Source organism: Neoarius graeffei, chromosome 9, assembly GCF_027579695.1.
Source record: "Neoarius graeffei isolate fNeoGra1 chromosome 9, fNeoGra1.pri, whole genome shotgun sequence".
Taxonomy (NCBI): Eukaryota; Metazoa; Chordata; class Actinopteri; order Siluriformes; family Ariidae; genus Neoarius; species Neoarius graeffei.
The window spans coordinates 71,866,593-72,107,758 of NC_083577.1; the positions used below are offsets into that span (position 1 = coordinate 71,866,593).

Below are 241,166 nucleotides of genomic sequence, written 5' to 3' on the forward strand. Positions count from 1 at the left end.
TGTAGAGATAGGAAATGAGCAGGAGAAAAACAGGGAGGGCTTGGAAAATAACTGCAGGTTGGAATCGAATCCGGGTCCCTGGATTTATGGTACGGCGCCTTATCCACCTGAGCCACAAAATCCCACTAACACTGCTTTTAAATTTTACATTTTAACTCATGTCTTGTGTGATCTGATCTCCAATGGTGAAATAAACCGGTTGTGATATGAGTACAGTCTGTTATTTTAGAAGATAAATTTAATATATAATTTAATATATAGCCTAATAAAAAATAATATTTTATAACATAATATCACGACATATTACTGTCTGTAACTGTTCGTCACTAAAGCGTTTTCTAAGATCATAATGTCTGATATTATTATTATTATTATTATTATTATTATTTTTTTTTTTTTTTACACACACAATAGGCGAGTGTGTGCGTAAAGTTATAGTAAACCACCCCCCGCCTTTTTTTTTTTTTTTGAGTCGCCGGACCCACCCACCTCCTGCGTTCCGGGACCTCCCACTTCACAAATTAAGTGGTTGCACTGTTTGCCTTTGCAGTCTTTCACAGAGCACTGAACTCCTCCCCATGTTTACTTCTGAGAGACTCCGCCTCTCTGGGATGCTCTTTTTATACGCAATCATGTTACTGACCTGCTGCCAATTAACCAAATGAGGGTGGGGTTTTTTTTAGCATGACAACTTTTTCAGTCTTTTGTTACCTCTGTCCCAACTTTTTTGAAACCTGTTGCTGAGATCAAATTCAAAATTATCATATATTTTTCAAAAATCAATGAAATTTGTCAGTTTCAACATTTGCTCTGTTGTCGTTATACTATTTTCAATGAAATGTAGGGTTTCCATGATTTGCAAAGCTTCACATTCTGTTTTTATTTATGTTTTACACAGTGTCCCAACTTTTTTGGAATTGGGGTTGTAGAATACTCTCAAATTATGGTAAGTGATAATGAACAAAATGAATGGTAAAATTTTAAAACATTGTTCAATATCTCAGAAGTAACTATGCAGGGACTAAGCAGGAAAGAATGAGTAGCACGATATTAATACCCAAGTGAGTACCAATAACTGCTAATGAATATTGGATCATTTCTCAGTACGTAATAATAAAGGAATGGTTTGGTTCTTCATTGTGAACTAAGCAAACTATATATATATATATATATAATTTATTTTTTTTAACCAAGCATTGTGTTTCTCCTAAAGAATGTAGTCGAAACATGCGTGACAAACTTGATATCTAAATGGAACCCAAGTGAGAATGACTATTAAATATCCTGTGATTTCAAAGAGAAACATTTAAGCAAAGAAAGCTTCCTCTGGGCACACTCTGACAAAGCGCTACGTCCTGTAGAAAGTGGCAAACTCTAAGATAAGACGCGAACAAGGAAGCTGGTGAATATCAAAGGCCATCTGCACCCAGTTTGTTTACTTCCTGACAGAATGCCTGACAGGGGCTACCATCAGCAACAGCGTCAAAACAACAGCATACGCCTCACTCGCACATCCCGTAAATGAGCAACAACACCCATATCACTGAGAATTCCTCTGCTCCCCAACCCCTCATTTCCTCTGGGAACTGACGACCTGTAATCACACTTGGAGAAACCACCATACTTCATTACTGCAGTGATTACACCAATTAGCAGCATGTAGGGAGTGGCCCACAATACCCTACACCACCACCAGACTGCCGATGCTCTCCACTGTGGTCAAATTTGATAGATTCAAAACAGAAAACTCTACCTGGAGATGGTGTAGTTTGGTAGTCCAACCGTAACATGTTCCATCCGTAGAAATAACACCATACCGCATTTATAGCATGGAGATTATTAGACAAAAATACTCAGTAATATCGATAAAATGGTTTGTCATGCTCATTGACGCACAAACAACACCTGTTACATATTACTCCAAATAGATGACAAGCTGTTTAAGAAGTAATTAAATGCTCAATCGAGGAGCGGATGTGGAGTAACCACTCTGTATTTCACATATATATACAGTATACATGGAGCCATAAAGGAGCCTCAAAGATCTAAAGAGCAACTCATCGTTCCACAGACATCTTGAGGATACTGTTTGTGTGCTCCAGTGCAACACATGACACAAATTTGCAAAATCTGAGCATAAGATTAGCAGCTTTTTTTTCATGCTATAACCCTACCCCTTTTAACATCTTCCTCCCAACAGATGTTAAGTTCAGGAGTGGCATTCCAGCTGGCCACAAGTGAGCGTATTTTCCTACCACAGGCTTCAGAGAGAAGCCACAAAACAGCCTGCTGAAGCACAACATAAAACAAAACTCAGAAGAGAAGGGCAAAAAAATGAAGAAATGTTTTTTAAAAAATAAGGGGAGTAAAAAACTAAAGATTTTGTAATTTAGCCTTTATTGAGGTTCCTGGTTTGAGCACTGCAACCGTTTTATGTGTGAGAAGAGCTCCCTGTAATTTCCTCACCACCACCACCACCACTGGACCGGCTTGTAATAAAAAGATGTCTATTCTGGGTTTCTCTGTAATAATGGATTCTTCTTGTCTTCATGCACTTCTGTCTGTTTCTCCCGTTTGATGAAACAGGCAGCAGGTGGGGATCAATTGATGGATTGGTGGACTGGCAGATGGACAGTTGGATGGATGGATGGATGGATGGATGGAAATGAGAAACTCAAATAATTTACTTTCATGGACACCAGCAGCTAGATGGAGAAAATTCACTCTAAAGGGTCATTGGAATCATGAATCTGTAAGCAAAATGGTGATACGACAAGATAAACCTCAGCATAAGAATGAACTGTACTGTAATGATTGGTCATTCTACAGAACAGGATTCCCTTTTGATTCTGTTTTTTCTCGAGGTTTCTGTATCTAAAGCCGCTTTGTGACATCTATTGTTAAAAGCACTTTACAAATAGCATCATGGATATGAGGCGTTTCCTAAATTGGCATGATGTCCTGGCGTTCAGATAATTAGTCACATGGGAACAAAGTCATAAGGGTCTGAGCTACGAGGAAGATTGTGAGTTCAAATCCCAGAACTGTCCTAGAACTACTGTTGTGCTTTGAAACAAAAACCCTGAACTATATTTCATAGAAATGGACCCCACATTTATCATCTTACTTCTTTTGATTCTCTTGATATACCGAGACCTCTTTAAGCTTTCATCTATGAGTGAAATGTCCACAACGTTAATGTGTCATGATTAGTTTCCCATCAGTATATAAAACAGCTGTTGGATTAAAAGAAAAAAAAAGTTGATGAGATATACCCAATTACCCATTAATGAAAAACACTGGCCACTACAAACCCAGTGGTGAAGGAGAAAAGTGTGGTTTCACTGACTAATGCAGCAGTGGCTGAATTTCTCCAAAAAGTCGAGAAAAAAGTAAAAAACACAGTCTTGTTGCATGACAAAATCCCTCCCAACCAAGACTTGTCCTTTAATACCGAGAGCTTTTCATGTGGCTTCTCTACGATTGCACATGGGGAAACGCAAACCACATAGTCGGGACAGTGCTTATTATGCGCTGAGGCTGTGTGTATATGTGTTGCTGTGTGCTCAAGGAATGCTTGCTGTAATCCATGCAGGGCACTTTAAACTGAAATGACACGTCTTAATTTGTCAACAAGCTTCCCCATTGGAAAGAGAACGGAGAAAAGGGAGAATGAGTTCCAGGACAGTGTGTAGCTCACTGTAAAATAAAAACTGTGGATGTCTCTCACTAACACCATGAGACAATATGCTTTCTGTTCACCTCAACTCATACTCTTAGTTTGATTCATACATTCATCTCCAGTAACCGCTTTATCCTGCTCAGAGTTGCAGTGGATCTGGAGTCCATCAGGGGAACACTGGACAAGACAGGAATACATCCTGGATGGGATGCCAGTCCATCACAGAGCATGACACATACACACCAATTTGCACATTCACTCACACCTAGGGGCAATTTAGTGTCACCCATCCACATACTGGCATGTTCAAGACGTAGGAGAACCCAGAGGAAACCGACATGGATGCAGGCAGAAAGAGTGAAAGTCTGCACCAACAGTAACCAGAGTTCAGGATCAAACCAGGAACCCTGGGGCTGTGAGGTGGCAATGCTATCAGCTGTGCCACCCTACTATTTTATATACCCTGAAATAGAATTGAACTGGATTCAATACATTCTTAATCCTAGGCAGGGTCACAGTGGATCTGAAAAATGGGAATACATCCTGGATAGAATACCCGAATAATAAAAGGATTTTTGGCTATTTCAGATGCTCACTGTTTAACATGCAACATACAGACTGGTGGGGAAAAAAAAATTAGAGACCATGTAGATGCTTCCACACAGGCGTACTGAATGATACAGTGAAGCAATCATGGCTCACTGAATGACTTGATGATTATGAAGGTGTACAATCAGATGTTATGGCTGTTACAATCACCAGAGCTTGACCCAATTGAACACCTATGGGAGATTTTGGAGTAACATCCCAGATAGCACACCCACGTCGGCCCAACGTTGGCCCACCATCAGCTACGCTGATGATCCATCAGAGGTATGACCAGCTGGCCTTTGTCGGGCTGACGTCGGCAAGCCGATAAAGGGAAAAAAAAAGAGATCTTGTTACTCTCGCATGTCCTGCCACCCGTGAGCTGCTGGTGGTCCAATAACGGACCACCAGATGTGTTTGCTGCTCACTGTCGCTCGCGGGCCACCTGATTCTGAAAATATTCTGCAGATTCTGAAAATAAAAAGTTACAATACTACCCTGCTGTTGTTATAATTGAATAATCTTTAGGATAAAAAATATAAGAACAGTTAAAATTAATATCTGCATTCTTTTTTTCCCCCTTTATCGGCTTGCCGACATCAGCCCAATAAAGGCCCGCTGGTCATACCTCTGATGGACCGTCAGTGCAGCCGACGGTGGACCAACGTAGGTGTGCTACTGTATCTGGGATGGAAAGACATCACTTTCCACCACCATCAAACAATTAACTGAGAGAATATCTTTTGGAAGAAAATATATCCCTCTGGTATACAGTGGGGCAAAAAAGTATTTAGTCAGCCACCAATTGTGCAAGTTCTCCCACTTAAAAAGATGAGAGAGGCCTGTAATTTTCATCATAGGTACACTTCAACTATGAGAGACAGAATGGGGGGAAAGAATCCAGGAAATCACATTGTAGGATTTTTAATGAATTAATTGGTAAATTCCTCGGTAAAATAAGTATTTGGTCACCTACAAACAAGCAAGATTTCTGGCTCTCACAGACCTGTAACTTCTTCTTTAAGAGGCTCCTCTGTCCTCCACTCGTTACCTGTATTAATGGCACCTGTTTGAACTCGTTATCAGTATAAAAAATACCTGTCCACAACCTCAAACAGTCACACTCCAAACTCCACTATGGCCAAGACCAAAGAGCTGTCAAAGGACACCAGAAACAAAATTGTAGACCTGCACCAGGCTGGGAAGACTGAATCTGCAATAGGTAAGCAGCTTGGTGTGAAGAAATCAACTGTGGGAGCAATTATTAGAAAATGGAAGACATACAAGACCACTGATAATCTCCCTCGATCTGGGGCTCCACGCAAGATCTCACCCCGTGGGGTCAAAATGATCACAAGAACGGTGAGCAAAAATCCCAGAACCACACGGGGGGACCTAGTGAATGACCTGCAGAGAGCTGGGACCAAAGTAACAAAGGCTACCATCAGTAACACACTACGCCGCCAGGGACTCAAATCCTGCAGTGCCAGACGTGTCCCCCTGCTTAAGCCAGTACATGTCCACAAGGCCGTTGACAGCTTTGGCTGGGCCCGGGACAAAATAATCTGAGTGGGCCCCCCCCAATAATCTGAGTGCCCCCACACACACACGCGCGCGCACGCACATCGCCACACAGCAACCACCCACACCCAACCCCTCTTTTCACAGTCTCCATTCACTCCAACCCTTAAATAACAGGTATTCCAAGCCCATTATAACAGTCAACCATTTTATTTCAACATTTCAACATATTTACAGTTTGAACATTTCCTTAGTCTGCAACTATTCAGGTGCGAAATGCAATGCGCCGGACTTTTGCTGTGGCAAAGTCATCAATAAGGTCATTGAAGTCCAGCTTCTTTGCAAGTTCGCGCTCTATAGAAAGCATAGCCAGCCCATTGAGCCTCTCCTGTGACATGTTTGAGCGCAGGTAGTTGATAAACCAAAATGATTGTTTACGGGATGGAACTGGGCCTCAATGAGAACGGAGTTATGGCTTTCCCAAAATCTGAACATAGAAGCATCACCACTAGTGATGTGTACAGTGAGTTTTTCAGTGTATTTTTTTGTCTTGTTTTTCATAAACGTCCTTTCCGTACTCGATTTAGAATGTTACAAAAAAAATTGACACCCTCCCAACCACATAACATTAGCCTATCTGACCTGGGGGCTGACACGTTTATTACGGATAAACCAAAAGGATTACAACGTTCCCTGGATATAGAACTGGACCGAGAAGATTTCAAAATCTTAACGTGTAAGCAACAACAATAAAACAGAGGTTGTTTTATTCATTTAGGGCTTATTAGGCTACTTTCATTAATTGCGCTTTTCATACAGGCCTATCATTTTTCACTTGAGCAAGGGAATTGTTTGAAGAGTATCCAGTCTAAGCGAAAGTTTAATGATTTGCAACAGACTAACCTCAAAACACCCCATTTATAGCCCATTCGTTACATTAAACTCTATCTAGCTGGCAATTTCACATGCCGTCGTATCTACACGGGATGATTTCCAACAAAATAAGGTTTAATTAACAAGAGACAGCGTTCCACGGGCTTTCAGCTAACCAGAGTCCAGCTCAGTGCAGCTCAGCAAGCGTGCCTAAAACATTTGGATATGATTGCGGGCCAATGTGCTATTCTTTGCTTCATTGAGATATATGCAACACAGTGTTATTAAACTGATATGTTTATGAAATAATTCAATGCCCTGTGCATTTCAGTGTTCACTCAGTGTACCCTGCTATCCCCTACTTTATAATTATGAATGGCGCGTCGCGCGTGCTGGGGTTACATTATGGGGCTGGAAAAAAGTTATCTGTGTCTTACCTGGCTCAGCTGCCCCACTGCATCATCTGAATCTTTTCTAAAATATCTATTCAGTGAGCCCCTGAGGCTCTTGGCTTCTTCATCTCTTTTTCTCTTTTCTTTGCTCCTGACTTGTGCATGTTGGCAAACGGGCTCGCACGCTTATTGTCGAAGCGTTATGATGGAATAGTGCCGTGTTATTTGGCGCCTTAATCAAAGACCAAACCATTTCTGCATTAGGGGTGGTAGGTGGGTTCTTGAATCTATTTTCGAAGACAATAAAGGCAAAAGAACCAGAAATCATTCATTGAATGCAAATATAGCACATTTTTCTCCCCCAAATCAACACATTTTGAAATGAAACAGAATGATTAATGGCATCTTCATGAGGGACCAGTTCTGGGCCCCCCCTCATGCCTGGGCCCAGGACAAAATACCCGGTTGTCCCCCCCTGTCGATGGCCCTGCATGTCCAGGCCCGTCTGAAGTTTGCTAGAGAGCATTTGGATGATCCAAAGAGGATTGGGAGAATGTCATATGGTCAGATGAAACCAAAATAGAACTTTTTGGTATAAACTCAACTTGTCGTGTTTGGAGGAGAAAGAATGCTGAGTTGTATCCAAAGAACACCATACCTACTGTGAAGCATGGGGGTGGAAACATCATGCTTTGGGGCTGTTTTTCTGCAAAGGGACCAGGACGACTGATCCGTGTAAAGGAAAGAATGAATGGGGCCATGTATCGTGAGATTTTGAGTGAAAACCTCCTTCCATCAGCAATGGCATTGAAGATGAAACGTGGCTGGGTCTTTCAGCATGACAATGATCCCAAACACACCACCCGGGCAATGAAGGAGTAGCTTCGGAAGAAGCATTTCAAGGTCCTGGAGTGGCCTAGCCAGTCTCCAGATCTCAACCCCATAGAAAATCTTTGGAGGGAGTTGAAAGTCCGTGTTGCCCAGCGACAGCCCCAAAACATCACTGCTCTAGAGGAGATCTGCATGGAGGAATGGGCCAAAATACCAGCAACAGTGTGTGAAAACCTTGTGAAGACTTACAGAAAATGTTTGACCTCTGTCATTGCCAACAAAGGGTATATAACAAAGTATTGAGATGAACTTTTGTTATTGACCAAATACTTATTTTCCACCATAATTTGCAAATAAATTCTTTAAAAATCAGACAATGTGATTTTCTGGATTTTTTTTTTCTCATTTTGTCTCTCATAGTTGAAGTGTACCTATGATGAAAATTACAGGCTTCTCTCATCTTTTTAAGTGGGAGAACTTGCACAATTGGTGACTGACTAAATACTTTTTTGCCCCACTGTAGTTCCAGAGACTTGTAGCCTCAATTCTAAGGCATATTAAAGTTGTTGTGTTTTCTACTAAAACATATTATGTCGGTTTTCCTTGAACTGGAAACCTGTTTATATGTAAATAGTGTAAACACAAATGGATCAGAAAAGTATTATTAAGTAGGAACAGGACAAGAAACTATAGCAATAACAACACATATAGTACACAGGTTGAAAAGGGTATAAAGTGACAGTCCAATGGAAAAGCATTTCCTAGTATCCTGCTGCTGGTTTTGAAATGACTGAATACTCATACAGTGTCTTGCAAAAGTATTCATCCCCCTTGGTGTTTGTCCTGTTTTGTCACATTACAAGCTGGAATTAAAATGGATTTTTGAAGGGTTAGCACCATTTGATTTACACAACAAGCCTACCACTTTTAAGGTGCAAATTGTTGTTGTTGTTGTTGTTGTTGTTGTTGTTGTTTAATTGTGACACAAACAATAATTAAGATAAAAAAAACAGAAATCTGGAGTGTGCATAAGTATTCACCCCCTTTCATATGGAAACCCCTAAATAAGAGCTGGTCCAACCAATTTACTTCATAAGTCACATAATTAGTTGATTAAGATTCAACTGTGTGCAATCAAAGTGTCACATGATCTGTCACATGATGTCTGTATAAATCAACCTGTTCTGGAAGGACCCTGACTCTGCAACACTACTAAGCAAGCAACATAAAAAACAAGAAGCCTCCAAACAGGTCAGAGACAAAGTTGTGGAGAAGTATAGATCAGGGTTGGGTCATAAAAAAATCCCAAACTTTGAATATCCCACAGAGCTCCATTAAATCCATTATAGCAAAATGGAAAAAAAATCTGTCACCACTACAAACCTGACAAGAGAAGGCCGCCCACCAAAACTCATAGACCAGGCAAGGAGGGCATTAATCAGAGATGCAACAAAGACACCAAAGATAACAGTGAAGGTGCTGCAAAGATCCACAGTGGAGATGGGAGTATCTGTCAATAGGACCACTTTAAGCTGTACACCCCACAGAGTGGGACTTTATGGAAGATTGGCCAGAAAAAAGTCAGTGCTTAAGAAAACATGTTTGGAGTTTGCCCAACAGCATGTGGCAGACTCCCCAAACACATGGAAGAAGATTCTCTGGTCAAATGAGACTAAATTTTTTTTTTTTTGGCCATCATGGGAAATGCCATGTGTGGCGCAAACCCTGAGAACACCATTCCTACAGTTAAGCATGGTGGTGGCAGCGTCATGCTGTGGGGATACTTTTCATCTGCAAGGACAGGAAAGCTGGTCAGGACTGAAGGAAAGATGGATGGCACTAAATACAGGGCAATTCTGGAGGAAAACCTGTTTGAGTCAGCCAGAGGTTTGAGACTGGGATGAAGGTTCATGTTCCAGCAGGACAATAACCTTAAACATACTGCTAAAACTACACTGGAGTGGTTTAAAGGGAAACATTTAAATGTCTTGGAATGGCCTAGTCAAAGCCCAGACCTCAATCCAATTGAGAATCTGTGGCATAACTTGAAGATTGCTGTACACCAACACAACCCATCTAACTTGAAGGAGTTGGAGCAGTTTTGCCTTGAGGAATGGGCAAGAATCCCAGTGGCTAGATGTGCTAAGCTAATAGAGACATATCCCAAGAGACTTGCAGCTGTAATTGCAGCAAAAGGTGGCTCTACAAAGTATTGACTTGGGGGGGTTAATACTTATGCATACTCCAGATTTCTGTTTTTCATCTTAATTATTGTTTGTGTCACAATAAAACAACAATTTTCAAATTTAAAGTTGTAGGCATGTTGTGCAAATCAGATGGTGCTAACCCCTCAAAAATCCATTTTAATTCCAGTTTGTAATCTGACAAAACACAAAGGGGGATGAATACTTTTGCAAGACACTGTATAGTATGTACATTCGGTTCTTTATATGTACAGAACAAATAAAAAAAGACTCACTTTCTGCAGCACAATGGAACAGTTTTGTTTTTTTTAGAAACTCATCATCTTCGATTATAGAGATATTAAATATTAAATAAATATTAAATTCCAGTTGACAAGACTAAGACAAGCTTTTAAGTTTTTTTTATTTGTCACATAGATCACATAGTGATGGGGAAGAATACAGAGCATAGCCCCAATTGATTTTCAACCCCCTTTGGCATAAATTTTTACACCGGATGCCCTTCCTGACACAATCTTCTCCAATCTTGGAAACCAGCACTAAGTATGTACTGGCTTGTGCAAACCTAGTGGCTGGGTATTTTTATCTAATCTACATGTCTTTGAACCGTGGGGGAAACCAGAGCACCTAGAGGAAACCCACACAGACAGAATGTGCAAACTCCACACAGAAAGGTCCCCATCAGCCATGGGGTTTGAACCCAGAACCTTCTTGGTGTGAGGCAACAGTGCTAACCACTACCCCACCCTCAATTTCAGCAAAACCTACCGTACCTCTCTTAACAACTTGGTCTTGTGAGCTAGATTACATTACAGGTATTTAGCAGATGCTCTTATCCAGAGCGACATACGACATTAGATTAGATTCGATTAGATAGAACTTTATTGATCCCTTTGGGAGGGTTCCCTCAGGGAAATTAAAATTCCAGCAGCATCATTACAGGATAAACAGAGAATAGAAAATAGAGAAAACTTCTAGATAAAAAAAATACCTACCGTATGGGATGTACCCAGAGCAGCAATTGGGGATTGCTCAAGAGCACTTCAGTCATCCCTGCCGGTCCAGGGAATCAAACCAATGACTTTTTGGTCCCAAAGCTGCTTCTCTAACCATTAGGCCATGGCATCCCCTAGATGTAAACATGAATATCTGTCAATTAATTCACTCACTGGAACCAGACCCACATCTGTTTCATGGACTTTGTGACTCCAGCCTTGTTTGAAGATCACAGCTGAGAGTAATATTATATGTAGTTGCTGTTTTCCAAGAAGACCAAAGTTCATGCCAATCTTCCTAGAACATTAACTGATAACATCACACTGTCATAATCTCTGCATTCTGTCCCACTATTCACTTGATTTAACAGCTTTCATTCTGTTGACTGTTTGCAATACAAATGCAGCCTGAAAGTAGATGAATTTTGATTGAACCTTATAAAACCCTTTGCAACCATCCAGCCATTATCTGTAACCACTTATCCTGTGCAGGGTCACGGGCAAGCTGGAGCCTATCCCAGCTGACTATGGGCGAGAGGCAGGGTACACCCTGGACAAGTCACTAGATCATCACAGGGCTGACGCATAGAGACAAACAACCATTCACACTCACAGTCAATTTAAAGCCACCAATTAACCTAACCTGCATGTCTTTGGGGGAAACCGGAGCACCCGGAAGAAACCCACACGGGGAGAACATGCAAACTCCACACAGAAAGGCCCCCGTCAGCCACTGGGCTTGAACCCAGAACCTTCTTGTTGTCAGGCAACAGTGCTAATCACTGCACCACCGTGCCGCCCCTTTGCAACCATCTTAAGGCTAAAAAAAAGTAGAGCTACTGGAGGCAAATCACCCTGTAAAATGACTTAATCAAAGTCCCTCTCACGCCAGGATCTGGTCTTCCCAGGCAGTCTCCTGTCCCAGTACTAACCAAGTCTTTAAGCTGTATGGATGCAGCATCAATCTCCGTTTCGATAGCCTTCGGCCTCTCACCTATACAGCTAGGGTTACAGTGGGGGCCTAGTTCTCCAGTAAGCCTGAGAGTTTGATTTCCCCACTTGCATCTGTATTGCAGCGTGCTTTGCCAGATGGTAGTAGGTACCATTTTTATGATGGTCTTTGGTATGACCCGAACACGAGTAGAACTTGCAATCTCCCAGTCAAGAGGTGGACACACTAACCACTAGGCCAACATGACTTAATAGGAATAATATAAGGCATAATAATAATAATAATAATAATGCACAAACATCTGTAACTGCTATATGAGGCTAGTGTTTAAAAAATGTCCCTTATGATGCAACATTATGCAGAAGTGACTATAGACAGGTGTTATATTAAAGGAAAAACTTACAGCAGCCTAACAGCTTACTGATACACTTTATATTGTTTTTTCTTTTCATTTTGTCTTCAGCCGATTGTATAGTAGTGTGCTCTTTTGAGTGAGCACAGTTTGCAAAAAGACATTGTATTGTTAATGCTTTTAATGATGTCTTTTCTTTAAAAATTGTGTTGAAATATGAAGCATTAGCAAGGGACGTGCACTGAAATCATATTATAATTACACCAGGGTGAATGGAGACATTCCTAGAGGAACTTGAGAATAATGTCTTGTTCAAGGTCACAAAAGTTGAAAATAGTATATTAGCCAAAAATACTGGAAAGGAGAGGAGCAGAGAGGAGAGTGAGAAGTCCTACATTTTTATGTCCTTCATTTTCCTTTTTATCTCATCTGTACTCTCTTATCTCCTCTCCTCCGTGGTGCCACTTGATTAAGGACGGCAGTTTGGTGGCTACACTAATGGGCTCCAGAGTTGGGTGCTAGGCCTCCTGGTCAAAGGTTCTCAATGCTTTCTCTCCCAAAAATCCGGTCTGCTTGCTGCTATGCATGAATTACCAGCCACAGGAAAGTTAAAAAAGAGGAGGCTAAATTAAGTGCCCTCTCATTCCAGCATTTTCATGGTTTGTCTAAAAACAGGGTGCAAGATGATTCACATTTTATAAGCCCTCTCTTGCGGCCGCCTGCGTCACCCTGGCTCTCGGACTCCACCGCTCATTCACACATCTCACTCTCCATCTACGTCTCTTTTTTTTCTAATTCAGAAACAGACCTTCTCATGGACAATGAATAATATAACAAAGTGGCCAGAAATTCCAAGTGAATGTCAGATAAACTGGGGTGATGTCATAAAAATGGAAATGTCTCAAGAGGTCTTTTGTAAATGTACCAAAATCGCATTCGACCTTGGAAACACAATGAAGGATTTCAAGTTCGTGTTGTTACTTTGTCTGTGCTTGGTCTACATTGTGACTGATCTGAGCATTAACCTCAGCAAAGGGCACAGAAACAGGAGCACACCAAAACAAGCAAGGCAGAAGACAAGCACAGCGTTTCATGTTTTCAGCAGAGATGGTAAAAGCCAGTAGCTGCCAGCCAGAGAGGAGAAAAAGAAAGGCAATGACATTTCTCTAAGCGAGTTTGACAGTTAGTGCTGCTCTGAGCACTGTCCATTATCATTTCCTCATCATGGCTGCCACTGCGTTGGCACTGTGCTCTAGGGAAAACATCAGGCCGCTTAGGGTTGAGGATTCTCTCTGAAAAGAGTATACAGTCCAGAGAGTGGACAAAAAGGCCACTACTCCAGTAGCTGGAAGTTGGCTTATACTGCCCCCTATTAAGCATTACTGATATTACAATGGACAGCACTCTGGGATAGTCATTCAGAAATTCTTTAAATAGGCGCACATTTCTATTCATCCATCATCCATCCCACCATTCATGTTGTCTTACTTCATGAGAAGTATTTTGTGCATGTGTAGGTGTGTCAGGATGCTAAATCTGACAAACACATACCATATGTCCAGCTCTTAGCCGTTCATGTAAACACGGGGGGGGGGGACAGGCAAAAATAAACTTGCAACTTCACCACAAAAAAGCCAAAAACCATTACAATGAATTACATTCCACAGTTACGACTGTTCACACACAGTAACCGTATACGCTCCTCAAGCCTCCATTCATCCCAAAGTGGGAGGAGGGGAGCCTTTGAGCTCTCAGTGAGAAGAATTGGCATGGCTGGTCTGAGGTTTGGAGGAAGAATGGGAAGTATGCTGTTACTGTGGTGCTGGTCAGACGGCAGGCTTTGGGTTTCCTCACCGCAGCAGCCGTGACCACAACTCCCCATCACTTGCACTCAATCTCCTTAACCATTTTAAGCTATAAAACGCTTCCTTACTAAATACTGCTCCACCCAACACTTAAATTCCATACATTAAAAGAACACCCCATTCTACACCCACATAATAGAAAACAAAATGGGCTCGTTGGCCTGTTAAGCTGAGGGAGCGGACTGGCCGGCTTTTCATTCACATGTTCTGATGTTGTTTGTGGTCTCTGCTGCCCCTCTCATAAGCAGATGCACACACAAAAGCAAGAGAAGTGATGAGTGAGACAAAGAAAGAAAAGAAGACAGCAGTCACAAGGAGTCATTGAGAATTATACAGACACAAAATGCAATTACGTAATGGTTCTTGTCTTGGGAAAGATATAATGTACAAAAAGTGAGTAAATGACTTTATATACTTCAGATCTTTTGTTATCTCCTGTTTAGTTCAATAATTAGCGATAACTGTCTGAGTCATAGATTTTATTTTGATATTTGATATTTTATTTGACAGTACTGCTGGCTGTAATTCAAATCACAGCTCTATATTAATATGCTCATTCTAATACATTATGGTTTCTCTAATAGCAGCTAATTCATGGTAAGTTGTGAATCTAATGCTAATAATAAACAAATAAACATACGGTCATTTAAAGCTAGACGGCCTTTCGATTTCATAAAATTGGTGAAATTTTGTTCCCTCTGAAATTTGGTCATTGTGATATATTTTTATTTCTGTAATATCTCACAAGGGTGGCACGGTGGTGTAGTGGTTAGCGTTGTCGCCTCACAGCAAGAAGATCCGGGTTTGAGCCCCGTGGCCGGCGAGGGCCTTTCTGTGTGGAGTTTGCATGTTGTCCGCGTGGGTTTCCTCCGGGTGCTCCGGTTTCCCTCACAGTCCAAAGACATGCAGGTTAGGTTAACTGGTGACTCTAAATTGACCGTAGGTGTGAATGCGAGTGTGAATGGTTGTCTGTGTCTATGTGTCAGCCCTGTGATGACCTGGCGACTTGTCCAGGGTGTACCCTGCCTTTCGCCCATAGTCAGCTGGGATAGGCTCCAGCTTGCCTGCGACCCTAGAACAGGATAAAGCGGCTAGAGATAATGAGATGAGATATCTCACAAAAAACAGGCCATTCTATGGCTGGGAAGTTATTTAACTTGAGGGGATTCCCGAGCAAATAATGTGCATGAAATTGCTCGCGTCGTACAGTCGAGCAGACAGAGGAAGTGAAGTCCGTGTGCGCATGCGCAAGTTTACCTTCTTCTTCTTTTGGGTTTTACGGCAGCTGGCATCCAGTGTTGCATTACTGCCATCTACAGGTTTACCTTGACCGTGCACTGACAGTTACATCATTCTATCGCTAAACGAACAGCTGATCACACCGAGGTGCTCACTGACCGCCGATATTTATTAGTTTGGACCTGCGTTTCCTTTCCTTCGCCTATAACATAACGTCTTTTCTTCTCACTTTCCATTGCTGTAGTCCGTCTTTCACGTTTCATTCACGTCTTCCATTTTTCTCTCCTGTTTCAAATTTGTATCCCACAATGCCTTGCGTGAATTGGGAAAGCCCACCACGTTATGCATGACATCGTATCTTGCATTGGGTCATGGTGAAGCAGGAAAAAATAGCGGAGAATTTAGGGCCACGTGGCCTTAAATTCATTAATTGTTCTATTTAAAAAACTAATAAAATTGGAAGTCTGTGATTCTAATTCAGGAGCTTTCGGTTCACTAAACAGAAATAATTGGGTGTCAGGGAAAATTCTTTTTATGACCTAAACTTGAAAAATCTGAAAGGCGGTCTAGCTTTAACAAAGAAAAACTTTTAATGAACACGATTCCATGGTTTCTTGGTAAGAAGTTGTATTTTTGTTTGTTTTTTGTCTCATTAACTTCAAAAGAAAGTGAGAGAATGATTGTGTCTGGTTGTTATAATGTAAGTGACAGCATGAATGAACTTGGTTAACGGATGTTCCACAACATTAAACATAACTGTAAATGGATCACATGCATCATGTATTGTTCTTTAATGAATGAATGAATGAATGAATGAATGATACAATTAATTAATGAAATCACTGGCGAATTGCTGTAGTATAATAGGAAGACAACACTTTGGGTTACACATGCTGTGATAAGAACAAACCTTTTGGCGTTGTAAAAGCATCACACCTCCCTGTAACAGTACATCCTAATGCGTTTTATTCTTTACTTCATACATGTTATTTAGCTGTGAAACACAACAAACACCCATAAACATACCATTCAATTTTAGAGTTAATTCTAAATAACCCTTTGGTAGTAATTACTTTTATTGCTTTGACTTCAAATCTGATATTGATTTTAACTCTTTATTATGTTTCATTTAAATACACTATATGACCAAACATATGCTGACACCTGACTACATTTGTGGTTCTTCCCCAAACTGTTGCCACAAAGTTGGAAGCACACAATTGCCGGGTTTTGGTCACGTGATTTTTCTTAGCGGTTTTACAGGAAATGAAATAGCTGGTGGGCTAAATGGCTGCCGTAGTGTAAACAACTAGCGATAACTTATCAGAGTTCACTCGTAATCTAGAAGCCACTGCTGGCTTTAGATATATTCAGAAAATCGCTATGTGCAATGGAATCGACCCCTACAGTCTGGGAAAGAAGGATTTGTCATACGATCTCGAAAACTACCCTTCAGTCGAGTTCCCCGACATCTCGAACTATCTGGTGTTGCAGACGTCCTTCTACACCGCAAAACAGATGAAAGCGTGGAAGAGTATGGAGGCTTACAACTTTTTCGTATGTGACTGGGTAAAGGACCTCGGTATCAAGTCGCTGCTGAATGAATCCTGTATTGTTTTTGCCTGTGTAAGTGTGTGGGGTTTTTTTTTTAAAGCTTTTCGTTCGTGTCTTTACAACGAAGCGCTGCAAGTTGAAGTTTAAACAAACAACAGTTCGTTTGATTCTCACTTGTGTTGGCTCTTATCTCTCAGGTAAATCATTCACAAAGATCATCAGAAACCCCTTTAAAGACCTGGATCTTAGTTCAACAAGACGGCGAAGTGATCACGGCGCATTGTAACTGTACGGCTGGGGAAGAATTTTATCGTGACCTTCATGCATATGGACATCGTGAGGAGTAAACAAAGAAACAGCTGGGGACTTTAGTGCTTTGTGACTAAAAAAGTACCGTAAAATAATGACACATAGCAAGAAAAGTACTTAGAAAACACTAAGAACATAGCTGAGAGGGATATACAAACCTTTCATGAAGTGATCACTGCAAACTCGAGCATGCTTCGACTCAGCTCCCTTCAATTTCAGTGAGAGCTTCAAAAGCCACCTTTCTCGACATCTTTTTGTGAAATTCTGTGTTCATTCAACCTTTTTTATTAGTTCACGGGGAACCCTGAAGAAACTTTTATCAGTTTCATGATTTGATCGATTTGAACAACCTAAAAGAACGCAAGCATAAGGCATTTTTCATGTTTCTCCGTACAAACGCTTTGTCAACTGAGCTTTGGTAGACCACCAGGTAAAGTTTTGAATAACTAATGAGGTGGAAGTGATGCCACGTGAAACCCAGCAATTGTCTAGATTGTCTTTGTATGCTGTAGCTTTAAAGATTTCCTTTCACTAGAACTAAGAGGCCCAAACGTGTTCCAGCGTGACAATGCCCCCGTGCACAAAGTGCTCCATGAAGACATGTTGTGCCAAGGCTGGAGTAGAAGAACTCGAGTTATCTACACAAAAGTCTGACTTCAACCCTACTGAACACCGTTGGCATGAACTGGAATGCTGACTGTGTGCCAGGCGTTTTCACCCAACATCACTGCCTGACCTCACTAATGCTCTTATGACTGAATGATCACAAAACCCCACAGCCAAGCTCCAAAATCTAAAGGAAGCCTTCTCAGAAAAATGGAGAGAACTTTGTAATGGGATGTTCAATAAGCACAAATGGGTGTGATGGTTAGATGTCTACATAGTATATACTCCATACAGTGGCATGCAAAAGTTTGGGCACCCTTGGGCACCCTTGCTGAAAATGTCTGTTACTGTGAATAGTTACAGTAAGTGAGCAGAAGATGAACTGATCACCAAAAGGCATAAAGGTAAAGATGACACATTTCTTTTCAGCGTTTTCTGCAAGATTTGTGTATTATTTTTGTTTTGTACAATTGGAGAGTGAAAAAAGAAAAGGAACACCATGTGAAAGTTTGGGCACCCCAATACATTTGAGTTCTCAGGTAACTTTTACCAAGGTTCCAGACCTTAATTAGCTTATTGAGCTGTGGCTTGTTCAAATTCTTTGTTAGCAAAGGTCAGATGATGCAGATTTCAAAGCTGTATAAATTCTCTGACTCCTCAAACTTGTCCCTAAAATCAACAGCTGCGGGCTCCTCTAAGCAACTCCCTCACATTCTGAATAATAAAATAATTGATGCTCACAAAGCAGGAGAAGGCTACAAGAATGTAGCAAAGTGTTTTCAGGTAGCTGTTTCCTCAGATTGTAATGTTATCAAGAAATGGCAGTTCACAGAAACAGTGGAGATCAAGGTGAGGTCTGGAAGATGAAGAAAACTTTCTGAAAGAACTGCTCGTTGGATTGCTAGAAAGGCAAATAAAAACCCCTGTTTGACTGCAAAAGACCTTCAGAAAGATTTAGCAGACCCTGGAGTGGTGGTGCACTATTCTACTATGCAGAAACACCTGAACAAATATGACCTTCATGGGACAGTCATCAAAAGAAAACCGTGGGGGCGTCGTGGCTCAGGTGGTTAAGGCGCCATACCATGAATGCGGGCGACCCGGGTTCGATTCCGGCCCGAGGTCATTTCCCGATCCCTTCCCTTCCCGTCTCTCTCTCTCCCGCTCATTTCCTGTCTCTACACTGTCCTATCCAATAAAGGTGTAAAAAGCCCAAAAAAATATCTTTAAAAAAAAAAAAAAAAAGAAAACCGTTCCTGCATCCTAGCCACAAAATTCAGCATCTGAAGTTTGCAAATGAACATCTAAATAAGCCTGATGCATTTTGGAAACAAGTCCTGTGGACTGATGAAATCAAAATAGAACTTTTTGGCCACAGTGTGTAAAGGTATGTTTGGAGAAAAAAGGGTGCCAAATTCCAGGAAAAGAACACCTCTCCAACTCTGAAGCATGGGTGTGGATCGATCATGCTTTGGGGTTGTGTTGCAGCCAGTGGCACAGGGCACATTTCACTGGTCGAGGGAAGCATGGATTCAAATAAATACCAGCAAATTCTGGAAGCAAACATCACACCATCTATAAAAAAGTTGAAGTTAAAAAGAGGACGGGTCCTACAATAAGACGATGAACACACCTCAAAATCTACAATGGAATACCTCAAGAGGCACAAGCTGAAGGTTTTGCCCTGGCCCTCACAGTCCCCTGACCTAAACATCACTGAAAATCTGTGGATAGATCTCAAAAGAGCAGTGCATGCAAGACAGCCCAAGAAACTTGTAGAACTGGAAGCCTTTTGCAAGGATGAATGTGTGAAAATCCCCCAGGTAAGAACTGAAAGATTATTAGCTGGCTACAAAAAGTGTTTACAAGCTGTTATACTTGCCAAAGGGGGTGTTACTAGGTACCAACCATGCAGGGTGCCCAAACTTTTGCTTCGGGCCTTTTTCCTTTTTTGTCATTTTGAAAATGTAAAAGATGAAAATAAAAAATTGTTTTTGCTTAAAATATAAAGGGAATGAGTCATCTTTAACTTTATGCCTTTTGGAGATCATTTCATCTTCAACTTGCTTAACTGTTCACAGTAACAGCAATTTTGACCAGGGGTGCCCAAACTTTTGCATACCACTGTATGTCAGTGGGCAATGAAATTAATACATTACATTCAAGCTATCCAGTAAATGTATATTTTTAAAAGGTATTTCAGGAACTCCCAACAGAAAAGTGCTCACCCTATCACCTGGAGAGCGTGATTTTGAATCCTGATGATGCCGTGGTTGGGAGCCTTGTGGTATGTTCACGCCAAAAGCAATGAGAGCATTAAAATTTGCTCTGGCTGTCTAGTCAGTGACGGCGTGGAAGTTCATGGGCGCTCTGTGATGTAGACAAAATAGACAGCTAGGAGTTCATTTAAAATGCTTTGCCTTGCAACCTTTATTTAAAGGAACCTCAAAGCAACATGTCAACTGGTATCTTTGTGCCAACTGACAAGTAGGGTTTAAGTTAACCTCATGAAATCTTTTAGGCGTGAAGGTAAGAAATCAATCATTGAGGGAAAATAATGAACAATTTTGATACATGTTTGGTAAGAAAATAAAGTAATAAACTAATTCAAAGCCATTTTTGTGGTGTGACTTTTGTGTTGATACTAAGTGCTAAATCAAATTTCAACATGCAGTTTATTCTGGTGTGTGTGTGTGTGTGTGTGTGTGTGTGTGTGTGTGTGTGTGTGTGTGTGTGTGTGTCCCCTCCTGTACATAAACAGGGACACATCATAAATAATCATAAATCATAAATTCACCACCACAATTATGAATTTCTCCTCCATTGTACTGGAACCAAAATTTACAGTACCTTGCAATAGTATTCATACCCCTTGAACTTTTTCACATTTTTCCACCTTACAACCATGAACTTAAAAGTTTTTTATTGAGATTTTATGTGATAGACCAACACAGAGTAGCACAATTGTGAAGTGAAATGAAAATGATAAATGGTCTTCAAAATTTTAAACAAATAAAAATCTGAAAAATGTGGTGTGCATTAGTATTCAGCCCCCTGTACTTTGATACCTCTAAATACAATCCAGTGCAATCAATTGCCTTCAGAAGTCATCTAATTAGTTAATAGAGTCCTACTGTGTGTAATTTACTCTCAGCATAAATACATTTGTTCTGTGAAGGCCTCAGTGGTTTGTTAGAGAACACTGAAGAATAAACAGCATCATGAAGACCAAAGAACTCACCAGACAGGTCAGGGATAAAGTTCTGGAGAAGTTTAAAGCAGGGTTAGGTTATAAAAAAATATCCCAAGCTCTGAACATCTCAAGAAGCACTGTTCAATCCATCATTCAAAAATGGAAAAAGTATGGCACAACTGCAAACCTACCAAGACATGGCCGTCCACCTAAACTGACAGAGCGAGCAAGGAGAGCACTGGTCAGAGAAGCAGCCAAGAGGCCCATGATCACTCTGGAGGAGTTGCAGAAATCCACAGCTCAGGTGGGAGAATCTGTGCACAGGACAACTATAAGTCGTACACTCCACAAATCTGGCCTTTTTGGAAGAGTGGCAAGAAGAAAGCCATTGTTGAAAGACAGGCATAAGAAGCCATGTAGGGGACACAGCAAACATGTGGAAGAAGGTGCTTTGGTCAGATGAGACCAAAGTTGAACATTTTGGCCTAAATGCAAAGCGCTATGTGTGGCGGAAAACTAACACTGCTCATCACCCTGCACACACCATCCTCACTGTGAAACATGGTGGTGGCAGCATCATGCTATGGGGATGCTTTTCTTCAGCAGGGACAGGGAAGCTGGTCAGAGTTGATGGGAAGATGGATGGAGCTAAATACAGGGCAATCCTGGAAGAAAACCTGTTGGAGGCTGCAAAAGACTTGAGACTGGGAAGGAGATTCACCTTCCAGCAAGACAATGACCCTAAACATACAGCCAGAGCTACAATGGAATGGTTTAGATCAAAGAATATTCTTGTGTTCGAATGGCCCAGTCAAAGTCCAGACCTAAATCCCATTGAGCATCTGTGGCAAGACTTGAAAATTGCTGTTCACAGACGCTCTCCATCCAATCTGGCTGAGCTTGAGCTATTTTGCAAAGAAGAATGGGCAAAAATTTCAGTGTCTAGACGTGCAAAGCTGGTAGAGACATACCACAAAAGACTTGCAGCTGTAATTTCAGCAAAAGGTGGCTCTACAAAGTATTGACGCAGGGGGGCTGAATACTAATGCACATCACATTTTTCAGATTTTTATTTGTTTAAAATTTTGAAGACCATTTATCATTTTCATTTCACTTCACAATTATGTGCTACTCTGCATTGGTCTATCACATAAAATCTCAATAAAAAACTTTTAAGTTCGTGGTTGTAAGGTGGAAAAATGTGAAAAAGTTCAAGGGGTATGAATACTTTTGCAAGGCACTGTACATGACTGTGTTTCTTGGTATTCTTTAGAGCAGAGAACTTCTCAATTCCAATTGGTTGCCGCTGAACTGTGTTATATCATAAACTTGCCCAGATTTCAACTTTATTCTGATGCCCACACCACCAACGGTCATGCCACTGTTCGCCACAGAGAGACACTGGCTCACGTAGAAAGTGAACGACTTCCAGTTGTTTTGATGGTCTGATTGTGTTTGGTGTGAATGGAGAACAAAATTCCCCTCAGAAAGGCATGGTGGCATACTCTCTCTCCGCTGTCAATTACTGCAACACTAGCCAATCATGTGAGCTCATGCATACATAAGTGGGCGGATAGAACTTTCCTCTGAGTGTGTTACTCTACCCTCTAATGTTGCATAAGCAGCAGTTCAAAAAGATGGAGAATCATCCCAGCTGCAGCCCAGAGAATGAGGCGGGGCACATGCAGCCCTGCCCCTAACCTTAACCATAACCATAATCCTTGGCAGGGCTACATGTGCCCCACCTCGTTCTCCAGGCTGCAGCTGGGTGTACTTGAAAAGACATATCCGGCTGGCACCACATGCCTCAGAGGAAGCACATGATGACCTACACCCTACCTGGTTGGTAGCTGTTATGTGGGTGTGAATTGACCATATCCGAAAAGTGGGGCATGGTAGGTGGAAGAGACATTTTCTCAAAGATTGTACAGTTTGGAAAAAGGGGAATGTTTTGCTCACAAATGAACAAATATCTCCATCATATATCTCAATCAGCCATAACATTCTGACCACTGACAGGTGAAAAAGTGAATAACATTGATTATCTCATTACAGTGTCACCTGTCAAGGGGTGGAATATATTAGACAGCAAGAGAACAGTCAGTTCTTGATGTTGATGTGTTGGAAGCAGGAAAAATAGGCAAGCATAAGGATCTGAGTGAGTTTGACAAGGGCCAAATTGTGATGGCTAGATTTCTGTTTTAGCCAACATTAACTTTTTCAGCAGTTTGTGCTACAGTAGCTCTTCTGTGGGATTGGACCATATGGGCTAGCTTTTGTGCTCCATGCGAATCAATGAGCCTTCAACACCCATGACCCTGCCACCGGTTCACCAGTTGTCCTTCCTTGGACCACTTTTGGTAGGTACTAACCACTGCATACTGGGAACACCCCACAAGATGTGCCATTTTGTTGATTCTCAGACCCAGTCATCTAGCCATCACAATTTGACCCTTGTCAAAGTCGCTCAGGTCCTTACACTTGCTCTCTTGCTGCCAAATATATCCCACCCCTTGACAGGTGCTGTTGTAATGAGATAATCAATGTTATACATAACAGCAGGATGTAAGATGCTAGCAGGAAGAGCATACATGTAACGCCATAACCAAGTGGCTGGCATAGTGTACAGAAACATCTGTTCTGAGTATGGACTGGAAGTCCCAAGGTCAAAGTGGGACACACCTCCGAAGGTGGCTGAGAATGACCAAGCTAAGATCCTGTGGGACTTCCAGATACAGATGGAGAAACTGGTAATGCTAGCCAACCGGACATGGTAGTGGTGGACGAATGGGTGAACAAGGCTGTGGTGATAGATGTGGCAATACCAAGTGGCAATAACATCAGGAAAAAGAAACTTGAGAAGCTCAAGAAGTATCAAGGGCTGAAAGAAGAGCTAGAAAAGATGTGGAAGATGATGTGAAGACAACAGTGGTCCCCTTGGTGATAGGAGCCCTCTTTTCAGTGACCCCCAAACTGGGAGAGTGGCTCCAACAGATCCCAGGAACAACATCTGAGATCTCTGTCCAGCAAAGCACAGTCCTAGGAACAGCTAAGATACTGCACAGGACCCTCAAACTCCCAGGCCTCTGCCAGAGGACCCAAGCTTGAGGGAAAATATACCGCCTGAAGGAGGGGCGAGTGGGGAATTATTTTTAACAGTTATTCCACAACATTGAGTTGTACATGAGCCGATAGCCGACGAGGCATGTAGCGCTGAGTTGGCTATAAGCCATGTACAATGAGATTGAGTGGAATAATTGTTTTATTATATACACATTCTCTGGATTTTGAGAAACAGAGCATTTTTATTTTTATGTTTTGCAAATTCTATAAATAAAATCTTTAAACAAAACATCAGACAAAATCATTTCCACTTTGAATGTAAACAAACTGGTGAAATGACAGTAGCAATTTGTGAAAATGCCATCATAATAATTCTTGCAAAATAAAAAAAAGATATGTGCTTACCATCAAATACTCTCATTCCATATTTTGTTGCGCTTTTTTTGTAGTTTTGGGGTTTTGTTTTTGAGTAGAGTTTTTATTTTGTCTGTGGGTGGTTCAGCAACACGCACCACCATTTTGTTTTTCTCTACTGACGGTATATGACCTGATATCTTAGCAGTAGAGTAGCCAATCAAAGTGCACAATTGCTCATATCCAGTGAATGTGGATGGAATATACAGGGTGTTTCAAAAAATGTGATATTATTTGAGATGTAAATATCCCAGAAACTATATAGTCTAGGCAAATGAAACTGAACAGGCTTAATGTTGAGCAATATAAGATTTATCCCTCAAAATTTGAATAAGAAATTCAAAGGTATGTGGATTCCATGAACGATTTCACAAATTTTCAATATTCGCGAACCCGCTCAACCGTCTCTTCTGATGCTGGTGGTCGTCCAGATCCTTTTGCCCTGCACACACAGCCTTCCTCTTTGAACTTTTTGTGCCGTGTCCAAATCTGCATTGCAGCTTGATGCATTTTTAGAGAATTCTCTCATAAATGCACGTTGCACAGTCTTGTTCAATTGTGTTCGAGTGTACTCTAACACACAAAACGCCTTTTCTTTTACAGTGAATGGCATTTCTATACCAAAAAAAGATAAAAACAAAAAAACATTAAACATAAAATTTTGACCTGTTTCCACACATGCTGTTAAAATTTGAGGTCAATTGAACGAGAATTGGCAAAGTTATTAGATTGTGAAATTATATCAATTTTTTTGAAACACACTGTATTGTGTGAATGTTGAAATACACTTTTCATTGAGCAGGAGTACAGTGGTGCTTGAAAGTTTGTGAACCCTTTAGAATTTTCTATATTTCTGCATAAATATGACCTAAAACATCATCAGGTTTTCACAAGTCCTAAAAGTAGATCAAGAGAACCCAGTTAAACAAATGAGACAAAAATATTATAATTGGTCATTTATTTATTGAGGAAAATGATCCAATATTACATATCTGTGAGTGTCAAAAGTATGTGAACCTCTAGGATGAGCAGTTAATTTGAAGGTGAAATTAGAGTCAGGTGTTTTCAATCAATGGGATGACAATCAGGTGTGAGTGGGCACCCTGTTTTATTTAAAGAACAGGGATCTATCAAAGTCTGATCTTCACAACACATGTTTGTGGAAGTGTATCATGGCACGAACAAAGGAGATTTCTGAAGACCTCAGAAAAAGCGTTGTTGATGCTCATCAGGCTGGAAAAGTTTACAAAACCATCTCAAAAGAGTTTGGACTCCACCAATCCACAGTCAGACAGACTGTGTACAAATGGAGGAAATTCAAGACCATCGTTACCCTCCCCAGGAATGGTCGACCAACAAAGATCACTCCAAGAGCAAGGCGTGTAATAGTCAGCGAGGTCACAAAGGACCCCAGGGTAACTTCTAAGCAACTGAAGGCCTCTCTCACATTGGCTAATGTTAATGTTCATGAGTCCACCATCAGGAGAATGCTGAACAACAATGGTGTGCATGGTAGGGTTGCAAGGAGAAAGCCACAGCTCTCCAAAAAGAACATTGCTGCTTGTCTGCAGTTTGCTAAAGAGCACATGGGCAAGCCAGAAGGCTATTGGAAAAATGTTTTGTGGACGGATGAGACCAAAATAGAACTTTCTGGTTTAAATGAGAAGCGTTATGTTTGGAGAAAGGAAAATACTGCATTCCAGCATAAGAACCTTATCCCATCTGTGAAACATGGTGGTGGTAGTATCATGGTTTGGGCCTGTTTTGCTGCATCTGGGCCAGGACGGCTTGCTATCATTGATGGAACAATGAATTCTGAATTATACCAGTGAATTCTAAAGGAAAATGTCAGGACATCTGTCCATGAACTGAATCTCAAGAGAAGGTGGGTCATGCAGCAAGACAACGACCCTAAGCACACAAGTCGTTCTACCAAAGAATGGTTAAAGAAGAATAAAGTTAATGTTTTGGAATGGCCAAGTCAAAGTCCTGACCTTAATCCAATCGAAATGTTGTGGAAGGACCTGAAGCGAGCAGTTCATGTGAGGAAACCCACCAACATCCCAGAGTTGAAGCTGTTCTGTACGGAGGAATGGGCTAAAATTCCTCCAAGCCGGTGTGCAGGACTGATCAACAGTTACCGCAAACGTTTAGTTGCAGTTATTGCTGCACAAGGGGGTCAGTCAGGACTCTTATGCTATTGAATAACTGAGGGCTTTTGTTTTGACATCTCTCACGGCACCTCTAAGCCGGAAGTGAACTGTAGCTACAAGAACCCTTTCATTCTAGCGCACTATGTAGTATGTCAGACTGAAACACTCCTGATGATATATGGCGCTTTTGATTGGATTTAGTACGCACTATTTAGGACGGTAGTGTGATGGGTCTTCTGCAGCTCTGATGGTCCCTGCTCGTCCACCTGAGCACTTCAGTGTCTTAATGTAAGTGTTTTATCATGATTTACTTCTGTTTTGCTGTCAACAACAACAAACTAATTACAACTTTCTTGCTAACGCGTAAAGATTATTAATTGTTATTGTAGTTTTGATGGAGAAATTTAAAGAGCTTTTTGCTAATCGAATTTGCTTCAGAGCCCTTTTAATATAATCTTTATTAAATACACAAAGGAAGCGGTTTGTTTAAGGTGAGACTAGAAGTGTGTGTGTAGTTTTTTTTATTAATGTAGCTGTGTTTATTTAATATGCATCAGTCATTCTCTCTTAGTGTTAAGTGTTAAGGCACTGTTTTATATGTACTGTAAGTGCACCATGGTTTGTTCTACAGTGGTGCTTGAAAGTTTGTGAACCCTTTAGAATTTTCTATATTTCTGCATGAATATGACCTAAAACATCATCAGATTTTCACACAAGTCCTAAAAGTAGATAAAGAGAACCAAGTTAAACAAATGAGACAAAAATATTATACTTGGTCATTTATTTATTGAGGAAAATGATCCAATATTACATATCTGTGAGTGGCAAAAGTATGTGAATCTTTGCTTTCAGTATCTGGTGTGACCCCCTTATGCAGCAATAACTGCAACTAAACGTTTGCGGTAACTGTTGATCAGTCCTGCACACCGGCTTGGAGGAATTTTAGCCCATTCCTCCGTACAGGGTCAGGGTTGCAAGGAGAAAGCCACTGCTGTCCAAAAAGAACATTGCTGCTCACCTGCAGTTTGCTAAAGATCACGTGGACAAGCCAGAAGGCTATTGGAGAACAAAATAGAACTTTTTGGTTTAAATGTTTGGAGAAAGGAAAACACTGCATTCCAGCATAAGAACCTTATCCCATCTGTGAAACATGGTGGTGGTAGTATCATGGTTTGGGCCTGTTTTGCTGCATCTGAGCCAGGACGGCTTGCCGTCATTGATGGAACAATGAATTCTGAATTATACCAGCGAATTCTAAAGGAAAATGTCAGGACATCTGTCCATGAACTGAATCTCAAGAGAAGGTGGGTCATGCAGCAAGACAACGACCCTAAGCACACAAGTCGTTCTACCAAAGAATGGTTAAAGAAGAATAAAGTTAATGTTTTGGAATGGCCAAGTCAAAGTCCTGACCTTAATCCAATGGAAATGTTGTGGAAGGACCTGAAGCGAGCAGTTCATGTGAGGAAACCCACCAACATCCCAGAGTTGAAGCTGTTCTGTACGGAGGAATGGGCTAAAATTCCTCCAAGCCGGTGTGCAGGACTGATCAACAGTTACCGCAAACGTTTAGTTGCAGTTATTGCTGCACAAGGGGGTCACACCAGATACTGAAAGCAAAGGTTCACATACTTTTGCCACTCACAGATATGTAATATTGGATGCTTTTCCAAAATAAATAAATGACCAAGTATAATATTTTTGTCTCCATTTGTTTAACTGGGTTCTCTTTATCTACTTTTAGGACTTGTGTGAAAATCTGATGATGTTTTAGGTCATATTTATGCAGAAATATAGAAAATTCTAAAGGGTTCACAAACTTTCAAGCACCACTGTAGGTCTTAAAATACATCCACAGGTACACCAACAATTGATGACAAATAGTCTATTAGAAGCTAATGTCCTAAAAGCCTGATAACATTTTCTGGAATTTTCCAAGCTGCTTAAAGGCGCAGTTACCTTAGTGTATGGAAACTTCCGAGTCACTGGAATTGTCAATAAAATTGAAATAATCTGTCTGTAAACAATTGTAAAAAAAATTACTCAAAGTTGATATGCTGAACAACTCGCCATATTTATTGTTTGCTGATATTAAATGTTTTTTTTTTTTTTTAAATGAGTTTTAATGACTTCAGCCCAAGTGTATGGAAACCAATCACTTCAACTGTATAACCATGGGTGTGGTGTTTGATAGGTGACACTCGTCTCTTCAGACTAGCACTCGTAACTTGCTTTAATACTTGAACCGAACTTCCAGTTTTAACAGCTGATGACGATCCAGTAAACGTCGAGTCAAGACTCTGATGCTGATGATCAATCTCCCATGTCCTCCTCTGTGGCTCATCGTGCAGGCTGAAGGAGTTCTCAACACAGCTTTACTTTAACCATGAAACTGAAGGAACTGGAGAGTTGCCTTCAACAAGTGGATGGGTTTGAGGAACCAAAGATTCTTCTTGAACAGTATCCCACCAGTCCACATATAGCAGGTAACAGGACTTGTAGAGTTCTTGTGGTGATTAGTCATTCATTCAAGGAACCACCTGCAGAACCTGAAGATCACATTTTTCAAAATCTGTCTAATTTATCGACCGTTTTAAAAAGATGAATACATGTGTATGATGGACTGGGAAAACCCACTGAACGGTGAAATGCTGACATTCTTTGTATATAGTTCTGAAAACTACAAGATGAACTGAAATGTTTCTTTTGCATCAATTAATCCCCATAAATATAACAAGGATTTCATTCAGGAGAATTAGACATTTTAACAACTGGTATTATTACAAACAAAATTGATCAATTTTGCATATGCATGCAGTGAGCCAATAACCTGATCAAAGAGTGGTGTAGTGGTTAGCACTGTTGCTTCACAGTGAGAAGGTTCTGGGTTCAAACCTCATGGCTGACGGGGGCCTTTCTGTGTGGAGTTTGCATGTTCTCCCCGTGTCTGCGTCGGTTTCCTCCGGGTGCTCCGGCTTCCCCCGCAGTCCAAAGACATGCAGGTTAGATTAACTGCCGACTGTAATATGCCCATAGACTGTGTGTGAACGGTTAGGTGGGAACTGCTCTACATCCTTGACGTCCACCCTGGGTAGCTCTCCTGATCTAGTGAACAAATCTGCAATAAACGGTCAACTATGGGAAGAAGACCTGATCAAACCCTGACATTTAATCTCATTTCATCTTATTATCTCTAGCCGCTTTATCCTGTTCTACAGGGTTGCAGGCAAGCTGGAGCCTATCCCAGCTGACTACGGGCGAAAGGCGGGGTACACCCTGGACAAGTCACCAGGTCATCACAGGGCTGACACATAGACACAGACAACCATTCACATTCACACCTACGGTCAATTTAGAGTCACCAGTTAACCTAACCTGCATGTCTTTGGACTGTGGGGGAAACCGGAGCACCCGGAGGAAACCCACACAGACACGGGGAGAACATGCAAACTCCGCACAGAAATGCCCTCGCCGGCCACGGAGCTCGAACCCAGAACCTTCTTGCTGTGAGGCGACAGCGCTAACCACTACACCACCGTGCCGCCTGCCTGACATTTTAATGTTTCAGAAAATCACACTTGGCTCGGAAGACGTCTAACATCTCATCTCATTATCTCTAGCCGCTTTATCCTTCTACAGGGTCGCAGGCAAGCTGGAGCCTATCCCAGCTGACTACGGGCGAAAGGCGGGGTACACCCTGGACAAGTCGCCAGGTCATCACAGGGCTGACACATAGACACAGACAACCATTCACACTCACATTCACACCTACGGTCAATTTAGAGTCACCAGTTAGTCTAACATTTTAACCATAAAGGGTTTTGTTTGTTTGTTTTTTAAACTGGCTTCTTATCCGATTTCTGCAGGAAGCTGTAAAAGAACATTTCCACTTCGTTTTGGTGAATTTTATTTATGGTTTTAAAGGTGAGGCATCCAGTTGTGTGGTGTTTTTAATCCCCCACTGGCCGAAAGGCCCGAAAGGGGATTATGTTGTGGTGATTTCGGTCCGTCTGCCCATCCCAGGAAGGGTGCTTACCTTCTGAAATCAACTGCTCTCACAATTTTTGGATGAATTTCACCAAACTTGGCAGGATTCTTTGTTATATGTCGGTAATACGCATATTGTAATCTCGTTAAATTGGGTCACATTTTAGCAGAGTTACAGCCCTTGATTAACAAAATTATAATTTGACAATTTCATGAGTTTTTTTTTTTTTTTTTTTTTTTTTTTCCCTTCTGAAATCAACTCCTCTCACCGTTTTTGGAGGAATTTCACCAAACTTGGCAAAAGGCCTTGTTATATGTTGCTAGTACGCATATTGTAATTTCATTAAATTCAGTTGCATTTTAAGAGTTACAGCGCTTGATTAACAATCTTTTACTTTGACGATTTCATGAAGGTGTGCTTGCCTTCTGACATCAACTCCTCTCTCAATTTTTGGACAAATTTTTCGAAGCTTGGCAAAAAGCCTTGTTATATGACGGTAATACGCATATTGCGATTTAATTTTGTTTGTCAAAGTTTTACCAGAGTTTTGACCCTTGATTAAGTAATTTGTACTTTGACAATTTCATGAGGGTGTACGTTCTTCTGAAATCACCTCCTCTCACAATTTGTGGAGGAATTTCACCAAACTTGCCAAAAGGCTTTGTTATATGACCGTGTAGCGCAAATAATGTGTGGGTGGAGCACAGAGGACGGCAGGACAGCGTTTGGAGGTAGAGAAGGCTTATTTATTTTCCCCAACTTTTCAGTCTAGGCAACGTAAGCACACGCACTCTCAGACACACACACTCTTCCTCCAGTCCCGGGTCGTGCTCCCTCTGCTCTCTCTCCGCCTCCTTAAATAGGGAGCGGTTTACTGGGGAAAACACACACAAAACACAGGTTAATTACCGTCGGGTGTAGCGATTCTGCCACTCACCTTCCCTGGCTCCACCTTCCTGTCACAGACCGCCGCTTGACCACGCCCCCGCTGCCACATACCCCCACCGCCCGACTCAAGCCGGGCGCCCGTCCGGCCCGCAGCCGACTTCCCCCCCCCCCCCCCCCCCCCCCTTGACGGGAGAGGAAGTCCGCCACGACCATCTGCGCCCCCGGCCTGTGGACCACCTTGAAGTTGAAGGGTTGGAGTGCCAGATACCTACGGGTGATCCGCGCGTTGGCATCCTTCATGTGGTGGAGCCACTGGAGGGGTGCGTGGTCCGAACAGAGGGTGAAAGAGCGCCCCAGCAGGTAGTAACGGAGGGTGAGGACCGCCCACTTGATCGCCAGGCACTCTTTCTCAATTGTGCTGTAGCGCCCCTCACGCACTGACAGCTTCCGGCTGATGTATAGGACTGGGCAATCCTCCCCCTCCAGCTGCTGGGACAAAACGGCCCCCAGCCCTCTGTCCGACACATCCGTCTGCAACAAAAAAGGGAGAGAGAAGTCAGGGGAGTGTAAAAGTGGCCCCCCACACAGTGCAGCCTTTACCTCAGAGAAAGCCCGCTGGCACTGCTCCGTCCACTGGACCGGATCTGGCGCCCCCTTTTTAGTGAGGTCAGTCAGTGGGCTGGTGACGTCCGAATAATTAGGTATAAACCTACGATAGTAGCCAGCCAGCCCCAGGAACTGTCTCACCCCCTTTTTGGTCTTGGGCCTCGGGCAGGCTGCTGTCTTATTAATTTGGGGACGCACCTGCCCGTTACCCAAGTGGAAGCCCAGATACCATACTTCCACCCGCCCAATCGCACACTTCTTCGGGTTGGCAGTGAGCCCCGCCCGCCTCAGCGACCTAAGGACGGCCCTCAGGTGTTGCAGGTGCCGCTGCCAGTCATTACTATAAATGATGTCGTCTTGGTAAGCGGCCACATAGGTGGCGTGGGGCCGGAGGACCCGGTCCATCAGCCGTTGAAACATAGCGGGCGCCCCAAACAGCCCAAATGGAAGTGTGACGAACTGGTGTAAGCCGAATGGTGTGGAAAAGGCCGTTTTTTCCCGGGATAATGGAGTCAAGGGGATCTGCCAATATCCCTTCGTCAAATCCAGTGTTGAGTAAAAGCGAGCCGTGCCTAGTCGATCGAGCAGGTCATCAATACGAGGCATTGGGTACGCGTCGAATTTAGACACCGCGTTGACTTTTCTATAGTCCAGACAGAACCGGACCGAGCCGTCGGCCTTGGGAACCAAGACCACCGGGCTGCTCCAGTCACTGTGGGACTCCTCGACGATGCCCATTTCAAGCATGGCCTGAAGTTCTTCCCGAACCACCTTTTTTTTTTTTTTTTTTTTTTTTTTTTTTTTTTTTGTGTTCGGGTAATCTATAAGGACAGCTACGCACTACCACCCCCGGGGGCGTCTCTATGTGGTGTTGTATGAGGTTAGTGCGACCGGGCAGGGGCGAGGACACATCCGAAAACTCGGCCTGCAACGGGGCGACCTCCGTGAGTTGGGTCGGGGAGAGGTGGTCTCCACAGGGGACCGGAGAGGTACGTGATGCCAATGTCCCTTTTTGGACCTCCGGCCCCAGCTCCGCCTTCTCCGGAACTACTGACACCAACGCCACGGGGACCTCCTCATTCCAGAGTTTCAGCAGATTGAGGTGGTAGATCTGTAGTGCCCCCTCCCTGTCTGTTCGCCTAACCTCATAGTCGACGTCCCCGACTCGCCATGTGACCTCAAAGGGTCCTTGCCACTTGGCGATTAATTTGGAGCTCGACGTGGGCAACAGGACGAGTACCTTATCTCCCGGAGTGAACTCTCTAAGGCGCGTGCCCTTGTTGTACAGGCGGGTTTGCCGTTCCTGGGCCTGCCGCAAATTCTCCTGAGTTAGGTGGGTGAGCATGTGGAGTTTTGCGCGCAGATCCATAACGTACTGAATTTCGTTTTTGCTCTGTGAAGGTCCCTCCTCCCAATTTTCCCGCAGTACATCTAAGATGCTGTGCGGCTTACGCCCATATAATAATTCAAACGGGGAGAACCCCGTGGAGGCTTGGGGGACCTCTCGCACTGCAAACAGCAAGGGTTCGAGCCACTTATCCCGGTTACGTGCGTCCTCACTTACGAATTTTTTGATAATATTCTTGAGGGTGCGATTGAACCGTTCAACTAAACCGTCCGTCTGTGGGTGATAAACGCTGGTGCGGATCGGCTTAATACCCAGTAGCCCATACAGTTCACTCAGTGTTCGTGACATAAATGAGGTGCCTTGGTCAGTCAGAATCTCTTTCGGGATTCCAACCCGGGAGATGACGTGGAAGAGGGCCTCTGCAATACTGCGTGCTGAGATATTGCGAAGAGGCACCGCTTCCGGGTATCGCGTTGCATAGTCCACCAGAACTAATATAAAGCGGTACCCTCGTATTGACCGATCTAATGGCCCGACGAGATCCATCCCAATTCTTTCGAACGGGGTCTCGATTAATGGTAGGGGGCGCAAGGGCGCTTTTGGAATGGCCGCTGGATTTACTAACTGGCATTCGCGGCACGCCGTACACCACTTCCGGACGTCGCCGCGAATCCCCGGCCAATAGAATCGGGCCATTATCCGGGCGAGTGTCTTATCCTGCCCGAGGTGTCCAACCATGGGATTAAAGTGAGCCGCCTGGAATACCAATTCCCGGCGGCTCTTTGGAATTAACAACTGGGTGACTCGCTCTTTCGTTTGAGTGTCCTGCGTCACTCTGTATAACCTATCCTTCAAAATGGAAAAATAGGGGAAGGACGGGGTGGCGTTCGGCTGGAGCGTTTGACCATTGATTACTCTCACTTGGTCAAACGCGTGTCGCAGAGTCTCGTCTCGCGATTGTTCCAGTGGGAAATCCGCGAGAGATTCCCCAATAGAAAGAGGAGGGGCCGGCGGCCCCTCGCTCTGTCGCGGAGATGACGTAGACGGCTCTGCGACCGCAGCTCCAGTCAAAGTGACACCGGGACCTTCCCCTGTCAACCGGCAGGACCCACTCTTTACTAGGCGTGCCATTAAGCCCCGAAATCCCGGCCAATCAGTCCCCAAGATCAAAGAGTGGGTAAGGTGAGGATTAACCGCCGCCTTCACTATCGTTTTTTTTTTTTTTCCTCTCTGAAATGTATGTGGACCGACACCAACGGGTAGCTGTGAATATCCCCATGCACACACAACACCTTCACCCCTTGTGCTACCCCCAATGCCTCGTCTTGCACCAGGCTTTGGCGGATCGAGGTCTGATTGCAACCTGAATCCACCAACGCCTGATATGTAGCCCCTTGTACACTTACCGGTATGCGATACGCTCCAGCCCGATCGAGGGCAGCTTCTGGCGCGTCGGGGATCCGCACCACCGCCCCCACCTCCATCGCTGCACACTGTTGCTGCAATTGGCCCGGTTCCCCGCAGCACCAGCAAACCGGCCCGGGCCTTCCCTCTGCAGCTGTGTTCGGGGGCTCACTCACCTGGGGGGGGAGAGACAGACACAGAAGGGAGAAACGGCAGGGCACCACGGGTGCGGCGGGCCGGCTGGGGTGGAGCCGGCCCCCGCCTCCGTGGTGGGGGAATGGGGCGAGGACAGGACATGGGAGGGGGGAGAAAGAGAGAAGAGGAGAGAGAAGACGATGTCGTCCGTTGTCCTGCCACCGGAACAGCCACCAGATGATCCTCCGCCAGTCCTACGGCCTGATCCAGCGACGCCGGGCAGTGGCACTGGACCCACTCCGCGGTTCCGGCTGGTAAGCGGGCGATGAACTGTTCCAGTGCCACCTGGTCGATGATTTGATTGATTGATTGATTGATTGATTCCCTCGGTGTCGCAATCTTCGGCCCTCAGCCACCGCCAGCAGGCGTCCCGGAGCTGCTGGCCAAACGCGAACGGGCTGCCGACTTCCTCCATCCGCAGCGCGCGGAAGCGCTGACGCTGCTGCTCTGGCGTGCGCCCCACGCGCTGGAGGACGGCCCGGTGAAGGTCGGCGTAGGCCAGCCGGCGGTCGGCAGGGAGCTGTAGTGCGGCCAGCTGCGCCTCTCCCTGCTCCATCGGCCACCCCGAGGCTTCGGCGACCTGCTCGAACAAGGTGATGAAAGCCTCGGGGTCGTCCTGCGGGCCCATCTTGGTCAAGGTGAGGGGAGACGGGCCCGCGGCCGGGGCGCTGGTGGACCCCGCCGACGCGAGGAGACGCCGGAACGCCTCTCGATCTTCCTGCTGGGCCAGCACCAGGGCTTCGAAGCGGCGCTCCTGCTCCTTTTGGAGCGTGACGAGTGCCTGGTGCTGGCTCTGCTGAGCCGTGGCGAGGGCGTGGACCAAGTCCGCGAACGGGGAGGATTCCATGGAGCTGCAGGACTGGTGCTCCACCTTTCCCGGGTTTCGGCACCACTGTAGCGTGAATAATGTGTGGGTGGAGCACAGAGGACGGCAGGACAACGTTTGGAGGTAGAGAAGGCTTATTTATTTTCCCCAACTTTTCAGTCTAGGCAACGTAAGCACACGCACTCTCAGACACACACACACACACACACACACACTTCCTCCAATCCCGGGTCGCGCTCCCTCTGCTCTCTCTCAGCCTCCTTAAATAGGGAGCGGTTTACTGGGGAAAACACACACAAAACACAGGTTAATTACCGTCAGGTGTAGCGATTCTGCCACTCACCTTCCCTGGCTCCACCCTCCTGTCACAGACCGGCGCTTGACCATGCCCCCGCTGCCACAGACCGTTATACGCATATTGAAATTTTGTTTATTGTGGGCAGATTTTACCAGAGTTATGCCCTTGATTATTAACAAACTTGTACTTTGGCAATTTCATCAAGGTGTGCGTGCTTTCTGAAATCAACTTCCCTCACAATTTTTATCCCCCGCTGGCCGAAAGGCCCGAAGGGGGATTATGTCCTGACGATGTCTGTCCCGGGAAGGGTACTCACCTTCTGAAATCAACTCCTCTCACAATTTTTGAAGGAATTTCACAAAACTTGACTGGATTATTTGTTATATGTCGGTAATACACATTTCGTTCAATTCAGTCGCATTTTACCAGAGTTGTGGCATAGTTGCCTCTTTTTTTTTTTTTTTTTTTTCTGCCAGTTTGCCACAATTCAACCACAGTAACGTCTAACAGGTTTTCCCAGACCACCACCACACATTAAAAAAAAAAAGTACATTATTGTGTAAAAAGTCTTAAGCACCCTCATTTTTTTAAAATACAAAATTTGTCTTCAATGTTTATTTTATGACTTCTGAATTATTGAGTCAGTTTTAAATATTAGATATAGACATATGACTTTTCAAACAAAAAAAATAAATGTTACAAAAAAATGGTTGTCATTGAAGAAAATAACATATTAGACCACATTTCGGACAAAAAAAAAATCGTAATGAAAGCTGTCAGGTTTTACCTGCAAAAATAGAAACCAGTGTGAAAATCTTGTTGTGTCTCCAGAAGAGTTTTGGCAGATTCTCCAACACACCCAGTACCATCTTCCCAGCCAATCAATCTCCTTATAAACCTGCACAAAGTGTCCCGGAGACTCCTGATGCATTTTTAAAAAAGCAAAGGGACATCATACCAAATGTGCACTTTGTGTAATTTATTAGTATACTGCATTTAAATGATGCATATATTTAGGTACTGCTGTAAAGTGGAGCTCCTGATGAGTGTAAAACGTGTTAGTAAATAATCCCACGTTATTTTTTTTTTTAAAAAAAGCAAATTTAAAAATAAGTACTGGATTAAAAACTCCTATCTTATACAAATTTCGTTGTTTGGTGTTCAAGTGTTTGGAGATGTGTCGCCTTGCACTTATGCAGAGATGCCTACTGGTACGGATTGGCTGTATTTTGTACGGAAAAGTTACGTAAATACGATGTTACGGCAAACAGTGTTATTCTGTACGGAATTATTATAAAGTCTTAAAAAATTCCAGTGAGTTGTTTTTAAATGTCCAAGCGACTTTTTCAATCCATGCGCGATTCACAGCTATTTATTTTTACGACAACCACACATGCTGTGTGTGACGTTCGCAGATACCGCACATTTGTTTGCGCTATTTTCGCTCGACATCACATACGCATGGTGCTGCTTCTCAATAGTGGAAATGAAATGCTCAGTATCGGGACAAGTGAAACACAGGTCTCAGGTGTTCCTCCCACGATATACAGTAGAATGGCCGTGCATTACAACCAGTCAAAAGGGCAATGGATACACGCACTGCAAACTGTGTAGAACTGACATTAACATCACTCATGGTGGTCGCGATGACCGCAGGCGGCATGTCAACTCCAAAACACATATGGAGTATGCTGAAATGGCGAGTCAGGCGGAAAGTAAATCTGGGGGTATCCAGCAGTTTTTTACGAAATCTGTGGATGAAAAGACACGGAACGTGACACATGCTGAAGCGGTGATGGTTGACCTGTGCTTGGAGTTGAACTTGCCGATTAGTGCCATGGACAGTATAACGTCTGCAGTGAAAACCGCTTTCAAGGACTCTGACACAGCGAAAGCATTTCGGTGCTCGCGTTCAAAGGCGACAGCCATGATCGTGGAGATGGCGGCAGACATGAGGGGTGGATTGATCAAGTTAATGAAAAGTTCACCATTTAGTATATCCACTGATGGCAGCAATGATGCAGAAAAGCTGTTTCCCCTTGTTGTGCGGACTGTGGATCCTGTAACACATACTGTTCGATCAGATCCAGTAGCGGTGCCCATATGTGAAGGTTCAGCAACAGGTATTTTAAATTGGTACTTTAGATCTAGTTAATGGTTTTTGTTAAGACTTCTGTGTTAACTTTTACGTTATTAACAACTGATACAGGGTGCCACGGTGGTGTAGTGGTTAGCGCTGTCGCCTCACAGCAAGAAGGTCCAGGTTCGAGCCCCGTGGCCGGCGAGGGCCTTTCTGTGTGGAGTTTGCATGTTCTCCCCGTGTCCGCGTGGGTTTCCTCCGGGTGCTCCGGTTTCCCCCACAGTCCAAAGACATGCAGGTTAGGTTAACTGGTGACTCTAAATTGACCGTAGGTGTGAATGTGAGTGTGAATGGTTGTCTGTGTCTATGTGTCAGCCCTGTGATGACCTGGCGACTTGTCCAGGGTGTACCCTGCCTTTCGCCCGTAGTCAGCTGGGATAGGCTCCAGCTTGCCTGCGACCCTGTAGAACAGGATAAAGCGGCTAGAGATAATGGGATGAGATGAACAACTAATACAGTTGTGTTTTTTGATTTTCTTTATAAAGTTAACTTTGCATGATTTTGTTTTGTTTCTTTTCTAGCTATTATTTAACTTCAAAGATCGATTAGAAGCTGTTTTCAAATGGCTCTGTTTCTGCATGGCATGCCGCATGTTGATTTCGAATGGTACTATGTGTTATATTAAATTATATGTTAGAGCTGTGCCAGCAATAACCATAGAGAGGAGTGGGAGGCACTGAACCATTTACAAGTGCATGGTAGGGTTTTGTTTATTCAATTCACACAAAACAGTACTTTTTAATAATTTAAATGTTAAACATATTGGTATATACACCTTTATAATGGAATGCGCATAAATTAATGTTACTGAAAGTCATTCCAAAATACTGAAAAATGTTTTCAAGAATACTGAAATTCAAAATTTGGGGTAGGCATCTCTGCTTATGATGGGGGTACATGGACATCGTACGGTCACAGTAGCCATCAAAAATCAGGTCCATGCATTACCATATTCTCTGGAGCTTCGCTCCGCACGCTTTGTACACAAGGAGCACCAGTATCATTTTTATGCAGAAAGCATTTCATTTTATTATTTCTGAAGGCGTCTTTGCTTTACAGCATTTCTTTACACATGCTCAGACTCTTGCACAGCACCGTATATTTTCTGTTCCAGGTTGCATGCTGTTCACCATCCACAACACATTTGATGACCTTGAGAATAAACTGGTTGCTGATCTGGGTTGTGGATGTGGAGTGCTCAGTATAGGAGCTGCTGTGTTGGATGCAGGGTGAGAACTTGACTTGAATCTTATTTAATCATTTAAAGGGGAACTGAAGTCATTTTTAAACTTGCTTTATTTCTTAATTAACGTGTTTATTCAATTACGTTTTCGGTTTTAGTAACCTTATATCGAGACTCGTATTGGCAACTGATTGCAATTAAATATTATACGTATCGGCCTATTCGGGTTTTAGCCGTGTTGAATTTAGTTCGTTTGGTCCACGGCAGGCGTCGCTTATCCGCGTGATCTTCACAAAACTTGTGCGAGACTTCGAACCGTGAAGTGTCAGCCAGGTGTCAGTGCCGCCATTTTGAAAACTGTTTTCCAAACGAGGTATTGCACAAAAACAAGTTTAAATGACGATTACTGCCTACTTTTTTCAAACTTTCCTGATTGCTATCAAAACAACCAAAACTTCCAGCTTGATGACGTCAGCATTCGAAAGAGGGCGCGCGCGTCTTTTGACAACGTTGGCAGATTTTGGTCACTTTGATTTCCGCTGTACGTTTTACTTCCGTCGTACGATGTCTCGTACAGGTCTCAACGAATCTCGTTTACGGCCGTCGCTTTGACATATGGACTGATATATTACATAGCATATTTCAAACACTCATAACTTGCTATAGCAGCGACAAAATAGCTATCAGAAATGCATTCCTACTGTATATTTAATAAAGTGAGAGAGAGAGAATTTTGATGATGATAAATTTGCCTTCAGTTCTCCTTTAAAGTCTATCTCATATATAATATAAAAAAATGTTTTCTGTCACACCAGACTCTGTGTCGGATTTGACATCGACAGCGATGCGCTAGACATCTTCAAAGGAAATGTCGAGGAATTTGAGCTGCCAAACATCGACATGGTCCAGTGTGACGTCTGCTCTATTGGAACGTTATACACAAAGAAATTTGACACGGTGATCATGAACCCTCCATTTGGCACAAAACACAATCAGGGTAAGGCTACATCCACACGACAACGGCAACGAGATGTTGTTATTTAAAAAAAATATCGCGTCCACATGGGCAACAATCAGTAAAATATCAGGTTCATATGGCAACGCAACGCTTGCTGAAAACAATGCAATACACATGCCACACCTCTAGGGGCGCTGTAAGACGGTCCCTTCGGAGACATCAGAACAATAGAAGAAGTAAGGACGCATGCGCATAAACTATTATGCGCGAGACTTCATATTAGCCACAAAGTCAGAAAAATCTGTTCGTAAAATTACGTTATAATGACCAAATACAATGAAAAGTATTTTTCCAGTCTCACCTGCGAAAGGTAATCCCAGGTGATCTCGTTTGGACGGTAAACCTGTTGGTACAGTTAAACGCAGCACATGAATGAGGCATCTTTATTCTCCGCTTTGACCCATCCAATATGGCAGCGAGGATGACGTATGATTCTACGCAGAAGGCGGCGTCTTTAATGGTCCGGAAGAAATTGAATGCTACACGTTGATGGATTAATTTGTTCTTCTACGCCCTTTTTGAGGAATGTATTGTAGGACTTAAACCAACATCTGAAGAGGTGAGATCGCTCCTTTTTTTTTTTTTTTTTCCCTATTTTTGCTGGTGGGATTGACTCTCACTTTGCACCATTACACAATAAATATTCACAGTGAAAATATTTTGTAAGCGCGTTTCATGAACCAAGTTATAGGATTTGTTGACAACTCGCATCGAGTTCGTTACACTTCTACCCGGCGTGAAGCACTCACAGTCATGTGGTTGTGACGTCATCGTAAACAAATCCGTTCTACTCATCCAGACGACTTCGCAACGGCAATGTTGCCAGATCTTTCCACTCTGGAACCCGTTCTCAAAAGATTGCGTTTTGGGGCACCCAAAACGCCAGTGCCGTGTGGACGCCAGGCCGAAACGATAAACAATTGTATCGGATTCACCTGAATCTGTTGCCGTGTGGACAGGGCCTAAGACAATACTGGATGATGATGTCTCATTAGCATCATAATCTGTTTCAGTCAGGACCACTTTTGTCAAAGAATTTTAATTTGCATTGCAATAATTTAATCTGGCGGTGTGGCTCTGTTCTGGGACCTCCCTGCCCTTCCATGTACCTAAATGGAAAGGCTTAAAGGAGAACTTAAGGCAAATATTTATTATCAAAATTCTATTTTTAAATATAGGAATGCATTTCTGATCGATATTTTGTCACTGCTATAGCAAGTTATGAGTGTTTGAAACATGCTACACTACCGTTCAAAAGTTTGGGGTCACCCAGACAATTTTGTGTTTTCCATGAAAAGTCACACTTTTATTTACCACCATAAGTTGTAAAATGAATAGAAAATATAGTCAAGACATTTTTCTGGCCATTTTGAGCATTTAATCGACCCCACAAATGTGATGCTCCAGAAACTCAATCTGCTCAAAGGAAGGTCAGTTTTATAGCTTCTCTAAAGAGCTCAACTGTTTTCAGCTGTGCTAACATGATTGTACAAGGGTTTTCTAATCATCCATTAGCCTTCTGAGGCAATGAGCAAACACATTGTACCATTAGAACACTGGAGTGAGAGTTGCTGGAAATGGGCCTCTATACACCTATGGAGATATTGCACCAAAAACCAGACATTTGCAGCTAGAATAGTCATTTACCACATTAGCAATGTATAGAGTGGATTTCTGATTAGTTTAAAGTGATCTTCATTGAAAAGAACAGTGCTTTTCTTTCAAAAATAAGGACATTTCAAAGTGACCCCAAACTTTTGAACGGTAGTGTGTGTAATATATCAGTCCATATGTCAAAGCGACGGCCGTAAATGAGATTCGCTGAGACCTGTGTGAGACATCGTAGGACGGAAGTAAAACATACAGTGGAAATCAAAGTGACCAACATCTGCCGATGTTGTCAAAAGACGCGCGCGCCCTCTTTTGAATGCTTTGTTTGTTTTGATAGCAATCAGGGAAGTTTGAAAAAAGTAGGCAGTAATCGTCATTTAAACTCGTTTTTGTGCAATATTTCATTTGGAAAACAGTTTTCAAAATGGCGGTGCTGACATCTGGCTGACACTTCACGTTTCGAAGTCTCACGAAGATCACGCGGATAAGCGACGCCTGCCGTGGACCAACTGAACTAAATCCAACATGGCTAAAACCCGAATAGGCTGATAAGTATAATATTTAATTGCAGTTAGTTGCCAATACAAGTCACGATATAAGGTTACTAAAACCGAAAACGTAATTGAATAACATGTTAATTAAGAAGTAAAGCAAGTTTAGAAATGACTTCAGTTCCCATTTAAGACAGGGAGAGCAGCAGCAAAGGCCCCCGCCATGGGGCACAGAACAAAGCAGGCACCGATGCCAGAAACGACGTTGATTAAAGTCAGAACATGGAACCTTCCTGCCCTTCCATGCGCATATGTGGAAAGCCTTGAGACCAGGAGAGCATCAGCAAATGCGGTACAGAATGAGCGGACATCAATGACAACAGAGTTGACCTTAAAGTGCATATTCTGGACTGATTTTTTTTTTTTTTAATATGAAAGTATGTCCCTTTACACACTCATCCAGAAGGGTAATTTTGCACAAGGCCATCTGTCTACAGCAGAAAAAAATAAAATAACAAAACGCGTCTGGAAAAATCCCAAGGGAGTCTGGAGCCAGATTTGTGACGTTACCTGCGGAAGCGCCAGCAGGCTGCGCGAGCTTTGCACGGTTTCAGTGCACAGCCTGTGTAGACCAAGCGCTCCCATTTCTCTCTCATTGTCCGGTCTTTTGGAAAACAATGAGCACTAATCCCATCAAGATTGGTGTTGCTACACCCTCCTACGATACGTCTGTTAACCATTTTAATAATTACTCAATAACGTTGAAGAGATTTGCAGAAAACCACCAGGTCGTTTTCTCATAAACAAACCAGCGCTGACGTAGGATTCAGAGGGAGGTAAAAAAAAAAATTGCACAAAATACAGAATGTGACCGATATTTGACCAAAGTTTAATATAAAATAGAATTACATTGATCTTGCTCCTGAATTTACCCGTAATATGCACTTTAAGGTCAGGACAGCAAAAGGAGGAGCTGAGGTGGAGGTGGGTTGTAAAAATGGCTTGCAGAGGAAGCAGACCGGTTAAAGCAGCTTAAATAAGGTGCTCTGAGAGGTTTGCCAAAAGAACGCTTAGAAGGGAATTGGCTGAGCTGTGAGCTGATGTGGGCTGGCTTGAGATCAGCTGCAGTCAGCCGATGTAGCTGCGACTGAGGGCTGAGCTGGACTTCGTGACCTGCCTGAACTATGCTCCGCTCGATTTTTGGTCAGGAATGACGACAGCATAATCAGGGTGTGTGTTTTTTTTTTTTTTTTTTTTTTTTAATAACCACTGCATTTTTATTTAGGTATAGATATGCAGTTTCTGAAGACGGCCCTTTCTATGTCGAGAGGAGCAGTTTATTCTCTTCATAAAACTTCAACACGAGATGTAAGTGGTTTTGTTTCTTCTTGTTGGAAGATATCGCATCCTGAAATGGACAGATTTATGACGGAGCTTTGACTTTATCTACAGCACATACAGAAGAAGGCGAGTGACTGGAAAGTTAAAATGGAAGTAATCGCAGGTGAGGTTTCATATAATTACTCTTTCAACAGAAACGGTGTCGCAGGAACAGTTTGAGTGTAATATTTAAGCTGTGCATTTGAATTTGGGAGAACTGTGTATTCTCTTTCACAGAACTTCGGTATGACCTACCAGCATCGTACAAGTTTCATAAAAAGAAATCGGTAAGAATGATGTTAGAATATTAGCTGAGTAGTTTCAAATAACTGCAGTGAATAACTTGTGCATTTTCAGATTTAACAAAAACGCATTTCGTTTTGAATTGTTTAGGTTGATATCCAGGTGGACTTCATTCGATTCACCCCAACGTGAAACTTGACCTGAAATAAGGTTTTTTTTTGTTTTTTTTTTCCTCCCTCTCTCTAATAGATAGATTTTAAAGTGTTTGTCTTCTTGTGTCTGGATTCTGTTTGTTTGTTTTCATGTTTTAAGTTATTCCAAGAAATCGAGTTATACATGAGCTGGTAGACATGTACAATAAGATTGAGTGGAATAACTTTTATTCTATCCACATTTACTGGATTTTGAGAAACGGAACATTTTTATTTTTTGCAAATTCGATAAATAACTTTTTTTTTTTTAAATGCAAAATGTCCGGGCGGCACGGTGGTGTAGTGGTTAGCGCTGTCGCCTCACAGCAAGAAGGTCCGGGTTCGAGCCCCGTGGCCGGCGAGGGCCTTTCTGTGTGGAGTTTGCATGTTCTCCCCGTGTCCGCGTGGGTTTCCTCCGGGTGCTCCGGTTTCCCCCACAGTCCAAAGACATGCAGGTTAGGTTAACTGGTGACTCTAAATTGACCGTAGGTGTGAATGTGAGTGTGAATGGTTGTCTGTGTCTATGTGTCAGCCCTGCGATGACCTGGCGACTTGTCCAGGGTGTACCCCGCCTTTCGCCTGTAGTCAGCTGGGATAGGCTCCAGCTTGCCTGCAACCCTGTAGAACAGGATAAAGTGGCTACAGATAATGAGATGAGACGCAAAATGTCCGACAAAATCATTTCCGCTTAGAATGTAAACAAACCGTTGAAATGACAGTAGCATTTTGTGAAAAATGCTATAATAATTCTTGAAAAATAAAAAATACGTTCTTATCAAATACTTTAATTCCATATTTTGTTGCTTTTTTGGGGGGTGGTTGTTTTTGAGTAGAGGATTTTTTGTTTGTTTGTTTTTGGTCCTCGGCTGGCTCAGTAACACGCTCCGCCATTTTCTTCTTCTTTTGGGTTTTTTGGCGGTTGGCAAACCAACATTACTTTCACCGACTCGGCTGGAGTGTGGAAAAGGAGATATTGGGTGGGGGGAACTATATTCTTTTAGCTACTCTCTCTCTCTTCCCCCCCCCCCCCCCCCCCCCTTCAAGGGCGGCACAGTGGTGTAGTGGTTAGCACTATCGCCTCACAGCAAAAAGGTTCTGGGTTCGAGCCCAGTGGCCAATGGGGGCCTTTTTGTGTGGAGTTTGCATGTTCTCCCTGTGTCTCCATGGGTTTCACCCATAGTCCAAAGACATGCAGGTTAGAGTAATTGGTGGCTCTAAATTGACTGTAGATGTGAGTGTGAATGGTTGTGTGTCAGCCCTGTGATGACCTGGTGACTTGTCCAGGTTGTACCCTGCTTCTCACCCATAGTCAGCCGAGAGGCTCCAGCTTGCCCACAGCCCTGAACAGGATAAGCGGCTACAGATAACGAATGGATGTTTCTTTTAAATACTTGATAAACGTGATCTCTGACTTGATGCACTCCATTTTGTTTTTCTCTACTCATAGTATATGAGCTGATACCCTAGTAGTAGAGTAGCCAATCAGAGCGCACGATTGCTTATGTCCAGTGAATGTGGATAGAATAGTTATAGATATTCAGGAAGTAATACAGTATAAGAACCATTCTTTGTAGTTCCTGTGATCTTCCTGTAGATGGCAGTAATGGGACTTGGAGCTTTTTTAAATGTACAGTAATGGTGGATAACAATGGCAATTTTATATAAAATTACATACTTGCACAGAAAAATACATTTGGGATGAATTTGATAACATTTTTTATTGGGAATAACGGTTTATAAATGTGTGAAATGAGCAGTAAAGAATAAGAAATCCACAGTACATGAAGGGGAAGTCGTTTAGTGAATCAGTCTCAGTTAATATATTTATAGGCACTTAATCTCAAGTTTCACAGGAAATGTACCAGGTATATGGATTCCAAAGGATAAATCAAAACCCTTGTTTAAAAAAAAAAAATTCAGATCTTGGCTTTCACAGTACAGGTTACAGTATCGAGTTGGTGAATACCAAATTACTTTTTCAATCCAGTGTCAAAGACGTATATTAAGCACACGTAAGTTAAACATTCTTTTTGTATTTTCACTTTGGATTTATTGTGAACATACTGTATAAGTAAGCGAGGAATTATAAGTTCATTTAAGTTTGATTTCTAAAGCAGCTTTTCAGGCCACTCTCTTAGCCCATTTCTCCCCCCTTCATTCGTTGTCATTCTTTTTAAACAATTCTATAAAAATATGAGAAGTTTCTGAGGCTGTGCTTATTTATTTTGTCCTGGTAAGCAGGTCAGTGGGTGTAGGAATGTGTATATGTAACAACTCTCACAAAAAAAAAAAAAGTTAATTTCTTTAAAAAAATTGCATATAAATCTTGTGCGTTGTCTGTCTCCTTCAATTTTGGATACTAGATCCAATATACAAAACACTATCAGTACAAACTCTACCAACACATGACTCCCAATCACATATTATATAAATACAATATAACACACGAACAATAAATCTACAGACAGAACACACCAACACAGCCGTGTGAGCGAGTCGCACTAGGTAGGTTCCCTACTATCTCCCAGCAGTCCAGTTCAGGGTCATATCGCTCTATACTCTCCAAATATGTGCCCTTGGAGTAAGAATAGCCACCAGTCACATAGATGCACCCATTTATTACTGCAGCTCCACACTCCATCCTTCTCTCCTTCATCATGGCTATCTGTGTCCATTCATCTCTCTCTGGGTCATAGCAGTCCGTGATGGTGCTCTGACCACCCACCAGGTAGAGCTTGTGGTTCAGTGACACTGAGCAAAGTCCATATTCTGAAATAGAAATACAATGCAAGTTGAAAATATGATTATAATATGAAACTTATAGAAGTAATGTTTTTCTGTGACTGAAATTGTTCTCTCTGGTATATGGAGCAGTACATTTTGTGCTGTGTGTTGGAGAGAGAGCTTAAAGAAATGTTTTCGTAAATAAAATGAAGCATTTCTAGTTTGTGCAACAGGAATAGAGTGTAGAACAAAAAAATTATACAATAAAATGTTTTAATATACACATGCATTCAAATGTCTCAACCTTTTAAGTAATTCAAAATGAAAAGCAATTTGGCTCTAATATAATACAACCCCAAATCAGGGAAAAAAAAAAAGTTAGGACAATATGTTGAAATTGAAAACAATCTGTAATTAACTTTTACCTGTATTGCACTCAAAACAATACAATGCCACATTATTTGCTGTTTTAGCTCAGGAATGTCAATTCTGATTCTTGTAACACCCATCTCTAAAAAAAAAAAAAAAGTGGAACAGTAAAGCATTTACCACTTTATAAAATTACCATTCCTTCTCACAGCACTTAAAAGATGTTTAGGGACTGAAGCCACCAAGTCATGAAGCGTTTCCAGTGTTCTTTTGTCCCATTCTTCCTGCAAACAGGTTTAAAGGTGTGCAAGAGAACTGGGTCTCATCTCATTATCTCTAGCCGCTTTATCCTGTTCTACAGGGTCGCAGGCAAGCTGGAGCCTATCCCAGCTGACTACGGGCGAAAGACGGGGTACACCCTGGACAAGCCGCCAGGTCATCACAGGGCTGACACAGACACAGACAACCATTCACACTCACATTCACACCTACGGTCAATTTAGAGTCACCAGTTAACCTAACCTGCATGTCTTTGGACTGTGGGGGAAACCGGAGCACCCGGAGGAAACCCACGCGGACACGGGGAGAACATGCAAACTCCACACAGAAAGGCCCTCGCCGGCCACGGGGCTTGAACCCGGACCTTCTTGCTGTGAGGCGATAGTGCTAACCACTACACCACCGTGCCGCCCGAGAACAGGGTCGTCGTCATGGCGCCCTCTTCTTCCGCACCCATGCCTTTGGAATGTGTGCAGAACATGGATTTGCATTGTCTTGTTAATCTCCCTGGAAAAGATGTCGTCTTGAAGGCAGAATATGTTACTCCAAAATCTCAATGTACTTTTCTGCATTAATGCTGCCATCACAGAAGTGTAAGTTACTTTTACCAAGGGCACTGACACAACACCATACCATGACAGACCCTGGCTTTTAGACCTTTTAGACTTGTTACTGGTAACGGTCTGGATAGTCATTTTTGTCTTTGGACCAGAGCACATGGTGTCTATCTTCCAAAAAAAGACCTGGAATACTGATTCATCGGACCACAATCCACATTTCCACTGCGTGATGGTCCACTCCAGATGCTTCCAAGCCCAGAGAAGTCAATGGCATGCTTCTGGACACCATTAACATAAGGCTTCCTTTTGCACAGTAAAGTTTTAACTGGCATTTGTGGATATAACTCCATACTGGCGTGCTTGGCAAAGGTTTGCCAAAGTCATCCTAAGCTCATGTGGTTATATCAGCTATAGATGAATGCCGGTTCTTGATGTAGTGCTGTCTGAGGCATCTGAGATCATGGGTGTTCAGATTAGGCTTGTGCCCTTTATACACCAAAATTCCTTCAGATTCCTTGAATCATTTAAGCAGTGTTCCAGCTAGCTTTCCAAGAAGGCAGGATGCCAATGGTTACTGCGGGCAACTTTTCATGCACATCACTGTAAATAAAGAATCTATCATGCAAAATTAGCGATGCTGGAAGCCATACAGAAGGTTCTGATCAAGTTTGTGCTGTGCATTCTGATGGTTCTTTTGCAGCCGACGTTTGAGCTGTCGACTCTAAAGAATCTCTGCATTCAGCTGCAGACCTACTGAGGAGAAATTTAATAACCCAAGTTTTTTTTTTTTTTTCTAAAACAGGCTGACCTATTTATAACATTTTACAAAACAGTGTAGGCCATTTAAAAAAAAAAAAAAAATCCCGAATCCTGAATGTAGACTTTGCTGCTAATTAACATTTCTGTTTGTAGCAGGCCAAAAAAACTAACTACCAAAAAACTACGGTACATTTAACACTACTATCCTGGTTTCTACAATATTATTAAAGACGACTGCACCATGCTGACGTTACATCAGACGGACAGCTTTGATAAGTCCACCAACAGATTTCCACATTCAAGTAATCAGTCGATTTGTGCAAAATTTTTAAAATACGTTAAATTAAAGGGAAAGTTTGAAAGATGAGAAAGGATTCATTAGTGCTGACTTATCAGCATTGATCTAATACATGTAGTTTCGATCATTTGTCTGCATTTTGCACAAATCACTGATAAGGTCGTGCATTGGAAGTGTTAGTTTTCATTAATTGTAGCGCAAAAATATTAGAGAATATAGATCTGTAAATCATCACCACCTAAAATGAGATCGTGGCCCAAATATAGACCAATAATGTTAGGCCTATTGACGTACAGCAACTTAACATTTAGATTTATTGCTGGATTATAATGAGTCCTAACAGTTAGGCCTATTAAAAATGAAGTATTTCCAATCTAATTGCAGTTAGCCTCGACTAGGTCTACTGTTAGTTGTTAATAATAATAATAATAATAATACAACCCCGATTCCAAAAAAGTTGGGACAAAATGCAAATTGTAAATAAAAACAGAATGCAATAATTTACAAGTCTCAAAAACTGATATTGTATTCACAATAGAACATAGACAACATATCAAATGTCGAAAGTGAGACATTTTGAAATTTCATGCCAAATATTGGCTCATTTGAAATTTCATGACAGCAACACACCTCAAAAAAGTTGGGACGGGGCAATAAGAGGCTGGAAAAGTTAAAGGTACAAAAAAGGAACAGCTGGAGGACCAAATTGCAACTCATTAGGTCAAATTGCAATAAGTCATTAACATGACTGGGTATAAAAAGAGCATCTTGGAGTGGCAGTGGCTCTCAGAAGTAAAGATGGGAAGAGGATCACCAGTCCCCCTAATTCTGCGCCGACAAATAGTGGAGCAATATCAGAAAGGAGTTTGACAGTGTAAAATTGCAAAGAGTTTGAACATATCATCATCTACAGTGCATAATATCAAAAGATTCAGAGAATCTGGAAGAATCTCTGTGCATAAGGGTCAAGGCCGGAAAACCATACTGGGTGCCCGTGATCTTCGGGCCCTTAGACGGCACTGCATCACATACAGGCATGCTTCTGTATTGGAAATCACAAAATGGGCTCAGGAATATTTCCAGAGAACATTATCTGTGAACACAATTCACCGTGCCATCCGCCATTGCCAGCTAAAACTCTATAGTTCAAAGAAGAAGCCATATCTACACATGATCCAGAAGCGCAGACGTCTTCTCTGGGCCAAGGATAATTTAAAATGGACTGTGGCAAAGTGGAAAACTGTTCTGTGGTCAGACGAATCAAAATTTGAAGTTCTTTATGGAAATCAGGGACGCCATGTCATTCGGATTAAAGAGGAGAAGGACGACCCAAGTTGTTATCAGCGCTCAGTTCAGAAGCCTGCATCTCTGATGGTATGGGGTTGCATTAGTGCGTGTGGCATGGGCAGCTTACACATCTGGAAAGACACCATCAATGCTGAAAGGTATATCCAGGTTCTAGAGCAACATATGCTCCCATCCAGACGACGTCTCTTTCAGGGAAGACCTTGCATTTTCCAACACGACAATGCCAAACCACATAATGCATCAATTACAGCATCATGGCCGCGTAGAAGAAGGGTCCGGGTACTGAACTGGCCAGCCTGCAGTCCAGATCTTTCACCCATAGAAAACATTTGGCGCATCATAAAACGGAAGATACGACAAAAAAGACCTAAGACAGTTGAGCAACTAGAATCCTACATTAGACAAGAATGGGTTAACATTCCTATCTCTAAACTTGAGCAACTTGTCTCCTCAGTCCCCAGACGTTTACAGACTGTTGTAAAGAGAAAAGGGGATGTCTCACAGTGGTAAACATGGCCTTGTCCCAACTTTTTTGAGATGTGTTGTTGTCATGAAATTTAAAGTCACCTAATTTTTCTCTTTAAATGATACATTTTCTCAGTTTAAACATTTGATATGTCATCTATGTTCTATTCTGAATAAAATATGGAATTTTGAAATTTCCACATCATTGCATTCCATTTTTATTTATAATTTGTACTTTGTCCCAACTTTTTTTGGAATCGGGGTTGTAATAATAATAGCATTAATCAATAATATCAGTCTAGGATATTAGATTAGATCTAGTCTAATACATTAATGTTAGGGACTAGATATTCTATAAATCTATATCTAGAGTCTAGATCTATCGGTCCTAAGGGCCCGGTCCCACAACACCAATAACTATAACCAACTCCAACTATGACTACACCTCTGCCTAAATGTAGTTCCAGTCTGGAGCAGTCACACCACAACTATAGTCTTGACTGTAATATCGCTTGGTCCTGCCACTCAGGTAAATAAATACATGCAACTTAGGAATAGTCATGGAAGTTTTTTCCAAGTATAGCACATTATTCCAGGTCATACTGTACAGCTTGGACTTCAAAACAACCCATGCACAGACTCCAGTGGTTGATCTAATACAGACAGGTCACGGATTATGGAAATCTAATAAAAAAAAAAAAATACAGAGGTTACGGATTTTAATATGGATGCTAATAATTTATGGATTGGTCACGGACGTTTCAGTATATTACAGATTGGTTACCGATTTCATCCGGATGATGCATCATGGATAAAAAAAATTAAGAAGTCAAACAGTTAAATGTTTGGACTGCTGAAGTTCATAATTAAAATATCTTGCCTGTATTTGTTTATTAATTTACTATTGATATTTCACAGAAAATATCACATGCTTGAATAAAAGATCAGTGCTTTGTATTATACGTTTTTTTATTTTCCGTGAATCTGTATTCCGTGACTTCATGATGCAACAAGGATGTACAAAGATACCCAGGGAAAATAGCACGTGCTCAGACAACGTCACATGTAAACAATTATGATTGGTCAGATGTTTTATCATTGGATCAGGTCCAGGCCTGGAAAAATCGCTCCAGAAGCAATCTCACTGATACAGATAAACCCAGGCCTGGGCTATAGGTATCGTTATCGGTCTGGTGTGACTATCAACCACATACACTGCAGGGGACCGATTTTTTTATAGTTATCGTTATAGTTGTTATACTTATCGGTATTGAGGGACCGGGCCTTAACTTTTGATTGAATTTTTTAGTCCTACAACTTCCACTTACATTCTGGCAAACAGAGATACTAAGTTCTGTGAACCCCTTGCAGCTTGAACCAATTCTTTTTTTCTTTTGTACGTTTGTAGACATCACTGCTTTTTACCTCACACTGGACTGAGTCCACCAGGGGGGTGAGGTATTGTTTTCGGTGGGGTTTCTTTGTTAGCAGCATGACAAGAAAACAGCTGGACCAATTTTCATGAAACTTTGAGGATAGATGGGCATTGGTCTCAAATAGAACCTTCAACATTTTGAGGGTTATCCAGTCAAGGCCAAGGTCACCAAAAAGGTCAAAATCATTTTTTTCGCGATATCTTCCTTCATATTCATCATGTTCACTTCAAACCAAATCCAAAATGTTCATCTTTCAATTCTGCTTCCATTGATATGCTACATGATGGGTATCTCTCATAGTTTTCTTAGCAGTTTGGGGTCAAAGTCACGGGTTTTCAGAGGCTCATAACAACTGGGAAATGGTTCAAGATGGAGAGATGCTTAATATTATCAACATATAGGAAGTCATATGGGCTTTCATTTGGCACCATGACCTTTGACCTTGAAAGGTCATATGCAGAGTCACAGATTTTCAGAGGCTCGTAACTGAAACAGTTCTAGATAGATAGATAGATAGATATTAAATATTACTGACATACAGAAAGTCATATATGGGCTCTCATTTGGCACCATGACCTTTGACCATGAGTGACCTTGAAAGGTCAAACTCAAGGTCACAGGTTTTCAGAGGCTCATAACTTTAAAACGGTTAATGATGGCCAGATGTTTACCATTATCAACATATAAGTCGTCCCATATGGGCTTTCAGTTGCCACCATGACCTTTGACCTTGAATGACTTTGAAATGTCAAACTCAAGGTCATGGATTTTCATAGGACTATAACCTGACAGCTGATGATTGAGAAATATTACCATTATCAACATATAGGTAGTCCCATATGGGCTTTCATTTAGCACCATGAATGGTGACCTTGAAATGTCAAACTGAAGGTCACTGATTAAGACCAGACTACCAGGCGAGGTTTGTTTTTGCCTGGCAACACTTGTTAGACTTTCGTTTGCCTTGCTTCACTTACTCATTCTTGTAATAATTCAAAATGGTTGCCAGAGCATGACTATGATCCCTGCGCTAATAGTGCGTTGTGATTGGTCAACATGTTTTACTTTCACTGAAAGTCAGCAACGTTTGTTAGTACTCCTTTGGGCACACTTTCTTTCTGTGGTGGAATGAATGTGCTAGGCCCTTGGACAGTTCTAGAAAATTAAGAGCAGGGTGCATATAAATTTGGGCATAGTGTTGATATTTGAGGGCAGGGTGTGGCACCCTGGTAAAATAAACTGGCTGGAACACTTAAGGATATTATACACCACAGAAAGTGAAATATCCAAATCCCTTTGTATGTTTCTCTGAGGAACATTTGCTTTTAAACATTTCAATAATTTTCTCGCAACGTTTGTGGACAAACTGGAGATCCTCAACCGATCTTTGCTTCTCAAACACTAGCCCGAAATCGCTCACTCGTTCACTACTCCCTACACAGGGAATTACTATATAGAGGACTATACAGTGAGCTCATTGGTAAAACGAAAAAACACTTTCGGACACTAGTCCGTCGTGCTGGTATTTACGTCATTACTGTCGCACAATTAAAACGTGCCAGATCAGCCGGCTGGTGGGTTTTCAAAATAATAAATACATGCATGTATTTTTGTGATAAATCCATATTATACTGAGCGTATTTCCCACGTTAATCAATACAAAGTACCTGCATCTTTCAGTTCTTTTTAAATCAAGGCTGAATACTTTCTTCTTTGCCGCTGCCTTTTATTAAATCAAATGAGACTTTTAATTTGATTTCTTTCAGCACGACCACAATGCATGATGGGACATATTGCTTTGGTTAGTGACCATCGGTTGTACACTACTTTTCATGATGCATTGTGGGATACTTTGAGTGTACTATAGGGTGTAAATAATTCTCACTAAGGTTTCAGACAGCACTACAAAATGGCGTCCCCACTATGTAGTGCCCTATATAGGGAGCAATTTCGGACACAGGGTAGGTCTTTCCTGGATACTGATTTTGTACTAAATCATGATTATAATGACCTATTTCAAATCACACTTTTATTTAATTGTTTACCTCGTTACTAGCCCTAACTTGTCCCGTCCCAACTTTTTTTTTTTTTAAATGTGATGCAGGCCTGAAACACAGGAATGGATGTATATTAACAAAGGAGATGAAACTGACCAGACAAAACATGAAATATCTTGACTCCTACAGTTTTGCAGTGAAATACAAGTCAAACTAAATTTAGAAAAATCACTGATTTCTTTTTTATTTTCCATACTGTCCCTACTTTCTGATTTGGGGTTGTGTATGTATATACAACCCTGATTCGAAAAAAGTTGGGACAAAGTACAAATTGTAAATAAAAATGGAATGCAATAATTTACAAATCTCAAACTGATATTATATTCACAATAGAACATAGACAACATATCAAATGTTGAAAGTGAGACATTTTGAAATTTCATGCCAAATATTGGCTCATTTGAAATTTCATGACAGCAACACATCTCAAAAAAGTTGGGACAGGGGCAATAAGAGGCTGGAAAAGTTAAAGGTACAAAAAAGGAACAGCTGGAGGACCAAATTGCAACTCATTAGGTCAATTTGCAATAAGTCATTAACATGACTGGGTATAAAAAGAGCATCTTGGAGTGGCAGCAGCTCTCAGAAGTAAAGATGGGAAGAGGATCACCAATCCCCCTAATTCTGCACCGACAAATAGTGGAGCAATATCAGAAAGGAGTTCGACAGTGTAAAATTGCAAAGAGTTTGAACATATCATCATCTACAGTGCATAATATCATCAAAAGATTCAGAGAATCTGGAAGAATCTCTGTGCGTAAGGGTCAAGGCCGGAAAACCATACTGGGTGCCCGTGATCTTCGGGCCCTTAGACGGCACCGCATCACATACAGGCATGCTTCTGTATTGGAAATCGCAAAATGGGCTCAGGAATAGTTCCAGAGAACATTATCTGTGAACACAATTCACCGTGCCATCTGCCATTGCCAGCTAAAACTCCATAGTTCAAAGAAGAAGCCGTATCTAAACGTGATCCAGAAGCGCAGACGTCTTCTCTGGGCCACGGCTCATTTAAAATGGACTGTGGCAAAGTGGAAAACTGTTCTGTGGTCAGACGAATCAAAATTTCAAGTTCTTTATGGAAATCAGGGACGCCGTGTCATTCGGACTAAAGAGGAGAAGGACGACCCAAGTTGTTATCAGCGCTCAGTTCAGAAGCCTGCATCTCTGATGGTATGGGGTTGCATTAGTGTGTGTGGCATGGGCAGCTTACACATCTGGAAAGACACCATCAATGCTGAAAGGTATATCCAGGTTCTAGAGCAACATATGCTCCCATCCAGACGACATCTCTTTCAGGGAAGACCTTGCATTTTCCAACATGACAATGCCAAACCACATACTGCATCAATTACAGCATCATGGCTGCGTAGAAGAAGGGTCTGGGTACTGAACTGGCCAGCCTGCAGTCCAGATCTTTCACCCATAGAAAACATTTGGCGCATCATAAAACGGAAGATACGACAAAAAAGACCCAAGACAGTTGAGCAACTAGAATCCTACATTAGACAAGAATGGGTTAACATTCCTATCCCTAAACTTGAGCAACTTGTCTCCTCAGTCCCCAGACGTTTACAGACTGTTGTAAAGAGAAAAGGGGACGTCTCACAGTGGTAAACATGGCCTTGTCCCAACTTTTTTGAGATGTGTTGTCATGAAATTTAAAAATCACCTAATTTTTCTCTTTAAATGATACATTTTCTCAGTTTAAACATTTGATATATCATCTATGTTCTATTCTGAATAAAATATGGAATTTTGAAACTTCCACATCATTGTATTCTGTTTTTATTTACAATTTGTACTTTGTCCCAACTTTTTTGGAATCGGGGTTGTATAGTATAAACGTAAAAGAGGAGTTTCGCCCTACCTGGATGGGGACTTATTGTCGTAATGCTCCACTCATTGATGTCGGCTCTGTAAGTTTGTATTTTCTCATAGGTGCAGCTCCCTCTGTATCCATAATGACCTCCGGTCACATAGATTCTGTCTCGCACCACACACGCAGTAGCATTTCCAACCCCTTCATATGGTAAACAAAAAAAGCTGATCCATAAATCTTTTAAATGCTGGCACAAGTGATTATTTATTACAGACGAGTTTGCAGTCGAAGTGCACAACAGTCTGCACGTCTGTACTTTTCACAAGTCTGAATCATTTTATTGCCACTTCTAATTATAGGCTGCCTTTATGAGTATTTGAGGGAGAGGCATGTGCAAAGAGCTTGTCAAATGATAAGTACTGACTTGCTTGAGGATTCCTACCACTAAAATGTTCAGGAATTATAATCCTATAAGTGAACTTTATGTACATTGTCTTGCAAAAGTATTCATCCTCCTTGGTGTTTGTCCTGTTTTGTCACATTACGAGCTGGAATTAAAATGGATTTTTGGGGGGTTAGCACCATTTGATTTACACAACATGTTCTTATTGTGACACAAACAATAAGATGAAAAAAAAATCTGGAGTATGCATAGGTATTCACCCCCCCCCCAAAAAAAAAAAAAAACACAATACTTTGTAGAGCCACCTTTTGCTGCAATTACAGCTGCAAGTCTCTTAGGGGATGTGTCTATTAGCTTAGCACATCTAGCCACTGGGATTCTTGCCCATTCCTCAAGGCAAAACTGCTCCAACTCCTTCAAGTTAGATGGGTTGCGTTTGTGTACAGCAATCTTCAAGTTATGCCACAGATTCTCAACTGGATTGAGGTCTGGGCCATTCCAAGACATTTAAATGTTTCCCTTTAAACCACTCCAGTGTAGCTTTAGCAGTATGTTTAGGGTCATTGTCCTGCTGGAATGTGAACCTTCATCCCAGTCTCAAACCTTTGGCAGACTCAAACAGGTTTTCCTCCAGAATTGCCCTGTATTTATTGCCATCCGTCTTTCCTTCAGTCCTGACCAGCTTTCCTGTCCCTGTAGATGAAAAATATCCACGCAGCATGATGCTGCCACCACCATGTTCCACTGTAGGAATGGTGTTCTCAGGGTGCTGGGTTTGTGCCACACACGGCATTTCCCATGATGGCCAAAAAGCTCAATTTTAGTCTCATTTGACCAGAGAATCTTCTTCCATGTGTTTTGGGAGTCTGCCACATGCTGTTGGGCAAATCCAAACGTGTTTTCTTTAAGCACTGACTTTTTTTTTCCTGACCATTCTTCCATAAAGCCCCACTCTATGGAGTGTATGGCTTAAAGTGGTCCTATGGACAGATACTCCCATCTCCAGTATGGATCTTTGCAGCTGCTTCAGTGTTATCTTTGGTGTCTTTTTTGCATCTCTGATTAATTCCCTCCTTGCCCGGTCTGTGAGTTTTGGTGGGCGGCCTTCTCTTGTCAGGTTTGTAGTGGTGCCATATTCTTTCCATTTTGCTATAATGGATTTAATGGTGCTTTGTGGGATATTCAAAGTTTGGGATATTTTTTATGACCCAACCCTGATCTATACTTCTCCACAACTTTGTCTCTGACCTGTTTGGAGGCTCCTCGGTTTTCATGTTCCTTGCTTAGTAGTGTTGCAGAGTCAGGGTCCTTCCAGAACAGGTTGATTTATACAGACATCATGTGACAGATCATGTGACACTTTGCATACAGGTGGATCTTAATCAACTAATTACAGTGGTGCTTGAAAGTTTGTGAACTCTGTAGAATTTTCTATATTTCTGCATAAATGTGACCTAAAACATCATCAGATTTTCACACAAGTCCTAAAAGTAGATGAAGAGAACCCAGTTAAACAAATGAGACAAAAATATTATACTTGGTCATTTATTTATTGAGGAAAATGATCCAATATTTCATATCTGTGAGTGACAAAAGTATGTGAACCTCTAGGATTAGCAGTTAATTTGAAGATGAAATTAGAGTCGGGCGGCACGGTGGTGTAGTGGTTAGCGCTGTCGCCTCACAGCAAGAAGGTCCGGGTTTGATCCCCGTGGCCAGCGAGGGCCTTTCTGTGCGGAGTTTGCATGTTCTCCCCGTGTCCACGTGGGTTTCCTCCGGGTGCTCCGGTTTCCTCCACAGTCCAAAGACATGCAGGTTAGGTTAACTGGTGACTCTAAATTGACCGTAGGTGTGAATGTGAGTGTGAATGGTTGTCTGTGTCTATGCGTCAGCCCTGTGATGACCTGGCGACTTGTGCAAAGGGGTACCCAGCCTTTCGCCCGTAGTTAGCTGGGATAGGCTCCAGCTTGCCTGCGACCCTGTAGAAGGATAAAGTGGCTACAGATAATGAGATGAGATGAGAAATTAGAGTCAGGTGTTTTCAATCAATGGGGTGACAATCAGGTGTGAATGGGCACCCTGTTTTATTTAAAGAACAGGGATCTATCAAAGTCTGATCTTCACAACACGTTTGTGGAAGTGTATCATGGCACGAACAAAGGAGATTTCTGAGGACCTCAGAAAAAGCGTTGTTGATGCTCATCAGGCTGGAAAAGGTTACAAAACCATCTCTAAAGAGTTTGGACTCCACCAATCCACAGTCAGACATTGTATACAAATGGAGGAAATTCAAGACCATTGTTACCCTCCCCAGGAGTGGTCGACCAACAAAGATCACTCCAAGAGCAAGGCGTGTAATAGTCGGCGAGGTCACAAAGGACCCCAGGGTAAGTTCTGGGCAACTGAAGACCTCTCTCACATTGGCTAATGTTAATGTTCATGAGTCCACCATCAGGAGAACACTGAACAACAATGGTGTGCATGGCAGGGTTGCAAGGAGAAAGCCATTGCTCTCCAAAAAGAACATTGCTGCTTGTCTGCAGTTTGCTAAAGATCACGTGGACAAGCCAGAAGGCTATTGGAAAAATGTTTATGGATGGATGTGACCAAAATAGAACTTTTTGGTTTAAATGAGAAGCGTTATGTTTGGAGAAAGGAAAACACTGCATTCCAGCATAAGAACCTTATCCCATCTGTGAAATATGGTGGTGGTAGTATCATGGTTTGGGCCTGTTTTGCTGCATCTGGGCCAGGACAGCTTGCCATCATTGATGGAACAATGAATTCAGGATTATATCAGCAAATTCTACAGGAAAATGTCAGGACATCTGTCCATGAACTGAATCTCAAGAGAAGGTGGGTCATGCAGCAAGACAACAACCCTAAGCACACAAGTCGTTCTATCAAAGAATGGTTAAAGAAGAATAAAGTTAATGTTTTGGAATGGTCAAGTCAAAGTCCTGACCTTAATTCAATTGAAATGTTGTGGAAGGACCTGAAGCGAGCAGTTCATGTGAGGAAACCCACCAACATCCCAGAGTTGAAGCTGTTCTGCACGGAGGAACGGGCTAAAATTCCTCCAAGCCGGTGTGCAGGACTGATCAACAGTTACCGCAAACGTTTAGTTGCAGTTATTGCCGCACAAGGGGGTCACACCAGATACTGAAAGCAAAGGTTCATATACTTTTGCCACTCACAGATATGTAATATTGGATCATTTTCCTCAATAAATAAATGACCAAGTATAATATTTTTGTCTCATTTGTTTAACTGGGTTCTCTTTATCTACTTTTAGGACTTGTGTGAACATCTGATGATATTTTAGGTCACATTTCTGCAGAAATATGGAAAATTCTACAGGGTTCACAAACTTTCAAGCACCACTGTATGTGGCTTATGAAGTGAATTGGTTGGACCAGCTCTTATTTAGGGGTTTCATATGAAATGGGGTGAATACCTATGCACACTTCAGATTTCTGTTTTTTTATCTTAATTGTTTGGGTCACAATTAAAAAACAATTTTCACCTTTTAAAGTTGTCGGCATGTTGTGTAAATCAAATGGTGCTAACCCCCCCCCCCCAAAAAAAAAAAATCCATTTTAATTTCAGCTTGTAACATGACAAAACAGGACAAACACCAAGGGGGATGAATACTTTTGCAAGACACTGTTTATTATAAGGTCATGGTTGATGACTTACACTGGACATAAGGTAGGAATACACCCTGAATGGAACATACATATTGAATAAACCCATTGACACCTTGATCTACTGGTTATGTTTTTGGGAGATGGAAGGAAATCAAAAACTCAGAAGAATCCTTGTTTTATTGTTTTTCTTACCTTGGATCATATCTGCTACAGGAAACCATTCCTTTTTTAATGGATCATAGACTTCGGTCTCCTGAGTTGGGGCACCCCCTGTGTACCCACCTATGACATATATACATCCATGTAAGGGTACGGAACAGTGGTAGTATCTAGCAGTGATCATAGAGCATCCCTCTGTCCACTCATCTGAGACAATGTTGTAAATCCAAACTGTATCCAGTGCGTCCACTGTGTGTGTCCTGTATCCTCCTGTCACGTAGATGTTAGAACCCAGAAGCGAAACACTATAACTCTCTCTTGTGTAGTCAGGCATGTCCTTCCCTTGGACCCACGTGTTGCAAATGGGGTCCCATATGTGAATTTCTGACAGTGGGTGCCAATAATATCCACCTATGATATACATTCTTGATGCAAGATTCTTATTAGTTGCATAAACACCACTAGATTTCACAGACTGGCCGATGATCGATCGTATCTTGTGCTCAGTACATTGTTTGTGCACGTCTAAAGCGGTTGTGAGATACACATCATCCACCTCGAGCTGAACGCACTGCAGTAGATCCTGAATGTTTTCTTTGCGAGAATCCATGTCAAAGGTCACCCACTTCACAACCGCGTCTAAAAGCGTCTCCTCCTTCCACACATTAACGTTCTCAGCAGACAGAATTGTGACGAGCTTTTTGACGTCAATTCCCCAAAACTCCTCTTGACATATCAGCTCCTCAAATCTGCCAAGTATAATCCTCAGTGCCTCGCGCTCCAAGACAGGACAGACATGAAGCTCGGCAAAAGCATGCATCCCAAGACAGTTATCAACATCCAAAAAACGCATCAGGAACTCCTCACAGGCCGTCTTTACCGTGCCAAACTGAAGGAGGTCAGCTGCTTCCAGGAGGCTTTGCACATTAGCTTGGGTGATGCTCACTTTGGACGTATAAACATAGTTGACCAGAGCACTCAGAATCTCTCCATCTATGCCAGGCAGGTTGATAATGACGTTTGAACGTTCTTTCATGTCTGAGGTGAACATGACTTTAAAGTAGGCGCTGCGAGCTGACAGCAAGGCCTTGTGACAGTGAAACATCTGTCCTGTACAACACTGGAGCGTGATGTCAGCAAACAGACCACAAGCATAAAACTCCCGAAGAGCTCCCAGGGTTTTGGATGGATGATCTTCATCGCAAAATTCATACGTGTAACTTTCTTCATCCTTGGATGACATGATTTAGAAGCAGTAACTGGGAAAATACAGTGTTTTTGTTACATTACAGATTATCAGAATGCTTGTTCATAGTGACATTTTACAGAGTACAGCAACCAGTGTACGACAAAACAGGGCAAGAAGAACCACTGGGTAAAATCAGTCATATGACTATTTAGGCCTCTATAAACAATAAAAAGCAAGTCATGTCACGGTACATTAAAGAAGAGGCCACCATTTTATTTAGTCTGTGGCGGAAGAGTCGAAGATTTTAAGATCCAATAACAAGTACTCTAGATACTTTTGTGTTCTCAATCTACACCGATCAGCCGTAACATGAAAAACATGGACAGTTAAAATGAATTACATTGATTATGTTGTTACAATGGCATTTGTCAAGGGGTAGGATATATTAGACAGCAAGAGAACAGTCAGTTCTTGAAGTTGAAGGAAAAATGGGCAAACGTATAGTAAGTACCTGAGTGACTTTCACAAGGGCCAAATGGCTAGATGATTGGGTCTGAGCATCAACAAAATGGCAAATCTCGTGGGGTGTTCCCAGTATGCAGTGGTTGGTACCTACCAAAAGTGGTCCAAGGAAGGACAACCGGTGAACCAGCGACAGGGTCATACAGTGGTGCTTGAAAGTTTGTGAACCCTTTAGAATTTTCTATATTTCTGCATAATTATGACCTAAAACATCATCAGATTTTCATACAAGTCTTAAAAGTAGACAAAGAGGACCCAGTTAAACAAATGAGACAAAAATATTATACTTGGTCATTTATTTATTGAGGAAAATGATCCAACATTACATATCTGTGAGTGGCAAAAGTATGTGAACCTTGGCTTTCAGTATCTGGTGTGACCCCCTTGTGCAGCAATAACTGCAACTAAACATTTCTGGTAACTGTTGATCAGTCCTGCACACCGGCTTGGAGGAATTTTAGCCCATTCCTCCGTACAGAACACCTCACATGGGTTTCCTCACATGAACTGCTCACTTCAGGTCCTTCCACAACATTTTGATTGAATTAAGGTCAGGACTTTGACTTGACCATTTCAAAACATTAACTTTATTCTTCTTTAACCATTCTTTGATAGAACGACTTGTGTGCTTAGGGTCGTTGTCTTGCTGCATGACCCACCTTCTCTTGAGATTCGGTTCATGGACAGATGTCCTGACATTTTCTTTTAGAATTCGCTGGTATAATTCAGAATTCATTGTTCCATCAATGATGGCAAGCCATGCTGGCCCAGATGAAGCAAAACAGGCCCAAACCATGATACTACCACCACCATGTTTCACAGATGGGATAAGGTTCTTATGCTGGAATGCAGTGTTTTCCTTTCTCCAAACATAACGCTTCCCATTTGAAACAAAAAAATTCTATTTTGGTCTCATCCGTCCACAAAACATTTTTCCAATAGCCTTCTGGATTGTCCACGTGATGTTTAGCAAACTGCAGACGAGCAGCAATGTTCTTTTTGGAGAGCAGTGACTTTCTCCTTGCAACCCTGCCATGCACACCATTATTGTTCAGTGTTCTCCTGATGGTGGACTCAAACATTAACATTAGCCAATTTGAGCAAGGCCTTCAATTGCTTAGAAGTTACCCTGGGGTCCTTTGTGGCCTTTCTGGCTATTATATGCCTTGCTCTTGGAGTGATCTTTGTTGGTCAACCACTCCTGGGGAAGGTAACAGTGGTATTGAATTTCCTCCATTTGTACACAATCTGTCTGACTGTGGATTGGTGGAGTCCAAACTCTTTAGAGATGGTTTTGTAACCTTTTCCAGCCTGATGAGCATCAACAATGCTTTTTCTGAGGTCTTCAGAAATCTCCTTTGTTCGTGCCATGATACACTTCCACAAACATGTGTTGTGAAGATCAGACTTTGATAGATCCCTGTTCTTTAAATAAAACAGGGTGCCCACTCACACCTGATTGTCATCCCATAGATTGAAAACACCTGACTCTAATTTCACCTTCAAATTAACTGTTAATCCTAGAGGTTCACATACTTTTGCCATTCACAGATATGTAATATTGGATCATTTTCCTCAATAAATAAATAACCAAGTATAATATTTTTGTCTCATTTGTTTAACTGGGTTCTCTTTATCTACTTTTAGGACTTGTGTGAAAATCTGATGATGTTTTAGGTCATATTTATGCAGAAATATAGAAAATTCTAAAGGGTTCACAAACTTTCAAGCACCACTGTACGTGTCGAAGGCTAGCCCATATGGTCCAATCTCTCAGAAGAGATACAGTAGCACAAACTGCTGAAAAGGTCAATTCTGTCTAAAACAGAAAGGTGTCAGCATTAACATTTTCAGCAGTTTGTGCTACAGTAGCTCTTATGTGGGATTGGACCACACAGGCTAGACTTCATGCTCTATGTGAATCATTGACCCTTCAACACCCATGACCCTGTCACCGGTTGTCCTTCCTTGGACCACTTTTGGTAGGTACTAATCACTGCATACCAGGAACACCTCACAAGACTTGCCATTTTGGAGATGCTCAGACCCAGTCACCTCTCCATCATCTAGCAATTTGGCCCTTATCAAAATTGCTCAGATCCTTACACTTGCCCATTTTTCCTGCTTCCAACACAACTTCAAGAACAGACCGTTCTCCTGCTGCCTAATATATCCCACCCTTTGACAGGTTCCAGTGTAATGAGATAATTAAATAATATTGGCTGGCACTGAGTGGTATATCAGATATATTTCATTTGGCTAGCATGATATTGAACAAGTCAAAGGCGAGTTCAGTATCATGCTGGCTGAATGGAATATACACTATATTGCCAAAAGTATTCGCTCACCTGCCTTGACTCACATATGAGCTTAAGTGACATCCCATTCCTAATCCATAGGGTTCAATTGAGGTTTTTCACCTGACGTCACAGGGTCACGTGACGCCCCGGTGTCCGCCATTTTGAAGGTCAAGCTACATACTAACGCTGCAGACAGAGAGGGAGAACCAGCTTGAAAAAAAAACGTGTTACAGACACCGGATCCAGTGTAAATAGCTGCCGGAGCGCGCTCCGGCTTGCTCCCCCTCAAATTAAGCAGCGCGCTCCGGCTTGCTCCCGGAGTGTTCCGGCCGAGGTTCCGGAGCGCGCTCCGGCTTGCTCCCCCTCAAATTAAGCAGCGTGCTCCGGCTTGCTCCCCCTCAAATTAAGCAGCATGCTCCGGCTTGCTCCCGGAGTGCTCCGGCCTGCTCCCGGAGTGCTCCGGCCAAGGTTCCGGAGCGCGCTCCGGCAGCTATTTACACTGGATCCGGTGTAAATAGCTGCCGGATCATAATTACAGTAAACTAGTAAATACAGTAAAGGAAAAACTTGAGACTGAAAGGTTTTAACAGTCATCCAAATGACTGAACGTAAACATTGCTACAGTAACATACTAGCTATGTTGTTGACATTAGCTAGTGCTAACAGCTAGCTGCTAGTACACTGCTACAACACAGACACCGACCCTAATAATACAGTTCTTGGTCATTGCCTGGTAACAGCAAATTTATAACGGGCCATGTCTCAACAGACTAAGAAGTTATTTCAATGACATTTAATAACATTTTGTTTATCCTGAGGACCGAAAGTAAATGAAAATGTGAACAAACCTTAGCTGTAATAAGACGGCGACCACCGGCTCCAGGGACGACCCGCTGATGTAGGCATGTTACCCAGCCTGACACAAAATATTTGTAGGCATCCAAACTCTTATACGCTTTCAGATCAATACCTGTGTATGGCGATGGGTTTTTAACGACATAGGTATACAGATCATGTGGGCCGAAGTCAGGTAAAGACGAGGGCTTCGTGTACTTCCGTACGTCAGTGAACAATCCTGGTGGAAGCAGGTAAACGTCGTTCTCCAAGCCTGCTAACCTCAATTTTTGCAAATACCTCTCCCTCTGCTCGCCCTGTAAATGCCCTACGTCGCTGGATAGTGAAGGTGTTTTCTGCATCTCGCTCCTTTTTCTTTTATGTTTTTCGTTTGTCGCCTTCCTCGCATTCAAACTGATTCGAGCCGTGACGTCCAAAATGGCAGCCTAACGATGCATCACATGACTTGGTCACGTGGGTGAAAAACCTCAATATGATGTCGGTCCACCCTTTGCAGCTAGAACAGCTTCAACTCTTCTGGGAAGGCTGTCCACAAGGTTTAGGAGTGTGTTTATGGGAATTTTTGACCATTCTTCCAGAAGCGCATTTGTGAGGTCACAAACACCGATGTTGGACGAGAAGGCCTGGCTCACAGTCTCCGCTCCAGTTCATCCCAAAGGTGTTCTGTTGGGTTGAGGTCACGACTCTGTGCATCTGTGCAGGCCAGTCAAGTTCATCCACACCAGACTCGGTCATCCATGTCTTTATGGACCTTGCTTTGTGCACTGGTGCACAGTCATGTTGGAAGAGGAAGGGGCCAGCTCCAAACTGTAAAAACAGTCTGCATGCCTAGGTGCTTGATTTTATACACCGATTCCGATAATTTGGATGGGTGAGCAAATAATTTTGGCAATATAGTGTATCTGATATACCATGGGGGGGGGAAAGCCATTATTATTATACATACACATTTGATGGAGCAGGAAACTCTCATATTGGATATTCGCATCAGCTCCGACATCATGTTGTCTTGACAACCATGCAAGATCGTAAACCATATTAACGCCCATTCTCCATTGTGTAGAGTGACCCAATATACGTAGGATAAGCGATATCCGAACAATATTGCATGCTATCAAACCAAATGAACGAAACCCGCTAGAAGGGAATAGAACACCTTTTTATTCCATCGAAAAAGTGTCCTGGACGTATAATCATCAATGCTTCACCTGTCAGTGGTTTTAATGTTATGGCTGATCGCCACCATTTAATTTTCTCTAAATGGTGTTAACAGGGTAATGATTCATGAGGCTCCATTTTGTAATTGCCAAATGGGCATGAGATCCCTTACATAAAAATTTATGAATAATGACGATTGTTATTTGATGTCACACATGCGCATGTTTTTATTTTCATGTGAATTTTTTTACATTGTTTTTACATATTAGTGAATTTCATGAATATATTTACATTAATAAATAATTTTACACAATGAATCTTATGGGAACTTTTCATTTTGGTTTTTACATGTAGGGCACCTGGTTTTAATTTAATTTTTCACCCATGAATCATTTATTCAATAATGTTTCACATGGAGGGCTTCCCCCCCCAAATACATGATTTTTCCTAAGTAGGCCATGTGGTTTCAGTTTTCAAGTGTGATTTTCTCACACGAATACTTCTTTTTCCACAAATCATCACACTGTTCACATGGTGTTTCAGTCTTACTGCAATTTTAGGGCATAACATGGTGAAACACCTTCACATGTAAAGAGTTAGCCTTCACTGTTGTTGAAAAACTGGTCCAAGTCATGAACAAAATAAAAAATGGCTTATTTCTCCTGCTCTTCCCCAAAACACCATCAGTTTAGATTACATTAGTGTTTTTTTGCAATGCTCAGCTGCCACAACACAGAAAACGATACCTTGACCTACCTTTTTTAATAAATAAAAAACACCTGCACAGACTAAATCCTTATAGGTGCACAAATTCTAACTTACCTGAAGTGGAGTAATGGATTGACACGGATCGTCCTGTGAGATTAAAAGAGACTTAAAGAGCATGATGTGATGCATGGACTGAGCTCCTCAGGCATCCATATCTCTCTCTCTCTCCCCCACTCACAAAGATGACAGATGGCCCCTCCATTTAGTCTCCTATTTTGGTATCTGTGTATAGTTGGAGAGGCCAGGCGGCCGTCACATGGCTCTACACAATCTCAGATAAATGTCAGCTCCTAAATTAAACACCATCCAACACCACTAAAAAGAAACCTATAGCCTACACCATTCCTCCGCTTCCATAAATAACAGGATCAGATCTAATCTCAATGCATAAACGTAGAGTTTAACCGCAGAGAGACTCAAAAGCAACGCGTTATTTTGCATACGAGGTTGCCGTGACTAATCCCTGTGCACTAGCATTAGGAATTATGATGGGATTATCCCATCATGTGTCCCTCATGCATAGTGCTGTAAAGGACAAAAATAACCCAGCAGTTTCCATGGAAACAGAGCACATGCTGCAAAAATAACTACCATGAACACAATTGTGCGTCACCATTTTTATTCATTCATAATCCACATTTCTTGAGGACAAATGAGCTTGTTAAGTTATATTAGTGTTAACCTTTTTGCATTTGAGTTAAACCTATTACCAAAAAAAAAAAAGGAAAATAGAGTCAAGCAATGTAGTGATTTCTACTCCAACGCATCAAGTCGATTAACTGTTGAAGGTGGCACAGTGGTGTAGTGGTTCGCACTGTCGCTTCACAGCAAGAAGGTTCTAGGTTCAAGCCCAGTGGCCAACAGGGACCTTTTTGTGTGGACTTTGCATGTTCTCTCTGTTGGTTTCCTCCACAGTCCAAAGACATGCAGGTTAGGTTAATTGGTGGCTCTAAATTGACCGTAGGTGTGAATGTGAATGGTTGTCTCCATGTGTCATGATCTGGCGACTTGTCCAGGGTGTACCCCGCTGGGATAGGCTCTAGCTCAGGATTCAAATCTGCAACACTACCTGATAGTGCACCACAAGGAAGAACAGCTTTATTAAAAATCACATGTACACTTGTGAAATTCCCCTCTGCATTGAACCCATCTGAAGCAGTGAATACACACACATACCCAGAGCAGTGGGCAGCCATGCAAACAGCACCCAGGGAGCAAATGGGGGTTAGGTGCCTTACTCAAGGGCACCTCAGCCTAAGGCCATGTTAACCTAACCTGCATGTCTTTGGACTGTGGGGGAAACCGGAGCACCTGGAGGAAACCCACGCAGACACGGGGAGAACATACAAACTCCACACACAAAGGCCCCCAAGAAGGCTCGAACCCAGAACCTTCTTGCTGCGAGGCAACAGTACTAACCATTACACCACCGTGCCACCACCAGGCCTTTACACAACTTGCTTGATATCAGGTGAAAATGTAGCATAGGCTTCCCCAAATCAGGTTCTACAGAAACTAGTCAAGCAGGATGGTGATTTTTCTACTCCAAGTCTGATTAACTGAATAACTCATCTTTAAATCCAGGAAATCAAGTTATGTATGACTCCAATCCTCCAGGACCAAACCTGAGGAATCACTTATCCATCTATCCATCCATCATTACTAGAAAAATACTACTACTTGGTCTTGTTAGTAACAGTTCTATTTAATGTGGTTCAGAAAATTCAAATGTAGCTTATAAAAAACACTACACTGACAAACACACTAGCTGGTCCATAAACCAAGTAGTAAACTCATCACAGTAAACGTATATTGAACCAACATGGGTTTCAAAAACTTTGGTCCTGGAGTCCACCTGGTCCTGCACATTTTAGTGTTTTGCCCTGCTCCCAACACAACCAATTCAACTACCCTTCTGGAGCTGAAGTGGGTGTTCGAGCCAGGAATATGTGCAGGACAGGGGGTACTCCAAGACCAGGGCTGGGAACCTGTGCACTAGGCGTTAGCTAGGTTTGTGTTAGATCAAGTTCTCTCACCTCCAGTCCTAGGGATTCTTGAAGATGTCAAAAGATGACTCTCGAAACACCCACCCCAATTTGTGAAAGGGTTTAAATGGATAACTCCAACAAACTTTCAACATATTATCCTTCTACTCCATCAACAGGATGTTACACAACTAACAATTTCAATATATTTCACTTATCACTTAGTGGAAGCCTAAATTCAGCTTTGGAATGTCAGGAAACTTTCAAGAACTGTTCACAACCATAGTAATTACAAAAAATGTTACAGGTGCAAAGGATTGAGATTTAAAAAAAAAAAAAAAAACCACACACCCAGCGAATTTCTTCAGTAATGCACAGGATCAATTATTTTGGAAATCCCCAGGACTGGAGAAACTCTTCAAATACTTAGAAATGCAAGACACTGGAATGCTACGGACAATTCCCACCAACGTCCAGCTAGCAGGAGTTTATACAACAAATTGTGCTGCCTCCTTCACCAGGGGCATGAGTGCGCCGAGGTCTTTCAGCAGGGAAGGAACCCCGACGCAGTACCACTGATCACCACCAGAGGCACTGGAGGCACTGAAGTGATTGATCTCAACACCCGCCTCTGCCAGCACACCTGAACGGGTCGAACAAGATTCGTATTGCCATTTTGATATCAGATAATTCTGCTAAAAGTCAATATCACTTCATTCAATCATTAACTTACCAGAAACGGACGGCAGGAGCTGAGGTGACGCTGCAGCCCTGAAAAACAACAGGTTTCCCAAGAGAGGCACTGGCTGCCTGAACACACTGCCGTTCAGCTCCAGAAGGACTGGCACTGCGGTCTGTACAGTGCCTGAGGCTTTATAAACACTGCCATTCACAGAGGCCTCTGCCACGCAGCTGGCTTTAGCTTCATTCCCATCATGGTGACCTTTTTTAATCTGTTGAAAGATTTCAGAAGAATGGAGTTGGTTGTGGAGGTACTGCTGTAGGATGGTGCATGTTAACATCTTCAATGGATTCAATATATTGTTTGCTAATCGGTACCAGAATAAACATACATGTTTGGAGTATTGATTTTGCTTGGGGGTGGGGTGGTTTGTTGAGGAGATAAGGGTCGTAAGCTTCCAAATCATCATCAAACCGCATGGCTGAAAATCACACTTGCCTCAAACTAGCTCAAATTGTAAAAATCATCTCAAAGGCTATGTATATTCAAGACGTTAAATCTAGTTTATTTCTGAAACACTTTTTTTTTGGGGGGGGGGGGGGGGCAAGTGTCTGCATTGCAGGTCATCAAAAGAGTCAATCGCATTACTGTTGATTAAACTTCCATAAAATGGAAAATTGTCTTTGGCACTGGAATGGAAGACAAAAAGACAAATACATCATATAAAACAATAGACATTAAGAACATTACAATAAAATAAGTGACAGTTTTACATAGTAGCTGCACGTATTCATATCGGTTGTCAGAGAAACAGGACAGGCATGGATCCGAGTAGTGCATGCAAGGCAGATCAAGGTTTGAAATTCGGGTGATTAAAAGTAGAACATGGGCTCTTAAAGGAGATGTGAAGTCATTTTTAAACTTGCTTTATTTCTTAATTAACGTGCTATTCATTTACGTTTTCGGTTTTAGTAACCTTATATCGTGACTTGTATTGGCAACTAATTGCAATTAAATATTATACTTATTGGCCTATTCGGTTTTTAGCCATGTTGAATTTAGTTCGTTTGGTCCACGGCAGGGCGGCACGGTGGTGTAGTGGTTAGCGCTGTCACCTCACAGCAAGAAGGTCCGGGTTCGAGCCCCGCGGCCGGTGAGGGCCTTTCTGTGCGGAGTTTGCATGTTCTCCCCGTGTCCGCGTGGGTTTCCTCCAGGTGCTCCGGTTTCCCCCACAGTCCAAAGACATGCAGGTTAGGTTAACTGGTGACTAAATTGACCGTAGGTGTGAATGGTTGTGTCTATGTGTCAGCCCTGTGATGACCTGGCGACTTGTCCAGGGTGTACCCCGCCTTTCGCCCGTAGTCAGCTGGGATAGGCTCCAGCTTGCCTGCGACCCTGTAGAACAGGATAAAGCGGCTACAGATAATGAGATGAGATGGTCCACGGCAGGCATCGTTTATGCATGCGATCTTCACGAGACTTGTGCAAGACTTCGACTTGTCAGTGCCGCCATTTTGAAAAGTGTTTTCCAAACAAAGTATTGCACAAAAATGAGTTTAAATGACAATTATGACCTACTTTTTTTCCCCCCAACTTTCCTGATTGCTATCAAAACAAACAAAACTTCCGGCTTGATTACATCAGCATTCGAAAGAGGGCGCGCGCGTCTTTTGATAACGTTGGCAGATGTTGATCACTTTGATTTCTGCTGTACGTTTTACTTCCGTCCTACAATGTCTCGCACAGGTCTCAATGCATCTCATTTACGGCCATCGCTTTGACATACGGACTGATATTATAGAGCATATTTCAAACACTCAACTTGCTATAGCAATGACAAAATGGTGATCAAAAATGCATTCCTATATTTAGTAAAATGAAAAATAGAATTTTGATTTAAAAAAAAAAAAGTAATAATTGCCTTCAGTTCTCCTTTAAACATTTAGAAATTATACTGAAATTCATTCCGGATGGCATGGTGCAGTGGGTCGTATTGCCACTTCACAGCTCCGGAGTCTCTGGTTAGAGCAGGAGTTCAGGTTTCCTGAGTTTGGTGTGTTCTCCCTACACGAGTTTAATCCAGGTTCTCCATGTTCCTTTTTCCGCTCACCTACCAAAATCATTCCAGTGTGTGAACTGGTAAACTGAAGTGAAATCAAGTTTATTTGTATAGCGCTTTTAACAATAAACATTGTCGCAAAACAGCATTACAGAATAAAAAAAGTAAATTGTATATAATTTATGACATTTACGTCACTTGTGTTGTACCCCGATGTGACCAGTCACATGCATATCTCAAAATCTGAATGTAACTGGATTTTGTCCATGTACAAGTGTCCACTGAAAAATTTTTTTTTTTTAAATTCCATGTTTTCTGTTCAGACTGCAAAAATTAATCTTTCCAGATTAAATCTAGACAGCCTTTCAGTTTCATAAATCCTTGAAATTCATGTAGTTCCCTCTGAAATTTGATTATTGTGATGTGTTTATTTCTGAAATATAAAAAAAAAACCCACACAGGCCATTCTGTGGCTGGGAAGTTTTTTTTAATTCGAGGGATTCCCGAGCAAATAATGTGCATGAAATCGCTCACTTTGCGCAGTCAAGCAGAGAGAGGAAGTCTGCGTGCACATGCGCAGGTTTACCTTTTTCTTCTTCTTTTGGGTTTTACGGCAACTGGAATCCAGTGTTGCATTACTGCCATCTACAGGTTTACATTTGACGGTACACTGACCGTTACATCATTCTGTCGCTAAACGAACAGCTGATATTTATTAGTTTGGTCCTGCATTTCATTTCCTTCGCAACATAAAATTTTTTTCTTCTCGCTTTCTGGTACTGTCGTCCATCTTTCACACACTCACGTCCTCCATTTTCTTCTCCTGTTTCAAATTTGTATCCCACAATGCCTTGCGTGAACGGGGAAAGCCCACCACGTGATGCATGACGTAGTATCTTGAATTGGGTCATGGTGAAGCAGGAAAAAATAGCAGAGAATTTAGGGCCACGTGGCCCTAAATTCATTAATTGTTCTGTTTAAAAAAAAAAAAAAAAAAAACTAATAAAATTGGAAGTCTGTGATTCGAATTCAGTAGCTTTCGGTCCACTAAACAAAAATAACTGGGTGTCAGGAAAAAAATTTAATGACCTAAACTTGAAAAATCTGAAAGGTAGTCTAGCTTTAAATCATGTGGCAGAAGTTACAGTTAACATGGCCAAATAGACTGCACTTTTTTTTTTTGGCTACATGCACTATCAAGATGGAACACTTCATTAACTAAGAACTGTAAATACAAATCTATCCTGCACCTTAATGAAGCAGGGTATATTGGCTGAATGAATGAAGCCAAGTATATTGGTTTTCTTAAGAAAGGTTGAAAGCAGATTTGGATTTCATGAAGCAGCTTTGGGACCAAAAGGTCACTGGTTTGATTCCCTGGACCAGCAGGAATGGCTGACGTGCCCTTGAGTGAGACACCAAACCCCAACTGCTCCCCAGGCTGGATATGTTGTACGTCACTCTGAATAAGAGCATCTGCTAAATGCTTGTAATGTAATGAGCTAATCAGTGGTTAGTCCTAATCAACCCCTACATTTCAGCATAATGTACTGCACTTTATTCACCAATGTAGAACAATTTAAAATCTGAGCCACAGATTATGGACTTGATTCCCAATAAACAGCTGTGAAGACAAAAGACAGTACAGAGGAACACGTTAGGAACAAGTCCTTACTGTAATTCCCGTCTCTTCTGCTAGCGTAAGAGCATTCACCAGGTTAAGGCCATTCCCAGAGCTTTCAGCCATCAGTCCAACAACAGCTGCTGAGCTCAGGAACTCGGTCGATTTCTTCAAACACTCTCCTGAAAGGTAACAAAAGAAAACACTGATCAAAACTTTTCCACCCTGCTATTCAAGACGATATACTATACCAGGCATCATCAAATGGCGGACCTCGGTCCGGATCCGGACCCAGTGATGGTTCTGTCCGGACCCGTGACCAATGGTAAATTCATGAGATTAAGTAATTTTCATGGCGCATTATTTTGGACGGTCGTGGCTATTGACAGCGGGCGCTGCTACTCCAGTTAATACGACAACAGCTTCACTCAGTTGAGCCAATAAAATCGTTAGTTTACCCAGCACGCCACAGCAGAGCAACAAGCAGAGAGGAAAAGAGTTAAGTTCAGAGACAACCGACCGAGACAACATGGCTTGCTCCAAAAGGCGGCGGAAAGTAGACAAGAAAAATCGTTGTTTTAAAGATGAATGGACGGAGAAATATGTTCATTCTTCCGGCGAGCAGTTCAAAACCAGTGTGCCTCATATGCTCCGAAAACGTGCCATTAATTAAAAGCGGCAACGTGAAGTGCCACTACGAAACGAAGCACAGCTCTTTTGAGCAAAGTTATCCCCTGAAGTCCGAGCTGAGGGCACGCAAAATAACCCAACTGCAAGCACAGTATGACAGGTCTACCCGACTCATCACACATACATTTACAGCCCAGCAACGTGCAAACGAATGTTCCTTAAAAGTAGCGTGGATTTTGGGGGCAACATAAAAAAACATTTAGTGATGGGACAGTTGTGAAGGAGTGCTTAAACGCCGTTGCTGAAACATTGATCTGCTCATTGATCTGCAAGGAAATGCTGCATTAATAGAGCATTTTGAGACAACTGACCCTGCTACTTTCTGGTTACAGACTGTTTCTGAGGCCAAGTTTACATTAGACCGTATCTGTCTCGTTTTCTTCGCGGATGCACTGTCCGTTTACATTAAAACGCCTGGAAACGGGAATCCGCCAGGGTCCACGTATTCAATCTAGATCGTGTCAGCTCCGGTGCTGTGTAAACATTGAGAATACACGGATACGCTGTGCTGAGCTCTAGCTGGCGTCGCCATTGGACAACGTCGCTGTGACATCCACAGGGGTGATAGCGTTCCGGCGCCGCGCCAGATTTCTGGCGTACCGCGGCGCCAGAAAAAAAAAAAATCTAGTTCGCCCATTATCCTGTGTCATTCTGAGATGCGCAGATAGACAGTAAAGGGAATTCGTTCCCTTTACTGTCTATCTGCGCATCTCAGAATGACACAGGATAATGGGCGAACTAGATTTTTTTTTTTTCCAGCGCAGCAGTACGCTGGAAATCCGGCGCGGCGCCGGAACGCTATCACCCCTGCATCCACCTTCCTGATTCGCTGGCGTTGGTCATGTGACACGACTGCTGAAAAACGGCGCGGACTTCCGCCTTGTATCACCTTTCATTAAAGAGTATAAAAGTATGAAAATACTGCAAATACTCATGCAAATACTGCCCATTGTGTAGTTATGATTGTCTTTAGGCTTGCCATCCTTCCACTTGCAAGTGGTAAGTGATATGCGCTGGGATCACACACACAGCGGCTCAGTCCCGAATCACAGCTTGTGCACTTCACTCGCGCGCTGTGTGAGCTGCGCAGGGCCGGAGTGCGCACCCTCCAGAGGGCACTCGCTGTTCAGGGCGGAGTGATTTGGAGCGCAGGATGCCTGCGGAGCCGAGCGTATCCGTGTATTGGTGTTGCTGTGTGCACGCGAATCGTGTATTGGTGTTGCTGTGTGCACACGAATCGTGTACTGGTGTTGCTGTGTGCACGCAAATCGTGTATTGGTGTTGCTGTGTGCACGCGAATCATGTATTGGTGTTGCTGTGTGCACACTAATCGTTTTAAAAACGTTAATCTGATGATCCGCTGATACGGTCTAATGTAAACCCCACCTGAGTGTGTTTTCCCTGGTCTAATCAAAGGAGCACTGCACACCTTGACTATGTTTGGATCGACTTACAGCTGTGAGTCAGCTTTTTCCACTATGAACATTGTCAAAACCAAGTACCGTTCTAGGCTCAACAATGAACACCTATCTGCATGAGAATGGCACTAACTCCATTCCAACCAAGATTTAAATTACTGGCAGGTCAGCCACATGCCCATTTTTCTCATTAAGAAGAGTAAAAAAAGATTTAAAAGAGAAAAGTTCAAAGAAAAATGTTCTGTTTGCATTCCCCCCCCCAAATAGCCACTTGTTTTCTGAAAATGTGGACTTCTTTTTCTTGAAAAGTAGGCCCTCATTTTTTTTTTAAGACACAAGCTGGACTTCGGGTCGGACCTTCTACTTGGACAAAATTTAATAACTGGACCTCAGTGACTTTTAATCGAATACCCCTGTACTATACTGAAGCAAGAGGCTCGATTTCTTTGAATTTAAAAATAGTACATATTTATAACACTAGAGGGCAATAACGAGCTGCTGAAAGAACAACTCCATTACATCACACAGCGGTGATCTGTATGTATCCTCATGTTTCGGTGGACTTTGGTACACTCGGCCCACCTTGAGTGGTGATGTGGACTTGGTCGTAGGGCTGTTTAGTGGAATTGCAGGCCTTCAGCAATTTGCCCAAGGCCTCACCGAGCCTGATCCATTGCTGCGACTCCGGGGTAAAGGTGCTAACCAGAACCTGTGCATTCACCTGTACAAGCAACAAGAATATGCAAGGAGTTAAACTTCTTAGCACTGATGTTCCAGACATGTTAAATTTAGTGCTGTACGAAACAGGATTTTTAACTAATTCTTATTCAGAGCGCGACCCAGTTCACCGGCAATATACATCAATTGATAATTCCATCATTGGAAACATGAAAAATTGATAATCCATTTACACTGACTGTTATCATGCAGATAAAAAGCATGTTAGATTTTTTTTTTGGGGGGGGGGGGGAATGACACCATTATGATGCTATTTAAAGGAGAACTGAAGGCAAATTTATCATCAAAATTCTCTTATTAAATATAGGAATTAGAGATGAAAGTGGAGCAAAAGGAAAAAACCCTGGGGGGGGGGCGCAAGCGGGGCAATGTCCCCTGAAAATATTTTAATAACACGCAAAACCCTGCATTCTAGTGCATTTTAGTACTTATTTTCACTAAAACAAGTTATAACTTTTAAGCCTTTTTCTTTCATGTACATTAATGATTAACGTCAAAAATATCAAATTTAATCCCCCTAGTTAATGAGTAATTTTCAGGAGTGCATTTAGAAAACGCGGTGATTTTCCTGCCTACACAGTTCAATACTTTGGGGGGGGAAAAAAAAAAAAAAAAAAAAAAAAAAAAAAACAGTTGAAGGTCTCATTCTAATCTCATTATCTCTAGCCGCTTTATCCTGTTCTACAGGGTTGCAGGCAAGCTGGAGCCTATCCCAGCTGACTACGGGCGAAAGGCGGGGTACACCCTGGACAAGTCGCCAGGTCATCACAGGGCTGACACATAGACACAGACAACCATTCACACTCACATTCACACCTACGCTCAATTTAGAGTCACCAGTTAACCTAACCTGCATGTCTTTGGACTGTGGGGGAAACCGGAGCACCCGGAGGAAACCCACGCGGACACGGGGAGAACATGCAAACTCCACACAGAAAGGCCCTCGCCGGCCACGGGGCTCAAACCCGGACCTTCTTGCTGTGAGGCGACAGTGCTAACCACTACACCACCGCGCCGCCACAGTTGAAGGTAAACTCAGCAAAATCCCAAAACAGTACTGTTAAAAAGTAAAAGGTCTGTTAGAGTTTCTAAAGCTTTCAGGTTTCAATGTTGGGGACACTGAGCCTCGTTTATCAATCTTTTAGTAGAGTTGTGCGTTTGCAGAAGCTAAAGTGAACTAAACATTTCCAATTCAGATTTATGCGAGTTAAAGCCAATTGTTTACATTAGCTCGTATTGTCTGTAAATTTAAACACACCAATGAATACCAAATTTCTCATATAAATCAGGGGCGTAGCTAGGATTTTTCAGGGTGCGTGTCTGTGTGTGTGTGTGTGTCAGTCACACACTGACTGGCAGCCTGAGTGCATTATGTAACAAAAAATAATTACCATTGCTAGTTTTAGGTAGCTTAGAAACCGGCTCTTCCATTATTGCTGTTTCTTCCACGTTTTCTTGATGTTGTGTTCTAGAAACGGCACTAAAACTTAGCTTCGAAACCACAATATATGCTTGTTTTGACATGGCGAATTATTAACACAAGAGAAAATACTCGTAATTCATAACTAAAACACTGCAGCTACACTGGCAGCTTGAACATGCTTTCTAGTGCAACTGTGTTGTGCTTGCACAGAACGGTGTCAGTCCTGCGCGCCTTAGCATGTGCACCTGAAGGCGCGCCTTGGCACGCACGCGCCTAACAAGCTCTGGCACGCGTGCCGTTAACAAAGAAAACCCGTCTTTAATCAACGAACTGTGTTTGGGCTATTTAAGGACTGCGCCCATGCAAGGACGATGTGAAGTAGAGGTCTGCGCGAGTCGGATTTTTCAGTCCCGCTCCCGCCTGCAAAGAATTATGATTTTCAGTCCCGCTCCCACCCACAAAGAATTATGATTTTCAGTCCCGCTCCCGCCCGCAAATCCCGCATGATGCAGACGTTCGCGTTATTTCTCAGGAAAGTTCGTCTTGACACAGCGTGATGGTGCCCCGCCCCCTACTTTGAGTGGATTTGAGCATAAATATCTACAGCTCACGTTCACATTTGTTATTATTTACCTTGTTTCTGAATTCAGCATGTAGTGTCTCTAATAATAATGTGCTGTCAAGCGATTAAAATATTTAATAGCAAATCCAAATTTGTCACATGAGAAACCATTGTAATTCTCTGATCAGCATAAAAAAGTGAATGGGCTTGCTTTGTACCAATGTTTTTTTTTTTTAATTGCAAAGCAGAGCTAGCAAGAGAATCATGAGTGAACAACTCTAATCAGAGAGACAGGTTACACAGTGACGGTAGGCTTGACTCAATGCTATCCCAGAAATCCTTCCTGTAATATGCAAATTTGGCCGCCAGCCAAATTTGCATATTACAGGAAGGATTTCTGGGATAGCATTGAGTCAAGCCTACCATCACTGTGTAACCTGTCTCTCTGATTAGAGTTGTAGACTAACTCAAGCAGTAAATCACTTCACTCATGGTTTTACTGCTAGCTGGGTGTGAACGGCGAGTCATTAGAGTGATCAAAAGATTTCCTGTTAGGGTGATCAATGGCAAATTTAAGATGCCATTCCTCACTCAATCTGGCAATCTGACTCTCTCTGCAAATTTAGGCATCTTAAAATGTTTTTATTAATGCCAAATAAAATATCCGGCACAAATTATACATGATAGACATAAATTAATAATTTATGAATTTTATTTCAAACGTTTTTAGTTAGCAGGACTGCAGCTTATCACCGCTCCCGCCCGCATATGTGCACTTCCGGTCCCGCCCACGCCTGCAATGAGCTTTCAAAATTTGTCCCGTGCCGCACTGCTTTGCGGCGGGTCCTGCGGGAGTACAGGGCTCTAATGTGAAGTATTACACCACGTCTAGGAACATGAAAAATAAGTTTCACCATTCAGAAAACCGGAGATTTTCAAGAGTTGTCAAATATCCGGATTTCCGGAACACTTTCATGACTAAGGAATGCATTTTTGATAGCCATTTTGTCATTGCTATAGCAAGTTATGAGTGTTTGAAATATGCTCTGTAACATACATCAGTCCATATGTCAAAGCAATGGCCGTAAACGAGATTTGCTGAGACCTGCGCGACACATCGTAGGACGGAAGTAAAACGTACAGCGGAAATCAAAATGACCAACATCTGCCGATCTTGTCAAAAGACGCGCGCGCCCCCTTTCGAATGCTGATGTAATCAAGCTGGAAGTTTAGTTTGTTTTGATAGCAATCAAGGAAGTTTGTAAAAAGTAGGCAGTAATCGTCATTTAAACTCGTTTTTGTGCAATATTTCATTTGGAAAACAGTTTTCAAAATGGCGGCACTGACACCTGGCTGACACTTCACGTTTCGAAGTCTCGTTAAGATCGCGCGGATAAGCGACGCCTGCCGTGGACCAAACAAACTAAATTCAACATGGCTAAAAACCGCATAGGCCGGCAAGTATAATATTTAATTGCAATTAATTGCCAATACGAGTCACGATATAAGGTTACTAAAACCGAAACCGTAATTGAATAACACATTAATTAAGGAATAAAGCAAGTTTAAAAATGACTTCAGTTCTCCTTTAACATTTTTTCATTAACAAATAAAATAAGAGGTCATAGAAACAAATGCGTGAGACAAGACATAAATTTGCACATTCCAAATTTAACAGTGTTACCGTTTTGGGAAAAAAACCTCACCGCTCCCACTAATGCTTTGCCTTTGACCATATCAACAATCTGTAGTGCTATGTCTTGGCCACAGCGAGCCTGGGCCTCCTTTGTGCTGGCTCCCAGATGTGGGCAGCTGATCACCTTCGGGTGGTTCACCAGGGTCCAATCTTTGGGAGGCTCCTAAACCAACATCACACAACCACCACGGTTACTTATACACACACAATTAACACACATTAACACATTTTTCCACATCATTTTGGCTTTAATATCCATATAATCTGCAATTCATAGGAGAGATTATAAAACAGTATAGCATTATAAAATGATGGCATTAGAAGGACAGTACAAAAGGTCAGAAAATAGTCAAATGAAGATTTTTGACTGCAAATGTTTACTAAAAGCAATTTCTCATTCTTAGGCTGTGTCCGAAATCACTCACTACATAGTGGACTATATAGCGAGTTCGCCATTTTGTAGTGCTATCCGAATGTATAGTGAGAATTATTACACCATATATAGCGCACTCATAGTATCCCACAATGTATTATGAAAAGTAGTGTACAACCGATGGTCACTAACTAAGCAACATATACCATGATGCATTGCAGTCATGCTGAAAGGGGAAAGAGGGGAGGGGGGGGAAAAAAGGGGGGGGGGGGGTTGGGGTGAACGGATGGAGGAGGAAACGCTTTATAAACGGACATTCAAGTACAATTAAAAGTGCCATTCCACCATTGGATGTATTCTTTGGCATAAAATACAATATATTTTATGACAACATGACTAGACAGAGAAATCTTTTAGCTTCAAAATGATATATCAAACAATTTGACAACAAGTATATTAATTTTGCGACCAAAGTCACCTACCCTTTTAATTTCCGCGCGGTAGTGAAACGTGACGTCATCGGCAGGTTCCCCTTCTTGTGTTCCACGTGTCGGTCTATTTTTAGACCAGGAAACCCCCAAAGTGAGAGAGTCATTTCTCCTCGTATATGGGGGCCAAAAAAATTGCGAAAAATTTTGAGTTAATCTTTCAGTTAGCTAGATTTATTGGTATTATTTTTATCGCGTTCTATCCGCCATTGCTGATATGTGCCACGTCACACGGTACACAAGAAGGGGAACCTGCCGATGACATCACGCGCGGAAATTAAAAGGGTAGGTGACTTTGGTCGCAAAATTAATATACTTGTCGTTGTCAAAAAATTATGTTTGATATATCATTTTGAAGCTAAAAGATTTCTCTGTCTAGTGATACCATTTATATATGTTGTTCAAAATATATTGTATTTTATGCCAAAGAATACATCCAATGGTGGAATGGCACTTTAAGAATGGTAAGAGTAGAAAATAAGTTAAAATAGAATAAGAGATAAAATACAAGTTACAGTGCGGGGCGAGGAATTAATCAAAAGCCTCAAATTTGATTTAATAAAAGGCAGAGGTGAAGAAAGCATTCAGCCTTGATTTAAAAGAACTGAAAGATGCAGCAGATACAAAGTACTCTGTATTTATTAATGTGGGAAATACGCTCAGTATATTATTTATGATTTTGAAAACCCACCAGCCAACTGATCGGACACATTTTAAATTGTGCAACAGTAATGACGCGTGTTATTTATATCTCATCTCCTACAGTGAAAAAGTGATTTTGGACACAGGGTTAATCCTATTAGTAGCATTTTATTTAGGGGACATGAAGTTTTTTTTTTTTTTTACTTCAAATAGGTTTGAAAAAATTGCAAAATTCCATACTCAATAATGGAAGACGAGGCTCGAGTTACATTATTCATTCCTATAGCGGGTATTGATTTCAGAGCTTTCATTTAAAATCATTAGATAAATAAATAGCACAAATCTCACCTCTACAAACACATCCAGCCCTGCTCCTCCACACTGGCCCGACTCCAGAGCTCTTAGTAGAGCAGCTTCATCAATGATGCCTCCGCGAGCACAGTTCACCACCTTCACGCCTCTCTTACATTTAGCAAATGAGGCATCGTTCAATAATCCTACAATCAGTCAAGGTCAAGAGACACATGGATTAAGCATGCACCGATACCAATACTGGCATCGGCATCGATACTCCACTAATATACTCATACTTGTCAAACAGTTGCCGATACCATGAACCGATACCAGTGCTGATCCCATGCGCCGATACCAATGTTCCCCGCAGCGCTTTTTGTTCCATTCAAGAGAGAAAAAAAAAAAAAAAACTGAAGCATTGTTGAGCTCAGGCTTGAGCATAATATGATAGGCTATACCATGCGCCGATAGTGTTCCGCGAAGCGCCTTTTGCCACCGTCCGTTCGAGGAAAAAAAGCCTCTCCCAGGAAAAAAATTGTAAATCTCAAGCATTGAGCGTAGGCTAATTTCGTCAGAAGACAAAAAAAAAAAATTGTTCGACAACAACCCATTTTTCCATGACGAAGATGTGTTTGCGTAGTCATGAAACAGTGCCGTCACAACATCTTTCCCCAACACTGTCATTTTAAACATCTCTCCACACTCCACTCCCTTTCGCTGCCATACGCAGATAGGCCTACGCTAAGATCCCCAACGTTGTCCTTTTTTAATGTTGGCTATTCGCCTAGGTAAGGGTTTTGTAGGACAGGCTACTCACTAACAAACAAATGAAAATCGGATTTTTGTATAGGTGAATCCAACCGGCAGAGTTTTTAAGTACGAGTCCAACCGGGAGAGTTTAAGAGTGAAGAGTGAGAGAGAGAGCTTTAAGAAATGGCTGATTGAGTTTTCCAACTTGTTTCAGTTGAGGGCAACGCTAAGACCAAGGAAATTGACGTCCCATCTACAGGTATGGAGCTCCACGAGCACGGGACGCGATGTTGCGTTTGGTTGTAACGGCTGAGTCTTCTTCTCTATACACTCGTTCATGACTAGTTGTCTCCCTCTGCTGGGTACTGAATGTCAGTGTGCAGAGTTGTAGTGGGTGGTTGCGAGCATTGCGGCGGCCCGCGGGTGTTAGATTATAGATATGTAGGTAGCCTATATTTTAATAACATCAACAGTATCGGTAGTACTCGGTATCGGCAAGTACTGAAATGATAGTACTCATACTCGTATCGGTTTTCACAAATGTGGTATCGGTGCATCTCTAACATGGATAGATAGAGTGAGTGAGTGAGCACCTTTGCACTGCGCATCGTGAGAGCAGCTGAGAGGATCATTGGTGTCTCTCTCCCTTCTCTAATGGATATCGATAACTCCCGCCTCACCCGCAAAGCCATCAGGATTGCAGGTGACCCCACCCACCCATCTCACAACCTCTTCAGTCTGCTGCCGTCGGGGAGGAGACTGCGGAGTCTCCAGGCCAAAACCAGCAGGCTCAAGAACAGTTTCTTTCACCAGGCGGTCAGGAGGCTCAACTCCCTCCCTGTTCTGCCCCTTCTCCCGCCTCTGCCCCCTGCCACAGATTCTGCCCGTACACCCCCCTGCCCCCCCTTCAGCATCTGACATGTCATCCTCACAGTCCCCCCCCCAACACACACCTCATCGTTCATTAACACATGCCCCTTTTTCACCAAAGCAGTTCCAGGGCTGGTTCGGGGCCAGTGCTTAGTTTGGAACCGGGTTTTCTGTTTCCACTGACAAAGAACTGGCTCTGGGGCCAGAAAAACCGGTTCCAGGCTAGCACCAACTCTCTGCTGGGCCAGAGGAAAGAACCGCTTACGTCGGGGGGTGGGGGGGTGGAGTTGTTAAGACCAATAACAAGACCGCGAAAGATCGACATTAAGTGACGAGAAGCCGCAGCTGTACAAACGCGAAGTCATCCATTATTATTATTGTTGTTGCTGCTGCTTCCGTGTTGTTTTTGCTTCGATATTCGCGCCAAGGTTTATGCAAACGTAGCGACGTAATGACGTATACAGCGACGTAATGATGTATACAGCGACGTAATGACGTAGCTCCGCGAGCTATGGAAAAGCAAACTGGTTCTCAGCTGGCTCGCAAGTTGAACGAGTTGTGAACCAGCACCGGCCCCGAACCAGCCCTGGAACTGATTTGGTGGAAAAGGGGTAACACTGAACTCAGGGACCGCACATCTCAATTTACCTCGCTCATTTGCACTATTCCGCACTACCTCACCTTGACAGCTGCTAGTTTGTTTATTCTGCTTATTTCATGTTTACTTGCTATACCTCAAGTGCCCTTGACTGTTTATTTGCACCAATTTTTATATATATGAATGTTTAGTCTACGTCTAGTTCTTATCTAGAGTGTTTATACTGTTTATATTGTTTGTTTTTTCAATTATTCTATTTTTATTTATTGCATTGCCTGTTTGCACCGTGGGTCAGAGAGGACTGAAATTTCATCTGTGCTGTATGTCGAGCATGTATAGCATATTTGACAATAAAGTTGACTTGACTTGCTTGTATCTAAAGACTTTAAGCTTATTTAAAAATTGACTATAAGCCACTACTTGAAAAAAAGATAAACTGTGAGCTACTGCTGACTTGCGTATCCCACCGCTCTCGCTTAAATCAGAATGCAAGCAATCGAAGGAATAGGACACTAATTATGAATGCTGACTTCAATAAATAATTAACCCTGAAAACAAGGAAAGAGCAGTGTTCTCCCCAGGGATTTTGAATAGCATCCTGATAAACTGTCATTTTGCTTCTTGAAACAGCGTCAAAATCCACCCTATGTTTCGTAAAGACATTCAGTTGGTAAACAGGAAGTCGATGTGCGACAGACCTGAAAACAGTATACACGGTACAGAACCCCAAGCTGAACTTTGATACCAAGTGGCTATGATTTGTGGTTGCTGAGAAAAAGGGTGTTATGGACGGACAGAGATACGGATGGATGGACAGAGGTAAACCAGTATAAACCCTCCACTTTGGAGCAGGAGTATAAATAATAAATATTTAACCCAGAACATGTCCAGGAAGTTCAACAGGGCTGAAGAGTCTAAATCCACTATTAATAAACAATCAGTTGTGAAAATCTAAGTCTTTCATCAATACAAGTCAAAAATCATCAAATCTACAAGGTACAGTATATATCCACCTGTACTGAGTAAATATCAGGTGCTGATTATAATTAATACTAAATCATTAGGTGTATCTGTGGTCATTTGCATAATGCCAAATGTCAATTTTCCAAAAAGAAACAAATTTCATGTTTTTTGTAATAAGCCATAGTTGAATATGACTGAATAAGATTTTTTTTCTGTAACAGTGGAAGCAAAGACACTTATCTGGGTACTCCGGTCTACAATAATAATGCCAAATGGCAACAATATCAATGTCCAGTGGTGCTTGAAAGTTTGTGAACCCTTTAGAATTTTCTATATTTCTGCATAAATATGAGCTAAAACATCAGATTTTCACACAAGTCCTGAAAGTAGATAAAGAGAACCCAGTTAAACAAATGAGACAAAAATATTATACTTGGTCATTTATTTATTGAGGAAAACGATCCAATATTACATATCTGTGAGTGGCAAAACTATGTGAACCTTTGCTTTCAGTATCTGGTGTGACCCCCTTGTGCAGCAATAACTGCAACTAAACGTTTGCGGTAACTGTTGATCAGTCCTGCACACCGGCTTGGAGGAATTTTAGCCCATTCCTCCATACAGAACAGCTTCAACTCTGGGATGTTGGTGGGTTTCCTCACATGAACTGCTCACTTCAGGTCTTTCCACAACATTTCGATTGGATTAAGGTCAGGACTTTGACTTGGCCATTCCAAAACATTAGCTTTATTCTTCTTTAACCATTCTTTGGTAGAACGACTTGTGCTTAGGGTTGTTGTCTTGCTGCATGACCCACCTTCTCTTGAGATTCAGTTCATGGACAGATGTCCTGACATTTTCCTTTAGAATTCGCTGGTATAATTCAGAACTCATTGTTCCATCAATGACGGCAAGCCGTCCTGGCCCAGATGCAGCAAAACAGGCCCAAACCATGATACTACCACCACCATGTTTCACAGATGGGATAAGGTTCTTATGCTGGAATGCAGTGTTTTCCTTTCTCCAAACATAACGCTTCTCATTTAAACCAAAAAGTTCTATTTTGCTCTCATCCGTCCACAAAACATTTTTCCAATAGCCTTCTGGCTTGTCCATGTGATCATTAACAAACTGCAGACGAGCAGCAATGTTCTTTTTGGAGAGCAGTGGCTTTCTCCTTGCAATCCTGCCATGCACACCATTGTTGTTCAGTGTTCTCCTGATGGTGGACTCATGAACATTGGTTAATGTGAGAGAGGCCTCCAGTTACTTAGAAGTTACCCTGGCGTCCTTTGTGGCCTCGCCAACTATTCCATGCCTTGCTCTTGGAGTGATCTTTGCTGGTCGACCACTCCTGGGGAGGGGAACAATGGTCTTGAATTGTATACAATCTGACTGTGAATTGGTGGAGTCCAAACTCTTTAGAGATGGTTTTGTAACCTTTTCCAGCCTGATGAGCATCAACAACGCTTTTTCTGAGGTCCTCAGAAATCTCCTTTGTTTGTGCCATGATACACTTCCACAAACATGTGTTGTGAAGATCAGACTTTGATAGATCCCTGTTCTTTAAATAAAACAGGGTGCCCACTCACACCTGATTGTCATCCCATTGATTGAAAACACCTGACTCTAATTTCACCTTCAAATTAACTGCTCATCCTAGAGGTTCACATACTTTTGCCACTCACATATGTAATATTGGATCATTTTCCTCAATAAATAAATGACCAAGTATAATATTTTGTCTCATTTGTTTAACTGGGTTCTCTTTATCTACTTTTAGGACTTGTGTGAAAATCTGATGTTGTTTTAGGTCATATTTATGCAGAAATATAGAAAATTCTAAAGGGTTCACAAACTTTCAAGCACCACAGTAGCCTTAACAAAAAGTTTAGTATTTAGTTGTTATAATGGATTGTGTGTGTGTGTTTTTTATAATAACAGGGCACCTCACCCACCACCTTAATGCCCCACCCCCTTTCTGAGACACACACCTGTAGTGGATGGCATGAGGGGCGTATGCACGGTGATGTAATCACACTGGGGCCAGAGCTCCTCCAGAGACATCTGCTCCACCCCCCAGCTCTTAGACACCTCTGGAGGAGTAATGGGGTCATAACCAATGGTCTGAGAGGAAAAAAAAAAAAGTGATGCATCAGTACACGGACCTTGGACAAGAGATAGCGACATCTCCAACAGGAACAGGACATGGATGAGCTCATCATACCCTCATCCCAAAAGACTGCATTCTTGTGGCCACCTCTTTCCCGATTCTCCCAAGACCAATTATTCCAAGGGTTTTGCCGTACAACTCTTCACCCATGAACTGCAAAAAATCAACAAGACGTTCAATAAAAAGTCCTCTGAGAGACCGAGGCAGAATGTACCCAGTGGTCAGATCTAATTAGTGATGGCTGAATGAACAGAGGACACAAAAGTGTCTGCAATTACACCACATGCCAAATTGTTCAAACAGTTTACACAATTCATGGTAGATTACTCGAGCCAGCACCTTTTTACGATCCCAGTTTTCTGCCTTCATTGACATAGCAGCTTGTGGAACATTTCTACCAAAGGAAAGGGGGAGAAAAAAAAAAAAAGGGATGATTAACAGGCTTATATACTAAACCAAAATGCTTAAACCAAAACGTATGAATTTTATGGTCTTTGTTAATATGCTGTTAAAATTAGTCCTGTTTATTTAGTGCATGGTGCAAAATGTTTCTCTTACCTTGATAAACTCATTATGAGGGCACAGGTGAGTTCAGCAGCGCTGATAGTGTTCCCACTTGGAGTGCTGTAAAATTAATAACACCAAACCATCATCTAGATGCAGGGACGACAACTTATTATTATTATTATTCTCTACTGGTTTATAACCAAAATTATAGAAATATATACTAGCAGACAGACTGGGATCTACAATATTGTACAAAAGTCTGTAATAAAAACTTTGTTCTAGATTTGTACATTAGGACTTCTACATCACCCTTGACTTGCAAGTGACGTCAAAGCAAAACAGAAACCCGGATGTCGGCCATGTTGGTGGATATACAAATGCGGGGTCAAGCGACATTCCATACAACACAGTCACACGTGTGCAACTGTTTTTTTTTTCCCCTCTGCTTTAAGCTCTGCTATATCTTTGCGCTGTATATGGTTGTGGTCACAACAGTACTCGTGACCATGGCACGTTCCGATATATTAGAATTCCGACCACTCCTGGGGAGGGTAACAATGGTCTTGAATTTCCTCCATTTGTACACAATCTGTCTGACTGTGGATTGGTGGAGTCCAAACTCTTTAGAGATGGTTTTGTAACCTTTTCCAGCCTGATGAGCATCAACAACGCTTTTTCTGAGGTCCTCAGAAATCTCCTTTGTTCGTGCCATGATACACTTCCACAAACATGTGTTGTGAAGATCAGACTTTGATAGATCCCTGTTCTTTAAAGTACATATCATGGGTAAATTCAGGAGTAAGATCAATGCAATTCTCCTATTTTATATTAAACTTTGGTCAAATATCTGTAACATTCTGCATTCTCTGCAATTTTTTTTTACCTTGCGCAATACCAGAAAAATTCAGTTGAAATCAAGCCATTTGAGGCGAATTCGTCCGTCTCTTTTTTTTTTTAAAAAAACCTTTGCATTTGAATTCCCCGGGAAACGCTGATTTTCATGATGTCATCTATGGGACACCTCCTTCTGAATCCTACGTCAGCGCTGGTTTGTTTATGAGAAAACGACCTGGTGGTTTTCTGCAAATTTCTTCAATGTTATCGTGTAATTATTAAAATGGTTAACAGATGTATCGTAGGAGGGTGTAGCAACACCAATCCTGATGGGATTAGTACTCATCGTTTCCCAAAAGACCGGACAATGAGAGAGAAATGGGAGCGCTTGGTCTACACAGACTGTGCACTGAAACCGTGCAAAGCTCTCGCAGCCTGCTGGCGCTTCCGCAGGTGACGTCACGAATCTGGCTCCAGACTCCCTTGGGATTTTTCCAGATGTGTTTTATTTTATTTTTTTCTGCTGTAGACAGATGGCCTTGTGCAAAATTACCCTTCTGGATGAGTGTGTAAAGGGACATACTTTCATATTAAAAAAAAAAAAAAAGAAATTGGTCCAGAATATGCCCTTTAAGTAAAACAGGGTGCCCACTCACACCTGATTATCATTCCATTGATTGAAAACACCTGACTCTAATTTCATCTTCAAATTAACTGCTAATCCTAGAGGTTCACATACTTTTGCCATTCACAGATATGTAATATTCGATCATTTTCCTCAATAAATAAATGACCAAGTATAATTTTTTTTGTCTCATTTGTTTAACTGGTTTCTCTTTATCTACTTTTAGGACTTGTGTGACAATCTGATCATGTTTTACATTACATTTATGCAGAAATATATAGAAAATTCTAAAAAAGGGTTCACAAACTTTCAAGCACCAGTGTACTGTAGAAATCTCATCTCATTATCTCTAGCCGCTTTATCCTTCTACAGGGTCACAGGCAAGCTGGAGCCTATCCCAGCTGACTACAGGCGAATCACAGGGCTGACACAGACAACCATTCACACTCACATTCACACCTACGGTCAATTTAGAGTCACCAGTTAACCTAACCTGCATGTCTTTGGACTGTGGGGGAAACCAGAGCACCCGGAGAAAACCCACACGGACACGGGAAGAACATGCAAACTCCGCACAGAAAGGCCCTCATCAGCCACGGGGCTCGAACCCGGACCTTCTTGCTGTGAGGCGACAGCGCTAACCGCTATATCACCGTGCCGCCCCTAGTGTAGAAATCATAAAATAGAAATCTATAACAAAGTTTGTATGAAAAAAAAAAAAAAAAAAGTGTGACTAAAACCTTTGCCCAGTAATGTACATTTCACTCAATTTTCAGCTAATAATGCTTTCATTACTTCATGACAATTATGCCTTTCTTGGTGGCCGCCTCCACATCTACATTGTCCACGCCTGTTCCAGCTCGTCCAATCAGCTTCAGGCTCTTGGCAGATTCAATGACGTCAGCATTTACTTTGGTAGCCGACCGGACAACCAGACCATCAAAATCCTAATAAGAGGAATAACAAAAGGGTAAAAGTTTATCATGACACATGAAGCACAGCCAAGACAGACTGATGTGGATGATGCAATTGTCTACTCTCTGACCCCATGCTTTCATCCACACACAGCAAATTCCTCAGTGTTGAATTAACACTTTCAGAGTTAATCTGTGTCCAATTGGACCTATATAAAACACAGTAGGGTGTTAAATCAACACTCTGGGTGTTAATTCAACACTGGGGATTTTGCTGTGGCAGTGAGATTTTGTCTGGAAGTTTATTATTATTATAAAAAAAAAAACATGGATCCATCCCAAACAAGAAGTTTGGGATGGAACCTAAAGCTGCATTCAGGTCTAATCTGCATGCAAGTGGCTCTGTACATGTTGCTGAGGTTGCATCAGACTGGGAGGAGGAGGAGGAGGAGGAGGCAAAGTGTGACGGATAAACAAGTTTAGGGAATATAAAAAACAGAACATCCAAAGAAGTCTAACCCAGAACATAGGCTTTAATGTGAAAATAAAAATACAGCATAAAACAAGAAATCATTTAAAAACAAAAGAAAGAAAAAAAGAAAGGGAGGGATGGGGGGGGAACGATGATCCTGGTTACCTTAATCTGCGTTTTCAGCTCATCATTGTTCATATTTGGCTTTTCAGTGACTTCAATCCCATTTTCTTGCAAAATCTTCTTGCAACATGGATCCACATGTTCGCTTATTAGCACGCGCTTGATTGCAACCGGAGCCATTTTCCCAACCGGCAGGATGCAACTTGCTGGAGCTGCTACTGGGCACGTGCGCCTGTGTGTGTGTGAGCTGATTTGACGTCATGATCATTGGGATCCGTGGGGAGGAGCTTATTTGAAAACGTAGCCCCGCCCCCGAACTAAAACACCCAAACCTAAATTATACAAAAGTTCATGGCTGGCAAAGTTGGGTCACGTGCTCTTTGATCACGTGGATGTGTCTTACTCCTTTAGTATCAAAGATATTTTTTTTTCTATTATGAAAATCCTGAAAAATGTTGTGAATGTTTTTAATTTTGCAAGCGAAATTTTTTGTTCATAAACAAAAATGGCAAAAATTACAACCCTTTTTCTCTCAGTTCTCTTTAGAGATGGAAACACCCGAAGTCTTTAAATATAGTTAAGAAAAACTCAAAAAACGACAGACTGTTGTGTCTTATTAGCACAGGTGATCTAACTCTTTACATAATTGATTACATTGCATTCATGATATGTTAGAAGGTTTGTTTTTGTTGTTTTACTTCTTTCTGTTAATATCTGATGTCTATGTATTTCCTTTAAATGATTGGCTTTGTTGTATTGTTCTAATAAAGCATTCAAAAAAAAAATGTTGGGACACGTGACAGGCACTGTGAGATCTAATAAGAGGCACATGGACTAATTTAGATTAGATTAGATTAGATTAGATTCACTTTATTCATCCCACATTGGGGAAATTCACGTGTTACAGTAGCAAGAAAATGTCAAACAGATAGCAAATAAAAATTAGACAAACAAAGGATTAGATACAGAGGGCTATTTGCATTATCTACCGTGAAAAAGTATAGAAAAATTGCCTTATTGAGAGGCTCGGAAAAATTGCACATTACAGGTAGACTCTGTATATATACACACATATATGCATAAATTTTCTATAAGTATGCAGGGTGGCATGGTGGTGTAGTGGTTAGCGCTGTTGCCTCACGGCAAGAAGGTCCGGGTTCGAGCCCTGTGGCTGGCGAGGGCCTTTCTGTGTGGAGTTTGCATGTTCTCCCCGTGTCCGCGTGGGTTTCCTCCGGGTGCTCCGGTTTCCCCCACAGTCCAAAAACATGCAGGTTAGGTTAACTGGTGACTCTAAATTGACCGTAGGTGTGAATGTGAGTGTGAATGGTTGTCTGTGTCTATGTGTCAGCCCTGTGATAACCTGGCGACTTGTCCAGGGTGTACCCCGCCTCTCACCCGTAGTCAGCTGGGATAGGGTCCAGCTTGCCTGCGACCCTGTAGAACAGGATAAAGCGGCTAGAAATAATGAGATGAGATAATGAGATGAAATGAGACAAAAGTTCATGGCTGGCAATGTTGGGACACGTGCTCTTTGATCACGTGGATGTGGCTTACTCCTTTAATATCAAAGATTTTTTTTCTATTATGAAAATCCTGAAAAGAAATCGCTGGAATATGTTGTGAATTTTTTTATTTTGCAAGCGAAATTTTTTGTTCATAAACAAAAATGGCAAAAATTACAACCCTCTTTCTCTCAGTTCTCTTTAGAAATGGAAACACTCTAAGTCTTTAAATATAGTTAAGAAAAACTCAAAAAATGACAGACTGTTGTGTCTTATTAGTACAGTACTGAATAGGTGATCTAACTCTTTACATAATTACTTGCATTCATGATATGTTAGAGGTTTTTTTTGCTTCTTGTTTGTTTTTGTTGTTTTACTTCTTTCTGTTAATATCTGATGTCTATGTATTTCCTTTAAATGATTGGCTTTGTTGTATTGTTCTAATAAAGCATTCAAAAAAAATGTTGGGACACGTGATAGTGAGACAGGCACTGTGAGATCTAATAAGAGGCATGTGGACTCATTTAGATTAGATTAGATTAGATTAGATTAGATTAGATTAGATTAGATTAGATTAGGGGCGGCACGGTGGTGTAGTGGTTAGCACTGTCGCCTCACAGCAAGAAGGTCCTGGGTTCGAGCCCCGGGGCCGGCGAGGGCCTTTCTGTGCGGAGTTTGCATGTTCTCCCCGTGTCCGCGTGGGTTTCCTCCGGGTGCTCCAGTTTCCCCCACAGTCCAAAGACATGCAGGTTAGGTTAACTGGTGACTCTAAATTGACCGTAGGTGTGAATGTGAGTGTGAATGGTTGTCTGTGTCTTTGTGTCAGCCCTGTGATGACCTGGCGACTTGTCCAGGGTGTACCCCGCCTTTCGCCTGTAGTCAGCTGGGATAGGCTCCAGCTTGCCTGCAACCCTGTAGAAGGATAAAGCGGCTAGAGATAATGAGATGAGATTAGATTAGATTAGATTAGATTCACTTTATTCATCCCACATCGGGGAAATTCATGTGTTACAGTAGCAAGAAAATGTCAAACAGATAACAAATAAAACTGAAATAAAAATTAGACAAACGAAGGATTAAATACAGAGGGCTATTTGCATTATCTACCGTGAAAAAATATAGAAAAATTGCTTATTGAGAGGCTCGGAAAAATTGCACATTACAGGTAGACTCTGTATATACACACATACATAAATAATATAAAGTATGCATAAAAATAGTTTAGGGCCTATATTATTGCACATAATAATTTGTGTCATTCAGTTTCAAGCTTATTAGTGGTAGTTAGGTTAGCGCTGTCGCCTCACGGCAAGAAGGTCCGGGTTCGAGCCCCGTGGCCGGCGAGGGCCTTTCTGTGTGGAGTTTGCATGTTCTCCCCGTGTCCGCATGGGTTTCCTCCGGGTGCTCCGGTTTCCTCCACAGTCCAAAGACATGCAGGTTAGGTTAACTGGTGACTCTAAATTGACCGTAGGTGTGAATGTGAGTGTGAATGGTTGTCTGTGTCTATGTGTCAGCCCTGCGATGACCTGGTGACTTGTCCAGGGTGCACCCCGCCTTTCGCCCGTAGTCAGCTGGGATAGGCTCCAGCTTGCCTACGACCTTGTAGAACAGGATAAAGCGGCTAGAGATAATGAGATGAGATGAGATATCCATCCATCCATTATCTGTAGCCACTTATCCTGTTCTCCAGGGTCACAGGGAAGCTTGAGCCTATCCCCGCTGACTATGGGCAAGAGGCGGGGTACACCCTGGACAAGTCACAAGATTATCACAGGGCGGACACAAACAACCATTCACACTCACACTCACATTCACACCTACGGTCAATTTAGAGCCACCAATTAGCCTAACCTAGGGCGGCACGGTGGTGTAGTGGTTAGCACGGTCGCCTCACAGCAAGAAGGTTCCGGGTTTGAACCCAGGGCCTTTCTGTGTGGAATTTGCATGTTCTCCCCATGTCTGTGTGGGTTTCCTCCAGGTGCTCCGGTTTCCCCCACAGTCCAAAGACATGCAGTTATGTCGACGTGGGGCGGCCTTGGGCTGAGGTGCCCTTGACTCCTCCCCGGGCGCTCTGGTCTGGGTGCCCACTGCTCTGAGTGTGTGCGCGCATGTGTTCACTGCTTCAGATGGGTTAAATGCAGAGGATGAATTTCACTGTACTTGAAGTGTGCATGTGACAAATAAAGGTTTCTTCTTCTAACCTGCATGTCTTTGGACTGTGGAGGAAACTGGAGCACCCGGAAGAAACCCACACAGATACAGGGAGAACATGCAAACTCCACACAGAAAGGCCCTCGCCGGCCGCTGGGCTCGAACCTTCTTGCTGTGAGGCGACAGTGCTAACCACTACACCACCGTGCCGCCCCCTAATGGACATATGTATGCATATCATAATGTGTGCAGTTCAGTGCAACAGGTTTTCATTCCATTACCACAATGAAAAAGACAAAGGAATTCATTCTATGCAACATTTAGCACACTAGGCTTTTTTGTTTTGTTTTATGGGGGATGGTGTAGTGGTTAGCATTGTCACCTCACAGCAAGAAGGTTCTGGGTTTGAGCCCAGTAGCCGACAGGGGCCTTTCTATGTGGAGTTTGTATGTTCTCTCTGTGTCTGTGTGTTTCCTCCAGGTGCTCCGATTTCCCCAACATTTCCAAAGACATGCAGGTTAGGTTAACTGGTGACTCTAAATTGACCGCAGGTGTGAATGTGAGTGTGAATGGTTGTGTGTCTCTATGTGTCAGCCCTGTGATAATCTGGTGACTTGTCCAGGGTGTACCTCACCTCTTGCCCATAGTCAGCTGGGATAGGCTCCAGCTTGCTTGCGATCCTGCACAGGATAAGCGGTTACAGACAATGGATGGATGTTTTTTTTTTTTGTCAGGGCAGCACGGAGGTCGGTCGGATCCCGAAAAATGGGAGGGGGGCATCAAACAAGTAAAGCAGGGGTCCGGGGGCCTCTGGTGGTGATGGGAGGTGTTGGGTTTGCGCCACACATGGCGTTTCCCATGATGGCCAAAAAGTTCAATTTTTTCTGGCCACTCTTCCATAAAGCCCCGCTCTGTGAAGTGTATGGCTTAAAGTGGCCCTATGGACAGATGCTCCCATCTCCACTGTGGATCTCTGCGTCTCCTTCCGTGTTATTTTTGGTGTCTTTGTTGCATCTCTGATTAATGCCCTCCTTGCCTGGTCTGTGAGTTTTGGTGGGTGGCCTTCTCTTGTCAGGTTTGTAGTGGTGCCATATTCTTTCCAGTTTGCTGTAATGGATTTAAAGGAACAGTCCACCGTACTTCCATAATGAAATATGCTCTTATCTGAATTGAGACGAGATGCTCCGTACCTGTCCGAGCTTTGCGTGACCTCCCAGTCAGTCAGACGCAGTCAGACGCGCTGTCACTCCTGTTAGCAATGTAGCTAGGCTCAGCATGGCCAATGGTATTTTTTGGGGCTGTAGTTAGATGCGACCAAACTCTTCCGCGTTTTTCCTGTTTACATAGGTTTATATGACCAGTGATATGAAACAAGTTCAGTTACACAAATTGAAACGTGGCGATTTTCTATGCTATGGAAAGTCCGCACTATAATGACAGGCGTACTAACACCTTCTGCGCGCTTCGGCAGCACATTGATATCTGAGCTCCGTATCAATGCGCTGCCGAAGCGCGCAGAAGGTGTTAGTACGCCTGTCATTATAGTGCGGACTTTCCATAGCATAGAAAATCCCCACGTTTCAATTTGTGTAACTGAACTTGTTTCATATCACTGGTCATATAAACCTATGTAAACAGGAAAAACGTGGAAGAGTTTGGTCGCATCTAACTACAGCCCCAAAAAATACCATTGGCCATACTGAGCCTAGCTACATTGCTAACAGGAGTGACAGCGCGTCTGACTGACTGGGAGGTCGCGCAAAGCTCGGACAGGTACGGAGCATCTCGTCTCAATTCAGATAAGAGCATATTTCATTATGGAAGTATGGTGGACTGTTCCTTTAATGGTGCTCCGTGGGACATTCAAAGTTTGGGATATTTTTTATGACCCAACCCTGATCTATACTTCTCCACAACTTTGTCTCTGACCTGTTTGGAGGCTCCTTGGTCTCATGTTGCTTGCTTAGTAGTGTTGCAGAGTCAGGGTCCTTCCAGAACAGGTTGATTTATACAGACATCATGTGACAGATCATGTGACACTTTGATTGCACACAGATGGATCTTAATCAACTAATTATATGAAGTGAATTGGTTGGATCAGCTCTTATTTAGGAGTTTCAGATGAAAGGGGGTGAATACCTATGCACACTCCAGATTTCTGTTTTTTCATCTTAATTATTGTTTGTGTCACAATAAAAAACAATTTGCACCTTTAAAGTTGTAGGCGTGTTGTGTAAATGAAATGGTGATAATCCTCCAAAAATCCATTTTAATTCCAGCTTGTAATGTGACAAAACAGGACAAACACCAAAGGGGATGCACACTTTTGCAAGACACGGTACAATTTCCTAATGAACTCATCAATATGAAATTACTTAAAATAAGATAAGACTTCCTTGTCATTGTAGTTATACAACGAAACTTTGATTGGTAGCACTCAGAGAAAACAGAAGCAATAAAAATAATATAAATAAAATACAAGATAACGTAAGTGGGGGAAGAAAAAAAGTGCAGTGTAGGCAGATATAAATATGTCCACTTTTCAAATTTGTGTATTTTAGATTCTTGGGGTTTTTTTTAATTCTTTTTATAACTACTTTTGTCTTTTTTTAATTATTCTGTCTTAACTGTTCAAGCACCAATCACCAAAGCAAATTCCTTGTATCTGAGAACGTCTCATCTCTCATCTCATTATCTCTAGCCGCTTTATCCTGTTCTACAGGGTCGCAGGCAAGCTGGAGCCTATCCCAGCTGACTACGGGCGAAAGGCGGGGTACACCCTGGACAAGTCGCCAGGTCATCACAGGGCTGACACATAGACACAGACAACCATTCACACTCACATTCACACCTACGGTCAATTTAGAGTCACCAGTTAACCTAACCTGCATGTTTTTGGACTGTGGGGGAAACCGGAGCACCCGGAGGAAACCCACGCGGACACGGGGAGAACATGCAAACTCCACACAGAAAGGCCCTCGCCGGCCACGGGGCTCGAACCCGGACCTTCTTGCTGTGAGGCGACAACGCTAACCACTACACCACCGTGCCGCCCATCTGAGAACGTACTTTGAAATAAACTTGATTCTCATCTCATCTCATTATCTGTAGCCGCTTTATCCTTCTACAGGGTCGCAGGCAAGCTGGAGCCTATCCCAGCTGACTACGGGCGAAAGGCGGGGTACACCTTGGACAAGTCGCCAGGTCATCACAGGGCCGACACATAGACACAGACAACCATTCACACTCACATTCATACCTACGGTCAATTTAGAGTCACCAGTTAACCTAACCTGCATGTCTTTGGACTGTGGGGGAAACCGGAGCACCCGGAGGAAACCCACACGGACACGGGGAGAAGATGCAAACTCCACACAGAAAGGCCATCACCGGCCACGGGGCTCGAACCCGGACCTTCTTGCTGTGAGGCGACAGCGCTAACCACTACACCACCGTGCCGCCCATCTGAGAACGTACTTTGAAATAAACTTGATTCTGATTTTGATATTGCACGATTGTAACAGGTGTATTTATATTCCTGTGTGTAAAGTGATCAAGTCAGTAAAATAAAGTGCAGTGTCAGCAGATACTGTACAGGTTGTCATAATTGCATTTACAGTCATGAATGTAAAGTGATCAGTATGATCGCAGCAACTTTGTGTGTGTGTGTGTGTGTGTGTGTGTGTGTGTGTGTGTGTGTGTGTGTGTGTGAGAGAGAGAGGGAGAGAGAGAGAGAGAGAGAGGGGGGTGTAATGGAGGCTAGAGCTCTCGAGAAGAAGCTGTTCTTCAATCTATTTGTGTGTGTTCTGATGGTCCCGTATCTTTTGCCTGATGGGAGGGGGGCAAACAGTTTATGACCTGGATGTGTTGAGTCCTAGATAATGTTGTTAGCCCTCTTACATAAACAGCGAGCATAAACTTTGTCCAGATTTGGTAGTTTAGTTCCCACAATCCTCTGTGCAGTCTTAACTATCCGGTCCAGATCTCTCCGGTTCTCTGCAGTACAGCTGGTGTCCCAAACTGTGACACAGTAGCAGAGAAAGCTCTCTATTGTGCTCCTGTAGAAGTTCACTCAGAGCTGAGAGGGGAGTTTTTAAAGGGGAACTGAAGGCAAATTTTTTTATCATCAAAATTCTATTTATCTAATTTTATAAAATGTAGGCATGCATTTCTGATATCTCTTTTGTCACTGCTATAGCAAGTTATGAGTGTTTGAAATATGCTCTGTAATATATCAGTCCATATGTCAAAGCGATGGCCCTAAACGAGATTCGCTGAGACCTGTGCGAGACATCGTAGCACGGAAGTAAAACATACAGCGGAAATCAAAGTGACCAACATCTGCTAACGCTGTCAAAAGACGCACGCGCCCTCCTTCGAATGCTGATGTAATCAAGCTGGAAGGTTTCCCTGTGTCCGAAATCGCTCCCTACTCACTATATAGTGTGGACGCCATTTTGTAGTGCTGTCTGAAACCTTAGTGAGGATTATGTGGGAAATGCGCTCAGTATAATATGTATTTATCACAAAAATACATGCATGTATTTTGAAAACCCACCAGCTGCCTGATCTGGCACCTTTTAATTGTGCGACAGTAATGACGTAAATACCAGTGCGATGGATTAGTCCTTATCCTGTCGTCTTTCCAACTCTTCTCAGTTGGTTCGAAGTCGTATGGAATAATCTCCATGTCACCTATGCGAGGGAGGCGGATGTATGTGCAGAAGTATACAGTTTAATAAAGTGCAGAATATATATACAGTGAGACAATATATAGACCCCTTTGCATGTTTGTAAACAAACCGACCGTTGCCAGGATGCGCGCGCAGCCTGGACTCAGAAACAATGGCGCTGCCCATAGACCGGCATTATGAGCTGTCAGATTATGCAAAAGAATTGTCGTTACAAGATCGAGAATGCTACATAAATAAGTTAACTCTAACAAGTGGACATCGCCTACCGGATCCGCATTTAATTAAAGAGTGGACGGACGATGTTAGTAAGCTCCCTCCTCATTTTCCTCTGATACCTGAAGGCAGTCATACTATTTACAAAAAATGTCAAACTCAAAAAAAAAAAAAAAACTATTTACAAAAGTAGCCTGCCATCAACATTGTGGTTACAGCGAGACTACAACTTGATTAACAATGGGACATTCATATTCATTTTGTTTTAATCAAATTATGCCAGTGATGTGATGGCAATGTGGCTTTAGCTACAACAGCAAATACCAACACTAAACAGCAATTTGCAGGAGGTAATGGCATGAAAGGAATGATAGTGTAAAGAGTGCAGCTAAGAGAAATCAGAGCTGCATAAAAAGCGAGAGGCAGAGAGCAGAAATGAAACTGAACGGGGCGGGAGCTAGGTTAGAGCAGTCAACGTAAGTTGGCATTTAGAGCGAGGGCACACAATTTTACCTTTCCATCCTTGCTTTAAAATTGTGATTTTCGGCACACACAAATAATGATGGCACAAAATCTGGACTGCTCGAGTCAAGCGAGACCTCTCCTACAAACAAAATTGCATGCAAAGCTAAGTTAACATGCTAACAATATTCATTACATTGTGTAACTATGACCCAGCTAATCAGACAAACGTTACCAAAGTATTTTGCTACATCAATAAACGAAGACTAGAAAGAATAAAAAAGAAAGATTTAATAAATAGCCTGATCTTACCTGTGATGAAGTGGGCGCTGCATTTTTTGATGGTGCTTTCATCCCAGTCTACACGTTTGATGGCTTGTAGCCATAGACGTCGGCGATTTTTTTGGAATGGGTGAGATCCTGCTGGAATTCTGTACATTTTAACCCCATCACTGCTACGATTCTGACACCCGACAACACAACAACTAGGCATTTCTTCCAAATATTTCTTCTCGTCTCTACCGTCGCTGAGTCTTTTTTGGGTCCAGGCTGCGCGCGCAATTTCCTCTTACGTATGAATGACGTTTACTGCAAAGGGGTCTATGCACAGGCAAACAATCCAAAACAGCAAGCTAGATCAAAAATGAGAATACAGGCAAAAGGGTCGGTCGAAGCGCAAACAGTACATCAAAGGCTAAGCGAGGACAAGAACGAGAAACAGCAAATCAAGACAATGGGTAGAAAGGCTCAGTAATGCGTACATGTGTATCGTAATACTTCACAATGCAAATGCATCAGCACAGTCTTTAAATAGGCAAACACACAGTTCCTTAATTGAGCTCAGGTGCACCTTGTTCACGGCACGCATGCTGGAGTACACTCGGTGTGCGTGCTGGAGTCCACTCGGCGCGCACGCAGCCCAAGGCACACCTTCAGGTGCATGCGCCACAGCGTACAGGACTGACACTCCATCACTGATGAAGCTGGCAAATCTCGAAATTAATCTAAATTGGAATGATATGGCGATCCGGCCGCTGTGTAAACAGTTTTCAAAATGGTGGCGCTGACACTTCACGTTTGAAGTCTCGCACAAGTCTCATGAAGATCGTGCAGATAAGCGACACCTGCCATGGACCATACGAACCACATTCAACATGGCTAAAAACCGAAAAGGCTGATAAGTGTAATATAATATGCCAATACGAGTCACGATATAAGGTTACTAAAACCAAAAACATAATCGAATAACACGTTAATTAAGAATTAAAGCAAGTTTAAAAATGACTTCAGTTCCCCTTTCAGCTTTCTCAAGAAGAAAATCTTCTGCTGAGCTTTCTTCACCAGATGTGAGGTGTTAAAGGTTCACATCAGATCCTTCGTCATGTGGAGTCCCAGAAATTTGATGTCATTGACCCTCTCCACCTCTTCACCATTTATTTGGGGGGTGGTCGTTTACCTGGTTCTCCTGAAGTCCACAACAATCTCCTTTGTTTTAGCTGTGTTCAGGACCAGGTATTGAACCTCCTCTCTGTAGGGCTTCTCGTCATTTCCTGATATCAGTCCCACTATCCTTGACTTGCAAGTGATGTCAAAGCAAAATAGAAACCCGGAATGTCGGCCATGTTGGTGGATCTACAAATGCGGGGTCAAGCGACATTCCATACAAAGCATAGCCATGCATGTGCAACTCTCTTTGTTTTTCCACTGCCAAAACCAAAACAGCTCGTGTTTGTAGTCATCATTTTATCTCAGGCGAGATTTAAAAGCTTTCTCGATAATATCATGGAAGAATTTTATTTCGTGTTGCTAGAGTTTTGCTATAAAATGAGCGTTCTCTTGTCATGGTTCACCCAGTCGTTGTTATAATTTTAACACGTGTATTACCATTTCGCGTCTAGGAGCGCCAGCAAAATTATACGATAGAAACAATCCAGACTGGGCACCCACTCAGAAAATGGGCTGTTTTGTTCAAGGTCGGACTTCATTCTTCAGCAGCCAAACCAGATAGAATGCGATATCTGGGTACTCGATGGTTGGTAGAAGCGTCTTATCTTCAGTAAAGTCTGACTTTTAAAATAATATGGGTCAAAACCACACATACCTATCTTCTCTTTGTATCGAATCTTTGCTCGATCGTTCAAATCGTGGTAATACTGAGAAAATTCAGCATTGTTTACAGACACGCTTTCAGCGGCTGCGATCCTAGTTGCTTTGTATATCCACCATCATGGCGGACGCTCATGACATAGCACATTTTGATCACATGGTTGCAAGTCATCTATTGTGGTGTCATCAGCAAACTTCACAATACTGTTAGAGGAGTGGCTGGTTGTGCAGTCATATGTGAATAGAGTGAAAAGGGCTGGGTTAAGGACACAGCCCTGTGGTACTCCTGTTCAGGGTGAGAGTGGATGACGTGCGGTTGTTCACCCTGACGTCTTGCGATCTGTTAGTGAGGAAGTCCAAAATCCATGAACAGAGTGTGGGGGTTAAGCCCAGGTAGCTGAGCTTGTTTACCACTTCATGGGGGACTATTGTATTGAAAGCAGAGCTAAAATCGATAAATAGCATCCTGACATGTGTGTTGGGATGCTCCAGATGAGATAGGGTTGTACGAAGTGCAACTGAGATTGCATCCTCCATTGATCTGTTTCCACAGTAGGCAAACTGGTGGCTGTCCAGATCAATGGGGACATTGGCCTTGATGTAAAATAGTACAAGCCTCTCAAAGCACTTCATAATAATTGGTGTCAGAGCAATTGGGCGATCGTCATTGAGACACCTGACTGCTTGCTTTTTGGGCACAGGGACAATCGTGATGGATTTAAGGCATGTGGGGAACAACAGCCTGCTGCAGGGACAAGTTAAAGATGTTAGTGAACACCCCTGCTAGTTGGTCAGCATATGACTTCAGTGTCTGGCCTGGCATCCTGTTGTTCCAAGGATCTTGCTGCTTTGGTGATATCAATCTTCCTTAGAGTGGATCTCACCTGATGGTGCTGCAAAACAAGTACAGGCTTATCCCTGGATGGCATTGCTATTTCAGCTCTCGCTCTGTTGGTGTGGTTGCCAAAGTGTGCAAAGAAATGGTTCAGGGTGTCAGAAAGTATAGCGTCATGGCTGGTCAGTGAGGTGCTACTCTTGTAGACTGTTATGGCTTTAATCCCTCTCCACATGCTGCAGGGGTTGTTTTCAAAGTGGCCCTCAATGGGCTTCTTTAATGCCCTTCTTCAGTTCTCTCTGGGGATTACTGTAAGCCAGCTTGTCCCCTGACTTGTAGGCAGCATCCCATGCCCTGAGCAGAGAACGTACATTCCTGTCAAACCAGGGCTTTTGGTTTGGGAACACCTTGATGGTCTTGGTGGTTAACACAATCAGTCAGTGCAGAAGGCTATGTAAGCTAAAACGGATAAGCTGCATTCCTTCAAGTCAGTACTCTGTGCAAACAACTCCCAGTCTGTATTTTCAAAACAGTCCTGCAGCAGTGAAGTGGATTCTTCACTCCAGACTTGGACAGTTTTAACAGCAAGGTTTGCAGTTTCCTTTCTGAATGTGATATTAATTTTCTCTAATAATTCATATGCTTTGCCTTTAAAAACATCTCCAACCTCTTGCATATCAACAGCTTTTGGATTTTCAGTTGTAATATTTTGGCCTCCTTAGAATCCGATATGGAGACAGGAATGATCATAACAAAACTCTGACTTCTTTCTTTCAGCTCTTCCTTTTGAAACTGTTTTCCTGTTTCTACAGCTGTGCTACATTTTGACATGTGATCACTGCATGAATAAAACTAGTTCTGCAAGATTTTCCCGAGTGTGGATTTTTTTTTATAAAGCCTTCAATCTAATGCATAAAAAAACCTACAACAAAGAAGAATATTAATAGTTGAATGAAGAAGCAGAAGACCACCAGGATACATTTAATTATGGGTTCATATAGTGGTGCTCGAAAGTTTGTGAACTCTTTCGAATTTTCTATATTTCTGCATAAATATGACCTAAAACATCATCAGATTTTCACACAAGTCCTAAAAGTAGATAAAGAGAACCCAGTTAAACAAACGAGACAAAAATATTATACTTGGTCATTTATTTATTGAGGAGAATGATCCAATATTACACATCTGTGAGTGGCAAAAGTATGTGAACCTCTAGGATGAGCAGTTAATTTGAAGGTGAAATTAGAGTCAGGTGTTTTCAGTCAATGGGATGACAATCAGGTGTGAGTGGGCACCCTGTTTTATTTAAAGAACAGGGATCTTTCAAAGTCTGATCTTCACAACACATGTTTATGGAAGTGTATCATGGCACGAACAAAGGAGATTTCTGAGGACCTCAGAAAAAGCATTGTTGATGCTCATCAGGCTGGAAAAGGTTACAAAACCATCTCTAAAGAGTTTGGACTCCACCAATCCACAGTCAGACAGATTGTGTACAAATGGAGGAAATTCAAGACCATTGTTACCCTCCCCAGGAGTGGTCGACCAACAAAGATCACTCCAAGAGCAAGGCGTGTAATAGTCGACGAGGTCACAAAGGACCCCAGGATAACTTCTAAGCAACTGAAGGCCTCTCTCACATTGGCTAAGGTTAATGTTCATGAGTCCACCATCAGGAGAACACTGAACAACAATGGTGTGCATGGCAGGGTTGAAAGGAGAAAGCCACTGCTCTCCAAAAAGAACATTGCTGCTCATCTGCAGTTTGCTAAAGATCACGTGGACAAGCCAGAAGGCTATTGGAAAAATGTTTTGTGGACGGATGAGACCAAAATAGAACTTTTTGGCTTAAATGAGAAGCATTATGTTTGGAGAAAGGAAAACACTGCATTCCAGCATAAGAACTTTTACCCATCTGTGAAACATGGTGGTGGTAGCATCATGTTTTGGGCCTGTTTTGGTGCATCTGGGCCAGGACGGCTTGCCATCATTGATGGAACAATGAATTCTGAATTATACCAGTAAATTCTAAAGGAAAATGTCAGGACATCTGTCCATGAACTGAATCTCAAGAGAAGGTGGGTCATGCAGCAAGACAGCGACCCTAAGTACACAAGTCGTTCTACCAAAGAATGGTTAAAGAAGAATAAAATTAATGTTTTAGAATGGCCAAGTCAAAGTCCTGACCTTAATCCAATCGAAATGTTGTGGAAGGACCTGAAGTGAGCAGTTCATGTGAGGAAACCCACCAACATCCCAGAGTTGAAGCTGTTCTGTATGGAGGAATGGGCTAAAATTCCTCCAAGCCGCTGTGCAGGACTGATCAACAGTCACTGGAAACGTTTAGTTGCAGTTATTGCTGCACAAGGGGGTCACACCAGATACTGAAAGCAAAGGTTCACATATTTTGCCACTCACAGATATGTAATATTGGATGCTTTTCCTTAATAAATAAATGACCAAGTATAATATTTTGTCTCATTTGTTTAATTGGTTCTCTTTATCTACTTTCAGGACTTGTGTGAAAATCTGATGTTTTAGGTCATATTTATGCAGAAATATAGAAAATTTGAAAGGGTTCACAAACTTTCAAGCACCACCGTAGAGGCTATAAATCTCAAGTTGGTCTAGACCTAAATCTTATTGCAGTGATACATGGTATATGATGTGAAATGAACAGCAGATACTAATCTGCACAGGAACATTTTTTAAAATCTAAATTCTGAAATAATATTACAAAGATGATTAGGTATTCAAGCTTTGTGTTTTATTTTATTTTATTTGATTGCAAAATAAAATACTCATGACCTTTCTACTGTATAGTCCTGTTGACGACCCTGGTCCTCCTGTAACTTTTGCACCATCAGAGCTTACAGTATTTGTTTAGTGCAATTAGTCACTTGGCACCTTTAGAGCCTCTATCCGTTCTCCGTAACTGCTTATCCTGTGCAGGGTCGCAGAAGCCTATCCCAGCTGACTATGGGAGAGAGGTGGGGTACACCCTGGACAAGTCACCAGGTTATCGCAGAGTTGACACATAGAGACACACAACAATTCACACTCACTTTCACACCTACGGTCAACTTAGAGCCACCAATTAACCTGCATGTCTTTGGACTGTGAGGGAAACCGGAGCACCCGGAGGAAACCCACGCGGACAACATGCAAACTCTACACAGAAAGGCCACCATCGGCCACTGGGCTCGAACCCAGAACCTTCTTGCTGTGAGGCGACAGTGCTAACCACTACACCACCATGCCACCTTGTTCTTGGGATCTTATTTTAATTCTATTTTATGTTGTAGAATGTGTCTTTTTCTTTTCGCATGTCTGAACTTGCTGCTGATACAAAACAATTTCCCAGCTTGGGATCAATCAATCAATCAATCAATCAGTGGTTTTTAGTCATATTAGATTTGGGTTACCCTTATCAAAAAGAAGTATACTTCAAGTTCATTTTATTAAGTATACTTAAGTAAAGTTAAAGTATATTTCCTTAATTATACTTTTATGTACCAAGTATACTGATATCAATGTACTTACAGTATACTTGTAAGTAAACTAATCTCATACTTCTTGGGACTAAATTGGCCCACTTTTAGTTGATAAAGTATACTTTAAGTCTAAGAGAAGTAAACTTTGAGTATACAACTAGTATTTTTTTATTTTGTACTGCAAGTATACCACACGTAAACTTATATACTAATAGTTTACTAGTTCTGTACTTGTAGTCCACTCTTTAGTTTACAAAAGCATACTTCATAGTATACTGGAAATATACTCTGAGTTTACTTGTTTTATACTTCTAGTCCACTTTTTAGTTTCCTAAAGTATACTTTGTAGTATACTGGAAATATACTATTGGTTTACTCATTACACACTTCTAGTCCACTTTTTAGTTTATAAAAGTATACTTTATAGCATATTGGAAATATACTATTAGTTACTGGTTATATACATCTAGTCCACTTTTTAGTTTTGAAGTATACTGCAATTCTAGGTACAATATTAGTTTTCTATCCCTAACCCTTACCTCATGCACACTACCAGTAGACAACTTAAGTGTTTTGTACCTTAAGATTCTACCCCAGAGCTGACCACAAACTTATGGCACATGTAAGTTTAAAAGATGGGATTTAAAACATGGCGGCACGGTGGTGTAGTGGTTAGCGCTGTCGCCTCACAGCAAGAAGGTCCTGGGTTCGAGCCCCGTGGCCGGCGAGGGCCTTTCTGTGCGGAGTTTGCATGTTCTCCCCGTGTCCGCGTGGGTTTCCTCCGGGTGCTCCGGTTTCCGCCACAGTCCAAAGACATGCAGGTTAGGCTAACTGGTGACTCTAAATTGACCGTAGGTGTGAATGGTTGTCTGTGTCTATGTGTCAGCCCTGTGATGACCTGGCGACTTGTCCAGGGTGTACCCCGCCTTTCGCCCGTAGTCAGCTGGGATAGGCTCCAGCTTGCCTGCGACCCTGTAGAAGGATAAAGCGGCTAGAGATAATGAGATGAGATGAGATTTAAAACATGTTGCTGTATATCATGTGGGGAAAAAGAAGTATTTTACAGGCAAAAGGATACGCACAACTACAGGGCAAGTACACTTAAACATAAGGCACAGATATTTTAATACTTTACACTTTTGTTAAGTATATCTTAATCAAAAGTTTAAGTATAAGCTTAATATACTTACTTTTCTACATACTTGAGAGTATAAGCCAAGTATACTTATGTATAACTTTATTAAGTATATCTCTGATAAGTAAATAAAAAGTAAACTGAAAGCATACTTGAATAAACTTTTTTTGTAAGGGTACAACGTGCTTTAGGTCTTTACTGAAAGGACTCATTGCACTTGATTTGTTTTGCACGAGCTCGACACGCCTTCCGGTGACGTGTTTGTTCCTGGTCTTGTGAGGTTGCCAGGGGATACAGAGTGGTAACCTTGTTACTAAGCAACACCAGAAGTTGAGTAGAAAATGCAAAGCAGTATTTAGACTCCTGACAAGTTTTGCGGGCGCGATATTTCTATGTAGTACATATCAAATGAAAATAAAAATAAACAACTAAAAAAACATGTCAGTGGCTTCTGCGTCTGTTGTTCAGTATGGCAGGAGAAAAGGGTCAAGCAGGAAAGGTGAGTGAACTCACTTCTTCAATGAGTTAGTTGTCTTGTTGAATATAACTCTAATCTGTAAAAAAAAAAAAATTATTTATATATATATATATATATATGAGTGATTCCACGCTTATGGGTACTGAAATGGGGACATGAACTTATTCACCTAAAACCATTTCTTTTTTTACCATCAGGTCACAAAACATGTAATCTTTAATGAATGATATGTTAAAAGATAACTTTAATTTTCTGAGATGTAATAAAAACATATTTATATGCCAAAGTCAAGCCTATGAGTTCCAAAATGATGTCTGTTCCATTACTTCTGTTACGATTGTCCATCTCGCGTCTGTTACAAATTAATTACAATCTAGCTCTATACCATGTTAATCTTATTGAAAGAATGTGTATGTTTATTCTACTACACATGTTTATTAATTATATTTGCTAAAACATCACCTTCCTATGTTTCAAAAAGTAATTCTGCATTGTTAAAATTGAGAATATATATGTCCACAACACTTCTGTTACGTTCTGAGTTTGGCATATAAATATGTTTTTATTACATCTCAGAAAATTAAAGTTATCTTTTAACATATCATTCATTAAAGATTACATGTTTTGTGACCTGATGGCAAAAAAAAGAAATGGTTTTAGGTGAATTTTTAAAAATAAGTTCATGTCCCCATTTCAGTACCCATAAGCGTGGAATCACTCATATATATATATATATATATATATATATATATATATATATATATATATATATAGTGGCATGCAAAAGTTTGGGCACCCTTGGTGAAAATGTCTGTTACTGTGAACAGTTAAGTGAGCAGAAGATGAACTGATCACCAAAAGGCATAAAGGTAAAGATGACACATTTCTTTTCAGCGTTTTCTGCAAGATTTGTGTATTATTTTTGTTTTGTACAATTGGAGAGTGAAAAAAGAAAAGGAACATCATGCGGGCACCCCAATACATTTGAGTTCTCAGGTAACTTTTACCAAGGTTCCAGACCTTAATTAGCTTATTGAGCTGTGGCTTGTTCAAATTCTTCGTTAGGAAAGGTCAGATGATGCAGATTTCATCTCATTCTCATCTCATTATCTCTAGCCACTTTATCCTGTTCTACAGGGTCGCAGGCAAGCTGGAGCCTATCCCAGCTGACTACGGGCGAAAGGCGGGGTACACTCTGGACAAGTCGCCAGGTCATCACAGGGCTGACACATAGACACAGACAACCATTCACACCTACGGTCAATTTAGAGTCACCAGTTAGCCTAACCTGCATGTCTTTGGACTGTGGCGGAAACCGGAGCACCCGGAGGAAACCCACGCGGACACGGGGAGAACATGCAAACTCCGCACAGAAAGGCCCTCGCCGGCCACGGGGCTCGAACCCGGACCTTCTTGCTGTGAGGCGACAGTGCTAACCACTACACCACCATGACGCCCATGCAGATTTCAAAGCTGTATAAATTCTCTGACTCCTCAAACTTGTCCCTAAAATCAACAGCCATGGGCTCCTCTAAGCAACTCCCTCGCATTCTGAATAATAAAATAATTGATGCTCACAAAGCAGGAGAAGGCTACAAGAACGTAGCAAAGTGTTTTCAGGTAGCTGTTTCCTCAGATCGTAATGTTATTAAGAAATGGCAGTTAACAGAAATAGTGGAGATCAAGGTGAGGTCTGGAAGATGAAGAAAACTTTCTGAAAGAACTGCTCGTTGGATTGCTAGAAAGGCAAATAAAACCCCCTGTTTGACTGCAAAAGACCTTCAGAAAGATTTAGCAGACCCTGGAGTGGTGGTGCACTGTTCTACTATGCAGCGACACCTGAACAAATATGACCTTCATGGGAGAGTCATCAGAAGAAAACCGTTCCTGCATCCTAGCCACAAAATTCAGCGTCTGAAGTTTGCAAATGAGCATCTAAGCAAGCCTGATGCATTTTGGAAACAAGTCCTGTGGAGTGATGAAATCAAAATAGAACTTTATGGCCACAATGTGCAAAGGTATGTTTGGAGAAAAAAGGGTGCCAAATTCCAGGAAAAGAACACCTCTCCAACTCTGAAGCATGGGTGTGGATCGATCATGCTTTGGGGTTGTGTTGCAGCCAGTGGCACAGGGCACATTTCACTGGTCGAGGGAAGCATGGATTCAAATAAATACCAGCAAACTCTGGAAGCAAACATCACACCATCTGTAAAAAAGTTGAAGTTAAAAAGAGGATGGGTCCTACAATAAGACGATGATCCAAAACACACCTCAAACCCTACAATGGAATACCTCAAGAGGCACAAGCTGAAGGTTTTGCCCTGGCCCTCACAGTCCCCTGACCTAAACATCATTGAAAATCTGTGGATAGATCTCAAAAGAGCAGTGCATGCAAGACAGCCCAAGAAACTTGTAGAACTGGAAGCCTTTTGCAAGGACGAATGCGTGAAATCCCCCAGGTAAGAACTGAAAGATTATTAGCTGGCTACAAAAAATGTTTAAAAGCTGTGATACTTGCCAAAGGGGGTGTTACTAGGTACTGACCATGTCAGGTGCCCAAACTTTTGCTTCAGGTCCTTTTCATTTTTTGGTATTTTACACCTGTAAATGATGGAAATAAAAATGTAATCTTGCGGAAAATATTAAAGAAATGTGTCATCTTTACTGTTATGCCTTTTGGTGATTAGTTCATCTTCTGCTCACTTAACTATTCACAGTAACAGACATTTTCAGCAAGGGTGCCCAAACTTTTGCATGCCACTGTGTGTATACAGTATATACTTCTCCACAGTGATTGTTATAGTTACTAGTTGCATTATATAGCACTAAATTTTCTTAATTAATGCAATGTTTACAGTCCAGTGACCTGCTAGTTAGCAAGATGATATTAAATTAACTTACACATCACCTGTTCAATCAATAATAAGCAACTATTGGACGAGGTTGAAGAAACTATCGTGATTTTTTTTTCAGAAGGCGGAGGCAAATAATTGCTTGTGAGACACTAACAAGTCACAATATTTTGTGAAAACCGAATTGTTTTATCATTCATATTGTATAATTTTTTTTGAAATACTTATTATAAAGTCTGTGCAATGAGTAAAACGATAACTATCATTATTATACATTATACAGGACATTTTTTTCAATGGAATTAAAACGTGTTCTATTCCCTTCTAGCCGGTTTCATCCATTTGGTTTGATAGCATGCAATATTGTTAGCCTATCGCTTATCCTACGTGTATTACATCACGCTACCCAATGGAGAATGAGCGTTGAATATGGTTTACGACATTGCATGGTTGGATGGCACGTTGGTGTAGTGGTTAGCACTGTCGCCTCACAGCAAGAAGGTACTGGGTTTGAGCCCAGTGGCTGACGAGGGCCTTTCTGTGTGGAGTTTGCATGTTCTCCCTGTGTGCTTCAAGTGTGGGTTTCCTCCGGGTGCTCCGGTTTCCTATACAGTCCAAAGACATGTAGGTGTGAATGTGAGTGTGAATGGTTTGTCTCTATGTGTCAGCCCTGTGATAACCTGGTGACTTGTCCAGGGTGTACCCTGCCTCTCGACCATAGTCATGCCTGCAACCTTGTAGAACAGGATAAGTGGCTACAGTTAATGGTTGGATATTGCATGGTTGTGAAGACAACATGACATCACAGGTCACACAGTGGAGATGTAAAACTTCCGTGCTAGTGAGTGACATGTTTGTAAAAAAACATGGCCACCAGGTTTGCTTTGTTAAATACGGAAGATGTTGAGAGAATTTTGAAAGAGACAGACGTGTTGAACACCCGAAAGCAATGTGTATGTATAATAATAATAATAATAATAATAATATTGGCTGGCTTTTTTTGAGGAATATCAGATATATTCCATTCAGCTAGCATGATACTGAATTCATCTTCGACTCGTTCAGCATCATGCTAGCTGAATGGAATATATTTGATATACCACTCAATGCCAGCCAATATTATTTAAATGTTGTACATACATAACTTTTCACCCCACACGACCATTCTCTGGAATAATAAGTATATATTGTAAAGGGATAAATCTTTATTTTATGAAGATTAGCTTGAGAGGAATATATGATCTATAGCTCACTTAATGGATGCAAATGGTAATTTATGAACAATTCTGTGCTAAACACAGTTCCAACCCTTCAAAATCAGACTTTGTTATATTACATAAAGCGATACCCCAAGAATTTGTGTTTCTAATAAAAAATATAATTGGTACATCAATCTACACAGTCACAACTGGTCCCACTATCATCAATTCAGGGGATTTTAATCCTGGACAAGAAACGTAATAATTATTTTATTAGAAACTGTCTAACTGAGAAATTATTCATTAGAAGACAGAACATAAATGATATTCTACATAAGTTTGATGAAAATTCGATCGATAGACTAAAAACAATGTATCTAACATTCCTGATACCCCCCACAATGAAGGAAACACTTTAAAATGATGAATGACATTTATCCTTCTGAAGGATTAATTAGACTATGGTTTAACGCTGACGATAATTTATGCTCATTTTATGAAAATTATATTGAAACTATAGACCATGTATTTTTCTCATGTGGTGTAATACATACATTTTGGCTTGACATTCACAAATGGATAAAACAAAATGTCTCATCATTTCCAGATTTTATTTCGAGAGACAGTATGACATTTGGGCCGAATCCCATTTCACCCCTTGGACCAACCCCTTAGCCCTTCCCCTCCATTTTGCGCGTTCACGTGAAGGGGTAGGGGCATCCCAATCCCAGTTAACGCGGAGGGGTAGGGGAAGGCGTAGGGCTTCTGTACCCCTCCAAACGGAGATTTTCCTGGAGCAGACTCCGAACGAAGGGGTTTGAGTGACTTCCCACAATGCCATGCGGATTTCAGCGAGATTTCATGCGTATTTCAGAAAGATGGCGGTTCCCGCGGCGAAAGATTGTCATAAATGTATTTTCTCCATTATTTACGTGTTTTAAGTTGTTATCCAGAGGAAACACGCCGCTTGATTCGCTTTCGAGCTGAGAATGAGCAGCGATTTCTGAAATCCAAGCTGCTGCTAAAAAGCTTTGGGAGTGAGTATTGTTTTCGGTTGCTTTACTGCGTACGTTTTGTTCTGTTATTCTCGCTTTTATTGTTTACATGAGTGTTCTGACACCTCATTCTGTCGGATGTGGTGCACGAAGCGCCAAAGATATCCCATTCAGTGGTGTTAGTTAACAAATCACACCCTGCCAGCAGAGATTTCTGCCTCTGGCTCTGACTGTAGCGGCTGGTCGCAGCCAATGACGCGTCGCGTTTTGCTAACGTAAACGCTGACGGAGGTATGCGATGACGTATGCGATCGTTGAAGGGCTATCCCAATACGTAAGGGTTGAATTTCAAGCCCTATCCCTTGTAGCTCAGTTTCAAGGGGAAGGGCCAAGGGGAAGGCGGAGGGGAAGGCGGAGGGGTAGGGGTAGAAATTAGAATTGGGATTGGGCCTTGGTATGATCTTGCAGAACAAAAATGATGAACTCTCTAGTAATAGAATTCTATGTCTGACTAAGTTTTTTATACACGAGAACAGAATCCTAAAATCATCCCCCAAATTTTTTTCTTTCTTGAACGAATTTAAATTATACTTGATATCCTTAAATTTTGTAAATGGAGCAAAAGTGGAAAGACATATATATTATTTACCAGCTGGGAGGTCTGTATTATGAAATACTGTGACCGCGGTCTTGAAAGTACTGAGTGAGGCACTCTGGGCCGAGGTCAGTATTCAAGGCCGAGGTCACGGTATTTCACCATACGGACCGACTTTAAGCTGGTAAATAATATATTTATTTATTTATTTTCCAAATTCTAACAGAAAACGAGAGCGCCCGAAAGGGAAAACTGAGCCAAGCCTCCATTTTGAATCCTCATTCACGGCTATAATGCAAATGGCTTCCTCCTCGGTATACAAGTGCACTTCCATGGCAGGAAAAAAACTACATTTTGCCGCCTATGTAGTCCCCTATTTATACAAAATTGAGTCATTCAGGATTCAGCCATGTTTTTGCTTGGCGTTAGCAACAGTTAGAGGTTTTTAGCTTTCTCCTGAAATGTTTTCTTTTATTTCTTCTTCCTCAGGGTAGTAAAACTCACTTTCGATGTGAAGACTGTCGTTATCGCTATCCATGATGTAAAATTAATGCTATTCTCCTGAGAAATGCTGGCAAAAATTTATAAGATTTTTGATAATCTTATCTTTTTTTATATAAAATTTATTTATAAACGTTGACAAAAAAATGCTACGTTTGTTGTTGTGAACAAGCGAGTCACCAGAGGTCACCATAACCGGGGTCCATAACCAGGGTCTGTATTGTAGGATACGGACCCGCTCGCCAGCCAATCAGAGCACAGGATTTGATGGAAACCGGACCGCGAAAAAAATAATATATAATACTTTAAAACATTTTCCCACTGAATTAGATAACCGAGATAAAACTGTTTCCCCTTGTATGTTTTTTTATTTGTTTTTATTATTGTTATTTTTCTTGCCTGTTCACTTTTGTATTACAAGTTGTTTATACTAGATTTTTATCAGATTGTTCCCTTTGATAATTTCTTTGTTTTTCCTGATATTTAATAGGATGATAACATGTTGATGTTGCCATATTGGTTATATACATTTGAACCTTTTCAATAAAGTGTTATTAAAAAAAGTAAAATAAATGGCGTGAAATAATTTGAATGATGATATAAACTATTTAAGTCTGGTGTAGCAAATAAATTAATAGTGGCGTTAACCCAGTTCCATTTGAATTACCATATTAAACTAGACAGCTAAAAAGATTGCCTAGGTACTTAAAGTTTTCTGTTCACAATCTACCATACAATCTACCTGACACCGTATACTATAGGGCAAGGAATGGTATATCTTGCTGTAGGGGTTTTAAAAGTATCATTTATGTCTGTTCTAATCACTAATGCGAAGGTCACAGAGCCGGTTGATCTGTAGGAACCATGGCTGGGGCCTACAGTGGCCGTTCCAACAGACTTTGGAGGTGATCCGTCGCATAAATTTGGGTGGAGTAAATATGCAAATGAAGTCACGGTAGCCGCAATGGTAGTGACGGAAGACGCCGGTAAAACCAATGGCAGCAGTGATGTATGGCCTTACGGCAACGACGGCAGTGTGTACAGTTTTCACGACTGCAGTACGGCTTAGCCACAGCAAGACAAAATAAGCCATGCCCCCTAGGCAAACTTTTCACTTTCTGAAGAATGTTGTTGCATGAACATTTTGAGCTTGACGGTTGTGACGGAATACTACGGCAACCCCTGGTAGCCCACGTAAGCCTCACGGATGCCTTCACAGTTGCAACTTGACCCATCGCCATTTTTGACACAACGAAACTTTCCGGGGATGGAAGTCACACCCTCCCGGTTGTCAAGGTACAGTGGGGCAAAAAAGTATTTAGTCAGCCACCAATTGTGCAAGTTCTCCCACTTAAAAAGATGAGAGAGGCCTGTAATTTTCATCATAGGTACACTTCAACTATGAGAGACAGAATGGGGGGACAGAATCCAGGAAATCACATTGTAGGATTTTTAATGAATTAATTGGTAAATTTCTCGGTAAAATAAGTATTTGGTCACCTACAAACAAGCAAGATTTCTGGATCTCACAGACCTGTAACTTCTTCTTTAAGAGGCTCCTCTGTCGTCCACTCGTTACCTGTATTAATGGCACCTGTTTGAACTCGTTATCAGTATAAAAGACACCTGTCCACAACCTCAAACAATCACACTCCAAACTCCACTATGGCCAAGACCAAAGAGCTGTCAAAGGACACCAGAAACAAAATTGTAGACCTGCACCAGGCTGGGAAGACTGAATCTGCAATAGGTAAGCAGCTTGGTGTGAAGAAATCAACTGTGGGAGCAATTATTAGAAAATGGAAGACATACAAGACCACTGATAATCTCCCTCGATCTGGGGTTCCACGCAAGATCTCACCCCGTGGGGTCAAAATGATCACAAGAATGGTGAGCAAAAATCCCAGAACCACACGGGGGGACCTAGTGAATGACCTGCAGAGAGCTGGGACCAAAGTAACAAAGGCTACCATCAGTAACACACTACGCCGCCAGGGACTCAAATCCTGCAGTGCCAGACGTGTCCCCCTGCTTAAGCCAGTACATGTCCAGGCCTGTCTGAAGTTTGCTAGAGAGTATTTGGATGATCCAGAAGAGGATTGGGAGAATGTCATATGGTCAGATGAAACCAAAATAGAACTTTTTGGTAAAAACTCAACTTGTCGTGTTTGGAGGAAAAAGAATGCTGAGTTGCATCCAAAGAACACCATACCTACTGTGAAGCATGGGGGTGGAAACATCATGCTTTGGGGCTGTTTTTCTGCAAAGGGACCAGGACGACTGATCCGTGTAAAGGAAAGAATGAATGGGGCCATGTATCGTGAGATTTTGAGCGAAAACCTCCTTCCATCAGCAAGGGCATTGAAGATGAAACGTGGCTGGGTCTTTCAGCATGACGATGATCCCAAACACACAACCTGGGCAATGAAGGAGTGGCTTCGTAAGAAGCATTTCAAGGTCCTGGAGTGGCCTAGCCAGTCTCCAGATCTCAACCCCATAGAAAATCTTTGGAGGGAGTTGAAAGTCCGTGTTGCCCAGCGACAGCCCCAAAACATCACTGCTCTAGAGGAGATCTGCATGGAGGAATGGGCCAAAATACCAGCAACAATGTGTGAAAACCTTGTGAAGACTGACAGAAAATGTTTGACCTCTGTCATTGCCAACAAAGGGTATATAACAAAGTATTGAGATGAACTTTTGTTATTGACCAAATACTTATTTTCCACCATAATTTGCAAATAAATTCTTTAAAAATCAGACAATGTGATTTTCTGGATTTTTTTCCCTCATTTTATCTCTCATAGTTGAGGTATACCTCTGATGAAAATTACAGGCCTCTCTCATCTTTTTAAGTGGGAGAACTTGCACAATTGGTGACTGACTAAATACTTTTTTGCCCCACTGTAGCTCCCTGGCTCTCACGTATTCTGATAGAAGGGCCCGGAATGTGTGCTGGTTGACCCCGGAAGGCTCAAAATCGTCTACCATGAAGTGATTCCGTCTATGTGAGACCTTAACATAACACAACTGGGAAAAAAAATTGAATCTCCTTCAAAGGTGTTTCCATTTTTAAGACCCCCTGCCTTGACCTTTGGTCTTTACTGTCTTTCAATGTGCAAAAGTCTTTCCAATTAGTGGGGTCAGGCCCCAACTAACCCTTCTGTAATGTACACCATGACCTACATCATCTTCTCCAACAGTTAACTCAGCAAAGGTGAACGATAAACCGAATCCTCCTGTAGACCTACGCGATATGATTGTGCTGCCCACATCAGAATGGAGGCGAATCCAGGATAGTGTGAATCGTGTGAACAAACAACACGAGGATCTCATTGCAGCTGCGAGACAGCGTGAGGCCATGCACCTGCGCTCCAAAGAAGTTGTCAAGAATTGGTCTAACACCATTGCTGTAAGTCGAAATTGTTAGCTTCACTATGGCATTGACACTGTAGTGTGTGTGGAGCAGGTATGAGTGTATCAGACACAGCAGTGTTCCCGGGGTTCGTATACAAAGTCTACTTGCGTATTAGCCACACTGATTGTTGTCGGTTCATCTTGTTTGTATATATTAACATTACAGCTTATTTTTTTGTACCATTTCATCAGTTTCAGTTTCTGACCACAGGGCTAACAAATTTTATTCTATCCACATTCACTGGATATGAGCAATCGCGCACTCTGATTGGCTACTCTACCACCAGGATATCAGCTCATATACCGTGAGTAGAGAAAAACAAAATGGTGGAGCGTGTTGCTGAACCAACCGAGGATAAAATAAACAGTCTGCTCAGAAACAAAACCCCAAAAAATACAAAAAAGCAACAAAATATGGAATGAAAGTATTCGATGGTAAGAACGTATTTTTTTTTCAAGAATTATTATTATTATTATTATTATTATTATTATTATTATTATTATAGCATTTTTTTTTACAAATTGCTCCTGTCATTTCGCCGGTTTGTTTACATTTAAATTTGTTGGAATTTTTTTCTTTTAGACTGGTTCAAAAGCTCAAAGAAGTTTGAAAATGACATCACTGAAATGTTTTTATTTATGGAATTTGCAAAAAAATAACACGAATGCTCGGTTTCTCGAAATCCAGTGAATGTGGATAGAATAAGAGTTATTGTGTGTATCCATGTATCTCGAGTGCTACACAGTGAATAAATCTTCGCTATGAAAATATCCATACATTGTTCATGCATTTACAGGGACAACGGCAAAAGAAGTTGGAGGCGAAGAAAATTAGAGAGGAAATCGAAGAGGAGGAGAGGAAACAGATCGACAGAGAGGAAGCAAAGTTTCAAGAGCAGAAAAGAAAGGAAGCGATCGAGAGGGCAAAAACCCTGCAATACTACCAGATCGACAGAGTGAAAGGATTTCATGTTAGTATATATATGTTATTTACCAGCTGGGAGGTCCGTATCGTGAAATACCGTGACCGAGGTCTTGAAAGTACTGAGCGAGGCCCTCTGGGCCGAGATCACAATATTTCACCATACGGACCGACCTTAAGCTGGTAAATAATATATTTATTTTTTTCTTTCCCAAATTCTAACAGAAAACGAGAGCGCCCGAAAGGGAAAACCAAGCCGAGCCGCCATTTTGAATCCTCATTCACAGCTGTAATGCAAATTGCTTCCTCCTCGGTATACAAGTGCACTTCCATGGCAGGAAAAAAAACTACATTTTGCTACCTATGTAGTTCCCTATTTATACAAATAGCAGTCATTCAGGATTCAGCCATGTTTTTGCTCGGTGTTAGCAAGTTACAGGTTTTAGCTTAATCCTGAAATGTTTTATTTTATTTCTTCTTCCTCAGGGGAGTAAAACTCGCTTTCGCTGTGAACACTGTCGTTATCGCTATCCATGCTGTAAAATTAATGCTATTTTCCTGAGAAATGCGAAAATAAATGTTGACAAAAAATGCTACTATGTTTGTTATTGTGAACGAGCGAGTCGCCAGAGGTCTGTAACTGGGGTCCGTACCGTAGGATATGGACCTGCTCGCCAGCCAATCAGAGCGCAGGATTTGATGGAAACCAGACCGCGAAAAAAATAAATTAATATATTTTTCAGTTACATTTCTTGTTAGTTCATCCAGCCGACAGGCGATGAGTTTATGCCATCATGTGTCCTCCACATTTCACAAAAAATCGCTTCTTCTGTCTCAATTCTTCACCGATTTTTATTTGCTTTGGCTGGAAGGTAGGTCTGACTGGGGTGCATATACATAGCTTCTACCCAAATTTGCATAATTGCAATTAATAATGATGATATGGAGTAATTAAGCCCTAATGAGCAGTTTCCATACAAATCGCTTCTTCTCCCTCAGTTCTTCACCGATTTTGATTCTTTCTGGTGTGAAGGTAGGGGTACCTATAGTGCATATAAGTTCTACCCAGATTTGCTTAATTACAATTATTAATGAAGTTATGGACTAATTAAGCCTTAATGAGCAGTTCAACAAAAAAATCGCTTCTTCTCGGTCGCCATTTTGGATTCTTTCTGGCTAATAGGTAGATATTCCTAGGATGGATGTAGGTGTTCCAGGCATGTCCCCCCGGGAGGAGGCCCCGGGGAAGACCCAGGACACGCTGGAGGGACTATGTCTCTCGGCTGGCCTGGGAACGCCTCGGTGTTCTTCCCGAGGAGCTGGCCGAGGTGTCTGGGGAAAGGGAAGTTTGGGCTTCCATGCTTAGACTGCTGCCTCCGCGACCCGGTCCCGGATAAGCGGAAGAAGACGAGACGAGACGAGACGAGACGGGATGTAGCTTCTATAGTGTATATAGCTTGTATATAGTGGATATAACTTGCCACATTTATTGCACAAGGTTTAGGTTTAGACTTTAGATCGTTCCTTCTGGACTAGACGGGGCCGGAGTGAGCTACGCCCTCAGTGACGGTCTCGTCATGCTTATTGTCAGGTATACTGTATGCAAAATCATGTTCTTTGTTATTTTCTTCACATAAATATACATTTGTTTTGATGTTAATGATGGTGTCTGGATTGTGGGATCTGGTTCTAGTTTACTGAAATTAATTTCTCCGTCAGAGTGCCCTGCTGATGACCGAGGTCCTGAAGGAGCGGGAGGCCCAGATTGCGCTGAAGAAAAGAAAAGAGAATGCCTCGAAAGACGTAGATAAAGAGATCCTGGCCATGATTACACAAAAAGAAGCGCTGGCTTTACAGCAGGAGTGGCAGAAAGCCTTGGACAGGAAGCAAAAGTGTCTGGCAGTTGCTGAGAGTTTGAAACAACAGTAAAGTACAGGATAAACTAACATATGCCTAGTTTTATAGCCTTAGATACTGATGTAATGAAGTGGTTGACAGACTACAACACTTTGCTACACAGAATGAGTGCAGATTTTGCAATAAACAATCAAAAGTAGAAATCTATTACCTCTGTCAGCCCAGTCAGGAGCACCTGTGGGTTATAACAGTACCTCTCTTTATTAGGATTAAGGAGCATGAGCAGGCAAGAGAGGAAGAGATAATGGAAAAGAAGAAAGAGGCAGAGGAACTCGAGCGATTCAAAGAGCTCTATATTAAGGAACAAACCGAACGCGAGCAGAAGAAGCAAGAGGAGAAGAGAAACATCATGGAGGCTTATCGAGTAAGTAGTTCTCAAACAGCAAGCAGAAAAAAGCTCAGAGGCTGTATCTCTACTTAGTCATTTTTAGTTTTGTCAGTTTGTGAAATTTGCTTTGGCCAAATCTAAAACAAATTAATCATTATTAAAAATCTTTAAAATGAAATATGTGCCAACCACATATCACAATCATGACCATCCTGCCCTGCCCGAACATCCTTGTTAGATGTTCTTCATCACTTGCACATGCTGGATAGCGAAAGCTTCATTTTAACAGCCCTAAATAATAATAATAATAATAATAATAATAATAATAATGTGTTAATCATTGCAATTAATTAAAAATATTTAATGTGTTACATTAACACAATTTATACATTATTACATTAACACAATTAATTATATACATTAACACAATTAATACAATACATTAACACAATTAACGCAGCTCCATTTTGTTTACTTCCTGTGTGGAGGCTGACCTGTGTTTAAAGATGCTATTAAACAATGGTGTCTGAAATATACATCTTTTGTGATTGTCCTACATTAATTTGGTGATTTTTACATTTAAATATGCATTATAACAAGCTTTAGGATGAAGAAGAAAAACAAGTTTTTAATTGCGATTTATCACAATTAATTCATTGCAAAATGTGCAATTAATTAGTTTTTTAAATTGATTGACATCCCTATTATTATTATTATTATCTCATCTCATATCATCTCTAGCCACTTTATCCTGTTCTACAGGGTCGCAGGCAAGCTGGAGCCTATCCCAGCTGACTACGGGCGAAAGGCGGGGTACACCCTGGACAAGTCGCCAGGTCATCACAGGGCTGACACATAGACACAGACAACCATTCACACTCACATTCACACCTACGGTCAATTTAGAGTCACCAGTTAACCTAACCTGCATGTCTTTGGACTGTGGGGGAAACCGGAGCACCCGGAGGAAACCCACGCGGACACGGGGAGAACATGCAAACTCCACACAGAAAGGCCCTCGCCGGCCACGGGGCTCGAACCCGGACCTTCTTGCTGTGAGGCGACAGCGCTAACCACTACACCACCATGCCGCCTATTATTATTATTATAGACTGCATGGTGGTGTAGTGGTTAGCACTGTTGCCTCACAGCAAGAAGCTTCTGGGTTTGAGCCCAGTAGCTGACGGGGGCCTTTCTGTGCGGAGTTTGCATGTTCTCCCCGTGTCTGCATGGGGTTCCTCCGGGTGCTCCGGTTTCCCCCACAGTCCAAAGACATGCAGGTTAGGTTAACTGGTGACTCTAAATTGACTGTAGGTGTGAGTGTGAATGGTTGTTTGTCTCTGTCAGTGCTGTGATGATCTGGTGACTTGTCCAGGGTGTACCCCGCCTCTCGCTGGGATAGGCTCCAGCTTGCCCGCGACCCTAAGCAGGATAAGAGGCTACGGATAATGGATAGATTATTATTTAGTAGTAGTTGTAGTAGTAGTATTTTTTTAAATAATTAATTCATTAATCATGTGGTGTACTTGCTTGATGATCAGATTGTTCAGTATTACTGTAATGTTTATACAACATCAATATTGTGATTACGTAATTATGCCACTTTTCTGAGATATGGCAGTCTTTAAGCATAGTGGTATACGGTATTTTTGTCATTTTAACCACCTCTAGATTGTACTGAAATATGACAAATCTACTGTTTGTTTATTTGATTTAATCTTCACCAGGAACACCTTGCCAATAAGAAAATCATCCAATCGGCCGAGGCTGAGGAACAGGAGTTGGAAGAAGACAGACGAAATCTTTTTGTGAAGGCGAAAGGCAAAATGATGAAACTCAGAAAAGAAAAAGAAGCAGAGATGTTCAGGTACTCAAAATCTGTAGGTTTTTGAAAAATTATATTTCACACTGGAAGTTAAAACTCTGTGGAGTTTGCATGTTCTCCCCGTGTCCGTGTGGGTTTCCTCCGGGTGCTCCGGCTTCCCCCACAGTCCAAAGACATGCAGGTTAGGTTAACTGGTGACTCTAAATTGACCGTAGGTGTGAATGTGAGTGTGAATGGTTGTCTGTGTCTATGTGTCAGCCCTGTGATGACCTGGCGACTTGTCCAGGGTGTACCCCGCCTTTCACCCGTAGTCAGCTGGGATAGGCTCCAGCTTGCCTGCGACCCTGTAGAACAGGATAAAGCGGCTACAGATAATGAGATGAGATGAATTTAGGGCCACATGGCCCTAAATTCTCCGCTATTTTTTCCTACTTCACCATGACCCAATTCAAAATACTACATCATGCTTGACGTGGTGGGCTTTCCCCGTTTGCGCAAGGCATTGTGGAATACAAATTTGAAACAGGAGAGAAAAACGGAGGACGTGAGTGTGCGAATGAAACATGAAAGACTGACTACAGTAACAGAAAGCGAGAAGAAAAGACATTTTGTTGGGAAGGAAAGGAAACGCAGGACCAAGCTAATACATATCGGTGGTCAGCGAGCATCTCAGTGTGATCAGCTGTTTATTTAGTGACAGAATGATGTAACCGTCAGTGCACGGTCAAGGTAAACCTGTAGATGGCAGTAATGCAGCAGTGGATGCCAGCTGCCGTAAAACCCAAAAGAAGGAGGTAAACCTGCGCATGCGCACACGGACTTCCTCTGTCTGCTTGATTGCGTGAAGCGAGCGATTTCATGCACATTATTTGCTCGGGAATCCCCTCAAATTAAATAACTTCCCAGCCACAGAATGGCCTAGGGTTTTTTTGTGAGAGATTACAGAAATAAACATCTATCACAATGACCAAATTTCAAAGGGAACTAAATTTCACTGATTTTATGAAACCGAAAGGCCGTCTAGCTTTAACAAGACAAGACAAGAAGCCTTTGTCACGTGTACACTCAAGCACAGTGAAATTCCTCCTCTGCATTGAACCCATCTGAAGCAGTGATCTGAACAGTGAAGCAGAATACGGAGCTCAGATATCAATGTGCTGCCGAAGCGCGCAGAAGGTGTTAGTACGCCTGTCATTATAGTGCGGACTTTCCATAGCATACAAAATCGCTACGTTTCAATTTGTGTAACTGAACTTGTTTCATGTCACTGGTCATATAAACCTATGTAAACAGGAAAAACGTGGAAGAGTTTGGTCGCATCTAACTACAGCCCCAAAAAATACCATTGGCCATACTGAGCCTAGCTACATTGCTAACAGGAGTGACAGCGCGTCTGACTGCATCTGACTGACTGGGAGGTCGCGCAAAGCTCGGAGAGGTACGGAGCAGCTCGTCTCAATTCAGATAAGAGCATATTTCATTATGGAAGTACGGTGGACTGTTCCTTTAAAAAGCCCTGGCTGATAGGAGAGGAGTGGTAGCAGGTGTGGGAGTGCCACTTCAGGAACTGAATTCCTGTCCTGGAGCCGGCATGGAAGTCCCACAATCTAGGGCATGGATGGACTGGACCGGACTGTGACACGTTCATTCACTCAACTCCCCTCACATTTTTCCTGCCGGTCCAGTTCTCTAACCTTCAGGCCATGGCTGCCCCCATGGACGTTCATATGGAGCATAAATATAGTTTATCATATGACCTGTACGGACCCACGCGCGTGCTCTTAATAAAACCATTGGGAAAAGTCACATGACTGGGCAGATACAGATTTTTGAATCCAGTCCGAAAAAAGCCATATGCGGCCCCAGCCCTGTTTCCCTTTTCATTTTGCTCTGAATTGTTACTTTGAAAATTGAGCGACACACCCTGAGCACAGTGAAAATGAATTTTATTATCCAGATGATTTATCAGACACAGACCTACTGTAATTGAACAAGCTGAAATTGTCGAAGAAAATGAAAAAAAGGTACTTTCGAGCGAAGAAATTCACTTGTAAGTTCTTTTGTGTCGACTTAACAGGCTTGTATTGATGATGTCTCCATTAGCTGACCCGAGTTTGAACTGACTTTTACTAACGATGTTGTCTTAAAATCATTTTCATTTTGAGAGAACGATGAAGTCAGTTGTATTTTACAGAATTCAAACTGTTATTTCAAACTTGGGGCGGCATGGTGGTGTAGTGATTAGCACTGTTGCCTCATAGCAAGAAGGTTCTGGGTTCAAACCCAGTGGCCAACAGGGGCCTTTCTGTGTAGAGTTTGCATGGTGTCTGCATGGGTTTCCTCCGGGTGCTCCGGTTTCCCCCACAGTCCAAAGACATGCAGGTTAGGTTAATTGGTGGCTCTAAATTGACCGTAGGTGTGAATGTGAGTGTGAATGGTTGTTTGTCTCTGTGTCAGCCCTGCGATGACCTGGTGATTTGTCCAGGGTGTACCCCGCCTCTCGCCCATAGTCAGCTGGGATAGGCTCCAGCTTGCCCGCAGCCCTGCACAGGATAAGCGGTTACAGATAATGGATGGATTTCAAACTTGTGCAAAGGTGATTCAGCGCATAAATGGTTTGCTGTCAATCAAATAAAAATGGATTGTTTTGTTTTTCACACTGTGTATGTTAGTTAAAAAAGTCATAATCATAAAATGCTTATTGACTGATTTAGATTGGACCGGATGGGAAAATTACTTAGCTCTTGATCATTTGTACGGACCTCAAGCCAAATATTTTCCCATCTGGCCCTCCTACTCAGTCAGTAAGCACATAGTATGTTTAAAGAACATACACTGTATTGAGGCGGCACGGTGGTGTAGTGGTTAGCGCTGTCGCCTCACAGCAAGAAGGTCCGGGTTCGAGCCCCATGGCCGGTGAGGGCCTTTCTGTGTGGCGTTTGCATGTTCTCCCCGTGTCCGCGTGGGTTTCCTCCGGGTGCTCCGGTTTCCCCCACAGTCCAAAGACATGCAGGTTAGGTTAACTGGTAACTCTAAATTGACCGTAGGTGTGAATGTGAGTGTGAATGGTTGTCTGTGTCTATGTGTCAGCCCTGTGATGACCTGGCGACTTGTCCAGGGTGTACCCCGCCTTTCGCCCGTAGTCAGCTGGGATAGGCTCCAGCTTGCCTGCGACCCTGTAGAACAGGATAAAGCGGCTAGAGATAATGAGATGAGATGAGATCTTTATGTACATAAGATAGATGCATTTTTATCCAGCGCTTATTAATTTGCGTTTTAAAAAATAACGTGGGATTATTTACTAACACATTTTATGGAAAGTATTCACGACAGTTTCGGTTTTTCTTCACAAATTTCCAAGAAATGCTGGCGGAAAGAATAAAACTCGAGACCCTGGGGTTTTGGTGGGATTCCCTGATGCACGTGTGCATCCAGGTCACTAACAAAATTAGTTTCAAGCATTTTTGTACTTATAAGCTTGGTACTAAAATACTTCTACTATCTTGCTTTCTTACAATCACAACGATACAACAGAATAAAAGTCCATAGCCGTTTTGGAATTGCTTGAGAAAAGGTCACAACGAAATAGTGAGTTATCACTATTTATCCTTTGAAATTGCAATGCGAGAATTCTCGATGCCTGCGAATGAATTACGCGTACTCAAATCTTGTGGAGAAACTGGATTATTTATGAATATTATTATTTTTATTATTCCGTTCAGGTTGATTTTGTGCCTTTGCAAATATTTTGCTCATACACTCAACAGGATGGGTAGTGGTTAGTACTGTCGCCCCACAGCAAGAAGGTTCTGGGTTCGAGCCCAGCAGCCAATTGAGGCCTTTCTGTGTGGAGTTTGCACGTTCTCCTTGTGCCTGCATGGGTTTCGTCCGGGTTTTCCGGTTTCCTCCCACAGTCCAAAGATCTGCGGATTAGGCCATGTGGTGACTCTAAATTGCCCATAGGTGTGTATGTGTACCCATCACCAGATGAGGGTTTAGGTCCCTCTGGTGTGCTATAATCACCCAAGAGAATTCATGGAAGCTAGTTTATGGCTTCCTGGATCGCTGACCCTCGGCTATGAAGATGGTGACAGACACTCACTCACTCACTATATTAAAACTACAGTATATAAAGACATCCTGGACAATTGCATGCTCCCAGATTCAGGGAAAGCCCACATATGGGTGTGATGGTCAGGTGTCCACATCATTTAGACCATGTAGTGTACACTACATATTTGTGTGATGATAATTTATTGTGGCAGAGAGTTTCAGAGACACAGGGAAGCCCTTGTTGAGAAACTGGCAGCATATCACCAAGAAAAAACCATCAATGAAGAAGAGCTGATCTCTCAGGCAGCTGCAGAAGCAGAGGCCAAGCAGGATAAACAACATCATGAGAAGGAGGAAAAGAAAGCTGCCATGTTGAAGAGTATTGCTGAACACAGAGATGCGGTGGTAAACTCCATTTTCGGAATATATTTAAATAATATTGGCTGGCTTTTTTTCATGGTATATCAGATATATTCCATTCAGCTAGCATGATATTGATATGATATCATGCTAGCTGAATGGAATATATCTGATATACCATGAAAAAAAGCCAACCAATATTATTGTTATTATACTACATGTTCCTTTCGGGTATTCAACGCATCTTTCTCTTTCAAAATTCTCTCAACATCTTCCGTATTTAACAAAGCAAACCTGGCGGCCATGTTTGTTTACAAATTGTCACAATCGCTCGCTAGCGTGGAAGTTTTACGTCCCCGACGTGTGATGTCATGTTGTCTTGACAACCATGCAATATTGTAAACGATACTCAATGCTCGTTCTCCATTGGGTAGCGTGACGTAATACACGTAGTATAAGCAATATGCGAACAATATTGCATGCTTTCAAACCAAATGAATGAAACCCGCTCGAAGGGAATAGAACACGTTTTTATTCCATCGAAAAAGTGTCCTGGATGTATAATAATCTATAACGAGTCAAAAATCAGACAATATTTTACCTTTAAAGTTTTTATGGTTTACATTTGAAATGGTTTCTGTTACTTGTTGTTGTTGTTGTTTCGGTTATTTAAGGGTATTTCTGTTTTCAATTACACACTTTTAGCAAAAAGAGCTGGAGTACAAGAAGCAAGAGGAGAAACAAAAAGCTATCGAGATGCTTAATTCAAAGAAAGCATCAGATATGATTTTCCTTCAAAAGCAGCTAATCAAGGCCCAGAAAATGAAAGAGGCAGCCAAACTGCTCCAAGACGCTCATGTCCATCAGATGGTAAGTCGGCTAAATTTGACTTTAGTTTATGTAAAGACTTTATTTAACATAACTACATTTCTGGTCACTTTCGTTTGCATCTAGGCTGAGAAACATGCCCAGGAGCAGTGCATGAAAAACCAAGAGCAGGAATTTGAGGCAAGGAATGCAGAGCTTATTGCAGAGGATGAGAACCAGTTTCAGAATTACGCCAAGCGTGTGATTGAGAAAACCAGCGAGGCTCAGAGAAACACCTCCATTTTGCAGAAGGCCACAAAGAAGGGCATTGGTGGAGGACTCGGGCCTGTGTTTGGAGGAGTCCGACCAAGTTATCTAGTTCAGGATCAATCAGGGGTTCAGCTGCCCAGTTACGCCTGCAGTAGTACTCAAGGCATAAAGGAGCTGAATGAAACTACTGACATCCAGGAGTCTAAAAAACGATTGGGATTTACTTGGTAATTGTGAGCAATGTTTTTAATGTCACAAAAATAAACTTATCTATCGAATTCAGCATTTGAGTGTTCATTTAACGCATGCGTGTTTTTCTTTTTTTTTTCCCCAATTCTGATCCCTCCCCCCCATTTAAAGGAGCAGTTTATAATCTCTGTCCTCTGTTTCCTGAAGGGTGAATCTTTGTTATAATGATCACTTTTACACAGCCTGTTCAAGGCGGAATTCCGATGCTTTTTTCCAACTTGTGTTCTGTATAAAACGTCTGAATGCGGAACGGGGGTCTGTGTTGTCCCACCTCTGAGCTGAGCGATTGGTAGTAACAGAGACGTCTGCATAAAAGGGACAGCCAGCACGATGGAACAGGGGTGTGATGCTTTTGACCTTGACGTTCTTCTTTCTGAAACCAGTGCGAATTCAAACATGTCCACCTCTGGCATCTAAGGTCTTCATGCCTTTCTGCCTCAATCGCTTTCTATTTCTCTTTACTTTCTCCTCAACATATTTCTGGTCACACAAACATGTTGCTCGCAAGAGTCTCTCCAGTCCTCTCTTCCTCATTTTCTTTCTCTCTTATATTCTCTCTCTCTCCACACCAGTTTTCTGTGACACTTTCCCCTCCAAAAGCCAGCTCAGTTTGTGCTATATTGAGCCTATTACTTCCCTTAAACATCTCTCTCTCATCTCATTATCTCTAGCCGCTTTATCCTTCTACAGGGTCACAGGCAAGCTGGAGCCTATCCCAGCTGACTACGGGCGAAAGGCGGGGTACACCCTGGACAAGTCGCCAGGTCATCACAGGGCTGACACATAGACACAGACAACCATTCACACTCACATTCACACCTACGGTCAATTTAGAGTCACCAGTTAACCTAACCTGCATGTCTTTGGACTGTGGGGGAAACCGGAGCACCCGGAGGAAACCCACGCGGACACGGGGAGAACATGCAAACTCCACACAGAAAGGCCCTCGCCGGCCCCGGGGCTCGAACCCAGGACCTTCTTGCTGTGAGGCGACAGCGCTAACCACTACACCACCGTGCCGCCTCTCCCTTAAACATGAATTACTTTATTTAATGGAAGTGATTACATGTTGCATATGATGCACAGTAACGTTGCTTGTGTTTGTAGAATGGTATAAATGTGCATGGCTAACAAAAGCACCTCAACACTCCGTTCATTCGCTATTGCTTTTAAAGCAGCGCTGGTATTCTCAAGCTATTCATATTTCCGATGCATAGATACATCACCCTAGATGCTGATGCTCTGTTGTAACGCGTCACGCTTCTGACTGCGGAACGCCGGCTCGTGATGCAAAAACACACACTGGCAGCTTTTATTTGATTTACAACCCCAATTCCAAAAAAGTTGGTACACTGTGTAAAACAAATAAAAACAGAATATATGCTCATTTTGAATTTGATGTCAGCAACACGTTTCAGAAAAGTTGGGACAGGGGCAACAAAAGACTGAAAAAGTTGTGTAATGTGAAACAAAGATAATTTGGTTAATTGGCAACAGGTCAGTAACATGATTGTGTATAAAAAGAGCATCCCAGAGAGGCGGAGTCTCTCAGAAGTAAAGATGGGGAGGAGTTCACCACTCTGTGAAAGACTGCATGGGCAAACAGTGCAACAATTTAAGAATAACGTTCCTCAATGTAAAATTGCAGAGTTTGGGGATCACATCATCTATGGTACATAATATCATTAAAAGATTCAGAGAATCTGGAGAAATCTCTGTCTGCAAGAGACAAGGCTGAAAACTGACACGAGATGCCTGTGATCTTCAGACCCTCAGGAGACGCTGCATTAAAAGCAGACATGTGTCTGTCGTGGAAATCACTGTATGGGCTCAGGAACACTTCAGACAACCATCGTCTGTGAAAACAGTTCATTACTCCATCCACAGATGCAAGTTAAATCCATATATAAACAATATCCAGAAACACCGCCACCTTCTCTGGGCCCGAACTCTTTTACAATACTCTAAGGCGAAGTGGAAAATTGTCCCGAGGTCTGACGAATCAAAAGTAGAAATTGTTTTTAGAAATTGTGGACACCATGTCCTCCAGGCTAAAGAGGAGAGGGACCATCTGGCTTATTATCAGTGCACAGTTCAAAAGCCAGCATCTGTGATGGCATAAGGATGCATTAGTGCACATGACATGGGTAGCTTGTGGATCTGGGAAGTCATCATTAATGCTGAATGATATATACACGTTTCAGAGCAACATGCTGCCATCCAGACAAAATCTTTTTCAGGGAAGGCCTTCCTTCTGTCAGCAAGACAATGCTAAACTGCTTTCTGCACATATTAAAACTGCATGGCTGTGTAGTAAGGGGCGGCATGGTGGTGTAGTGGTTAGCACTGTCGCCTCACAGCAAGAAGATCCTGGGTTTGAGCCCAGTGGCCAATGAGGGCCTTTCTGTGTGGAGTTTGCATGTGCTCCCCGTGTCTGCATGGGTTTCCTCCGGGTGCTCCGGCACCCCGCCTCTAACCCATAGTCAATTTAGAGCCACCAATTAACCTAACCTGCATGTATTTGGACTGTGGGGGAACACAGTCCAAATACATGCAGGTTAGGTTAATTGGTGGCTCTAAATTGACCGTCGGTGTGAATGTGAGTGTGAATGGTTGTTTGTCTCTGTGTCAGCTCTGCGATAACCTGGCGACTTGTCCAGGGTGTACCCCGCCTCTCACCCATAGTCAGCTGGGATAGGCTCCAGCTTGCCTGAGACCCTGTAGAACAGGATAAGCAGCTACAGATAATGGATGGATGGATGGATGGATGGATGGATGGGCTGTGTAGTAAGAGAGTCCAGGTGCTAAACTGGCCTGCCTGCAGTTTAGACCTGTCTCCCATTTTAAACATTTGGCACATTATAAAGCGCAAAATATGACAAAGGAGACCCTGAACTGTTGAGCAACTGAAACTGTATATCAGGCAAGAATGGGACATTTCTGTTTCAAAACTATAGCATTTGTTCTCCTCAAATGTTTACAGTGTTGTTAAAAGTAGAGGAGATGCACCACAGTGGTAAACATGCCCCTGTCCCAACTTTTCTGAAACGTGTTGCTCACATCAAATTCAGTTTGAGCATATCCATCCATCCATTATCTGTAGGCGCTTATTCTGTTCTACAGGGTTGCAGGCAAGCTGGAGCCTATCCCAGCTGACTATGGGCGAGAGGCGGGGTACACCCTGGACAAGTCGCCAGGTTATCGTATGGCTGACACAGAGACAAACAACCATTCACACTCACATTCACACCTACGGTCAATTTAGAGCCACCAATTAACCTAACCTGCATGTCTTTGGACTGTGGGGGAAACCAGAGCACCCGGAGGAAACCCACGCAGACATGGGGAAAACATGCAAACTCCACACAGAAAGACCCTCGTTGGCTGCTGGGCTCGAACCCAGGACCTTCTTGCTGTGAGGCGACAGTGCTAACCACTACACCACCGTGCCCCCCAGTTTGAGCATATATATATATATATATATATATATATATATATATTATTTTTTTTTTACAAAAAACAAACCAATAAAATCTCTCAGTTTCAACATTTGAAACATGTTGTCTTTGTACTATTTTCCATGAAATATAGGGTTTCCATGATTCATACATTATTGCATTCTGTTTTTATTTCCAGTTCACACAGCATCCCAACTTTTTTGGAATTGGGGTTGTAGTTATGAATGTGTGTACACAGCTCCCCATGATTCACTGGCATAACAGGGTATAATAAAGAACAGCCTGTGTTCCCAGGATAGGCTCTGGATCCTCTGAAACCCTGACCAAGATAAAAAGATTCCTGAAGATGAATGAATGAATTAAAAACTGTTTGTCAATCTTGACAGTTTTTCCTCCTTGTAGTTAACAGAACCAAACGTTGATTTATTTATTTGCTCATCTGATTATAATATACATCTTTTCTTGCAAAAGATATATTTTGTAATTTAGTCTGAGTACTTTTTGGTATAACGTGTCCTTCGACCCCTGAAGTCTAAACTTAAAGGGCACATCTTGGGTATATTTAGGGGCAAGATCAATGTAATTCTCTTATTTTATATTAAACTTTGGTCAAATATCTTTCACATTTTGCATTTTGTGCAATTTTTTTACCTTGCGCAATACCAGAAAAATTCAGTTGAAATCAAGCCATTTGAGGCGAATTGGTCCACCTCTGAAAAAACTTGGCATTTGGATTTCCCGGCAAACATTGATTTTCGTGACGTCACATGCGGGACGCCTCCTTCTGAATCCCATGTCAGTGTTGGTTTGTTTATGAGAAAACGACCTGGTGGTTTTCTGCAAATTTCTTGAACATTATCACATAATTATTAAAATGGTTAACAGATGTATCATAGGAGGGTGTAGCAACACCAATCTTGATGGGATTAGGACTTATCGTTTTCCAAAAGACCGGACAATGAGAGAGAAATGGGAGCGCTTCGTGCGAGGCACCCGGAAAAACTGGCAACATGCAACAGACCACAGCATCATATGCGGGGCTCACTTCATAAAGCCCGATGACTTTGAGAACTATTTGCAGTGGGAAATGGGCTTCAAGAAGCAACTTGATCTGAAAAAAGATGCAGTTCCATCTGTTAGAATGCCCAAAGCAACACCGTCTCCATTTGTGTCAGCGTCACCAAAGGAGCCAGCCGTGTTCGTCTCCCCTGACAGAAGGCGCAGTGCCGCATCCACTGAGGCCCTCGAAGTCGAGGACCAAGCGGAGCCGAGAAAAAGACCAAGAAAATCGGCAATTCACAAGTTGACTGTTGCCAGGTTAAGAAATAAGACAGACTATACTCTAAATTAGATGTTCCTGTGTTTGTGTACTACACGGATAATGTTATTTATTGACACACACAAAAGTGTCCATGCAGGGTCTCTCAGCCTGCTGGCGGATCCGCACGTGACGTCACGAATCTGGATCAATTTGGCTCCAGACTCCCTTGGGATTTTTTCAGACGTGTTTTGTTATTTTATTTTTTTCTGCTTGTGCAAAATTACCCTTCTGGATGAGTGTGTAAAGGGACATACTTTCATATAAAAAAAACCCCACGAAATTGGTCCAGGATATGCCCTTTAAAAGCTGTAACGAATAAAAGACTTTTATTTTGAAGTCCTGATGTGCTTCCGGGTTCATCACACTGTGAATCCGGAAGTGATTGTTCAACGTCAAACTAACCGCGTACTTTTATAAGAGTAATTCAAAATGGTTTATTTAGAGACATTTAAAGACAGTTTTGTTGTAATAGCCTGGCTTTACCCTTCTGATACTGTGGTTAATATGAAATAAATTAATGCTATATATTTATTATATTCACATATCCTGTGATTAGGAGCTAGCTAAAAAAAAAAAAAAAGTCCCCACGTGAGTAGTGAGTTTTTGAGTCCAGGACAAATCAAACATGACTGGGAACATGAACTCATATCCTGCCTTTCTGAACCCAATTTAAGTGAGTCTTGGTTGTTTTTATTGTGATGTAATTACAAAAATATTAAATAAACTTCATACTTTATAATTACCCCCTGTTTGTGGTGTGACAGGTCAGCTTTCCTGTTACCTTGACGACCCACATCTCCAGCTTCCGGTGTAGTATACTCATATTATGGTGAATATTCTGTTTATATTCATGCCAATGTGAATAGGAATATAGTAATAGTAATCCCTTTCTTTAAAGCCATGATGCACCAAATCAGCAGAACCTGAGTCCAGACCCTGTGAACTACTTTTTTTTCTGCACCTTTTCTCTTCTCAGCTCCGGAAGCCCCAGTTCTGAACCTGAAGAGTGTAATATGAAGAGCAGACTGCTTTCCTGACCCGTCTGTGGTCATGCTCAGGCTCCGCGCCCTGCGCTGTCACCCTCACAGACTGTTTCATCATGGCACTGTGTGTCAAGACCAGGTCATGGGGCAGCTTCGGGCTTGCACGGCTGAGGAGCAGCTCTTTGATGTGGTGAGCAAGAACAAGGCGAAGCTCTCTGTCAGTCATGTGGGCTTTGCCGTAGGTCTGCTGTGGCAGTTTCAGAGGGAGAGACCGGAAATGCTGCGGACGGTCAAACTGATCCGGACTCATCCACAGTTCCTCACACTTCGAGTCCTGGCCGAGAACAAGATCAGCCTGATGGACGATGCAACAGTGGTGGATGTTCTTTATGGTGGACTCAGGTACATAATAATCACCTGTAGTGGCAGTTGAAAGTTTGTGAACCCTTTAGAATTTTCTAATATGGCGTAAAACATCAGATGTTCACACAAGTCCTAAAAGTAGATAAAGAGAACCCAGTTAAACAAATGAGACAAAAATATTATACTTGGTCATTTATTTATTGAGGAAAATGATCCAATATTACATATCTGTGAGTGGCAAAAGTATGTGAATCTTTGCTTTCAGTATCTGGTGTGACCCCCTTGTGCAGCAATACCAGAAATGTTTAGTTGCAGGTAACTGTTGATCAGTCCTGCACACTGGCTTGGAGGAATTTTAGCCCATTCCTCTGTCCAGAACAGTTTCAACTCTGGGATGTTGGTGCGTTTCCTCACATGAACTGCTCACTTCAGGTCCTTCCACAACATTTCGATTGGATTAAGGTCAGGACTTTGACTTGGCCATTCCAAAACATTAACTTTATTCTTCTTTAACCATTCTTTGGTAGAACGACTTGTGTGCTTAGGGTCGTTGTCTTGCTGCATGACCCACCTTCTCTTGAGATTCAGTTCATGGACAGATGTCCTGACATTTTCCTTTAGAATTCGCTGGTATAATTCAGAATTCATTGTTCCATCAGTGATGGCAAACCGTCCTGGCCCAGATGCAGCAAAACAGGCCCAAACCATGATACTACCACCACCATGTTTCACAGATGGGATAAGGTTCTTATGCTGGAATGCAGTGTTTTCCTTTCTCCAAACATAACTAGATTAGATAGATTAGATTAGATAAAACTTTATTGATCCCTTTGGGAGGGTTCCCTCAGGGAAATTAAGATTCCAGCAGCATCATTACAGAGAAAAGAAATAGAGAAAAACTTCTAGATAAATTAAAATAAATTAAGTATTTACATATACAAATATAAAAGAATAAGATATGGGGAAGAGAGGAAGGGGGGGGAGAAGTGGGGTTAGGGTAAGTGTGTGTGTGTGGAAGCAGGAAAGATATTGCACTTTATATTGCACATTATATTGCACATTGTCCAGTATTGCTTATTGTTAGGCTAGGCTACTGCTCCTTCCCGTCCTCTGTCCTCCTGTTATCCCTCCTCCCCCCCAGAGAGGAGTTGTACAGTCTGATGGTGTGAGGGACAAAGGAGTTTTTAAGTCTGTTAGTCCTGCACTTGGGAAGGAGCATTCTGTCACTGAATAGGCTCCTCTGGTTGCTGATGACGGTGTGCAGAGGGTGACTGGCATCGTCCATGATGTTCAATAGTTTGTCCATAGACCTCTTCTCTGTCACCGTCACCAGAGAGTCCAGCTTCATGCCGACCACAGAGCCGGCCTGCCTGATCAGTTTTTCCGGCCTGGATGTGTCCTTCTTGGATGTGCTGCCCCCCCCAGCACACCACGGTGTAAAACACGACACTGGTGACCACAGACTGATAGAACATCCACAGGAGTTTCCTGCAGATGTTAAAAGACCGCAGCTTCCTAAGGAAGTATAGCCTGCTCTGTCCCTTCCTGTATAAGTGATTGGTGTTGCAAGTCCAGTCCAGCTTGCTGTCCAGCCACAGCCCGAGATACTTGTAGGAATCCACAGCCTCCACCTCGACTCCCTCGATCAGAACTGGTCGTGACCTTGGTCTGGATCTCCCAAAGTCAATGACCAGCTCCTTGGTCTTCGAGGTGTTGAGCTGCAGATGGTTCCTGTTGCACCACACAGCAAAGTCCCTCACCAGGCTCCTATACTCCTTCTCTCTGTCGTCACTGATACACCCAACGATGGCTGTGTCATTGGCAAACTTCTGAATGTGACACAGCTCCGAGTTGTAGCAGAAGTCCGCGGTGTACAGGGTGAAGAGAAGAGGGGCCAGCACCGTGCCCTGGGGTGCTCCGGTGCTGCTAATTACAGTGTCAGACGTGATGTCCTTCAGCCTGACGTACTGCGGCCTGTCAGTGAGGTAGCTGGAGATCCAGGTGACCAGGCAGGGGTCCACTCGCATCCTGTTCAGTTTGTCCTGAAGCAATAGAGGCTGGATGGTGTTGAAGGCACTCGAGAAGTCCAAGAAGAGGATCCTCACTGTGCTATTTCCCTTATCCAGATGCGAGTGGGCTCGGTGTAGCAGGTAGAGGATGGCGTCTTCCACACCAACACCTGCCCGGTATGCAAACTGCAGACAGTCCTGGGCATGTTGTACCTGAGGTCTGAGGAGGCTGAGGAAGAGCTGCTCCAACGTCTTCATCAGATGTGAAGTGAGTGCCACCGGTCAGAAGTCATTCAGCTCGCTTGGTTGATTCTTTTTGGGAACTGGAACAATACATGATGTCTTCCAGAGGGTTGGCACTCTCCCCAGCTGCAGGCTGAGGTTGAAGATGCGTTGGAGTGGTTCACCCAGTTCAGCAGCACAGGTCTTCAGTAGTCGTGGACACACCTTGTCCGGGCCTGCTGCTTTCCTGGGGTGAAGCTTCCTCAGTTGACCTCTGACCTGGTCTGCAATAACGCATAGAGGAATCTGTGTTGAGGTGGGAGAGGAGGGGGAGGAGGGGGCTGCTGTGATGACTGGGGGGAGGTGTGTTGAGGGAAAAAGGAGAGATGGCTGCAGTGAGGGAGAGGGTGGGGGGGACATGGGCTGGGTGAACCAATTGAAGAAGTCATTCAACTTGTTCGCCCTCTCCACTGTCCCCTCAATGACTCTGGTCTTTGTATTGTGGCCTGTGATGGTTTTCACACCTTCCCAGACCTCCCTCATGCTGTTCTCCTTCAGCTTCTGCTCAACCTTTCTCCTGTAGCTGTCCGTAGCTTCCCTCACGCAGCGTTTCACCTCCTGCTGTGCTGCTTTCATCGCCTCCCTATCTCTGCTCCTGAAGGCAGCCTTCTTCCTGTTGAGGACAGCTTTGACTTCCTGTGTTACCCATGGCTTGTTATTAGGGTAACACCGTACAGTCTTATCGGGGGCGACCACGTCTGCACAGAAGTTGAGGTAATCTGTCAGACAATGTGTCAGCCCCTCTATGTCCTCACAGTGTGGGCTAAGCAGCACATCCCAGTCCGTGATGTCATAGCAGTCTCTGAGGGCAGCTTCCATTTCAGAGGCCCACCTCCTGGTGAAGCTAGTTGTTGCAGGCTGCCTTTGAACCAGGGGTGTACTTCGGCTGTAGAAGAACCAGGTTGTGGTCAGACTTCCCTAGTGGGGGGAGGGGTGTGGCTCTGTATGCATCCCTCACATTAGCATACAGCAAGTCAATTGTCCTGTTGTTCCTTGTTGGACAAGCCACAGCCTGGTAAAAAGCAGCCAAAGTAGAGTCCAAAGTAGCGTGATTAAAGTCCCCAGAAATTATGATAAATGCCTCAGGGTGCTGTGTCTGCAGGCTTGCTGTGACAGAGTGAATCCTCTCACATGCAGCAGCTGCATCTCCCCTCGGAGGGATGTAAACACAGATGGTGATCGCGTGACTGAACTCCCTCGGGAGATAATATGGCCGCAGGCTAACGGCTAGCAGCTCCAAGTCCGGGCAACATAAAACTGTCTTTACGGAGATATGTCCCAGGTTACACCAGCGGTTGTTAACATAAATGATGAGTCCCCCACCTTTGCTTTTCCTGCATGTGTTAGTGTCTCTGTCGGCTCTCACAGCAGTGAATCCCCACAGGTCCACGTTAGCATCCGGTACGAGGTGTGTTAGCCATGTCTCCGTAAAGATAAATAAGCTGTTCTCCCGGTAAATCCGCTGGTTGTTCAGAGCGGAAAGCTCGTCGACTGTAGTCGACCAACAAAGATCACTCCAAGAGCAAGGTGTGTAATAGTCGGCGAGGTCACAAAGGACCCCAGGGTAACTTCTAAGCAACTGAAGGCCTCTCTTACATTGGCTGTTCATTTAAACCAAAAAGTTCTATTTTGGTCTCATCCGTCCACAAAACATTTTTCCAATAGCCTTCTGGCTTGTCCACGTGATTTTTAGCAAACTGCAGACGAGCAGCAATGTTCTTTTTGGAGAGCAGTGGCTTTCTCCTTGCAACCCTGCCATGCACACCATTGTTGTTCAGTGTTCTCCTGATGGTGGACTAATGAACATTAACATTAGCCAATGTGAGAGAGGCCTTCAGTTGCTTAGAAGTTACCCTGGGGTCCTTTGTGACCTCGCCGACTATTACACGCCTTGCTCTTGGAGTGATCTTTGTTGGTCGACCACTCCTGGGGAGGGTAACAATGGTCTTGAATTTCCTCCATTTGTACACAATCTGTCTGACTGTGGATTGGTGGAGTCCAAACTTTTTATAGATGGTTTTGTAACCTTTTCCAGCCTGATGAGCATCAACAACGCTTTTTCTGAGGTCCTCAGAAATCTCCTTTGTTCGTGCCATGATACACTTCCACAAACATGTGTTGTGAAGATCAGACTTTGATAGATCCCTGTTCTTTAAATAAAACAGGGTGCCCACTCACACCTGATTGTCATCCCATTGATTGAAAACACCTGACTCTAATTTCACCTTCAAATTAACTGCTCATCCTAGAGGTTCACATATCTGTGAGTGGCAAAAGTATGTAATACTGGATCATTTTCCTCAATAAATAAATGACCAAGTATAATATCTTTGTCTCATTTGTTTAACTGGGTTCTCTTTATCTACTTTTAGGACTTGTGTGAAAATCTGATGATGTTTTAGGTCACATTTATGCAGAAATATAGAAAATTCTCAAAGGTTCACAAACTTTTTCAAGCACCACTGTATAATACAGAATTGGTGACTTTACACACAAAATCATAAAAACCTTACGACAAGTAATGAAAATGGTCCTTTGGATATTTTTCGCTGCAGCTGAGTATGACCCCATACAGACACGCTAAAGATCATTGAGATAACTGGAGATGGTACAACTTTAGAGACTATAAAGATATCTTAGGACTGCAATTGTTATGAACAGTTTTGTACTCAAGTCTCCATCACTGAACAGTTGATAACTTCAACAAAACAGACTTTGTGTTAAAGCTATAACGAATTCAGAAATGACTCTGATGCTCATATTTGTAAGTTGCTGAGAATCTCACAAGCTCCTCTTCACACAACTGCACTTTATGATTATATACCCTGTGTCTGAAATCACTTACTCATTCACTACTCCCTACTCACTATCTAGGGAATTCTATACAGAGGACTATATCATGAGCTTGTTGGTAAAATGAAGAAAAAAAACCCCGCTTTCGGACACTAGTCCGTCGCGCTGGTATTCACGTCATTACTGTCGCACAGTTAAAACGTGCCGGATCAGTCGGCTGGTGGGTTTTCAAAATAATAAATACATGCATGCATTTTTGTGATAAATCCATATTATACTGAGCGTATTTCCCACATTAATAAATACAAAGTACTTTGTGTCTGCTGGATCTTTCAGTTCTTTTAAATCAAGGCTGAATCCTTTTTCTTCACCTCTGCCTTTTATTAAATCAAATTTGAGGCTTTTGATTAATTCCTCGCTCCGCACTGTAACTTTTATTCTTGTATTTTATGTCTTATTCTATTTTAGCTTACTTTCTCTTCTCTTACTATTTTTAATTGTACTCGAATGTCCGTTTATAATGTTTCTTCCGCCGTCTATTCACCCCAATACACTTTTTTTTGTTTTTTTTCTTTCAGCGCAACCACAATGCATGATGGTGTATATATTGCTTGGTTAGTGACCATGAGTTGTACATTACTTTTCATGATGCATTGTGGGATACGATGAGTCCACTATATATGGTGTAATAATTCTCACTATACATTTGGACAGCACTACAAAATGGCGAACTCATTATATAGTCCACTGTACAGTGGCATGCAAAAGTTTGGGCACCCTTGCTGAAAATGTCTGTTACTGTGAATAGTTAAGTGAGCAGAAGATGAACTGATCACCAAAAGGCATAAAGGTAAAGACGAGACATTTCTTTTCAGCGTTTTATGCAGGATTTGTATATTATTTTTGTTTTGTACAGTTGGAGAGTGAAAAAAGAAAAGGAACACCATGTGAAAGTTTGGGCACCCCAATACATTTGAGTTCTCGGGTAACTTTTACCAAGGTTCCAGACCTTAATTAGCTTATTGAGTTGTGGCTTGTTCAAATTCTTCGTTAGGAAAGGTCAGATGATGCAGATTTCAAAGCTGTATAAATTCTCTGACTCCTCAAACTTGTCCCTAAAATCAACAGCCATGGGCTCCTCTAAGCAACTCCCTCGCATTCTGAATAATAAAATAATTGATGCTCACAAAGCAGAAGAAGGCTACAAGAACATAGCAAAGTGTTTTCAGGTAGCTGTTTCCTCAGATCATAATGTTATTAAGAAATGTCAGTTAACAGAAACAGTGGAGATCAAGGTGAGGTCTGGAAGATGAAGAAAACTTTCTGAAAGAACTGCTCGTTGGATTGCTAGAAAGGCAAATAAAACCCCCTGTTTGACTGCAAAAGACCTTCAGAAAGATTTAGCAGACCCTGGAGTGGTGGTGCACTGTTCTACTATGCAGCGACACCTGAACAAACATGATCTTCATGGGAGAGTCATCAGAAGAAAACCTTTCCTGCGTCCTAGCCACAAAATTCAGAATCTAAAGTTTGCAAATGAACATCTAAATAAGCCTGATGCATTTTGGAAACAAGTCCTGTGGACTGATGAAATCAAAATAGAACTTTTTGGCCACAATGTGCAAAGGTATGTTTGGAGAAAAAAGGGTGCCAAATTCCAGGAAAAGAACATCTCTCCAACTCTGAAGCATGGGTGTGGATCGATCATGCTTTGGGGTTGTGTTGCAGCCAGTGGCACAGGGCACATTTCACTGGTCGAGGGAAGCATGGATTCGAATAAATACCAGCAAACTCTGGAAGCAAACATCACACCATCTGTAAAAAAGTTGAAGTTAAAAAGAGGATGGGTCCTACAATAAGACGATGATCCAAAACACACCCTAAAAATCTACAATGGAATACCTCAAGAGGCACAAGCTGAAGGTTTTGCCCTGGCCCTCACAGTCCCCTGACCTAAACATCATTGAAAATCTGTGGATAGATCTCAAAAGAGCAGTGCATGCAAGACAGCCCAAGAAACTTGTAGAACTGGAAGCCTTTTGCAAGGACTAATGCGTGAAAATCCCCCAGGTAAGAACTGAAAGATTATTAGCTGGCTACAAAAAGTGTTTACAAGCTGTGATACTTGCCAAAGGGGGTGTTACTAGGTACTAACCATGTCAGGTGCCCAAACTTTTGCTTCAGGTCCTTTTCATTTTTTGGTATTTTACACCTGTAAATGATGGAAATAAAAATGTAATCTTGCGGAAAATATTAAAGAAATGTGTCATCTTTACTGTTATGCCTTTTGGTGATCAGTTCATCTTCTGCTCACTTAACTATTCACAGTAACAGACATTTTCAGCAAGGGTGCCCAAACTTTTGCATGCCACTGTATAGTGAGTGATTTCGGACACAGGGTTAGTATACGTTTTACAAAAGCGAAATGGTTTATAATCGCACTATCCTGTGTCGCCCAGATGAAGATGGGTTCCCGGTTTCTTCCTCATGTCCTCTCGGGGAGTTTTTCCTCGCCACCGTCACCTCAGGCTTGCTGATACATTTATAAATAAAAAAATATATATCTGGAATTTCTATATTTCTGTAAAGCTGCTTTGACAATGTTCATTGTTAAGCACTATGTAAATAAAGTTGAATGACTATGTTAAGATATGAAAAGTGAAATAAATCAAAGCAATATTGGTTCAGAGGATTTTATCTCCTATATCTATGTTCTTTAATAACTTGTATCACCAACATTTTTTGTGTCTTATGAGCATTTGCTCTGTAACTTAAAAAAAAAAAATAATAATAATAAATTCATGGACAGCCTCTTAATGCTTCATAGACACATGGACGTCCCACAAACCCCACTTTTGAAACTGTTTTTCCTCCAGAGTTTACCTTGTGGCACTCCAGGATAGATCTTTTAGTGTTTGACATTGTGTGTGATTTTTTATTTTTTTTTTGTAAATACATTGCAAAATGGGGCGGCACGGTGGTGTAGTGGTTAGCGCTGTCGCCTCACAGCAAGAAGGTCCTGGGTTCGAGCCCCGGGGCCGGCGAGGGCCTTTCTGTGTGGAGTTTGCATGTTCTCCCCGTGTCCACGTGGGCTTCCTCCGGGTGCTCCGGTTTCCCCCACAGTCCAAAGACATGCAGGTTAGGCTAACTGGTGACTCTAAATTGACCGTATGTGTGAATGTGAGTGTGAATGGTTGTCTGTGTCTATGTGTCAGCCCTGTGATGACCTGGCGACTTGTCCAGGGTGTACCCCGCCTTTCGCCCGTAGTCAGCTGGGATAGGCTCTAACTTGCCTGCGACCCTGTAGAACAGGATAAAGCGGCTAGAGATGATGAGATGAGATTGCAAAATGGTTACTCTCTTGTTTCCCTCCTTTTTCCCCCATTCACAATCCATGGGGTTTGAATTGGTTGCATGTGCAGCTGTATAATGCTGGAAAACCACTGATGTCATTGCTTCATCTGTTCATTCAACTGTGTTTCTCTTATTAAAGACTTCAGATTGAACCACACGACTCTCTGATCCAGCAGCTGGTGATTGAAGCCTGGAACAGATTAGAAAGGTAGGAGTGACACTAAAAGTGTGGGAAATATATCATGACACTTTAAAAGAGGTTTGGGATACACAGTATACATAATGCAGCATGTGGATTTAGAGATACGTGATGCTTAATTATATTTGGTGCCAGTAAAACAGTGTGAGGATCAGTAATCACTGAATACCCTCAAAAACAAATTATACTCAACAAAAATAAAAACTTTACACTCGTTTCAAAGTCAATAATTTGAACATTTTGGAAAATAGGTTTGAAATAACGATTGTATTCAATTATCTTGTCATTAAAGATGCTATAGCATACAGATCATGTTTGTCATGGAATCGGTTCCACCGGAAATGCGACAACAATGTCCATGATCAAAAACTGTGAGTCACAACTTAATGAAATCATGTCAATATCGGGTGTGTCCTCCATGGGCGTTCACAACTGCGATACAACGCCTCCTCATGGACTGGATGATGCGTCTGAACACAGCTTGGGGAATGCGCCGCCATATTTGTACCAACATGGCACCAAGCTCCTGCAAGTTCTGTGGAGGGTTCCTTACGGTCGGCTGTGGTGCCAGTTTGATGGAGACGTGTCTGGAGATTATGGATGGTCTGTCGACTGCATCCCATAACCCTCGCAATGTCAGTGACGGATGTTCCCGTATTCAGCATGCCAATGGCACGTTCACGCTGAATGTTTGACAGTCGTGGCATTGCAAATTAACGAATAATTAACCATAAAACCTTGTTTTTCTGAGATGACACTCTACTCTGCTACCGTGAGATCAATTGCACGTGTATCAATAGGTCACGTCACTTGTGTCACGTGGAAACGTGATTTTAGCGTGCAGTGCTCTCGCACGTGCTACGTAGGCCCGACCAGTAGAATGAATGTGTGATGTAATGCCCTTGACAATGCATTTAACCATAATCACAACAAGAACTCTTTCAAGAAAAGTTTCTAAACACTATTTGAAAAATAATGAGTGTCAAGTTTTTATTTTTGCTGAGTATATTTCACAGAAAAATGAAACAGTTGGTATTAAAAAAAAAGTATGTCCAGTCAGCTATTTAAAGCTAGACGGCCTTTCGATTTCATAAAATCGGTGAAATTTAGTTCCCTCTGAAATTTGGTCATTTGTGATGGATGTTTATTTCTGTAATATCTCATAAAACATTAGCCCATTCTGTGGCTGGGAAGTTATTTAATTTGAGGGGATTATTTCCCTTGCAAATAACGTGCATGAAATCGCTTGCTTTACGCAGTTAAGCAGACAGAGGAAGTCTGTGTGCACATGCGCAGGTTTACCATCTTCTTTTTTTGGGTTTTACGGCAGCTGGCATCCACAGTGTTGCATTACTGCCATCTACAGGTTTACCTTGACCGTGCACTGACAGTTACATCATTGTCGCTAAACGAACAGCTGATCACACCGAGGTGCTCGCTGACCGCCAATATTTAGTAGTTTGGTCCTGCGCTTCCTTTCCTTCGTATATAACATAACGTCTTTTCTTCTCGCTTTCCGTTACTGTAGTCAGTCTTTCACGTTTCATTCGCACACTCACATCTTCCATTTTTCTCTCCTGTTTCAAATTTGTATCCCACAATGCCTTGCGCGAACAGGGAAAGCCCACCACGTGATGCATGACGTAGTATCTTGAATTGGGTCATGGTGAAGCAGGGGAAAAAAAAGCACAGAATTTAGGGCCACATGGCCCTAAATTCATTAATTGTTCTATTAAAAAAATAATAATAAATAAAATTGGAAGCCTGTGATTCAAATTCAGTAGTTTCAGTCCACTCAACAAAAATAATTGGGTGTCAGGGAAAATTCTTTTTATGACCTGAACTTGAAAAATCTGAAAGGCAGTCTAGCTTTAACAGTTATTCCATGATATCGAGTCATACATGAGCTGATAGCTGATGAGGCACATAGCATCGAGTCGGCTATAATCCATGTACGCTGAGATTCAGTGGAATAACTGTTTTATTCTATCCACATTCACTGGATTTTGAGAAACAGAGCATTTTTAATTTTTGCAAATTCGATAAATAAAAACTTTATACAAAATGTCCGACAGAATCATTTCCGCTTAGAATGTAAGCAAACCGGCGAAATGACAGGAGCAATTTGTGAAAAATACGATAATTCTTGAAAAATTTTTTTTTTACCATCAAATACTTTTCATTCCATTTTTTTTTTTTGTATTTTTTGGGGTTTTCTTTTTTAGGTTTTTTTTTTGGTGGTTGGCAAACCAACTTAAAAGGTGTATTACTGCTACCGACTAGTCTGGTTAACACCAGACCATATCACAAGTGAAATATGGTCTGGAATCCGCCTATTGAATTTCTCGTAGGGGAGGTGTGGTTTACGATTGTCAACGGCCATTTATTGGACGTTGCGAATGTCTATCATTTGGCGTATATGTAGCCCATGGCCAATCATGGCAGTTGTACCCGGTGACGTAGTTAGAGCGACGACGAGGCGAAGAAAGACTGTAACGCCAAACGCTGTTCTTTTTTTTAAAACAAACTTTCGCTCTAAACTATTCAGAACAGTGTCTAAAGCTTGATCGAAAGTTTGGTTCGTATCGCTCGCCGCCATGTTAAATGTGATCCGTAAACAGTCCCAAATAAACTACAAGCTTCCGTTTGTCGAGTAGTACGCGTCACCGTCTTTCCACCCCTCCCCACTCTCTGATTGGCTCCCTAACTCAGGCGAGCCTTTAGACCATAGTTTCCATGTTGTCTTTTCAGATCGGAACGATTGTGCAAAGCAGCATGGGATTTCCCAGGCTAGCTACCGACTGGGCTGGAGTGTGGAACAGGAGACTTTTTTGGGGGAAAAAACAATATTATTTTAGCTATTTCTGTTTCTTTTAAATACTTGATAATTTTTTTTGGTGTTTCGTTTTTCAAGTGGAGTTTTTATTTCATCCTCAGTTGGTTCAGCAACACACTCCGCCGTTTTGTTTTTCTCTACTCGTGGTATATGAACTGATATCCACGTAGCAGAGTGGCCATATAGCAAGCCCTTTTCACATTTAATAGCCAAGTTTGACTGTCTGGAATTACCATTACAGATATCAACAGTGTCATTTTGACTAGTCGTAAATTCATTGTGACTAGTACAAATTTTAATCGAAGATATCTATAACGTCATCCTGTCTAATCAAAACTACAGTTACAGATATCTATCTGTAATTCGGTTTTGACTATTCCGAATAATAGTTGCAGATATCTCAGAGGTCATTATGACTTGTTGTGCATGACATTGCTCATGCGAGGCTTCCTATTGGATATTGGCCCAGCAAAGCATTTGTTTTGAACCAAATCTGAAGACTTGGCAGAGGCCATGGCGGTCGCAGTCATGGAAAAGATGGTTAGAAAATGCCATGAAATAGAAAGAGCTTACGTGTACGAGCTGGGAAGCCTCGCATGAGCAATGTCATGCACAACACCCGAGATTCTGCCTGCTCTGACATGTTAGTATGGTTTTTCCCACCTCCCGCTTGCCATAGCATTGATTCTGACATAACTACAGACATCTGTGGCGTCATTTTGCCGAGCCAAAACTCAAGATATCTCTAATTATATTTTGACTAGGCAGAATAAGCATCAAAGATATCTGCAATTTCAGATATCTCTAATCTAAATTGATTTTAAGATATCAATAACGATAAGATATCTATAATTCCAGTTTGAGATCTGAGATCAGTTTGAATACCTACGCGCACTCCAGATTTCTGTTTTTTCATCTTAAATAAAACAACAATGTGCACCTTTAAAGTGGTAGGCATGTTGTGTAAATCAAATGGTGCTAACCCTCCAAAAATCCACTTTAATTCCAGCTTGTAATGCAACAAAACAGGACAAACACCAAGGGGGATGAATACTTTCGCAAGACACTGTATGCTTAAACCCAAGCTTTATGTATTTTACAGATTCCCCATGACGACTCTGTCAAAGTTATCTATTTGTCTGAATGACCTGGGGCTTCACCACAGTCCACTGATGGGTCACATTACTGAGATTGTGAACCAGAGACTGGATTCAATACAAGATGCCAGGTATCAATTCTGTCCATTTCAAAAAAAAAAAAAAGTCACTGTTCTCTATAAAAAGTCCTTTATACAAATAGAAATCGAATAATCTTTTTTTCTCTTTCTCAGAGTGTTGACCACGCTCATGATCAGTATATCGTCACTGCTGTCTCCGCATTTACGGGACGCGCTGATCGAAAAAGCCGACATTCTGTTAGACAGCATGGACACGTTCCATTACAACAATCCCAGGAGGGTAGTACAGTTCCTCCGACAGATGAAGTGCATCCACCGGCCCTTATTAGAAAAATGCAGCCGCATTCTGACGAGAAACGCCCCGAATCTGGATGTGGAGAACCTCAGTATTGTCCTGACACTGTATCACTCACTGCCATTCAGCAACTGGGGCTTCAGACAGGCTGCCATGCAGAGGCTGTTGGAGCTCATGGACTCGTGCACTGACCCAGAATCTTTTACAAAGCTCTTTATTGCTTTGGGGCCCCTGGCAGGACCAGCGACCAGAGAGAGGTAAGAGCAGGAAGAACCGTCCAAGACCTGTTTCAGTATTGATCGCTGGATTTACGATAATGATCAAATAAAATAAGTTCTTTTTAACCTGTTGCATCAAAAAATTTAGCACCACTCAGTAATTGTGAATCGGAACAAAGTCATTCTGGTTTGTGTGTCTATGGTGTCTCGGGGCCCAGTTTCCCAAAAGCAGGGTTTTTTCTAGAAAAATGTAGTATGAGGGCGCTCACCATGGCGAGGAAGCGAAGTGGGGGGGGATGGTGCCGGTTGTCCGTCCCTCCCCCGCCGTGCAAAGCCTTTGAAAAATGCTCCAATGGGACATTCTGAGGCTATCTGAGAGGGAAATTTTAACAAATTGTCTGTCAACATTGAAAAAGAAAGAAGTAATCTTCTTCTGCCCCGGACAGTCTTTGGCTTTCTTCCGCTTCGTGCCGCGGGATGACATCTTTAAATACCCAAGTGTCAACAAAAACAACTCGCGAACTACTTGTCAAAAGCTCCCGCGCCGGTGGGTGAAAGGTCATTCAGTCTCGAGAAATCTCGCTCTACAGGTCAGCTGACCTTGTATGTAACCCATGTCAAATCTCGCGAGAGCAGCCACGACAAGTAAACAACTAAACAACATGGCGCCTCAGTCTGGAAAACGCCAATTCGGATTGTTTTTGCACCGTCTGGCGGTGTATCTACTATGATTGGAATATTTTTGGAGCAATTATAACGTATTTGATGATCAGACACATCGTCACGTAGTGTTGCTGGGATGTTTTCACGGAGTCGGTAAGGGGGCGCACGTCGAGAGTAAGAGGGCGCAGTGCCCTTGTTCCCCCGTTTAGACGAAAGCCTGCAAAAGCATTGTAAAGTCAAGGTCGTCTTAACCAGTAGAGAAGGTGTTCAATGTCAGTCTGTCATTTTAACAATGATATTTGTGCTGTAATGAGAATCTTTTGAGAATCTCAGCCAGGATAAATCATTCTTTACTTCTGTAGGATGTTTCAGTTTGAGTCAGAGGGATGTAACTGTATTGGTTAATTCTTTGTTACACCACATTGTGGCCGAATGCTCAAATCTGATTGGTCAGAATTATTTTTGTGTAACAGCACGGCTCAGAAAGTAGTTCCGGCTGTGACATTACTGACAGGTTAATATTAATGCGCTTGTCCGAAAAGCTACATTATTTTTATATTGTCCGTATCGCCGTCCGTCCAAAACACCCTTTTTCTCAGCAACCACAAATCATAGCCACTAGCTACCAAACTTCAGCTTGGGGTTCTATTCCGTGTATACCATTTTCAGGTCTGTTGCACATAGACTTCCTGTTTACCGAGTGACTGTATTGACGAAACATATACCGTAGCGTGGATTTACAAAATTTTCGTAACATTTTTCTCACCAACTACAAATCACAACTGCTTGATATTTGGTACCGAGCTTCAGCTTGGGGTTCTATACCGTGTATACTGTTTTCAGGTCTGTCGCACATCAACTTCCGGTTTACCGACTGAATGTACTGACTAAATATATAGGGTGGATTTTGACGCTATTTCAAGAAGCAAAATGCTATTTCAAAATGACGGTTTACCAGGATGCTATTTGAAATCCCTGGAGAGAACGCTGCTCTTTACTTAGTTGTTTAAGGGTTAATTATTTGTTGACGTCAACATTCATAATATGCATCCTATTCCTTCGATTGCTTGCATTCTGATATACAGTTAGGTCCATATATATTTGGACACTGACACAAATTTTGTTTTTTTACCTGTTTACTGAAACATATTCAGGTTATAGTTATATAATGGACATAAAGTCCAGACTTTCAGCTTTCATTTGAGGGTATCCACATTAAAATTGGATGAAGGGTTTAGGAGTTTCAGCTCCTTAACATGTGCCACCCTGTTTTTAAAGGGACCAAAAGTAATTGGACAATTAACTCAAAGGCTATTTCATGGGCAGGTGTGGGCAATTCCTTCGTTATGTCATTCTCAATTAAGCAGATTAAAGGCCTGGAGTTGATTTGAGGTGTGGTGCTTGCATTTGGAAGATTTTGCTGTGAAGAAAACATGCGGTCAAAGGAGCTCTCCATGCAGGTGAAACAAGTCATCCTTAAGCTGCGAAAACAGAAAAAAACCATCTGAGAAATTGCTACAATATTAGGAGTGGCAAAATCTACAGTTTGGTACATCCTGAGAAAGAAAGAAAGCACTGGTGAACTCATCAATGCAAAAAGACCTGGACGCCCACAGAAGACAACAGTGGTGGATGATTGCAGAATAATTACCATGGTGAAGAGAAACCCCTTCACAACAGCCAACCAGGTGAACAACGCTCTCCAGGAGGTAGGCGTATCAATATCCAAATCTACCATAAAGAGAAGACTGTATGAAAGTAAATATAGAGGGTTCACTGCACGGTGCAAGCCACTCATAAGCCTCAAGAATAAAAAGGCTAGATTGGACTTTGCTAAAAAAGCCCAATCTAGTTCTGGAAGAACATTCTTTGGACAGATGAAACCAAGATCAACCTCTACCAGAATGATGGAAAGAAAAAAGTATGGCAAAGGCGTGGTACAGCTCATGATCCAAAGCATACCACATCATCTGTAAAACATGGCGGAGGCAGTGTGATGGCTTGGGCATGCATGGCTGCCAGTGGCACTGGGTCACTAGTGTTTATTGATGATGTGACACAGGACAGAAGCAGCCGGATGAATTCTGAGGTATTCAGAGACATACTGTGTGCTCAAATCCAGCCAAATGCAGCCAAACTGATTGGTCGGCGTTTCATAATACAGATGGACAATGACCCAAAACATAAAGCCAAAGCAACCCAGGAGTTTATTAAAGCAAAGAAGTGGAATATTCTTGAATGGCCAAGTCAGTCACCTGATCTCAACCCAATTGAGCATGCATTTCACTTGTTAAAGACTAAACTTCAGACAGAAAGGCCCACAAACAAACAGCAACTGAAAACCGCTGCAGTAAAGGCCTGGCAGAGCATTAAAAAGGAGGAAACGCAGCGTCTGGTGATGTCCATGAGTTCAAGACTTCAGGCAGTCATTGCCAACAAAGGGTTTTCAACCAAGTAATAGAAATGAACATTTTATTTACAATTATTTAATTTGTCCAATTACTTTTGAGCCCCTGAAATGAAGGGATTGTGTTTAAAAAATGCTTTAGTTCCTCACATTTTTATGCAATCATTTTGTTCAACCCACTGAATTAAAGCTGAAAGTCTGAACTTCAACTGCATCTGAATTGTTTTGTTCACAATTCATTGTGGTAATGTACAGAACCAAAATTAGAAAAATGTTGCCTCTGTCCAAATATTTATGGACCTAACTGTAAGCAAGAGCAGGGGACACGTAAGTCAGCAGTAGCTCACAGTTGATCTTATTTCCAGGGTTTCCCCTAAAGCGCCATAGCGTAGTGGCCCCACTATGCTTAATTTATTGACTGATATGCTTACTGACATGCCGCTACCCTTTAAACCGCCGCCATGATGCTTACAATTTAGGCCGACAGTATCAAGCTAGAATCAACATGCATGTGTTTTGTAGCCTTTGAGCAGGTAATCAATACAGTCCATACAAGTCCATGGCCCTGAACTTGACCTAAGTTCACAGCTGATGTCAGAGAAAGGTATTCAGCACTGATTTGGCGGAGTGTGTGCGGTATCCCGCGTTGATTGGACGAGCGATGCGCAATTAATATTCATAGGTAACTTATGCAAAAATGGTGGAGTCTTCAAGCTGGGTATGAGTGAGCAAAATACAAACGGGTTGCAGCTTAATTAGAGTTTTTCACAAAGAAAACTGCGGAAAACAACTCGGCAACAGTGGCAGACCATAGTTGTGAGACCGTAGCGGTCAGTTCGCTGTTTATTGTTCACTTAAGTCTTGAGTATTAGGTATTTAGTCATCCGCACTATCACCAAAATTTAATGATCAGGATTTTGAACAACTCATGCCATGTTGCACCACCATTCACTTTGTTTGATGTGAAATAAACTGCAGTCTCCTTTGGAACAGGACACTGCTTGTGAGATACAAGTGGGTATTGTCTTGACTTTTTTTTTTTTTTCTGTTTTTAGGGCGGGGATTCAGTAAAATTACAAGTGAAATATAGCCTTTAACCCAACATGTTGAACTGGTAAAAATCAGCTCTAGAGGTCACCAGAAGCCAGTGTTGTAGTCAGGTCACTAAACCTTGATTCCGAGTCCCCCGTGTTCAAGTCCGAGTCAAGTCCAAATCATTAAAAAAAAATTTTGAGTCGAGCCCACTATTGATCCGAGTCGAGTCCAAGAACAAGACTCCAGCTGCACCATTTGACGGTGGCTGTTTTAGCGCCATTAACGTTAGTTTGTTTGTGAACATGACATATGAACAGGTGAATGTACATTCTCTTTGTCAGGGAGTGCAAAGTATTCGGTCAGAGATGGTTGGGAGATGGATGTAAGTACAGAAGGTGTGTTTATTAATACAAGTGAAGACAGGTAAACAATCCAGAACGGCAGGCAAAATTGTAAAACAGTGAAACAGGCAACAGGTCAAGCAAGGCATGAACAGGATATCGTAGACTCGGCAGAATCAAAGACGAGAAACAGGAAATCAGGTATCAGGAAACCAAACAAGGAAATAAGGCTCAGTAATGTGTCAGCAGTGCAATTCAATACTTCGCAAAGTAAGTGTGTTTTCACGGTTTTTATATAGGCGTGCTGATTGCACCTTAATCCTGTGGAGGTGCGAGTCGTTTACGGCGCGCGTGAGAGAGTCTGCTTGGTGCACGCGCTGTCCGGAGCGCCCTAGAGTCTATCTGATGCATGCGCCAAGGTGCGCAGGTGTGACACTCTTACAGGAAATTCGTACAAAAATTAATGTACACTACCGTTCAAAAGTTTGGGGTCACTTTGAAATGTCCTTATTTTTGAAAGAAAAGCACTGTTCTTTTCAATGAAGATCACTTTAAACTAATCAGAAATACACTCTGTACATTGCTAATGTGGTAAATGACTATTCTAGCTAAATTCTACTAAATGTCTGGTTTTTGGTGCAATATCTCCATAGGTGTATAGAGGCCCATTTCCAGCAACTCTCACTCCAGTGTTCTAATGGTACAATGTGTTTGCTCATTGCCTCAGAAGGCTAATGGATGATTAGAAAACCCTTGTACAATCATGTTAGCACAGCTGAAAACAGTTGAGCTCTTTAGAGAAGCTATAAAACTGACCTTCCTTTGAGCAGATTGAGTTTCTGGAGCATCACATTTGTGGGGTCGATTAAATGCTCAAAATGGCCAGAAAAATGTCTTGACTATATTCTCTATTCATTTTACAACTTATGGTGGTAAATAAAAGCGTGACTTTTCATGGAAAACACAAAATTGTCTGGGTGACCCCAAACTTTTGAACGGTAGTGTAGATGTAAATATCTCATCTCATCTCATTATCTCTAGCCACTTTATCCTGTTCTACAGGGTCGCAGGCAAGCTGGAGCCTATCCCAGCTGACTACGGGCGAAAGGCGGGGTACACCCTGGACAAGTCGCCAGGTCATCACAGGGCTGACACATAGACACAGACAACCATTCACACTCACATTCACACCTACGGTCAATTTAGAGCCACCAGTTAACCTAACCTGCATGTCTTTGGACTGTGGGGGAAACCGGAGCACCCGGAGGAAACCCACGCGGACACGGGGAGAACATGCAAACTCCGCACAGAAAGGCCCTCGCCGGCCACGGGGCTCGAACCTGGACCCTCTTGCTGTGAGGCGACAGCGCTAACCACTACACCACCGTGCCGCCCCTATTGCAAAGATATAGAAGATAAAAACTCAGCCGGGTCACTTTTGACCCATGTTTTGCATCAAAGGGTTAAGCACTTTGTCCAAGTCAGAAGGTTCCCGCTCAGGAAAGTCTTCAGGACAGAGGAGTTTATACTTTCTGGTTTCTCAGTAAAATAATGGGTTATGTTTTCAGAGAGAGAGAGACAGACAGACAGACAGGCTGTTAAAGGAATGACTGTTTATCGCATTATTAATATAGGTGAGAACAGGAACAAACTTATTTCTCAGATGTTCCACGACATTAAACCTGACTGTATAAACCATTAAAATGTGCAGCGCAGTGCTCTCCAGTAACCGCTTTGTCTTAGAGTTGCGGTCAATCCACAGTCTTCCTCAGGACTACTGTGAGGCTGTGATAGACAAGCATCCGATCCAGGTTATATCTTCGCACACCATGCACATGCATTCACACACTCATTCAGATGTAATGGCATGTTTTCAGGAGGCAGGAAGAAACCAGAGAACCCACACTGACATGGGGAGAACATACGCAGAAGCCCTACCCAGAAAGTAACCCGAGCTCAGGATTGAATCGGGGACCGCTTCAGCAACGCTACATGTTGCAAAGACAAACACGTGCACACTACATCAAGGAAATTAGCTCATGTATATCAAAACGCCACAAGATTTAGGACATGTTTTATTCTCAAACTGTAGATGCATTTCAGGTTGGAACCATTTAAATGTAAGTGTTTTTGAGATCCAATTTCTAGTGAATTTGTGTTACAGCTTGGAACGTACAGCGCTGCTGTTGGCTGATCAGCTGAACGCACAACAAGCGATAGTGATTGCTGAGACGCTGGAGGAGATGCAGAGCCGAAACTTTCAACTCATTAATAAGTAAGACTTTCATCCTTGATTTTCCTGTCTTTATGGAAAGAAGTGATTCATGGTCTCTGTTCTGTAACGTTCTTACCGTCAAATACTTTTTATTCCATATTTTGTTGCTTTTATATTTTTTGTGGGTTTTGTTTTCAAGTAGTTTTAATTTCATCCTCGGTTGGTTCAGCAACACGCTCCGTCATTTTGTTTTTCTCTACTCACGGTATATGAGCTGATATCCTAGTAGTAGAGTAGCCAATCAGAGCGCACGATTGCTCATATCTAGTGAATGTGGATAGAATAATAACTCATTATATTGAGACACAGGTGGTTAAGCCATGGATTATTTATCCTGTATAGATGTGTGTTGATTTATTGTGGTCGTTTTGTAGGATTGCGTCTGTACTGCACAAGAATCTCGAGGTGTATCGGCCAGTGGAGATTGCAAAGATCATCCAGGCACTTGTTCTGCTGCACTGTCAGAGTCCTGAGCTCTTCTCCAGATTAAGGAGCATCGTGCTCCGGTGAGTCTCATTCAGTTCAAAAGTTGCTTTATTGGCATGACAAATATTAACATGTATTATTATTATTATCTCATCTCATTATCTGTAGCGGCGGCACGGTGGTGTAGTGGTTAGCGCTGTCGCCTCACAGCAAGAAGGTCCTGGGTTCGAGCCCCGGGGCCGGCGAGGGCCTTTCTGTGTGGAGTTTGCATGTTCTCCCCGTGTCCGCGTGGGTTTCCTCCGGGTGCTCCGGTTTCCCCCACAGTCCGAAGACATGCAGGTTAGGTTAACTGGTGACTCTAAATTGACCGTAGGTGTGAGTGTGAATGGTTGTCTGTGTCTATGTGTCAGCCCTGTGATGGCCTGGCGACTTGTCCAGGGTGTACCCCGCCTTTCGCCCGTAGTCAGCTGGGATAGGCTCCAGCTTGCCTGCGACCCTGTAGAAGGATAAAGCGGCTAGAGATAATGAGATTATCTGTAGCCACTTTATCCTGTTCTACAGGGTCGCAGGCAAGCTGGAGCCTATCCCAGCTGACTACGGGCGAAAGGCGGGGTACACCCTGGACAAGTCGCCAGGTCATCACAGGGCTGACACATAGACACAGACAACCATTCACACTCACATTCACACCTACGGTCAATTTAGAGTCACCAGTTAACCTAACCTGCATGTCTTTGGACTGTGGGGGAAACCGGAGCACCCGGAGGAAACCCACGCGGACACGGGGAGAACATGCAAACTCCGCACAGAAAGGCCCTCGCCGGCCATGGGGCTTGAACCCGGACCTTCTTGCTGTGAGGCGACAGTGCTAACCACTACACCACCGTGCCGCCCTTATTATTATTATTATTATTATTATTATTATAAGGGCGATTATAAGGGAGATAAGTTATTACTTCTTCCTAATCCTTTCTGAACATTGTTATTGCCTTGTGGCTACGCTATTCTGTTTGTTTATGACGATGTTTTGATTATTGCATTTTTTTATTTAAATTTTTATTTTTATATCTTTCTTCTTTATTGTTCAGAATAAAGTAATCAATCAAAAAAATTATTATTATTAACCTCAGTGCACTGGATTGATGTGCAATATTGTGAACTAATTGTAAGTTGATGCACAGTTTCAAGAAGCGATGCTATTCTACACTGTTTTAACGACACATATAATTCTTATTTTCACCATAGTTTTAAGCTTTAAAGTGAATGAGTGAATAAGTCAAGAATTGTACGTCCTGCTATATTGTCTATTCATTTGCGTCTGATAGTTTTATTTTTATATTTGATTGTCGTTTGAAAATAAGGCCCATTTTATAAACGCACATGTCCATTTTTTAAATTGTGAAGGTACTGTATCTTTTTTTTTTTTTTAATTCTTTGTATTGGTTTGCTTTGTATTGATTTAAATTTGTTTCACTGCTAACGCTGGTCATGACCAACCAGTCTACATGCATTTTGTAGATTTGGGAAAGGCTTACGACCGTGTCCCCCGGGGACTCTTGTGGGGGGTACTGCGGGAGTATGGGATATTGGGGCCATTGCTACGAGCCATCCGGTCCTTGTACAACCAAAGTGTGAGCTGTGTCCAAATTCTGGGCAGAAAGTCAAACACATTCCCAGTGGGTGTTGGACTCCGCCAAGGCTGCCCCTTGTCGCTGATCCTGTTTGTGATATTCATGGATGGGAACTCAAGGCGAGCTGGGGTGAGGAGGGTGTCTGGTTTGGGAACCTCAGAATTGCATCTCTGCTCTTTGCAGATGATGTGGTTCTGTTGGCTTCTTCAGAGCGTGACCTTCAACAAGCCCTGGGACGGTTTGCAGCCAATAGTGAAGCAGCTGGGATGAGAGTCAGCACCTCCAAGTCTGAGGCCAAGGTTCTTTGCTGGAAAACGGTGGAGTGCTGCTTCCGGGTTGGGAGTGAGTTGCTGTCCCAAGTGAATGAGTTCAAGTATCTCGGGGTCTTGTTCACAAGTGATGGTAAAATGGAGTGTGAGATGGACAGGCGGATTGGGGTGGTGCCAGCAGTAACGTGGGTGTTGTATCGGTCCGTTGTGGTGAAGAGGGAGCTGAGCCGGAAGGCTAAGCTTTTGATTTACCAGTCAATCTACGTTCCAACCCTCACCTATGGTCATGAGCTTTGGGTAGTGATCGAAAGGATGACATCACGGATACAAGTGGCTGAAATGAGCTTTCTCCGTAGGGTGGCTGGACTCACCCTTAGAGATAGGGTGAGGAGCTCAGACATCCGGAGGGATCTCGGAGTAGAGCCGCTGCTCCTTCATGTCGAAAGGAGTCAGCTGAGGTGATTCGGGCATCTGATTAGGAGGCCTCCTGGGCGCCTTCCTTTGGAGGTTTTCCAGGCACGTCCAACTGGGAGGAGACCTCGGGGTAGACCCAGGAACATGCTGGAGAGATAATACATCTCATCTGGCCTGGGAGCGCCTTGGGATCCCCCAGGAGGAACTGGAAAGCGTTGCTGGGGAGAGGGACACCTGGAATACCCTGCTTAGCCTGCTGCCACCGCGACCCGGCTTCGGATAAGCGGAAGAAAATGGATGGATGGATGGATGGATGGATGGATGGATGGATGGATGGATGGATGGATGCTTGCTAACACTGCCATTTATCTACTGTTGCATTTTTGTTTCATACTCCTTAATGACTTTGCTCTTAAACTAGGCGTGTTTTTAATGACCAAAGCATACGCCACTACAGTGGTGCTTGAAAGTTTGTGAACCCTTTAGAATTTTCTATATTTCTGCATAAATATGACCTGAAATATCATCAGATTTTTACAAAAGTCCTAAAAGTAGATAAAGAGAACAGAGTTAAACAAATGAGACTAAATTATTACACTTGGTCATTTATTTATTGAGGAAAATGATCCAATATTACATATCTGTGAGTGGCAAAAGTATATGAACCTTTGCTTTCAGTATCTGGTGTGACCACCTTGTGCAGCAATAACTGCAACTAAACGTTTCCGGTAACTGTTGATCAGTCCTGCACACCGGCTTGGAGCAATTTTAGCCCGTTCCTCCGTACAGAACAGCTTCAACTCTGGGATGTTGGTGGGTTTCGTCACATGAACTGCTCACTTCAGGTCCTTCCACAACATTTCCATTGGATTAAGGTCAGGACTTTGACTTGGCCATTCCAAAACATTAACTTTATTCTTCTTTAACCATTCTTTGGTAGAACGACTTGTGTGCTTAGGGTCGTTGTCTTGCTGCATGACCCACCTTCTCTTGAGATTTAGTTCATGGACAGATGTCCTGACATTTTCCTTTAGAATTTGCTGGTATAATTCAGAATTCATTGTTCCATCAATGATGGCAAGCCATCCTGGCCCAGATGCAGCAAAACAGGCCCAAACCATGATACTATCACCACCATGTTTCACAGATGGGATAAGGTTCTTATGCTGGAATGCAGTGTTTTCCTTTCTCCAAACATAACGCTTCTCATTTAAACCAAAAAGTTCTATTTTGGTCTCATCCGCCCACAAAACATTTTTCCAATAGCCTTCTGGCTTGTCCACGTGATCTTTAGCAAACTGCAGACGATCAGCAATGTTCTTTTTGGAGAGCAGTGGCTTTCTCCTTGCAACCCTGCCATGCACACCATTGTTGTTCAGTGTTCTCCTGATGGTGGACTCATTAACATTAGCCAATGTAAGAGAGGCCTTCAGTTGCTTAGAAGTTACCCTGGGGTCCTTTGTGACCTCACCGACTATTACATGCCTTGCTCTTGGAGTGATCTTTGTTGGTCGACCACTCCGGGGGAGGGTGACACTGGTCTTGAATTTCCTCCATTTGTACACAGTCTGTCTGACTGTGAATTGGTGGAGTCCAAACTCTTTAGAGATGGTTTTGTAACCTTTTCCAGCCTGATGAGCATCAACAACGCTTTTTCTGAGGTCCTCAGAAATCTCCTTTGTTCGTGCCATGATACACTTCCACAAACGCGTGTTGTGAAGATCAGACTTTGATAGATCCCTGTTCTTTAAATAAAACAGGGTGCCCACTCACACCTGATTGTCAACCTATTGATTGAAAACACCTGACTCTAATTTCACCTTCAAATTGACTGCTAATCCTAGAGGTTCACATACTTTTGCCACTCACAGATATGTAATATTGGATCATTTTCCTCAATAAGTAATTGACCAAGTATAATATTTCTGTCTCATTTGTTTAACTGGGTTCTCTTTTATCTATTTTTAGGACTTGTGTGAAAATCTGATGATGTTTTAGGTCATATTTATGCAGAAATATAGATAATTCTAAAGGGTTCACAAACTTTCAAGCACCACTGTATATTGATGAAAGCCAGTGATAAGTGTTTGAGAAGTAGAGAAAGAAACCTGTTATTAAGGTCAACCTCTCTTATTTATTTATTATTTAATTATTTGAATCCCATCAGATTTCTGTCTTTATTAGTTACTTGCAGACCTGTGTGAACATCTACGAGGTGATCATGCTGACCCGGGTGCTCGCCATGCTGCCCTCTGCGCGGATCGAGGAGTCGGTTTTCTCTCGCATCGATGCCGTGTTGCCTCAGTGCAGCCTGATAGCACTAAGTTCCATCACAACGGTCGTCACCAAATGGATGCGAAATGACCCCTCCTACAGCCAGAGCACTCATAGCAGGTATGTGCGTCTGCTCCAGAACCTAAACCGCTATGCACACGAGCGAGTCCATGCAGCCAAGAGACTGGACCTGCTCATGGAGGAGCTTAAATTCATATCAGGGGAATGGTTCGAGGAGATGCTGCTTGAGGAAACAATCGTGGTACTTCAGCGTTTGGCAGATCAGCTCACCTGGATCAACATGCTAGACCTGGTCCTCTTTTTGACCAGGACCACGTATCGCTCTACTTCACTACTGGACCAAATCGCCAGCATAGCCTTGGAGAACATACATAAGGTAGGGTGACTTTTAAATGCTTTTATTTCATAACTGGGCTGTCCATGTTCCTTATTCTATGAATGGCGTTTCAAAGCATTTATAGTTATTAATAAAGGTCTCCAGTTCGATTCCCGGGACCGGCAAGAATAATGTGAGGGGAGTTGAGTGAATAATCAGCACTTTCCCTTCCCTATATATCATAACTGAAGTGCTCTTGAGCAAGACACCTAATCCCCGACTGCTCCCCGGGCGCTGTAGCATAGCTGCCCACTGCTCTGGGTGTGTCTGTGTGTGCTCGTTGCTCACTTGTGTGTACATGCGTGTGTTCACTGCTTCAGATGGGAGGAATTTCACTGCGCTTGAGTACATGTGACGAAGGCTTCTTCTATTATAGAATCATTAGTCATAAGCTTAATCAACTGGTCACTTGAATCTAATGGCTTTAGAATAATACCAGTCAGTCTGGGCAGTAGCATGTTTTCTAATCTAAAGCTCAATAACTTAAGGATAAATAATGCTAACCCGAAGCTGCATTTTTAATAAAGCAAGTGCTGTTAACACAAATGTTCCATATTTACAGTACAGTCGGAGTGCTTTTATTCTTTTATTGAAGAATAAACATTGTAGTGGTGCTAATAAATAAATGACCAGTATGTACTCTTTAATAGGAACACCTGTACACCAGAGGTGGACAGTAACAAAGTACATTTACTTGAGTACTGTACTTAAAGGGGAAGAAAGGGCAATATATACGGTTGCTGATGTGACAAAGTAACGTATTCTTAAGTATTCTATCAAATTTATATACTAGAAAACAACGAAATATCTTGGTAATTGTAAATATAATAGTCGGTACGCTAAACCGCACAAGAGTCGCCATTTTTAAAAGACCGTGACGTCAGCCCTACCCACTGCACTAGGAGAGAAGCGTGTAATTATGGCGTCGGGCGCATCAACTGAAAGCGACAGCTCTGTCGAATCGTACGAAGAGATCCCGCAAGACACACTGCAAGCAGGCTATGGCTTAGAAGGGTACCAGTTTGAACCTAGGAGAGGTACTCTCGACTCCGGTGATGACGAAAGAAGAGAAGAAAGCTCGAACTCGCTTGGTGTTTTTCAGCGGAAACGAGTGAAAAGACACGTCTGGAGGATCATTATGCTTTCCATCGGTCCTGTTATTACACCCGAAAGCAACACACTGTGGCATTGTGTAGCCGATCACTTACAATTCATCCTACTTTCCGATTCACACGTGCTATTCCCAACCTCAATGAGCCAACACAACTGGGCACATACATACGTCATGAGTGTTACGCAGAGAAAATGAACGTGCATTCTGATTGGATAAAATTAATATCATGGCGGGCTGTTCAAACTGCGGAAATAGATTTGCTCGAGCTACTTTCAAAACACTATAACTTTCCAACCTTAGAACAAAAAACTTTTGTAAGTCTTGAATAAGGTTCGTCAATGTGTGTTTTACTGTTATATTTACTCTATATATTGCCCTTTCTTCCCCTTTAAGTACACTTTTTGAGTATCTGTACTTTACTTGAGTATTAATTTTTTTGGAAACTTATGACTTTAACTTCACTACATTTGAAAGACAAATATCGTACTTTTCACTCCACTACATTTCTATCAAGGTCCTCGTTACCATGAAGCAGCTTTGAAAGTTTTTCTTCTCTTTTCTAAAACGTGATTGTTTTTTTCGCAGGTGACACTGAGACAGCCAATCAGTAATCACTAGGGTCAGGTCACGTCCATAGACTGTATAAAATCAAGTTCGATTTCTCAGGAGTGTTATTTGAACACGATCAGTTGATGGCAGAACGAAAGTAGGTGGTTTTTCTGGAGAATGCGCGCCCTCATGGCCATACCTAGAATGCATGTTTCAGTTTTCTGAAAGGATTAAAGATTCGTTTCGTTTTAAACGTTTGCTTTGTTTGCCGAAAACGGAGCACATCACGGCCTACAAAAACTCGCCGTCCAACCTGCGGAAGCATATCGAGGGATATAAACGTTTTATTCCAAGAGGAAGCTTGCAATGAAGTTGTCTGTGCTTTTAGAGCTAGCGATAACGTTGCGAACGTAGCTATGCAGTCTGGTTAGTCAAATGACTTTCTATGGATTTGCCCGCCAAGTTGCTACAGCCTTGTCCACAGCTAACGCTAACACATAGCTAGTTAACTTGGACACTGTTAGTTAGCATGTAAAAACGGAGTTGCGCTAACATGAATAACGTTAACTTTAGCATAATCTTGCCAAATAAACAGAATGTAGAAATCTTTCTTTTCTAGTAGCGTTAGCTACCCAATATGATTTTGAATTTGAAAAAGGTTTGCTAGCATGTCAGGTGGAGCTTCAGCTCTACAGGTTCTACAAACAAGTCAGTAAATCCAGTAGGTTGCTTCAGAGGCATTCGGTATTGGAAGTGTTGTGGCAGTAATACAACAGTGCGCTGACAGAAAATCTCATCTCATTATCTGTAGCCGCTTTGTCCTGTTCTACAGGGTCGCAGGCAAGCTGGAGCCTATCCCAGCTGACTACGGGCGAAAGGCGGGGTACACCCTGGACAAGTCGCCAGGTCATCACAGGGCTGACACATAGACACAGACAACCATTCACACTCACATTCACACCTACGGTCAATTTAGAGTCACCAGTTAACCTAACCTGCATGTCTTTGGACTGTGGGGGGAACCGGAGCACCCGGAGGAAACCCACGCGGACACGGGGAGAACATGCAAACTCCACACAGAAAGGCCCTTGCCGGCCACGGGGCTCGAACCCGGACCTTCTTGCTGTGAGGCGACAGCGCTAACCACTACACCACCGTGCCGCCCCAGCAAGTACTTTAAAGTAAAAATTTGACTGGACAACTTTCACTTGTATCAGAGTAACATTTAACCAGTGGGATCTGTACTTTGACTTAAATAATAAATTTGGGTACTTTGTCCACCTCTGCTGTACACCTACTCATTCATGTAGTCAGGGCTTTCCCTGGAAAAAAATATCAGAGCGGTGCTGCTAATGTGGAGTGCCGGCTGCTAGGGGGGTCCGGGGGCATGCTTCCCTGGAAAATTTTGAAATTGGAGACTTCAAATGATGCATTCTGGTGGCATCTAGGGCTGATTTAGGCACAATTCAACATTATTAAATTTGCTGTTTTTTTTTTTTTTTTTAATCTTGTCAAATATGCAAGGGGCAAAATTTAAAGGGCAAAATTAGATTTGAAATGAAAACACTGGAAACAGTCAATTCAGATAAATACATATATGTTATTTACCGGCGGCACGGTGGTGTAGTGGTTAGCGCTGTCGCCTCACAGCAAGAAGGTCCGGGTTCGAGCCCCGGGGCCGGCGAGGGCCTTTCTGTGTGGAGTTTGCATGTTCTCCCCGTGTCCGCGTGGGTTTCCTCCGGGTGCTCCGGTTTCCCCCACAGTCCAAAGACATGCAGGTTAGGTTAACTGGTGACTCTAAATTGACCGTAGGTGTGAATGTGAGTGTGAATGGTTGTCTGTGTCTATGTGTCAGCCCTGTGATGACCTGGCGACTTGTCCAGGGTGTACCCCGCCTTTCGCCCATAGTCAGCTGGGATAGGCTCCAACTTGCCTGCGACCCTGTAGAAGGATAAAGCGGCTAGAGATAATGAATGAATGAATGAATGAATGTTATTTACCAGCTGGGAGGTCCGTATGGTGAAATACCATGACCGAGGTCTTGAAAGTCCTGACCGAGGCCCTCTGGCCCGAGGTCAGTATTCAAGGCCAAGGTCACGGTATTTCACCATACGGACCGACCTTAAGCTGGTAAATAATACATATTTTTTCTTTACCAAATTCTAACAGAAAACGAGAGCGCCCGAAAGGGAAAACCGAGCCGAGCCGCCATTTTGAATCCTCATTCCCGGCTGTAAGGCAAATTGCTTCCTCCTCGGTATACAAGTGCACTTCCATGGCAGGAAAAAAAACTACATTTTGCCGCCTATGTAGTTCCCTATTTATACAAAATTGAGTCATTCAGGATTCAGCCATGTTTTTGCTCGGCGTTAGCAGCAGTTAGAGGTTTTTAGCTTTCTCCTGAAATGTTTCCTTTTATTTCTTCTTCCTCAGGGTAGTAAAACTCGCTTTCGCTGTGAAGACTGTCGTTATCGCTATCCATGCTGTAAAATTAATGCTATTCTCCTGAGAAATGCTGGGAAAAATTTATAAGATTTTTGATAAAAATCTTATAAAAAAGATAAATATTGACAAAAATTGCTGTGTTTGTTATTGTTGTTGTGAACAAGCGAGTCGCCAGAGGTCCGTAACTGGGGTCCGTACCATAGGATACCGACCCGCTCGCCAGCCAATCAGAGCGCAGGATTTGATGAAAACCACACTGCGAAAAAAATAATTAATTTTATTGCACAACAAAAAAATGCATAATTATTGAACAATATAGCACTCCTCCTTAATTTTACAGTTCCAGGATGTCAGGAACAGAATTGAGGTCAAATCACACAACAGTGACCAACATCTAGTGACCAGCGCGGCACCTAGAACATGGATTTATATATGGTTGCGACTGGCAGTCAGTGGATGCAGCGAAACCCTTTATTTTCACTTCTAGGTTGAGTACCAGTATAGTCTAGACCTATATATTATAATATATATATTATTACTATATATATATATATATATATATATATATATATATATATATATATATATATATATATTATATCTTCCTATTTCTATCGTTATTACTCATTTTCAGAGGGGACTAGGAGATATTTAGGTGCGCAAAATACTCTGCATTGTTCAATTTATGGTATTGGGTTTTTTTTGGGGTGTGCAAGTGACAGCGCGTTGCTGATGTCACACAGTGTGGCAGAGCACCGTGTAGCTGCGCTTTGGGGAAAGCCCTGATGTAGTTATCCAGTCAGTCAATCATGTGGCAGAAGCACAGCGTATAAGGTCATGCAGAGACGGGTGAAGAGCTTCACTTAACGTTCATATCAAACATCAGACTTGGGGGGGGGGATGTGAACTCGGTGACTTGACCGTGGCTTGGTTGTTGCTGCCAGTTGGTCTGGTTTGAGTATTTCAGTAAATGCCGAACTCCTGATTGCAGAAGTCTAGAGTTTGCACAGAATGGTGCAAAAAAAACAAAAAACATCAGTGAGTGGCACTTCTGTGGCTGGAAACACCTTGTTGAGGAGTGAGGTCAGAGGAGAATCTCCGAACGTTTTTGAGCCAAAAGGAAGGTTATAGTATCTCAAATTGCCAGTCTTTACAACCATAGTGAGCAGAGATGCATCCCAAACTTTGAGGTGAAAGACCTACGAGAGCAAACGAGCACATCGTTGTCTAATCTGTTTAGCCAAGAACAGAAATCACTCATACTGGACATTTGAAAATTGGAAATAGACCCAGGGGCTGTTTCTGTCATCTTCAGCTGTGTAAACTCTAGACACTGTTGCATGGAAAAAGTGATGTTGGGTTACAAAATGTTTGAGATCTTTGTAGATCTTTTGTTATTCTAGCCACATTCACTGGATATGAGGAATCACAGGCTCTGATTGGCTACTCTTCTACTAGGATGTCGGCTCATAGACTGTGAGTAGAGAAAAACAAAATGGCAGAGTGCATCAAGTCAGATATATCACTTTATCAAGTATTTAAAATAAACAGAAATAGCTAAAAGAATATAGTCGCGTGTGTCTCCCCCCGCCCAAATATCTCCTGTTCCACACTCCAGCCCAGTTGATGGTGGTAATGCACCTTTAAATTGGTTTGCCAACCAAAAAAACCCTAAAGAAGAAGAAAATGGCGGAGCGTGTTACTGAACCAGCCAAGGACGAAATAAAAGCTCTACTTGAAAACAAAACCACAAAAAAAGGCAACAAAATATGGAAGAAAAGTATTTGATGGCAAGAATATTTTTAAAATTTTTGAATAATAATAATAATTTATTATTATTATTATTATTATAGTTTTTTTTTAAAAACAAATTGCTCTTGTCAGTTCACCGGTTCGTTTACATTCTAAGCGGAAATTATTTTGTCGGACATTTTGTGTAAAGTTTTTATTTATCGAATTTGCAAAAAAAATAAGTAAAAATGCTCTGTTTCTCAAAAGCCAGTGAATGTGGATCGAATAGAACAGTTATTCCACTCAATCTCGTCGTACATGGCTTATAGTCAACTTGGCACTATGTGCCTCGGCTATCAGCTCATATACGACTCAAGTTCGTGGAATAACTGTTAAATATTCAATAAATCTGAAAATGATTTTGTGTATAGTGGATGAATTTTTTTTCTGCATTTATATGCATACATCTTCATTTTTTTAATCCCTTTTAGATTCATTATTCTGCAATTTATATCATTTTGCTCCCATTTGCTGTGCTTAACTACGACTCTCCAAAGGTGGACGAACTGTTTGATGCTTACATTCAACATTTCACTCCAAAAATGAGTGAGTGAGTTCTTTTTTTGAAAACTGGAACCATTTTGACTGTAGAAAATTGACCGAGATTCAGATACTCTCTCATGTCTTATGTTCCCCAGGTTTGTTTGACCCGCACATGTTGGTTCTGTTGGCTTATGTCTTGGCTCTGACCAGCCGGTTCCCAGAGCCTCTGATCAGAGAAATATTCAGAGTGGATTTCCTGGCCAAGCTGGATGCACAGCTCGAGAGTACGTGCGATTTACTAAATGCTTGTTTTCCTTTAACCGGTCAGAAAATTCATAGTGATGTAACTTGGTGTAATTCTGACAAATCAGAAATTAGCATATTAAACTGGTCACATATTCCTTTTATGAATATATAACAATTATTCCATGAAGTCGAATCATACGTGAGCTGATAGCCAACGAGGCACGTAGCACCGAGTTGGCTAAAACCATGTACGACGAGATTAAGTTGAATAGTTGTTTTATTATATCCACGTTCACTGGATTTTGAGAAACGGACCTTTTTTTTTTTTTTTTTCCAAATTCGACAAATAACTTTATATAAAATGTCTGACAAAATCATTTCCGCTTAGGCGGACTTCTTAAAAACCTATCAATGGCGGCACAAAGTGACGTTTGTTTGTTTGTTTGTTTGTTTTTGGGAGAAAGTACCGTCTTGCTGTCGTGCCGAGGTATAGAATAGCTTTAGACATATATATATATTTTTTTTTAACCAACATTCTTTTTTATTGCTTTTATAACAAGACAACAGGAACAGGAAAATACAAAGAAATACATGTCTTGAACGAACATGCCCCCAACCCCACCCCATCACCCGCTCTCCAAATTATTCCAGTTCTTGGTTGGGAATCAGGTTAGTAAGTTTGTCCATTTCAGTTCATTGAATAGGGCAAAACAAAAACGTATTTCTGCCATATTAGGTACCGCAGAGTGCCACTGTTTACATGTCTCTGGGCTCTTCCATTACACGTGACAAATCTGTTCTCCATACATAGCAAATGAACGGGTCCCAGATCTGGTGAAAATTATGTTGTTGATGTTTTATCTCATCTCATCTCATTATCTCTAGCCGCTTTATCCTGTTCTACAGGGTCGCAGGCAAGCTGGAGCCTATCCCAGCTGACTACGGGCGAAAGGCGGGGTACACCCTGGACAAGTCGCCAGGTCATCACAGGGCTGACACATAGACACAGACAACCATTCACACTCACATTCACACCTACGGTCAATTTAGAGTCACCAGTTAACCTAACCTGCATGTCTTTGGACTGTGGGGGAAACCGGAGCACCCGGAGGAAACCCACACGGACACGGGGAGAACATGCAAACTCCACACAGAAAGGCCCTCGCCGGCCACGGGGCTCGAACCCGGACCTTCTTGCTGTGAGGCGACAGTGCTAACCACTACACCACCGTGCCGCCTTGATGTTTTATCGTATATGTAATTTTCTCTAAGGGGAGAGTTGTAGATAGTTCAGACAACCACTTGCTTCCACTTGGCTTTCTAGTGTTTTTCCATGAGAGGGCTATTACTCTCTTTGCCATTAACACACTTAAGTCTACAAACATTCGTTGATATTTTTTAATCTTCAAATTATCTGGATATAAACAACTGTGGGATTAAGGGTATTTGAATCTGTAAAATATTTTGAATACATTGATTGATTTATTTCTTTCTAGAATATTTGTATTTCTACACATTGCCAAATACAATGGAAAAATTTACCTTTTTCCTTCTCACATTTAATACAAATATCAGGTATAGCGCTATTATATCTGTTAAGTTTTTCTGGGGTGATATACGTTCGCATCAACCAATTGTATTGCAGTAATTTCAGGCGGGTGTTCGTAGTTCTCGAGTGTGCTTTAGAACATGCCTCCTCCCATTTTCCTATTGGGATGTCCTCCTGTAGATCCTCTCTCCATGCCCCCAGCCATCGTGCGGAAGTTTCTGTACTTCCGCATGGATTAAAGTTTTCCGTCGTGTGACGGATTTCCGTCAACTGAACTCTCCCAAGGCCAAATGTGAGGTCGGTGCTGATCCGAGGAGAATTAAAATGACGGGTGGTTGGGTAGAGATTGGGTTATAACACTGATGTGTTGCAACACCATCAACTATCAGCAGGGTTTACATTACATTACATTACATTATCTCTAGCCGCTTTATCCTTCTACAGGGTCGCAGGCAAGCTGGAGCCTATCCCAGCTGACTACGGGCGAAAGGCGGGGTACACCCTGGACAAGTCGCCAGGTCATCACAGGGCTGACACATAGACACAGACAACCATTCACACTCACATTCACACCTACGGTCAATTTAGAGTCACCAGTTAACCTAACCTGCATGTCTTTGGACTGTGGGGGAAACCGGAGCACCCGGAGGAAACCCACACGGACACGGGGAGAACATGCAAACTCCACACAGAAAGGCCCTCGCCGGCCACGGGGCTCGAACCCGGACCTTCTTGCTGTGAGGCGACAGTGCTAACCACTACACCACCGTGCCGCCTTGATGTTTTATCGTATATGTAATTTTCTCTAAGGGGAGAGTTGTAGATAGTTCAGACAACCACTTGCTTCCACTTGGCTTTCTAGTGTTTTTCCATGAGAGGGCTATTACTCTCTTTGCCATTAACACACTTAAGTCTACAAACATTCGTTGATATTTTTTAATCTTCAAATTATCTGGATATAAACAACTGTGGGATTAAGGGTATTTGAATCTGTAAAATATTTTGAATACATTGATTGATTTATTTCTTTCTAGAATATTTGTATTTCTACACATTGCCAAATACAATGGAAAAATTTACCTTTTTCCTTCTCACATTTAATACAAATATCAGGTATAGCGCTATTATATCTGTTAAGTTTTTCTGGGGTGATATACGTTCGCATCAACCAATTGTATTGCAGTAATTTCAGGCGGGTGTTCGTAGTTCTCGAGTGTGCTTTAGAACATGCCTCCTCCCATTTTCCTATTGGGATGTCCTCCTGTAGATCCTCTCTCCATGCCCCCAGCCATCGTGCGGAAGTTTCTGTACTTCCGCATGGATTAAAGTTTTCCGTCGTGTGACGGATTTCCGTCAACTGAACTCTCCCAAGGCCAAATGTGAGGTCGGTGCTGATCCGAGGAGAATTAAAATGACGGGTGGTTGGGTAGAGATTGGGTTATAACACTGATGTGTTGCAACACCATCAACTATCAGCAGGGTTTACATTACATTACATTACATTATCTCTAGCCGCTTTATCCTTCTACAGGGTCGCAGGCAAGCTGGAGCCTATCCCAGCTGACTACGGGCGAAAGGCGGGGTACACCCTGGACAAGTCGCCAGGTCATCACAGGGCTGACACATAGACACAGACAACCATTCACACCTACGGTCAATTTTAGAGTCACCAGTTAACCTAACCTGCATGTCTTTGGACTGTGGGGGAAACCGGAACACCCGGAGGAAACCCACACGGACACGGGGAGAACATGCAAACTCCACACAGAAAGGCCCTCGCCGGCCCCGGGGCTCGAACCCAGGACCTTCTTGCTGTGAGGCGACAGCGCTAACCACTACACCACCGTGCCGCCCCAGCAGGGTTTATTTAACTTTTTTGTTTTTGAGCCATGCTTTGTGTCGTTCATTTCCTATGTTTGATCATGTTTAAACGTTCGCTGTCTACGGTGCGGCATTAAAAAAACATGCGCTGTCAAAATTGGCAAAATACATTCCCATTTGCTTGGCGTGCTTGTGCCTGACCATTTCTGTTTTGTATTAAATTAAATCTTGCCAAAATGACGTAGTTCAAACCTGGACATATAGAAATAGAGCATGTTAAAAAAAAAACCCAAAAAATAAACCCCGGAAAGCCCGCTCCTCTGCTTCAGCCAGACTTGAAGACCCGATGGTGCAATGCTTGCAGACTGTCAGAAGTAATTAGACCTAAATTTATAGCTAACAAATCAGCAGACGCCCCAACAATTATTATTTTCGTTAGGCCAATGTGTAAGGTATGTTAGAACCGTGCCTTATAGCCTACGTTATATCACAATTTAAAGGACGTTTGAGGAGTTGGAGGCTGCGAGCGCAATGATGTTCCGACATGCGCTAAACTTTATTCCCTGAAAATCATACACCAGCGTTCAATGCCCCAAACAGCCAAAATGTCTAGAAGACTACGGCTAAATAATAATCATAGCCTACTAAGTTAAATTACGTCAAAACATCTGTTTCTGGCCTATGAAATGATGGAGGAAAATGAGAACGAACACAAAGTAGATAGCAGCCAACTTCACGCGATCTTTTAGGTAACTTAACACTCGTGTTGGCCACAATATTTCTCTTAATAAAATCTTGAATTGTTTTTGAAGTTGTATTCAACACAAAGTAAGGACTAATTTTAATTTTAATTTAAGCGAAGATCCAAACTTTTTTCTATATTGACGTCGAGCATAGAGGAGCATGTCATTCTGCTTTCGGTTTCGGCAGCATGGATGCGCTTTACATGAAAGAAGGCACTGATGTGTCTGCCATCGATAAAGGTGTAAAAAACAAGTGGAGGTGGGCTTGGCTGTACGAAACAGGTGAAAACGGAAAGCCATTTAGTTCATGGTGCAAAAAACTAAACATTCCAGGCGCTTGCATTTGTGTGGTTTGCCACAAAAAAATAATATACGGAAGCAATGGAAAGAAAGTGCAATAAATGGAATATATTAATCCATTAATTAATTGATAATAAAGTTATCAGTTCTAAGTTAACCATTCTCAGAATTTCATCGAAATCCACCCATAAACACCCCCCCCCCGTAAATTTTCAGTCAAATAATTTTTTTTTTGCTTTAATCCATGCTTCCGTCTATCAGGCATTTATACATTTTGGAAATTAAACCTCTCCCTAAACAATTTGTATTCATTAATTTTTCTATGGTAGACATTTCGGGGATGCATAATGTTTTTGATTTTGATGTGTTCTGATGAAATTTCTCAACTGCGGGGTAAGTTAAATTTATCAACTATTTCTTCAAATGTGGCCGCACGGTGGTGTAGTGGTTAGCGCTGTCGCCTCACAGCAAGAAGGTCCTGGGTTCGAGCCCCGGGGCCGGCGAGGGCCTTTCTGTGTGGAGTTTGCATGTTCTCCCCGTGTCCGCGTGGGTTTCCTCCGGGTGCTCCGGTTTCCCCCACAGTCCAAAGACATGCAGGTTAGGTTAACTGGTGACTCTAAATTGACCGTAGGTGTGAATGTGGGTGTGAATGGTTATCTGTGTCTATGTGTCAGCCCTGTGATGACCTGGCGACTTGTCCAGGGTGTACCCCGCCTTTCGCCCGTAGTCAGCTGGGATAGGCTCCAGCTTGCCTGCGACCCTGTAGAAGGATAAAGCGGCTAGAGATAATGAGATGAGATGAGATTTCTTCAAATGTCATCAGCACATTTTGCGAGTTGTAAAGCTCTCCTGTTTTTCCCAGCCCCTTAGTGACCCAAGATTTAAATCCCCCGTCTGTTTTACCTGGAGGGAAGGAGTCGTTTCCCCATATTGGGCCGAAGACAGAGAGAGAGGGCGTTTCTCTCAGATATTTTTTAACTTGATGCCACACTGCCATCATATTTTTCACGAAAGGATTTTCTGTATTCTTTTTAAGGATTTTATTTAGACATTTATTTAATTCTTCCTTTGACATTTCAGTTCTGTAATTTTCAAACTTCTTTGAGCTTTTGAACCAGTCTAAAAAAATTCAACAAATTTTAATGCTTAAAGATGGAGAATGTAAACAAACCGGTGAAACGACAGCAATTTGTGAAAAATGCTATCATAATTCTTGAAAAATAAATATATATTATTTACCAGCTGGGAGGTCCATATTGTGAAATACCGTGACCGAGGTCTTGAAAATACTGACCAAGGCCCCTGGGCCGAGGTCGGTATTTTCAAGGCCGAGGTCATGGTATTTCACAATACGGACCGACCTTAAAGGAACAGTCCACCGTACTTCCATAATGAAATATGCTCTTATCTGAATTGAGACGAGCTGCTCCATACCTATCCGAGCTTTGCGCGACCTCCCAGTCAGTCAGACGCAGTCAGACGCGCTGTCACTCCTGTTAGCAATGTAGCTAGGCTCAGTATGGCCAATGGTATTTTTTGGGGCTGTAGTTAGATGCGACCAAACTCTTCCGCGTTTTTCCTGTTTACATAGGTTTATATGACCAGTGATATGAAACAAGTTCAGTTACACAAATTGAAACGTAGCGATTTTCTATGCTATGGAAAGTCCGCACTATAATGACAGGCGTACTAACACCTTCTGCGCGCTTCGACAGCGCATTGATATCTGAGCTCCGTATCGATGCGCTGCCGAAGCGTGCAGAAGGTGTTAGCACGCCTGTCATTATAGTGCGGACTTTCCATAGCATAGAAAATTGCCACGTTTCAATTTGTGTAACTGAACTTGTTTCATATCACTGGTCATATAAACCTATGTAAACAGGAAAAACGCGGAAGAGTTTGGTCGCATCTAACTACAGCCCCAAAAAATACCATTGGCCATACTGAGCCTAGCTACATTGCTAACAGGAGTGACAGCGCGTCTGACTGCGTCTGACTGACTGGGAGGTCGCGCAAAGTTCGGATAGGTACGGAGCAGCTCGTCTCAATTCAGATAAGAGCATATTTCATTATGGAAGTACGGTGGACTGTTCCTTTAAGCTGGTAAATAATATATTAATTTTTTTCTTTCCCAAATTCTAACAGAAAATGAGAGCATCCGAAAGGGAAACCATATTTAGAACAAACCTGCTACAAGCTCGTCAAAAACCTGTTTGACAAGCTACGTCAGCTCAGAATTTTCCAGAAATAAAAAACTTGATCTAGGCGACACAAAACCAGGCGCTTTCGCTGTAAAATTAATGCTATTATACTGAGAAATGCGAAAATAAATGTTGACAAAAAATTGCTACTACATTTTTGTTGTTGTGAGCGAGCGAGCGAGTCGCCACAGGTCCGTAACCGGGGTCTGGATCGTAGGATTCCGGACTGCTCGCCAGCCAATCAGAGCGCACGATTTGATGGAAACTGGGCCGCAAAAAAATAAAAAAAAAAGATATGTTCTTCCCATCAGATACTTTCATTCCATAATTTTTTTTTTTTTTTTTGTATTTTTTGGGGGATTTGTTTTCGAGTAGAGTTTTTATTTCGTCCTCGGTTGGTTCAGCAACACGCTCTGCCATTTTGTTTCTCTCTACTCACAGTATATGAGCTGATATCCTATTAGTAGAGTATCCAATCAGAGCACGCGATTGCTCATATCCAGTGAATGTGGATTTTATATATATATCCTTTATTTGTTATTGGGAAGTGTCTTGGTGACATTGGTGTTTACATTTATCCAACCTCTGGCTAAAGTGTGTCTCAGAACTCTTCGAGTAGTTTGAGAAATCAGAGTGAAATGTTTTAAATGTATCTTGCCTGCTTGTGATCTTTTGTAATCCCCGTGTGGAAGAGATACTCTGTACCTGATCATTGAAATGACTGGTTGTAAACAGGGCACTTGTTAATATGTCCTATACAACACTAAGTGATGCTCACCTTCCTGTATATTTCCCACCAACAGCGCTCTCAGGTGCTCAGAACATGCGAGTGCGTTCACGCCTGATGCAGTTGAACCGTGCTGTGTATCTCGAGTGCCCGGAGTTCCAGGTGCCCTGGTTCCACGAGCGCTACTGTATGCAGCTCCATAGGAGAGGTGAATAAAGATACAGATCTGCTATTGTAGTGCACCTGTTTTTAGAGCACCACAAGTAAAACAAAAGTTATGTCCAAATTTCCATGATGACTAATAAACTGAATTTTTTTACTTTGTGAAACACACAGATCACAGCTCGGTCAATCTAGCCCAGCAGCAGATCCACAGCATGCTGGAAGAAGTGCTCGGAGGTGTTAACTGTGTCAGAGTTGCAGCGTTGACTCCGTACTTCTACACTGTTGGTGAGTTTAACCTTCAACCACACCACCTTTTCCTGGAGAGTAGTTGGAACGGTTTTCCAATTTTGAATCAATTTTGCAGACTATGAGTGCGTCCTGGATCGCAATCAGCAGCCTGTGCCTTACAGTAAACTGAGTGAATTGCAGATCAGCGAGAATGGCAAGATCCAGTGGGACTCGGGGTCAGAGAAGGAGAGGACAGAGCTACCTCCAGGTGCTCAGCGGTATGTACACTTTTTGGAATTTGCACACTCAGTTGTGGAATGCACAACCAAATGTGAACATTTCCTTTAGGAAAAGGAATAAAACTCAATGAGGCATGCTGTTGGAGGAAAATAATTAGCAACACAGGTGGCATGATACCATTTGCCTTTCTAATAAGTCTCATCTCATCTCATTATCTCTAGCCGCTTTATCCTGTTCTACAGGGTCGCAGGCAAGCTGGAGCCTATCCCAGCTGACTATGGGCGAAAGGCGGGGTACACCCTGGACAAGTCGCCAGGTCATCACAGGGCTGACACATAGACACAGACAACCATTCACACTCACATTCACACCTACGGTCAATTTAGAGTCGCCAGTTAACCTAACCTGCATGTCTTTGGACTGTGGGGGAAACCGGAGCACCCGGAGGAAACCCACACGGACACGGGGAGAACATGCAAACTCCACACAGAAAGGCCCTCGCCGGCCACGGGGCTCGAACCCGGACCTTCTTGCTGTGAGGCGACAGCGCTAACCACTACACCACCAGGCTGCTCTTTCTAATAAGTCAAAGTTTTTATTTATTAATAAACATGACATTGTTTTACAACCCCGATTCCAAAAAAGTTGGGACAAAGTACAAATTGTAAATAAAAACGGAATGCAATAATTTACAAATCTCAAAAACTGATATTGTATTCACAATAGAACATAGACAACATATCAAATGTCGAAAGTGAGACATTTTGAAATTTCATGCCAAATATTGGCTCATTTGAAATTTCATGACAGCAACACATCTCAAAAAAGTTGGGACAGGGGCAATAAGAGGCTGGAAAAGTTAAAGGTACAAAAAAGGAACAGCTGGAGGACCAAATTGCAACTCATTAGGTCAATTGGCAATAGGTCATTAACATGACTGGGTATAAAAAGAGCATCTTGGAGTGGCAGCGGCTCTCAGAAGTAAAGATGGGAAGAGGATCACCAATCCCCCTAATTCTGCGCCGACAAATAGTGGAGCAATATCAGAAAGGAGTTTGACAGTGTAAAATTGCAAAGAGTTTGAACATATCATCATCTACAGTGCATAATATCATCAAAAGATTCAGAGACTCTGGAAGAATCTCTGTGCGTAAGGGTCAAGGCCGGAAAATCATACTAGGTGCCCGTGATCTTCGGGCCCTTACACGGCACTGCATCACATACAGGCATGCTTCTGTATTGGAAATCACAAAATGGGCTCAGGAATATTTCCAGAGAACATTATCTGTGAACACAATTCACCGTGCCATCCGCCGTTGTCAGCTAAAACTCTATAGTTCAAAGAAGAAGCCGTATATAAACATGATCCAGAAGCGCAAACGTCTTCTCTGGGCCAAGGCTCATTTAAAATGGACTGTGGCAAAGTGGAAAACTGTTCTGTGGTCAGACAAATCAAAATTTGAAGTTCTTTATGGAAATCAGGGACGCCGTGTCATTCGGACTAAAGAGGAGAAGGACGACCCAAGTTGTTATCAGCGCTCAGTTCAGAAGCCTGCATCTCTGATGGTATGGGGTTGCATTAGTGCGTGTGGCATGGGCAGCTTACACATCTGGAAAGACACCATCAATGCTGAAAGGGATATCCAGGTTCTAGAGCAACATATGCTCCCATCCAGACGACGTCTCTTTCAGGGAAGACCTTGCATTTTCCTACATGACACTGCCAAACCACATACAGTGGTGCTTGAAAGTTTGTGAACCCTTTAGAATTTTCTGTATTTCTGCATCATCAGATTTTTACACACGTCCTAAAAGTAGATAAAGAGAACCCAGTTAAACAAATGAGACAAAAATATTATACTTGGTCATTTATTTATTGAGGAAAATGATCCAATATTACATATCTGTGAGTGGCAAAAGTATGTGAACCTCTAGGATTAGCAGTTAATTTGAAGGTGAAATTAGAGTCAGGTGTTTTCAATCAATGGGATGACAATCAGGTGTGAGTGGGCACCCTGTTTTGTTTAAAGTACAGGGATCTATCAAAGTCTGATCTTCACAACACGTTTGTGGAAGTCTATCATGGCACGAACAAAGGAGATTTCTGAGGACCTCAGAAAAAGCGTTGTTGATGCTCATCAGGCTGGAAAAGGTTACAAAACCATCTCTAAAGAGTTTGGACTCCACCAATCGACAGTCAGACAGATTGTGTACAAATGGAGGAAATTCAAGACCATTGTTACCCTCCCCAGGAGTGGTCGACCAACAAAATCACTCCAAGAGCAAGGCATGTAATAGTCGGTGAGGTCACAAAGGACCCCAGGGTAACTTCTAAGCAACTGAAGGCCTCTCTCACATTGGCTAATGTTAATGTTCATGAGTCCACCATCAGGAGAACACTGAACAACAATGGTATGCATGGCAGGGTTGCAAGGAGAAAGCCACTGCTTTCCAAAAGAACACTGCTGCTCGTCTGCAGTTTGCTAAAGATCACGTGGACAAGCCAGAAGGCTATTGGAAAAATGTTTTGTGGATGGATGAGACCAAAATAGAGCTTTTTGGTTTAAATGAGAAGTGTTATGTTTGGAGAAAGAAAAACACTGCATTCCAGCATATAAGAACCTTATCCCATCTGTGAAACATGGTGGTGGGAGTATCATGGTTTGGGCCTGTTTTGCTGCATCTGGGCCAGGACGGCTTGCCATCATTGATGGAACAATGAATTCTGAATTATACCAGCGAATTCTAAAGGAAACTGTCAGGACATCTGTCCATGAACTGAATCTCAAGAGAAGGTGGGTCATGCAGCAAGACAATGATCCTAAGCACACAAGCCGTTCTACCAAAGAATGGTTAAAGAAGAATAAAGTTAATGTTTTGGAATGGCCAAGTCAAAGTCCTGACCTTAATCCAATCGAAACGTTGTGGAAGGACCTGAAGCGAGCAGTTCATGTGAGGAAACCCACCAACATCCCAGAGTTGAAGCTGTTCTGTATGGAGGAACGGGCTAAAATTCCTCCAAGCCGGTGTGCAGGACTGATCAACAGTTACCGCAAACGTTTAGTTGCAGTTATTGGTGCACAAGGGGGTCACACCAGATACTGAAAGCAAAGGTTCACATACTTTTGCCACTCACAGATATGTAATATTGGATCATTTTCCTCAATAAATAAATGACCAAGTATAATATTTTTGTCACATTTGTTTAACTGGGTTCTCTTTATCTACTTTTAGGACTTGTGTGAAAATCTGATGATGTTTTAGGTCATATTTATGCAGAAATATAGAAAATTCTAAAGGGTTCACAAACTTTCAAGCACCACTGTACTGCATCAATTACAGCATCATGGCTGCGTAGAAGAAGGGTCCGGGTACTGAACTGGCCAGCCTGCAGTCCAGATCTTTCACCCATAGAAAACATTTGGCGCATCATAAAACGGAAGCTACGACAAAAAAGACCTAAGACAGTTGAGCAACTAGAATCCTACATTAGACAAGAATGGGTTAACATTCCTATCCCTAAACTTGAGCAACTTGTCTCCTCAGTCCCCAGACGTTTACAGACTGTTGTAAAGAGAAAAGGGGATGTCTCACAGTGGGAAACATGGCCTTGTCCCAACTTTTTTGAGATGTGTTGTTGTCATGAAATTTAAAGTCACCTAATTTTTCTCTTTAAATGATACATTTTCTCAGTTTAAACATTTGATATGTCATCTATGTTCTATTCTGAATAAAATATGGAATTTTGAAACTTCCACATCATTGCATTCCGTTTTTATTTACAATTTGTTCTTTGTCCCAACTTTTTTGGAATCAGGGTTGTAATTATAGTTGGGTTTAATGTTGGGGATCACCGCAAAGCAAGTTCATTGCTGTTATCACTTACGTTATAGCAGCTATAAACATTCATTCCTTACCCACCTGCTGCTTTTTCTTTTTTTCTTCAAGTTAATGAAGTTAATCTCCCATGGTATATAACTTCCTATTATAAAGCACTGGAGACTCCTTCCATTGATGAACATCTCCGCAGAGAAAGCGTCACTATATCATAACACAATTATTCGTTATTAGCTCATCCAGCCGATAGGTGATGAGTTTATGCCATCGCGTGTTGTTCATCCGGCGTCATCCACATTTTACGAAAATCACTTCTTCTGTCTCAGTTCTTCACTGATTTTTATTCTTTTTGGCAGGAAGGTAGGTCTGCCTGGGGTGCATATTGCTTCGACCCAGATTTGCATAATTGCAACTAATAACGAAGATATGGCATAATTAATCAATCCCTAACGAGCAGTTTCCACACAAATCGCTTCTTCTCCCTCAATTCTTCACCGATTTTGATTCTTTCTGGCATGAAGGTCGGGGTACCTAGGGTGCATAGAACTTCTACCCAGATTGCTTAATTACAATTATTAATGAAGTTATGGACTAATTAAGCCTTCATGAGCAGTTCAACAAAAATCGCTTCTTCTTGGTCAATTCCTCACTGTTTTGGATTCTTTCTGGCAAATAAGTTGATATTCCTAGGGTGGATATCGCTTCTGTGTATATATAGCTTGTATATAGTGTTCTATAGCTTGCAACATTTATTGCCCACTTTAGATCGTTCCTTCTGGACTAGACGGGGCCGGCGTGAGCTACGCCGTTATTGGTGGTCTCGTCGTTGTTGTTTTGTTGTTGTTATGAGTAGTATATGATTACTGTTTATTATTAGCTTTGGACCTGTGATTTGAATTACAGCTGGCACTACTGTCGGAGCTGCTTCGTGACCAGTCGAATTTGAGAATTCATCAGCACTGATCAATAGAAATTTGTTCTTCTGAAACATTTTTTCCTTAGCATTGCTCTCGACTTCCTGAATTCCAAGTCCTTCTGCAAAAACTCGCAGCACATTAAAGGAGATGTCCTGATGAGAAAGAGGCATCTGGAGATTTTAGGATATCGTGTTCTGCAGGTGAGTACAGAGAGAATTGTTCCTTTACTACTATCTAGTTATAAAAGAAAAACATAAGGGAAGCCATGGCCTAAAGGTTAGAGAAGCAGCTTTGGGACCAAAAGGTCACTGGTTCTATTCTCTGGACCAGCAGGAATGGCTAAAGTGCCCTTGAGCAAGGCACCTAACCCCTAACTGTTCCCCAGACCGCTCTGGATATGTTGTACGTCGCTCTGGATAAAGAGCGTCTTAAATGCCACGAATGTAATGTACGGTAATGACTCATGAACCGCTCTCCAACACAGATTCCTCACTTTGAATGGAATTCTATGGAGCTCTCAACACCTGATGCCTGGAAGGAATATCTGCGAAAGAAGTTATTCACAGAACTGCCCCGAGTCCCTTAAGCTGTCTGTCTGAACACTTTATGACGACGCCAAAAATGCATTCTTCTCAGGATATCCATGCTGCTATGTTCATCCGGGAGAGTGTGGATATTGATGGACTGCATATTTTCTGCACGTGCAAGCGTCCCTTCACATTCTAAAAGAATACAGAGAAATACCACACTGCCAGTACTCTTGTCAGTTCTTTTTAAAAATATGTACATATTGCTGGAATAAATTACTTAATATCAAATTTTATAAAATTTCATTTCGTAACTTTATTTTGCAATACCATAAATGAATACAGGTTTAAAAAAAAAAAAAAAAATGTCAGGTGTGTATTGTGTATATGAATACATCCTTGTGAATCATCTAAAACAGTCGTCTGTTTCACGCTCATGCACTATGAAATTATATCTTCATTTAACTGGAATCATCAAGTTACACTAAAAATAAATTGGCCTGGGTTATTTTTACAGTTTGGGCATTTTTGCCGCATTTAGTCGCATGGAAACACAGGAAGCACCAGCTGCATAACGCATCTCTCTCAAAATTCCAGCCCACTGCTTCTTGTCCTCTTCATACCTATAGTAAAAATAGGTAAGCTAAAGGTTAGCTTTTTTTTTTTCTTCAGGAACCGTTAGTCTATAATAACGTGACACTATGTTTGTTGTAATGCTTATAACAGGATTCTGGTAGTGATTACTTACTGCCAAATGTCTGTGATCTCTGATGGAACACAGTCTTTATCTTGCCCTACCATGGTAAAGCCCCCGACCGCATAAAGCTCTCCATCAACACTGACGACATTTATTGAGCTCCTCTCCTGCGCAAACTCAGGGAAGACTTCCCACCTACAAGGCAAAAATGACTATAAAGTATGATTACAGATATAAAACAACATAATGACATGCTTGTAGATATTTGTAGACTTGCTCTACTGGATGTCTGGTTTATTATTATGTTCTTCAACTAAAACGTATAAAAGTCCAGTTACATAAAGCTTACAAGAGCCTGAGTAAGTAAATAACATGACTGAATGGCATCAGTGGTTGCATTTTAATGTTTGACAAATAAGACGATCTGAAGTGGTTAAAGCCTCGGTCACAACCGGCCGTACGTGCTCCTACGGCCGGTCTACATGCAAGAAACGCATGGAGGGCGTGCGTGTGACGTGCTGATTTTCGAGCCGTAGACTGGCCGCAGACCGGCCGCAGAGGTTCTTTGTCATGTCAAACAAACTCTACGGACGCTTACGTTTTTTTTTCAGGTTGCAAGACAAACTTACGGCCAACGTGCGTCTTTCTCCACGAACAAAAAAAACGCAGCGATTTGGGAAACGCCAAAAATCGCACGGCCAAAAAATCGTACATCCGGTTGTGACCTAGGCTTATGTTTTGTAGTGGCATTTTTTTAACCACTTTTAATGTACCCCACAGATTTTGAACAAACAAGGTATATTTTGAAGTTGAAACACTTCTTTGACGGTGAGACATGGCCATAGACGGTCAATAACGATCTATTCTGTGAAAACACACACTTTTTTTGGGCTAATACACTATGGCCAAAAGTATGTGGACACCTGACCAAAATGGCTGCCAATCGCTTCGTCACTGTGAGGAAGAACTTCACATTATGAAAGAAAATGCTTTTCCTAAAAGTACTAAAGATGCTAAAGACCATGCTAAAGATGGTCTAAAACTATTCAAAGGTAAGGTGGAATTGTGATTATTATTATCTATTTCAAAACCGTATTTTATGTGAATCAGCATAGATAAGTGACACAAGCCTGCATGGGCCATTATTACATTTGCATGCCAAGTTTGAAATAAATATATATATATATTTTTAAATTTTTTGTATTTATACTAAAACAATTATCCGCCTCAGGCTCAGTGAATATCGGTGAATAATGACATCAACTTCGTCTTGGTTATTATTTAAATAATATTGGCTGGCGTTGAGTTGGTATATCAGATATATTCCATTCAGCTAGCATGAGATTGAATAAATTGAAGAGAAGTTCATTATCATGCTAGCTGAATGGAATATATCTGATATACCACAAAAAAGTGTGTCTTTCTCTTTCAAAATTCTCTCAAAATCTTCCGTATTTAATGAAGCAAACCATGCTTAATGAAGATGGCCATGCTTGTTTACAAATTGTCACAGTCGCTCGCTAGCACCGAAGTTTTACGTCTCCGACGTGTGACGTCATGTCTTGACAACCATGCAATATCGTAAACCATATTCAATGCTCATTCTTCATTAGGTAGAGTGATGTAATACATATACATATAGCTTCTTTTATTTTATTTCTTCTATTTTTTTTTCCTGTGTGTTTGTGTAGTTTGATGTTTGTTTGAGTGTTTTGTCCACCGGTTGTGGTGTAGTTCCGGACCCAGTTTGGGCATCGGTTCCCTCCAGGCCTTGGTTCGCCGTGGGCGATGCCTGCGCTCCCAGCTATGGACTGCAGTGAGCTTGTTGCTCATTTTACATCATGGTTGTCCAGTGCTCTGCGCTTTAACGCTCGGCGTGATGTTCCGAGCGATGTTGCTCGGTGGTGTCGCGGCGGCTGTGCAGGCAGTTTGGAACACACCAGCGCTTTGCGTGGCGGAGCTTCTCTGCTCGCTTTGTGGATCCACGGCGTGGTGTTGAGCGATGTTGCTGGCGGCTGTGCTGGAGATGTGGGACTTGTTTTCGTGCGCCTTTTGGTGGGACTGTGGCTGCTACACCACAGGAATTACATCCTGACCCCTACTTGGTGGACTTTTTATTTATTTATTTATTTATTTATTTATATTTATTTTTTTCTTTTGTTTATAATTGTAAAGCGTCCTTGGGTTTTTTTGAAAGGCGCTATATAAATGTAACTTTATTATTATTATAATAATAAGTGATATGCTCACAATATTGCATGCTATCAAACCAAATGAATGAAACCCGCTAGAAGGGAATAGAACACGTTTTTATTCCATTGAAAAAATGTCCTGTATGTATAATAATCACCGATATTCACTGCGCCTTTGGCAAATAATTGTTATTTAACATCCCATTCCAAGGCATTTAATATGGAGTTATTTCCCACGTTAGATTGATGAGGCTTCCGATTAAATTTCTGAACATGGCCGTGGGGATTTGATTAGTGAGGTTCGGCAATGATCTTGGGTGATGAGGCTTGGTGGGCATGTAGGATTCCAATTAATCCCAAAGGTGTTCAGTGGGGTTGAGGTCAGGGCTATGTGCAAGCCATGAGTTCTATTGCATCACCCTTATCAAGCCATGTGACTGTGGACCTTGCTTTGTGCACAGGGGCATTGCCATGCTGGAACAGGTTTGGGATAGGAACTTGGTCCGGTGAAGGGAAATCTTAATGCTTCAGTATACAAAGGCATTCTAGACAGTTGTGTGCTTCCAACATTTGGGAACGTCTACATATGTATGTGATGGTTAGGTATCCACATACTTTTGGCCATATACAGTTGTGGTCAGAAGTTTACATACAGTGACATGAACGTCATGGCAATGTTTGGGCTTTCAGTAATTTCTTTGAACTGTTCTTTTTCTATGGCAGAATGTATAGCATACATTTTTAATTTAAAAAGAAAAAAACACTAGAATTTGGTGCACAAGTTTTAATTTTCCTCGGGTTTTCTGACATCAACACAAGGTCAAAATTATACATACAGGGTCAAAAATTTACATATGCTCACTTAGATTATTAATTCAGAGGTGCTGAAACTTCCAAGATGTCTTTTATCTTGCCAAGGCCGAGGTCTCTTAACTTCCTGTTAGTGATCATGATTGACTACAGCTGGTAGCTTCTCTGTGCCTTCATAAAAAGGGTTTGTTTACGGCACTCATTGGATTGACCAGACACACAGTAAAATGGGAAAGTCCAAGGAGCTCAGTGCAGATCTGAGAAAGAGGCTTGCAGATGTACACAACTCTGGAATGTCTCTTGGAACCATTTCTAAACAACTGCAAATTCCAAGATCAATTCAAACAATTGTATCCAAGTTATTGTGAGGTGTAGTCACTTTGCCAAGCCACTTTGCTTCAAGAAAACCCAAACGGTCACCCTCAGCTGAAGGGGAATTGGTTTGGATGGTCAGGAACAACCAGGGAACCACCATGGCACAGCCCTGCCATGAACTGGAAGCTGATGGATCACTGTCTACAGTTCAGATCACCATGGACTAAGAGGCTGCTATCCAAGAAATAACCCCCTGCTCCAAAACTGACACCTTCAAAGCTTAACTAAAGCTTGAAGCTGACCACACGGACAAAGAAAAAGCTTTCCGGAGGATAGCTGTATGGTCAGATGAGACAAAGATTGAGTTGTTTGGCCACAATGACTACCATGTACAGAGGGACACTGTACCAACTGGTGGTGGTAGGATCATCATGCTCTGGGGCTGTTTTGCTGCCAGTGGAACTGGTTCATTGCACAAAGTGGATGAAATAATGAAGAAGGAGGACTACCTCAGAATTCAGCATAAACCATCAGAAACTTGACCATGACTTGGGAGTTACAACAGGACAATGAACCCAAACACACATGAGCTCTGGTTGTGGAGGATAAAGCAGGCTAACATCATTAAGCTTAAAACAAGTCCTGACTTCAACCCTATTGAAAATATATGGATCGTTCTTATAAGTCGAGTCTATGTCAAGAAAAAAAAATTAATTGAACTCTACCAATTCTACCATGAAGAGTTGTGAAATATCCAACCAGAATTCTGCCGGAAGCTTGTTCATGGTAAACAAAAATGTTTGGTCCAGGTGAATCTTGCAAAGAGACATTTTACCCAAATATTAGGTGTGCTGTATGTATATTTTTGACCATGTATTGATTTGATTTCATAAAACCCAAAGAAAATTAAAACTTGTGCACCAAATTCTAGTGGGGTTTTTGTTTAATTAAAGATGTATGCTGTACAATTATTCTGCCACAGAAAAAGAACAGTTCAAAGAAATGACTGAAAGCCCAAATATTGCCATGACATTCAAATCCAAGATGACATTCATGCCACTGTATGTAAACTTCTGACCACAACTGTAGCCCTGTATCTAGTCTCTGGTCCAGTGTATGCATGTGAGAATCTGCTAAAGAAGCCTTGATGCTTTGATATTTAGAAAACTGGAGGGATCAGTTCAGTCTGCTGAAATATACAGTAGAGCTCAGTCCACATCTGGACCATGGTCTGCCAGTTAAAAGTACTGTATCAGTAAAAGCAGTTCTGTAATCTAACAGCTATATAATGGGACTTACTTGTTGGTTCCAAAGTCATAGGCTTCACACGATGCTAAGAGACTGTCCTCATTGACTCCTCCAACCACAATGATCTTTCCTTTATGGACAACTGCCCCAAACATGGAGCGTGGTGTTTTCATAGCAGCTAGCTCCTTCCATTCAGACTTCTTGTGATTATATGCAAACATCTTGTTGATGGTTTTGCTATTTTACATACATACAAGGGGGAAAAAACAACATTGAGATTATACAGGATCTAGATTATGTTCAGCATTGCTTTAAAGTGCCATTCCACCATTGGATGTATTCTTTGGCATAAAATACAATATATTTTGACAACATATATAAATGGTATCACTAGATAGAGAAATCTTTTAGCTTCAAAATGATATATCAAACATAATTTTTTTGACAACGACAAGTATATTAATTTTGCTACCAAAGTCACCTACCCTTTTAATTCCTGCGTGTGATGTCATCGGCAGGTTCCCCTTCTTGTGTACCATGTGACGTGTGACGTGGCACATATTATCAGCAATGGCGGATAGAACGCGATAAAAATAATACCAATAAATCTAGCTAATACCAATAAATCTAGCTAACTGAAAGATTAACTCAATTTTTCGCAATTTTTTTGGCCCCCATATACGAGGAGAAATGACTCTCTCACTTTGGGGGTTTCCTGGTCTAAAAATAGACCGACACGTGGTACACAAGAAGGGGAACCTGCCGATGACATCATGTTTCACTACCGCGTGGAAATTAAAAGGGTAGGTGTCTTTGGTCGCAAAATTAATATACTTGTCGTTGTCAAAAAATTATGTTTGATATATCATTTTGAAGCTAAAAGATTTCTCTGTCTAGTCATGTTGTCATAAAATATATTGTATTTTATGCCAAAGAATACATCCAATGGTGGAATGGCACTTTAACACCGATCCTACTTGTCATCTGTCTTTCCTCCTATACAGTAGACCAGGCCGTTTTGTGAGATCACACTGTGCCCGTGTAGCCTCAAGGGAAGCTTTTTCGTCTCTGTCCATTTCATCTTGCTGTGAAAGAAAAAATAGTAGTTTTTTTTTTTCTTTTACTTGCCAGGCTCATATGAAGTGGAAAATGAGATAATGGATGTCACACTTACTTAGTGTCATAGCACATTACTGAGTCAAGAGACTCATTGGTCTGTAAATCTTTACCAGCAATGGCAAATATGAGATTCTCGAATTCTCCCATAGCAAAGAGACATCGGGGAGAAGGCAGTGGAGGTAGAGCAATCCAGTCTGCACTAATAGGATCCAGCTGTAATAAGAATCAAGATTATATTGACATCTTATTTGTTAAGAATATTAAACTTCCCATACACTACCGTTCAAAAGTTTGGGGTCACCCAGACAATTTTGTGTTTTCCATGAAAAGTCACACTTTTATTTCCCACCATAAGTTGTAAAATGAATAGAAAATATAGTCAAGACATTTTTCTGGCCATTTTGAGCATTTAATCGACCCCACAAATGTGATGCTCCAGAAACTCAATCTGCTCAAAGGAAGGTCAGTTTTATAGCTTCTCTAAAGAGCTCAACTGTTTTCAGCTGTGCTAACATGATTGTACAAGGGTTTTCTAATCATCCATTAGCCTTCTGAGGCAATGAGCAAACACATTGTACCATTAGAACACTGGAGTGAGAGTTGCTGGAAATGGGCCTCTATACACCTATGGAGATATTGCACCAAAAACCAGACATTTGCAGCTAGAATAGTCATTTACCACATTAGCAATGTATAGAGTGGATTTCTGATTAGTTTAAAGTGATCTTCATTGAAAAGAACAGTGCTTTTCTTTCAAAAATAAGGACATTTCAAAGTGACCCCAAACTTTTGAACGGTAGTGTATATCTACAGCAAAGATCATTTTTCACTAACTTTCACCTTTGGAGAAATTTTTTCCCATTTCATGTGCAGAATTATTTTCTTTCTTTCTTTCTTTCTTTCTTTCTTTCTTAACTTGAATAAGACTGGTGAGTTTCTTCTTACAATAACAAACTGCCTCATTGGCTGCTTAATTAGCAAAGGATAGATAGCTAGAGTTTCCTGGCCGCAGGCAGTGTAGTGGTTAGCATTGTCACCTCACAGCAAGAAGGTTCTGGGTTCGATCCCAGGGGCCGGCGAGGGCCTTTCTGTGTGGAGTTTGCATGTTCTCCCTGTGTCTATGTGGGTTTCCTCCGGGTGCTCCGGTTTCCCCCACAGTCCAAAGACATGCAGGTTAGGCTAATTGGTGGCTCTAAATTGACCGTGAGTGTGAATGGTTGTCTGTCTCTGTGTCAGCCCTGTGATGACCTGGCGACTTGTCCAAGGTGTATCCCGCCTCTCGCCCATAGTCAGCTGGGATAGGCTCCAGCTTGCCTGCGACCCTGTAGAACAGGATAAGCCAGGGACGGACTGGGACCAAAAAACGACCCTGGACTTTTCTTTCAAGAATAAGGAAATTTCAAAGTGACCCCAAACTTTTGAACTGTAGTGTAAATATACAGTATGTGTATAGACTTGTACCACAGCACGATTGGATTGGATTGAGCTGGGTGAAATTCAAATCATAGGTTTATGTCAGTGCACTAGTACTAGTTAATTTGCACTCGCAGCAGTAGCACAAATTGGTACTCTCTCTCAGGATCTTTCTACTTTCTTCTTCTAACATTTTTAGAATGCTATTTCTCCCTCAGTTTTCAAACAATCATCACCAAATTTCACATGAACAATACCTATGGGCTGAATTATGTTGCTATGACTTTTGGTGGTGATCTGGATCACTGATCTGGAATGATCTATGAAAAACAGGATTTTTTTTCAATCACTTATAACTCTCAATTTTCATGATTTTTTCCAATCCGTTTTTATTATCCCCTGCTGGCTGAAAAGCCCGAAGGGGGATTATGTCGTAGCGATGTCCTTCTGTCCGTTCGTCCGTCTGTCTATCCCAGGAAAAGGTTCTCACCTTCTGAAATCAACTCCTCTGACAATTTTTGGAGGAATTTCACAAAACTTGGCAGAAGGCTCTGTTATAGGACAGTAATACGCATATTGCAATTCCGTTTACAATATATTGTAGCGGGGGATATTGTGCTCTCAGACCACTCTTGTTTTATTTTGTTCAGGGTGGCAGGGCACAACTTTTCCTTGATCTTCAATTGACAAAGCTCAGCTAGCGCAAATTACTGTGACCTTAAGTCACAATCTCTATCTAATAATGAGTTACTGTTTCTATAGTAACAGCTCATTCACAGGGACATACAGGGAAAATCTAACTATATATATATATATATATATATATATATATATATATATATATATATATATATATAATCTAAATAGAACCAGATAAATAAAATGTTATTTAATCTTTCATATGGTGAAGCTTCATGTAAGGAATCTTGGGTCTTCCAACACTGGAAAGTCTTCAGGACAACGGAGTTTGAACTTTCTGGTTTCTCACTGGGCTGCACGGTGGTGTAGTGATTAGCACAGCAAGAAGGTTCTGGGTTTGAGCCCAGTGGCCGATGGGGGCCTTTCTGTGCGGAGTTTGCATGTTTCCTCCGTGTCTGTGTGGGTTTCCTCCGGGTGCTCCGGTTTCCCCCACAGTCCAAAGACATGCAGGTTAGGCTAATTGGTGGCTCTAAATTGGCCGTAGGTGTGAATGCGAGTGTAAATTGTTGTTTGTCTGTATGTGTCAGCCCTGTGATGATTTGGTGACTTGTCCAGGGTGTACCCCGCCTCTCGCCCATAGTCAGCTGCGACAGGCTCCAGCTTGCCTGCGATGGTTTCTCACTAATATGGTCAGCTAGTTCTTAACTTCAAGATAGATTAGTGAAAGAACAGCAGCTGTTAAGTGTTACTTAAGCAGAAAGTAACTCTAAACAGATAAAAGTATGGCATTCGTTAATCAATAAAGATGTAATCATTTGCAAAGGGCTTTGGTATAAAAGGAATAAAACACTTTTTGGGATGTGCAGTTAGGGCAAAATAATACACTCCAGGGTGGTACCACTAACTCTGGTTCATGTCAGACTGCATCACGCCAGATATATAGTATATTTGACCATGTACCTGAAAGCAGTAGCACTGCAATGGTGAGTCTTTATTTTCCTCATCCACAAACAGTCCACCTGCAACATAAAGTTGGTTCCTCTTGGTAATGATGCTGACGTGATTTTTAGGTATCTGCTCAGACATTGCTGCCAGTGAGCATTCATTCTCAACAGGGTCGTAAGCCACAGCTGCCGTGTCGTTAATCATCAGGATAAGGTTCTTGGCATACATGCCAAGCCTTCGGGTGTCATTCAGATATCCGGGCATTGCACTCTCTCCATCCGTTTTCCCTCCTACCTTTCCTGGAAGTTTTCCAGCAAAGGCATCTTTGATAACCTTAAGTTTCTTCACAAGCTCAGGATCAGCTTTGATGATCTCGTCCTTTTCCACCTTTTCCTTGAAATACTTTTCCGGGAGCAATCGGAAACGAATGTGCTCAAAGGCATCGCTTAACTGCTTCACGCGGTTCTCTTTGTCCTTCCTGATCCACTTCATTAGCAGTTCAAACACCAGTTCTTCTTTCTCCACATTGAGAGCATCACTGCCTATGATGGCAAACAGTTCCGGAGAGTTGAACTCGAGAAAATCTTGCTCCGTGGATAGAATTTCGAATCGTTCAGCGATGTAATCTCTTGCTGCCATGGCCAGCCTTGGACTATTCATCACTAACCCCAGTCGGAAGATTGCCAGACAGTTTCCTAGGGAGAGTTTCTTCTGCAGGTAATTTACACACACCGTGAACACTGACGGGATCTGAAAACGGTTAGCTACCGCGAGAACATCCTGTACATTATCATCTGTAATGTCTATTTCTGCAGAATAGAGATAATTCACAATCATATCCATAATGGACGGATCCACGTTTTCCAGCACCACCTCCTTGGCCGGGCTGCTCTTCTCTCTGCCATCTTCGGAGAAGTAAATCTCTCTGAAGTAAGGGCTACATGCTGCCATGATGAGTTTGTGACACGGCAGACTTCTGTCCCCTACTTTCAGAATACAGTCAATGAACTTATTCTCCTTCAGGAGGTCCTTCAGGCCATCTTGGAGCAGGGTGCTCTGATAGAGCTTCAAGTCGTCTTTTATGCTCGCCGGGTCCATCTCGGTGTATGTGTGTGGGTCAGGGAGGATGTTGGGATTGCAATGCTTCCACTTCTCTCACTATCCTAACAGTAATAGGTCAAGTTGATGCAGGGCAACGACAGAAGCTGGTGCAGTTTAACCCTGCCTCTCTATATTTAGCCCCCCATCACAGACAGAAAGAATTCAGGTTGGCCAGATTAGAAAACGGTCACATTAGACAGCTGTTGAAGACGGAAAGAAACAACTGCGATCCATGAGTAAGGCAATTATGTCTGGGCTACTCACATTCTCAAATGAGGAAAGTGACATGTCAAATTTTCCTAAAATTGTGTACATAATGTTAAGTGAATTATCAACCTGTTAGAGTTTGAAAAAAAAAAAAGTTTTTTTTTCTCCAACCTTAATGATGTGGCATGATTTTCAAACCGACAATATCACAACTCCTTCAATCAGCTCATCCTGGTGCTGACTCATTCAGACTTCTCTTCTGTATCCAGGTTTATATTTACATCATGAGTGCTTTTCCTATGAGCTGACCTTCCGTCCACAGCTTACAGGTCAGCAAGGAGCAGCTGTTGGAACTGTTAAGCTGTGATCTGTGCTACTGAGCTGTTTGTTAAAATCCTTAGTGATCCTGACACGCTTTAAAATAGCTTCATGATGTCTATTGTTTAAAATGACAGCTTACGAAATACTCAACAACGAATTTTGGCTTACATACACTAACTACACTTAAACATACACTCAATTCAAGGTGTTGTTTCAGTATGTTTATTACACTCATCGCAAAAATATCACTTTTTTTTATACAAAGTACGCCTATAAAAGTGATAGCATACAAATATCACATCCGTTTATTTCCACCCTTAAACTGACATGATTCCATGATAAGAAAATTAACTATACATTGGTCTTAGTAATTAATCTACTTTCATATTATATACACAATATATAAATTAAGTCTGGAAATGAATAAATACAACTAGATACTTGTCTGTAAACATTAAAAACAAGAATTCAAACCACAAACCCTGTCCATTTATCCTTTAAATACTCTCATAATTAAAAAGTTACACTTCAATCCTTCACACTAATTGTACAGTGGATATAAAAAGTGTACACACACCATTAAAATTATATCTTTTTTTTACATCAGAAAAACCTATGAGACCACGATAAATAATTTCAAAACTTTTCCCACCTTTAATGTGACCTATAACCTGTACAATTCAATTGAAAAACAAACAAATCTGTTTGGGGGGGAACGTACAATAAGCTGGTTGCATAAGTGTGCACACCCTTAAACTAATACTTTGTTGAAGCACCTTTTGATTTAATTCCAGCATTCAGTCTTTTTGGGTCGGAGTCTATCAGCCTGCCACATCTAGACTTGGCAATATTTGCCCACTCTTCCTTGCAAAAGCGCTCCAAATCTGTCAGATTGCGAGGGCATCTCTTGTGCACAGCCCTCTTCAGGTCACCCCACAGATTTTCAATTGGATTTAGGTCTGGGCTCTGGCTGAGCCATTCCAAAACTTGAATTTTCTTCTAGTGAAGCCATTCTTTTGTTGATTTCGATGTATGCTTGGTCATTGTCGTGCTGGAAGATGAAATTCCTCTTCAATTTCAGTTTTCTAACAGACACCTGAAGGTTTTGGGCCAAAATTGACTGGTATTTAGAACTGTTCATAATTCCCTCCACCTTGATTAAAGCCCCTGTTCCAGCTGAAGAAAAACAACCCCAAAACACGATGCTGCCACCACCATGCTTCACCGTGGTTATGGTGTTCTTTTGGTGATGTGCAGTGTTGTTTTTGCACCAAACATACCTTTTGGAATTGTGGCCAAAAAGTTCAACCTTGGTTTCATCAGATCATAACACATTTTCCCACATGCTTTTGGGAGAGTTGATGTATTTTTTTTTTTTTTGCAAAATTCAGCCAGGCCTGGATGTTTTTCTTTGTAAGAAAAGGCTTCCGTCTTGCGACCCTACCCCATAGTCCAGACATATGGAGAATATGGGAGATTGTCACATGTAGTACACAAGCAGTACTTAGCAGAAATTCCTGCAGCTCCTTCAGTGTTGCTGTAGGCCTCTTGGCAGCCTCCCTAACCAGTATTCATCTCGTCTTTTCATCAATTTTGGAGGGACGTCCAGTTCTCGGTAATGTCACTGTTGTCCCATGTTTTCTCAGGGATGAGAGTGGGTGGTCACCAAAAAAGCAGAAAACAAGATGGCGCCTGAAGCTGGGGGTCTGGGAGGGATACCCCCCCCAGGAAAATTTTGAAAAATAAGGCCTTACAAACCACTTTTCCTGCAATCTGAGCTGTAGTAGACAAAAAATCTGTTGTCTTTTTTATATATTTACATGAAAATATGTTTCAAATCAATAGGAGTATTGTTTGAATTCAAAATAAAATCACATTGTACATTCAAGGGTATGGTTATAATTTATGATCAACAAAAATGACCAACTAAATTCACATTAAACGCAAGTTTTATTCATCATCAAAATGTTCATATATTAAATAAAAATTCTTAGGGAGAAAAGGTCAGTCACCCTATGTCCTCATTAGTTGCATATGATTTCAAAAAGTCTTTTGAAATATTTAAGTTTTCAAAACTGTCAGCATTAATTCAGATTTACTGACCATCATATACATGTTCAGTGTATTAAATCAAACGAATGCTAAGTTTATGGGATAATGTCTATGTACACTTTATACAATTATTTATAGTTCACAGTCAATTCTCATTTTCATTTAATAATTTCGACTTCTTCTTCAGCCTTTTGGCCAAAGACAAAAGCTTGTCAATCCTCTCTCTGTTTTTTATACCAGCATCAATTTCGCGTACCTTCGCTTCGTCTCGCTTGTCAATTGTATTCGGCATTTTGAGTAAAAAAGCCGATACGAAAGAGAAACGTATTTTTGAAGTGCAGCGACGATGAACATGTGCAAGTTTCGATAAAATAGAACAGATGCGGGTACTCTTGTAAGAACTGTTATGATTGGCTTTTGTTCTCTCCCACACTCTTGTAAGAACTGTTATGATTGGCTCTCATGCTCTCGCCAGCGATGTTTTGGCCAATTACATTGTAGATAACGTATTCTACCGCGAGACTAAAGATGGCGAAAATGTAAACATGTAACATCGCCGTACGCTTGAGTATCACGAAGGAACATACCCCAACCCCCCTCAATGAAAAAAACATCTCAACGGATTTGGCATAATATCGATTTTCGCTCAGAAAAAGCGGAAAACTCTCATCCCTGTTTTCTGCACTTCTTGATGACTGTCTTCACTGTTCTCCATGGTATATCTAATGCCGTGGAAGTTTTTTTGTCCCCTTCTCCTGACTGATACCTTTCAACAATGAGATCCCTTTGACGCTTTGTAAGCTCTCTGTGAACGCTGGCTTTTGCTGCAGGATGCAACTGAATAAATGTCTGAACTTTATTTGGGGTTAATCAGAGTCATTTTAATTGACGGCAGGTCTGAACCCAAAAAGACCGAATGCTGTAATGAAATCAAAAGGTGCTTCAACAAAGTATTAGTTTAAGGGTGCGCACACTTATGCAACCAGCTTATTGTACGTTTATGTTTTTCCCCCCTAACAGATTTGTTTGTTTTTCAATTGAATTGTACAGGTTATAGGTCACATTAAAGGTTGGAAAAGTTTTGAAATTATTTATCGTGGTCTCATTTAAAAAAAAAAAAATTTTAACATCAGAAAAACCTATCATTTTAATGGGGTGTGTACACTTTTTATATCCACTGTAGTACGATTCCATCTTTTCAACCCATGACCTCCCAAAGTCCTTGCAGCGTGAAGCCATCTTTTAACTTCTCCACTGCTAAACCCAGCTCTTCGGAGAACACTGGCTCCCGATCTTGTTGCTTTAAAATAAAATGAAAAATATTCATATAAAATTACATAAAGGCATTTTACAGATAAAGGTGTGAGTTCAAGATCTAGGAAGTCATGACATTTAGGTGAGAAGGTAGCCAGTATACCTTGTTGCCATCAGCAAAATATGCCTGGAAGAAGGAAAAACACAAATATAATTAATTGTTCTGTAATACAGTTGAAAAATACACTTCAGTGTAAACATGTTTGAAACCAGGCAACAAGAGTAAGTGTTGATGTGTCATTATGATACCTGGCTTAAGCGTGGTGTTATTTTCAGAGTGTGAAAGAGAAAGCGGTCACTGCTGCTTATCAGAGGTGCTAAAAGTGCAGCTTCACATTTAGATAAATACTGTAGTATTTATACAGTTGTGGTCAGAAGTTTACATACAGTGACATGAATGTCATCTTGGATATGAATGTCATGGCAATATTTGGGCTTTCGGTAATTTCTTTGAACTGTTCTTTTTCTGTGGCAGAATGATTGTACAGCATACATCTTTAATTAAAAAACCACTAGAATTTGGTGCACAAGTTTTAATTTTCTTTAAGTTTTCTGAAATCAACCCAGGGTCAAAATGATATATACAGGGTCAAAAATTTACATACAGCACATCTAATATTTGGGTAAAATGTCTCTTTGCCAGATTCACCTTGACCAAACATTTTTGTTTACCATGAACAAGCTTCCGGCAGAATTCTGGTTGGATATTTCACGACTCTTTCATGGTAGAATTGGTAGAGTTCAATTAAATTTTTATTTTCTTGGCATGGACTCGACTTGTAAGCACGGTCCATATATTTTCAATAGGGTTGAAGTCAGGACTTGTTTTAAGCTTAATGTTAGCCTGCTTTATCCTCCACAACCAGCTCTGATGTGTGTTTGGGTTCATTGTCCTGTTGTAACTCCCAAGTTGTGGTCAAGTTTCTGATGGTTCAGGGTTGATGGAAGTTTGGAACAGGCAAAAAAAAAAATCCAAGATCTGCATACATATCCAGATTTGCATCAAAATCTAATCAATTGTTCCTTGGCCCATGGCTCACTGCTCCTTAAAATTTCATCAAAATCCGTTTACTATTTTTTGAGTTACTTTGGGAACAGTCAAACAAACAAACAGAGGCGAAAACATATCCTCCTCCAACACAGTTGGCAGAGATAAACATTTAGCAATTATTTTCTCTAAAATTGCTTGAGCACAGATTTTTACTTTGCGTACACAAACATGCGCAAATTAATGGAAATGCTTTTATTCACGTTCTCATGGGGTGCCAATTTCATAAAGGTGTTTTGTTCCTCTCATAAATAACCATTTATTATTCACCAATGCTAACAATTTATTAAAGAATGACATAAGTATCATACATTTTATTCACTTATGGTTACTTTTAATGTTCTGGAACATCCCATTATCTTTAGCCGCTTATCCTGTCCTACAGGGTCGTAGGCAAGCTGGAGCCTATCCCAGCTGACTACGGGCGAAAGGCGGGGTACACCCTGGACAAGTCGCCAGGTCATCACAGGGCTGACACATAGACACAGACAACCATTCACACTCACATTCACACCTACGGTCAATTAGAGTCACCAGTTAACCTAACCTGCATGTCTTTGGACTGTGGGGGAAACCGGAGCACCCGGAGGAAACCCACGCGGACACGGGGAGAACATGCAAACTCCGCACAGAAAGGCCCTCGCCGGCCACGGGGCTCGAACCCGGACCTTCTTGCTGTGAGGCGACAGCGCTAACCACTACACCACCGTGCCGCTGCAAGTTAATTAAAAAAAAAAAATTTAATTTTCAACTGGTTCGCCATTTTGACATGTCTAGTCATCAAGAAAACACTGGGAGTGATATTGGAATGAAATATCAGAAATTATTATACAGTATATATGGGCCATTTTTTCCATGGAATAAAAACATATTCTATTCCCTTCTAGTGGGTTTATTGATGGCATGCAATATTGTTATCATATCGCTTATCCTCCATGTATTACAACACTCTCCCCAGTGGAGAATAAGTGTGCAATATTGTTATAATATTGCACATTGTCAAGACAACACGACGTCACACACGAAGATCCAATGACAACTTTTCTGTTGCACCTGCGCAGAATCATTTCTTTGTCGGCCAGGAGAGAGAGATGATGTGGTTAATCCAGTGCTCAGTTTAAGCACTAAATAAATGAACTGAAAACTGAAACTAAAAATGTGCTGGACACCCAAAAGGCTACCAGAAGTTCATTATATATTTTTCACACATATTTACAAGAGAAAAACATACCAACGGACATCGAAAAACTGGAAAAGAGACACATCGGAGATGTCAAACTTCTGCACTAGTGAGTGACTGTGACAGTTTGTACACAAACATGGCTGCGAGGTTTGCTTCATTAAAAGCCGAAGATTTATAGAGACAGATGCGTTGAACACCAGAAAGGCTACCAAAACTTCACTGGCTATTCTTTAGGGGTGGGACATTAACGCGTTAATTAAGATTAATTAATTTCAAACAAATTAATTCGTTAAAAATATTAATGCATTTTATTGCAGTTTGCATGCCAAACAACCTGGAACCGTTGTTAGTGCACCATGTTATGGTGCGACAAATATACTGACGCACACAGTTCCAGTTACAGCAATGGAGCTTGAAAGCGTGCCGGGTCTGCTGGACGGTAAATTTATATTCAAAAAACGACCCGATGGAACTGTTGATAAAACCACAGTTTATTGCAAACTGTGCAGAAAGGAGTTTGCTTATCACAGAAGCTCGTCAACTTTACGGTACCATTTAAATGCCAAGCATGTCACCGCGATTACTGAAACAGCTGCAGCTCGAGGTAGCAGTTCTGGTCAGCAGTGCAAACTTGAAGAAATGGCTGGATTCCAGAAGAAAATGAGCAGGGCAACGTCGGAAAATTTAACGAACACGCTGGCCAAGTGGATTGCCCTGGACGGCAGACCGCTATCGGTGGTAGAAGACAAGGGTCTACGAGATGTATTGCAGATTGCGGCGTGTGATCCAGAAGGTAACAACTAAAATGGTTAGTAAAATGGCACTGAAACTTTAGTCTCTTCAAGTCTCTAGCCGCTTTATCCTTCTACAGGGTCGCAGGCAAGCTGGAGCCTATCCCAGCTGACTACGGGCGAAAGGCGGGGTACACCCTGGACAAGTCGCCAGGTCATCACAGGGCCGACACATAGACACAGACAACCATTCACACTCACATTCACACCTACGGTCAATTTGGAGCCACCAGTTAACCTAACCTGCATGTCTTTGGATTGTGGGGGAAACCGGAGCACCCGGAGGAAACCCACGCGGACACGGGGAGAACATGCAAACTCCGCACAGAAAGGCCCTCGCCGGCCACGGGGCTTGAACCCGGACCTTCTTGCTGTGAGGCGACAGCGCTAACCACTACACCACCGTGCCGCCCTCACATATTATCTAGTTACATAAAATAAATGCTGCTTTTGGGGCAAATACGGTAGTGCGATTAATTAAGATTAATTAATTACAAAGCCTGTAATTAATTAGATTTTTTTTTTAATCTAGTCCCACCCCTAATATTCTTCATGCATATTTACAAGAGAAAAACATACCAACGGACATCGAAAAACTGGAAAAGAGAGCAATAGCGGAAATATAAAGTTCTACTTGGAGGTGAAGAAAAGTGACAGAGACTTTTACAAGAGGACGTCACTCGTGGACTTCACTCAGCAAAGCCCTTTTGTTTTGAACAACTGCAATATAACAATTAATTACAACCAAAAGTAACTGTGAACTTGAACTGTCAACCTGTATATAGCTTGTATATAAGTTGGGTTGTTGTTCAGGCTTTTTGGACTTGTACCATTTTTATTGTTACAACTTTGTACATTGGATTGACAAAACATTGAATTACATTCGATCAGAATCAGCATTCAATATTGGTAAGTTACCGCCCTGTTCTTAACTTTTTGTAAAATCAATAATTGTTCCATCGAGTGTGTAATAATAATAAAAATATTGGCTGGCTTTTTTCATGGTGTATCAGATATATTCCATTCAGCTAGCATGATACTGAACTCGTCTTCAACTCGTTCAATATCCTGCTAGCTGAATGGAATTTATCTGATATACCACGAAAAAAAAGCCAGCCAATATTATTTACATGTCACTCAGATCTGCAATGTATTTTGTATGAAAAATGCAAGTTTTTCAACACGAGAAGATAAGCTTCACATCTTCAAGCCAACATGTGCTTTTTGTTTTATTTATATTGACACATTCACAAACAAAAAGTACCCAAATTTATCAAAGCAATTCATCGATTTCCTCATGAGTGACATATAGAGATTACCAGAAAGAAATCTGGTAAATTTTGTTACTTTAATAAAGTTAAAATGTTAACTTCAATTAAGACAGGAGGCTGAACTGAACTGGAGGTAGAGGAGTTGAAGTTGTTGAGATTTTCATTGGGAGTGACGAAGTTGGACAGAAACGAGTCTGATATTAGAAACAAATATATTAGAGGGACAGGACATGTAGGACTGCTTGGAGACAAAATGAGAGAAGTGAAATTGAGATGGTTTGGACACGTACAGGGGTGGCACGGTGGTGTAGTGGTTAGCGCTGTTGCCTCACAGCAAGAAGGTCCGGGTTCGAGCTCCGTGGCCAGCGAGGGCCTTTCTGTGCGGAGTTTGCATGTTCTCCCCGTGTCCGCGTGGGTTTCCTCCGGGTGCTCCGGTTTCATGGATTAAATTTTTCCGTCGTGTGACGGATTTCCGTCAACTGAACTCTCCCAAGGCTAAATGTGATCCGAGGAGAATTAAAATGACGGGTGGTTGGGTAGAGATTGGGTTATAACACTGATGTGTTGCAACACCATCAACTATCAGCAGGGTTTATTTAACTTTTTTGTTTTTGAGCCATGCTTTGTGTCGTTCATTTCCTATGTTTGATCATGTTTAAACGTTCGCTGTCTACGGTGCGGCATTAAAAAAACATGCGCTGTCAAAATTGGCAAAATACATTCCCATGTGCTTGGCGTGCTTGTGTCTGACCATTTCTGTTTTGTATTAAATTAAATCTTGCCAAAATGACGTAGTTCAAACCTGGACATATAGAAATAGAGCATGTAAAAAAAAAACGAAAAAATAAACCCCGGAAAGCCCGCTCCTCTGCTTCAGCCAGACTTGAAGACCCGATGGTGCAATGCTTGCAGACTGTCAGAAGTAATTAGACCTAAATTTATAGCTAACAAATCAGCAGACGCCCCAACAATTATTATTTTCGTTAGGCCAATGTGTAAGGTATGTTAGAACCGTGCCTTATAGCCTACGTTATATCACAATTTAAAGGACGTTTGAGGAGTTGGAGGCTGCGAGCGCAATGATGTTCCGACATGCGCTAAACTTTATTCCCTGAAAATCATACACCAGCGTTCAATGCCCCAAACAGTCAAAATGTCTAGAAGACTACGGCTAAATAATAATCATAGCCTACTAAGTTAAATTACGTCAAAACATCTGTTTCTGGCCTATGAAATCTCATCTCATCTCATTATCTCTAGCCGCTTTATCCTTCTACAGGGTCGCAGGCAAGCTGGAGCCTATCCCAGCTGACTACGGGCGAAAGGCGGGGTACACCCTGGACAAGTCGCCAGGTCATCACAGGGCTGACACATAGACACAGACAACCATTCACACTCACATTCACACCTACGGTCAATTTAGAGTCACCAGTTAACCTAACCTGCATGTCTTTGGACTGTGGGGGAAACCGGAGCACCCGGAGGAAACCCACGCGGACACGGGGAGAACATGCAAACTCCGCACAGAAAGGCCCTCGCCGGCCCCGGGGCTCGAACCCAGGACCTTCTTGCTGTGAGGCGACAGCGCTAACCACTACACCACCGTGCCGCCTGGCCTATGAAATGATGGAGGAAAATGAGAACGAACGCAAAGTAGATAGCAGCCAACTTCACGCGATCTTTTAGGGAACTTAACACTCGTGTTGGCCACAATATTTCTCTTAATAAAATCTTGAATTGTTTTTGAAGTTGTATTCAACACAAAGTAAGGTCAAATTATAATTTTAATTTAAGCGAAGATCCAAACTTTTTTCTATATTGACGTCGAGCATAGAGGAGCATGTCATTCTGCTTTCGGTTTCGGCAGCATGGATGCGCTTTACATGAAAGAAGGCACTGATGTGTCTGCCATCGATAAAGGTGTAAAAAACAAGTGGAGGTGGGCTTGGCTGTATGAAATAGGTGAAAACGGAAAGCCATTTAGTTCATGGTGCAAAAAACTAAACATTCCAGGCGCTTGCATTTGTGTGGTTTGCCACAAAAAAATAATATACGGAAGCAATGGAAAGAAAGTGCAATAAATGGAATATATTAATCCATTAATTAATTGATTGATAATAAAGTTATCAGTTCTAAGTTAACCATTCTCAGAATTTCATCGAAATCCACCCATAACCCCCCCCCGTAGAATTTAATCGAAATCCACCCCCCCCGTAAATTTTCAGTCAAATATTTTTTTTTGCTTTAATCCATGCGGTTTCCCCCACAGTCCAAAGACATGCAGGTTAGGTTAACTGGTGACTCTAAATTGACCGTAGGTGTGAATGTGAGTGTGAATGGTTGTCTGTGTCTATGTGTCAGTCCTGTGATGACCTGGCGACTTGTCCAGGGTGTACCCCGCCTTTCACCCGTAGTCAGCTGGGATAGGCTCCAGCTTGCCTGCGACCCTGTAGAAGGATAAAGCGGCTAGAGATGATGAGATGAGATGAGATGGACATGTACAGAGAGATCCAGAGGATATTGGAAAAAGAATGCTGGAGATGGAGTTGCCAGGTAGAAGGGAAAGCGGAAGAGCAAAGATGAGATTTACGGATGTGGTGAAGGAGGACATGAGGACGGTTGGTGCGACAAAAGAAGATACAGAGGACAGGAGGAGATGGAGGGACATTCTGCGCTGTGGTGACCCCAAACGGGAACAGCCAGAAGAAGAAGAAGAAAATTAACAATGTCAGCTCATTTGTGACATCCTGTGGCAAAAAAAAGTACCTCCCTCAGAAAACACCATGTAGGAGGTTTTTTTTTTTAATATCAAATTTAATGTTCAGTTAAATGTGAATTATAATACTCAGTAGGCTAATCTTAAGAAGGCTACAGAGTTTATGTTGCTATGGATGCAGCTCCAACCAGAAAATGTAACGGACTGTTTTTTCCCGGAAACAATAAAATAACTTTTAAATTAATATTTTGTGTCAAATTATTGATTTCTTTAGGAAATAGCCATGCAATAAGTGTGTAATTCAAGACCTGCATCACCCTGTCACGGTTTATTTTGCAATAATGACCAGCACACTGTACATTTATCTCTTACATATTCACCTTTGCTGACTATATTATATGGGCAGCACAGTGGTGCACTGTTGCCTCACAGCAAGAAGGTTCTGGGTTCAAGCCCAGTGGCTGACGGGGGCCTTTCTGTGTGGATTTTGCATGTTATCCCTCCCCGTGTCTGCGTGAGTTTCCTCCGGGTGCTCCGGTTTCCCCTGCAGTCCAAAGTCATGTGGATTAAGTTGATTGGCTACTGTAAATTGCCCATAGGTGTGTATGTGTACCCGACACCAGATGAGGGTTTGGGTCCCTCTGGTGTGCTATAATCACCCAAGAGAATTCATGGCCTGAAGGTTGGGCTGAATGCCTTTCAACTGCCCACTGCTCTGGGTATGTATGCATGTTCAGCTGAGTTACAGTCATGCGAAAAAGAAAGTACACCCTCTTCCAGTTACATGGTTTTACCAATCAAGACATGACACAAAAAAATAACCTGATCCTTACCAGGTCCTAAAATTATGCAAATCTAACCTCAGGTGTAAAGCAACACACAACAGATTCCATCATCTCATCATCTCTAGCCGCTTTATCCTGTTCTACAGGGTCGCAGGCAAGCTGCAGCCTATCCCAGCTGACTATGGGCGAAAGGCAGGGTACACCCTGGACAAGTCGCCAGGTCATCGCAGGGCTGACACATAGACACAGACAACCATTCACACTCACATTCACACCTACGGTCAATTTAGAGTCACCAGTTAACCTAACTGCATGTCTTTGGACTGTGGGGGAAGCCAGAGCACCCGGAGGAAACCCACGCGGACACGGGGAGAACATGCAAACTCCGCACAGAAAGGCCCTCGCCGGCCACGGGGCTCGAACCCGGACCTTCTTGCTGTGAGGCGACAGCGCTAACCACTGTGCCGCCACAGATTCCACCATGTCATTATTTATTTAACAAAAATTAAGTGAAAATGCAGAATCCGTGTGTGAAAAAGTAAGTACACCCCATGATTCAGTAACTTGTAGAACCACCTTTTGCAGCAATAACTTGAAGCAATCGTTTTCTGTATGATTTTATCAGTCTCTCACATTGTTGTGGAGGAATTTTGGCCCACTCTTCTTTACAACATTGCTTCAGTTCATTCATGTTCGAGGGCATTTGTTTATGCACAGATCTCTTAAGGTCTTGCCACATCATTTCAATTGGGTTGAGGTCTGGACTTTGACTTGGCCATTCCAGCACCTTAATTCTTTTCTTTTTCAGCCATTCTGCTGTAGATTTGATGGTGTGCTTGGGATCATTGTCCTGTTGCATGACCCAATTGCGGCCAAGCTTTAGCTGTTGGACAGATGGCCTCACATTTGCCTCTAGAATACTTTGGTATATGGAGTTGTTCATGTTTGACTCAATGACTGCAAGGTGCCCAGGTCTTGTAGCTGCAAAACAAGCCCAAATCATCACCCCTCCACCACCATGCTTGATGGTTGGTATGAGATGTTTGTGCTGATATGCTGTGTTTGGTTTTCACCAAACATGGCACTGTGCATTATGGCCAAGCATTTCCACTTGGGTCTCATCTGTCCAAAGGAAGAAGAAGAGAGGGTCCCATATACGATTCGTACATTGGGGGAGTGCCTGTTAGAGAGCGCACTTATCCTGGGCCATCGGCATAGTGAGGTAGGTTGGCCAGTTCCTTTCCTCGCCACCTTACTTCCCCCAGTGTTTCCACCAGGTCCCCATTCACTGCTGGGTGGACAGGGAGCGAGCCCCAGATCCCCGTCGAGCCGAGGCTCGAACCGGGGACCGTTCGCTTAGTGGTCAAGCGCTCTAACCACTTGGCCACTTCGCCTCCCTGTCCAAAGGACATTGTTCCAGAAGGCTTGTGGCTTGTTCAGATGCATCTTTGCAAACCTAAGCCATGCTGCCGTGTTCTTTTTAGACAGAAGAAGCTTTCTTCTGGCAACCCTTCCAAACAAGCCATACTTGCACAGTCTTTTTCTAATTGCATGGGTGCAAGTTTTCCGGCATGTGCCGGAAGCTCCGATTTTTCGGTTCTGAAAAAGTCATTTTTCCAAATCGTCGAAATCCGTTAAGATTTTTTTTGGGGGGGGGGTATAGGGGTGGCCCTCTCACTGTCTCACTCTCATAGGGCCAATGATTTTCTGTGATCGCGGAAAACGGACGGAAATTACGGAATTTTTATAGTGAAACATTGCTCACGTATCAAAGTGTAACTGCCGCAGAAGGCTTCTGTGTAACTGCCGCTAGCGCCCAAGCAGACATGCCTTTCCGGTCAAGGCAGCTTTGTCGGTGATTGGCTTGTGGCACACCTAGCCAGCCAATGAGCTGCTTGTTTACAGATTCGCTCCCCGCGTCGCAACCAGAATGGCGACTGCGAAAAAGAAACAAAATGCTCTGGTGGCCAAGGACGCCATATGGTTGCCAGTGGCGAGTGTGGACGTTGAGCGCTCCTTTTCCATGTATAAACATCTGCTAAATGACAGAAGATTCAGTCTCACGGAGACCAACACTAAACAACTTATGATGCTCTATCATAATGGCGATATTGAGCAGCGTTTCTAGGAACTCTGAGAGCGCTCAATGATTGATCTGCAAGGAATATTCAGGACTGTCATTACAATCAAAGTTAAACTATTCTAGTCTGTTTGAGAGTGTGTTCTGTTAGGAAACATTGTTTCATGAGTTTGTGGTGTATTAAAAAAGATGGGTATAGAGTAATATTTTTAAACAGTCAGTTATGAGTATTGTCATTACAGGCTCAGTAAGTATTACTGAATATTAATTTATCCCTATTAATTTATCAGTACTCTCAATATTATATTGAGATTATATATGCTATTATATTGCATATATTATATACGAGATGGGTTTTTAGTTAACGGTGATCTTAGTTTCTTGATTTATCTGTTATCAGTATGTCAAGTAAAATATTTTGAGTTGTCTCAATCTGAGATCCCACTTTAATTTTTTTTATTAATGCAATTTATCAGCCTACTGTCAGTGTAATTATTTTATTTATTTCTTTTTTTTCATGAATGACTTCATCATGCGGGGCGGCACGGTGGTGTAGTGGTTAGCGCTGTCGCCTCACAGCAAGAAGGTCCTGGGTTCGAGCCCCGTGGCCGGCGAGGGCCTTTCTGTGCGGAGTTTGCATGTTCTCCCCGTGTCCGCGTGGGTTTCCTCCGGGTGCTCCGGTTTCCCCCACAGTCCAAAGACATGCAGGTTAGGTTAACTGGTGACTCTAAATTGACCGTAGGTGTGAATGTGAGTGTGAATGGTTGTCTGTGTCTATGTGTCAGCCCTGTGATGACCTGGCGACTTGTCCAGGGTGTACCCCGCCTTTCGCCCGTAGTCAGCTGGGATAGGCTCCAGCTTGCCTGAGACCCTGTAGAACAGGATAAAGCGGCTAGAGATAATGAGATGAGATGAGACTTCATCATGCAAAGGACCATTTGTGTCTAGAGATGCAATACTTTGAAACCCAAGTAAAATTATGCCAGCCAGAATTACTAAATTGGAGCCAAACAGAACAATTTTGAACTGAAATATTGAAACGGAATTTTTCATTGTCCGAAACGGAAAATCATTGGCTCTGCTCTCAGCGTATTATCGGGTTACCGCGGTAGTCTCTGCACGAGACAAATCTTTTCATCTCGTCTTCGCCACAAACCTCATTCAATTTCTACGCCGCTCACCGACGAGCGGTCCTGACTAGCCCGTTGTTTCACGGTGTTATACATGTGTGATATCATGTTTCACGCACGTAGCACGTTGTTCGACCAACTCAACACAGCTGTTCCAGTGTATATATTGTAAAAAAGGTATCACAGCAAAAGCATATTAAAAATGGTTGTTTCAACATTTAAATTAGTAGTTGCTAGATGTTTTGAAATATCAAGCCTTGTACTTGAAATATTGTTATTTCAGATGAATTGATTAAATGTATTAAACATTTGATGTGAATATGCAAATCATATAACTATTAATATTATAGGCAAGGCAAGGCAAGGCAAGTTTATTTATATAGCACATTTCATACACAATGGCAGTTCAATGTGCTTTACAGAAGTAAAAACAAAAACAGTAAACAATAGAGAAATAAAATTACATAAAATAATTTTATTTTTATTCTAAATTAATTAAAAGAATTAAAAGAATTAAAATAAAATAATAGGAATTTAAACAATAGTAGAAATAAAATAATAAAATAAAGTAGAAATAGGAGAAAGAAAAAAAACAAGCAGAATAGAATAAAGAATAAAATAGAATAAAGTTAAAATTAAAGTAAATTTAAAATAAATGTTATAAATGTTTGCATGAGAGACAACCATTTTAACTTGTAATTTAATTTTTTTTTCGAGCCCTAAGGGGGGCTCACCTCCCTTTGTAACCCCCCCGCATGGCTGTGCCATGCACGTCTGACCTTGTCAGACTTTTCAGGTTTTTGAAAATTTTATACTTGCACCCATGAATATGTCATGTGTTATTGGTCATCTGAGGTTGTATTTGCCTAATTTTAAGACCTGGTAAGGACCAGATGATTTTTTTTTTTTATTATGTCTTGATACTTAAAACCTAGACTTGAAAGTGGGTGTACTTTCTGCGTTTACAGTCATGTGAAAAAGAGGAGGAATTTCACTGTGCTTAAGTCTGTGCTTGAGTGTACGTGTGATAAATAAAGGCTTCTTGTCTTGTGAGCACACTGGGGTAAGGTACTCACTGTAAAAGCATCAGTCTGTTCATCTGGCTCGATCTCGACATCATCAGGAGGCTGCTCCACTGTTAGCTCCTCCAACGGCTGTGGCTGTGTTCACATCAGACGTGACCTTAGCGAAATGACCTTGTAGTTTTTTAAGAACCTGACATCACATTTCCACCCACAAATCGTTTAATTTACCTTTTCCTCCATCTCGTATTCCACACCAAAAATTGGGTTTGCAGAATAGACTTTGTGAAGAGAGTTTATTTCCTTCACTGCATCCTGTAACTTGTCCAGCGGATCGATCTTAAAACCCAGTACATACCCACCTGTCTGAAAGGGCAATTGGTTTTCAGAAAAGAAATTTCAACCATTTTTTTTATACATCTGAATTGCTGAGTTTATAGTCAGACCCACCTGCTGAGAGCTCTCGATCACAAGCGCAAGTCCAAACTTGGAGTCTCTAATCCTTATAGAGCGCTTTGCAAAAGAAGGACAGAGGAACAATCGAATAGATTCTAATGAAAGCATTTTAGCAACAATTACTGATTACTAGATTAAATACTTACTATTTGCAAGTAAGGAATGCTGACGTTGAAGCTTTCGTTCATGTTGGCGTGCCACACTATCCTCACATTAGTAATGAAGAAAGTGCCCAGGTTACCCTGAAACGCAAAGCAAACCAAGGATCAAATCTCAAGTTTATGGAAATAAAACTATCCAAAAAAAAAGCACAAAATTATTTTTAAAAAATGTATTTTTTTTAGTGCTGTCAAGCGATTAAAATATTTAATCGCGATTAATGTCGCGACTGTCATAGTTAACTCACGATTAATCGCAATTTAATCGCACATTTTTGTCACATGAAAAACCATTGTAATTCTCTTATCAGCATAAAAAAGTGAATGGGCTTGCTCACCGTTCGAGCTACGGGGGTACTCGGGGGATCCGAGATCCCCTAAAACAGACATGAGATCCCTTGAAAACATGATTTGGGAAATGTTGGGGGGTCTCTAAAATATTGGCAAAATGATGTTTATTGACATAGCAATCGTGTGTAATGGGAAGCATTTGCATATCCGAAGTGAGCGCGCGATGGAGATCCGCGCTCTGAGACAAGCGCAAGCACCCCCCCAAGGGAAAAAAAAGGGACCCCCCCGAAAATATCAGCATAGTTCGAACACTGGTTGTACCAATGTTTTGTATTTTTTTTTTTATTGCAGAGCATAACACGTCTTGTCTCACAGCCACTGCAAAGTGGGGCTGGAGCCGCCGATGGAAAAACGAAACCTAAACCGAGCACCGTGGCTCTTCGGGGGAGGGCAGAGGACGCTGGCTGTGCGGGGCGTGGCATCATGTCACAGAGCGTTAATCTCGCGATAAAAAAATTATCGCCGTTAAAATTGAGTCAAGTTAACGCGTTAATAACGCGACATTTTTGACAGCACTAATTTTTTTTTTACCCGATCCCATTTCTCAATATCAACTCTGATTGTACCTGATCACTGGATAAATTCCAAACTCCGTTGATTTTATCATACACTTGTTCACGTGGCAGTAATCTCAGCTGCTTATTCTGAATCAAAGCTGCTCTTAATTTGAGATCCCGGTACATTTTGGACGTCTCATAAGCCCTGAAAAAAAAAGGCATCAGCTTAGATCTTGGCTTAAAAGCCATTATACCACATCGCTGTTAAGTTCTCAAATCTGATTGGTTAGATGATGTTGATTAATTTTCTATAACATGAGCTCGTACAATAGTTCCGTCTTCAACACACGGTCATTTCTATAACGACTCCTTGCACCACGGACTTGTATGTTGGACACGTCACATACTAAGCTGATAGATAAACACAATGTAAACACTGATGTGAAGTTTTCTATGTTTTTAAGTTTTTCTGGTTAGCACTTTTGGAAGGAGACTCTGTTGCCCAGCTGTTTTTTGTCATATTAACTTCAGGAGGAAAAAAAAAAAAGACAAGTTGGTAAGGGAACAAAATGTTTACAGCTGCTATAACACAAGTGATACACAAACTAACTTGTTTCCAGCCTTGTAGTACTCAAGTCTGACTCGTGCCCTAATTTTAAGGACTCGTGACTCGACTTGGACTTGAGCACTGATGACTCGGACTCGTGCATTAACTGCATTCGGACTCGTAAATTGGAGACGAGGACTCTGATTTTTTCTTTATGTTTTGTAACATGCCATAATAATTTGGCATAAGATATTTATACCTACATTAATTTTGTACTAATTTCGTGCAAGAATGTCACACCTGCGCACCTTGGCGCGTGCATCAGATAGACTCTCGGGCGCGCTCCAGACAGCGCATGCACCAAGCGGACTCTCGCGCACGTGTCGTAAAGGACTTACACCTGCACAGGATTAAGGCGCAATCAGTGCGCCGATATAAAAACTGTGAAAACATACTTACTTTGCGAAGTATTGAGTTGCGTTGCTGACACATTACTGAGCCTTATTTCCTTGTTTGGGTTCCTGATCCCTGATTTCTCGTTTCTCGTCTTTGATTCTGCCGAGTCTACGATAGCCTGTTTGTGCCTCGCTTGACCTGTTGCCTGTTTCACTGTTTTACGATTTTGCTTGCTGTTCTGGATTGTTTACCCTCTTCACTTGTATTAATAAACACACCTTCTGCAATTACATCCATCTCCCAACCATCTCTGACAGAATACTTCACACTCCCTGACAAAGAGAATGCACATTCACCTGTTCATACATCATGTTCAGGAACAAATTAATGTTAATGGCGCTAAAACAGCCACCGCCAAATGGTGCAATTGGAGTTTTGTTCTCGGACTTGACTTGGATCAATAGTGGACTCGACTCAAAATTTTTTTTAATGGCTTGGACTTGAACACTGGGGATTCGAGACTAGACTTGGACTCGAGGTTTAGTGACTTGACTACAACACTGCTTGTTTCACAAATGTTCAATGACATTACGCAACTATAAATGGGGAAGTATATAAGGGAACACAACTATACAGGAGAAGCCATGGCCTAAAGGTTAGGGAAGCAGCTTTGAGACCAAAAGGTCTCCGGTTTGATTCCTTGGATGAGCAGGAATGGCTGAAGTGCCCTTGAGCACTTAACCTAACCCCTGGGCAATGCAGCACAGCCGCTCACTGCTTTGTGTGTGCGCGTGCATGCGTGCGCTTACATCCCGAGATGGGTTAAATACAGAGAAAGAATTTCACTGTGCTCTAATGTACGTGATAAATAAAGGCTTAAAATAAAAATTAAAAAATGGATAAAAGTATGGTCTATCATTAATTAATAAATACAAAATTATGAGGGGACTTCAAAAAGTTCTCGGCCTCACCCAGAAAATGCCACAGGAGAAAGATTGTTCTTGCATTATTTTTCTACATAGTCTCCTTTAACTTCAATGCACTTGGTCTACTGTTGTTCAAGCTTCACTATCCCTTCATGGAAGGTGGTCACGGATCCTCCTCAACAGCATGGATGACTTCATCATCACTCTGAAAATGGCGACCACGCAAGTGGGATTTCAGTTTGGGAAACATGGTGCCAGGTCGGGTGAGTAAGGTGCATGGGGCAACAGTTCAAAGCCACATTTTGCTGCTGTGTGGACGGGCACATTGTCCTGGAGCAACAGCACACCAGCTCGAAGCTTTCCTCTCCTTTTTTTCTTTGATTGCTTTTTTCATTTGAGTTTTTGAAGAAGAAGAAGTAGCCTTTATTTGTCACACGTACACTCAAGCACAGACTTAAACACACAGTGCATTTGCATCCTCCTCTACATTTGACCCACATATGCACACACAAGTGAGCAATGAGCACACACACATACCCAGAGCAGTGGACAGCCATGCGACAGCACCCGGGGAGCAGTTGGGGGTTAGGTGCCTTGCTCAAGGGCACTTCAGCCCATGGCTGCCCCACATTAACCTAACCTGCATGTCTTTGGACTGTGGGGGAAACCAGAGGAAACCCACGCAGACACGGGGAGAACATGCAAACTCTGCACAGAAAGGCCCTCGCCGGCTGCTGGGCTTGAACCCGGAACCTTCTTGCTGTGAGGCGACAGTGCTAACCACTATGTTGGCAGTGATATAAGGCTTTATAGTATACAGTTATGCCCCAAAATGGGACTTACACCCCTTGTTTCCGGGTGAGGCCGAGGACTTTTTGAAGTACCCTTGTATAAGCTTTGTCAAATTTCTGTAGTATAAGAGGAACAAAACACTTCAGAACATGCTGTTATTATTGGAAAATAATCAGCTGTGGAGTGGTATTGGGGTACTAGGGTAGCATCACAAAACCACTCTTGATTATTTTCCTATACCAGCACAGCCTGTCGCGTTTTCTGTAAATAATCAACTAAAATATCTACAAACTTGTATATGTGTGTACATACACTACCGTTCAAAAGTTTGGGGTCAGCCAGACAATTTTGTGTTTTCCATGAAAAGTCACACTTTTATTTACCACCATAAGTTGTAAAATGAATAGAAAAGATAGTCAAGACATTATTTTGGCCATTTTGAGCATTTAATCGACCCCACAAATGTGATGCTCCAGAAACTCAATCTGCTCAAAGGAAGGTCAGTTTTATAGCTTCTCTAAAGAGCTCAACTGTTTTCAGCTGTGCTAACATGATTGTACAAGGGTTTTCTAATCATCCATTAGCCTTCTGAGGCAATGAGCAAACACATTGTACCATTAGAACACTGGAGTGATAGTTGCTGGAAATGGGCCTCTATACACCTATGGAGATATTGCACCAAAAACCAGACATTTGCAGCTAGAATAGTCATTTACCACATTAGCAATGGATAGAGTGGATTTCTGATTAGTTTAAAGTGATCTTCATTGAAAAGAACAGTGCTTTTCTTTCAAAAATAAGGACATTTCAAAGTGACCCCAAACTTTTGAATGGCAGTGTGTGTATATATATATCTCATCTCATTATCTCTAGCCGCTTTATCCTTCTACAGGGTCGCAGGCAAGCTGGAGCCTATCCCAGCTGACTACGGGCGAAAGGCGGGGTACACCCTGGACAAGTCGCCAGGTCATCACAGGGCTGACACATAGACACAGACAACCATTCACACTCACATTCACACCTACGGTCAATTTAGAGTCACCAGTTAACCTAACCTGCATGTCTTTGGACTGTGGGGGAAACCGGAGCACCCGGAGGAAACCCATATATATATATATATATATATATATATATATATATATATATATATATATATATAAATGGGTGACATGTATAAATGAGCCAGAGCTGATTAACCCTGGGTGTGAAGTGTGAAATTCACGATGGAAAGATGTGTGACTCCATACCTGTGTACAGCAATGACGGACGTGAAGAGTCTTGGACTTCCAGGAATGACGTTGGTGAAGATAAACTCAAATCTTGTGTTATTAGATTTCGTCAAGATGTAGAGAGCTTCAGTCTGCCCCCTCAATTTCTGCAACAGACATCATGTCATATGCAATTCGAAAGTCGAACCGAAAGTGACTGATCAATGATGTAAACACAAGTGCAGTATCCTTACTGAATTTGCTGTTCTTGTCGTGATGTTTATGACAGAATTGTATCCTACAGCTGTAGATTAGATTTAAAAAAAAAAGTCATGGGGTGCAGGTTATACAGTTAGGAATTCTTACAGACACTGATAGGCTATTTTTTTTTTCATATTTGTAATCGATAACACTTACATAAGTTAACCCTTGGCAAGGCGACAGAATGCCAGATGATTCTTAGATTGGTCACCAGGAGTCTTCCTTTAGGAAGGAATTGAATATAGAGTCAGTATCTCCTCATATTTAAAAAAAAAAAAAACACATCCCACAACTTCTCACTTTCATTTTGTTTTGCTTTGTTTACTGGCTCATACAATGTGCTAGTGGATGATAAAATACTGAATAAATACTGAATACTGACTAGTTTATTAGGTAAGCATACACTGTATAGACACTCATTGTCCACTTTATCAGGTAAACCTACTATACAAGTCTTTCTGTAGGTAAACAGTTACTGACCCTTAAAGTGCATATCCTGGACCAAATTCATTTTTTATATGAAAGTATGTCCCCTTTACACACTCATCCAGAAGGGTAATTTTGCACAAGGCCATCTGTCTACAGCAGAAAAAAAATAAAATAACAAAACGCGTCTGGAAAAATCCCAAGGGAGTCTGAAGCCAGATTCGTGACGTCACCTGCGGAAGCGCCAGCAGGCTGCGAGAGCTTTGCACGGTTTCAGTGCACAGCCTGTGTAGACCAAGTTTAGCAGCGAGCGATTTTGCCTTGAAATATGGAATTGTCACCTGAGCGCGATGTGGAAAACGATGAGTACTAATCCCATCAAGATTGGTGTTGCTACGCCCTCCTACGATACATCTGTTAACCATTTTAATAATTACGCGATAACGTTGAAGAAATTTGCAGAAAACCACCAGGTCGTTTTCTCATAAACAAACCAGCGCTGACGCAGGATTCAGAAGGAGGCGTCCCGCACGCAACGTCACAAAAATCAATGTTTGCCGGGAAATCCAAATGCCAAGTTTTTTCAGAGGCGGACCAATTCGCCTCAAATGGCTTGATTTCAATTTAATTTTTCTGGTATTGCGCAAGGTAAAAAAATTGCACAAAATGCAAAATGTGACAGATATTTGACCAAAGTTTAATATAAAATAGGAGAATTACATTGATCTGGCTCCTGAGTTTACCCGTGATATGCCCTTTAATGTCCATCTATCGCCACACCTATACTTACACCTACAGGACCGTCCAAAAGTCTTGGGCACATGTAAAGAAATGCCGTAGACCAAAAATGGCTTAAAAATAATGAAATTAAATATTTCAACGTAAAAAAAATTACTGTAACCAGTAAGCCATAATAAATGAAACAAAGTCAGTATTTGATGTGAGACGACCCTTTGCTTTAAAAAAAAAAAGTAGTCTCAGGTACTATGAGTGCAGTTTTATGCGGAAAGGAGCTGTAGGTTTTACTGAGCATCTTACAGAACCAGCCACAGTTCTTCTGGACATTTTGACTGTCACACTCGCTTCTTCATTTTGCACCAAAACCCAGCAGCCTTCGTTATGTTTTCTTTTTTAATCTGAAAAGTGCTCTCTTATGGAATATGCTGCTCAGATACAAACTTTTTTTTTTCTGTAACATTTAATTTTAAATAATAATAATACATTTTATTTATAAGCGCCTTTCAAGGTACCCAAGGACACTGAACAGTAAAAAACAAACAATAAAAAGCAAAACAATAGAATAACAACAATAATAAAATAATAAGAAATCAATAATAATAATAACGTTATTAAAAATCAAAGAGAAAAGGCCAAGCTAAAGAGATGTGTTTTTAGCTGTTTTTTGAAAGAGGACAGTGTTGAGCATTGGTGCAACGCTAGTGGCAGGGCATTCCACAGCTTAGGGCCATTTACACTGACAGCCCTGTCACCCATAGAGCAGAGCCGAGAGTAAGGGACTGCTAATAGGTGGACATCTGTGGAACGAAGATTTAGAGGTAACTGATATGGAGTTAGGAGATTTGATAAATAGGGAGGGGCCAGGTTATGTAGGGATTTGTAGACAAGTAAGATAATTTTGTACTGGATGCGGTATTTAACTGGGAGCCAGTGCAGGTTGTATAGAATAGGAGTAATATGATCTCAGGGCCTGGTGTGAGTGACTACCCTAGCAGCTGAGTTTTGGACATATTGCAGCCTATTTAGTCGCTTGGCTGGGATGCCATCGAGCAGGGCATTGCAGTAGTCCAGTCTTGAGGTGACAAAAGCATGTATAAGCATTTCAGCTGCAGATGAAGTTAAAGAGGGACGGAGTTTGGAGAGACTTTTCAGGTGAAAAAAAGCTGTTTTAGTAATACTTTTAATGTGTGAGTCAAAAGAGAGAGTAGAGTCCAGAATAACACCCAGATTTCTTACTTCAACAGTAGTGAAGGTGAAATAACCAGGAATAGATAGCTGTGAGTGCTCCAGTTTTTTCAAGATAGAAGGGGTGGAAATGAGGATGGCTTCTGTTCTGTCTTGATTCAATTTAAGAAAGTTCTGCACCATCCAGTTGTTAACTGCATTTAGACAGTTGACGAGATTGGACGGAGGGAGTGGGTAAGAGGGTTTGGTTCGAATGTAAATTTGGGTGTCATCTGCATAACAGTGAAAGTTAAGCCCATAATGCTGTATTATGTGGCCAAGAGGAAGGATGTATATTACAAATAATAAGGGTCCCAGGACAGAGCCCTGAGGGACACCATGAAGGAGGGGTGATTTAGGGGATCTAAAGTCTCCAATTGACACAAACTGTTCTCTCATGGTAAGATAAGATTTGAACCAGGCTAAAGAAGAACCAGTGATGCCAAGCAGAGTTTCTAAGCGGCTCAATAAAAGATTGTGACATACAGTGTCAAAAGCTGCTGTAAGGCCGAGGAGAACAAGTATACTGACATGGCCAGTGTCAGCAGCTAACAGCAAATCATTGACAACCAATTTTGTGCTGGAAGACGAACATTTGGACTCAAAAATGTTTTCGTACTGAATCGATAATGTAGAAGTCATAAAATAGAAATCTATAACAAAGTTTGTATGAAAAAAATAGGGGGCCTAAGACTTTTGCACAGTACTGTATATCACAGACCTGGGCATTTTCCGGCCCGCAGGCCGCATCCGGCCCTTTGGTTCATTCTGACCGGCCCGCGTAAGGTTAATTAGAAATTACAAAATAAACGTATTTCTAATTTTACCCCATGCATGGACTGAATGTGCATTGCTTTTATTTTGAAGTTGTGTTCAACAAAAACGCAATGCGCGCAACATGAACATGACATGAAATCCCACAAAACCTAATCCCGCGATAACTACTTCCGTAATTTGTCCAGGCCAACCACAAACTTGTACGTCATCCTTCAAACGGTCCAGCCAATCACATAGTGCGACGTCACCAGCAGGCGCCGGAGCCCGAGCCAATCTGTAGATCTGATACCTACACCGAATCAACTGATGATCATCTGTCAGCTGTGCTTCGCATCTCCACCTCAGACATTCAACCTGACTCTGATGCACTCGTTAAAGACCAACAGAGACTAGATTTCTCTCACTGAACAAATAAAAAACACCAAATGAGGTGATTAAACTACAAATGTGGGCATCATTATTATAATATGATGTATCTTGCTTGATATTTGGAGTAGAAAGACAATATTGTGATGTCTTTATTGTGTTTTGGGGTGAATGTGACTGAAAAAAAATGGTACAAACGTTCACATTTTGTTAACCATTGTTTTGGGAAATTAGATTGAATAAATGACATTTTTTGTAAGGCAACCTCGTTTTTTCCATACTCTTACCAGTCTTAGCAGCTTGTAAAAACAATGATATTTATTGCTTTATATAAATACAATTAATATTATGCAGAATTTAGTTCAGCCTTATGGTCCGGCCCTCCACAAAATTTTCTGTTTCTCATGTGGCCCTATGGAAAAAATAATTGCCCACCCCTGGTATATCAGGTATTTGGATAAAACATTAACGCTGACACGATATTGTATGTCGTGCTGGTACAAGTGCAGCGGTGTTACTGGGATTTTTTTTTTTTCTGAAACCTCGTAATTAAACCCACTATATGGCCAAAGAACAGACATACTGTGCATTTAAAAGTTTTCTAGTCTCCAGCAGCAGGCAAACAAGGTAGATGTGTCTAATAAAGCTTCACTCACTGGCCACTTTATTAGGAACACCCATCCACCTGCTGGTTTGTGCAGTTCTCTAATCAGCCGATCCTTTGACAGCAGCGCAATGCATAAAATCATGCAGATACAAATCAAGCACTTCAGTTAATGTTCGCTTCAAACATCAGAACGGGAAAAACTGTGATCTCAAAGTGTGACTTTCTTTCACTGTGCCATGGGTGCTGGTTTGAGCCAGATGGACTGGTTTGAATATTTCAGAAACTGCTGATCTCCTGGAGTTTTCACACACAACAGTCTCTAGAGTTTACAGAGACAGAATCGTGCGAAAAACAAAAAACACTGAGTGAGTGACAGGTCTGTGGGTGGAAACAAATGCCTTGTTGATCAGAGAGGTCAGAGGAAAAACGGCCAGATTGGTTCGAGCTCCCAGGAAGGGATATCGTAACTCATAGCACCTCTTTACAACCGTGGTGAGCAGAAAAGCATCTCAGCATGCGACAGCAGAAGACCACATTGCGTTCCAGTCCTGCAGCCAAGAACGGGAATCTTCGAATCAAGAACAAGTTCCTATTAAAGTGGCTGGTGAATATACGTACGTGTGCTCCAGTTTCTACTAAGGCTGGCTTAACCATGCTTGTAGAGTCCTGTTAGAACTAAACAAACTGGGTATTGCAACAGATATTTACAGAAAGCCAAAGCAAGAATAACGTGTTAGGTGTACTTTAAAAAAAATGGCCAATGAGTAGAAAAAAGGTAGCTGTATCTCATAAAGTGGTCACTGAGTATAGATCACGCAGCACCAATTCATTATTTTAAAGTGAGACGGCCTTTCGATTTCATAAAATCTGTGAAATTTAGTTCCCTCTGAAATTTGGTCATTGTCATACAGTATATGATTATTTCTGTAATATCTCACAAAATATCAGGCCATTCTGTGGCTGGGAAGTTTTTTAATTTGAGGGGATTCCAAAGCAAATAATGTGCATGAAATTGCTCGCTTCGCGATTTCAGACAGAGGAAGTCCGTGTGCGCATATGCAGGTTTACCTTCTTCTTTTGGGTTTTACGGCAGCTGGCATCCAGTGTTGCATTACTGCCATCTACAGGTTTACCTTTGACCGTGCACTGACCGTTACATCATTCTGTCGCTAAACGAACAGCTGATCACACCGAGGTGCTCGCTGACCGCCGATATTCAGTAGTTTGGTCCTGCGTTTCCTTTCCTTTGTATAGAACATAATGTCTTTTCTCGCTTTCCGTTACTGTAGTCGGTCTTTCACGTTTCATTCACACACTGGCGTCCTCCATTGTTCTCTCCAGTTTCGAATTTGTATCCCACAATGTTTTGCGTGAACGGGGAAAGCCCAACATGTGATGCATGACGTAGTATCTTGTATTGGTTCATGGTGAAGCAGGTAAAAATAGCAGAGAATTTAGGGCCACGTGACCCTAAATTCATTAATTGTTTTATTTAAAAAAAACTAATAAAATTGGAAGTCTGTGATTCGAATTCAGTAGCTTTTGGTCCACTAAACAAAAATAATTGGGTGTCGGGGAAAATTCTTTTTATGACCTAAACTTGAAAAATCTGAAAGGCTTTAATATTTACAAAGAAACTAAATGAGATAAACACCTCTATCGCCATTATTTCCTTTAGTGTCTTCGATTGAATCCAGGCAGTCGATGAGGACCTCACCCGGCCTGGTTTTCATCTGTCTGAAATCAAGCAAATAATCATAATAAACAATAATTAACAAAACACAAATGGTATTGTGTCAGCCCTGTGATAACCTGGCGACTTGTCCAGGGTGTACCCCACCTCTCGCCCGTAGTCAGCTGGGATAGGCTCCAGCTTGCCTGCGACCCTGTAGAACAGGATAAAACATCTACAGATAATGGATGGATGGATGGATGGATGGATGGATGGAAATGGTATTGTTTTTCCCATTGATTAGACCAGTGGTTTTCAAAGTGGTCTGTGATTTTTTAAAAAATCAGTACAGTGGCATATATAGAGGATGTTACACAGTTGCGCAAAGATATGAAGTTTATCGTCGGGTAGTGAATGTATATATTCACGAGTGAGAAAACCGAACGAGTGAAAATATTTTCAACACGAGAAGATAAACTTCATATCTTCGCGCCACTGTGTAATGTTCTTTATATTATATGGACACATCCACAAAAATATGCAAGTTAATCAAAAGAATTTTAATTTTGAACCGATTCACCATTTTGACAATGTGTGTCTAGTCAGTGGGAAAACACAGAGTGATGTCATCATGGTGAAATATCGGGAAATATGTCTCTCAGATCCGCGATGTATTTCATATGAAAAATGCGAGTTTTTCAACACGGGAAGATAAACTTCATATCTTCAAGCCAATGTGTGATTTTCTTTTTATTATATAGACACATTCACAAACAAAAAGTCCCCAAATTTATCAAAACAATTCATCAATTTCCTCACAAGTGACATATGGAGATTTCTGTCACAGTTTTGGATCTCCATGTCCCGGATGTAGCTCGTATGAAAAATACAAGTGGCGTATTTCCTAGTAAAACACTCGTGTCCATATAATAATTCTCTTTATTTTTTTCGCGGTCCGGTTTCCATCAAATCCTGCGCTCTGATTGGCTGGCGAGCAGGTCTGTATCCTACGATATGGACCCCAGTTACAGACCCCGGATACGGACCTCTGGCGACTCGCTCGTTCACAACAACAACAAACATAGTAGCATTTTTTGTCAACATTTTTTAATAAGATTTATTTATAAGATTATCAAAAATCTTATAAATTTTTGCCAGCATTTCTCAGGAGAATAGCATTAATTTTACAGCATGAATATTGATAACGATAGTGTTCACAGCGAAAGTGAGTTTTACTACCCTGAGGAAGACGAAATAAAATAAAACATTTCAGGAGAAAGCTAAAAACCTCTAACTGTTGCTAATGCCGAGCAAAAACATGGCTGAATCCTGAATGACTCAATTTTGTATAAATAGGGGACTACATAGGCGGCAAAATGTAGTTTTTTTCCTGCCATGGAAGTGCACTTGTATACCGAGGAGAAAGCAATTTGCATTACAGCCGTGAATGAGGATCCAAAATGGCGGCTCCCCTCGGCTCGGTTTTCCCTTTCGGGCGCTCTCGTTTTCTGTTAGAATTTGGTAAAGAAAAAAATAAATATATTATTTACCAGCTTAAGGTCGGTCCGTATGGTGAAATACCGTGACCTCAGCCTTGAATACTGACCTCGGCCCAGAGGGCCTCGCTCAGTACTTTCAAGACCTCGGTCACGGTATTTCACGATGCGGACCTCCCAGCTGGTAAATAACACACACACATATGTCACAGTTTATATTCTCATGTTGAAAAACTCCCATTTTTCAGACAAAATACATCATGGATCTGAGTGAAACATTTTCCAATATTTCACGCCGATGAGGTCACTCCTAGACGTGCATTGTCAAAATGGCGAACTGGTTCAAAGTTAAAATTCTTTTGATTAACTTGCGTTTTTTTTGTTTTCTTTTTTTTGGTGGATGTGTCCATATAATATAAAGAGCATTACACTGTGGCACGAAGATATGAAGTTTATCTTCTCGTGTTGAAAATATTTTCACCACTCGAAGATAAACTTCCTATCTTCGTGCAACCTTGAAATATTCTCTTTATATGGCACAGTTTTGGTTCTCCATGTCCTAGATGTTGCTTGTATGAAAAATCCGAGTGCCATATTTCCCAGTAAAACACTCATGTCAGGAAAATTTTTTAAAAATTATTTATTAACTTATTCTATCCACATTCACTGGATATAAGCAATTGCGCACTCTGATTGGCTACTCTACTACTAGGCTATCAGCTCATATACTGTGAATAGAGAAAAACAAAATGGCGGAGCGTGTTGCTGAACCAACCGAGGACGAAATAAAACCTCGACTCGAAAACAAAACCCCATAAATACAAAAAAAGCAACAAAATATGGAATAAAAGTATTTGATTGTAAGAACAAATTTTTATTTTTAATTTTTCAAGAATTATTATTATCATCACATTTTTCACAAATTGCTCCTGTCATTTTGCCAGTTTGTTTACATTCTAAGCGGAAATGATTTTGTCGGATGTTTTGTATGAAGTTTTTAATTCATCAAAATTTGCAAAAAGTAAAAATAAAAATGCTCCGTTTCCAGTATGCGAAATAGATTTTGGTTGGGGGGGGTCAGTGTCAGGGACCCTGGTCACCCAAAACTTAGATAATAAACTTTATGGGAATCAGTTGTTGTTATACCGTAATAATAAGGTAAACACAATAGCGATGAGGCAAACTAAAATTAAACGCTGTCTGACTGGCGCACGAGAGACTACTTAGTAACGCGACGCCACACAACAGCGTACAGACCCAAATAAGGGTATAGCTTTGACTCATGTGGGGGTTCAACAAATGTACAGACCCAAATAAGTGCGTATAGCTCAGTTTGTTTTGTAAAAAAGAATAATTGTACATGTACGATTATTTGGAACACGAGAGTATACACATAAAAATTTGACGAAGTTATTGAAGTACATGTAAAAGATGTAAGAAACTAACCAGTGATTGTTTGCAACACCAGTGAAAGCACATGTATGGGTGATTCTTAGACTACGGGCACTTTTATGTCCTTTGATCATATTTTATGAAAGAAAGAAAAAAAAGGGAAATTTCACACCTTTATAGTTATCTTTACAATGAGAGTGTTTTAGGAAATTTGTACTGGTAGTGTATGATGACTTTTTCACCTTTTTCAACATCATTATATATGCAAATGTTGCTGTTTTGTGGTTGTCCCACACCCAGACTTTTGATCTTCAATGATAAAAATTAATTGAAAAAAATGTTTTTTCTAATGTTTTAAAATGTCACTGAATAAAGTATCAGTAAAATAATCAAAACATAATTGGGGTATTCGAGGTCATTCAACTGTTTATGTGTGTGTTTTTTTTTTAACCAAATGTAGTTGTCCCACACTATTGCTGCAATTTCCACCACAACACTGTGATGTCCCTTAAAAAGGTTTGTATGAAAGATTGTTTGGGTATTTTCTGTGGAGATGAACAGTGACACCAGAGAACATGTCTGATATGGAGGGAATTTTGACTTCATCCATCAACTTTTGAAGAAAAGCCAAGGTAAATATAGCTTGAAATGAAAATATTTTTAGGCCGAATCCCATTTCACCCCTTAGACCAACCCCTTGGCCCTTCCCCTCCATTTTGCGCGTTCACGTGAAGGGGTAGGGGTATCCCAATCCCAGTTAACGCGGAGGGGTAGGGGAAGGGGTAGGGCTTCTGTACCCCTCCAAACGGAGATTTTCCTGGAGCTGACTCCGAACGAAGGGGTTTGAGTGATTTCCCATAATGCCATGCGGATTTCAGCGAGATTTCATGCGGATTTCAGAAAGATGGCGGTTCCCGCGGCGAAAGATTGTCATAAATGTATTTTCTCCATTATTTACGTGTTTTAAGTTGTTATCCAGAGGAAACACGCCGCTTGATTCGCTTTCGAGCTGAGAATGAGCAGCGATTTCTGAAATCCAAGCTGCTGCTAAAAAGCTTTGGGAGTGAGTATTGTTTTCGGTTGCTTGACTGCGTACGTTTTGTTCTGTTATTCTCGCTTTTATTGTTTACATGAGTGTTCTGACACCTCATTCTGTCGGATGTGGTGCACGAAGTGCCAAAGATATCCCATTCAGTGGTGTTAATCACACCCTGCCAGCAGAGATTTCTGGTTCTGGCTCTGACTGTAGCGGCTGGTCGCAGCCAATGACGCATTTGGTCGCGTTTTGCTAACGTAAACGCTGACGGAGGTACGCGATGACGTATGCGATCGTTGAAGGGCTATCCCAATACATAGGGGTTGAATTTCAAGCCCTATCCCTTGTAGCTCAGTTTCAAGGGGAAGGGCCAAGGGGAAGGGGGAGGGGTAGGGGTAGAAATTAGAATTGGGATTGGGCCTTATTGTATGTAATTTCCAAACATGCCGTAACGTCAATTGAGTTTGTAAATAAGTTGTTTTTTTAATGCACATAGATGTATTTTGCGTGCACATACCACTTCTTAGCTAATATAAGATGTTAGCATAGACTTTTCCTCAAAAAACTGTAGGATTGTAATTTCCACCACCGTAATTTCCACCACATTGCATTCTTGGGTGGAAATTACAATGGTGTGGTGGAAATTACATTTATGCATGCAGGCGAAATTCTTAGATCCCCATACACTGCCTTTGCTCTCTCACACACTCATCTCATGCTCTCCCCACACATTCAGCCTATGCACACTCTTCACACACTCAGTCTACTCTCCCCCATCACATCCTGTCCATGCTCTCCCACATCCACATCACTGAATGCTCTCTCACACCACAGACACGCATAGACCCCAACTACATCATGCCCCTTCACATTATCCCACTCATAGCTCACTTCTCACTGACACACACAAAGTTCATGGTGCCCATCGCATCCAGTATAGTCCATGTTGTCCCACACACTCCATCTCCCTTTCACAGAGAGCCCATGTCCAGGCCAACCACCACGGCAGTGTACCCTCACTCACACACACACACACACACACAGTACAGTCGCACAACTCAAACTGCAATTTCATCTCATCTCATTATCTCTCGCCGCTTTATCCTTCTACAGGGTCGCAGGCAAGCTGGAGCCTATCCCAGCTGACTACGGGCGAAAGGCGGGGTACACCCTGGACAAGTCGCCAGGTCATCACAGGGCTGACACATAGACACAGACAACCATTCACACTCACATTCACACCTGCGGTCAATTTAGAGTCACCAGTTAACCTAACCTGCATGTCTTTGGACTGTGGGGGAAACCGGAGCACCCGGAGGAAACCCATGCGGACACGGGGAGAACATGCAAACTCCACACAGAAAGGCCCTCGCCGGCCCCGGGGCTCGAACCCAGGACCTTCTTGCTGTGAGGCGACAGCGCTAACCACTACACCACCGTGCCGCCCAAACTGCAATTTATTTATTAAATTATTCAATATTAACCCCATAATATGCGCCGTTCCACCAGTGGAACGCTTTACTATTTGCTGAAAAACTGTTACTATAGTACTACAATACTATGACATTAAAGAGTCTTTAGTCATATATTACGACTTGGTCATTGTCATTCCGATAACAACAAACTTATAACAGGGGCCGTGTCTTAATGGGTTAATGTATGTACCCTGACTATGAATTCTATATTTATTGAAGTAAATTTATCTGTTTTCAAGATGCCACGGAAGTCCACAAAAGAAAGGTCGCAAGCCTACAGGGACAGGATAAAAGAAGACCCTGTGAAATATGAAGAGCGACTGAAAAGAGATCGGGAGAGATACCAGAGAAAAAAAGAGAGGGGTGTGGTAAAACCGATTGGAGAATTAACAAAAAGAGAACAACGCAAAAAAAGGAGACAAAGAAGAAACTATATGAAAAAATATCAGGAGAAGATTAAGAATGCTCTTGGGGTACAGGCCTGCCTTGCAACCACAACCCCACCAAACTCTCCAGAATCTGTTCCACCGGAACCTGTCCCTCCACCTCCCACACCACCCTTACCATTACCCTCTGGCCAACCTGTGACGCAAAAACAAAGAGGAAGAAAAAAGGTCCGAAGAAACCGTTCAAAAGTGTATGCAGCATTATATGAAAGCGATGCCAAGCTTGAAAAGGCTCTGCAGAAGGTAGAAAAGTACCGCAAGAGGTATGCAAGATTGTTGAAAAAAGTAAAGCAGGTTGACTCCCCAAAATCCAAGTCTAAAAAGCAGTTGGCATCAGCACCACACACTCTGAGAAAGACTTTAGTTTTCCACAATGCAGTCCTTGCAGAGTTAAGGGAGAGATATCAAAATCTGTCTTCTGAGAAAGATAAACAGATAATTTCAAAGATCCTGGTTGGGAAGATACTGAAAAAGTACCGCTTGCTTACAATGGCAAAAAGAGAATTTGGCTTCTCGGCCAAGAGAAAGAGGAATAATGAAAACAGATCAACAGCATTTACATACACAAGGAAAAAGCAAAAAAAACAGCGTCAGCACGGATACAACAGAGAAAATCAGGAAGTTCTTAGAAAGAGATGAGAACAGCAGGCCCACAACAGGTAAAAAGGAGACGGTGACACAGAGAAAAATAAAAAAAACAGAAGAGATTCCTCAATGAATCCATGGAGATCCTGCATAACAAATTTAAGAAGGAGTACCCTGACATCAACATTTCTAACAGTGAGTTCTGCAAAAAACATCCTTTCTGGATTAAAAAGCCCATTGTTAAGGATAGAGATTCGTGCTTATGTAAGACACATGCCAATCTGCAGTTCATGGCAGACAAGCTGGCCCAGCACAAAGTCATTACCACCAGAAAAATTGAGGATTTGGCCATCTCTCTCTGCTGTTCACCCTACACAAAGGAGTGCATGTACAGGGACTGTCCAAAATGTGTGGAGAAAGAGTTGCTCACATCAAACTTTGACCCTGGGGCCCAGACATCGTGGCATGTCTGGAAAACAAAAGCGGAGGAGAGAGAGAAGAAAAGAAAAGATGGAACTAAAGACAAGTTCACGGTCCATCTTACCGTCAAGGAAAAATTAGAGGGCACGCTGCAAAGTTTACTGGAAGACTTCTCAACAGGTGTAAAAGAAAAACTGGGAAAGCATGTATACAACATCAGGCACCAGCATGCAGCAATCCGTGGCTTAAAAGAAAGCTTACGAGAGGATGAGCTGGTTCTGCATATTGATTTTGCAGAGAACTTCCAGTGTAAGTACAGCAGTGAAGTCCAGGCCGTACATTTTGGAGACTCACACCACCAGGTCTCCCTCCATACTGGTGTGGCCTACACCTGGAAGGATGTGAAGTCTTTATGCTCAATCAGCCCTTCTTATCGGCACAACCCCTCAGCGATCTGGGCACATCTAACCCCAGTGCTAAGTTACCTGAGAGAGCAACATCCTGCTGCCACCACTCTTCATGTGGTTAGCGATGGACCAACAACTCAATACCGGTCCAAAAAAAATTTCTTCCTCCTCACCAATGTTCCTTACCAAATGGCCTGGAAAAGGGTGACTTGGAATTTCCTAGAGGCTGGGCATGGCAAAGGCCCAGCTGATGGCATTGGAGCAGCCATTAAGAGGAGAGCAGATGACATCATTGCAAGACGGAGGGACATTCCAGATGCACGTGTCCTGTTTGATGAGCTCACGCAGAAGTCCACCTCAACTGAGCTGTTCTATGTGGAACCAGATGCCATTGAGGCAATGGATATTCACATTCCAACAGAATTACAGACCATCCGTGGCACAATGAAAATTCATCAGATAATCTCTCATTCTCCAAGCCAAATGTCATGGAGGGTTCTTAGTTGCTTTTGTTCTGCCCCCAACACCTGCAACTGTTTCACACTGGAAACGGTGAGGTTTCAGCCATGGGATGACTCTTCCCCTTCAGCCAGTGCACTTCCTGAGGGCACATTCCAAGATGGAGGTCTACAACCAATTCTGGATTTACATGATGGTCTTATCGGTCAGTGGTGTGCAGTGGTCTATGATGGTGATGTGTATCCAGGCATTATTCAGGATGTTGATCTATACAGTGGGGCTGAAGTGAAAACCATGACTAGCATTGGAAAAAATTGGTTTTATTGGCCACTGAGAGATGATGTTATCTGGTACCAACCCATGGATATAATCGGCCTCACCCCTGAACCCGTACCAGTGACAAAACGCCATAAAGAAATTAAGATGGCAGTATGGAAAGAAATCTGCAAAGTTTGGCCTTGAATTACATTTTCTCTCTCTCTCTCACACACACACACACACACACACACACACACACACACACACACACACAACGGCATAAGGAAATTAAGATGGCAGTAAAGAAAGAATGGCAAGGAATCTGCAAAATTTGGCCTTGAATTACATTTACACACACACACACACACACGCTCCTCGCTTAGCTCAGAAAACTGTGAGTAATCAGAATGTTTCAATATCTCATCCAAATGTCTTCAGGTTTACTTGATTGCAAGTTCACATGATGGCTGTGTTGTGACGTTTTCTTTCTTTATTGTGAATACTGTTCCCAGCCCAATGACTTGTGTTCTCATCGTGACAACTCCAGCCGTCGCCTTATTTTGTTTGTTTGTTTGTTTTTAGTGTTCCTGATTAGCCATTCACATGCCAACAATGGTCATGCTCTCTTGGCCAACAATGGTCATGCTCTCAGGACAAACCTCCCTCTCTCTCTGTGTTCAGAATACTTTTCATGATACTGTCAAGACTACGGTTTGTGAACGGTTTCAAAATACTGTTCATGTTGTATGCAATATATGATATGAAATGTATATGAAGTTGTCTTTTTAAAAAGAAAGGTTCAAACATACTAAATGAATTTGTTGAATGGAATTGGGTGCTTCATAAAGTTTTAAAATAAAAGTTTTGTTTTTCTATGGGGTCCATTTATTGCAATTTCCACAACAACCAGTAATTTCCACTACGCCTAGTAATCTCCACCACCCCATTTCTTTTTAAACAAATAGTTACAAAACTCTAATCACTCATTAAAAACATCTGCATAATTTATGAGGTAATGTTCCACTTCAAGTAAAAACACAAGTAGTTACTCCTTGAAGTGTATCTGACCATTCCAATGTTATATCTCAGGTTGTGGTGGACGTAAGATTTGTGTTTGGTCCTCATCACAATTAATTTTCCTAATCCATAAATTCATGGGAATTACAATATAGGCATGAACTGATAAAACTATATATGAAATTGGTCTTCCAGTGAAAAGAAATGATGTGTATCATACTATTTTAAAATAAATGACAAATATTTACATGTGATGGAAATTACATTTGTGCAAGGGGAGTCGGGAAATCTGTTAAAAATCACCAGCTTGTCTTAGAATATCAGTGTGTTCTCTTATGAACCATCAAACTAGACTAGTTGTGTTTACCTATCCCAGTGTGACAATTTATATTTTCACACTTTTTTCCCCTTCAAGTTCACAAGGCCAATCGTGCCCATAGTTAAAGAATCACCCGTATACTGTATGCAGATGCAGGACAGAGGAGGCTGAGTGACCTGAGTGACCACCGTGGCCTAATTAATTAGGGAATATCCGAATAGGGATGTACCATTTTAGGTTTAGGGAAGGGGACAATGGGTTATGGCTATTATAGTACATTGTAAAACTTATGCATAATGCATTTATTATATAGGCTCATGCACAGGTTTTAGAGGGGTCTTTTTGGGACCCACCCTGGTCTTTTAAAATACATCTTTTGAGGGGGCTTGTTTAGCTTTTGGGAGGGTCAGACCCCCCCCCATTTCGCACACTGTCTGTTTCTCAAAATCCAGTGAATGTGGATAGAATGAAACAGTTATTCCACTCAATCTCGTCGTACATGGATTATAGCCGACTCGGTGCTATGTGCCTCGTTGACTATCGGCTCATGTACAACGAGATTGAGTGGAATAACTGTTACATATATATATCATATCTATAACAACCCACTATTATCTAAGAAACTATATTGATGATTGGAATTATTATTATTATTATCCTGTTAGACTGGTCACTTGAAGTGAACAGTTTTAAGACAAACCTCAATAATAAAAATAATAATAATAAAAACAAGTCAGGCTACAAAATTACGTCAACTTGGACTTCATAGGTTCTGTCAGTGGAATGTCCAGGAATAAAAAACAATCTGGTTTTAATGTCTGTGAAGATTTTCAGTCATCCAGGTCATAGTAAACTGCAGGTGGTAAAAGAGAGCAACTGGACTTGGTTGAAGATTCTTGGGTGGTGTTTACATTAGACCGTATCAGCGGATCATCAGATTAACGTTTTTAAAACGATTCGCATGCACACAGCAACGCCAATACACGATTCGCGTGCACACAGCAACGCCAATACACGGATACGCTCGGCTCCGCAGGCATCCTGCGCTCCAAATCACTCCGCCCTGAACAGCGAGTGCCCTCTGGAGGGTGCGCACTCCGGCCCTGCGCAGCTCACAGAGCGTGCGAGTGAAGCGCACGAGCAGTGATTCGGGACTGAGCCGCTGTGTGTGTGATCCCAGTGCATATCGGGTATGCGCGTCACTTACCACTTGCAAGTGGAAGGATGGCAAGCCTAAAGACAATCATAACTACACAATGGGCAGTATTTGCATCAGTATTTGCAGTATTTTCATACTTTTATACTCTTTAATGAAAGGTGATACAAGGCGGAAGTCCACGCCGTTTTTCAGCAGTCGCGTCACATGACCAACGCCAGCGAATCAGGAAGGTGGATGTCACAGTGACGTTGTCCAATGACGACGCCAGCTAGAGCTCAGCACAGCGTATCCGCGTATTCTCAATGTTTACACAGCACCGGACCAGACACGATCTGGATTGAATACGTGGACCCTGGCGGATTCCCGTTTCCCGGCGTTTCCAGGCGTTTTAATGTAAACGGACAGTACATCCGCGAAGAAAACGAGACAGATACGGTCTAATGTAAACTTGGCCTTGAAGACATTTCACCTCTCATCCGAAAGGCTTCTTCAGTTCTGTCTGACTGGTAGGGAGTATCAGGTATTTATCCTCTCATGGATGAAAAGCAATCCTAAGGTGTCATTGAGCCATCCTGTTGGTGTGGGTCACTGGGGGCTGGGTGTGAATGGCCTCGAGAGTTGTTAGGGTGATCAATGGATTGCTGGTTCTCTCTGTCCTCCTGTGAGTCACTGAAAACTGCTGGGTTTTGGTGTGCATTCAGTTGTCTGGGAAGTGTGCCAAGGACTGCATTGTAGGTGGCTGATAAATGATGTCTTAAGGCCAATTTATGCTGACAACCCAGTCCTCGCAGATGGCGTCGCAGATGGCGTCTGCGAAGCCCCCCCCTTCGCAGACGCTCTGCGCGCACCTCCCAAAAATTGTGACCACTGCAGACAGTGTCGCAGACAAGAGGGCTCTGATTGGTCCACTCTACATCCGCTGTACACGCACTTCCGCTTCCCTACTTTCCCGGTTTGTTTTGTTTTCACGACCGCCATTTTTAAAAAACACGAGCGAAGATGGAGCAGCACGAAGAGCGGTTGATCGAGGAAGTACATACATCTATACGACTCCAGTTCTAGTCATTATAAGTAACCGGAGGATAAACACTCCACTAACCACACCCACCAACTACTCCTAGCGATTTCGTGACTTCGCGCCCCCTTGCGTTGTGGCGGTGAATAACATCGCGCACGCCTATTACTCCCTGCTCAACGATAAATTACAACTGTCTGCGAAAAGCTATCTGCGAAAGCCTTGTCGCAAGAGCATGCAGAGGCCCTTAGACCCCCACCTCTGTTCAGTGATAGCCGTTCCCCTAAGGACAGAATAGCCAGACACAAACAGGACAACGTCTCATCTCATTATCTCTAGCCGCTTTATCCTGTCCTACAGGGTCGCAGGCAAGCTGGAGCCTATCCCAGCTGACTACGGGCGAAAACCATTCACACTCACACCTACGGTCAATTTAGAGTCACCAGTTAACCTAACCTGCATGTCTTTGGACTGTGGGGGAAACCGGAGCACCCAGAGGAAACCCATGCGGACACGGGGAGAACATGCAAGCTCCACACAGAAAGACCCTCGCTGGCCACGGGGATCGAACCTGGACCTTCTTGCTGTGAGGTGACAGCGCTAACCACTACACCACCATGCCGCCCCACAGGATAAGGTAGTGTATGCAATTCAGTGCAGTGAGGAATGCACGGACTCGTAGATTGGACAAAACAAAACAACCGCTTCACAGGCGCATGGCTCAACACAGGAGAGCCAGTTCCTCACGCCAGGACTCTGCTGTCTATCTTCATCTTAACAACAAAGGACACTCATTTCAGGATTGCAACGTACTTATTTTAGCCAGAGAGGATCGTTGGTATGAGCGAGGAGTTAAAGAAGCCATTTTTGTCAACCTGGAACGGCCATCACTGAACAGAGGTGAGGGTCTAAGACATCATCATGCATTCAGTTGTCTGGGAAGTGTGCCAAGGACTGCATTGTAGGTGGCTGATAAATAGAATAGAATGCCTTTATACATGTGTATAGTGACAATAAAGGCACTCTATTCTATTTATCAGCCACCTACAATGCAGTCCTTGGCACACTTCCCAGACAACTGAATGCACACCAAAACCCAATCCAATCCAATCCAATCCAGCTTTATTTATAAAGCACTTTAAAAACAACCAGAAGGTACCAAAGTGCTGTACATGATACAATTAATACAAAATAAATTAAAAGACATAAAAACATCAATAAAAACAGATATATAAGACAAAAACAATAAAATAACAAAATAAGATAAAACAATAAAATAAAATCAACATCTTACAGGGTGTCAAAGGCCATGGAAAAGAGATGGGTTTTAAGAAGGGATTTAAAAACAGACAAGGAAGACGCCTGTCTAATGTGCAGAGGCAGATCGTTCCACAATTTAGGGGCTGCCACAGCGAAAGCACGGTCCCCTCTGAGCTTGCGCTTAGTTTTTGGCACCCTCAGGAGCAGCTGATCAGCTGACCTGAGAGAGCGGGTAGGTGGATATGGGTGCAGCAATTCAGAGAGGTAGGGAGGGGTGAGACCATTGAGAGATTTAAAAGCAAATAAAAGAATTTTTAAATGAATCCTAAAATGTATGGGCAACCAGTGGAGTGAGGCTAAAATGGGGGAAATGTGGTCATGTTTGCGTGTGCCAGTTAAAAGACGTGCAGCAGCATTTTGTACCATCTGGAGATGGTTGATGGAGGACCCACTAACCCCCACATAAAGTGCATTGCCGTAATCCAGCCGTGTGGTGACAAAGGCGTGGATTACTGTCTCAAAGTGCTGCTTTGAAAGAATTGGCTTTATTTTGGCTAGCTGCCTCAGTTGGTAAAAACCTTGACTTCACAACTGTCTTGATCTGATTGTCAAGTCTGAGGTCAGAGTCCACCTTAACTCCCAAGTTAGTGATGTTGGATTTTAGGTATTGAGCCAAGGAACCTAGATCTACTGTAGACAGAGGGTCTCGGAGCTGCCACCAAAAACAATCACTTCTGTCTTCTTTTCGTTAAAATTTAAAAAATTTAGAGCCTTTATGTCGTCAAGACATTCAAGTAAGGGTCTTACAGAGAATGCTTGATTCTTTTTAAGAGGCATATAGACCTGAGTGTCATCCGCATAACAATGAAATGAAATACCATTTCATTTCAATCCAGCTGTTTTCAGTGACTCACAGGAGGACAGAGAGAATCAGCAATCCACTGATCACCCCAACGACTCTCTAGGCCGTTCACACCCAGCCCCCAGTGACCCACACCAACAGGATGGCTCAACGACACCTTAGGATTGCTTTTCATCCATGAGAGGATAAATACCTGATACTCCCTATTAGTCAGACAGAACTGAAGAAGCCTTTCGGATGAGAGGTGAAACGTCTTCAAGAATCTTCAAGCAAGTCCAGTTGCTCTCTTTTACCACCCACAGTTTATCTGGTTTTAATAAATACAACCCCGATTCCAAAAAAGTTGGGACAAAGTACAAATTGTAAATAAAAACGAAATGCAATAATTTACAAATCTCAAAAACTGATATTGTATTCACAATAGAACATAGACAACATATCAAATGTTGAAAGTGAGACATTTTGAAATTTCATGCCAAATATTGGCTCATTTGAAATTTCATGACAGCAACACACCTCAAAAAAGTTGGGACGGGGCAATAAGAGGCTGGAAAAGTTAAAGGTACAAAAAAAGGAACAGCTGGAGGACCACATTGCAACTCATTAGGTCAATTGGCAATAGGTCATTAACATGACTGGGTATAAAAAGAGCATCTTGGAGTGGCAGCGGCTCTCAGAAGTAAAGATGGGAAGAGGATCACCAATCCCCCTAATTCTGCGCCGATAAATAGTGGAGCAATATCAGAAAGGAGTTCGACAGTGTAAAATTGCAAAGAGTTTGAACATATCATCATCATCTACAGTGCATAATATCATCAAAAGATTCAGAGAATCTGGAAGAATCTCTGTGCGTAAGGGCCAAGGCCGGAAAACCATGCTGGGTGCCCGTGATCTTCGGGCCCTTAGACGGCACTGCGTCACATACCGTACAAGCATGCTTCTGTATTGGAAATCACAAAATGGGCTCAGGAATATTTCCAGAGAACATTATCTGTGAACACAATTCACTGTGCCATCCGCCGTTGCCAGCTAAAACTCTATAGTTCAAAGAAGAAGCCGTATCTAAACATGATCCAGAAGCGCAGACGTCTTCTCTGGGCCAAGGCTCATTTAAAATGGACTGTGGCAAAGTGGAAAACTGTTCTGTGGTCAGACGAATCAAAATTTGAAGTTCTTTATGGAAATCAGGGACGCCGTGTCATTCGGACTAAAGAGGAGAAGGACGACCCAAGTTGTTATCATACATGTCAACCCCTACGGATTTCCCGTATTCCCTACGGATTTTGGCATTTTAAAAATGGTACGGGCATAGTGGTATTCAACTATGGATTTTTCTACATTTTCACCTTAAAATTATTTTTATTTATTACCATCAAAAAAATCGTCATGAAATACGAAAATGCATGGGAACCGCCATTTTCTACATTTAGAATTACTCAATCGGTACTTCCGCTAGTACCAACAAGCCATTCCGAATGTCTGACCATGCGCAATTGTGATTTTCCTGCACACCGAGCGGGAAATAACAGCACATGTAGCGTAACAATAGACAGATCAAGAGGTCAAGATATCGGCACCACCGAAGAAAAACCTCAAAACATCTAAAACTGGAGGTCGCTTTCTTCCCAAATGGACAGAAACATTCAGTGGAATAATTATCACTTCCAAAATGGGTGCTGAGTATGTCAACTGCACAATTTGTTGTAGAGATGTGAAAGTGTTTGCCTCTGGAATTTACGATGTGAGGGAACACATGAAATCTCAAATGCATGTGAAGAATGCAAACCAGAAAAAGAGACAGCCGTCAATTAATTTCTTCACGCAAAAGCCAACAAAGGTTGTATCTGACATTAGGTATTAGGTAAGATCTGATACATTTTTATTATGCATGAAATATTAGTATGGATTTGGTATGGAAATTATGGATTTCTTTACCAGGGAGTACAGGTGAGAGCCGTGAGGGGTTGACATGTATGTGTTATCAGCGCTCAGTTCAGAAGCCTGCATCTCTGATGGTATGGGGTTGCATTAGTGCGTGTGGCATGGGCAGCTTACACATCTGGAAAGACGCCATCAATGCTGAAAGGTATATCCGGGTTCTAGAGCAACATATGCTCCCATCCAGACGACGTCTCTTTCAGAGAAGACCTTGCATTTTCCAACATGACAATGCCAAACCACATACTGCATCAATTACAGCATCATGGCTGCGTAGAAGAAGGGTCCGGGTACTGAACTGGCCAGCCTGCAGTCCAGATCTTTCAAACATTTGGCGCATCATAAAATGGAAGATACGACAAAAAAAGACCCAAGACAGTTGAGCAACTAGAATCCTACATTAGACAAGAATGGGTTAACATTCCTATCCCTAAACTTGAGCAACTTGTCTCCTCAGTCCCCAGACGTTTACAGACTGTTGTAAAGAGAAAACGGGATGTCTCACAGTGGTAAACATGGCCTTGTCCCAACTTTTTTGAGATGTGTTGTTGTCATGAAATTTAAAATCACCTCATTTTTCTCTTTAAATGATACATTTTCTCAGTTTAAACATTTGACATGTCATCTATGTTCTATTCTGAATAAAATATGGAATTTTGAAACTTCCACATTTGGAATCGGGGTTGTATTCAGAATATTATTATACATATGTAAGTTATGATTATTATTATACAACCATGACAGGATTGTGTTGATAAGATTAATCTGTTCTGTGGGATATGGATGTTCCAGTAAGGGCTCATTGATGTAAACAGTTTGAGAAGGGACTCGAACACTGGACTAGAGCAGTATGAGTGAACAGAGCTACTGTGTGAAAGACTGAGCTTCTGAGTCTAAATCAAAGCCCTCCAGCTGCAGGAACAGGCAGATCACAGTGTAATGACACAGCTGGTTTTAATTTAATACTCCTTCAATGGAGCTTGCTTTGAATTCGCGCTGCTAAAGTGCTAATGCTAGCTCTCATCGTGCCCGTGAGCTCACTGTGGTGTGATGTCGAAGCGAACATCTCTGTCCTCCCAAAGCGCATCCAACACTCCCGCCATGATCAGCCAACAGGGTAAACACACCGCGAACAACACTCACAACCTCCGGCCGGGAACACAGACTTTCACTCGGTGACACTCGCTAGCTGGCGGATAAGAGGATTAGAAGACTAGCGCCTCTGCGTCACTATGGTAACAGTACACACACACATACGTCATACGGCAAGCAGGATGGGTCAATCCGTCATTTAGATTCTCATCTCGTCTCATCTCATTATCTCTAGCTGCTTTATCCTGTTCTACAGGGTCGCAGGCAAGCTGGAGCCTATCCCAGCTGACTACGGGCGAAAGGCGGGGTACACCCTGGACAAGTCGCCAGGTCATCACAGGGCTGACACATAGACACAGACAACCATTCACACCTACGGTCAATTTAGAGTCACCAGTTAACCTAACCTGCATGTCTTTGGACTGTGGGGGAAACCGGAGCACCCGGAGGAAACCCACGCGGACACGGGGAGAACCAGTGTTGGGCACGTTACTTTCAAAAAGTAATTAGTTATAGTTACTAGTTACTTTTCCCAAAAAGTAACTGAGTTAGTAACGGAGTTACTTTGTCATAAAAGTAACTAATTACCAGGGAAAGTAATTATTCCGTTACATTTTGTTCCCCCTCAAAAAAAATCTAATTCAATTAGTGTAATCATAATAAAAGTGAATGTTAAATGTGTTTAATGCAGGGCTTTGAACCAGAATTTTTTTCCTATTGGTTCGTTCCGAACAGAAACGGAATTTTAACGTTTCCGGTTTTGGGTTCCACCATTAAATAGACGTTCCCGAACCGGTTAGAACAAAAAAATTTCGTTCCCGGAACGGTTAATTACGTTCCCTGTCAGCTGCTTAACAAATGGCTATAAAATTATGTCTCTGTCTCATCCAGCTTAAGCCAAATGTAGGCTATTACAGCCTTCATTAAATAAGACAAGAAATAATTCAAAACAATTATTTCAAATGTTGGCGATTTGGATTCTCAGTATGTCTTCCCAGCTACACAAACAGAAAAAGTGCCAAAAATGAAAGAGAATTCGTTTAGTGTGTTACCAAAGGCTAGTCAGGCCCTATAGAGGGATCCCGCATGACGTCACCGCGCCACGAGATTTTGTTAGGCGCCATATTGGAAGACCAAGTACACATCTATGCAAGTACATACATACATAAAACAAACTACACCTGAAATGTAGCCAGGGCCGGTTCTGCCCTAATCTGGACCCGGGTGCAACATTGCGCAACCCCCCCAAAAAAAACACCAGTCTAAATCAGGACAACCATCACATAACTATAACTATAAACATTTTATATCAACTATTTTAACTAAATGGGCTATAATAAATAAGCCTGCAGGCAGCCACGGCGGGCTGCCTCAGAAAAGTAACCATTTGTCCTACCTTAAAACTCGTTTTGCATTTTCTGCCTCCTTTTTTGTATTTTCAACCCTGCGTTTATTTTCTTTCCTTTTCTGAAAACCCGATTTGTGTCCAGACATTTTGTTCTGCTACCAACGAACTAACTCGTCAGGTCTCGTCTCTCGAGCCCGCGATGATTCCCGTGAGAAGGGCAACAACTGATACATTTTTACAAACCGCCAATAGGGAGGTTGCATCGTTCAGGCTCTTCTTTGCTCAGACACTCAGTAATGGAGACGTGGTAGTAGTCCACCTTCCCGCGCTCTCCATTCAGTCAGCGAACGTCACACAGGAAGTGAACCCCAGCGGGTCATAGAAACTTGCGCAAGAGAAGAATGGCTTTTTTATTTGTAGGCTACGGAAACTTTGAGGAACTAAATAAAAACCGGTATTAACCGGTTACCATTATTTTTAATAAGCGTTTCTGTTCCGGAACATAAAAAATAATAAAGTTTCTGGTTTCGTTTCTGTTCCATGTGAAATAGAAAAAGTTCCCGGTTTTCGTTTTCGTTCCTTGAACCGGTTCAAAGCCCTGGTTTAATGACTGAAATGGACACTTAACAGAACCAATTAGTAATGTTATCTACACTATATTAATATTTTTGTGGGACAATGTGAGATAAGACATCTATCAAATGTAATATATTTTTGTAGTTATTAAAATTATGTTACTAATTACTGGCCACTGACGAGGACAAACGCTTTGTTCCTCGGCATAATGTGCATTGCACGTAAACACTCATGCCTTTTATTTCAAGTAATGAAAAGTAATGGCTGTATTTCCAGTGTGAAAGCGCAGTGCTGGGCTGACCGCTCGCCATCGCTGTGTCTTCCGATTGAAAGAGCGCGCAGTAGTGCAGTAGGCGTGGCCTACCTACGTCTGTTGTCCAAATCTACTCTGATTGGCTTACTGTGCCGTTGTCTCGCGTCTCCCCGCCCCACACTAAAGCAGAGTAAAGAAAGGCTGAACGAGCAGCGTGCCAGATGAGAACAGCTTTAATAAAGTAATGCATAGTATTTTATTGTAAATAACGGGAACGGCGTTATAACGATGTAAAAAGTAATTAGTTAGATTACTCGTTACTAAAAAAAGTAACGCCGTTATTCCCATCACTGGGGAGAACATGCAAACTCCACACAGAAAGGCCCTCGCCGGCCCCGGGGCTCGAACCCAGGACCTTCTTGCTGTGAGGCGACAGCGCTAACCACTACACCACCGTGCCACCCATTTAGATTCTCAAGACACTAAAGGTGAAGAGGGGAATATTTAAAAACAATTAGATCTCACAATGGTGGTGTAGTGGTTAGTACTGTCACCTCACAGCAAGAAGGTCCTGGGTTCGAGTCCAGTGGCCGGCGAGGGCCTTTCTGTGTGGAGTTTGCATGGGTTTCCTCCACAGACTAATTGGTGGCGTGGCTCTAAATTGACCGTGTGTGAATGGTTGTTTGTCTCTATGTGTCAGCCCTGCGATGACCTTGTCCAGGGTGTACCCTACCTCTCACCCATAGTCAGCTGGGATAGGCTCCAGCTTGCCTGCAACCTGGATGGATGGATAGATAGATCTCACAATGGTGGTGTAGTGGTCAGCACTGTCACCTCACAGCAAGAAGGTCCTGGGTTCGAGCCCAGTGGCCGGCGAGCGCCTTTCTGTGTGGAGTTTGCATGGTGTCTGCGTGGGTTTCCTCCAGGTGCTCCGGTTTCCCCCACAGTCCAATTAGACTAATTGGTGACTCTAAATTGACCGTAGGTGTAAATGTGAGTGTGAATGGTTGTTTGTGTCTATGTGTCAGCCCTGTGATGACCTGGTGACTTGTCCAGGGTGTACCCCGCCTTTCACCCGTAGTCAGCTGGGATAGGCTCCAGCTTGCCTGCAACCCTGTAGGACAGGATAAGCGGCTACAGATGATGGATGGATGGATAGATAGATCTCACAATGGTGGTGCAGTTGGTTAGCACTGTCACCTCACAGCAAGAAGGTCCCGGGTTTGAGCCCAGTGGCCCACAAGGGCCTTACTGTGTGGAGGTTGCATGATAAGTGGCTACAGATAATGGATGGAAGGATGGATGTTCTATTTCAATTGCTGTGTTTTACGTGACATCACATCTGCCTCATTAGTTATTTAAATCTTTAGCTGGTGGTCTATCAAATCTCTGTTGCCAAAGTGTTTGCATGGAGAAGGTGCATTGCTCGCATGAAAAATGCCTTACGCTTGCGTTGTTTTAGGTTGTTCAAATCGATCAAACCGAACTAATAAAAAAGGGTGAACGAACACAGAATTTCACAAAAGGACGTTGAGAAAGGTGGCTTTTGAACCTCTCACTGAAATCGAAGGGAGCCGAGTCGAAGCATGCTCGAGTTTGCAGTGATCACTTGGTGAAAGGTTTGTATATCCCTCTCAGCTATGTCCTTAGTGTTTTCCAAGTAATTTTCTTGCTATGTGTCGTTATTTTATGGTACTTTTTTTCGTCACGAAGCATTAAAGTCCCCAGCTGTTTCTTTGTTTACTCCTCACTCCTCACAAAGTTCATATGCATGAAGGTCATGACAAAATTCTTCCCCAGCCGTACAGTTACAATGCGCCGTGATCACTTCTCCATCTTATTTAACTAAGATCCAGGTCTTTAAAGGGGTTTCTGATGATCTTTGTGAATGATTTACCTGAGAGATAAGAGCCAACACAAGTGAGAATCAAGCCAACTGTTGTTTGTTTACACTTCAACTTGCAGCACTTGGTTGTAAAGACACGAACGAAAAGCTTAAAAAAACACACTTACATGGGCAAAAACAATACAGGATTCATTCGGCAGCGACTTGATAGCGAGGTCCTTTACCCAGCCACATACAAAAAAGTTGTAAGCCTCCATACTCCTCCACGCTTTCATCTGTTTTGCGGTGTAGAAGGATGTCTGCAACACCAGATAGTTCGAGATGTCGGGGAACTCAACTGAAGGGCAGTTTTCGAGATCGTATGACAAATCCTTCTTTCCCAGACTGTCGGGGTCGATTCCATTGCACATAGCAATCTTCCGAATATATCTAAAGCCAGCAGTGGCTTCTAGATTATGAGCATACTCTGATAAGTTATTGCTAGTTGTTTGCACAACAGCAGCCATTTAGACCACCAGCTATTTCACTTGTGGTAAAACCGCTAAGAAAAGTCATGTGACTGAAACCCAACAATTGCTGTTGGCGTTTCGAGATGTTTCATTGCTGCACACACTGTGTATCCTATGTGTCACTGTTTCACCAAGATGAAATGTGTTCCGCATTTTACGATACCGGAGATTGCCTAAGCAAGTGAGTAACAATATCACGTGACCACCATGGGGCATGTTTAACCTACATTTAACCAAAACAAGTTGGCATGGGCAAGCATGGCGGACTCGGCTCTCCCTCCAGCTAAAAGCCAGCAGAAAAGAAAAGGAAAGCCTGCCTAGTGAGTGCAACTGCAAGATAGAGCAAGGACACATCATTTTTCACAATGAGTTTTCACAATGTCAGAAATAACGGTACAGTAGGAGTCCATTTCTCTCCCCAAGGTATGTAATTTGTCAACCACAAATTACATACAAGACTCAAAACTCTCTGAGATCGATGCTGAGCCGCAATGTTTTCCGCATGTCGCCATCTTGGTGTGATACAGTTCCATAGTTACGCTAATTAGTTCAAGCTCCTCGTGTTAGGTGATTTCTGTGGGGCCATACTGGTTACTTCAAGAGGTAGTAAAACGGTCCCAAAACAGAGAAAAGCAACCCTCAGCACATCAAAATGATCACATCTCATCCACATGATATTGTTCTTGCGGGACATGGGAAAATGCCATTTGCAATAAATAAATATATATATATAAATTTCAGATGAACTTGCAGTCAGCACCTTTAAGAAAATACCTTTCACGGTAATGAAATTATTTTATGGTGATTTTATAAAATCAACAATCAACATTTTAGGAAATTCTTCTGTAATTATCCTTCTAATTAGGGACAGGAGTGAACATGTGAAAATTCATGAATGCAGTTAATCTTCACTCTCAGTAAACAAAGTAAATCACTGTACCTTTAGGGATACAACAGCTTGTCATTGGGGCAGTATCCTCTAAGGGACTTATTTATACCATTTATATACTGCTTGGGAACATATATGTACATTTTTGACCCTAAAAAGGTACACATAGTTACCTTGAGGTCCAGTAATGTGCCCTAGAGGAGTACATTAGTGTAGATTGTACTTTGGGGACAGAAATGGACTCCTCCTGTACCCTTATTTCTGACATTGTGAAAACTCATTTTTAATTCTGAATTTAGAAAACAATACTTTTGAGGAAAAATGGGTTTAAAGTTCACAAGGGTTCATAAGTTTTATAAAGAAAAGTTGTATAAATCTATGTATTATAATGACATGCAAACTGACACACGCACTAATTATAAGGAAACAAGTTTTTCAGTGATATGTGATACACTCTCAGAAAATAAAGTACATTATTGTACCTTTAGGGGTACAATGGCTTGTCACTGGGGCAGTAACCTCTAAGGTATTTATTAGTACCCTTTAAATACTGCTAGGGAATATAGTCAGAAGTTTACATACAGTGACATGAATGTCATCTTGGATATGAATGTCATGGCAATATTTGGACTTTCAGTAATTTCTTTGAACTGTTCTTTTTCTGTGGCAGAATGATTGTACAGCATACATCATCTTTAATTAAAAAAACACTAGAGTTTGGTGCACAAGTTTTAATTTACTTTGGGTTTTCTGAAATCAACCCAGGGTCAAAATTATAAATACACGGTCAAAAATTTACATACGCTCACTTAGATTATTAATTCAGAGGTGCTGAAACTTCCAAAATATCTCTTATCTTGCCAATGCCAAGGTATCTTAACTTCCTGTTAGTGATCATGATTAACTACAGCTGGTAGCTTCTCTGTGTGTTCATAAAAAGGGTTTGTTTACAGCACTCATTGGATTGACCAACACACAGTAAAATTGGAAAGTCCAAGGAGCTCAGTACAGATCTGAGAAAGAGGCTTGCAGATATACACAACTCCGGAATGTCTCTTGGAGCCATTTCTAAACAACTGCAAATTCCAAGATCAGTTCAAACAATTGTATCCAAGTTACTGTGAGGTGTAGTCACTTTGCCAAGCCACTTTGCTTCAAGAAAACCCAAACTGTCACCCTCAGCTGAAAGGAAATTGGTTTGGATGGTCAGGAACAACCTGGGCACAGCCCTGCCATGAACTGGAAGCTGATGGATCACTGTCTACAGTTCAGATCACCATGGACTGATATCCAAGAAATAATCCCCTGCTCCAAAATTGACACCTTCAAGCTGAACTAAAGTTTGAAGCTGACCACACGGACAAAGAAAAAGCCTTCTGGAGGATAGCTGTATGGTCAGATGAGGCAAAGATTGAGTTGTTTGGCCACAATGACCACCATGTACAGAGGGACACTGTACCAGCTGGTGGTG

The 241,166-nt window shown here is 42.0% G+C and overlaps 7 protein-coding genes across 14 annotated transcripts; 3 read left to right on the forward strand and 4 right to left on the reverse strand.

Moving 5' to 3' along the window:
• The first annotated feature begins 26,949 nt into the window (after positions 1–26,949).
• Positions 26,950–89,807, forward strand: mettl5 (methyltransferase 5, N6-adenosine). Of its 3 annotated transcripts, XM_060930203.1 has the most exons (9): positions 26,952–27,074; positions 29,044–29,272; positions 39,594–39,708; positions 40,478–40,659; positions 44,068–44,150; positions 44,235–44,286; positions 44,400–44,449; positions 44,556–44,615; positions 87,474–89,807. In XM_060930203.1, exons 2-8 carry the CDS (start codon positions 29,173–29,175, stop codon positions 44,595–44,597), a joined length of 624 nt encoding a protein of 207 aa, XP_060786186.1. In that variant the 5' UTR covers positions 26,952–27,074; positions 29,044–29,172; the 3' UTR covers positions 44,598–44,615; positions 87,474–89,807. The 3 variants fall into 3 exon arrangements, with proteins under 3 accessions (XP_060786187.1, XP_060786186.1, XP_060786185.1); XM_060930202.1 differs by lacking the exon at positions 87,474–89,807 and having other exon boundaries at positions 44,556–44,986; XM_060930204.1 differs by lacking the exons at positions 44,400–44,449; positions 44,556–44,615 and having other exon boundaries at positions 26,950–27,074.
• Positions 46,321–65,288, reverse strand: klhl23 (kelch-like family member 23). Of its 3 annotated transcripts, XM_060930197.1 has the most exons (4): positions 64,959–65,288; positions 60,919–62,144; positions 56,722–56,874; positions 46,321–47,365 (listed from the first exon to the last, which is right to left on the reverse strand). In XM_060930197.1, exons 2-4 carry the CDS (start codon positions 62,126–62,128, stop codon positions 47,055–47,057), a joined length of 1,674 nt encoding a protein of 557 aa, XP_060786180.1. In that variant the 5' UTR covers positions 62,129–62,144; positions 64,959–65,288; the 3' UTR covers positions 46,321–47,054. The 3 variants fall into 3 exon arrangements, with proteins under 3 accessions (XP_060786180.1, XP_060786182.1, XP_060786181.1); XM_060930199.1 differs by lacking the exon at positions 56,722–56,874; XM_060930198.1 differs by lacking the exon at positions 64,959–65,288 and having other exon boundaries at positions 60,919–62,492.
• phgdh (phosphoglycerate dehydrogenase) lies at positions 68,280–91,425 on the reverse strand. The gene is made up of 12 exons (XM_060930201.1): positions 91,220–91,425; positions 90,464–90,615; positions 88,261–88,326; positions 88,042–88,096; positions 87,757–87,855; positions 87,524–87,656; positions 82,403–82,551; positions 80,562–80,714; positions 76,715–76,853; positions 74,079–74,206; positions 70,396–70,615; positions 68,280–70,305 (listed from the first exon to the last, which is right to left on the reverse strand). Exons 1-12 carry the CDS (start codon positions 91,355–91,357, stop codon positions 70,151–70,153), a joined length of 1,587 nt encoding a protein of 528 aa, XP_060786184.1. The 5' UTR covers positions 91,358–91,425; the 3' UTR covers positions 68,280–70,150.
• A 16,763-nt stretch (positions 91,426–108,188) lies between these two features.
• On the forward strand, positions 108,189–128,518 carry cfap210 (cilia and flagella associated protein 210). The gene is made up of 9 exons (XM_060928848.1): positions 108,189–108,268; positions 117,590–117,798; positions 118,601–118,774; positions 120,445–120,650; positions 120,850–121,006; positions 122,698–122,837; positions 127,061–127,253; positions 127,914–128,078; positions 128,163–128,518. Exons 1-9 carry the CDS (start codon positions 108,208–108,210, stop codon positions 128,514–128,516), a joined length of 1,659 nt encoding a protein of 552 aa, XP_060784831.1. The 5' UTR covers positions 108,189–108,207; the 3' UTR covers positions 128,517–128,518.
• Positions 128,519–133,703: 5,185 nt separating this feature from the next.
• On the forward strand, positions 133,704–221,861 carry fastkd1 (FAST kinase domains 1). 4 transcript variants are annotated; one of them, XM_060930205.1, is made up of 16 exons: positions 133,704–133,986; positions 134,078–134,142; positions 134,290–134,698; positions 143,237–143,305; positions 147,235–147,360; positions 147,463–147,861; positions 154,433–154,543; positions 154,918–155,049; positions 159,468–159,954; positions 166,285–166,399; positions 166,492–166,620; positions 174,000–174,131; positions 174,260–174,373; positions 174,453–174,594; positions 179,396–179,510; positions 179,795–180,118. In XM_060930205.1, exons 3-16 carry the CDS (start codon positions 134,364–134,366, stop codon positions 179,894–179,896), a joined length of 2,508 nt encoding a protein of 835 aa, XP_060786188.1. In that variant the 5' UTR covers positions 133,704–133,986; positions 134,078–134,142; positions 134,290–134,363; the 3' UTR covers positions 179,897–180,118. The 4 variants fall into 4 exon arrangements, with proteins under 4 accessions (XP_060786188.1, XP_060786189.1, XP_060786190.1 ...); XM_060930206.1 differs by lacking the exons at positions 179,396–179,510; positions 179,795–180,118 and adding an exon at positions 220,987–221,861; XM_060930207.1 differs by lacking the exon at positions 179,795–180,118 and having other exon boundaries at positions 179,364–179,431.
• klhl41a (kelch-like family member 41a) lies at positions 180,189–190,424 on the reverse strand. Its single transcript, XM_060928849.1, has 6 exons — positions 189,231–190,424; positions 186,274–186,431; positions 186,077–186,184; positions 185,151–185,336; positions 180,586–180,729; positions 180,189–180,460 (listed from the first exon to the last, which is right to left on the reverse strand). Exons 1-6 carry the CDS (start codon positions 190,311–190,313, stop codon positions 180,349–180,351), a joined length of 1,791 nt encoding a protein of 596 aa, XP_060784832.1. The 5' UTR covers positions 190,314–190,424; the 3' UTR covers positions 180,189–180,348.
• bbs5 (Bardet-Biedl syndrome 5) lies at positions 194,001–234,398 on the reverse strand. Its single transcript, XM_060930211.1, has 12 exons — positions 234,224–234,398; positions 217,621–217,703; positions 211,985–212,050; positions 211,822–211,871; positions 211,607–211,734; positions 207,768–207,903; positions 206,839–206,934; positions 206,687–206,749; positions 206,468–206,602; positions 206,291–206,374; positions 194,314–194,337; positions 194,001–194,196 (listed from the first exon to the last, which is right to left on the reverse strand). The coding sequence occupies exons 1-12, from the start codon at positions 234,283–234,285 to the stop codon at positions 194,095–194,097; spliced, it is 1,029 nt and encodes a 342-aa protein (XP_060786194.1). The 5' UTR covers positions 234,286–234,398; the 3' UTR covers positions 194,001–194,094.
• Positions 234,399–241,166: the final 6,768 nt, after the last annotated feature.

Bases quoted from the DNA above. Each gene is read 5' to 3' on its own strand.
- mettl5 (XM_060930203.1), top strand. From the start codon at position 29,173: ATGAAACTGAAGGAACTGGAGAGTTGCCTTCAACAAGTGGATGGGTTT. The intron at 29,273-39,593 runs GTAACAGGACTT...TTTCTGTTCCAG, and splicing joins CACCAGTCCACATATAGCAG to GTTGCATGCTGTTCACCATC. The intron at 44,287-44,399 runs GTGAGGTTTCAT...TCTCTTTCACAG, and splicing joins TAAAATGGAAGTAATCGCAG to AACTTCGGTATGACCTACCA.
- klhl23 (XM_060930197.1), bottom strand. From the start codon at position 62,128: ATGTCATCCAAGGATGAAGAAAGTTACACGTATGAATTTTGCGATGAA. The intron at 56,875-60,918 runs GTAAGAAAAACA...TACCATATGAAG, and splicing joins TGTAGCAGATATGATCCAAG to GGGTTGGAAATGCTACTGCG. The intron at 47,366-56,721 runs GTAGGGCGAAAC...TTTCTATTTCAG, and splicing joins GACAATAAGTCCCCATCCAG to AATATGGACTTTGCTCAGTG.
- phgdh (XM_060930201.1), bottom strand. From the start codon at position 91,357: ATGGCTCCGGTTGCAATCAAGCGCGTGCTAATAAGCGAACATGTGGAT. The intron at 87,856-88,041 runs GTGCTGGCTCGA...GATTTTTTGCAG, and splicing joins AAAACTGGGATCGTAAAAAG to TTCATGGGTGAAGAGTTGTA. The intron at 76,854-80,561 runs GTGAGGTTTTTT...TTGCTTGTACAG, and splicing joins GCAAAGCATTAGTGGGAGCG to GTGAATGCACAGGTTCTGGT.
- cfap210 (XM_060928848.1), top strand. From the start codon at position 108,208: ATGTCAGTGGCTTCTGCGTCTGTTGTTCAGTATGGCAGGAGAAAAGGG. The intron at 108,269-117,589 runs GTGAGTGAACTC...CTTCTCCAACAG, and splicing joins AAAAGGGTCAAGCAGGAAAG to TTAACTCAGCAAAGGTGAAC. The intron at 118,775-120,444 runs GTTAGTATATAT...TTTCTCCGTCAG, and splicing joins ACAGAGTGAAAGGATTTCAT to AGTGCCCTGCTGATGACCGA.
- fastkd1 (XM_060930205.1), top strand. From the start codon at position 134,364: ATGCTCAGGCTCCGCGCCCTGCGCTGTCACCCTCACAGACTGTTTCAT. The intron at 159,955-166,284 runs GTAGGGTGACTT...AATCCCTTTTAG, and splicing joins CCTTGGAGAACATACATAAG to ATTCATTATTCTGCAATTTA. The intron at 166,400-166,491 runs GTGAGTGAGTTC...TATGTTCCCCAG, and splicing joins ACATTTCACTCCAAAAATGA to GTTTGTTTGACCCGCACATG.
- klhl41a (XM_060928849.1), bottom strand. From the start codon at position 190,313: ATGGACCCGGCGAGCATAAAAGACGACTTGAAGCTCTATCAGAGCACC. The intron at 186,185-186,273 runs GTAAGTGTGACA...TTTCTTTCACAG, and splicing joins GTAATGTGCTATGACACTAA to CAAGATGAAATGGACAGAGA. The intron at 185,337-186,076 runs GTAGGATCGGTG...TATGTAAAATAG, and splicing joins GGAGGAAAGACAGATGACAA to CAAAACCATCAACAAGATGT.
- bbs5 (XM_060930211.1), bottom strand. From the start codon at position 234,285: ATGGCGGGAGTGTTGGATGCGCTTTGGGAGGACAGAGATGTTCGCTTC. The intron at 217,704-234,223 runs GTGAGCTCACGG...GCTTGATTTCAG, and splicing joins CGCTTCGACATCACACCACA to ACAGATGAAAACCAGGCCGG. The intron at 207,904-211,606 runs GTATGGAGTCAC...TTTTTTTTTCAG, and splicing joins TCCGTCATTGCTGTACACAG to GGCTTATGAGACGTCCAAAA.